The following is a 265,955-nucleotide window of genomic DNA, read 5'->3' on the forward strand; positions in this document are numbered from 1 at the left end:
ACAAGTAGGATAGAAACCACCCTTAGTTTGGCCGTTGGATATAATATCAACTGTCCACACAGAGGATCTCAGAAGGGATTTCTTCAGAAAATCTTCAAGCTTCCAAGGTCAAACCAGAGCTAACCTGTGGTAAATTTCTTTCAAGGATAGTGGGTACATCACGGCCCAATATAATGATCGACCGTACTCACTGATTCCAAGAAAGCTCGTTCCTTTTTATTAAAACCCAAAATGAGTTTTCTGATTTCTTCACATAAGTTGTTAACACTGCATTTGTACCACACAGGTAGCTACTCCGCATGGTAGTAATTGAAATGGCGTATACTCTGAACACAGTATGATGATCTTCAACCATTTCAAGTTGATTTTGAACCATATGGAAATCTTAAAAGCATTGTCAATCTTCTCTGCATCATCAATCTTCTCTGTATCATTCAAATTTTAGTTTATGAGCTGTCAAAGTGAGCATACAAGCATTGCTATTGCACATTCTAATTTTGCAAGAATTGATTCTACCACTCACAAAAGAGTAGAACTGAACAGTGGAACCAGCGTTGCTCCTCGTTAACAAGGTGGAAACAAGGTGCAAATGGCCGAGGGTTCCAACAGACTCACCAAGTAAGCAGATAAAGACATAATATTGGTTTGTTTTAATTGCAAAGTAGCAAACAAGTATTCATCACAATTTCATACAACACAGGAAAACTTAAATTGTTCGTAAATCTTATTAAATGGTTTGCAGGAAATTTATTTCAATTGTTTTCAATTAACAATACAAGTATAGACAAGAAGTCGGGTAAGGAAAAGAGATTAAAGGGGAATAAAATAAAACCTTATTATTTGGGTCTTAAAACTAACTGTAAACTCAGAAATCTGACTGTCCAAATGACCATTAAGAACTAAGTAAATGATGGGGGCAAGCAGTGTAACAGCTAGTAACCAAAGTACCTGGTGCAGAAAAATAATGCCACTATGGATACTGAGGAACATCACACTGGAATATTCTTATAGTACAGAAGTCAGTTTCTCAAAGCAAAGCTGGCAACTTTAAAAAATAAAATAAAATCACAGTAATTGTGGAATGACCACAATTGGCTAACAAAAACTAGTGATATAATCTTCATGGAATACATTGGTATATTTTAGATCTGTGACACCCTGGTGTTCATCACAGACAACACCCTAAGCTGCCTGGAGTGTGCCACATATAACCACAAGCATTTGGAAAACCCAGGGTTCTCTGAACTCCAACCAAACAGTTCCCGCAAGTTGCTTATGTGTGGAAAATCCTCTTCTGTTTCTTGGTAAATAATGAATCAATTTTTGTGAATAACAAACACTATACGTTATTTTATGGGCATGATTTCACTGTCAAAAAATAAAAGTTCATGAGTAAAGATCCAAAATAACAGTGATGTCTATTGTGTTCCAGAAGTGTTCTGAAGACATGCTACGGTTTTCTGAGGATTACATGCACGCAAAGCTAGTAAGATCTTTTCTTGATGGAAGTATGTTAGGACACACACAGTCCTAAAAAGCTACTGAAATCACATTAACTCATCACCTCCAGTTTTGGACCCTTTCAATCTGAACTTCTATTGCAACTGCAAGAATAAAACTGTTCCATTTTAATTATATTAAAAAGTACACATACAGACAAAATACAAACTTGGCAATTTAGGTTTCTGGTTTCCAAAAATGTCTCAGCGCATTTCCAAATTTATAAGTGTGGGGGGGGAATCTTCCAAATCCAGTTTGCATTTTTTAAAAATACAACTGGAAAGGTGGGGGTTGTGGGGAAATTAATGAAGGGCCAGGTTTATTGCAGCAGTTGCGTTTTTCCTTATGAATCCTATTTGGTGATTTAACAAGAACTGGGCAGTAAATTTGTTCCACCACATAAGTTAATTAAAAACGATACACTTTTTCTCCAACCAAACCAAGGGGGCTTCTTGAGGCGTATCTGAACAGACCAATTAATGTTCTTTCAGATTACCATTTAACACAAACAGTGTCAACCTTGTGGGAAGAGGGTGGAGAGGAGAGTTATTTTTGTTGTGAGGAGGGAAGCTTCTTCTTGTGAGAAAAAACCATTAGTTACCTCTGAACTGTTTCTCCGATCTAACTGCATGAGATTCTGAACGTTTTCGCCAAATGGTTGCGAGTCAATGCCACTGTCAAAAACACAAACTGTGACAAAGACGAACGTTACAATTTTAGGGCAACTTCTGAAGTAAATACCATTCTGGGCATAGGGATCAACGTCTGCAAGCCTGCACAGCCATAGTGACAAGTCAATATGAAGCTGCAAGCTGACAAAGCAGTCGCTTCCCCCAAGCCACCAGTTCAACTTATTTTTATTTAGACTCAAATAAAATTTACAATGGGTTTCAGATGCCATATTTAAAAGAAAACGCAAAATAAATTTCATTATTCAAAACAAATTAGCACCCTTGTGCCAATGGAAGGAGGAACCCTAATGTTAGTGGCATTACAGCACCAGTACATGCACACACAGTACATTCTAGGCACCTCCAATTGCTGCCTTCAAACCAGCTGGTTAAACTGACAAAACATCCTCAACATCTTCAACTATCTAATATTTTTGTTATCGGTCACCTAGCTGCTGGAATTTTTTTTCTAAGTCCAAAAACAAAACAAGAGCTCCCCTATTTGAGTTAAACAATCATAAAGACATCCTCTGCCCCGGTTCCAAAAATATTTTGTCCGTTAGATTTCTCCTGCTTCTCGTTCCTCAGAGCTGTGTTCTGATTTGCCATTAGCACTCTCATAGGAACGCTTTTTCTCCTTGCGATCTTTTTCCCTTGATTTTTCTCTGTCTCGATCTCTGGATCTGTCTCGGTCTCTCGACCTAGAAAAATGGGATAACCTTAGCTTAGGCATATTATCAAAGTAATTGCACAAGGGCACATCTATTACCAATCAGCAGCACCTCAAATTCTACTATTTTGGGTGAGGAGGGTGGTAAAAGCACTGGATTTTTATAATCAATTCATTAGGCGCTTGTCCTGCCAACTACACTGAAGGAGTCATCCCAGGTTCATTTTCACTTTACCAACAAATCTGGAGTCTTTATCAGCCGTGGTTTTGAACTGCTACTCTAAAGTATCAAAGCTTCAAGACTCTAACAATCAAAGCAAATAGTTGAAAGTATAAATACCACAATATATAGTGTGAAGTAATTGTAACTGGAAAATTTGCACAGAAAGGAGAGAGTGAAAAACTCATGCTCTTTCTCCAAATTTCTTTTGAGAAAGTCTAATACTTTTAAACAGCCCACAATAACCAATCCAGCAAATTTCCAAGTTAATGATAAAAACAAATGTCCCCTCCCCACACCTTTGAAGTTGTGTTCCCCTCCCAATTTTGTAATGCCAGTTCTCAATAGAGCTCCATAGCGGTTACTTGCTACTGGGGTGGCACAACGCAGTGGTTAGCAGTGCTGCCTCACAGCACCAGGGACCCGGGTTCGATTCCCAGCTTGGGTCAATGTCTGTGTGGTATCTGCACGTTCTCCCCGTGTCTGCGTGGGTTTCCTCCGCATGCTCCAGTTTCCTCCCACAGTCCAAAAGACATGCTGGTTAGGGTGCATTGACCATGCTAATTTCTCCCTCAGTGTACCCAACATGCGCTGGAGTGTGGCAACTAGGGGATTTTCACAGTAACTTCATTGCAGTATTAATGTAAGCCTACTTGTGATTAATAAACTTTATTTTACTTTTTTTTAAACTTTGTTTGGAAGAGTGGAACCAATTCCCAACACAAATCCATCATAATCAAGGGTGCTGCTGGTGACTGACAGTTTGCTCAGGTCATGGGTGGAATCTTGGGAAGGCTACATCTGGCAATGCAGGACTGTTATTCATTCTACTTGCTCCTGACATGGAAGGCAATGTCTAACATTCAGGTGGTCCCAGCTGGACAAGCAGTAAGATTACCTATGCTATTGACTGTCCTGTTCAAGGTTAATTCAATTCTAGCAGTACAGTTAGGGTGCCCCTAAGCATGTTGAATAGTTAGGAAAGGTAAAGAGAGACACCCTGAATTGACAGGGCATAACGCATTGGATTGCCCAAGTGAGCAGAATATTACTTCAGACGATACATACACAAATTGGTGAACTGTCAAAGAAACAAAACAGAAGTAGGTCCAAATAAAGAAATTACATGAAAACAGAGGGAAAATCAAAGAGTGACTCCAAAACATGCGAAAGTACTAACATGATATTTGGTTCTGGAAATGCATTTTATAATCTTACATTAGTATCCATACTTAAAAGTTCATGCAAATGATCTATTAAAAATTAGAAACCAGGAACAGTTTAAAACAAAAGGAATGGAATATTACAGGTGGATAAAACTGAAAGCTTTTAGAAAAAATTGCTTTCATGTGGAATTGACATTTAGCATGGTTAAAACGCTAACTTCAGCCAATAGAAGGTTTTCTGCTTTGGTTGTTTAACTGCAACAGGCATATTTCATACACAAGATGCTGATGTCAGATTTCTATTGAATTAATTGATCTCAGATATACTGACAAAGTAACCTTTAACATTAAGCTACGTACTTTCTTTTGGAACTTTTCTCTCTGCTCCGATCTCTCTCTCGCTCTCTGTCCCTTGAGCTATGCCTGCTGCGGTGGTGACTGCGGCTTCTGCTTCTGCTTCCAGACCGAGACTTGTGCCGGCGGCGTCGGTCCCGAGACCTAGAGCGGGAACGTTTGCGCCGGTCATGGGATGCAGACCTGGATCGATGCCGACGACGTTCCCTTGATCTTGATCTGAAAAACAATTTCCCCCAATTATTCTCTTTTCTTAAGAACCGCAAACACGTGCCTGAGAATCATAAGAACATAAGAACAATCAAACAACTACTCCCTTCTGATCCCTGTTCTTGCTTTGATGGCAGCATGGTAGCACAGTGGTTAGCACTGCTGCCTCACAGTACCACAGATCTGGGTTCAATTCCGGCCTTGGGTCACTGTCTGTGTGAAGTCTGCACGTTCTCCCGGTGTCTGCGTGGGTTTTCTCCGGATGCTCCAGTTTCCTCTCACACTCCAAAGATGTGCAGGTTAGATGGATTGGCTATGCTAAATTTCCCCTTAGTGTCAGGGGGATTAGCAGGGTAAATATGCGGGGTTACGAGGATAGGGCCTGGGTGAGATTGTCGCCAGTGCAGGCTTGATGGGCCAAATGGCCTCCTTCTGCACTGTACAGATTCTATCATTTAATCAGTAGTTAGTCACCTCTCACATTCAGCTCATGATCATGTTTGTATTAAAGTGTTGAGTTGAGAACTCTGGGAGAATCTGAGCATAGAGTTTGCAAATTGGTTACAGGTGAGAAGGTATTGCCTCGATGGCTCTACTGATTACCTCTGTCATCTTTTGCTGCTGAATTTAAGTTAAAAATGTGACAGGGTACTGGAAGTCTTTAGTGTAGACCATGATCTCGGTCATAATTAAACTGAAAGAGCTTGTCTAGAGTGTTAGTTAGTATTGATGTGTAGATCTTCAGCCTTGCAACTGAAATGTTCTATTCCTTGCTGTGTTGCATGCACTTAGCTGCTTAGGTATGATCATTGGAGAGAAGAAAATTGGCACCTATGATGCTGGGTACCTCAAGAGGAAAAACAACCATCATCCATTTAACACTTTTGACTGAAGCTGCTTCAAGTTCTTTCCTTTCATGCTCCAAGTCCTTGCAGTTAGGAATATAAATATACTTGCTAAGATGTTAAAGAAAACTTACCTCTTCCGATCCCTACTACGAGACCTGGTCCTGCAATATTAAGAAGACGTTGCTGAAAGAATTATACCACAATATTTTGTGTTTTAAACAAAAACATTTACTGTACAAGAGTTAAATAAAGCAAGTATTAACTTTTCAGCCTAAGCCCTGTGAGCCAAAGTCTTATAGCTCACACTCTGCTTCCCACACACTACACTGCCCGCTCCCGACGCTGCCCGCTGTATACTGCAGCCTACCTTTTATACTTCACGCGCTTAAAAAACCCTTCCCAGACTCCTTTGCTGCCCACATCTAGTTTTCACTTTAAACTTGAAAAACTGCTGTTAAAGTAAAGGCCAAAAAAATACACACACTAGCTGACAAATTAAATAAATAAACAATTCAATTAATCTCTCACCAGCACTGCTGCCTTCAATCACCCCTCCCAGCTTGCTCCAGTGGATCAATGAGCAAGTAGGGGTGAGTTGAATTCATTTTTGCACTTTCTACCTGGTACTGGCAAGGTATCTAGAGGGGATGGGTGTGCAGGCAGTGCTATGTTCTTCTTGCACTATGTTTGAGGTGAGGGACGACGACAGGGTCCCTACTGATTACACCTGTGGGAAGTGCACCCATCTGCAGCTCCTCCAAAACCGTGTTAGGGAACTGGAGCTGGAGTTGGATGAACTTAGGATCATCAGGAACGCAGAGATGGCCATAGACACAAGCTTTAGGAATACAGTTACTCCGAGGATTGAAAACAGATGGGTGACGGTGAGAGGGGCTGGGAGGAAGCAGTCCGTGCAGGGATCCCCGGTGGTCGTTCCCCTTAGCAACAAGTATTCCGCTTTGGATACGGTTGAGGGGGATGACATACCAGTGGGGAGCCGCAGTGAGAGGATCTCCAGCACTGTGTCCGTCTCTGTGGCTCGGGAGGGAAAGGGGGAGAGCGGGAGGGCGATAGTTATTGGGGACTCGTTAGTTAGAGGGATAGATAGGAGGTTCTGTGGCAGCAAAAGAGACTCACGGATGGTATGTTGCCTACCGGATGCCAAGGTCCGTGATGTCTCAGACCGTGTTTTCCAGATTCTGAAGGGGGAGGGGAAACAGTCACAAGTCGTGGTGCACATTGGTACCAATGACATAGGTAAGAGAAGGGACGGGGATTTAAAGCAGGAATTTCTGGAGCTGGGCTGGAAGCTGAGAGCCAAGACGAAACATGTGGTCATCTCTGGTACGTTGCCGGTACCACGTGATAGCGAGTTGAGGAACAGGGAGAGAGTGCAGTTAAATATGTGGTTGCAGGGATGGTGTAGGAGGGAGGGTTTCAGATACGTGGATAATTGGAACACGTTCTGGGGAAGGTGGGACCTCTACAAACAGGACGGGGTGCACCTGAACCAGAGGGGCACCAATATCCTCGGAGGGAAATTTGTTACGGCTCTTCAGGGGGGTTTAAACTAATTTGTCAGGGGAGTGGGAAAGGGAGTTGTAGTCCAGAAGTCAGTGAGGGTGGTGAGGTATTTGGGAAGGTATCAGGGTCAAGGGTGGGTACTGGTAGACAGGAAGGTGGGTTGAAGTGTGTCTACTTCAATGCAAGGAGCATCCGGAACAAGGTAGATGAACATGGGGCGTGGATTGGTACTTGGGACTACGATGTTGTGGCCATTACGGAGACGTGGGTAGAACAAGGACAGGAATGGTTGTTGGACGTTCCGGGGTATAGATGTTTCACTAAGTGTAGGGAAGCTGGTAAAAGAGGTGGAGGAGTGGCATTGTTAATCAAGGATAGTTTAACGGCTGCGGAAAGGCACTTCGTGGGGGATCTGCACACTGAGGTAATATGGGCTGAAGTTAGAAATAGGAAAGGAGCGGTCACGTTGCTAGGAGTTTACTATAGGCCCCCAAATAGTAATAGAGATGTGGAGGAAGAAATTGCTAAGCAGATTATGGATATGTGTGGGGGTCACAGGGTAGTTGTCATGGGGGACTTTAACTTTCCAAATATTGATTGGAACCTTTGTAGGTCAAATAGTTCGGATGGGGCAGTTTTTGTGCAGTGTGTGCAGGAGGGTTTCCTGACACAATATGTGGATGGGCCGACTAGAGGTGAGGCCACATTGGATTTGGTACTGGGAAATGAACCGGGCCAAGCGTTAGATTTGGTTGTGGGAGAGCAATTTGGAGATAGTGACCACAATTCGGTGTCTTTTGTTATTGCAATGGAAAGGGATAGGGCCGTACGGCAGGGCAAGGTTTACAATTGGGGGAGGGGTAATTATGATGCGATTAGGCAAGAATTAGGGGGCATAAGTTGGGAACAGAAACTGTCAGAGAAAGGAACTAATGAAAAGTGGAACTTTTTCAAGGAACAAATACTGGATGTCCTTGATAGGTATGTTCCTGTCAGGCAGGGAGGAAATGGCCGAGTGAGGGAACCATGGTTCACAAAAGAGGTGGAATGTCTTGTGAAAAGGAAGAGGGAAGCTTATGTAGGGATGAGGAAACAAGGTTAGATGGCTCGATTGAGGGTTACAAGTTAGCAAGGAATGAGCTGAAAAAGGGGCTTAGGAGAGCTAGGAGGGGACATGAGAAGTCCTTGGCGGGTCGGATCAAGGAAAACTCCAAGGCTTTTTACTCTTATGTGAGGAATAAAAAAATGACCAGGGTGAGGTTAGGGCCGGTCAAGGACAGTAGTGGGAACTTGTGTATGGAGTCAGTAGAGATAGGCGAGGTGATGAATGAATACTTTTCTTCAGTGTTCACCAAGGAGAGGGGCCATGTTTTTGAGGAAGAGAAGGTGTTACAGGCTAATAGGCTGGAGGAAATAGATGTTCGGAGGGAGGATGTCTTGGCAGTTTTGAATAAACTGAAGGTCGATAAGTCCCCTGGGCCTGATGAAATGTATCCTAGGATTCTGTGGGAGGCAAGGGATGAGATTGCAGAGCCTTTGGCGTTGATCTTTGGGTCCTCGCTGTCCACGGGGATGGTGCCAGAGGACTGGAGAATGGCGAATGTTGTTCCTCTGTTTAAGAAAGGGAATAGAAATGACCCTGGTAATTATAGACCAGTTAGTCTTACTTCGGTGGTTGGTAAATTGATGGAAAGGGTCCTTAGGGATGGGATTTACGACCATTTAGTAAGATGCGGATTAATCCGAGATAGTCAGCACGGATTCGTGAAGGGCAAGTCGTGCCTCACAAATTTGATAGAATTTTTTGAGGAGGTAACTAAGTGTGTTGATGAAGGTAGGGCAGTTGATGTCATATACATGGATTTTAGTAAGGCGTTTGATAAGGTCCCCCATGGTCGGCTTATGATGAAAGTGAGGAGGTGTGGGATAGAGGGAAAGTTGGCCGATTGGATAGGTAACTGGCTGTCTGACCGAAGACAGAGGGTGGTGGTCGATGGAAAATTTTCGGATTGGAGGCAGGTTGCTAGCGGTGTGCCGCAGGGATCAGTGCTTGGTCCTCTGCTCTTTGTGATTTTTATTAATGACTTAGAGGAGGGGGCTGAAGGGTGGATCAGTAAATTTGCTGATGACACCAAGATTGGTGGAGTAGTGGATGAGGTGGAGGGCTGTTGTAGGCTGCAAAGAGACATAGATAGGATGCAAAGCTGGGCTGAAAAATGGCAAATGGAGTTTAACCCTGATAAATGTAAGGTGATTCATTTTGGTAGGACAAATTTAAATGTGGATTACAGGGTCAAAGGTAGGGTTCTGAAGACTGTGGAGGAACAGAGAGATCTTGGGGTCCATATCCACAGATCTCTAAAGGTTGCCAGTCAAGTGGATAGAGCTGTGAAGAAGGCCTATAGTGTGTTAGCTTTTATTAACAGGGGGTTGGAGTTTAAGAGCCGTGGGGTTATGCTGCAACTGTACAGGACCTTGGTGAGACCACATTTGGAATATTGTGTGCAGTTCTGGTCACCTCACTATAAGAAGGATGTGGAAGCGCTGGAAAGAGTGCAGAGGAGATTTACCAGGATGCTGCCTGGTTTGGAGGGTAGGTCATATGAGGAAAGGTTGAGGGAGCTAGGGCTGTTCTCTCTGGAGCGGAGGAGGCTGAGGGGAGACTTAATAGAGGTGTATAAAATGATGAAGGGGATAGATAGAGTGAACGTTCAAAGACTATTTCCTCGGGTGGATGGAGCTATTACAAGGGGGCATAACTATAGGGTTCGTGGTGGGAGATACAGGACGGATATCAGAGGTAGGTTCTTTACGCAGAGAGTGGTTGGGGTGTGGAATGGACTGCCTGCAGTGATAGTGGAGTCAGACACTTTAGAAACATTTAAGCGGTTATTGGATAGGCACATGGAGCACACCAGGATGATAGGGAGTGGGATAGCTTGATCTTGGTTTCAGATAAAGCTCGGCACAACATCGTGGGCCGAAGGGCCTGTTCTGTGCTGTACTGTTCTATGTTCTAACTTAACACTATATTTCATAAACACATTCTTAAGCCAAAAGATCTCAACTGGAGACTCCCCATTCTACTTTTATTTTTAACCGAGGAGTTCCCCAACACATGATCTTGAAGGTTCCTTCACTTTGCCTGGGACAAAACCAAGGTATGCCACAGCTTTCAGGAATTCACTTTGATTCCCATCTTCCTGCTATTCTCCCTGGTATGAAACTTTGTGGAGCTCTTGCATTAGCATTTGGTTAGGTGACCCTCCTTAAGCAGCTCACAATTGTGGACACAAGCATGGGCCTCACAGTATTCCTGCTTAGTGACTCCACCTCGGAAAAAATAAATTCTTGTTTTCCGATAGCCCCAGGTCCACAGCTCCTTTACAGCTTCTAATAGATTTTCTCTGCCTGTTTCTAAGTTCCACTTGTTTCAAAGTTACTCCAGAGTTGATGGACATTTTCTGTGAAAAGACATACGGATCAACACAAAAAAGGATGCTTCCCTACATAACCTATTCCCACAGCAATGTGGCACATCTGGGATATTCCAGATAAAATTTTAAACTAATTACCTCCAACTTTAAATCTGAATTTTGATCTGAAAAATATATTGCTTTCAAACCTTTCTGTGATCTGGGACCCGCACGTAAAATTTCAACCCTTTACGAAGACAACTGTAGACATCACTTCTCTACTAAGAAACTCAGAAAGGGGCTACCTATTGTTTCCCACTTCCAATTATGAGCTTATTAAATAAACACAAGTCACTCTTTGAATTGCCATTACTTTAGGCTTTGTTTACCAGATTCTCACAAGTGGTTTGTATGAATACTCCTAAAACAGTTGGATCATGGAATTAAACACTTTCTTGACAAAATTAGAGAGTTAAACATTGGGATAACTGATTGCCATTGCACAAAGTCTGTAAAAATGCTGCATGAAGGCTAATACAAAGGTACAGGCAAACATAAAGGCAGTATTTCAGATGGGGCCAGACCACAGTTCTACAACCATGCACCACTTCCTCTCTATTCTAATTCAATCCCTTTTTGAATTATAGGCCAACATTCCATCAGATTTTAGATTGAGTTTCCAAACATCATTTTATTCATTTAGATCTCCGATGCTAGATCAGGAATTCAAAAAAATTATATAGCCTTCATTGCCATCTAGGAGTGTTTTCCAGTAGAAATTGATTGTTAACATCTAATTTATATCATGTGGGGATGAAGCCCAAAAATTAAGGAACTTGTTTGCATCACACCTTTCATGAGCCCAAAATGTCCCAAGTTGTTTCACAGCCAATTAAGTACTTTCGAACTGTAACATGGCTGTAATGTAGGGGAATATGGAAGACAATTTGCAGATAGCAATGAGTTACATGACCAATTATTCTGTTTGGGCTATGTTGACTGAGAGCAGGACAAGAGGGAGAACAAAAGTTCAAGTTACCATACAGCTATGTTGGTAATATAGCCCACTTTATATAGTATACACGATATAGTAATAAATATATATAGGCTATCTATTTCAATATAGTCAAAAAGAAACCAAAGGCATATCAACATACAAGTTAAATCAACAATTCTTTACACAGAAATAGCCCACATCACTACTGTTCACCTCTGAAACATTTAAGTAACGTGAGCTGCTCACCTTTTCATTCGTTCCTCCTTTTCCCTCTCCTCTCTTCTTTTCAGACGTTCTTGAGTCCTTTTCTCCTGTTTCTCAGCAACAAGTTTCTGCAGATATAGGAAAACATGATTGCACTCAGTAACCTAATTATTCATGGAACAGATGGGTTAAACCAAAGACGCGAGGATGTGTCAAGATGCTCAGCCTCAGAATACACCATCACCACTGATTCTTGAGGTAGCAAGCATCACAGAAAGATTTAATTAAAAAGTGCATCAACTGTGCCATAACCTGGAAAACATACAAAGAACAATACAGGAAAAGGCCCTTTGGCCCACCAGGCCTGCGCCAATACAATTTTCTATCCCTCTGTTCGCCTTCCGTTAACTGTCTGTCAAGATTCACCTTGAACATTGCTCACGTGCCTGCTTCCACCATCTCCACTGGCAGTGTGTTCCAGCACCCATCACCCACTGTGTGAAAAACTTACCCCGCACGTCTCCCCTAGGCTTAACACCTCTCACTTAAACCTCTTGTAATCGACCCTTCCACCCTGGGAGAACGACAGGGTGGATAGTCAGAGGCTGTGTCTCAGGTTGCCCCTCAGCCTCTGCCTTTCCAGTGAAAACAATCCGAGTTTATCCAACGTCTTGTCAAACCTAAAACCCTCCAGGCCAGACATCATCCGAGTAAACCTTCTTTGCACTCGCTCTCCAAAGCATCCACGTCCTTCTGGTAGTGTAGCGACCAGAACTGTATGCAATATTTCAAATGCGGCCGAACTAAAGTTTTATACAGTTGTAATACAATTTGCCAACTTTTATACATGATGCCCCGACCGATGAAAGCAAGCATGCTGCATGCCTTTTGGACCGCCTTATCCCCGTGTTGCCACTTTCAGGGATCCGTGGACTTGTATGCCCAGATCCCTCTGTATGTCAATGCTCCCAAGGGGTCTGCCATTTACTGCATAATTCGCACCTGAATTTGATCTTCCAAAATGCCTCACCTTGTATTTGTCTGGATTAAGCTCTATCTGCCATTTCTCTGCCCAAGTCTGCAATCTATCTATATCCTGCTGTATCCTTTGACAATCCTTGTCACTATCTGCAACTCCACCAATTTTTCTGTTATCCGCAAACTTACTAATCAGATCACCTACATTTTTCTCCAGTTCATCTATATAAATATTACAAACAACAAAGGTCTCAGCACTGATCCCTGTGGAACGCAACCAGTTACTGATCTCCATTCAGATAAGCACCCTTCCACCATTGCTCGCTGTCTTCTATGACCAACCAGTTCTGTATCCATCTAGCCAACACATCCCAGATCCCATGAGACTTCACCTTTTATACTAGTCTGCCATGAGGGACTTTGTCAAATGCCTTACTAAAGTACATGTAGACAACATCCACTGCCTTTCCCTCAATTTCTTTAAATACATATATAAAGAGCAAGAGGGTAGCCAGGGAGAGGGTTGGCCCACTCAAGGAGGGAATCTATGCATGGAGCCAGAGGAAATGGGCGAGGTATTAAATGAGTACTTTGCGTCAGTATTCACCAAATGAAGGACTTGGCCGATGATGAGTCTGACGAAGGGTGTGTAGATAGTTTGGGTCATGTTGAGATCAAAAAGGAGGTGGTATTGGGATTCTTGAGAAACATTGAGGTAGACAAGTCCCCAGGGCCTTATGAGATATACCCCAGAATACAGAAAGAAGGGGGGAAAATTGCTGGGGCCTTGAGAGAAATCTTTGCATCCTCACTGGCGACAGGGAGGTCCCAGAGAATTGGAGAATAGCCAATGTTGTTCCTTTGTATAAGAAGGGTAGCAAGGATAATCCAGGTAATTACAGGCTGGTGAGCCTTACATCAGTGGTAGGGAAATTATTGGAGGGGATTCTTCGAGACAGAATTTACTTCCACTTGGAAATAAGTGGGCGTATTAGCGAGAGGCAACATTGCTTTGGGAAGGGGAGGTCATGTCTCACTAAATTTATTGAGTTTTTCAAGGAAGCGATGAAGATGATTGATGAGGGTAGGGCAGTGGATGTTGTCTACATGGATTTCAGTAAGGCCTTTGACAAGGTACCTCATGGCAGACTGGTAGAGAAGGTGAAGTCGCACAGGATCAGAGATGAAATGGCAAGATGGATACAGAACTGTCTCGGTCGAAGAGAGGAAGAAGTCTCACAACATCAGGTTAAGGTCCAACAGGTTTATTTGGTAGCAAAAGCCACTAGCTTTCGGAGCACTGCTCCTTCGTCAGGGAGTTCTGTTCACAAACAGGGGAAATAAAGATACAAACTCAATTTACGAAATAATGGTTGGAATGCGAGTCTTTACAGGTAATCAAGTCTTAAAGGTACAGACAATGTGAATGGAGAGGGGGTTAAGCACAGGTTAAAGAGATGTGCATTGTCTCCAGCCAAGACAGTTAGTGAGATTTTGCAAGCCCAGGCAAGCCGTGGGGGTTACAGATAGTGTGACATGAACCCAAGATCCAGGTTGAGGTCGTCCTCATGTGTGCGGAACTTGGCTATCAGTCTCTGCGCGGCAACTCTGCGTTGTCGTGTAGGCCGCCTTGGAGAACGCTTACCCGAAGATCAGAGGCCGAATGCCCGTGACCGCTGAAGTGTTCCCCAACAGGAAGAGAACACTCTTGCCTGGTGATTGTCGAGCGGTGTTCATTCATCCGTTGTCATAGCGTCTGCATGGTCTCCCCAACGTACCATGCCTCGGGACATCCTTTCCTGCAGCGCATCAGGTAGACAACGTTGGCCAAGTTGCAAGAGTATGTACCGTGTACCTGGTGGATGGTGTTCTCACGTGAGATGATGGCATCCATGTTGATGATCCGGCACGTTTTGCAGAGGTTGCTGTGGCAGAGTTGTGGTCACTGTTCTCCTGAAGGTTGGGTAGTTTGCTGCAGACAATGGTCTGTTTGAGGTTGTGCGGTTGTTTGAAGGCAAGAAGTGGGGGTGTGGGGATGGCCTTGGCAAGATGTTCGTCTTCATCAATGACATGTTGAAGGCTCCGGAGAAGATGTCGTAGCTTCGGTCAAAGAGGACAGAGGGTAGCAGTGAAAGGATGCATTTCTGAATGGAGGGCTGTGATAAGTGGCATTCCTCAGGGATCAGTGCTGGGACCTTTGCTATTACATGCAAGATTTGGAGGAAAATGTAACTGGTTTGATTACAGAGTCAGAGTTTTACAGCATGGAAACAGGCCCTTTGGCCCAAGTTGTCCATGCCGTCTTTTTTTAAGCCCCTAAGCTAGTCCCAATTGCCCACGTTTGGCCCATATCCCTCTATACCCATCTTACCCATGTAACTGTTTAAATGTTTTTTTAAAGACAATTGTACCCGCCTCTACTACTACCTCTGGCAGCTTGTTCGAGACACTCACCACCCTGTGTGTGAAAACATTGCCCCTCTGGACACTTTTGTAACTCTCCCCTCTCATCTTAAACCTATGCCCTCTAGTTTTAGGCTCCCCTTTGGGAAAAGATCTTGATATCTAGCTGATCTATGCCCCTCATTATTTTTTAGACCTCTAGAAGGTCACCCCTCAGCCTCCTACGCTCAAGGGAAAAAAGTCCCAGTCTATCCAGCCTCTCCTTATGACTCAAACCATCAAGTCCCGGTAGCATCCTAGTAAATCTTTTCTGCACTCTTTCTAGTTTAATAATATCCTTTCTGTAATAGGGTGACCAGAACTGTACACAGTACTCCAAGTATGGCCTTACCAGTGCATTGTACAACTTCAAGTCCCAACGTCCTAACTCCTGTATTCAATGTTCTGATCGATGAAACCAAGCATGCCGAATGCCTTCTTCACCACTCTGTCCACCTGTGACTCCACTTTCAAGGAGCTATGACCATGTACCCCTAGATCTCTGTTCTATAACTCTCCCCAACGCCCTACCATTAACTGAGTAAGTCCTGCCTTGGTTTGACCTACCAAAATGCAACACCTCGCATTTATCCAAATTAAACTCCATCTGCCATTCGTCAGCCCACTGGCCCAATTGATCAAGATCCCGTTGCAATCCTAGATAACCTTCCTCACCGTCCATTATGCCATCAATCTTGATGTCTTCTTTCATCAAGCCAATTTTGCATCCATTTAGCTATCTCACCCTGGATCCCATGAGATTTAACCTTATGCAACAACCTACCATGTGGTACCTTGTCAAAGGCCTTGCTAAAGTCCATGTAGTTTAGTAACTAAGTTTACAGATGACACAAAGGTTGGTGGAATTGCGGAAAGTGACAAGGACCGTCAGAGGATACAGAAGGATATAGATCGGTTGGAGACTTGGGCGGAGAGATGGCAGATGGAGTTTAATCCGTACAAATGTGAGGTAATGCATTTTGGAAGGTCTAATAGAGATGGGAAATATACAATAAATGGCAGAACCTTTAAAAGTATTGATAGGCAGAGGGGTCTGGGTGCACAGGTACACAGGTCACTGAAAGTGGCAACACAGGCGGAGAAGGGCTGTGCTGATTCACAACTGGGGAAATTTACCGAGTGTCACTCCAAGTGTTCGCTCCGTGGTTCATAGAAACATAGAAAAACTACAGCACAAACAGGCCCTTCGGCCCACAAGTTGTGCCAAACACATCCCTTTCAAATAATCCAATTACTCCTTGAATGCTTTGATTGACCCTGTCCATACCACACACTCAAGTAGTGCACTCCAGACCCTAACCATTTTTTTTCTTCTTCTTTATTCTTTCATGGAATATGGATGTTGCTCACAAGGCCTGCATGTGTTGCCCATCCTTAATTGCCCTTAAATGCAGTTGCTTGTTAGGCTATTTGTAACAATACTGTGCCTTTAAATGTATTTTAATCATGTTTCACTGCAGGATGTTTCTGCAGTCCTTGGCAATTTGTTGACACCATGTTGTCTGTAGCCGATGTCCTTTATTGTTGCCGAGACAGTATAATTGATTGCACATTGACTTTAATCTGGACTAATGCAGTTTTCTGTGGTTTTAATGGTCCCTTAGGATTGCACAGTGGAGCTTTGTTGGGGTGACTGACAGAGCATGTCATGTGGCTAGGGTCAGCTATGCTCCACATAAAAGTCCAATTTTTAGTTTTGCTTTTCAGTAGTAGCTTGCAGTGGAGAGAAGCAACACTGCTTTCTCCATCTCTCTAGAATTGGAGTTTCTGTTCTCTGTGTGGCTGTTTTTGGAAGCTGCCCAAGATTAAGTTTACCTCTCTGAAGTTTGTCTAAGGATCTTTGGTGAATTGCTGCAGTGCATCTTGTAGCTGTTATTGAACATTGGTGGTGGAGGGAGTGGATGTGGTACCAATCAAGCAGGCTGCTTTGTCTTGTATGGTGTCAAGCTTCTTTGAGTGTTGTTGGAGCTGCACTCATCCAGACAAGTGGAGAATATTCCATCACACTTCTAACTAGTGCCTTGCAAATGGTAGACAGGCTTGAGAGTCAGGAGGTGAGTTACTCACCGCAGGATTCCTAGTCTTTGACCTGCTCTGGTAGCCACAGTATTTATATGGCTAGTCCAGTTCAGTTTCTGGTCAATGGCAATCCCAAGGATATTGATAGTGGGGGATTCAGCAATGGTAACACCATTGAATGTCAAGGGACAGTGGTTAAAGTTCCTCACCCCAGGACTATTCTCATGAATATTTTCTGCACTCTCTTAAATGCCTTCACATCTACTGGATGAAAAATATTTCAAAAGTTTAGACTCATCAACTGCCTAAGATTTGTTCGCAAAAGTAGAAGTCTAACACCAACCTCCACCCCACCTGTCCTCCCCCTTTCAATGGCTTGGAAGCACTGAACATTGTACTCTTCATCTAACTTGTACATTGGCCACTGCAATCTTTGCAAGTGCTTTTCAAGAAATTACTGCTTGAGCTATGCCTTCCAATCTATCCCTAGCAATGTCTCTGAACTCCAGGGTTTCTTCCTCAGTTTTGACAACTAGCAACCCAAAATGCTTCCGAACTTCATGGCACCCCTCCCCATCAAACACAACCAAACCAAGGATTCCTTCCAGCAAGTGATAGTTTTTTTTTACAATTTACCTCTGCAAAACCTCAATTTGGAATACCTTCATATTGTATCATCAATCATCTTTGTTCTAATGTAAAGAACATCAGTTTCATTCACCCTTGTTGTCATCTTCCTTTCTGCAACCCTCACATCCTTGACATCCTTCTTAAAGTAAGGCACTCAAAATACAAAACAATGTTCTAAAAATGGACTAACCAAAGATAACGTTGTACAGAGCTTTGGTCAGGACATCCAAACTTCTTGGCTTTTTTGTCATTCTTGGAAACAGATGAAGAAAGGCTGAGGTTCCGATACAGATGCCTCGGGAACACTTATCACAACTGGCCAGAGTACATTTCCTTCATCCCTACTCTGTCTCCTTCATTCATGACCAATTATCAAACTATGATACAAGGTCACTTCAGTTTTCTCATATTTTTAAGTTTTTTTCTAATAATCTCCTGTGTGGAACCTTATTGAATATCTTCTGTATATCCATATGAGTAACATTCATAGACTGTCTCTCACGTACAGCATATTAGCACTCTCTTCAAAAAGGTTCAAGTCAATTAGTCAGACACGCCCTGCCCTTCACGAATCCACACCAACTCCAGTAAAAGAATTTGAAATAATGGTGCAAGGCAGGAATAGTCAGGAGATGCGCACTGAAAGGGGAACTGGAGGAATCGCACCAGGAACAAATTTCTTATCAGAGTTTAAAGAGCACGAAATTAAGAATTTGATAATATGAAGTCCTGTGTCCTCCCACTATTCTACCCTAGAGTTTCAACATTTGATGACTGTGGCCTGTTTTAGTTCTTCCTCCTAAAACAGATTTAGTTTTTTCTAAAAAATATACTTTACTCATAAAATTTGTTAAGGTACAACATATTAAAATTCAAATTTGACATTAACTGAAACTGCAAAAGAGATCAGTTTCTTTCAATACAAAACGTGGCACCCTGAGGTGCACATACTTCTTTCAGAGCAAAGGCATGTTGGCAAGCTACTATACACATTACCTAATTTCTTTACATTTGCTGAGATCTACTGTCTGTTTTTAAATGGAACATATGTCAATATCCTTTCTTTGTATACATATCTCAATATCTCTAGAACATTAAAATCTTTGTTTTTCATTGAGCAGCCAGGATTGTACCAGTTGGAATGGCAGGACTGACATATGAAGAGAGACTGGATTGATTGGGTTTGTACTTCCTGGGATTGAGAAGAATGAGAGGGGATCTCACAGAAACATATAAAATCCTGATGGGACGGGACAGGCGAGATGTGGGAAGAATGCTCCTGATGTTGGGGAAGTGCAGAACTAGGAGTCACAGTCTAAGAATAAGGGGTAAGCCCATTCAGGACTGAGATGAGGAAGAACTTCTTCACTTGGAGTTGTGAACCTGTGGAATTCTCTACGACAGAAAGCTGTTGAGGCCAGTTCGTTAGATATGTTTAAGAGGGAGCTGGACGTGGCCCTTGTGGCTAAAGGGATCAAGGGGTATGGAAAGAAAGCGGGAATGGGATACTGAAAGTGCATGATCAACCATGATCATATTGAATGGTGCAGGTTTGAAGGGCTGAATAGCCTACTCCTGCATCTATTTTCTGTTTAGCAACCTCCTCCCTACTAAGCAGGTGGTACTGCTTAATATATCTTAATACATGGCGGACGGATTACAGACGAGGCTGCTGAATGTTTTTTTTAAATAAAAACTCCTACAGTAAAGAAAGCTGGAATGAATTTCCAAAAAGCAAGATATGACTAGTTTCCATTTCCCAAGGTTTTGGAAATGGCAAAATTCCTCACCTGTAACTCTTCCAGCTTCTCTCTAATTTCAATGAATCCGAGGTGAAGCTTGCCACCAAAGTGGTCTGCAAGGCGTCGATCATTGTCATGAAGACCCAAGTATGCTGAGCACACCTCACAGACTCGCAGCTTCTGCTGTTGGAAGCTGGAGGCTGGCATGGAATTCCGATAAACCTCCTGAGAAAGGGAACAGAAACAAGCCATGTAACATTCTCTACTTTAGCTGATTTGTTGTCAACATAGAATCCCTAGTGCATAAAGAGGCCATTCAGCACATCGAGTCTGCACCGACCACAATCCCACCCAGGCCCTATCCCTGTAACGCTACATATTTACCCCGCTAATCCCGAGAGTGGGGTCAATTTAGTATGACCAATCTATCCCGCACATCTTTGGACTTTGAACATAAAGGACTACTCCTGACAAGTTGAAACTGCGTGGCCAGATTTAAGCTTCCTTTCAAAACAAAGCATTTTTAGTTTTGCTCCTTCAAATAGCTGACTTAGGCCATGCTAAATATCAGAGGGCCGTGCTGGAGTCCACCAATCTAATGCGGTACCATCATCACAGCAGCAGAACTGTAGAATAGTATAACTACTGTGTGCCCAATTTCTTTTCAATCATATTTGATCAAGTTCCTAATGACATCCTGATAAACTTTTCAAATTAAACAAAAAGCTGAAGGAGACAGACAGAGCTGGGTTAAAATAATTATAAAGTGGCAACCACAACCCCATTGTGCCACTGACTAATTTAGTTTAGCAATGGTCTTTTGGACACTGCCTGGTTTTCCATCTGGTTAGTGGGAATGTCCTAATAGGCCAACATGCAGTACTGTGCATCAATTTAGATGCTGAAATTTCCTAATAATCTTCTTTAATCATAAAACACAACGAAGCCTGAAAAAGTTCCCTTTTGTAGCCTCCCATTCAGAATGGCTCAGACATTTCCTGAAAAATGACAATATTGGCTCAAGCAGGCATAGATATAAAAGAAACCATCATCTTCAATTAGAGATGGATAATAAATGCAGTATTGCCATGATGCCTACATTCCATGAACAAATAATGTAAGCAATTAGCAATATAAACCGTACATCATACAATCTAGTTAATTAATCATCATTTGCATTCAGATCAAGTTTATTTATTTTTGCATTTTGTAGCTCAAGCAACATAGCAAAGCTAGTTATGGACATGGGAAATATATATGCTAGTCTCAATTGATTACAATAATTGTTGTTTGAGTACCATGTGGCTCAAACAACTTTTATGTTATTAAACACAATATTCTCCCAATACTGTTCCAGGCATGTTATCTTTCATTTAAAAGAACTATTATTTTATAAATACAGCTTTCCACTTTTCAGAAATTGTGTAGTCTAGCACTTAAAGCTGCCATGAGAACAAAATGATGTTTGTTACCTAATATGGAACCTATATCATACAAAGATTATTACTGCCCTTGAAAAGAGCGGAGGAGAATAAAGGGAAAGAAAACCAAGTTTCAGGCACTTAGTATTGAGTAAAAGTTAAAGTTCGGCTCGTTTACTGGAGTAAAAAAATGACTCAGGTGATCTAGTTAAAAAATGAAGTTGGTCGAGTCAAATACAATGATGACAAGGTCAAAAACTAATTTCCAAAACAGCATTCAGGTAGAGCCATTCCACACTCAGCAATTTCACATATGGAGTAAGTTATGAGTTCAGGCAAATGAAGAAAATAGCACCATGAGTTCAAGGCTAGCACCTGGACAAAGAGCTGATCAAGGAATATAGCTGGAAGGTAGAGTTGACATGGACCAAAAATGGTTCATCACCTGTTCCTAAAATTTCCGATGTTGCAAAGGTGATGTAGCAATGTTAGCTTACCAGAGTCCAAGTAGCACCTGGCCTTTCCCAGGAGTTTTGAGAGGTATAGGTCAGGGAGGGGAGCAGGGGAGGAAGAAGGGACACTTTACATATTACTCAAGTATACTTTCTGGAGGAAAATGAAGGAACACCAACGATTCGGTCTGCAGAAATATTTCACAGGCAAAAAGAATACTGTACTTGACAGTCTGTTAAAAACCGATAATTAATGTAACCAGTGCTGCCATTCTGTAGCTCAAAACAATAAATAGTATCAGCAATAACTGATTTCACTTTCAGGGCATGTAATTTAGTATGGCTGGGGGCACTGTAATGCAATGAGTTCAAAAGAATGAACTGCACAACTGAACGGAAATTTAACTGCAGATTGAATTAATCATGCATTAGGAATACAATGGGCAACAGCGAGGAAAATAACTGCCATGATTTATGAAGCTTATATTGTTCACATAGCTTCTTACAATATTGTTCACATACAGCTTCTTACAAACTTGAAACTTGCTTCACACTTCTTTTTTAATTTGGCAGCACATGACGTAACACAATACTGCAGCAGGAAATATTTAATTGAACTATTTTGGTTTCATCAAGGTGTGCTTCTTATAAACTTAAAATTTGCTTCATACTTCCATTTTAATTGGCAGCACATGATGTAACACAATACTGCAGCAGGATAACATTTAATTGAACTATTTTCATTTCTGTGCTTTGCTGGTTTTATCAGCAGTACATTCTTCGGTTTCAGCTGAATGGCTGGAAAGGTCGAAACACAGTCTACATGCGGATGCCTGGTCATGCACTAGTGCACAATCATGCTGGACTCATGAACTGCATATTTGGGACAACAATAGAATTGAAGCAAGCTTCATGCAAACACTGGGGAACAAAATAAATGCAAGCCTTTTCTCTCTTGGGATCAACGGGATGCAAACATTTGTCTGGCAAGTCAATCATTACAAACTGTGCAGGGTTCAGGCCAATGATTTAAGAACTGGTGTAGTGTAGTTGTGCTCACTCAAATAAAGAGGCACTTCTTCTTTGCTGTAATTAGTGAACTAACTGGAGGTCGAAAAGGGAGAGATTGCACCTAATTAAGCCCGCCCCCCCCCCCGGGTCAAAAAAACCATTTCAGTTCATCTTTCAAACATTTGATTCAGCCTCTTTACAATTGTATTTCTGTTTCGCTATTTTTTCATTGGGGCTTGCTCTCTTTTTTATTGTACCCAGCTGACATGTTGTAAACTGTTCTTGTATTTTTCTTGCGATCCCCTAAGGTGCTATCAGTATCTTCACTCAAACTAAGCTGATTGAAATTGCAAGAATGCCAGCGTGACTATACATTTGGAAATGTTATTACAATTGTGTTGAGCAAACACTTGGGAAGTATGGGAACTATTTATCTAAAATAAAATTAACTCCCGATTAATGAGCAGGACATTCTGCTGGAAAGAAAGGAAAAAGTGCATTTCTGAAGTGCTTTTTATGTCTTTAGGGCTTCCCAGTCTGTGAAATATTCCTGAAGGGTGGCCAGTATTGTAGTGTGTGTCGGGTCTGACTGAGGTCAATCTGCACAAAGCACAGCCCCAGAAACAGCAATGAGATAAATGATGTTAGCTGAAGGAGAATATTTTTCAAGATAACAAAAGCAGCTCCTATTTTTCTTTTAAATAGTGCTGCACAATATTTGATGCCACGATAGAGCAGATGGAGCCTCAGTTTAACATCTCATCTGAAAGACGGCACTTAGGACTGTGCAGCACTCCTTCAGCATTTAATGGAAGTGTCCGCCTGGATTGTGTTCATGCCTCTAGATTGGGGTTCAACCAACGAGGTAACAGAGCTACCATTGAGTCAGACCATTGAGAGGAGGTTTACAATATGAAGTGTTTATATATATCTGTCCATGCATTGGTGGTGACAAGTTTACTTTCTGTCTACCTGATGTTATCATTTCAAGAAAAGTTCAAAAATATTTTCCTACGATCTCAACTATCAATTATAAGATTAAGTTAAATGTTATAAATCAACAAACATCGATTTTTTTGCTATGAACTGCAGACTGAATTGAAAATTTCTTCCACATACATACGCACGCACACATATATACACACGCACGCACACATATATACACACGCACGCACACATATATACACACGCACGCACACATATATACACACGCACGCACACATATATATCGACAACGCCTTGACTATGGTACTTTTCTTGTAGTGGCTACTTACGCACGTGTTTGTTTGAAGCTTCTGATCGGTGGTGGCAAGAAGCTGACTAAAATTGGGTATATATCTACCGAATAAAAACTGCACCCTTATCTAGGACTGTTGGATATAACTTATAAAGCATTTTATCTATAATTTTACAGCAAAATGTCTGAATGAGCCAGAATTCTGTGGAAGTTATATAACACAGTTACAGAGCACAAGGCAGTCAGTGATGTCATCCTACCCAGAATGCACTGGAGGAAGGAGAAGCAATGGTGTCCCCCTGGTGGTGAAAAAATGCAATGTTACAAGCTGTATTTCTCCATTACACAGTAGCACATTGTTGAGAACAGAGGACTGATTTAACAATTGAGATTTATCATTTTTAAAAACAGGGTAGAGTTCAATTACACTTTTACCAGTCATGTTGGGTAAGTCAGGGAGTTACATGATTGACAATTTTCCCTAATTTGTACAAACAAAGTTTAAAAAGTATTAAATATATTACATTTTTATTACATTTTTCATATAGGGTTCTCCCCATTTTATCTAAAGTGGGCATTCACTCACTTTGAATTCTTTGTGCCCATCCTCACAAAAAATGACGATGGTGGGTACCCAAACTCATAAAAAAATGATAATGGTGAGTATAGGCAGCACCACTTCCAAAACAACTTCCAGGGAGAACCCTCAGTCTGTGTGAGCAATCACTTTCCAAAGATAGCCAAGCTACTGAAGTCACTTCAGCTGCTTTGATTTCTGGTTGGCTGAAAGGTCAGTTACTTTGTGAACTCCTTGGTTAGTTGCTTTCATCCTTTCCTGAGAAGCAACAACAGCAAAATGGTACATTTTGTTTCTAACTAAATTCTAAGCTTTCTTCTAATGGCCTAATGATTCTCTATAACCCAGTGGATCTGCATGTTGAAAATAAAGCGCTGTGCTGCTAAGCTGTATTTTTGCAAATTCTCAAAGCTTGTCTGAGATGGTTTCCTCTTATTCACATGAAATCCTCAGGAAACTGGTTCTAAAGCCCAAACTATAGACGCAAGAAGGCTTTGTATTCCATCAAATGGTCCCTTCAACTATTTAAAGACTGCTCAATAAAGAAAGCATCCATTACCCAATAACAAAAGTTTGTTCTTTTAAGAAACTGGGTGGTCTTTACTTCACTACTCTGCTGTATAGAGGACCCCAAACGTATAAACACGCACACAGACATACACACAAACCACATACAACCAGATAACCAAGCAGCCTTTGGATGACCAATGAGGGCGAAAACATGCAGCTTTCGCATGTGGGTATTTCAGTCTGTTAAACCGAGTTACTGATAAACTTGAAATCCCATCTTATGGGATCTAATTTGGTTCTATTAGTCATCCACAGATAAGATCTATTCCAGAAAATGTAATTTTCAATTGGAAAGTTAACAGGGAACAACATACTGTGTCGACTGTGTGACATAACTAGTAGAGAGATGCACGCAAAATTACTGAAAATTGTTAGCAAATGGGAAGAACGTCAGTGTTTCGCAACGGAACAGGGGCAGAAATCATGAGCCAACATTTGTATTTGGATTGGGGGCTGAGCAGAACTTTACTTTTCAACCTTTGTAGCAGGTTTCTTGTGATTTACTTTATGTATTGTGCTTTGAACAGAATATTGCTGGGGAAAAAATTAATAGTTTTCATTATTTAAAAATAAAACATATAGCCTTTTGTGTAATAAAGATATACTTTTTAAGTTATCTTCCCTGCAGACACAATGGGACCTAATATTTTGCATCCAAACATTTGAAAAGTTGCTCAGCTCCCCCAGTAAACCACTAGCAACCCTTTCATCTTAGATCCTGATCCCAAGTTGAGTGTAATTTTAAGTTTTAGCATCAATTGGATACCCTGTTATAACCAAGACATTTTAAAACATTGCTGATTATAGGGCTGATATCCGGGAATATATAGCTGATTTAATGGAGCTGTTGTTCGCTGAGTGTCACGTCAATATTGTACTCTAAAATTTTTGAATTGCTCCAAAACTGCAGGGAGCAAAAATATACATCAACTCTCTCTTATTAAGTTGAGATGCTTTAAACTGATAATGGATTAACTACTGCAAGTACACAATGCTTTACACTAAAGAACATCTGCCTTCCCTACCCCTCCTTCTCTTAAATAATGTTCTGGGGTCTTTAATCACCAAGGCACTTGATAATTTGTTCAAAAATTAAAAGCTACAACTGGATAGTGATGTGCGTAACCTGCATTTCATTACTGCAATGTTAGATTGTACATCATAACATAGCAAAGTAAAAATTAAACTACAACAAATGTTTGCTTCCCAATCTAAACGTCAATGAGACGCAAATTTGATGATCCATGCAATCACAGGTTCCGATCAGGGATGGTGCAACTTTCCTTGTTGTTGTCATTTCTTTCTCTAGATGGCATGCATATCTGTGATCCAGATGGGATGGGCTGCCTGACACTAACAGTGTTCAAGTTCTCCTCCAGATTGCTTTGATCATAATCATGGGTGCTGCCTGTACCTGTGCTCAAATTTTATTGAAGTAAAATGCTATACATTGTTCTAACTGCTGGCAAATGTCTCCAAACCAGGCTCACAAATTGATCAATTGCCACTCAATCGGAATTTGGCAAATATGCCTTTAAGTGCAAAATAATATATAACTATTGTTTCTTAAAATGTGTGGTGTTACACTAGACCTTAAACATGGTTGTAATTTTGTTCCACACTTTCTTCTATATGGATCATAGCTTGTTATTAAATTCATACTGGTTTGGAGAATTCTAAAATGGTAACAAGTAACACCTTAATTTTAAATTGTGCTGTTAATAATTGTATCCACCAGGAGTAATTAGACAATCTGTGTTCAAATTTCATTCCTACCTACAGCAAACTAAAGTTTCTTTTGGGAAAAAAGAACAAAGAATTCAAAGTGGGTGAGCTGCACACTTTTATGCTGTACAAAATGCCTTATTAAATAGAACTAAGGGACAAAGTAATGATCAGTGTGAGCCACACTTACCTCAGCTTCCCTCTTCTTAGCTCGGGCCTTTTCTACTTCCTCCATGACTTTTTGGGATTCTTCAACATTTCCTTCTGCTCCCAACTGTTCCGCTTTGGCAAGCAGCTTCCCGATCTCCTCATTTAGTTCATGAACCCGCTCAGCCTGAGAGATAATGACAGACAGTCTATCAATACATTCCTAACATTGGTGTTCAAAAAGTGAAATACCCGTTTGACTTTGATTTAATAGTTTAAGCTTTTAAGTTTGTGCCACAAGTAGGCTTACATTAATACTGCAATGAAGTTACTGTGAAAATCCCCTAGTCGCCACATGCTGGCGCCTGTCCGGGTACACTGAGGGAGAATTTAGCATGGCCAATGCACCTAACCAGCACGTCTTTCGGACTGTGGGAGGAACCCACGCAGACACAGGGAGAACGTGCAAACTCCGCACAGTCACCCAAGCTGGGAATCGAACCTGGATTCCTGGCGCTGTGAGGCAGTTGTGCTAACCATTGTGCCACCATATGAAGATTGTCCTGAGGTAAGTCTTGTCAGCTATTGTAATATCACATGCAGAAATTTCTCAAGTAATTCTGAAAATCATATATCTCAATTTATCTGGCATGTAATGAGGGTTGTAACACAAATATTTTTATTGGATCATTTTAAACCTCTCTAGCTCATGCTGTAGTACAATTTCATAGGATCCAGCAGCTGTTTGATACTCTGTCAGGAGACTACTCTTTAGATGTGACTACAAGCTGGCCATGTGATTGGGGTAAAGGATCAGAATTAGACACTATTTCTATCTAGCACTTGTGTCCACACGCTGTCCCAGTGATTCAGGGAATGAAAGCCTACCTGGTGGGGCACAAAGGGCATTCATAATGCTGCAGAAATCAGTTGTACAATAAAAGAATGATGAGTGAGAGAAAATGAGACTTTGTCTCGCTGTCCTGATTTAACACCAGGCAGCAAGTGTATCCAAATAGAAAATGAATAAACTCATATACTGTAATTTCTAAATCAATAAATTTCCCCAAGTTGTGGAGGGGCTTACATTGCTGTGTCACACAAAATAAAACTTAAAATATAATTCTACTGTTAGTAACAGTGCCCCTTAACTGCACAGTATGAGCCATATGTTCTACATAGCATAATCTCTCACTTCTCTCTCACACAGACTGGTCAGGTCTCCGTGATAATTTAGAGTGCCACAAAATCAACTTCCTGTCAATCACGATAGATTTTGCTGTCTGGCAGATGTTCCATCGCAGCGCAATAGTGAAGTTGGGTCTCGCCAGGACTGCAGTATATTTCATAGATCATAGAAACCCTACAGTGCAGAAGGAGGCCATTCGGCCCATCGAGTCTGCACCAACCACAATCCCACCCAGGCCCTACCCCCACATATTTTATCCGCTAATCCCTCTAACCTATGCATCCCAGGACTCTAAGGGGCAATTTTTTTAACCTGGCCAATCAACCTAACCCGCGCATCTTTGGATTGTGGGAGGAAACCGGAGCACCCGGAGGAAACCCACGCAGACACGAGGAGAATGTGCAAACTCCACACAGACAGTGACCCGAGCCGGGAATCGAACCCGGGACCCTGGAGCTGTGAAGCAGCAGTGCTAACCACTGTGCTACCGTGCCGCCCTTTAAAGCCTTTTCCTTTAAAAGGGGCACTTTATAGAACAGACAACTTTAAGTTTGTTTATTTATTAGTGTCACAATTCGGTTTATTTTAACACTACAATGAAGATACTGTGAAAATCCCCTAGTCGCCACACTCCAGCATCTGTTCGGATACACTGAGGGAGAATTTAGCATGGCCAATCCACCTAACCAGCATGTCTTTCAGACTGTGGAAGGAACCCGGAGCAAACCCACGCAGACACGGGGAGAACATGTGAATAGTGTGGAGGAGCAGAGGGATCTAGGTGTATGTGTGCATAGATCCCTGAAAGTTGGGAATCAAGTAGATAAGGTTGTTAAGAAGGCATATGGTGTCTTGGCGTTTATTGGTAGGGGGATTGAATTTAGGAGTCGTAGCGTTATGTTGCAACTGTACACAACTCTGGTGCGGCCGCACTTGGAGTACTGTGTGCAGTTCTGGTCCCCACATTACAGGAAGGATGTGGAGGCTTTGGAGAGGGTGCAGAGGAGGTTTACCAGGATGTTGCCTGGTATGGAGGGGAGATCCTATGAGGAGAGGCTGAGGGATTTGGGATTGTTTTCGCTGGAAAGGCGGCGGCTAAGAGGGGATCTTATTGAAACATATAAGATGATTAGAGGTTTAGATAGGGTGGATAGTGATAGCCTTTTTCCTCTGATGGAGAAATCCAACACGAGGGGGCATGGCTTTAAATTGAGGGGGGGTAGTTATAGAACCGATGTCAGGGGTAGGTTCTTTACCCAGAGGGTGGTGAGGGATTGGAATGCCCTGCCAGCATCAGTAGTAAATGCGCCTAGTTTGGGGGCGTTTAAGAGATCCGTAGATAGGTTCATGGACGAAAAGAAATTGGTTTCGGTTGGAGGGTCACAGTTTTTTTTTAACTGGTCGGTGCAACATCGTGGGCCGAAGGGCCTGTTCTGCGCTGTAATGTTCTATGTTCTATGTTCTATGCAGACTCCGCACAGACAGTGACCCAAGCCGGGAATCGAACCTGTGCCCCTGTCGCTGTGAGGCAACAGTGCTAACCACAGTGCCACCATGCCCTTTCACATCACTATTTAATAAAAACAAAAGATATGTATTTCCATTAGCTTCATACAATGTATTAAATATAAATCACAGTTTATGGAATAAGTGCTGAATTCAGCCAGTGATAAAAGCACATTAAATCATTTCTGGATTCTTTACACATACTGATGAAATCAAATTTATACGGAAATGTGACATTTTGACAGGTCTGCAAAAAAGTCAATTTTTAAATAATCGTATTACGTGCAGCTATCACTGTAGGTTACAAAAATCACAGTTTGATGATATATCAATAGGCTTATAAATAAATAGCTGGAGGACAAAAACCTCAGACAAGATCTGCTGATAAGGGTAAAATATAAAGGTGCATTTCAAAGTTTATGGAGTGAGAAAGTTGAAGGTCATCTGATCTCCGAGGAAATTCCTTTATAGGCTGCTGTACTGCTGCACCCTCCTAATATACGTTCACCGTTTTAATTTGTTCATGGGATGTGGGCATCACTGGCTGGGCCAGCATTTATTGCCCATCTCTGCGGGCATTTAAGAGTCAACCACATTGCTGTGGGTCTGCAGTCGCATATAGGCCAGACCAGGCAAGGATGACAGATTTCCTTCCCAAAAACATATTAGTGAACTGGATGGGTTTTTTCAACAATTGACAATGGTTTCATGGTCATCATTAGATTTTAATTCCAGATTTTTTTTTATTGAATTCAAATTTCCCCATCTCCCATGGTGGGATCTGAACCCGGGTCCCCTTAATATTACCTTAGTTCTCTGGATTACTAGTCTAAAGACAACAACTACGCCGCTGTCATTGTACAAATAATTACTGAAATATTTATTAGTATCACAAGTAGGCTTACATTAACACTGCAATGAAGTTACTGTGAAAATCCCCTAATTGCCACACTCCAGCACATGTTCAGGTACACTGACGGAATTTATCACAGCCAATCCACCTAACCAGCACGTCATTCGGACTGTGGGAGGAAACTGGAGCACTCAGAGGAAACCCACGCAGACACTTGGAGAACATGCAGACTCCACACAGACAGTGACCCAAGCCGGGAATCAAACCCGGGGTCCTGGCGCTGAGAGGCAGCAGTGCTAACCTCTCTGCCATGATGTCGCCCATATGAAATATGAAATCAAGGCGTGATCACATTAAATTTGTGGTCTTTTGATCTTCAGTAGTCCATTCTATTTAAAATGAGGGAAATAAAATGCAAGGAAACTGTTCAATTCAAGAAATGTTGGCAGCAATTCTACATCTTTCACCTTAAATTCATCATTTACTTAAACAAATGACAAAACAATACATACATCCTACTATTTCTACTCCTACATAGCCAGCCTACTTTCTATCTAAATTTCTGTTAGATTAATGACTAATATTGATTATACCTTCGCTGCCACCTCTGCACTGATCTCTTCTTGGGTTTCTGCCAAACGTTTCTTTGCAATTTCTGTTCTTCTGTCGCAGTCTGTGATGAATGATTGCAAATGATCCATGGCCTACAAAAAAAATAAACAGCACAGCAATTAATCTTGGAAAACCAATGTAGTTGAATTTAAGGAAAGCTAAAGTTGTCAACGATTAAGTTTAGACCTAATACTGCTTCATAGCAATATAATGCCAACATTTATTATGAGTCAGATAAGGACACTTCTCAAACTCCAACCTCTGAATTACACTGCAGACTTTGAAATTCAGAATTTTCAAATTATAAATAGATCAACTGGGCCCCCTCCCTGTTGGTTGAATACATGATATTATGTGGCACCTGGTCAGGCAGTCTACAGGTGTTCGAGTACAACTGTATATTCTGGAAATCTGAACTTAAGAATAGAAAACGTTTAAATACTCAGCACGTCAGTCAGCATCTATACAGAGAGAAAAATAATTAACGTTTTGGGCTATTAACCTTTGTCAGAAATTAGTTAAAATTAAGTCTGTTTCTCTTTCTATTGATTCTACCTGACCTACTATGCATTTGCAGTTTTGATGACATGAACTATAAGTTGGATCCCTTGTTTGTGAAGATTTGCATAGCTCAGTTGATTGAGAAGCAGATTTAGGAAGAGGACCTAGGAAATATAAGCAAAAGTTTAACATATAAAGAAAATATTGGAGAATACATGGTCTGTGCAGTGATTGTCACACTTAGGATATTTTCTGTTTTCATTTCAGGTCTGGGCTGGGGGTGAATCAATATTTATGTTCAGACAGATGGGTACAAATAGTACCCCATGAACACTAAAAAGCTAATTTCTGCAGCATTCAAGCAGATTATCTGACAAAAAACTTTTCGCTGGATATGCAACATTTTGGGTAGAGTGAGAATAGATCAAAAATCCTGGGCCCTGGATTTCACAAACAGACGGGATTTATGCTGAATAGGGTTCAGTACAGACTGAAGTCTAGCAAATCCCATTTCCATGGGTAGTGGTGATTTTGATTTTACATTATTTGTATTTGAGTTTATAGGTTTTTTAAAAAGTACATGTTTTAGAGCAGAAAACTTGTTTATAAACTTGCAGGGACCAATGAAAGACGAAATGAGAGAATCAAGCAGCTATCAGTAGTGAGGTGGAGGGAGGCAAGAGTTAAGCGCATACATGACAGCACAAAAATGAATGCTAACCCCTGGCTGAGGGCAGTCAGTGTTGTGATCTGAAACCCGCGGTAATTACACCGCATTTCACTCGAGTTGTAGCAGATAAATCTGATATAGTAAAACTTTCCTGCCCATTTCCGGAAATCTGCTCCCCTCAAGGCAGTATCACAACAGAATTTATTCATTAAACATAAATGCAAGACCATCCAGATGGTAGACTGGGAGCAAAAGCTTTATGGTGGGACAATTGAAGAACAGTGGAGGACTTTCAAAGTGATTTTTCACAGTGCTTAGCAAAAGTATATACCAGTGATAAGGAAGGACTGTAGAAAAAGAGATAATCAGCCATGGATATCTAAGGAAATGAAGGAGGATATCAAATTGAAAGAAAATGCATACAAAGTGACAAAGATTAGTGGGAAACTAGAGGATTGGGAAATCTTTAAAGGTCAACAGAAAGCCACAAAAAAGCTATAAAGAAAAGATGGATTATGAGAGTAAACTAGCTCAGAATATAAAAACAGATAACAAAAGTTTCTACAAATATATAAAACGAAAAAGAGCGGCTAAAGTAAACATTGGTCCTTTAGAGGATGAGAAACGGGATGCAATAACTGGAAATGAGGAAATGGCTGAGGCATTGGACAGGTATTTTGTGGTCCTCACAGTGGAAGACACAAATAACATGACAAAAATTGATGACAAGAAGGCTATGGCAGGTGAGGACCTAGAAACTATCATCACTAAAGAGATAGTGTTGGGCAAGCTAATAGGGTTAAAGGTAGACAAGTCTCCTGGACCTGATGGAATGCATCCCAGGGTACTAAAAGAGATGGCGGGAGAAATAGCAAATGCACTAGTGGTAATTTACCAAAATTCGCTGGACTCTGGGGTGATTCCCGTAGCTTGGAAAACAGCAAACGTGATGCCACCGTTTAAAAAAGGAGGTAGACAAAATGCGGGTAACTAGGCAGATTAGCTTAACTTCTGTAGCAGGGAAACGGCTTGAATCTATCAAGGAAGAAATAGCAAGACATCTGGATATCAATTATCTCATTGTGAAGACGCAGCATGGGTTTGTCAAGGGAAGGTCACGTCTGATTAATTTGGTGGAATTCTTTGAGAACATTACATGTGCAGTGGACAATGGGGAACCTGTGGATGTGGTGTATCTGGATTTCCAGAAGGCATTTGACAAAGGCTGCTGCATAAGATAAAGATGCACGGTGTTATGGGTAATGTATTAGCATGGATAAGGATTGGTTAACTAACAGAAAGCAAAGAGTGGGGGTAAATGGGTGTTTTTCTGGTTGGCGAACAGTGACTAGTGGTGTGCGTCAGGGATCAGTGTTGGGACCGCAATTATTTACGATTTACATAGATGATTTGGAGTTGGGGACCTAGTGTAGTGTGTCAAAATTCACAGATGACACTAAGATGAGTGGCAGAGCAAAATGTGCAGAGGATGCTGAAAGTCTGCAAAGGGATAGTCTGAGTGAGTGGGCAGATGGAGTACAATGTTGGTAAATGTGAGGTCATCCATTTTGGTAGGAATAACAGCAAAATGAACTATTATTTAAATGGTAAAAAATTGCAGCATGCTGCTGTGTAGAGACCTGGGTGTCCTTGTGCATGAATCACAAAAGGTTGGTTTGCAGGTGCAGCAGGTAATTAAGGCGGCAAATGGAATTTTGTCCTTCATTGCTAGAGGGATGGAGTTTAAAAACAGGGAGGTTATATTGCAGCTGTATAAGGTGCTGCTGAGGCCATACCTTTGATTTGATTTATTATTGTCATATGTATTAAGATACAGTGAAAGGTATTGTTTCTTGCGCGCTATACAGACAAAACATACTGTTCATAGAGAAGGAAATGAGAGAGTGCAGAATGCAGTGTTACAGTCATAGCTAGGGTGTCAAGAAAGATCAACTTAATGCAAGGTAAGTCCATTCAAAAGTCTGACAGCAGTAGGGAAGAAGCTGTTCTTGAGTCGGTTGGTACGTGACCTCAGACTTTTGTATCTTTTTCCCGAAGGAAGAAGGTGGAAGAGAGAATGTCCGGGGTGCGTGGGGTCCTTAATCATGCTGGCTGCTTTGCCGAGGCAGCAGGAAGTGTAGGCAGAGTCAATGGATGGGGGGCTGGTTTGCGTGATGGATTGGGCTACATTCACGATCTTTTTAGTTTCTTGCAGTCTTGGTCGGAGCAGGAGCCATACCAAGCTGTGATACAACCAGAAAGAATATTTTCTATGGTGCATCAGTAAAAGTTGGAGAGCGCCATAGCTGACATGCCACAGCTGACAAAGTAGAGGCGAGGCGTTGGTGGGCTTTCTTAACTATATAGTGTTGGCATGGGGAGGACCAGGACAGGTTGTTGGTGATCTGGACACTTAAAAACTTGAAGCTCTTTCTACTTCGTCCCCATTGATGTAGACAGGGGCATGTTCTCCTTTACGCTTCCTGAAGTCGATGACAATCTCCTTCATTTTGTTGACATTGAGGGAGAGATTATTGTTGCCACACCAGTTCCTCTATCTCATTCCTGTACTCTGCCTCGTCATTGTTTGAGATCCGACCCACTACGTGGTGTCGTCAGCAAACTTGAAACCTGGAGTAGTGTACACAGTTTAGGTCTCCTTACTTGAGAAAAGATATACTGGTCCTGGAGGGGGTGCAGAGGAGATTCACTAGGTTGATTCCGGAGTTGAGAGGGTTGGCTTATGAGGAGAGACTGAGTAGACTGGGGCTATACACATTGGAATTCAGAAGAATGAGGGGAGATCTTATAGAAACATATAAGATTATGAAGGGAATAGATAAGATAGAAGCAGTGAAGTTGTTTCCACTGGCAGCTAAAACCAGAACTAGGGGACATGGCCTCAAAATAAGGGGGAGCAGGTTTAGGATAGAGTTGAAGAAGAACTTCTTCACCCAAAAGGTTGTGAATCTGTGGAATTCCCTGCCCAGTGAAGCAGTTGAGGCAACCTCATTGAATGTTTTTAAGGCAAGGATAAATTTTTGAACAGTAAAGAATTAAGGGTTATGGTGAGCGGGCGGGTAAGTGGAGCTGAGTCCATGAAAAGATCAGTCATGATCTTATTGAATGGTGGAGCAGGCTCGAAGGGCCAGATGGCCTATTCCTGCTCCTAGTTCTTATGTTCTTTCATGGGGTTCCTGCTGAGGATATAGCTACCCACTGTCTACAGATAAATGTGCAGGTTTTTTTGCTATAAGTCAATGCAGCTAAAAAACATACCAGCAACTTAAATTGCCCAAACAGACTATCCATGTTGAAGAGTACACAAACTTAGCATTTTTTAAAAAGTAGAAAGCCTAACAAAATTTTCTTCCTCTTCTGGGAGGAATTGAAGACCATAAAATAGTAATTGGAACTGATATATGACACGGGCGGCACGGTAGCACAGTGGTTAGCACTGCTGTTTCACAGCTCCAGGGTCCCGGGTTCAATTCCCGGCTCGGGTCACTGCCTGTGTGGAGTTTGCACATTCTCCTCGTGTCTGCGTGGGTTTCCTCCGGGTGCTCCGGTTTCCTCCCACAGTCCAAAGATGTGCGGGTTAGGTTGATTGGCCAGGTTAAAAATTGCCCCTTAGAGTCCTGAGACGTGTAGGTTAGAGGGATTAGCGGGTAAATATGTGGGGATAGGGCCTGGGTGGGATTGTGGTCGGTGCAGACTCGATGGGCCGAATGGCCTCCTTCTGCACTGTAGGGTTTCTATGAAAATATTTTCCTGTGTGGGAGAATAGAGGACCATCCCAATGTTGGAGAGAGAGAGAGATAGAGAGAGAAAACGATTGAAGCAGATTGCATCAATAATATCTTTATTCTCCTGTTCTACTGAAGAGAAACAAGGAAATTATAGACCTGTTAGGCCAGTGGTTCCCAAAGGGTGCGGCGCGCCACACTGGTGCGGCGAGAGAGGATGGCAGGAAGATTCAAAGACAATCAAAGAAACATTTAAACATGGATAGATATTTTTCCAAAGTGAGAGCAAGAGCATCAAGTGATGCTGAGGACGATGTCCCATGATCATATTATAAAGTAGTTGTGTTCTATGTTATGAATCAAGCACTGCTAGGAGTTGTTTTTTTTTGTCTTTGAATGTATTTCTTATCAATAAAAAATTCGGTGTGGCACGAGCAAATTTTTATTCCGAAAGTGCGGCCCAGTGAAAAACTTTTGGCAACCACTGTGTTAGGCTATAAACCGTGGGGTAGTTATTGCAATTTTAGGGTGTCCAAAAGAAATTTCAGTTGATTAGAAAACAACAACATGGAATTGTAAAGATTGATTGTGTCTAATAAATACAACTGATTTTTTTTTGAGAAAGTAACTAAAAGTAGTAGAGAGGGAATGTCTATGGTCCTAGCTTATGAAAATTTCCAGAAGGTATTCAATAAGGCTAAATAAGAAAATCTGCTCTGGTGAAGGGTCATCTAGACTCGAGGCGTTGGCTCTATTCTCCCTCCACAGATGCTGTCAGACCTGCTGAGATTTTCCAGCATTTTACACAGACTCGATGGACAAGAGCTGATGCAAAGAGGGATAGCAGCAAGCACATAAGAACATTAGAACATGAGAAATAGGAGCAGGAGTAGGCCATCTAGTCCCTCGAGCCTGCCCCGCCATTCAATAAGATCATGGCTGATCTGAAGTGGATCAGTTCCACTTACCCGCCTGATCCCTATAACCCCTAATTCCCTTACCGATCAGGAATCCATCTATCCGTGACTTAAACATATTCAACGAGGTAGCCTCCACCACTTCAGTGGGCAGAGAATTCCAGAGATTCACCACCCTCTGAGAGAAGTTGTTCCTCCTCAACTCTGTCCTAAACCGACCCCCCTTTATTTTGAGGCTGTGCCCTCTAGGTCTAGTTTCCTTTCTAAGTGGAAAGAATCTCTCCACCTCTACCCTATCCAGCCCCTTCATTATCTTATAGGTCCCTATAAGATCCCCCCTCAGCCTTCTAAATTCCAACGAGTACAAACCCAATCTGCTCAGTCTCTCCTCATAATCAACACCCCTCATCTCTAGTATCAACCTGGTGAACCTTCTCTGCACTCCCTCCAAGGCCAATCACACTGTGATCTCTGGAAATATCTTTGCTCGAAAGCCTTTTCCAAACACCACACTCTCCACGTATCTGCAGTATTTTGCTGTTATTTTAATTAAATAAGAGAATATTAGCTAAAATTAAGTTCATGAAATTAAAGACACAATTATTTAACTGCTTAGATGGTAGAGGACAGCGAGAGCAGGGATATTGGCTATGTACTCAAATTGGAAGGAAGTGATGTCCCACAAGGATCTATTATCAATGACTTAAACAGCACAATTGAGAGCCATAAATCCAAGTTTGCCAATGACACAAAGATTGGTGGCAAAGTATATACAGGAACATAAATTACAAAGAAATATGGGTAGATTAAGAAAATGGGCAAAAATTGTGACAGGTGGATTTCAATGCCAAAACAAATAGATTCATGAACTTTTAAATGGTGAAAAGCTAAGACCAGTGAATATCCAGAGATATTTAGGTGTCCATGTACAAATGCAGTTTAAATATAAAAAGTAATCAAAAAGCCTTACTGAATGTTAGCCTTTATGTCTAGAGGGCTTGAATATAAATGGGAAGGAAATTTCAATAAAGCTTCACAAAGCCTTGGTTAGACTATATCTGGAGTAGTGTACACAATTCTGGGCACTACACCATAGAAAGACTATCTTGGGTCTTGGAAGGAGTATAGTCCAGATTCACCAAACATTACCAGGGCTTCAAGGGTTAAATTTAAACAGAATAGATAACTAGATCTAGTTTTTAGTTCCTGGAATATAGGATAAGCAGCAATTTGATTGAGGTACCATGAATCACTGTGCAAGTTGACCAAAAATTAGGTTTCTACATAGACCTGGCATACCAATTAACCCCACAACATGCTATACTCACACAAGTATTCAGCCACGACTTTTCACCCCTTTAATGCATGTCTTACTTGCTGGTACCTTATAGCTAGGCGGCAGAGATCAAACAAGTGATACTTGCGAAAATGTGTGGGAATTTAAGATATGCCCATTCTTCACATCAGATGATGCTGACATTTCAACGTGGTGATCACTCAAACTCACACCAGCAGTTCACTTTTATACTCCGCATATAAATCAGCCTCTATTTTTGGAGGGATTTTTTGAGGTTTCAAAAGGGTTGACTTACATGTCGATATCTACAGTATTTAACATTTAAAAAGTCATGGATCAGAAAGTTCAGATTTTTCTTTGTAGAAATTGGAGAGGAAAAAAAAGAATATTCTTAAAAATCTACTTTTAGTGAGAATAAACATTTCTAGGTAAGCAAGTGCAGTAATGCTTAGATGCAACCTAGATAATAAAAACAACAGTATCATGTGCTTTTTCTCAGTGAGAATGTGAAATCCATGCCCATTAATTACTGTTAAATTTGAGGACAGTTGTGCAATTTGGACTTTCACCTACAAGGGCTAATGGAACTTACAATCTCATTGTTTCATTGCTGCAGCATATTGCATTCCAACAAATGAACCAAACGCCACAAAAATGCATTTATATTTTTGGAACCCTTAGTGAATGCTTTTTCAATTAAACCATTTTGAATTTTTAAATGGTCAGTTAACTGTTCAAACAATATAAAACTAAAAGCCTGAATTATAGATTAAAAGCACATAGTCATTTTTAGGCTTTATTTTAAGGTGTCATCATATCTTTCAGCACCATATAGTAGCAATTACATCATCACTTACATCCATTTCAAAAAAGTGGTCCTTTAATTTGGAGGCAATTTCATAGTCTGCTCTCAGTGCAAGGTCATGAACTTTTGTGCACTCGCCAAGGTCCATTCTCTGCAGAAAATTGAGAAACAAATCAAATATTAACTCGCCAGTACTAAATATTAAATGAAGTAGCAAAATGACAATATCAAACCATTACTTCAATTCACCATCATGAAAATGGACAGGTGTCCTAAAATAAGAGGACCAAATCGTTAGATATTGGAATCTCCAACAATAATGTTTAAATCAGCATGACCCAACACAAAAATGTCCAATGCAAGATTATAAATCATCAACATACATCAATTCTGAAGTAAATTCTTTTAAAATTCCAGTTATATGCCTTATCAGAACATAACATTGTAAAAATGCTTCACTTAATGAAGTCCTTATATTGTGACTTATATTTAGACACTGAGCTGACATACAGGTGGTTAAGGTCCAAAGATGTTTAACTCTTTTGGGTGAAGAAATTTTCATCTCAGTACTAAATGACAGAACACTGACCAATCATCAGTTAACGTTGCCATTTCTAAGCTTTTGATGGAAGGAAGATCATTGATGAAGCAGCTGAATATGACTGAGTTAGGACATTACCCTAAGGAACACCTCCAGCGGTACCCCACAGCTGTAATAACTAGCCTCCAACAACCACAGCCATCTTCCTTTGTGCTAAATGTGACCCCAGCCAATAAAGAGTTTCCCCACGATTTCTAATTATTTCAATTTTACTAGGGTATCTCGATGCCCCATTGGTTAAATCCTGTCTTGATATGTCAAGGTCAGTCAACTCTCGTCTCACCCCTGGTGACTGAACTCTTTTGTGACCCAGCCAAACTAGGCATCAGCAAAATCACTACAGTTTTCTTTGTATTCTTTTCAATCTTGCTTGTTGTTTTGCAATATGGGTTTAGCTCATGAAAAAGAAAATATTCAAATTGGGTACTGCATTTAGAAGTGACTTGGCTTTTGAATTCTATACACACAAATAAGGGGATGGGACGGAACTGTAAATTTCATTGCCGATTTGTGAAAACTGTCAAATTTACACATCTTCTAGTTTTACAACCTTCATCTCTTCATGTATGAGTGTGTGAACTAATAAACACAATGTTGTGCATGCATGAAAGCATCAATAAAGACCAAAGCAGACTTGATCATTATGATCTTCCACGTTTAAATATACTGATGCAGCCTTATGAGTTTCGTAAGAATCACATTATCAGTACATCATGAGGTCACAGGTTTGTGGTCTCTGGTGACAGGGCTCACAATAAGCTGGATAATACACTACTGCAGAATGACAACAGTAAAACAAAACAGCATGCATTACGGAGTACAGGGCTTCTAAAATGCTGCTCTGCCCTTTTCAGATAACAAAACTCCAACAGCTGTTGAGTAATCAGTGTTTAATAGCTTTTTGTTGAAAATAGTTTTGTAGATCGGAAGACGATGACAAATTTCAGGCAGTGGGTGAGTATCTAAGGTGTAAAGTCAAGCTTTTCTTTTAAAAAAGAATGCCTGTTAAGGTTAATCAGACACTATAAGCCCTTACAACTGCTGCATCAATAAGATGTGTGTTGGAGGAACTTTCCTGTCTATTGTAAATGGTTAGCTTTCTTTCTCGAGGTTTGCCTCTGGACTGGTATGACTGACAGTGTGCATGCTGGTCGTACATGTGGCTTGCATGTTTGGCCATCCTAGTAAATTTCCCTATGTAAACATATAGGGAAACAAATCATACATTTGCAGCAAGATCCGTCAGGAACAAAGTCTGAAAATTATCTGAAAATAATTCAGAAAGTCTCACATCAGCGATCCTTACATATCACAGCTACTAAAATTGAGTCAGGGATGCAACCCTGAAGACTGAATAGCAAGTAAACCTGAACTCTACCACTTTTTTTACTGAGATATTGCAACATTAAACAAATACAACATCATCTAATGCATCATAACGCTTTTAAAAAGTATGACAAAGATGGCTATTTGAAATGTACACAGAAAATGTCAAGAGTCTTGAGTGACACTGCTTTACTGCATCAGTTAGGTAATATATTCTGCCTTATATATCATGAAGAGACAGCCCTGGTTCCACTGATTGCACACTTTCCTTTCAGTCAGAATATTATAGGTTCAAACGCCACTCCAGATACATAGGCACAAAAATCTAGGCTGACACTTAGTGTAGTACTTCGGAAGTGCTGCACTGTCAGGGATGCCATCTTATGGATGAGATGTTAAACTGAGGCCCTGCGTGCTCTTTCAAATGGACATAAAGTGAGCACTAGTTTGAAGGGAAGAGTTGTTCTCCCAAGTGTCATGGGGCCAATATTTATCCTTCAAACAACATCACCATAATAGATGATATCTGATCATCATTACATCGCTGTGTGGGGGACCTGGCTACCACGTTTCCTACATTGCACTTTGGAACATCCTGAGCTCATGAAAGGTGCTCTATTAACCCATGTCTTTATCTTTCTTTCATAACTTTCTAGTCCTTTTCTATAGTAAAAAAATAGTGCATTAGTTAGTACACACTGACAAGCTGCAACTCTTGGCTTTTCACAAAAAAATCTTGAAATCTTGCCTGCCTGACAATCATTTCCCAAAAAATGATTCCTGACAAAATGGGATGAGTATAATATCAAGGGTAAGACTCTTAGCAGTGTAGAGGATCAGAAGGACCTTGGGGTCCGGGTCCATAGGACTCTTAAATCGGCCTCGCAGGTAGAGGAGGTGGTTAAGAAGGCGTATGGTGTGCTGGCCTTCATCAATCGAGGGATTGAGTTTAGGAGTCGGGAGATAATGATGCAGCTTTACAAGACCCTCGTCAGACCCCACTTGGAGTACTGTGCTCAGTTCTGGTTGCCTCATTACAGGAGGGATGTGGAAATGATTGAAAGGGTGCACAGAAAATTTACAAGGATGTTGCCTGGATTGGTTGGCATGCCTTATGAGGATAGGCTGAGGGAGCTCGGTCTTTTCTCCTTGGAGAGACGAAGGATGAGAGGTGACCTGATAGAGGTGTACAAGATGTTGAGAGGTATAGATCAGGTGGATTCTCGGAGGCTTTTTCCCAGGGCTGAAATGGCTGCTACGAGAGGACACAGATTTAAGGTGCTGGGGAGTAGGTACAGAGGAGATGTCAGGGGTAAGTTTTTCACTCAGAGGGTGGTGGGTGAGTGGAATCGGCTGCCGTCAGTGGTGGTGGAGGCAAACTCGATAGGGTCTTTTAAGAGACTTCTGGATGAGTACATGGGACTTAATAGGATTGAGGGTTATAGGTAAGCCTATATATAGGCCTAGGTAGGTAGGGACATGACCGGCGCAACTTGTGGGCCGAAGGGCCTGTTTGTGCTGTATTTTTTCTATGTTCTAAAACTGCAATAAATTGAGCAATCTCAGGCTTTATTTAAATGGCCACTACTTTTTTGGGTTGAAATGACCACACCAGCTAACAACTCCATCATAACAATATGTTATGTGACAACATGATAGGGACATGAAAAAGAGGAATGGAGTAGGCCATTTGGCCCTTCAAGACGGCTCCACCATTCATCAAGATTTCGGGATTAGCGTGATTGAAGACAAAAAAGGTCTGAAAAAATTTATTGACAAGGAATCGTAATTATAGAGCTTTTATGATCCTTAATGAATGCAAATGGGTGGAATTATTCATCTTCAAGTTGGTAAGAAACATTGTTTACCTTGCGGCACGGTGGCACACAGTGATTAGCACTGCTGCCTCATAGCCCCAGGGACCTGGGTTCAATTCCGGCCTCGGTTCACTCTGTGTGGGGTTTGCACAGTAAGAAGTCTCACAACGTAAGGTTAAAGTCCAACAGGTTTATTTGGTAGCACGAGCTTTCGGAGCACTGCCCCTTCATCAGGTGAGTGAAGGGGCAGCGCTCCGAAAGCTCGTGCAGACTCGAAGAATGATCTTGCTACACAGGAAGTGCAGCGAAGATTTACCAGATTGATTCATGGGATGGCAGGACTGACGTATGAGGAGAGATTGAGTTGGTTTGGATTATATTCACTGAAGTTCAGAAGAATGATAGGGATCTCATAAAAACTTATAAAATTCTAACAGGAATAAATAGGGTAGATGCAGGAAGGATGTTTCTGATGATGGGGGAGTCCAGAAACAGAGTCATAGTCTAAGGATGAGGGGTAAACATTTTAGGACTGAAATGAGGGGAAATTTCTTCACCCAGAGAGTAGTAAGCCTGTGGAATACGTTATCACAGAAAGCAGTTGAGGCCAAAATATTTTACGTTTTTAAGGAGGAGTTAAATGTAACTCTTGGGGCAAATGGGATCAAAGGATATGGGGGAAAGCAGGATCAGACCATTGAGTAGAATGATCAGCATGATCATAATGAATGGCAAAACAGTCTTGAAGGGCTGAATGGCCTACTCCTGCTCCTATTTTCAATAACCTCAACATTCCATGGATCCAGCTTCCTATTTGCATTCATGGAGGAAACTCCAGGCCATGATCTAACACAGAATTTGATTTACTTTGTAGCTAAGCTTGAACAGTTGGAACACACTACAGTTCCAACGGCAGATATTGTAAATCACAAGCTTGAATGAATTTTACATCTCCACTTCTGCCTCAGCTCATCTACTGCTGAAACCCACATCTATGTCTTTGTTACCTCTAGATTTGTCTATTCTAATACACTCCTGGCTAGCCCCTACATCCTATCCTCTGTAAACCTGAGGTTATCCAAAACTCTACTGCCCATCTTTCATCACACCAAATCCTGATCACTTAGCACCCTTGTGCTTGCTGACCTAGATTGACTTCTAGTTAAGCAACACCTCCTTTAAAATTCTCATACTTGTTTTCAATCTGTTCATGGCCTCACCCATCCCTAATTCTATAATTTTCACCAGTTCCACAACTGACTATCACACCACCACTCAAAGATATCCACACTCCATAAATTCTGCTTTCCTAAGCATCCCTGTTTTAAATCGCTCTACCACAGCTGGCTGTGCCTTCAGTTGCCAACACCCTAAACTCTGGAATTTGTGTCCTAGACTCCACCTCTCTCCTTCACGCTCCTCCTTTAAGTTACTTCTTAAAACCTACTTCTTTAACCAATCTATTGGTCATCTGATGGGTGATGCGTGGGTTTCCTCCGGATGCTCCAGTTTCCCCCCACAGTCTGAAAGGCGTGCTGGTTAGGTGCATTGACCCGAACAGGCACCGGAGTGTGGCAACTAGGGGAATTTCACAGTAACTTCATAGCAGTGTTAATGTAAGCCTACTTGTGACTAATAAATAAACTTTAAAGTTAAAGTTTACTTTAACTTTGATCTAATATCTCCTTCTGTGGTTTGGTGTCATACTTACATTTTATAATGCTCCTGTGAAGAACCTTCTAATACAATAAAGTCTCTTTATAAATACATATTGCTGTCGATGTACATAAGAACTTTGCATCACTGTAATTGATTTCTCCAAACATGGTGGCACTCCCCAAACTAATTTAAGTCACGTTTCTAAAGTTCAAATTTTTGCCTCATTTTACAAAATTACAAATTGAGTGCTCTACGTCTTCTGCCACACAATCGTTTATGCCAATTTTCAATGATGCAGTCACATTCAACTTTCCTTGCTGGTCAATAAAACTAAACAGCTTCAGTGACTGCATTGATTAACTAGGGCAGGGAAAGAGGATAAGCCTGCTACTCAGAGCTTCATGAATTTGAATTTGGTTCACAAAAGTTCAGCAAAACTGTCCCCCCTTCCCCAAACATTCCGGTCTGAGAGAGAGAGAGAGAGAGATGTCATCAGGCCAAGAGTACACAACTGTCTGAATGGGAGCTCTTGCCAGTCTAGGGCTATTGGGGAGAGAGAAAATAATTTGCCCAGGGCAGGTCTTACTAAGAAAGCAATTGCCATTGGCAGGGGGATAGAGGAGAATGCTGTGCAGTTGTACCTCGGTAAGGTGCTTGCAGACTGTGCTCTCTGGAAGTTGGCTGCCAGTCATCCGATTTCCTCGCAATCTGCAGCCATGCTCAGGGATACCCTGCCCAGCTGCTTCACGCTTTGGGCCACATGCACTCTTGTAATGACCCCCAGAATTCACACACCATGTTCGATTCCTCCTCATGTGGCAGCTCATGCTCTGGCACTACTTCTGACAAAAGCCATGCAGTCAATACTGCACAGGTGGGTAAGGGCAGGCACACTACATGCACATATTCCGTTCTGCTAGAATCAATAGCAAATCTGTTCCCTTTCTGTTGTTGTGTCCGGAAGCTCAGAATCGCATTGCTTTTTAAAAATGTTTAAAGGGCCATATATTTCAAAATCACCCCTGCTGATGTCGGAAAAAGAACTAAAAGAACAAAATTCCGTGATTCCAAAGTTGAAATTCTGCCAAATGCTGGAAATTTCTATTTCCATGGCTGATTTTCTACTTCAACGCCATTTTCCCATACTACCCCTACATTCCTTAATTTCCTCTGTCGTAAAAAAATTATCAACCTCTTGCTTGAATATACTCAACGACTGAACATCCCCAGCTTTCAGCTATAGAGAATTCCAAAGATTCACAATCCTTTGAGTGAATAAATTTCTCACCTCGGTCCTAAACCTCTAATTCGGAGGCTGACCCTGCGTTCTAAAATTCCCCAGCCCGGGGAAGCATTTTATCAGCATCTACCCTGTCAAGCACTTTAAGAACGTTATATATTTCGATTAGATCACTTATTCTTCGAACTCCATTGAAAGTAGGCCTTGTGTACTCAATAATTCCTCACACTACAATCTTTCATCCCAGGAACTAGTCGAATGAACCTTTGTTGCATTCCCTCTCGAGTATGTCCTTCCTCATGTATGATGATCAAAACTGCACACAGTTGTGGCTTCACTCAATTTCTTCTTCTTTTGGCTTCTCTTGTTTCACTTGAGGTCACCATAATGTTGATTGTTCACCATTTTCTATTTCAATAATCCTGGCAGTCACTCATTGCTCTTCCAATCCTGCTGCATTTACGTCTCTTGCCACCATATCTCTCCATCTGATCTGAGGCCTTCTCCCTCTTCTTCTTGGCAGCATCACCTTCATGACTCACCTCACCACATTTGTTTTTCTCTCTCCAGAGTAGATGATTATACCATTTCAATTGCTTTTCGACTACTTTCTTTTCAATGCGCCAACAATCGTCACTGAACTCCTGATGTGTTGGTTCTGTCTTTTTTCGTTATTCTGAATTCAATTTCCCAATCTTTCACCATTCGAAAAAAAATCTAATCTATTTTTCCTAGCAAAATGATTAATTTCACACTTTACCATTTGCATCCCATGATATAATATTCCTATCACTATACAGCAGTGCATCATACAATTTCCTGTGAGCAATATCATGGACAAACCATTAAAATCGATATATGTGAGAGAGCAGCTAAAAGTGACAGTGAACTGATAAAATGGTTTTAAACGAATTGGTTCAAAGGCATTGGACTGAATTTAGAAAACTAATCCGGTGCTTATTTCATACTGAAACGACAGGAAAAATTATACTTTAGTATTTAGTATCGAACTAGCAGCTGCTTAAGTGAACTCACCTTTAATTACAAAGTGCTCCTATTTTAGTAAAAAGCTCAGCAACAAGCATATAACTGTTCAGTATCAGATTTCACCAATTATAAAAGAATTGTGAATTAAAACATGTATTTTTTAATTTATCAAAATACATTACCGTTCCAGAAAGAATATCATGTGGACAGCAGCTCAGGAGGTGACTCTTGCAGACCCGATCGTCAGTAAATCTAATTCGCTGCCGACTGGCATCTCCTGCAATACAGAGGTCATAGTGCAACACAGGGTTAGATGGGAAACTATGAATCATACACACACGTAACAAGTAATCCCAGCCTCCATCCCTCTGACAAAGTATGTTTCCAATACCATGTGCCTTTTCTAAACTAAATGATTAAAATACAGTCGTGTCTGCAAAGTAGCCCAGTAATAGCTTGAGGATTTTAGCAAAACATTTACTTTTAACTTAACAGATTAGTCAAAAAACATTTACAGTAAAATTACCACAACTAAAGCCATTAAAAATTAAGCTTTCAAAATTCAATATGAAGCAGAATGCTGCATCTAGATATATATGAACAGTTTATCTACAACCAAACAGGTGCTCACCACTAAAGATGTGGCATACTACGAAAGCATAAATTTCTGAATGCTGTGTTTAAGCATCTTGTTGAGTTCAGCTCCCCCCTCCCGCCTTCAACCTCCTCCTACCTGATTGCTTATTTGACATGGTTTGTCTCCGGGTAGTTATGGAAATCAAGATAGTTGCTTTGTGCACATCCAGTAGCTGCTTGTTATTAAGTTACTCACTACTATAGGACTCTACAAAAGCAAAATAATTTTGTATAAATGTGCACTTGTGTAGAGATTGGATCAAATACCAGAAATGTTTTATACAGAAAGGGAAATATATCATTGCCAGCTCAGGCTGAAGTGGCAACTTTCAGAGCAAACTTATGTGTACATACTAACACCGCAGGTTACCACCATAATTAATGCATTATAGGGCAGCACAAGGGGGATTAATTGTTGTAGAACCACAACATTCCAGAGATTACTGGCATCAAATACACAACCTTTCAGAAGAGTGGGCTTCACTCTGTATATAATTCAACATGAACAGGTCTCAAGCCAGTACCTCAATCCTGCCAGACTGCTCATTACCCCAAACCAGCATTAGTAGGGACTCTTATATATTACACCCCAGTCCTATAATTCTCTCCTCCCTTCCTACTATGGATTATTAAAACCTTTTCAACAGCTTTCATAGTCTCGCCCAACCTACAATGTAAATGTGGCAGTAGTCTTTTATGGACTCTCCTTCCTGGACTTGTTGGGTAAGGCGGCAATCGGAAACATACTTTTTCACCCAAGTACGTTTACTGTATTACAAGTCACACAGATGATTTCACATTCGTTTAGGGCAAGTTGTATTTTAAGAGGTCAATCAGTCTTTCGTGAAGCAGGTTCCAGGCAAGTATCATGTCTTGGAAATGAAATCGTAGGAAAATCAACTTTGTGATATCGACAAAGCTGAATACAATTACTCCGGCTGCAGGGAAAGAAGTTCACCAACAAAACTGCCAGTCTACCTGGACTGTGCACACAGAGAGCAATGTGACTAGCACTGCACTACAGACTGATTTCAAACTTACTGAAACGGGCAAAGTAGTCCATATCAACAGATTCAGTTAAACAAGGGTAGAGCTCCTTGCCCTACTTTAAGAGAAACAAGGAGAAAAGTTTCATTCAAATAAAGTTCCTAAAGATTTAAAGAGGTGTCACTATCAATTGAAGCACCTAAAATGACTGAACTCCATTTTTGACAGTAATCATGCCAAAAACAACCAAATTAAAATTAGGATTCCAATTTAAGTAAGGGTATTCAGATGCGGTCACTTACAGGATTTTCCATACTGACCTGATTCGAACCCACTTTATACACCTGCCCACGCACTTCTTTCATCTAGCTGCATAGGAGCCATTACATATGTGAGCGATAACGGACAGGAGAAAAACACATTGAAATCACATAAAACTAAAAAAAAAATTAAAAAAAGATCAAAACACCACTCATGAGACGAGTTATAAATACATTAAAAAAAGCACTGTCCAGAATTTTATAACCTCAATTATGTCACAGAAGTGCAGTGCTTTCATTTGGTCTAAGCTACTCCAAAGCAGTTAACTTGTTAATTCTAAGTCCATGTGCGCAAGTGGCAAAATTTAGGATGCAGTTACAAAAAAAAAACACATGGGAAATAACGTAAGCTCCATTAAGATCACACGTCAAACATAATGCAAATCTTCACAAATATAATTTTGGTAGTTGCATCACCCTACCCTACAGATGCTGTGTTGTACTGGCCCAAAGATAGACCGTGTGTCAGGTGAACTCCTGTGAGAGTAAAGCATTGTTTAATGGATATACACTGCTCAGAGTACAAAATGAACATTTAAAAATTTTTTTATAGACTAATAAGCCCCAAACTGCGCAGCTGCCTCAGTCTATTCTACATGGTTTTCATTAATCCCACATCTACTTATCAGGATTCTGTGTAAGATTCTTTTCCAAGACATGATACCTCATGGAATTCTTTCAGCCATGTAAAATGTCATTTGAAATCAACTGTAAAATTTCCTTTTTTTTTTATAAAAAGAGGGATAAACAAAACAAATTGAAAAAGCTTGCAAAGCGAGAATACACACTGCGAGTGCCCCCAGGACACCAGCTTCCATCTCTTCCACTATTAGTGCCTCAGCTGCACAGTGTTTTATACCCTGGATGTTGGGAAGTTAAAAAGGTGAGAGTGTTCAGTGTTATACACCTGCAAGAAGGGACTTACGCCAATCACACATCAAGCAGTTCTACAAAATGAAATGAAATTATCTTCTTTTGGACTTAAAACAGCGTTTTCAAAAATAGTAACAGTAAACACTTGGTCGACTATACAGTTTACTTCTCTGACGGCCATTCCAAATTAAAATGTAGGTTTAAAACTTCTGCACTGCACAACTGTGAGAAAGATCATTTCTCAAATACCTCAACACTATTTCAACTCAAAACTCCTGGAATTTATATTCACACTAACTAGTATAGTTTTGACTTTTCAGCATCATTGAAGCAACAACTAAATAAATGCAAGATGAACTAGACATTGCTCTTTCCTAATGGGTGATTAAATTATGCACTAGAAGATAAGGAAATGAAACCTTAGTGGAAAAACGAGGGGGGTTTGGGCTTGAATAGAATGAACATTCATCTCTGATCACTTTGGCTTAAACCTTTCATTCAGCCAAGTTGCTAATTTGATCTTACATAGAATGCCATACCCAATAGATTGATACTTTTCTGAACAAGCCTTGACATATTGATAGTTATTTGCAAGAGAGAATTCTCATTCTCTGTTTATTTAACTTCATGATTCATTTTAATGATCAGTCACAATTTTGAATATGTGGCCAATTATGATTTTCAGAATGATTATGCAACACATGATTGGTACAGCTAACAATTATTTCAGCCCCAAGCACAGGCACTATTCTCTTGCACAAAACGAGATCGATTTTGCCACAATTATTTGGTAAACAATTGTCAGAAGTATTAAATTTTATATCGAGCTCGGAATTAGTCTCAAATTTGGAAATCACTTAGCTTTTGTAAAATACTGGCTACTAAAGGAAGGTAGCACAAACATTTTTGAAGACAGTAAATGTTTCAAGTATAAGCAAAGATAAATTGAAAGAACTCGAACCTGATCAATGGCTACCTTCCCAAACAGCAGAATCACACAAACGAGTGTGGCTCAGTTCACATCACCATCCCAAAAACATGGTTTAAATTAAAACCTGGGTTTCGACTGCATTTTAAGATTTTGACGTTCTAATTCCTAACATACAGTTATTGGGTATATTTGCTAGTTTCAAAAAGACAACAGAATAAAGCCCCAGAAGAAAACAGAATTAAGTGGTCCTGCAAATGAAGTGAGATCACTATCACATGGGCAATGCTTATTACAAAATGCTTGAAAATGCCTTCAAGCCCAATACATTATTGGGACAGCATTTTTTAAAGTAAGAGTGCAAAGGGCAGAAAGTGGGTTTGACTGTTTGTGGTCATTTCAGAGACAGGTGGTCAAATATTCAGGTCTGCTCTGTGGGAGTACGCAAGTTCTGACAGTAGGTACTGCTGGTGAGGTGTATAATGTTTAGATTAGGCACATCAATATAGTGTCCATGTTTTCCATTTTGGCAGACATTTTGTGGTTGTCCAGGTTGGCTCTATTCCATCCACACCCAAAATACAAAATCCACTATCCTTCAGGATTCGGTCAATTTGGTAAACCTAAACAACGCAACACTATTTTCACCTTTGAACAGCACTGCAAAAAACCTGCCAAATCAAACAGGTGAGCTGCACCACAACACTCAAAAGTCAACTCAAAGTAAATACAACACCATCATATGAATTATGAAACAATAACCTACTTCAAAGTGAATGGACAGTAAAATCACATTTCAAGGTTTGGATTTGTTGATCAACTCAATTTCTATTGTTTAGACCACTGAGTGCTCTACTGAGGGAACCATATCGGAACTCCCACATATTTTCTTTTTTATTTCTTCTTTCATGAATGCGAGCGTCACTGGCTAGGCCAACATTTGTTGTCTATCCCTAATTGCAGTCGACATGGTGGTAGTGAGCCACTTTCATGAACTGCTGCAGTCTATGCGCTGTTAGGAAGGGAGTTTCAGGATGCTACAGTGAAGAAACAGTGATATAGTTCCACGTCAGTATTCTCTGTAGCTTGGAGGGGAACTTGTAGGTGGTGACGTTCCCATGTGCCTGCTGCCCTTGTCCTTCTAGGTGGTAGCGTTTGGAAGGTTCAGCTGAAGGAGCCTTGGTGAGTTGCTGCAGTGCATCTTGTATGTGGTACACGCTGCTTGCGGCCATTGTGCATCAAATGGTGGAGGAAGCAAATTTTTAAAGGTGGCAACTGAGGTGCCAACAGGCTATTTTGTTCTGGATGGTTCTGAACCAAGCAAGCTTCTTGAGTGCTGTTGGAGTTGCACTCATTCAGTTAAGTGGAGAGTATTCCATTCCACTCCTGACTTGTTATAGATGGTGGACAGGCAAGGAGTGGGGAGTCAGGAAATGAATTGTTCACCTCAAAATTTCCAACCCCTGACCTGTTTTTGTAGCCACAGTATTTATATGCCGGTCCCAGTTCAATTTCTGGTCAATAAACCCTAGGATGTTGATAGTGGGGGATTCAGAGATGGTAATGCCATTGAATGTCAAGGGGACATGGTTAGATTTTCTCTTGTTGGGGATGGCCATTGCCAGGCACTTGTTACTCGTCACTTATCAGCCCAAGTTTAGATTGTGCGAGTCGTGAATGGTACTACACATTTTATGCAATCATTAGGGAACATCCCTACTTCTGACCTTATGATGGAAGGAAGGTCATTGGTGAAACAGCTGATGATGGTATGCCTAGGACCTTCCCCAAGGAATGCCTGCAGTAATGTCCGGGGACGGAGATGATTAACCTCCAACAACCAGAGCCATCTTCATTGGTGCTGGTAATGACTCCATCCCCACTTCTGACCTTATGCTAGAGGGAAGGTCATTGATGAAACAGCTGATGATGGTGTGCCTTGGACCTTCCTCAAGGAACGCCTGATGTAATGTCCCAGGATGGAGATGATTCACCTCCAACAACCAGAGTCATCTTCCTTTGTGCTGGGTATGACTCCAACAGCGAAGAGTTTTCCCCTGATTCCCACGGACTTCAGTTTTGCTCAGGTTCCAAACTAAGCATCAGTGAGCAGGTTATTGCTATGTTAAGTGCTTCTTGATATCACTGTCGATGATATGTCCCATCACTTTACTGATAATCAAGACTAGACTGATGATAGTGTAATTGATCAGGTTGGATTTGTCCTGCTTTTTGAGGACAGGCCATACCTGGGCAATTTTCCACATTGTCAGGTAGATGCCAGTGTTGTAGCTGCACTGGAATAGCTAAGTTAAGGGCGCAGCTTGTTCTGGAGCACAAGTCTTCAGTACTATTGCTGGAATGTGGCCAGGGACCATAGCATTCCTTCAGCCATTCATAGATATCATATTTGAGTAAATTAAATTGGCTACAGACTGGCAACTGTGATGCTGGGTCCTTAGTAGGCAGAAATCACCCACTCGGCAATTCTGGTTAAAGATGGCTGCAAATACTGCAATGTTGTCCTTTACACTGGTGTGCTGGGCTCCCCATCATTGAGGATAGATATATTTGTGGAGCCTCTTCCTCTGGTTAGGAAATTGCCTGCCATCATTCACAATTGGATGACGCAGGACTGCAGAGTTTAGATCTGAGCCACTGGGCGTGGGATAGCTTAGCTCTGTCTATTGCATGCTGCTTCCATTATCTGCCATGCAACTAGTCCTGTGTTATGGCTTCCCCAGGTTGAAAGCTCATTTTTAGGTATGACTTGTACTGATTTCATAGCACAACATTGGGAAAGCAGTAGTATATTCAGACAAAGTCAGCATGGATTTACGAAAGGAAAATCATGCTTGACAAATCTACAGGAATTCTTTGAGGATGTAACTAGCAGAGTTGACCAGGGAGAACTGGTGGATGTGATTTATTTAGACTTTCAGAAGGCTTTCAACAAAGTCTCACGTAGCAGATGACTATGTAAAGTTAAAGCCCATGCGATTGTGGGTAGTGTCTTGAGATGGCTAGAAAGCTGGTTAGCAGACAGGAAGCAGAGTTGGAATAAATGGGGCTTTTTCCGAATGGCAGGTAGTGACTAGTGGGGTACAGCAGGGATCTGTGCTAGGACCCAACTGCTCACATTATATATTAATGATTTGGATGAGGGAACATAATTTATTATCTCCAAATTTGCAGATGATACAAAGTTGGGTGGGAGGGTGAGCTGTGAGGAGGATGAGCTGTGAGGAGGATGCAGAGATGCTTCAGTGTGATTTGGACAGGCTGAGTGGGTATATGCGGTATAATGTGGAAAAATATGAGGTTATCCACTTTGGTAGCAAAAATAGGAAGGCAGATTATTATTTGAAAGGGTGTAAATTGAGAGAGGTGGATACTCAGCAAGACCTTGGTGTTCCTGTGCATGAGTTGCTGAAAATAAGCTCGCAGGTACAGCAGGCAGTAAAGAAAGCAAATGGTATGTTTGCCTTCATAGCGAGAGGATTTGAATATAAGGATAGGGATGTTTTACTGTAATTGTATAGAACATTGGTGAGGCCACACCTGGAGTATTTCGTGCAGTTTTGGTGTCCTCATCTGAGGAAGGATGTTCTTGCTAGAGGGAGTGCAGCAAAGGTTTACCAGGCTGATTCCTGGGATGGTAGGACTGTTATATGAGGAGAGACTAAATCAATTAGGATTATATTCGTTGGAGTTTAGAAGAGCGAGAAGGGATCTTGTAGAAACTTATAAAATTCTAATAGGATTAGATAGGGTAGATTCAGAAGGATTGTTCCTGATGGTGGGGAGTCCTGAACCAGGGGTCATAGTTTGAGGACAAGGGGTAAACCTTTTATAACTGAGGGTCAGGTGAATTTTCTTCACCCACAGAGGCCAAAACAGTGTGATTTCAAGAAGAAATTAGATGTAGCTCTTGGGGCTAAAGAGATCAAGAAATATGGGGAGAAAGGTGGGATCAGGATATTGAATTTGATGATCAGCCATGTTCATAATGAATGGTGCAGCAGGCTCGAAGGGCCATATGGCCTACTCCTAGTTTCTATGTATACCCTCCTGCACTCTTCAATGAACCAAAGTAGATCCCTGAGTTTATAATAAAGATAGAGTGAATGCTATATCTGAGCATGAAGTTAGAGAAACTGGGTGAATACAATTCTGCTACTGCTGATGGCCCATAGTGCCTCATGAATGCCCAGTTTTTGAGTTGCTAGATCTGATCCAAATTTAACCCATTTAGCATTCTGCTAGTGCCACACAGCATGATGGATGGTATCCTCAATCTAAAGATGGGATTTTGTCTCCACAATGACTTGTGTGGTGGTCAATCCTACCAAAACTATCATGGACAGATGCATCTGCGACAGGTAAATTGGTCTGGTTGAAGTCAAGTAGGTTTTTCCCTCTTGTTGGTTCCCTCATCACCTACGACAGGCCTAGTCTAGCAGCTATGTCCTTCAGGAAACTGGTACTACCAAGCTAATCATGGTGACAGACATTGAAATCCCCATCCAGAGTACATTCTGTGGCCTTGCCACCTCAATGCTTCTTCCAATTAGTGTTCAACATGGAGGAGTTTGCATTCATCAACAGGGACATGGGGAAGAAAGAGATGGACGGATGGGCGGTAGGTAAGTGGCAATCAGCAGGAACTTTCCTTCCCATGTTTGACCTGACGCCATAAGACTTCATGGGGTCCGGAGTCAATGCTGAGGACTCACAGGGCAACTCTTTCCCCAGTTTAAAGCAATGTGTTGCCGGCGGAACTGGACATACCCAGGAATGGTGGTCCCTGGGATATTGCCTGTGAGCTACGATTTGGAGAGTATGACTAGTCTGTGTAACAGCTCTCCCAGTTGTGGCACAAGCCCCCAGATGTTAGTAAGGAGGACTTTGCGGAGTTGACAGGGCCAGGTGTACCATTGTCATTTTTGTTGCCTCAGTTGATACTGGGTAGTCCATCCAGTTTTATTCCTCTTTGACTTTTTTGTAGTGCTCTGGTGCAACTGAGTGGCTTGTGAGACCATTTCAGAGGACAGTTAAGAGTCAACCACATTGTTGTTGGTCAGGAATCATATGCGAGCCAGACCAGGTAAGAACAGGAGGATTCCTTCCCTAAAGGACATTAGTGAACTAGATTGTTTTTATGACAGTTGATGATTGCTTCATAGTCACCATGACTGGAACTAGCTTTTAATTCCAGATTTAAGTGAAAATGCCCATAATCCATAAACTGTAACAGGAGCATCTCAAAAACACACACAAAGAGCGGTCTTTGTGTGGAGTTTATGGAAGAAAAAAGGGAAATAACTTTATAGTTGTAGTCAACCAACAAATGTACCCAATAACCTTGCAGCGCAGCAAATTATCAATCAGCACAATGTCAAGCCTTGTTTGATGACTATGTACCAAGCTATTGTATATAACATATCTACATATTCTCCCTTTGAAATTTGACTGTTTAATGCCTATGGCACTTACGACGCCAATGGCACTTATGACACGACTCAAAGACAGTTTTATTAATGTTTAATAAATGATCTTATGGACTATGATATTAAGACCATTAACTGTAGAAATTAATCTACTGCTAAGTTCTTACACTGTAGCAATTAAGGCCACTTGATTTAAAGCTGGGGCTATTGCAAAACATTGATCAAAAAAAAGCATTGTTACTGATCCTGGTTATAAGAGAAAGTACACAAAATAGGTAGGAGCTTTTTTAAAAATTCTGGAGAATGTCAGGCATCAATGATCCCCTCCCACAAATCATCATAATAATATCCTAGTGTAAATTTTATTGCTCATAATACAAAGATATTGTGAGTACTCATCTAGATGTACTGGATGAGCAATATATTATATACTTGGAATTGAGATACTGTTTTCAAAATGAACAGACTGCTCTTAAATGTAAGTTGTGGGTCTTTAAAAAGACAGCGAATTGTTCCTCTCCCCAGCTTGTTCTCCAGCCAGAGATAGCAGAGGTTCACATTTCTGATTGTGGAGTCTTTGAAAGGGACAGTTTCTGCTCGTCTAACTAGAGAGGAAGAGGCACAAAATAACTGAATGCTTTCAGCTTCTTAGAGGGAAAATTGCTGGTCTGGGGTGATATTATCATTTTCAGTTGTACCTAAGCCAGGAACATTCCAGGGCTGTGCTGAGAAAACGCAGGCAAATACAAACTTTGATGGACCACCATGCTGTAGTTTTCATTCTCTTCATTCCGCTAACAAATGGATTCACTCATTGTGAAGTTGTCTAAAATTGGTTTACATTCACAACTTAAAACTAAACTAAACCAAAATATCAATTCCAGGATCAGAATGCCAGATCCAAGTAGGCTAAGTGGGACAAAAAATAAAACCAGAACTAAAGAGAAAGTACAGCATGTTGAAAATTCCCTCATGGAGCAGGAGAATGAGCAAGAACGTCAGTACAGTTTTATGGGAGGAATGGGTATGCCAAGTTTTAGTATTGGAACAGGGATCAAGTTCTCATCTATGATTTAATGAATCTGTGCAGCTTGGTCCACTAGCCATCTACAAATTGTTGTTTTGCAGAAATAAATCAGATCACTGCCCCTTAGCACACGCTTCAAGGATAAGTAAAACTATGTTTGGATGCTTAAGACTAAAATAGGATTGAACCATTAACACAAAAGATATCCTCTCCCTTCTCTCTGCAGAAAAGCATGCCAGCAGGAAGCATTAGTGAGTACAGCTGACCAGTCTATAAAATGTTTCCTATCCTACACAGCTGCACTCAAGAGTGAGGGAGAGAAGAATGATCTTCTTGTCCCTACAATATGGTATAAAGTCAACATTTAATGGCTAGTCCTCTTTTTATGTGCATCTGATGAAGTATGAATACTTCATTCTCTCATATGATATGGCAGGATTTCTCAGATGTTTACCATCAGGATTTAAGATTGTGCCTTTATTACAACAGTCTGGATAACACTGTTGGCTGTTCTTTGTGTAAATTCAGCCTTTTGCCACAACGACCCATCGCTGTGATGCTAGTCGCATCGAGCATAATGATCACTACTTTTAAAGTGCAATCCTAAATCAAGATGACTGTCACTCTCACAGTAAGCAACTTTGCAGACTTCTGGCATATAGCTGCATTGCACAGCCAAGCCAATTCTTATTTGGTACCACCATCACCCTGAAAAAAAAGTTTCAGTGAGTGAAAAACCAATTCTGACGACCCGAGGTTTTTAAAATGGCAAATTTTCATTTATACCCATAGCAATAAAACATGTGGTAAATCTTGACCAAATGCTCCAGAATTTATTTCTTAATATGAGCGAACAATGCAATTAAATCACAGCATGTGTCTCGTAAATACTGGTCCCAGTTTAAATCTAGTGGTCTCATATTGCTGCTTGCAAGTTAGCAGTAGTATCCTTTCAATCGATTCCCCCAAAACTGAAGTAAACCTACATATCAAATTGGTCTGGCCAGAGTTGTTACTGCATTGCAGTTTACTCATTTTCCACTGTTGTGTACACCGTATCTTTGTATATTGCAGCTATTAAAATTGACCGTTTCCTTTGTCCACATTTATTAACACAGCTGGAAAAATTAGTCATGACTCACGGCTCGATGAACGCGGGGTGTTTCTGTAACTCCCTTGCAGATTGAAGTAGGCAGGCAAAGATACACTGAACCTTTATGAATAAAACAAGGGGCCAAATTGTTCAGTTTGTATAGGAAAAAAAGAGTAACGCCCAGCAAATTCAACAATGCATCTAACTGCAATATTACATGTCCTGGAAGGGAGGAAAAAAATATCTTTGTAATTATATGCAACCCAAATGCTTTAAACACAAAGGAGTCTGTCCATTCCTTCCAGTTTAGATGATCAAATTTTGACTTGCCACAATTGACAGTTTACAGAGCCTTACAGACAGTTCATTCCCCCCCACCCCTTTATTTCAACTATCAAGTACCTCTAAGTAAATTCTGATTCCTCGCCACCCAAAGAAAAGCAACAGAATAAAATTCCAAATTTATTACCAATTCAGAGTCGGAAGAGGAAGAGATACTTCTGCAATCCCACACTACCAATTGCATATTCCTTCTGAGTGTGGCTTTCAACTGATAGCTTAGAATTTTCATTAGCCCTACCGTGCAACCACTTGCATGTTTTATTTAAAACATTGATTGTACCAATGCATAACTTTGCACAGGTTGTGCACAAAATGTTTTAAAAAGTTGTGGGGTTATGTAGCTTTGACCATTACAAAAAGTTCCTTACAAATACTTTATTATATTAATGAGTCAATCCACAACAAATCAAGTGAAAATGAAGTACTTTCAGCTTAAAATACTTTTCAATTTAGGATGTTAGTGTAGAAGTCTATTGTGTGGCTAGACTCTGTTTTATTGAACCAATTCTGGTGTCCAAATATTATCTGACAAAATGAAGCAACGTGCTACAACTGACAACTTAGAACAACCTCCTGAAACATTCATTTTCAACAGCAGTTCCTAATCCTTTTAAGATTCCACTAAATGAATGAATTTACTTTTCAGAATTGACTCTTTCCCTGGATTGCCACATTCGTAATCCATTTTTTAATCAATTCTATAAATTAAAAAAACCTACAGTTACTGGACTCCTCCATTTAAAGATAGAGATTTTAAAGGATGGTCAGCAACAAAGCTAAACTGACTCTTACCAAAAGGAGATGCACAACAAGGAGGAACCCAACTATCACATTACAAGTAATCATGGTATTGAATTCCTTTGTGCACTTTTAGCTGTTATACATACTGCTGTGCACACTATTTGAAAACTATTAACAAGCTGGTTAGTAACTTTGGTCAAATCCATATTAAAATTTTACATTGCACAGAATTCCTATCAACTTTTTCCATTAATTCCTTTGCCCACATTTATATAAGAAATTGTCTTTGTAAACTCACTGTGCTGCATTTACACCCTTCCGCCATTGGTGATGATGGGCAATAAATGCTGGCCTTGCCAGCAATATTCCCATCCCATGAACAAATAAAAGCAGAAACATAAAAATAAAGATAGAATATGCAGAATGTAAAATGGGAACAGAATCAACTGTGTACGCCACAAACTCTACTGCATCTGAAGACTACAATTAGTCTCAATTTCCTGTGTGCAATGAGAGATCAACCAATATGAGAAACAAATTTCAGATACCAAGTGTACAAAATACATCAGTTTAAGGTTTTGTCAGTTATACATCAGGGACATGGAACCAATTGTGGATTTCTGATTTGTAAGTTTAAAAATGAACAACCAATACCATCCTTGGGTTTGATCTCAATACTCATTTGCAGTGTACGCATATAAATTAAAGAAATTTTGTGTGTTTATTGGTAAAATGATAAGTCAAAAGCACTGTGGGTTTTTGATGATAATGTGCTTTACTTCTTTGGTGATGCAGGTAGTTGTTAAATATTCTAAGAGTTAAGGTGTTTTCCTAATAAAACAGGGATATCATTGCCATACTTGTGGCTCATCTGCAATTTTTATTGGACAACACTGGTTTAAAGAAAAGGTCTCCACTGTATGGAGACTTTAGTTCAATGCTTCTCAGGAAGGTAACTAAACAAATGCAGGGTTTGAATACTTTGTAAAGTTTATACTTATATTCACTTCCATTACATATATAACTAAAAATCTAAATACCAGAATTTGCCATTTTAAATTGTTCAGACCGGCATACCTTATTAAAAGGCCAATTGACTGATTTCAACACTTTGGCTTCTGCCAGTGGATGACACAAATACAAATAGGTGGATAAAATTATTTATCTTGGAGGTGTAGGTGGAATACATCAGAGTTTAGTCACTCAGCACAATATTATTTTTGCTCCAAATGGGGAAAAAAGCTTCCCAGGCACCAAGCATACTTGGTCGAATCAGTCTAGCATGTTTAATTTCTTTAAAGCTTTTTAATATGGAAGTTCTCTAAGGCAAAATGTCTACCACCGATGGAATGAACACCCATTTGGTCAGATTGACTTGAAACTTGAATGGGTCGATTAGTGGATGCTCTAGGCAAAACTACCAAATGTGACCCTTCCAACTATAACTGTTCCTCAAGTCAGTTCAGGGTTATTGAGCATCTTCTACACTCAATTAAAAATGATTTTATAAGTCATGAACCGAAGGAATTTAATCTGTTGTTCAGGGAGTCTGCTCTCACATTCTGCATTCCTACAAGGTGTTGCATCAAAACATAGTCAGGTTTGTCACCCATCAATGCCACGGAGTCAGTAAAAACCTCAGACGACATGTCACCAATCTCCATTTAAAAATTTATTGTGCACCACACCTATAAATATTTCTGCATGGTTCCTAGCACATGCATTTTTTTAACCTGAAACAATGCCTGCTTGGTACATTCCAGTTGTTGCGTGACCACATGCAACTTGGCAGGAAAAATGCTCATCACACAATACTGTCTGCCCAGAATGATTTCATGCCAATATGTTCCTTCAGGAACCATTGTCCAGTAAAAAGGAAAAGTACAAAAGCACAAAAGAGGGGCCTGGTCGATTCACCCTGAAGACAGGTGCCTCATTTAGTGAGTAGCAGTCAAGTCACTAGGGCATAACATTCATTTGCAGATAACTCAAAAGAGTTCTCTTTTGTTACAAATATCTTGACAAGATAATCTTTACTCCTTGGTGGCTCAGAGGCTACCATACAAGTATTTTTCCCCCAAGAATTGTATATCTTTTTTATCTTACCCAATGAAAATGGCTTCTAACATCAATTGTAAGGCGCATTCATAACATTGGCTCCTATCCCTAAAAGCAGCATTACTAGGATCTTGCCCTTTAGCAATCCAGTATCAACAATGCAGAGAGCTTACTTGTTTGCTCCAAAATTATAAGCTAATCAACATTATTTTGGATTGCACTTAATTTTGGAAACCCAATTTCCAGATCAGAAATGCAAAGAAAAGTCCATTTTTTTCTACACAAAAAGTGCGCCTTAACTTTTCGTCTAAGACGACATCACTACAGCAAAAGAATTTAATTTTCCACTTCTCAGTGATTTTTGAGTGATAGAATTCCAATGTGTGTGTATTTGGTGCTGTGAGGCTGTGACCACAGGTTACTGGTTTAATTGCCATAAGACATTTCATACATGCCCCAACAGCGAGAGGCGATGTTCATCCTATCAATCTAGCCTGGATCTGATAGGTGCAGGGATTGCTGCTAAGATAATTTGCCCATCATCAATTCTAGGTCAAGGACTGTTTCGCATCAGGCTCGTGTAAAATGTAATCCTGAACGTGCTTTGGTTCGTGGTTTATCTGTGAAAAATGCTATACTTGTATCTTAGTTTAATGTTGCTTCAAGCTGCAAAAGGTTTAAAACAGAAGCTGCTCTCCTCACAAGCCTCAGATATGTGCTCCTTAAATTCTAGCTAGTTGTGCACCCCCAATTTTAATTGGCCACCACTGGCAGCTCCTAAGCCACAAGCTTTGGAAGACACTCCTGAAACCTCCCTATCTTGCCTTTCTCCTTCAAGACACTCCTTAACGCTCATCTCTGAGCAAGCTTTTGGTCATCTGACCTAATATCTCCTTACGTGACTCAATCATGCTTCATTTTATAATGATCCTGTGAAGTCCTTGGGAAATTTAATTACATTAAAAGGTGTGATCTAGCTACAAGTAGTTGTTATGGAATGGCATGCAACCTATATCAAAATTGATACAGATTTGACAGGCAGCTATATAATTCATAGCTGTGGTCATGTGTAAAAGTGGAGATGGCCAACGATCACAAAAGGAAATTGGACGGACATTTGAGAGAAATAATCTTGCTGGGCACTGGAAACAGAGCAGACCAATGGGACTCTCAGGATTTCTCTAGTGAGCCAGCATGGACTCGGTGAACCAAATGGTCTCCTTCTGTGTAATAATGACAATGGCTAGAATGCAATCTCACTATCTAGCAAAGCATGAGGGCTGAACATGGTTTACTTGACAGCTTCAAATTTACTTTACATAAAATAATGAAACAAACTAGATTTATAGAGTGCTTTGGAATTTTGCAAAGTGCTTTACAAAAAACTGGTGACTTGTGAAGTGCAGTCACTGGTTTTGTGTAGGAAAACATTACAGTTAATCTTCACACAACAACAATGGCCCAAAAATCAAAGGAACCAGATCATCTGTTTGTGGTGGTTACTTCAGGGAGCACTGCTCGCCATGATATCCAGAGAACTCCCTTTTTGTTTAATCTTCTTTAGATTCTTTGAGGGCTCCAGTTTAACATTTCATCCAAAACACAATGCAGCATTTACAGTGCTGCACTGAACTATCAGCCAAGATCATATGTTTAAGCTTGCTTTTCAAATTTAAGCTCATAGAATTCTGATTCAAAGGCAAGAGTACTACCAACTGAACCAAAAGCTTCTACGGAATAAACATTTGAGGTCAAACTGCTAGCCGGTTATTGCAACTAAGGCATAACACACTGTGTGGATACAAAAAGCTCTAATATTGTCCGTGCAGTGTCTTATGCCAAAACACATTGCAAAACTAGGGACTGCATTCAAAGAAAGACGGCTCAGCTAATTTAACTAAAGTATAATTTACAATTCAAAAACCAATATAAAAGCAGTTGTCTAAAGTGAAATATTAACTCCTTGTGGGCTGATTCAGGTTCTCATTTAGTTAAACCTATTAACAAATATATGGCAGAAAATTAAGTTCCAGTTTACCAGGAGACCTTTATTGGCAGACTAAAATTATAATCAAGTCATAATGACAGTGACCTGTACATAAGCACCAATTAATACAGGTCTGTGACTAATCTATCAGGTGTATAACGGTACGGAGCTAGGGTGACCTACGTACCAAGTTTCCTTCTATGTTAACCAAAATTTCATACTCCTTCCAACATAATCTACCATTCCCTGGCATTCTAAACCAAACAGAAAAAGGGGTAAAAGCATGAGTGGTGGCTGGGGAACACAGGAAAGTTAGGGCCAAGAAGAGTCTTAAAGATGCTTTCAACAGCAGAGGATAGCAAAAATAGATGGCAGAGAAGAGTGTTACAATAGATGGTTGAAGGATGGCAGAGCAAAGAACAAGAGTGTTGCAGGAAAGGAGCTGTGTGTAAGAACACACAGCTGATGTTTACAGAGTTTGGCATGGTCATGGAAAGATTTGAAGGAGAGGACAAGAACATTAAAATCAAGTGGCTGGGGCACAGCGCAGGGGTGACAAGGCACAAGCTGAGAAACTTGGATGAGTTGTTTTGTTGGGAAGAAACTGGCAATGGAACCACTAGAGAAATCAGGTCTCAAGTTACTAAAGTTGCAAATTATTTTTGCACAAGGAAGGCAATTTGACATGGTTGCAATCTTATAAAGCTGAAAAAAAACAATGCTGATAGTCCATGTGGAAGCTGAGCTTGGGGTCCAGTGGTACATGCTCAGCACATGTGGGCTTGGGCTAAATTGCAATCAGAGAAATTAAGTAAAGGCCAGTGTCGCAGGGGACAAAGAGGATGGCAATTTTACGAAGATTTAGCTGAAACAATACCCAAGCAGCAAAATAAAAACAGGTCAGAAGCTAGGAATGCTGTGGTGAGTAACTCATCTCCTGACTCTCCGAAGTCCAGTAAGAAGTCTCACAACACCAGGTTTATTTGGTAGCACAAGCCACTAGCTTTCGGAGCGCCGCTCCTTCATCAGGTGAGTGGGATTTCAGTTCACAATTTCAGGGCATATAAAGACACAAACTCAATTTGCAAAATAATGGTTGGAATCCAAGTCTTTACAGGTAATCAAGTCTCGATTGCTTGAGACTTGTGAACTGAAATCCCACTCACCTGATGAAGGAGCAGCGCTCCGAAAGCTAGTGGCTTGTGCTACCAAATAAACCTGTTGGACTTTAACCTGGTGTTGTGAAACTTCTTACTGTGTTTACCCCAGTCCAACGCTGGTATCTCCATATCATGGCTATCTCCGAAGTCCACCATCTATAAGACAAATCGGGAGTGTGATGGAATACTCTCCACTTTCCTGAATGACTGCAGTTCCAACAACACTCAGATAACTTGACACTATCCAGGAAAAAGCTGCCCACTTGATTGGCACACCATCCACAAGTATTCGCTCCTTCCACCACTGATGCACAGTAGCAGCAGTGTATACCATCTACAAGATGCACTGCAGCAACTCACCAAGATTCCTTGGACAGCACCTCCCAAGCCCATGCCATTACCGACTAAAAGGGCTAGGACAGCAGATGCATAGGAACACCACCATTTGGAAGCTCCCCTCCAAGTCACTCGCCATCCTGACTTGGAAATATATCACCGCTCTTTCGCTGTCACTGGGTCAAAATTCTGGAATTCCCTTCCTAACAGGACTGTGGGTTTACTACATCACATGGACTGCAGTTGTTCAAGAAGACAGCTCATCACCTTCTCAAAGGCAATTTGGGATGGGCAATAAATGCTGGCTTAGCCAGCGACACCCACATCCTATGAATTATAACAAAAATTATCAGCATCTTAAAACATCCAAAAACTCTGTCGTGCAGTTACTGTAATCAGAGAGGCAAATACAGCAGTAAATGTGTACAAAGCCAGGTCCTAGGATAACAAGAATAGAATGATCAATTAATCGGATTTTCTTGGTGATTGAGGGAGGAATGTTGACCGTTATATTAGGAGAACTGTGTTCTTCAAAACTACACATCTCTTATACCTACTGGATAGGCAGATGGGAGCAAAGGAGACAGAGGGGTAGAATTAAACATCAGTGCACATTGAATAAATTAATTTTTTACGTTTCAAAGTCTAATCTCCCAACACACTAAACTCTACCTGAAGCAGCCAAGCATCAGCTACATTCCTAACAATTTGTATCACCTGCAAATTTCAGTTCATGCTCCCAACATCTACAACCAGATCATTAATAAATAGCATAGAGCAATAACCCCAACACCAGTGGGATACCAGTGATGACCAGTGTGCAAATAGATCCAAATCTACCTATAACTACTTTTTGCCTATATTGAGAACTGCTTGCCAATTCTCAATATACATTGCAGCGTCTCCAGTCCAGAATGCTTGGGTTCATGACATTTCTGCATTATAAAATAACTTCAGAATGCCTAACGCAAGTGAGAGAACCGGAAAACCCTCTCGATATAAATATTTTCCTGACATAGTGATGAAACATTACAAAGCAGTAATAAAAATGGCTTTATTTATCCAAATACTGTCACTTCCATGTTTCTGCTCCCAAAGTACTGTTTTGATGCCGGGGGTTGCTTGGGACTGCTCAAAAAATTCCAGACAAAGAACAGATTTCCAGACCAAAGAGATTTGCACATATTACCACCAACACTTACCTTTTGTACAGAAGCCTCTTGTGCAGTATCTTATCGAAAGCTTTTATGAATATCTAAATGGACAATGCATACTGGGCTTCCTTTATTGAACATCTTCATAAGTTCTTCAAAAAGTACTATTAGATTTGTAAGCCATGACTTTTTATGCAGCCATGTTGTGCCACCCTAACATACCTCCCTCTATCCAAGAAATCTTATTGCATAGCTAAAAATTTAATTAAGCATCTTTCCCATCATTGATGTCAAACTAATGGGCTTTTGGTTATCTGGGTTTATCTTGTCACCATTTTTAAAGATGTTAACTACATTAGCCTCCTTTCAGTCCATAGGAACAATCGCAGAGTTCAGTAAGCTATTAAAATAATGAGCTACAGGCACATCACAAGTCCCATTGCTGATGTCTCTCAGGTGAATACTGTCTGGCCAGGCTGCTCTTAATTTTTTAAATACATCTACAACAATATGTACATCCAATTTAATATATTCAATTCTGATAGTCAATTATCATCTTCAAGAGTGATGACCAATGCAAAGCATATTATTTCCACCATACCCACGGAGTCTTTTGTAACCTTGCCTTCAATGTCCTTCAATGGTCCAATACAGTCTCTGACACCTCTCTGGCTTCTCACAAAGTGAAAACGCTTTCCATTTTACTTCCACAATTTTTTATCCTTTTTCATTAGTCTGTTAATCGATCAAGCAGCCCTTGTTTTGTTATTTCTTATACTCAGCTGTTTAGTTGATTTGTTTACAACAACAACTTGCATTTATATACCACCTTGAATGTAATAAAAGGTCATATAGAACAATTTCTGTTTATATCGCTCATCTACCATAAGACCATAAGACATAGGAGCGGAAGTAAGGCCATTCGGCCCATCGAGTCCACTCCACCATTCAATCATGGTTGATTTCAACTCCATTTACCTGCTCTCTCCCCATAGCCCTTAATTCCTCGAGAAATCAAGAATTTATCAATTTCTGTCTTGAAGACGCTCAACGTCTCGGCCTCCACAGCCCTCTGTGGCAATGAATTCCACAGACCCACCACTCTCTGGCTGAAGAAATTTCTCCTCATCTCTGTTCTAAAGTGACTCCCTTTTATTCTAAGGCTGTGCCCCCGCGTCCTAGTCTCCCCTGTTAATGGAAACAACTTCCCTACGTCCATCCTATCTAAGCCGTTCATTATCTTGTAAGTTTCTATCAGATCTCCCCTCAACCTCCTAAACTCCAACGAATACAATCCCACGATCCTCAGACGTTCATCGTATGTCAGGCCTACCATTCCTGGGATCATCCGTGTGAATCTCCGCTGGACCCGCTCCAGTGCCAGTATGTCCTTCCTGAGGTGTGGGGCCCAAAATTGCTCACAGTACTCCAAATGGGGCCTAACCAGTGCTTTATAAAGCCTCAGAAGTACATCCCTGCTTCTGTATTCCAAGCCTCTTGAGATAAATGACAACATTACATTTGCCTTCTTAATTACGGACTCAACCTGCAAGTTTACCTTTAGAGAATCCTGGACTAGGACTCCCAAGTCCCTTTGCACTTTAGCATTATGAATTTTGTCACCGTTTAGAAAATAGTCCATGCCTCTATTCTTTTTTCCAAAGTGTACGACCTCGCACTTGCCCACGTTGAATTTCATCAGCCACTTCTTGGACCACTCTCCTACTTAATTATTTATTCCTGTCCTCTTCCTACCTGATGTTACTACATGTTTGGAATCTATGTAATAATCAAGGTCAGTAAAGCCATCTTTAAATATATGTGTACTATCCCCATGCTGAACTAGTTTAAATGCTTACTGAAATCAAAGTCAACACCTTCTGCCAGTCTGAGTTCCCAGAAAGTTTAGATGGAACCATTCCTTCTTAACAATCTACTTTGTCCATTGAACACGTCTCAATTGTCAATGAAATAGAGCTTATATCCAAAGCCAGATGTTAAATCCAAGACACAGCTATTCCTCTCCAATGATCTGGATTCTGACCAGCTCCATCTCAGTGTTGTGGGCAGAATGGAAGATTGGGGGGTTCATGAACAATGACAGAAGTGCTTTATTCCAAAGCAACATGTTCCAGGATACAAGAGAAAAATGGGAAGAGTAAATCCAGTAGTCGAACAGAAGGATGGATTTTTCTGAAGGAGGAATGTAATGGACAGTTTTGAATAAATGCAGGGCTTGTTAGATGATATGGAAAGGCTAATGAGGTCAGTAAAAATGGGCTAAAGATAGGAATCATGATAGAGATGGGGCAGAATCACAATTGTTACTGCGTGGAAAGAGACCATTTGGGCCGTCATGTCTGTCCTTGCTCTCCAAATGAGCTATGTACCTAGTGCCTTTCTCTGTTTAACCCTGTAACCTTGAACATTCTTCCTTTTCAGGTGAGAACCCTATCACAGTACAATCTTAATGCATCATCACCATTACCTGCAATAACATCCTGAAACAAGCAAATCCTGAACACTATTCAATCATTGTGCAGTCACTCATCTTAAAGCTGTCAGTTGAGATCTGCTTCGTGGATGAGATGAGGGGAGCTGTGCAGTGAGAGATGGGGCATGGGCTCAGTTGGCAGCAAGTTGATAAAAGAAGTGCCATGGCATCTTAACAGAATGGATAGCTGATTTAATGCAAAGTAGGGCACTAATATGGTGTCCAAAGTGAAAATAGAGAATGGGTGGGAGGAGGTCAGAATACAATTGTTAGCTGTGGAAGAGAAGATTTTGGAGCTGTTGATGCTATGCAGGATGATCTTAAAGTGCTATGAGAATTTGGCTGTGTCCATAGTTCAAAGGTAGAGCTCGCCATGGTCAAGCAGAGGACCAATGCTTTTTAATTTCTTGTTTATCATTTTCTAAATTAAAAATCAATGACAATGGATCAAGGCTCAATGTAGAAACCAACAAGATTGAAATAAATCAGAAAATCAGAAAATAATAATTAGAAGTTTAAGCAGCATTGAGAAGTATTCAACAGGTTTGGGGTCCTGAGAGAGAAATTACAGTAAAGGAAAAGCCCAATTTCAAAATATAGCTCGAACCCTGTCCAAGCTCTACAATTCATTTGGAATAAACTCTAGACTGAGATGCTGCACGATTTATTCTCAAACAGCTGAGAATTATCCTTATTACCACGACGACATCTCAGAAAATGATAATGGCAAGGAATATAGAAAACAATTTTTATTGCAAACTGTGGGGCAGAGCCATATTTAGAGGCTATCAATATAAATAGTCATCAAGAAATCCAATAAGAAATTCAGAAAAGTATTTACTCCAAAGAATGGTGAGAATGTAAAGTTTATTTATTAGTCACAAGTAGGCTTACATTAACACTGCAATGAAGTTACTGTGAAAATTCTCTAATCATAACACTCTGGCGCCTGTCCGGGCACACTGAGGGAGAACTTAGCATGGCCAATGCACCTAGAATCATAGAATCCCTACAGTTCAGAAGGTGGCCATTCGGTCCATCGAGTCTGCACCAACCACAATCCCAACCAGGCTGCATTTCTGTAACCCCACACATTTACCCTGCTAATCCCCCTGACACTAGGGTCAACTTAGCATGGCCAATCAACCTAACCCGCACATCTTTGAACTGTGGGAGGAAACCGGAGCACCCAGAGGAAACCCACGCAAGCACGGGGAGAATGTGCAAACTCCACACAGACAGTGATCCGAGGCCGGAATTGAAACTGGGTCCCTGATGCTGTGAGGCAGCAGTGCTAACAACTGTGCCCCCATGCCTCCTAACCAGCACATCTTTCATTCGCAGGCACAGGGAGAACATGCAAACTCTGCGCAGGCAATCACCCAAGCTGGCAACTGAATCTGAGTCCCTGGTGCTGTCAGACAGCAGTGCTAACTACTGTGCCACCATGCCTCCCCGAGAATGTAGACCTCTCTACCACAGAGAGAGGTTGAAACAAATAATATAAATTAATTTAAGGGGAAGCTAGACAAACATATAAGTGAGAAGGGGATAGTTGGTAAATTTAGATGATAAAAGATGGGAGGAGGTTTGAATGGAGCAAAAACACTGGAATGGACTGATTGAGCTAAAAGGCCTGCTCCTGTGCACATATCCTATGTAAATAATAAATTAGCTGCATAAATTCTACTGGCAATTTTTAGCCATGATGTGGAGTTGCCGACATTGGACTGTGGTAGGCATTGTAAGTAGTCTCACAACACCAGGTTAAAGTCCAACAGGGTTATTTGGTAGCACGAGTTTTCGGAGTGCAATGCTCCGAAAGCTCGTGCTACCAAATAAACCTGTTGGACTTTAACCTGGTGTTGTGAGACTACTTACTGTGCAATTTTTAGCACAGCAGGAAACCCAGCTCTAAAACTAACAATTTTAATGCATCTAAATTAGCAACTTTCTGTATATTCAGGCATAAATTTCATGATTGGTCAGTACATGAGCCTGTGGCAAATTTGAAATGTCCTCGTATTTGTTTTAAATGATTTTCCCAGTCACTCTTCACAGGTGAAAGGAGTTCTTGCAGTGCAAATGTCCAGCAGTTAATCCTGGAACACAAACACTTAGCACATGGAGTATAATGTGGGAAATGTGATCTTGTCCACTTTGGCAGGAAGAAATAGAAAAACAGTGCATTTTTAAAATGGAGAAAGACAACAGAACTCAGTGGTACAGAGGGGGCTGAGTGTCCTTGTACATGAATCACAAAAAGTTGATGTGCAGGTACAGCAGGTGATTAGGAAGGAAGGCAAATGAAATGTTGATTATTGCAAAGAGATGGAATATAAAAGTAGGCTTTTTTTTTTTACTGTTGTGCAGGGCATTGATGAGACCACATCTGGAATACTGTGCACAGTTTTGGTCTCCTTATTTAAGAAAAGAGGTATTTGCATTAGAAACAGTTCAGAAAATGTTCCCTTGACCGATTCCTGGGGTGAGAGGGTTATCCTAAGAAGAAAGGTTGGGCCTTAATCCAATGAAATCTAAAAGAATGAGAGGTGATCTTATTGAACCAAATAAGATCCTGAGGGAGCTTGGCAAGGTGGATGCTGAGGGGATGTTTCCCTTGTGGGAGAGACCAGAAGTAGGACACAATTTAAAACCAATTTACTCAGTTAGTGGTAGGGCGTGGGGGAGAGTTACAGAACAAAGAGATCTAGGGGTACATGGTCATAGCTCCTTGAAAGTGGAGTCAAAGTGGTGGACAGAGTGGTGAAGAAGGCATTTGGCATGCTTGGTTTCATCAGTCAGAACATTGAATACAGGAGTTGGGACATCTTGTTGAAGTTGTACAAGACATTGGTAAGGCCACACTTGGAATACTGTGTGCAATTCTGGTCACCCTATTATAGAAGGGATATTATTAAACTAGAAAGAATGCAGAAAAGATTTACTAGGATGCTACCGGGACTTGATGAAGTTATAAGGAGAGGCTGAATAGACTGGGACTTTTTTCTCTGGAGCGTAGGAGGCTAAGGGGTGACCTTATAGAGGTCTATAAAATAATGAGGGGCACAGACAAGGTAGATAGTCTATATCTTTTCCCAAAGGTAGGGGAGTCTAAAACTAGAGGGCATAGGTTTAAGGTGAGAGGGGAGAGATACAAACAAAGAACAAAGAACAATACAGCACAGGAACAGGCCCTTCGGCCCTCCAAGCCCGCGCCGCTCCCCGGTCCAGGATTGAATCCTGAATCCAGGATCCCCGCCCAATTTTCCAGCCTATCTACATACCAATATCCTATCCACCGAGCTGTCCCCCACAGCTACGATGCTTTGTTCATTACAACCTATTAACTCACCCCCACCCCCCCATTCCAGACCATGTGATCTCCAGGGAGAGGCGAAAACCCAGAGTGAAAAACCCCAGGGCCAATATGGGGAAAAAAAAATCTGGGAAATTCCTCTCCGATCCCCTGAGGCGATCGAAACGAGTCCAGGAGATCACAATGGCCCTGATCGGAAAATGCTTCCCAACCCTAGTCATTTCCACTTCCACGAGAAACCAGGAACAATTAGCCCGCGCCGCTCCCTGGTCCAAACTAGACCACTCTTTTGTATCCCTCCATTCCCACTCCGTTCATATAGCTGTCTAGATAAGTCTTAAACGTTCCCAGTGTGTCCGCCTCCACCACCTTGCCCGGCAACACATTCCAGGCCCCCACGACCCTCTGTGTGAAATATGTCCTTCTGATATCTGTGTTAAACCTCCCCCCCTTCACCTTGAACCTATGACCCCTCGTGAACGTCACCACCGACCTGGGGAAAAGCTTCCCACCGTTCACCCTATCTATGCCTTTCATAATTTTATACACCTCTATTAAGTCTCCCCTCATCCTCCGTCTTTCCAAGGAGAACAACCCCAGTTTCCCCAATCTCTCCTCATAACCAAGCCCCTCCATACCAGGCAACATCCTGGTAAACCTCCTCTGTACTCTCTCCAAAGCCTCCACGTCCTTCTGGTAGTGTGGCGACCAGAACTGGACGCAGTATTCCAAATGCGGCCGAACCAACGTTCTATACATCTGCAACATCAGACCCCAACTTTTATACTCTATGCCCCGTCCTATAAAGGCAAGCATGCCATATGCCTTCTTCACCACCTTCTCCACCTGTGACGTCACCTTCAAAGATCTGTGGACTTGCACACCCAGGTCCCTCTGCGTCTCTACACCCTTTATGGTTCTTCCATTTATCGTGTAGCTCCTCCTTACATTATTCCCACCAAAATGCATCACTTCGCATTTATCAGGATTGAACTCCATCTGCCATTTCCTTGCCCAAATTTCCAGCCTATCTATATCCTTCTGTAGCCTCTGACAATGTTCCTCACTATCTGCAAGTCCTGCCAGTTTTGTGTCGTCCGCAAACTTACTGATCACCCCAGTTACTCCTTCTTCCAGATCATTTATATAAATCACAAACAGCAGAGGTCCCAATACAGAGCCCTGCGGTACACCACTAGTCACAGGCCTCCAGCCGGAAAAAGACCCTTCCACTACCACCCTCATACAAAAGTGTCCAGAGGGGCAATTTTTTCACACAGAGGGTGGTGAGTGTCTGGAACAAGCTGCCAGAGGTAGTAGTAGAGGCGGGTACAATTTTATCTTTTAAAAAGCATTTAGATAGTTACATGGGTACAGAGGGATATGGGCCAAATGCGGGCAATTGGGATTAGCTTATGGGTTTTTTTTTTAAAAAAGGGTGGCATGGACAGGTTGGGCCGAAGGGCCTGTTTCCACGCTGTAAACCTCGATGACTCTATAAGGAATCTCCCATTTAAGACGCAGATGATGAAAGTTTGGGAGTCCATGGAACTCTTTTCACCAGAGTGATAGAGACAGGATCACTGAATATTTTTACCACAGTGGTGGAAAGGATATCAGAGTACGCAGGATAGTGACATTGAAGTCATAATCAGATCAGCTATGATCTTACTGAATGGTGCAGCAGGCTCAGGGCTTACACCTGCTCCTAATTCATATGTTTTTATATCGCACATCATTGTATTATATGGAGAATAACATTGACAAAAATGTCCATTGAACACAAAAACATGAATGGCTGGATATTAGAAAAGCACCAGCAGCTTTACTGACTTCCCTGATTTTTTCCAATCATTTTCTCTTCATTGAGGAACATGAATGCAAAATACCCACTGCCAGACATTCAAATCTGATGCCTCTTGGTTAAAGTTAGAGCCCTCAATACTTCACTGAAGCAGACAGGAAAGTGGGGACACTTGATTCGACTCTAATTTTCACTTTTAAATTTGTATAATGCAGAAATACGAACATTTGAAAAGAAAATCAGCTCCATGAAGTCTGCCATAGCCTGTCAACAACACAACATCACACCATTCAACATGTTTGTCATTTTTTCAAACTATTCATTCCAAATAGCAATTTACTCCCTATTACAGGAAAGGCACTCTTCACTCATGAACCTATCCAAGTTCTCTTAATGGATTACAGTAATTCTGTACACACCACAGGGTCTTGGGAGGTTACTACACACAAAAAAATAATAGCTCTGTGAATAGAAATAATTGCTAGCCACAAAGTGGGCTCTTCACATATGGATTTTATTGGTACGACCATCCCTATCCACTTCAAGTAAACTGGCTTACTATCAACTCCCCATTTATTATATAAACCGTAATCACGTACATACAAGGCCTGTATTTCTCCAAATAATTTGAAGCCTATTCTCATTACTGATAGTACTAAAATGTTAAATTAAAGTCATCCTGTCTGCTCCTTCCCAAAGACTTGTATTTAAGAGTGGGGATGAAAATGGAGCACAATAAATCTTATATTGCTTCAGTAGCATGGTCTTAGTTTATATTCAATGGTCCTAAGCATCACATTATAAAACTATATTTGTTAATTAACTATTAGCCCTAGATCTCTTTTTTATCAGTTACTTTGAACCATGCATGGTATGAACACACGAAGGAGAATTAAAAAAATTAACTGCTCTCTGGAGGTCCAACCATCCAGATGTTGAAGCAAGTAGGCTGCACATCAACATAGCCAACATTTATCTTTTTCTGGGAAAGGCATAAATGAAAACAAAACACATTAGGCCTAATAGAGAAAGACCTGTCCCACCAGCCCTTACCCCAAATGTAATCAATCAAACTTCAGGAGATGCACTAGTGGATAATGCTGTTGCTCTCATCTGGGGCAGCGCAGTGGCACAGTGGTTAGCACTACTGCCTCAAATCGCCAGGGTTCATTTCCTGGCTTGGGTCACTGTCTGTGTGGAGTTTGCACATTCTCCCCATATCTGCATGGGATTCCTCCAGGTGTTCTGGTTTCCTCCCACAGTCCAAAGATGTGCGGGTTAGGTGGACTGGCCATGCTAAATTGCCCCTTAGTGCCAGGGGGAATAGCTAGGGTAAAAATGCATGGGGTTATGGAGATAGGTCCTGGGTGGGCTTGTGATCAGTGCGGACCTGATGGGCCAAATGGCCTCCTTCTGCACTGTAGGATTCTATGATTATAAAACTCAAAGCATCAACCAGGTCAAATTTAATTAACAATCTTTAATTTGTGATTTCCTATAGTTATCCATCAAAAGTAATTATTGTCCCATAATCTCACAATATCTGATTTCAACCCCAATATTTTTCCCATCTATTCAGTACTTTATCAACACTTTTTGGAAGTAAAGGTACACATTATTAGCCAGATCATCGTCATCTACCATTCTGGTGAGCCTAAAATCAACTAGGTTGGTGGCGTAGGTCCTAAGCTGCCTCAAAACAATGTTTAATGATCCTTATCACCAACCTCCAAGTGACCAAAAATCAGACTCCACATAATGGCGTTCCAAAATAATTTGTGCTAAACTCAAATTTACAGACCCCAAACAGTCCAGGGTTGTGAATCTTCCCTTTTAAAAAAAATAACAGGAACATGAATCACTCTTCAATCCATGAGGAGGGGGTCAAGACACTGAGTCTATGCTCTTGCAGTATGAATTGCCTGGGCACTTCTCATGATTTGGCAGTACCGGGGAGATGCAAGCCAGGAGAACTGAAAGAAGGCAGGATAAAAATGTCTCAGAGCACTCAGAATACTGGCTTTTTATTGAATTGGCTTCTGCCAACTTGTCTCCCTCCCGAAGCTGCAGCACCTCAGTTTTGCATCTCCCAGTTCTTTGGTGTCTACAGCAGAGAATCTCTTATGTTCCAAAAAATTCTACTTCTGCTTCACAAACTGCCCTAAGTCATGCTCATTAATAAGAAAAATATGAAATCAGAGAATTATATAAAAAAAGGACAGAATATATGATTTTGAAATGGAAATTGAATTACATCTGTGCCCTCGCCTGATTAGCAAATCTGAGTTCACCTAATCTCTACTAATAGTTAATGATATACTTTAAAATTTTAAATAGAGGTCAAAAATTGCAGTCAAAATTCAACTTTTGAAATGCTCATTTGATGCTCTATTGCAACATTACTAGCCTTTTAACTGATTTTCTTTTCACACAAATCTTACTTTGCTGGGCTTTCTTTTAGAAGAGTAATGACAATTATAATTCAAGGCAAACAATTCTGGTTAACAAAAATCTGGAATACTTAATAACACTAATCTAAAATCATTAATTACTGAATTAGTGCTCCTCATATGTCAATTTATTGACATTTAATACCTCTTTTTTCCTCCAAAAATACACTTTTCTTATGCTGGATTCAACAAATGAATCCTAAGTAACGTTAAAAATTGACTGCACATAGTTCATAATTTATCGTAGTAGCTCACTCAATTAGAATCACTAAACTGTAGAACTCTTGTAGATTTGCATTTCTGAATGGAGGGCTGTGACAAGTGGTGCTCCTCAGGGATCAGTGCTGGGACCTTTGCTGCTTGTAATATATATAAATTATATGGAGGAAAATGCTTCTGGTTTGATTAGTAAGTCTGTGGACGACACAAAGGTTGGTGGAATTGCAGATAGCGATGAGGACCGTCAGAGGATACAGCAGGATATAGATTGGTTGGAGACTTGGGCAGAGAGATGGCAGATGGAGTTTAACCCGGGCAAATGTGAGGTAATGCATTTTGGAAGGTCTAATAGATGGGAAATGTACAATAAATGGCAGAACCCTTAAGAGTATTGACAGGCAGAGGGATCTGGCTGTACAGGTACACAGGTCAAAGTGGCAACGCAAGTGGAGAAGGTAGTCAAGTAGACATACGGCATGCTTGCTTTCATCGGCTAGGTCATTGAGTTTAAAAATTGGCAAATCAAGTTGCAACTTTATATAATCTTAGTTAGGACGCACTTGGAATATAATGTTCAAGTCTGGTCGCCACACTACCAGAAGGATGTGGAGGTTCTGGGGGTACAGAAAAGATTTAAAAGGATGTTGCCCGGTATGGAGGTCATTAGCTATGAGCAGAGGCTGGAGAAACTTGGTTTGTTCTCACTAGAATGATGGAGATTGAGGTGCGACCTGATAGAAGTCTACAAGATTATGAGGGACATGGGACAGAGTGGATAGTCAGAAGCTTTTTCCAAGTGTGGAAGAGTCAATTACTAGAGGGCATAGGTTTAAGGTGCAAGGGGCAAGGTTTAAAGGAGATGTACGAGACAAGTTTTTTTTTTAAACAGAGGGTGGTGCGTGCCCGGAACTTGCTGCCGGGGGAGATAGTGGAAGCAGATACGATAGTGACTTTTAAGGGGCGTCTTGACAAATACATGAATAGGATGGGAATGGAGGGATACAGTCCCCGGAAGGGTAGGGGGTTTTAATTCAGTCAGGCTGCATGGTTGGTGCAGGCTTAGAGGGCCAAAAGGCATGTTCCTGTGCTGTAATTTTCTTTGTTCTCTTTGTATATCATGCATCGTGCTTAGAATATATTTTTGATAAAATTTTCTCAGTAAAATTTAAAAAATCAATGGGACACAAAAAGGGCAAATGGTCAGTTTTGCTCCAATCCCCTATTGCTAATAGAAGGGTGGAGATGATGGAGATCAGATTGGGTTGCTTGTTTTGTGAATATGGCACGTGTAGCCGAAGACAGTTCCTTCATCATCCGCTTCAATGGTGCAGATCACCTCAAGATGAGAAGTGACAAAACTCTAACCTAGTAACAGTCATGGTGAAATTGCATTTAATGTGTAGATTCATTACCAATAGATGAAAAATAGACTACCGACCTGGAGTTCTGAATTTGCTAATAGCGCATCATATTATGCGAGATTTAATCCAATATCAAAGCAGTTGCATGCAATTACCTATTAAGCCATGACAATTTAACAAGTCATTGCTTGGATTTTAACTCCAAGATGATTGGCTAAAGTCAGTTACCTTGAATCTTTAGTCCTGAATTACTTAATTCTTAACCTGCCAATTGTATTGTCAAGTATGTTTATATACTAGCAAAGACTTAAGGAATATATCTCAAAATAAAAGTTTCAAAATACACAAATTAGATTTTGGATCCAAGCAACAAGTTCTACAGTTGCCACGACCTTTTTCAATCAACTTTCAGCATTATAGACTTCAGCAAATTGGTTGAGTAGTAAAACAGGATTTGTGTAATAAAAACAAAAAATATGCGGGAAATACTCGGCAGATCAGGCAACATTTGTGGTGAGAAACAGAGTTATTGTTTCAGGTCTGAGATGAAATTTCATCGACCTAAACCATTAACTCTGTTTCGCTACATAAATGCTGCCTGATCTGCTGAGTATTTCCAGTGTTTGTTTTGTTTTTAGTTCAGATATCCAGCATCCACAGTATTTTGCTTTCATACAGGATTTGTGTAGGCATCTTTATTAACTCGGATTACAAGATTTAGGTGGTGCCTTTCACCCATTATATGAGTAATGGAAATCCCTATTAATTATAAACTCTCACAATGGGAACTTCCATTGCTTATTAGGCAAACAAACTTAAAAGAAGCCAAAATGTGGTATCTCCACCTTATAATCAAATTAATTTTAAATGAGGTTTTCAAAGAAAACGGACTTATTTTCTGATCTTTTTATGCACTTTGACAGTCAAATGCATCATCAGAACATCTCCATGTTCCCTCTGTAAATTAGGTAAAAGTGATTAATCAAGACAGAAGTTATCCCAGGTCTGAAACCTCTATAGTTGTAGTATACCATTTACTTCTCATTACATCCAAGTAACATTACTTGGGAATCATTAGATTGCCTTCACTAGTGACAGACAGATGGAGTTATGGTGACTTTAAAAGAGGGACTCTCACCACTTCAGCTGTGTGTGTTAATTTAGTTCCCTCATACCGTTGGTAACTCCTCTCCAAGCCATTTCCCCCCGATGTCTTCAGCACTCACTGTTTAAACAAAGATTTAGAAAGACAAAAGAAATACAGAAAAAAATCAAAGGGATATCAAAGCTGGTCCTAATCCTTGCTAACTGGCTGTTTTCAAGTTATTTTTTTTAAAGGTCCTAAGGATGAGATAGTCTTTACGTTTGACCACTGAGTAGTGTTGCAGAAAGTTGCAAGATTAACACCACAAAAAAACCCCACAGCAAATCCCCCAAGTGAGTATATATTTCAGACGTGTATGGAATTTGATAGCATCTTCAGCACCAAGGAATGATTACAAACACAATGTTGACAACTGGACAAGGTCAATAGACAAATTGTAATTATCATATGAATCAGATGATCAATTCCACCCATGAAACTGCTCGAGGGTACTTAAGACACGATGCATGTATTTTATGCATCTGCAGATTTTTCTTTCCCTGCCAGAATGGCCCTCAGCACAGCGACCAATGGCCAGCCTGTCCTGTGTCACAGGTGTGATGGAAATAGAGCTTTATAATAAGTGGAATCACTGGGAAATGAAGTAAAACAGGAACTGCACACCAAGATATTGAATGTTTCAAAATTTAAAGTTTATCTATTAGTGTCACAAGTATGAAGTTACTGTGAAAATCCCCTAGTCGCCACACTCCGACACCTATTTGGGTACACTGAGGGAGAATTTAGCGTGGCCAATGAACCAGCAAGTTTTCCAGCTATGGGAGGAAACCAGAGCACCTGGAGGAAACCCACGCAAAGAAACATAGATAGTAACCCAGGCAAGAATGATGCAATTCCATAAATAATTCCACATTTCCAATGTTCCCAGATTTTCTGTACAAATCTCTAATAAGCTTGAGTGGCACAGTGGTTAGCAGTGCTGCCAGGCACCCAGGTTCAACTCCTGGTTTGGGTCACTGTTCTCCCTGTTTTTGCGTGGGTTTCCTCCGGGTGCTCTGGTTTCCACCCATAGTCTGAAAGACATGCTAATTAGGTGTATCGGCTATGCTAAATTCTCCCTCAGTGTTACCCGAACAGGCGCCAGAGTGTGGCAATTAGGGGATTTTCACAGTAACTTCACTGCAATGTAAGCCTACTTGTGACACTAATAAATAAACTTTAAACTGAATGCAATGAAGGGATATGGTGAACCAGATCAACAGGAGCTGCCCCATACTTCACTGTAGGGATCCTATGATTACTGGAGGCTCTAATCTCCAATACACACACACACAGGCAGGCAAAGAAACCTGGTTCACCGGATCTGAGGCTTCCCATTGGCTAAGCCAAAAGCGTGAAGTCCCACCCACTCCAGCAGCCGCAGTCACTCATTGGCACGCGTCCACCTCGCCAACGGCCAATCACAACGCCCGCTTCCCAGCGACCGGCGACGTCCCGCTCCGCCGATTGGCCAGCACCCCGGGCGCGGTACTCCCATTGGCCAGGCCCGCCGTCACTCCGGGGAGAGGCTAACGCTAATTGGCCGAAGCCGCGCCCGTCAATCACTCGAAGCCAGACGGGGCGGGGCGCTGGGGCTTCGGTCCACCATATTGGCCGGAGAGTCTCCACAAGCGGACATATTACTTCGATTCATCAGGGGGGGAAAAAACATGGACATTAACATTTTTCAACGACAGTAAAGGAAAAAAGGTTGACCATTATCGCGCTTACCGTCCCTGGATGTTCCCATGAGCTGGTCGAGCATGGCTCGCATTTGGGCCTGTGCCGACATCTTTCTGGCAGGATCCGACACGCAATTTCTTTTTTTATTTTTTTTTAAAAAAAGCAGATACCGCTATTTAGCTACGAAAGTTATCCGATTCGCCACAAGATGGTCGTTTTTTTTTAAAACATCCGAAGCCGCCGGTTGGCATCCAGGGCCTCAGGTTTTTTTCCGCTTCTTGTTTTGCTCGAGCGCAGCGCCCTCGTCTCGAGCCGCCCGGCCGGAACTGACGTCACGGCCAACGGCCCCGGCTCGTGACGTAGGCTCAACCAAGTTCAAAATTGGAGGGGACGTGGAGGAATGGAACATTCCAACCACCTCAGCCCCAGATCCTCATTTCTGGTCCAAATTCAATGTATTCCATGGTCAAGCCAATGGTCTGAAAAGTGGCACCTTTCAATTCCTGGGCTAGCCCAGTGAAAGAGCCAGCATATTGTCATTGCTAAACAAAAAAATGTCAAATCTGAAGTTTATTTATTAGTGTCACAAGTAGGCTTATATTAACACTGCAATGAAGTTACTGTGAAAATCCCCTAGTCGCCACACTCTGGCACCTGTTCGGGACACTCAGCCAATCCACCTAACCAGCACGTCTTTCAGGACTGGGAGAAAACCAGAGCACCCGGAGGAAACCCACGCAAGCACAGGGAGGATGTGCAAACTCCACACAGACAGTGACCTAAACCAGGAATGGAACCCAGGACACTGTGAGGCAGCAGTGCCAGCCACTGTGCTGTCCCATTGCTGATCCAAATTCAATGTACTCCATTATCTGGGTGGGGAGTCGGAGGGGGGGGCAAAGCCAAAATTGTCAAATCTACCCAAGGTGCCACAGTGGTTAGCACTGCTGAATCACAGTGCCAAGGACCTGGGTTCAATTCTGGCCTCAGGTCACTGTCTGTGTAGGGTTTGCACATTCTCCCAGTGTCTCTGTGGGCTTCCTCCCACAGTCCAAAGATGTGTGGGTTAGGTTGATTGGCCATGCTAAATTAGTGTCTGGTGCATTAGCAGGTGGGGTTACCGGGATAGGGCCTGGGTACGATTGTTGTTGGCGTAGGCTCGATGGGCCAAATGGCCTACATCTGCACTGCAGGGATTCTATGAATCACTCCAGGAACATTACACTCAGCTTTCCAGAAATGGTTGGCTTTGAATTATTTGAGTTAACAGGTTCCTTCACAGAGGCTGCAAAGAGCCCCAGGGAGATATGGTTAATATTTAGAATCCCTACAGTGCAGAGGAGGCCATTTGGCCCATCGAGTCTGCGCTGACTCTCTGACAGAGTATCTTACCCAGGTGCAATCCTCCCCCGCCCTATCCCTAGAATCCCACGCATTTATCCCAATAATCTCCATAACCAACACATCCTAGGGCACTAAGGGGCAATTTTGCATGGCCACTCCACCCAACCTGCACATCTTTGGACTGTGGGTGAAAACCGGAGGAAACCCACACAGATATACGGAGAACATGCAAACTCCACAAGACAGTCATCTGAGGCCAGAATCGAACCTAAGTCCCTGGCACTGTGAGGCAGCAGTGCTAACCATTGTGCCATCGCGCTGCCCATATTTGCAGTACATCTGTTCCACAGAAGTTCTCTTGAAATTGTACCTTAATGAAATAAAGTTTAACAACCAATTCTTTATTTTACAGCATGTTTGGTGCCAGTGACATTTTCCAGACTCAGGTCTGAACGCAATATCTCTACCCAATTGTAAACACCTAAATATTTCTAAATTGCACAGTGTAAATAGTGATGAAGGAGCAACTTTGGGAGTGATGCTGTCAGACCTACTGAGATTTTACAGCATTTTCTATTTTTGTCTTTGATTCCGGCATCTGCAGTCATTTGCTTTTATCTTCCTGATTAAAGGTGTTCCTGGATGTTCCATTTCATCATTTTCAGCCCACACTCCGCTCTCCTCTCCTTTCATCCTTCATTCTCAACTGAGTTGCCAACCCATCAGGCTCAGCCTGGAGTCTGCAGGAATTGAAGATCAATCTCCAGGATACTGCTGTGTGCAACTCTGGAGAAATTATTATTTTTAAATTCATTTTATGGGACGTGATTGTCATTGGCTGGGCCAACATTTATTGCCCATCCCTGAGGACATTTAAGAGTCCATCAGTCAACCAAAACATTCTTGTGACTTAGTTCCTCCTATGCCAATTCGAAAGCAAAATGAGTCATTACCCAATTGGTTGATGCTTGACTGTCAGCCAAACAGTTTTCATTTCCTCCCATTTTCAAACAGCGCAGAAGAGACCCTTCGGCCCGTCAAGTCCGCATCGACACATTAGAAACTCCTACCTAACCCCATCTGCCAGCACTTGGCCCATAGCCCTGAATGTTATGACATGCCAAGTGCTCAGCCAGATACTGTTCAAAGGATGTGAGGCAACCCGCCTCTACCACCTCCCCAGGCAGCACATTCCAGACCGTCACCACCCTCTGGGTAAAAACATTTTTTCTCACATCTCCCCTAAACCTCCTGCCCCTCAACTTGAATCTATGTCCCCTCGTGACTAACCTTTCTACTAAGCTTAACAGCTGCTCCTTATCCACTCTGTCCATGTCCCTCATAATCTTGAACACCTCGCAAACATGGGGAGAATGTGCAAACTCCACAGTCACCCAAGGTTGGAATTGAACCCCGGGTCCCTGACACTCTGAGGCAGCAGTGCTAACTACTGTGCCAGTGTGCCGCCCTGAACAAGCTGTTTTCCATGTGGTCTGTAAATGTTTATAAAATGAGCCCTTCATTTATCTGATCCAGGTGGAGATATCGCTGACTGGTTTCACTTGGTGGAATGGCAGGGAAATGAGCACTTACGCTGTCACTGCCTCCCAAATGAAACTGCAGCCTCCTTGTACAGTCATTGGCTCTGCAATTGCAAAATTCATTTGCAAAATACATTTTATGGGATTGCATTTCAGTGCAGGAGTATGTAACTTTCCCCACCTCTCAGAAAGGTATCAACTGCAGCCTGTCTCACATCATCTGAAGACATAATAAACAACTTGATCAGTAATCTAATACCTGGATTATAATCTCAAACTGCACCTCCAAATTATGGAAAGGATTAATTAGGCAGTAGGAAGCTTGTGTTGCGAACTCTGCGACTGGGAGGTAAAATTGCCAAATCCTTTGGGATAGAGGACATTTTCTTTTTGGTTTGGTCGGCATCACATACATCGCTCTGCTTTTGTTATTTTCCAGAATATGGTCCAAATTAGAATAAGATCAGAGAACGTGCAGAAAGGAAGTCTCGTAAACAGCCTTGACAAAGGGTTACCTGGACTCAAAACGTCAACTCTTTTCTCTCCTTACAGATGCTGCCAGACCTGCTGAGATTTTCCAGCATTTTCTCTTTTAGTCTCTTAAACCTGTTGGCATTAGTCATAAAATCATAGAGTTTTACAGCATGGAAAGAGGTCCTTCAGCCCAGCATGTCTGTGCTGGCCATCAAGCACCTATCCTAATCCCATTTTCCAGCATTTGCTCCGTATCTTTGTGTGCCATGGCATTTCAAGTGCTCATGCAAATGTTGTGAGGGTTCCCGCCTCTTCCACCCTTTCAGGCAGTGAGTTCCAGACTCCCACCACTCTCTGGGTGAAAAGGTGTTTCCTCACTGCTGCTGCTGCCTCACAATGCCTGGTTCAATTCCGGCCTTGGGTGACCATCTGTGTGGAGTCTGCATGTTCTCCCTGTGTATGCACGGGTTTTCTCTGGGTGCTCCGCTTTCCTCCCATACTCAAAGATGTGCAGGTTAGGTGGATTGGCCATGCTAAATTGTCCCTTAGTGTTTCGAGATGTATAGGTTAGGGGAATTAGCTGGGTAAGTATGTGAGGTTACGGGGATAGGGCCTGGGTAAGATGCTCTGTTGGAGAATCGCTGCAGACTCAATGGGCCAAATTACCTCCTTCTGCACTGTAGGGATTTTATGATTCTAACGTCTCCTATAAATGTCCTGCTGCTTAACTTAAATCTTTGCCCCTTGGTAATAACCCCTCTGCTAACGGGAAATGTTTCTTCCTATCTATCCTATCTATAACCCTCATAATTTTGTACACTTCAATCAGCTCCTCCCTCAGCCTTCTCTTCTTCAAAGAAAACAGCCCCAACCTATCCAGTCTCACTTGCTAGCTGAAGTGCTGCAGCCCAGGCAACATCTGGTGAATCTCCTCTGCACCTTCTCTCATGCAATTACTTCCTTCCTATAGTGAATCACTTCCTTCCTATAGCGGGCTTGCTTATTGAGTTTCCACTCCCCAGCCTGTAATTTCTCACATCACGGCAAGGGCAGAAACTCGTTTGAAAGTCCCACGGGGTGGGGGGGAGGGGCTTCCTTGCAGCACCTTCCTCATCACCTGAGGATTTAAAGTATACCTGCATTGGTATGGCACTTTTCACACTTTCAGGGTATCTGCAAACCCATGACAGCTCTTTATAAGAGACATGGTAACCTCACAGCGCCACGGTCCTGGGTTCGATTCCAGGCTTGGGTCACTGTCTGTGCGGAGCCTGCACTTTCTCCCCGTGTCCGCATAGGTTTCCTCCGGGTACTCCTGTTTCCTCCCACAGTCCAAAAGGCGTGCTGGTTAGGTGGATTGGCCATGTTAAATTCTCCCCCAGTGTACCCGAACAGGCGCTGGAGTGTGGCGACTAGGGGATTTTCACAGTAACTTCATTGCAGTGTTAATGTAAGTCTACTTGTGACACTATAAATAAACTTTTAAAATAACTGTAACAGAGGAAAGGTAGCAGCCAGTTTGTGTACAGCAACATCCCATATCAAATGTGATAATGACTAGGTAGTCTACTTTTGTGATGTTGGTCAAATATTGGTCCCAGGGAGAACATCCCTACTCTTCTTCAAATTGCGCTGTCTGACTGAGAGGTAAGACAGGGTCTGAGTTTAATATCATATCTGAAAGGCGGCAACTCTAATCGTTGAACACTTCCTCATTACGACACTTGAGTGCCAGCCAGAATTATGTGCTCAAGTGTCTGGAGTGGTAATTGAACGCTCAACGTCTGACTCAGAGGAGAGTTTGCCACTCACTGGGATCACAGCTGGATGCTCTTTTGGGGACAAGTATTTATTCAATCTGCTCGTGCACCGATTGATAGGAGAGAAGACACAAAAGGCCTGAAATGATCTCACGGTGCAGTGGCTTACAATGCAAATCTCTTGTTCTTTCTCTGAATGTTTCTCCATAGGCATCTCCTTTCTATTGCGAGTGAACTGATTTTGCTGAGTTGATGAAGTCGTGCGGGGGCGCAGGGTGGTCCCGTTCACTGACAATAATGTGAAGAGAATGGAAAACAAATAGAAAATGCTGGAGAGACTCAACAGATCAGGCAATATCTGTGAAGAGAGAGAAACAAAGTTAACATTTTAGGCCAATGACTTTTTCTCAGATCCGTTCTGACGAAACATTATCGATCTGAAATGTTAACTTTCCAGCATTTTGTGGTTTTAGTTCAGATTTCCAGCACCTGTAGTATTTTATTTTTGATATAGAGAGATGGGATCACCTGGCAGTGCAGTCCACGAAGTAGTGGCCACCGTTTAGGATCTCTTTTGGAGAACAAATTGGTCTGCAAGGTTTTACAGAGTGTAAAGTGGCATTGTCACCACTAAATGTAGACAGGACCTTGTACTGGTCACAGATTTCATATTACAATATTAACAATGAGTCAGAGGACACACCACTTGGTTTCACAAAAATATTTGTTATTAAGTGTGGTAGGGAGCAATTTTTGTATATTGCTGGAATTTCAATGGTATTACTTACAGATCCAAAATTGTCTTTGTGACGGTACTTCTGTCTCCTCTTCTTTTGCATTTATTTCATGGGGGGTGGTTCTGGTTAGCTCAGTTAACTAGATGGTTCTGGTTAGCTCAGTTAACTAGATGGTTCTGGTTAGCTCAGTTAACTAGATGGTTCTGGTTAGCTCAGTTAACTAGATGGCTCGCTTGTGGTTCAGAATAATGCCAACAGGGCAGGTTCGATTTCCATTCTGGCTGAGCTAGACTTGGGACCTGCCTCCTTGCTCTGCTCCTGATAGTAGAAGGCAATGGCAAACCACCACAAAACAAAGATGTTAACAAGTCAACAAACGTCCTAGTGGAGACAGCAATTGTCATCACCACCCATCTGTATCCTGGACTGTGTATCAGTGACACAGAAAAGCACCAGTGAAATTCCATCAGCAACGTCTCCAGTACATCCGCTGGATTCAGTAGAGGACCACTTAATAAATGCCAGTGGACTTCTTGAAGCCAGCTCCACAAGCATTTCGGCAAAACTCCTGAAAAATCAACTTTGATGGACTGGGCACTGTGCCTGGATGTTCAAAATGTGTCTACCCCACCGACGGGGAGGCAGTGGTGTAGTGGTATTGTCACTGGACTAGTAATCCAGAGAACCAGGGCAAGATCTGGGGACCAGGGTTCAAATCCCACCAGGGCAGATGGTGGCATTTGAATTCAATTAAAACAAAATTTGGAGTTAAAAGTCTAACAGTGACCATGAAACCATTGCTGATTGTCGTGAAAACCCATCTAAATTACTAATGTCCTTTAGGGAAGGAAGTCTGCCATCCTTACCCGGTCTGGACTAAATGTGATTCCAGACCCACAGCAACATGGTTGACTCTCAACCGCCCTCCAAGGGCAACTAGGGATGGGCAATAAATGCTGGCCAGTCAGCAATGCCCATGTCGCACGAATGAATAAAAAGAAAATCTTAGCTGGTGAACATTGCAGGGCCACCGGGTAAAGAGTGGGGAAGCGGACCAGCAGAGTTGCTCTTGCAGCGGGCTGGCACGGGCACAGCCCTCTGAAGCTCTTGAATCCCAGCAACGTTGAGCTTAATGGCTGGGAGGAGCTTGCTGCCAATCATTCAAAATGGCGACAACATCTCCATCAAGCTGCATGACGCTTTGAGTCACAACATCTTAAGGGTGATGTAGAGTAGCAGCAGAGAAAGAAAGAAAGAATCCTGCAGTCTGGATCCCACTGCCGCAAGGGACATGCTGCCCTATGTGCCCAAAGATTTGTGGTTCGAGAATTGGTCTGCTGAGTTACATGAAGATCTATGACAGGTACTTGCGATCCTGAATATCCTTAAATTGAGAGATAGCTGACAATGACGATACCCTTGCGTGGTAACTTGGCTCTGCAGGTGTGCTCAGCATCTGGGGCTTGGCCTCTGGCTTGCACAATTTAAAAAATATATTTTTATAAAAGTAGTTTTAAAAAAAGCATTCCTTGCCCAAAGCTCCAGATTGCCCTACCTAAAGAGGAGATTTACAAGGATGTTGCCTGGATTGAGTGGCATACCTTATGAGGATAGGCTGAGGGAGCTCGGTCTTTTCTCCTTGGAGAGACGAAGGATGAGAGGAGACCTAATAGAGGTGTATAAGATGTTGAGAGGCATAGGTCGGGTGGACTCTCAAAGGCTTTTTCCCAGGGTGGAAATGTCTGCTACAAGAGGACACAGGTTTTAAGGTGCTGGGGGGTAGGTACAGGAGAGATGTTAGGGGTAAGTTTTTCACACAGAGGGTGGTGGGCGAGTGGAATTGGCTGCCGTCAGTGGTGGTGGAGGCGAACTCAAAAGGGTCTTTTAAGAGACTCCCCTGGATGAGTACATGGAGCGTAATAGGATGGAGGGTTATAGGTAGGTCTAGAAGGTAGGGATGTGTTCGGCACAACTTGTGGGCCGAGGGGCCTGTTTGTGCTGTAGTTTTTCTATGTTTCTAAACCTCATCCCCTTTATTTATTCATTCACGGATGTGGCTCTCATTGGCAAGGCCAGCATTTGCCTCCACAAAATTTTATAGAGACGGTAGCATAAGATCATAGGACATGGGAGCACAAGTAGGCCATTTGGCCTATCAAATCCACTCTGCCACCATTCAATGAGATCATGACTGATCTGCTGTGATAATCTCAACTCCATTTTCCCACCTTATCCCCATAATCCTGATAAAAAATTTGTGGTATTGTCACTGCACAATAATCCAGAGGTCCAGGCTAATATTCGAGAGACATGATTTCAAATCCCATCATGACAGCTGGTGGGATTTAAACTCAATTAATTAATAAATCTGGAATTGAATGATAGTCTCATGGTCACCATTACTGAGACTATCACTGATAGTTGAAAAAACCCATCTGATTCACTAATGTCCTTCAGGGAAGGGAATCTGCCATCCTTTCCTGATCTGGTCTACATGTGACTCCAGAACCACAACAAAGTGGTTTACTCTTAACTGCTCTGCAAAAGGACCGAGTATGCCACTCACTTCAGATAGGCAACAAAAGGCAACATTGTCAGTAATGCCACATACCAAGAATAAGAAAGTGGTATGGAACAAGGTGAGTGGTCTGCTAGGCTATGTCAGAAACTCAACATTACTGTCGGTCTGGAGTAACAAAGAGGCCAGACTAAGTAAGTTCAGCAAATTTCATTCCCTCATGGCAGCATGGTGGCACAGAGGTTAGCACTGCTGCCTCACCCCTCACAGCGCCAGGAACCCAGGTTCGATTCCTGATTTGGGTCACTGTCTGTGTGGAGTCTGCACATTCTCCCCGTGTCTGCATGGGTTTCCTCCGGGAGCCCCAGTTTCCTCCCACAGTCCAAAGGTGTGCAGGTTAGGTGGATTGGCTGTGCTAAATTGCCCATTAGTGTCAGGGGGATTAGCAGGGTAAATGTATGGGGGTTACAGGGATAGGGCCTGGGAAGGATTGTTGTTGGTGCAGGCTTGATGGGCTGAATGGCCTCTTTCTGCACTGTAGGGATTCTATGATTCTCTGTGACTTCAGTGAACCAGAACCAACTGGGTTTTTACAAATCCAATAGTTATAGAATCCCTACAGTGCAGAAGATGCCATTCAGCCCATCGAGTCTGCACCAACAGAGTATCTTAGCCAGGCCCTCTCTCTGCGCTATCCCTGTAACTCCACACATTTACCATGGCTAATCCACCTAACTTGCACATCCTGGGACACTGCATGGCCAGTTATGTGGTCACAATTATTGATACAATTTTTCTAATTACTTCAATTTATATTTTCCAGCCACCATAATGTGTTTGGATCATTAGTCATGGTCTATGGGTTACTCGTCCAGTAACATAACTACATGCTACCAGCCTTTTAGGTGCTCCTACAAACTCATCTGTTTGACTAAGCCTTTGATCACGTATCCCAGAGTAGCTCAATATCCATTTTGTCTGATTATGTTCCTGGGAAAGACCTTTGGACCACGTTAAAGATATTATGTAAATACGAGTTGTTGTTATGGTCTCTGCATTGAAAGCAGCTGAGGGGGCCATTTCAAGTATTTGTTACTTTTTCAAAATGTTCAACAGAAGTTTCACAAGGCCGATTGTTTCATCTGCTACAACTGAGGCGGTACCACAATCTCTTCATTATTAAAAAGGACAGTCTGCAAGGGTGGGGTTTTATCGTCTCGCTCATCCCAAACCCGTAAAATCCCGTCTGAGGTCAACGGACCTTTCCATTGTCTGCCCCTCACCCGTTCCAATTCCCGTGACAGGTGGGATAGTAAAATTCCAGTGCAAAACCATGAGTTAGAAAACAAGGAGAGTTTAAGTTTATTTATTAGTGTCATAAGTCGGCTTACATCAACACTGCAATGAAGTTACTGTGAAAATCCCCTAGGGTCGCCTCACTCTGGCGCCTGTTCGGGTACACTGAGGGAGAATTCAGCATGGCCAATGCACTCTAACCAGCACGTCTTTTAGACTGTGGGAAGAAACCAGAGCACCCGGAGGAAACCCATGCAGACACGGGGAGAACGTGCAGACTCTGCACAGACAGTGACCCAAGCCGGCAATTGAACCTGGGTTCCTGGCGCTGTGAGGCAGCAATGCTAACCACTATGACACCGTGCCCAGGCAGAGAGAAAGAGATAGATAGAAAAAGAGAATGGATGAATGGAAGGAGAGGTCAAAGGGATGGATTATTATTTATTTTTTACCAATAGTGGCCACATTTATCATCTGAGAGATCTAGTTTTAATGCGATCTCACACTGATAGGATATAAGTTTTCTCTCACGCTTTGTGATAAGCAACCAAATGAAATGGGTTTGAGCCCTCCTGACTGAGTTGGTCTTACAGTAAGAAGTTTAACAACACCAGGTTAAAGTCCAACAGGTTTATTTGGTAGCAAAAGCCACACAAGCTTTCGGAGCTCTAAGCCCCTTCTTCAGGTGAGTGGGAATTCTGTGAGTTGGTCTTAGCCATGTGGGAAAGTGGCACTGAGGTGGATGATCAGCCACAATCTAATTGAATGGCCGAGCAGGTTCGACGGGCTGAATGGTCTACTCCTGCACCTCTACTCCTAAACGCAGCACAAAACTGTACCTAATTCAGCACTGAACTGGCGACCACCTTCAAAGAGGCCATACGATGGCGAGTATGAGAAATGGTGGACATACGAATTAGGAGCAGGAGTAGGCCACTTGGCTCCTCGAGCCTGCTCCACCATCCAACAAGATCCTGATCTGATCTGATTGTAACCTCAACCCCCATTCCTGCCAAACCCCTGAAAACCTTTCACCCCCTTGTTAATCAAAAATCTATTTAGCTCTGCCTTAAAAATATCCAAAGACTCTGCTTCCACTGCCTTTTGAGGAAGAAAGTTCCAGAGACTCATGATCCTCTGAGAGAAATAAATTTTCCTCATCTCTGTCTTAACTTAGCAAGGACTCCAAAGATTTGCAGGTTAGGCGGATTGGCCATGCTAAAATTGTACCTGAGTGTCAGGGGATTAAGAGGGTAAACACGTGGGGTTATGGGGATAGGGCCCGGGTGGGATTATTGTCGGTGCAGGTTCGATGGGCCGAATGGCCTCCTTCTGCACTGGAGGGATTCTATGATCTTACCGACTCCTTGTCACTTCAGGAGCTGGTACTGAAGCACCTAGTTAGAAAGAAGAAGCATCTACTCTGTTTGTAACCACACCACACTCTACCCTAGCAAGGACATGATTGATTTTAACAGGTCACTAGGTTTCTGAAATAGAAAGAATCCAATTCTTCAGCATTGAGAGTGTAAGGAAAAAGGGGGCAGAAAAAACAGCAATCAGGCATGCTGTCAATGATGCAAAGGGAACATTAACCTCATAGTCTGGCTTCTTATCCACAAGCTGTACTTGTCTACAACAGGCTACTGTCAAAGTGCAGCCCTGGAGCCTATCTCATAGCTGTCAGGCAGGTTCAAGCACTATTGCAAGTTGTTGTGCACTGCACTCAGGGACGTTCCCTAGTGTAGGATCCCTGCAGCAACCCCACTACTCAAAGGACCTTTGTGTGTACCTGATCATGTGTGCACGTACAGCTCTGCTCATACTTGGCTTCTAAGATACAATAAGAAGTCTCACAACACCAGGTTAAAGTCCAACAGGTTTATTTGGTAGCACAAGCCACTAGCTTTCAGAGCGCTGCCCCTTCATCAGGTGAGTGGGAGTTCTGTTCGCAAACAGGGCATATAAAGACACAAACTCAATCTACAAAATAATGGTTGGAATGCGAGTCTTTACAAGTAATCAAGTCTTAAAGGTACAGACAATGTGAGTGGAGAGAGCATTAAGCACAGGTTAAAGAGATGTGTATTGTCTCCAGCCAGGACAGTTAGCGAGATTTTGCAAGCCCAGGCAAGTCGTAGAGGTTACAGATAGTGTGACATGAACCCAAGATCCCGTGTACCTGTGTGCAAGAGTGTTCTCTTCCTGTTGGGGAACACTTCAGCGGTCACGGGCATTCGGCCTCTGATCTTCGGGTAAGCGTTCCCCAAGGTGGCCTTCACGACACACAACGCAGAGTCGCTGAGCAGAGACTGATAGCCAAGTTCCGCACACATGAGGACGGCCTTAACCAGGATCTTGGGTTCATGTCACACTATCTGTAACCCCCACAACTTGCCTGGGCTTGCAAAATCTCGCTAACTGTCCTGGCTGGAGACAATACACATCTCTTTAACCTGTGCTTAACCCTCTCTCCACTCACATTGTCTGTACCTTTAAGACTTGATTACCTGTAAAGACTCGCATTCCAACCATTATTTTGTAAATTGAGTTTGTGTCTTTACATGCCCTGTTTGTGAACAGAACTTCCACTCACCTGATGAAGGGGCAGCGCTCTGAAAGCTAGTGGCTTGTGCTAACAAATAAACCTGTTGGACTTTAACCTGGTGTTACAAAGAACAAAGAACAATACAGCACAGGAACAGGCCCTTCGGCCCTCCAAGCCCGCGCCGCTCCCTGGTCCAAACTAGACCATTCTTTTGTATCCCTGTTGTGAGACTTCTTACTGTGTTTACCCCAAGCCGGCATCTCCACATCATGCCTAAGATACAACACAGCCCTCAAATGTGGCCTGATGTCACAGAAACAGACATGTACCAGACAACACCACATCCCTCCGAAGGTCAGATCCTGATGGTGAATTGGAAAGATGCCCAGCAGGTCTGACACTATCAAAGTTTATTTATTGTCATGAGTAGGCTTACATTAATACGGCAATGAAGTTACTGTGAAAACCCCTAGTTGCCACACTCCGGCACCTGTTCGGGTACACTGAGGGAGAATTTAGCATGGCCAATGCATCGAACCAGCACGTCTTTTGGACTGTGGGAGGAAACCCACGCAGACACAGGGAGAACGTGCAGACTCCACACAGACAGTGACCCGAGGCTGGAAACCAAACCCGGGTCCCTGGCGCTGTGAGGCAGCAGTACTAACCACCTTGCCACCGTGCTCTTGCCGTTGAGACAAACAGAGGCATTTTACATATGATCAACAATATCTTTACACCATCAGACAGGTTTACACACTTGATACAGAATGCTCAAAAATCTTCATCATTTAAATTCAAATCCTTGGCCCCAATCTCTGTATTCGGACCCAAGGAAAGAGTGGAAGAGCCCAGTGGAAAATGAAGCCAGCAGACAGGCTGCTGTTAGCCAGGAACCCAGTCTGCCCCCTCACCACAGCTTATCGTTTCTGCAGCACAGTGCGGTCGTGCTTCCTGATGATATCCATCAGACTCTTCCCATTCACCATGTCGTGCTGTGCTCGCTGCTTGCTCCTCAGCTGTTCCCTACGTTGTTGCTCATTCAAGTACGGCGAGTTGAGGAGCTGTGGGGGCAGCAGTGTGCCTGTTGGCTTCACCCGCTTCACCAGTTCCAGGAAGTGCCTGCTGCTGCTGTTATTCACAAAGGTGATGGCTGTTCCCCGATGGCCCAACCGTCCTGCTCTCCCCACCTGGGAAAAAACAAGCATTGGAATTAGAGTAATAATTGGTCAGGGTCTGGGCCCCCAGCTGTGGGCTTTACTAAAACCACATGACAGCATGCCTATTCACAGATTTATTCCTATTTAGTAGCATCCAGTCATAGCTCTGTCGGTCTTGTCTCCAAATCGTAAAGCGGCACAGTGGTTAGCACTGCTGCCTCACAGCGCCAGGAACCCAGGTTCAATTCTCGGCTTGGGTCACTGTCTGTGTGGAGTCTGCACGTTCTCCCCGTGTCTGCGCGGGTTTCCTCCCACAGTCCAAAAGATGTGCTGGTTAGGGTGCATTGGCCATGCTAAATTCTCCCTCAGTGTACCCGAACAGGCGCCGGAGTGTGGCAACTAGGGGATTTTCACAGTAACTTCATTGCAGTGTTAATGTAAGCCTACTGGTGACACTAATAAATAAACTTTAAATAAAGCTGGGGGTTCAAGTCCCACTCTAGAAAGCTGAGCACAAAAATCTGGACACTCAAGGGCAAAACTGAGGGAATGCTGTTGGAGGGGAAGCCTTTCAGATAAGACACTAAACCTGTTTGCTCTTTCAGGTGGATATAAAACATCCCATGACATTGCTTTGACGAAAAACCAGTGAGTTATCCCCAGCGTCTTGGCCAATATTTAACCTTCAACAAATATCACAAAAACAGATTATCTGGTCATTATCACATTACTGTTCGAGGGACCTTGCCATGGGAAAATTGGCTGCTGTGTTTCATAGAAACCCTGGAGTTAGAAGAGCAGGTACAGAAGAAACTGAAGCATTCAATGGGGAATTGGATCAGGAGAATAAACACTTCAAATGGCATCAAATACAATAATTGAACATGAGGACTCCCTCAACCCAACTACGCTGACATGGTCTGGTAGGGCTGAATGGCCTCATCCCGCATTGTGATGGCCGTGCATTCCGCAACATGGGACAGCAATAGGATGCAGTGAAAGGAGATGAAGAATTTGCAGTCAAATCTCCTTACCTGATGCACATATTCATCCATAGTAGACGGCATGTCGAAATTCACAACCAGCTTGACGTTGACGAGGTCCAGCCCTCTGCCGAGGACTCCTGTGCTGACCACAACTTCGTAGTCACCTTGAAGCAGACCCTGGAAAAAGGACAGCATCCAAAGATGTGCAGGTTAGGATGATTGGTAATGCTAAATTGCCCCCAAGTTTCCCAGGATCTGTAGGTTAGGGGGATTAGCAGGGTAAATATGTGGGGTTAACGGGGATAGGGCCTGGGTAAGATGCTCTGTTGGAGAGTTGGTGCAGACTCAATGGGCCGAATGGCCTCCTTCTGCACTGTAGAAATTCTATGAACAGGCCTTTTATGACGAGGTAGGGCAATTGACGCACGCACACGCTGCTTCCTTTTCCATTATTTACACATCCACCACTGACCCAAGCATGGGCAGCACTCAACCTTGCTGCTCTTTGGACTGTTGATGGGGGTGCTAAGATTTTGCAATTGGCCATGTGCCAAAATGGCGTGCTCCAAAGCTCAGTTTCCACAGCAGAGTGAAGCTGGTCAGTTTGATCGGGGACACAGTTGGAACAGAGTAACCTGGTTTTATTTTGCTTCTCTGGTGCAATTTGTTTCCCACACATTTTGATGCACTCCCACCAATCTAGGGGTGATGCCGTGATTATGGCACTGGAGGCTGAGAATTCAGATCCCACTAAATTCAAAATCAGAATTTAGTAAGTCTGGTTATTTACATGCTGGCCCCGTCCAGGAATAAGCATGGCGGTGAAACCTGCTGGACTGGTGTATTCAGAGATTGAATATAATAGAACATAGAACATAGACCAGTACAGCACAGAACAGGCCCTTCAGCCCACAGTGCTGTGCCGAGCTTTATCTGAAACCAAGATCAAGCTATCCCACTCCCTATCATCCTTGTGTGCTACTAAATATTCAACAAGATGGTATTATGAATCAACTACATAGACAGGAGTCACGTGAAGGGGCGGCACAGTGGTTGGCGCTGCTGCCTCACAACGCCAGGGACTCGGGTTCAATTCCAACTTCAGGTCACTGTCTGTGTGGAGTTTGCACCTTCTCCCCGTGTCTGCTTGGGTTTCCTCCGGCTGCTCCGGTTTCCACCCACAGTCCAAAGATGTGCGGGTTAGATGGATTGGCCATGCTAAATTGCCCCTTAGTGTTAGGGGGACTAGCCAGGGTAAATGCATGGGGTTATGGGGATAGGGCCTGACTGGGATTGTGGTCAGTGCAGACTCAATGGCCCGAATGGCCTCCTTTTGCACTATATGATTCTATGTTATGCAAAACGTTGCTGCCCTATATCTTTGCTCGCAACAAGTCCTGTTAGGTGCATTGACCCGAACAGCCATCAGAGTGTGGCAACCAGGGGAATTTCACAGTAACTTCATTGCATTGTTACTGTAAGCCTACTTGTGACCAATAAATAAGCTTTACTTTAATTCACCCATCACCCGTATGCTCACATTGGCTTCCAGTTAAGCAATGCCTCGATTTTCAAATTTTCATCATTGTTTTCAAATCCCACTGTGGCCTTTCCCGTCGCTACCTCTGCAATCTCTCCCCCAGTCCCACAATACTGCGCTCCTCTAACGCTGATCACTTGAACTTTCCCAATTTTAGTTCCAGACAATTGATTACCGTGCCTTCAACTGCCAAGACCCTAAGCTCTGGAATTCCTTCCCTAGGCCTCTCTGCCACTCTTTTCTCCATTAAAAAGATAGACATTCAAAGATGTGCAGGTTAGGTGGATTGGCCAAGGTAAATGCACAGGGTTACGGGGATAGGGCGGAGGGGGGAGCCTGGTTGGGATACTCTTTCGGAGGGTCGATGCAGACTTGATGGGCCAAATGGCCTCTTTCTGCAGCATAGGAATTCTATGGATCTATGGATTTCTATGAAAACATTCCTTAAAACCTACGTCTTTGAGAAAGCTTCTGGCCATCTGATATCACTTAATGCGGCTGGACGAAAAATTCTGCCCCAGTGGGTTGTCCTTGGTGGTTTTATGTTAAAGTCGCTGTGTAAATGCAAGCTGTTGTTAAGATGTGAAGCCAGACAAGGTTCTTGGGAGTACAGCAGGCATCAATCATACCCTGAAGTGTTGTTTGGCCAAACAGCAGTCAGGACAATGAACTTTCCTGAACCCAGGGATACCCATTCCAACTGCAGCATTCCAAATACTGCCCTGGTCTAGAATGAAGCAGATCACGGGTGGATGCTGGAAACCTTTGTGCTGCGCGGTTCAGTAAGACACGGGGCTAATCCACCAACTCACTCCTTGGTTCCCATCAGTCTTTTACCTGCACAATCTGATTGCGTTCACACTGGGCCTTGTCCGAGTGAATGGCCACAGTTTTCAGACCTGTGATCGTCTGCACGGCATTCGACAGGAGATCAGCTCCCAGCCTACAATCCACAAACACCAGCACAGGGGGATGGAAGAGTTTGCTATCCTACATGAGTGGAACAAACAGAAAATAGGTTAGAAAGTGTTCATACAGCACAGACGCTGAGGAGGTTGAAGTGGAAACTCATCTCCACTCGCTCCTTTCTCTCTCCCTTCAATCCTGAAGATATTTACCCTTGCATTTTAAAAGGGACCTCTAGTCCCTCATTCAAATGATATTTTTTCAGGTGTGTAAGTGAGCTATTTAACTGTGAGTGCATCACAACGCAGCCTAATGGTATCCTCACCCTACATTTTCCACACACATTCACACCTGGCTGCCATCAGAGTGAGCAGTAGCTTTGTCTGATTCTCTACATCCCCACATCCCTCCTTATCCCAGAAATTTTTTTTTATTGAATTTAAATTCCACCACCTGCCGTGGCAGGATTTGAACCCAGGTCCCCAGAACATTAACTGAGTTTCTGGATTAATAGTCCAGCAATAATACCGCTAGGCCATCAGCTCCCTCTCGGCACTGATGCTAATTCACTTCTTGCCTAGTGCCAGTGACTCCTACAGCAACTGTTCCACTAGGAACTCAGGAGACTCCAAGGAAACACTTTAGGGATGTCTTCAAAGCATCCCTGAAAAGATTGAATATACTCATGGGAGACCTGGCCTTGTGACCGACCAAAACAGAGAACGTTCATTCAAGAAGGCACCGAACACATCGAGAGACTTTGATGAGAATGTGCAGAGGTGAAGTCAAAGCGTCGGAGAGAGTGCAGAAACCTCCCAACAGCTCAACTACTCAACCCTTCAAGCTCTCTGCAGTCCATGCATTGAACTTATCAGCCATCTAAGAATCACAGAATCTCTACAGTGCAGGAGGCCATTCAGCCCAATAAGTCTGCACCAACTCTATGACAGAGTGTCGCCCAGGCCCTCTCGCCCTCCCTATACCCGCACATTTTATCATGGCCAACCCACCTAACCCACACATCTTTGGACTGTGGGAGGAAACCGGAGCACCCTGAGGAAACCCACGCCAACACGGGGAGAATGTGCAAACTCCATACAAACAGTGACCCAAGGCTGGAATTGAACCTGGGTCCCTGGCGTTGTGACACAGCAGTGCTAACCACTATGCCATTGTGCCACCCATCAAACTGGAATGGAAGCAAGTCATCCTTGATCCTGAGGGACTGCCTAAAGAACAGGAGATTACCAATGCCAGCATGACCAGCTAATTCTCCAACAGTTGGGGGTTAAACCTCGGACCTTGCAGTTAGCAGTGGTTGAGTTCCACAATTCCCAGTTGATCCACAATGGGGTCTCTTTGCCCTGCTCAATCACCAATAACTGGATTGAGACTACAAGCCAGTTCCACTCCCACCAGCCGCTGCTCAGCGATTGGGATGGTTTGCAGATATTTGACTTTACATTCACACAGAAAACTTCAATTCTACTTGCGTTTAGAATCTCAAACAGCTTCTTCTTCTTGGACGGTTCTTCTACCCACAGGATAATCTGACGGACATTGGAACAAGGTTGGTTCATCTCTCCGACTGTGATCCTGACTGGGTCCTGAAGGAACTGGGTGGCCAGCTGCTCAATGCCAGCAGGGATGGTGGCAGAGACCAGAATCGTTTGATGCTCCTCGGGCACTTTCTCCAGAATATCCAACACTTGCTGCTGGAATCCCATCTTCAACATGGTGTCGACCTCAACAAAAAGAACACCTTTTACTTTCATCGTCAGCTGTGTTGCAACATGCACACTAGTTACTGATTTTTTGGGACATGGGCATTGCTGGCAAAGCCAACAATATTGCGTCAAGGTGGTGGTGAGCCACCTTCCTGAATGGCTCCAGTCCAGGTAGTGGAGGTACTCCCATAGCTGTTCAGTAGGGACTTCCAGGACATTGATCCAATGACAATGAAGGAACAATGATATATTTCCAAGTCAGGATAGTAAGTAGTGGTCATGGTTTGAGGATCAAGGGTAAGTAAATCTTTTAGAACTGAGGAAACTGGAGGTGTAGCTGAAAGGAGCATCAGCTGCTCTTGTCTCCTTATAGGTGGCAGGGGTTACAGGTTTGGGAGCTACTGTCAAATGAGCCTCAGCAAGAAGCTACAATCAATACACAGAACAGAATCATAGGACATAGACGCAGGAGTAGGCCATTTAGCCCTTCGAGCCTGCTCTGCCATTCATTTTGATCATGGCTGATAATCAAATTCAATATCCTGATTTCCCCCCTTCCCCCATATCCCTTAATCCCTTTAGCTCCAAGAGTTATATCTAATTTCTTCTTGAAATCACACAATGTTTTGGCCTTAACTACTTTCTGTGGTAGTGAATTCCACACTTTCACTACTTTCTGGGTGAAGAAATTTCTCCTCACCTCAGTTCTAAAAGATTTATTTACCCTTGATCCTCAAACCATGACCACTAGTTCTGGACTTCCCCACCATCGGGATCATTCTTTCTGAATCTACCCTGTCTAATCCCATTAGAATTTTATAAGTTTCTATGAGACCCCCTCTCACTCTTCTAAACTCCAGTGAATATAATCCTAACTGACTTAGTCTCTCCTCATATGACAGACCTGCCATCCCAGGAATCAGCCTGGTAAACCTTCACTGTACTCCCTTTATAGCAAGGACATCCTCCCTCAGATAGGGACACTAAAACTGCACACATTACTCCAGGTGTGGCCTCACCCATCTCCATGCGGATTGATTTGTTAAAGTTATCTCCTGTTCTGAAGATGCGTAATCCTGAGAGGGTCCAGGGGGGTTGCTCCCCATCATCTTAGTGGTCAAATGTCATGTCGTAACCTACAGTGAAAGCGTCATCAGGAAATTTCACAGTGGAGGGGCTTCACAGCCAAGTCTAATCCTGTCCTCACTCCAAGCCTTCACCAATGCATTTTTCAGCAGGAGTGACCAGCTGGTGTACAGAAACAGGAATCCTGCCATATTATAGTAGGAATATTTTAAATGATGAAAGGATGGGACGGGGCAGATAGAAGCTGATGCTGAGAAGTGAAGAATAAGGGGATCTGAAGATACAGGATTAAATGTAAAACATTTGGAACGGAGGGGAGGAGATACACCGTTACAGAAAGAGCTGTGTGCAGCTGTTGAATTGACTACTGGAGTTAGTTGAGGCAGAAACTGTCAACATTGAAGACTAGATTGGATATCTGGCAGAAAGAGAAAGGGCTAAAGGAATATGAGAAGAGACATTATAGGTTTAAGGTGAGAGGGGAGAGATACAAAAGGGTCCAGAGGGGCAATTCTTTCACACACAGATTGGTGAATGTCTGGGACAAGCTGCCAGGTAGTAGTAGAGGCAGGTACAATTTTGTCTTTTAAAAAACATTTAGACAGTTACATGGGGAGGATGAGTATAGAGGGATATGGGCAAAACACAGGCAATTGGGACTAGCTTAGTAGTTAAAGAAAAAAACGGTGGCATGGACAAGTTGGGCCGAAGGGCCTGTTTCCATGCTGTAAACCTCTATGACTCTATTAGATTACAACTGTTTGCTTGTGTGTAAACACCGGCCACAGACTGGTCTGGCTGAACGGCCTGTTTCTACGTTGTAACTTTTGTGTGTTTAAGGCTCCCTCTACACTGTACATCAAACACTCTCGGCAGGCACAGCATAGGCTACATTCAGAATAATATTCCCTCAAACTGGACCAATCCCATGCTCATACTTTCTGACTTCCTGACATTGTTGCTGAGTAGCCTCTCTCAGCTTTGGAGCTGTATGCCACAGCTTCCGTGAATGGGACTGATACTGGTCAAGCTCATTCTAGCTGGAAATTGTGAGGAAGATCACCTCCTCCAATCAGGGCTGTTTGAATCTTGGTTGCCGAAATCAAATTCAGCTGTGCTTTTTAACGAGAGGCTTCCTCATTCGCACTTACCTCATCCACCACCACAGTCCGCACTCTGCACAGGCTGACGGCTTCTTGCTTCAGAATTTCCAGCAGCCGCCCTGGCGTTGCTATAATAACCTGTTGAATAGGCCCAAAATGTTCCATTAGAATGGTCATGTGTCTTGATGACAATGCAGAATCGCTGAGCAGAAATTGATAGCCAAATTCCACATGCATGAGGACAGCCTCAACCGGGATCTTGGGTTCATGTCATACTATCTGTAACCCCCACCGTTTGGTCTGGGCTTGAAAAATCTCACTAACTGTCCTGGCTTGAGGCAATTCACACCTCTTTAACCTGTGATTATCCCTCTCTCCACTCGCACTGTTTGTATCTGTAAAGACTTGATTATCTGTAAAGACTCGCACTTCAACCATTATCCTGCTATTGTGTCTCTGTCTATAAATGCCGTGTTTGTGAACCCACCTCTCCACTCATCTGATGAAGGAGCAGCGCTCCAAAAGCTTGTGATTCCAAATAAACCTGTTGGACTTTGACCTGGTATTGTGAGACTTCTTACTATAAAATATAATATATAATATTATATTATATACAATTATATATATTATAATATATTATCTATATATTATGTATACACACACACAAGAAATAGAAAATATGGATATAAATTCATTTTTGCATGTTTTACTATTGCGCAAAAACAATCAATTTTTTAATGGTTTAACTCTTCAACATAATACAAATGTTTCCGACGGGTTCCATCACTATTGTTGGGAGGTCAAAAGATTTCTGTGGCTGAAAAAGTTGGGAAACCTTGCCTTAGCTGAAACAAGCTTGCCTACTGAGTTAGAAGGTCGTACGTTAAAGTCCAGCCCCAAGATTTGAGCACAAAGTCCAGACTGAGTGCTTCCTGGCGTCCCCAGCAATGTTTATTCCTTACAAACCAATATAAGTGAGAATACATTATCTGATCCTTATCTCCTTGCTGTTTGGTGAGTGATAATTGACTGCCGTGTTTCCTACATTGCAACAGTGACTACATAGCACTATTAGTTTAGCTCAGTTGGCTGGACAGCTGGTTAGTGATGCAGAGTGACATCAACATGGGTGGCACGGTAGCACAGTGGTTAGCACTGCTGCTTCACAGCTCCAGGGACCCGGGTTTGATTCCCGACGTGGGTCACTGTCTGTGTGGAGTCTGCACATTCTCCTCGTGTCTGCGTGGGTTTCCTCCGGGTGCTCCGGTTTCCTCCCACAGTCCAAAGATGTGCGGGTTAGGTTGATTGTCCGTGCTAAAATTGCCCCTTAGTGTCCTGAGATGCGTAGGTTAGAGGGATTAGCGGGTAAATATGTAGGGGTATGGGGGTAGGGCCTGGGTGGGATTGTGGTCGGTGCAGATGCGATGGGTCAAATGGCCTCTTTCTGAACTGTAGGGTTTCTATGATTCTATGATTTCTATGAACAGCACAGGTTCAATTCCTGTACCAGCTGAGGTTATTCATTGAAGATTCATGAAGTCTTCTCAACCCTGCACCTTGCTTGAGGTGTGGTGATCATCGCGTTAAATCACCACCAGTCAGCTCTCCCCTTAGAGCCTAGTCATCTGGGACTATAGTGACTTTATCTTTCCTGTTACACATCAGAAGTGCTTAATTGGCTGTGAAAGGTTTAGGGACATCCTGAGGTAAGGAATGGTGCTACAGGCATGCAGGCCTTTTTGTGTAAGCTTTATGGTTCAAAATAATAGCAGATGTAACACTCAAGCATAACACAGGAAACAAGTGTCACAAACAGGATATATGTAACAGATGCTAGACATTTAATATCTTGCTTGGTAGGAATGTATTAAAATTTCACTTTACAAATGTTTATCGCTTAACTGAAGTACACAAAATAAATTTTAAATTGGTGCCCTGGTGGTTATTTCACTGGGTTAGTAATCCTGATAATTGGACATCAAAATTCCAGTTTCAGAATTGCATAGAATAATACAGCACAGAAAGAGGACTCCACCCCTGTGATGGCTTTGAAACAGCTTTTCTGTTAGCCCCAGTCCACTGCTCTTCTCCCATAGCCTTATAGCCTTTCCCCTATTCATGCACAGATTCAATTCTATTTTCAAAGTTATTACAGAATCTGCTTCTGCCACCCTTTCCGGCAGCGCGTTCCAGATTATAATAAATGGTCAGGTATCAAAAAAGCACTTGTTTTACCTCTGGTTAGGGGCGGCATGGTGGTCAGCACTGCTACCTCACAGCGCCAGGGACCCGGGTTCGATTCCTGGCTTGGGTCACCGTCTGTGTGAAGTTTGCACATTCTCCCCGTGTCTGCGTGGGTTTCCTCCGGGTGCTCCAGTTTCCTCCCACAGTCCGAAAGACGTGCTGGTTAGGAGCATTGGCCATGCTAAAATTCTCCCTTAGTGTTCCCGAACAGGTGCCAGAGTGTGGCGACCAGGAGATTTTCACAGTAACTTCATTGCTGTGTTAATGTAAGCCTACTTGTGACACTAATAAATAAACTTTAAAACTTTCTTTTACCAGTTAACTTGAATCTGTGCTTTTTGGTTCCTGGCTCTTCCATCCCTGGAAAGTTTCTTCTTATTTATTCTATCAAAACCATTCATGATATCGAAGATCTCCATCGAATCTTCCCTGAAACTTCTCCCTTCCAAGGAGAATACCCTCTGATCTGATGAAAAGTCACAGATCTGAAATGTTCATTCTGTTTCCCCGTCCACTGATGCTACTCAACTAGTTGAATATTGCTGATATTTTCTGGTTTTATCCCAGCTCCAGCAAAGTGCCATTTTTGCTACGTTGAAGGTATTATCGGAAACAACTGACACTGAGCCACATGAGATGTTGGGAAGGTACCGTGTCGGGGCGGCACGGTAGCACAGTGGTTAGCACTGCTCCTTCACAGCTCCAGGGACCTGGGTTCGATTCCCGGCTCGGGTCACTGTCTGTGTGGAGTTTGCACGTTCTCCTCGTGTCTGCGTGGGTTTCCTCCGGGTGCTCCGGGGGTTTCCTCCGGGTGCTCCGGTTTCCTCCCACAGTCCAAAGATGTGCGGGTTAGGTTGATTGGCCATGCTAAAAAATTGCCCTTGGTGTCCCGAGATGCGTAGGTTAGAGGGATTAGTGGATAAATATGTAGGGATATGGGGGTAGGGCCCGGGTGGGATTGTGGACGGTGCAGACTCGATGGGCCGAATGGCCTTTTTCGGTACTGTAGGGATTCTATGGATTCTATGACCAATAGCTGGGTGAAAGAGAGAGTCTTAAAGGATGAGATTTTGCAGTTGTTGCTGTTGCTGTCAGATTAGGGAAGGGAGTCGGTGGAGCTAGTTCAGTGACAGTAGGAACACTCAGTGGTTTGTTATGTTTTAAATTCTGGAGGAACCTTTCACTTTTTGTACTGGATCGAATGGTTCTGAAATAATCACTGTTTCCACATGCGCAAAGGAACTCACTGTTAGTAACAAGTAACACGACAGAAATAGCAGGCATTGTTACATGGTTCCACCACCGGGCATAAGTAGCAATGTTGACGTGAGGCTTTCATGTCAGTGCTGTGGCACTGTGCCCATTAAAAAGCAATGCAAACAAACAGAGGTACTCAATGGTCTCATCAGTAAATGGACCAGGGTGGGACTGAGCCATACAGGCCAGAAGGCCGCTTTGTGCTGTTAGGAAATCTCAGCTGGGATAGCAGATGGTTTCAACACCCTCAGCTGGGATAAAGGAAAACAAACAACAGCAAAAGAATAATCAGTCAGCGCTCCTGATCCAATAACTCTCTCTTTTATTCACTCAAGTGTGTCACTGGCAAGGCCAGCATTTATTGCTGATTCCTGGTGAAAACTGTGACTGTATAGAATCTGATGTGGAGATGCCGGCGTTGGACTGGGGTAAACACAGTAAGAGTTTTGACAACACCAGGTTAAAGTCCAACAGGTTTATTTGGTAGCAAACACCATTAGCTTTCGGAGCGCTGCTCCTTCATCAGATGGAGTGGACATCTGCTCTCAAACAGGGCACAGAGACACAAAAATCAAGTTACAGAATACTGATTAGAATGCGAATCCCTACAGCCAACCAGATCTTAAAGATACAGACAATGTGGGTGGAGGGAGCATTAAGCACAGGTTAAAGAGATGTGTATTGTCTCCAGACAGGACAGCCTGCAATTCCAGGAGGCAAGCTGTGGGGGTTACTGATAATGTGACATAAATCCAATGGGCGGCACGGTAGCACAGTGGTTAGCACTGCTGCTTCACAGCTCCAGGGTCCCGGGTTCGATTCCCGGCTCGGGTCACTGTCTGTGTGGAGTTTGCACATGCTCCTCGTGTCTGCGTGGGTTTCCTCCGGGTGCTCCGGTTTCCTCCCACAGTCCAAAGATGTGCGGGTTAGGTTGATTGGCCAGGTTAAAAATTGCCCCTTAGAGTCCTGGGATGTGTAGGTTAGAGGGTTAGCGGGTAAAATATGTGGGGGTAGGGCCTGGGTGGGATTGTGGTCGGTGCAGACTAGATGGGCCGAATGGCCTCCTTCTGCACTGTAGGGTTTCTATGATTTCTATGATCCCGGTTTAGGCTGTCCTCATGTGTGCGGAACTTGGCTATCAGTTTCTGCTCAGCGACTCTGCGCTGTCGTGTGTCATCAAGGCCGCCTTGGAGAACGCTCCAAGGAATATTCAGCCTCTGATCTTCAGGTCATGGGCATTCAGCCTCTGATCTTCGGGTAAGCGTTCCCCAAGGCGGCCTTCACGACATACGACAGCGCAGAGTCGCTGAGCAGAAACTGATAGCCAAGTTCTGCACACATGAGGACGGCCTAAACCGGGATGTTGGGTTTATGTCACACTATCAGTAACCCCCACAGCTTGCCTGCTGGACTTGCAGAATCTCACTAGCTGTCCTGTCTGGAGACAATACACATCTCTTTAACCTGTGCTTAATGCTCCCTCCACCCACATTGTCTGTATCTTTAAGACCTGGCTGGCTGTAGGGATTCGCATTCTAATCAGTATTCTGTAACTTGATTTTGTGTCTCTGTGCCCTGTTTGAGAGCACATTTCCACTCCATCTGACGAAGGAGCAGCGCTCAGAAAGCTAATGGTGTTTGCTACCAAATAAACCTGTTGGACTTTAACCTGGTGTCGTTAAAACTCTTACTGTGTATGGAATCTGGACAGAGAACAGGATTAGATTCAGATGTGATGCCCCAAGCAGTCCAACAGTCTGCTCACAATTATTTTCCTGGTTCATCAGGAAGATTGGCCATGGAGGCACTGTGAAACCAGAGTGAAGTACTCTTCAGGAGAGAAGGGTGTGACGTGGGGAAAACAAACTGCAGTGCTATACAAATTAAAATTACTCTGAGCAGATCATTCACAGTACAGAAGGAGGCCATTCAGCCCATCGAGTCTGTACCAACCACAATCCCACTCAGGCCCTATTCCCGTAACCCCACCCATTTACCCTGCTAATCCCCCTCACACTAGGGTCAATTTAGCATGGCTAATCCACCTAACCAACACATCTTTGGAGTGCGGGAGGAAACCGGAGCACCCGGAGGAAACGCATGCAGACACAGGGAGAAAGCAAACTCCACGCAGACAGTGACCCGAGGCTGGAATTGAACCTGGAACCCTGGTGCTGTGAGGCAGCAGTGCTAAGCACTGTGCCACCATGCCGCCCATTGATGAAACAAGCTGGAGAGTGCAGTGTGGGCTTGATATCTTACCTTAATGCTCTGTTTGAGGCGGTGGAGCTGGGGTGGTAAAGGCATTCCCCCAACCAGCAAGGCAGTTCTCATGTTGGGGAGACCCATCATCAGCTCCTTGGCCTGCCCTTCGATCTGAATGGCAAGTTCACGCGTTGGAGTCAGTACCAACCCAACAGGCTGCTGAGGCAGAGACTTCTCATTCTGAAAGACAGGGAAAACAAAAGATGCTGCAGAACTCCAGTCTCTGAGGTGCATAAGACATGGAACAGGAAAAACATATTGGTTTCTGAGAGTTTTATTTTATTTTTAAACCCATCAACTTAAGGGATGCTGGATATTCTCATTTTGGGTAGTCATAGAATCATAGAAACCCGACAGTACAGAAAGAGGCCATTCGGCCCATCGAGTCTGCACCGACCACAATCCCACCCAGGCCCTACTCCCATATCCCTACACATTTTACCCACTAATCCCTCTAACCTATGCATCTCAGGACACTAAGGGGCAATTTTAGCATGGCCAATCAACCTAACCCGCACATCTTTGGACTGTGGGAGGAAACCGGAGCACCCGGAGGAAACCCACGCAGACACGAGGAGAATGTGCAAACTCCACACAGACAGTGTCATCAAACATAGTGACATTGTGTCATCAAACTCTCCTAAATCTGTCCAACACAGTGATGCAGAGCCAAACACAACCAAGGTCAGATGTTGCATGGTTAGAAACAGAATTGCAGAGAAATTGTAACACTGAATCAGCCGTTCATTCCAATCTATGTTGGTGTTTATCATCCACATGGACAATCATTCAAACCCTGCGTGCCTGCTCTCTTCCTACATTCCTTGATAGAAAATAGGACCAGAAGTAGGCCATCCGGTCCCTTGAGCCTGCTGCGCCGTTCGATAAGATCCTGGCTGATCTGTTTCAGGTTCCATATTCTCATCTACCCCCGATAACCGTGGGTTCCTTTGCGTAAGCAGAATCTATCTACACTTTTGCCTTAGAAATATTTAATGTCCCCTTTTCCTTCAAATATCGTCATGGTCTCCGACCACATCCTCACAACCGGTGGCACAGTGGTTAGCACTGCCGCCTCACAGCACCAGGGACCCGGGTTCAATTCCGGCCTTGGGTCACTGTCTGTGCGGAGTCTGCATATTCTCCCCATGTCTGCGTGGGTTTCCTCCGGGTGCTCTGGTTTCCTCCCACGTCCAAAAATGTGCAGGTTAGGTGGATTGGCCATGGTGAATTGTCCCTTAGTGTCCCAAGGTGTGTAGGTTAGAGGGATTAGTGTGGTAAATATGTGGGGCTACGGAGAGGGGGCCTGGGAGGGAGGCTCTGTTGGAGAATCGCTGCAGACTCGATGGGCCAAATGGCCTCCTACTGCACTGTAGAGATTCTATGATTCTAAAAAAAAGGTTTAAAAAAAAAGAGTCTCTCCTGTTCACTGTTCTAAATCTCTTACATTTAATCTTACTTATCTGCCCTTTTATTCTAACTCCTCGATTACTGGAGACAGTCTATTTCTATCACTCCATGCCATCCACTGCCCAGCAGAATGTCTTCTTTCTTGAACCCACCCATTTCTTCCCTATTGTGTCCGCCTACAAATACTCCAAACAATGGATATTCATATTCCTCCCTAATTTACAGCTAAATTGCTGTTGTCCAATTAAATCTGGATCTTCTTGTAGCAGAACAACTTTTAATTCCCACTATTTTTTGTGTCTCATATCTTGAACATCACAACACACCTTTATAAAACACTGGTTTGCCACAATTCTGGGACTGCATTTTAGGAAGGAGGGTGACTGCTTTAGAAAGGGTCAAGAAAGATTCACGAAAACTTTTCCTGGGATGACGTCACAACTTCAGTTGTGCGGATAGCCTGGACAAACTGGAATTGTCCTCCTTTGGGAAGAGCAGGATGGAAAGAGGTGTTCCAATTCATGAAGGGTCTAGTCAGAGTAGATAGAGAGAAATTATTTGCATTGGCAGCAGGATTGAGAAGCAAAGAGGACCAATTTATAGCGATTAGAAAAGAAACAAAGGCAGCATGGGAAAAAGCTGTTTTTAAAAAAAACACACAAGAGTGGTTACAATCTGGAATGCATTGCCTAAAAAGGGAGGTGGATTTGAGTGTGATTCTCAAAAAGAACTGCAGAAGTAAAGTTAACGTTTATTTATTAGTCACAAGTAGGCTTACATTAACACTGCAAGTTACTGTGAAAATCCCCTCGTCGCCACTCCAGCGCCTGTTCGGGTACACTGAGGGAGAATTTAGCATGGCCAATGCACCTAACCCGCACATCTTTGGACTGTGTGAGGAAACTGGAGCACCCGGAGGAAACCCACACAGACACAGGGAGAACGTGCAGACTTCACACACACAGACAGTGACCCAAGCCGGGAATCGAACCTGGGTCCCTGGCGCTGTGGGGCAGCAGTGCTAACCACTGTGCCACTGTGCCATCCTGAAGGAAATGAAGGGAAAGAAATGTAGGACTATGGAGTAAGGGATAGGGAGTACAACTTTTTAAAAAATTTGTTCATGGTATGTGTGCCTCATTGGCTAAGCCAGCTTTTATTGCCCGTCCCTAATTGCCCTTGAGAAGCGGGTGGTGAGCTGCCTTTCCGAACTGTGATGTGGAGATGCCGGTGTTGGACTGGGGTGGGCACAGTAAGAAGTCTCACAATACCAGGTTAAAGTCCAACAGGTTTAATTGGAATCACGAGCTTTTGGAGCGCTGCTCCTTGACTCACCTGATGAAGGAACAACACTCCGAAAGCTCGTGGTTCCAAATAAACCTGTTGGACTTTAAGCTGGTGTTGTGAAACTTCTTGAACTGCTCCAGCCACAGTGCTGTTCGTTTAGTTTTATGAAGCTTATTTAGTACACTTGTGATTACTTGTGATACTTGTGATCACACTGCAATGAAATTACTGTGAAACTTCCCTAGTCACCACACTCTGGCACCTGTTTGGGTACACTGAGGGAGAACTTAGCATGGCCAATACACCTAACCAGCACATCTTTCGGACTGTGAGAGGAAACTGGAATCCCGGAGTTTGGAAGGAAGTTCCTGTATTTTGACCCAGTGATAGTGAAGGAATAAGTCAGGATGGTGCACATTCTCCCCGCGTCTGCATGGGTTTCTTCCGGGTGTTCCGGTTTCCTCCCACAGTCCGGAAGACGTGCTGGTTAGGTGCAGCAGCCTGACATAGCCATACCCTTACAGAATCATACCTTACAGATAATGTCCCAGACACCATGATCACCATCCCTGGGAATGTCCTGTTCCACGAGCAGGACAGACCCAGCAGAGATGATGGTATACAGTTGGACAGACCCAGCAGAGATGATGGTATACAGTTGGACAGACCCAGCAGAGATGATGGTATACAGTTGGACAGACCCAGCAGAGATGATGGTACACAGTTGGACAGACCCAGCAGAGATGATGGTACACAGTTGGACAGACCCAGCAGAGATGATGGTATACAGTTGGACAGACCCAGCAGAGATGATGGTATACAGTTGGACAGACCCAGCAGAGATGATGGTATACAGTTGGACAGACCCAGCAGAGATGATGGTACACAGTTGGACAGACCCAGCAGAGATGATGGTATACAGTTGGACAGACCCAGCAGAGATGATGGTATACAGTTGGACAGACCCAGCAGAGATGATGGTATACAGTTGGACAGACCCAGCAGAGATGATGGTACACAGTTGGACAGACCCAGCAGAGATGATGGTACACAGTTGGACAGACCCAGCAGAGATGATGGTATACAGTTGGGAGGGAGTTGCCCTGGGAGTCCTCAACATTAACTCTGGTCCCCATGAAGGTTTATGACATTATAGAACAATACAGCACAGGAACAGGCTCTCTGGCCCACGATATTGTGCCGAACATGACAGCAAATTAAACTAATCCCTTCTGCCTGCCCTTGGTCCATATCCCTCTATTCCTTGGATATTCATTTGCTTATCTAAAAGCCCCTTAAACATTAGGTCAAGCATGGGCAAGGAAATCACCTGCAGATTACTGCGCACTCTTCTAACCTCCCACCCAGAAATATTGAACACAACTTCACAGGTCTATTCCAGTGTTCATCCTCCACCCACTACCGACACATTCTTCTCTTCCTTTCTCCCTCGTATGTTTATCTTGATTTCACTTAAATGCATCAATGCTGTTCACCTCAAATACTCTGTGTCGTTGCAAGTTCCACATTCTACCCAGACTCTGGGTCGAGATATCGTACTGGATTTATTAGTGACTATCTTATATTTATGGTCCGCTTAGTTTTGGACTCCTCCACAAATAAAACATCTTCTTTCTAATCAAACTGTTTCCTGATAATTCTAACCTCAGTTCTGGTATCATCCTTGCAAATCTTTTATTCCACCTTCTCCAGTGCTTCTGGATCGCTTTTGGAATGTGGAGATCATATTGTGCTTTATGTGCGACCAAACCATGATTCTATACATGTTTTACCTCACATTAGTTCATAGAATCAGACATTAGGCCCTAAGTGGTTCAGCCCACTCTATTCATTCTCGCTCTTTGAAAGTGCTCATTGCCCTGAAATCTTTCCTTTGCAAGTATTTACACAATTCCCTTTTGAAAGTTACTATTGAGTCTGCTTCGACTGCTCTTTCAGACCAGTGTTTGAAGATCAGAACTCACTCCAAAACAAATCAAACTGTGGATATTTATCAAGAATGATGTGCAAGGTGCTTTAGTACTTTTGCTGATGGGGACAATTCAGAGATGCACAATTGTTCCAATGTGGCTTGCTCCTCTAGCGCTGCCCATCCTCTTCTCCAACCCGCTACTTCCCCTCCTCCAGCCGCACCTCTCCCCCTCCTCCAGACTCCCTATGACGTGCCCCCTCCAGCCTCCCTACCCCTTGTCCCTTCCAGCCCCGCCCCTTGCCCCCCTCTCCAGCCCGTCCTCCTCAGCCTTGCCCCTTATCCTCTGTTGGCCATGCCCCTTCCCCAGCCCCTCTCCTCACCTCCCGCAGTGCTGTCATGGTGACGGGGAGCAGAAAGGCTGCAGTTTTCCCCGAGCCGGTATCCGCCGCTGCCAGGATGTCTTTCCCTGCCAGGCCCTGCGGCAGCATCTGCATCTGTACCGGGGTGGGGCTATGGTAGCCCAGCCTTGCCAGGTTTGTGTTCAGGGTGTCGGGTAAGCCACAGTGCTCAAACTCTACGATGGGCTTGATGGCGGGGCCCCGCACAGCGATGCCCAGTTGCTGTTGCAGGGCCTCCACCTGCTCGGTGCTCAGGCTGGAAATGAATGGATGCTCCAGATAGTGGCCAGCCTGGACTAGTGGCTCCACCGGCACCAGATTGTCTGAGGCCCCAGGAGGCCGGGCTTGAGCCTCTGCCGCTGCCTCTAACTGCCGGAGGTGCTTGGCTTTACATTCCAGGCTGCACACATCCGTATCAGTCTGGTCGCAGATATACTCCCCATATCGGCCACACACCGAGCAGGCCGGATCCCCGGGCTCTGGCCAACGTTGCTCCTTGCTCAGCTGCTTCACTGGCTCTTCCGACTCATCTTCCGGACTGTTAACAGCCTCAGGATCTCCCCCGGCCCCCCGGGGCTGCTCGATGTCCCCGGTCCGGAGGTCAACTTTACTTCTCTTGGCAGCTTGGGCCTCGCTTTCTTCAGCTCTTTTCACCTTCAGCGAGCGAGGCACAAACATGGCCATGGCCCGTGTAGAGACAGTGAGACTCTGCAGGTCAATCACCACACTCCGCCGCTGTGAAACATTCACACAGCCAGAAAACGCTCAGGTCACATCTGCAGAGAGAAGGAGAGTTAATGTTTCAGCTCAATGATCCTGCACCATCTCAGTCTTAGCACTGCTGCCTCACAGCGCCAGGGACCCGGGTTTGATTCCGGTTTGTGTCACTCTCTGTGTGGGGTTTGCACGTTCACCCCATGTCTGTGTGGGTTTTCTCCCACAGTCCTAAGATGTGTAGGTCAGGGGGATTACCAGGTAAATGCTTGGGGTTACAGGGATAGGGCAGAGTAGGCTTGGGTAAAGTGCTCTGTCAGAGAGTCAGTGCAGACTCAATGGGCCGAATGGCAGCCTCCTGCGCTGTAGGGATTCTATGATTCTATCCCCGTCACCATCTCATGCTGAAATTTTGTTCAAACTTCCATATTAATATTTTGGAAGTAGCAAAGTGAGATCCAAAACGATGGATGGTTTGCGTGATGGACTGGGCTACGTTCACAACCCTTTGTAGTTTCATGAGATGGGATAAGTGAATCAATTGTCAGTACGGGGATATTTAGGAAACAGTGATCATAGTATCATAAAGTTTAGGTTAGCCATGGAAAAGGACCAAGAGCAATCTCAAGTAATTTAATCATTAGAGGATGGCCAGTGGGGTGAGATCAGATCTGGTCCAGGTATATCAGAAACAAAGAATGACAGATAAAACTAATGGAACAATGGGCTGCCTTTAAAGAGACAGTTCAGGAACAGTAAAGGTACATTATGAGGGAGAAAGGGAGGTAAACTTTGCGTTTATCCTCACACAGAAGAAGATACAGAAAACCTCCCAGAAATGCTAGGTAACCAAAGGACTTGTAATAAAAATACAAATCAGATGTTGGCATTTATCGCAAAGGGAATGGATAGAGGGTTATCGATGAGCCTAGAAGGTAAGGAAATTGTTCAGCGCAACTTGTGGGCCGAAGGGCCTGTTTGTGCTGTAGCTTTTCTATGTTCTATGTTCTAGTATAACAGTAGAGAAATGTTGTTCAACTGTATAGGGTGTTGGTGAGACCACATCTGGATTATTGTGTCCAGTTTTGGTCTCCTTCTTGAGGAAGGATGTGGTGGCATTGGAGGCAGTTCAGAGGGGATTCACCAGATGAAAGGGTTGCCGTGTGAGGAAAGATTAAACAGTTTGGGTTTATACTCACTGGAGTTTAGTAGGATTGATCCCACTCACCTGAAGAAGGGGCTTGCAGCTCCGAAAGCTTGTGTGGCTTTTGCTACCAAATAAACCTGTTGGACTTTAACCTGGTGTTGTTAAACTTCTTACTGTGTTTAGTAGGATGACAGGAGATCTGATCGAGCTACATAAAATTTTAAAAGGGATTGATAAAGTAAAGGTAGACCAAATGTTCCCCTTGTGGGGCAATCTCGAACAAGAGGTCACAGGTATAGGTTGAGAGGCGGTAGCTTTAAAACTGAGAGAAGGAGGAACTACTTCTCACAGAGGTGATAAATTTGTGGAATTCGCTGCCCCATAGCGTGGTGGATTCTGAATCGTTGAATGGTTTCAGAAAGGAGATAAATATACTTCTAATAAAAAAAGGGATAAGGGGATGTGGGGAACAGGTGGGGAGGTGGATTTGAGACCAGGGAGAGATCAGCCATGATCTGATTGAATGGCAGAGGAGGCTCAAAGGGCTGAATTTGCCTTCTTCTGCTCCTAATTCCTATGAAACTGAGAAATTATAGGAAATTAATATTAGCAAAGATGTAGTACATGAAAAGTTAACTGGATTGAAGGATGATAAATCCCCTGGACCAGATCAGCTTCATCCCAGAGTGTGGAAGGAGGTGGCTTTCGACATTGTGGATATCTTTGAAAATTCTATATAGATTCTGGAAAGTAGCAAATGTAAATCCACTATTTAAGAAGAGAGGAAGAGGGAGAGTGGAGAACTACAGACATATTAGTCTGACATCAGTGGTAGGGAAAATGTTAGAATCTATTATAAAGGATGTGATAACTGGACGATGAGAAATGGTAAGTTTGGGTGGAATCAGTCTGGGGTTATGAAAGGAAAATCATGTTTGACAAGCTTGGGAGTTTTTTGAGGATGTTACTTTTAGTACTTATAAAGGAGAACCAGTGAACATGGTGTACCTGTACTTGGATTTTCAAAAGGCTTTTGACAAGGTCCCACGCAGGAGATTAGTAAATAAAATTAGGGCACATGGGATTGGGTTATATATACTAGTATGGATTGAGGGTTTTTTAAAATTCATTTATGGGATATAGGCATTGCTGACGAGGCCAGCATTCAGACTGGATGAACCGTATCTGAGGATATGGGGGAAGGCTGGGGGAAGTAAGAGAGAAAATTGTCTAAGTACAGGCCATATTCTTCTGAACTTCTTTAGATTGAAGGATGCTACCAGGTGAGTGGGAAGCAGGGTGAAAGCTGTCAGGGCTTTGGCTCACAGGGCTTAGGCAGAAAGGGCGAGGCAAGGTAAGTTATTTTTATCCAAACCTATATAGGATAAGGTTAACTATGAATGATAGGCCAGTTCGGTGCTTCCGGTGTGGGATGTGGGAGTTCCTGGAAACACCTAGCCTCCCGGAGGACCACATTTGCGCCAGGTGCGTGGAACTGCAGCTCCTGAAGGACCGCGTCACGGAACTGGAGCTGCAGATTGCTGACCTTGGTCTAGTCAGAGAGAATGAGAGAATAATTGACATGAGTTATAGGGAACTAGTTACACCGGGGCATCGGGAGGAAGACACGTGGGTCACAGTTAGGAGGAGTAAAGGTCAGAAGGGTAATGTACCAGAGAGTACTCCAGTGGCTGTCTCTCATAATAGGAAGGGCTCGGCGACAGGTGTGAGAGGGGAGGGGAGTGAGCAATTAGTGGTGGGGTCACCTGCGGTTGTCCCACTCCAAAACAAGTATATTATTTTGGATAGTGTGGAGGAGGATGACTCTCCAGGGGTAAGCCACAGTGACCAGGTCACTGGCACAGAGTCAGGCTCTGTGGCCCGGAAAGGAAAGAGAGGGATTAGGAGAGCAATAGTGGTGGGGGATGCGTCGGTTAGAGGCACGGACAGGCGATTCTGTGGGTGCGAACGGGACTCCAGGATGGTAGTCTGCCTACCTGGTGCTGGGGTAATGGATGTCACCGAGCGGATAGGAGGCATCCTAAAAGGGGAAGATAAAGAAACGGATGTCATTGTACACATTGGTGCAAATGACGTAGATAGGAAGATCAGGGGGATCCTACGAGAGCAATTCAGGGAGTTGGGAAATAGACTAAAAAGTAGGGCCTCCAGGGTGGCCACCTCTGGGCTGCTCCCAATGCCTCGTGCCAGTGAGGCTAAGAATAGGGAGTTAGTACAATTGAATGCTTGGCTAAAGGACTGGTCCAGGAGGGAGGGCTTCATTTTCCTAGATCAATGGGAAGTTTTCAGGAGAGGATGGCACCTGTACAAGAAGGACGGGTCACAACTAAGTTGGAAGGGCACGAATATCCTGGCTGGGAGTTTTGCTAGTGCAGTTCGGGGGGGTTTAAACTAGTATGGCAGGGGGGTGGGGATCAAAATATTACGTCTACAAGTGTAGAGGCTGGGGACGAGCTTGGGGCTGGGACAAGGCTGGCAAAGAAGAAGAGCACTCTGGAGGAGGATGACCTCACTGGGCCTGGAGGTCTGGAGTGCTTATACTTCAATGCAAGGAGTGTAGCAGGTAAGACAGATAAACTTAGGGCCTTAATGCTCACGAGGAATTTGGATGTGGTTGCGGTGACAGAGACTTGGTTGAAAGAGGGACAGGACTGGCAGCTGAATATTCCGGGGTACAAGTGTTTTAGGCGAGACAGAGGAGGGGCCAAAAGAGGTGGGGGAGTAGCAGTATTAGTTGGAGAGTATATTACAGCGGTGCAGAGGGAGGACAATTCAGAGGGGTCGTGTAACGAGTCACTCTGGGTGGAGCTTAGAAACAGGAAGGGCGCAGTCACTATGTTGGGGGTATACTACAAGCCCCCCAACAGCCCAAGGGAAGTGGAAGAACGGATATGTCAGGAGATACTGGATAGGTGCAGGAAAAATAGGGTTGTTGTAGTGGGAGACTTCAATTTCCCTGGTATAGACTGGAAATCGCTGAGAGCTGGGACTCTGAATGGGGAGGAATTTGTAAAATGCGTACAGGAGGGTTCTTTGGAACAATATGTAGATAGCCCGACTAGAGAGGGGGCTATACTGGACCTAGTACTGGGGAATGAGATCGGTCAGGTCTTCAAAGTTTCGGTAGGGGAACATGTGGCAAATAGTGACCACAATTCTGTTAGCTTTAGGACAGTGATGGAAAAGGATGAGTGGTGTCCCAAGGGTAAGGTGTTGGATTGGGGGAAGGCTAACTTTAGTGGGATTAGGCAGAAATTGGCAGCTCTTGATTAGGAGAGGCTGTTTGAGGGTAAATCCACATCTGGCATGTGGGAGTCTTTTAAGGAACAGTTGTTAGGGCTGCAGGACAGGCATGTGCCTGTAAAAAAGAAGGATAGGAAGGGTAGGATTCGAGAACCGTGGATAACCAGGGAAATTGAGGGACTGGTCAAAAAGAAAAGAGAGGCGTATGTTAGGTCCAGGCAGCTAAAAACGGAGGGAGCTCTAGAGGAGTACAAAGAAAGTAGGAAAGAACTCAAACGGGGAATTAGAAGGGCAAAAAGGGGTCACGAAATGTCCTTGGCAGACAGGATTAAGGAGAATCCCAAGGCATTTTATTCATACGTTAGGAACAAAAGGGTTGTCAGGGAAAAAAATCGGACCTCTCAGGGACAAAAGTGGGGAATTATGCTTGGAGCCCAAAGAAGTAGGGGAGATCCTAAATGAATACTTTGCGTCGGTATTCACAAAGGAGAGGGATGTGTTGACTGGGAGTGTCTCGGAGGGGAGTGTTGAACCGTTGGAGAAAATCTCCATTACAAGGGAGGAAGTGTTAGGTTTGTTAGAGAATATAAAGACTGACAAATCCCCAGGGCCTGATGGAATCTATCCAAGGCTGCTCAGGGAGACAAGAGATGACATCGCTGGGCCTCTGACGCAAATCTTTGTCTCGTCACTGGACACAGGTGAGGTCCCAGAGGACTGGAGGATAGCTAATGTGGTCCTGTTATTTAAGAAGGGTAGGAAGGATAACCCGGGTAATTATAGGTCGGTGAGCTTGACGTCCGTGGTCGGGAAGTTGTTGGAGAAGATTCTTAGAGATAGGATGTATGCGCATTTAGAAAGGAATTAGCTCATTAACGATAGTCAGCATGGTTTTGTGAGAGGGAGGTCATGCCTCACTAACCTGGTGGAGTTTTTTGAAGAAGTGACCAGAATGGTTGACGAGGGAAGGGCCGTGGATGTCGTCTATATGGACTTTAGTAAAGCGTTTGACAAAGTCCCTCATGGTAGGCTGGTGAAAAAGGTTGGATCTCATGGGATAAAGGGGGAGTTGGCTAGATGGGTGGAGAACTGGCTTGGTCACAGAAGACAGAGGGTGGTAGTGGAAGGGTATTTTTCCGGCTGGATGCCTGTGACTAGTGGTGTTCCGCAGGGCTCTGTATTGGGACCTCTGCTCTTTGTGATTTATATAAACGATCTGGAAGAAGGTGTAACTGGGGTGGTCAGTAAGTTTGCGGACGACACAAAATTGGCAGGACTTGCAGATAGTGAGGAGCATTGTCAGAAGCTACAGAAGGATATAGATAGGCTGGAAATTTGGGCAAAGAAATGGCAGATGGAGTTCAATCCTGATAAATGCGAAGTGATGCATTTTGGTAGAAATAATGTAGGGAGGAGCTATACGATAAATGACAGAACCATAAAGGGTGTAGATACGCAGAGGGACCTGGGTGTACAAGTCTACAGATCCTTGAAGGTGACGTCACAGGTGGAGAAGGTGGTGAAGAAGGCAAATGACATGCTTGCCTTTATAGGACGGGGCATAGAGTATAAAAGTTGGGATCTGATGTTGCAGATGTATAGAACGTTGGTTCGGCCGCATTTGGAATACTGCACCCAGTTCTGGTCACCACACTACCAGAAGGACGTGGAGGCTTTGGAGAGAGTACAGAGGAGGTTTACCAGGATGTTGCCTGGTATGGAGGGGCTTGGTTATGAGGAGAGATTGGGTAAACTAGGGTTGTTCTCTCTGGAAAGACGGAGGATGAGGGGAGACTTAATAGAGGTGTATAAAATTATGAAAGGCATAGATAGGGTGAACAGTGGGAAGCTTTTCCCCAGGTCGGTGGTGACGTTCACGAGGGGTCATAGGTTCAAGGTGAAGCGGGGGAGGTTTAACACAGATATCAGAAGGACATATTTTACACAGAGGGTGGTGGGGGCCTGGAATGCGCTGCCAGGCAAGGTGGTGGAGGCGGACACACTGGGAACGTTTAAGACTTATCTAGATAGCCATATGAACGGAGTGGGAATGGAGGGATACAAAAGAATGGTCTAGTTTGGACCAGGGAGCGGCATGGGCTTGGAGGGCCGAAGGGCCTGTTCCTGTGCTGTATTGTTCTTTGTAGGACTAGAGAATTATAAATAGTCACTAGATCGTGCAGAACTTGAGTATCGCTGATAGAGACGTGGCATTGAAGCCACGTCATCAGGACTGACGTAAAATGCAAAATTTGAAAGGATGTACTGATTCATACCGTTTGAGGAAAAGATACTGGTTGGTTGGCAAGTCAATTCTGATTGGTCACGGTGTTGGGGAACGGAGCAGAAAACATTTGTCCCCCAAACTTTTGTTTAATTCAAAAGAGAACAATCCCAAGTGTGCTCGGAATTACACCATTATCACGCGGCTCACTTACGCTTGTTAGAAGCTGAGGAATTAAATTTATATTTTGCTTCAGTCTTCACAAAGGAAGAACAAAGAGCAATACAGCACAGGAACAGGCCCTTCGGCCCTCCAAGCCCGCGCCGCTCCCTGGTCCAAACTAGACCATTCTTTTGTATCCCTCCATTCCCACTCAGTTCATGTGGCTATCTAGATAAGTCTTAAACGTTCCCAGTGTGTCCGCCTCCACCACCTTGCCCGGCAGCGCATTCCAGGCCCCCACCACCCTCTGTGTAAAGTACGTCCTTCTGATATCCGTGTTAAACCTCCCCCCCCTCACCTTGAATCTATGACCCCTCGTGAACGTCACCACCGACCTGGGAAAAAGCTTCCCACCGTTCACCCTATCTATGCCTTTCATAATTTTATACACCTCTATTAAGTCTCCCCTCATCCTCCGTCTTTCCAGTGAGAACAACCCCAGTTTACCCAATCTCTCCTCATAACTAAGCCCTTCCATACCAGGCAACATCCTGGTAAATCTCCTCTGCACTCTCTCTAAAGCCTCCACGTCCTTCTGGTAGTGTGGCGACCAGAAGATATGAATAATGTACCAGAAGTGCTGAGAGAAACATGTTTCATTGAGGAGCTGAAGGAAATCAGCATTAGTAGAGAAATAGTTTTAGGGAAATTGATGGGATTGAAGGTGGATAAATCTCCAGCTCCTGGTAACCTGCATCCCAGAGTACTTAAGGAAGTGGCCCTCGAAATAGTAGATCCATTGGTGGTTATTTTCCAAAATTCTTTGGACTCTGGAATAGTTTCTACAGATTGAAGGGTGGTTAATGTAAGCCCGCTATTCAAAAAGGGAGGTAGAGAGAAAACAGGGAACGATAGACCAGTGAGTCTAATGTCGGTACTGGGGAAGTTGCTAGAGTCTATTATCAAGGATTTCATAACTCAGCATTTGGAAGGCAGCGGTATAATCAGACAAAGTCAGCATGGATTTACAAAAGGGAAATCATGCTTGACAAATCTATTGGAATTTTTTGAGGATGTAACCAGTAGAGTTGACCGAGGAGAACCAGTGGATGTGGTTTATTCAGACTTTCAGAAGACTTTTGACAAGGTCTCACATAACTGCGGCACGGTGGCACAGTGGTTAGCACTGCAGCCTCACAGCACCAGGGACCCGGGTTCGATCCCCAGCTTGGGTCACTGTCTGTGGAATTTGCACGTTCTCCCCGTGTCTGCGTGGGTTTCCTCCAGGTGCTCCTGTTTCCTCCCAGTTCTGAAAGATGTGCTGGTTAGGTGCATTGACCCGAACAGGTGCCGGATTGTGGCGACTAGGGGATTTTCACAGTAACTTGATTGCAGTGTTAATGTAAGCCTTACTTGTGACTAATAAATAAACCTTTACTTTACTTTAACAGACTATTATGTAAAGTTAAAGCACATGGGATTGCAAGTAATGTCTTAAGATGGATAGAAAGCTGGTTAGCAGATAGAAGCAAAGAGTTGGCTAGGACCCCAACTGTTCACATCATATATTAATGATTTGGAAGAGGGAACTAAATGTATTATCTCCAAATTTGCAGATGATACAAAGTTGGGGGGGGGGGGGGGGAGGGTGAGCTGTGTGGAGGATGCAGAGATGCTTCAGCGTGATTGGGACAGGCTGTGTGTGTGGGCATCTGCATGGCAAATGCAGTATAATGTGGATAAATGTGAGGTTATCCACTTTGGTAGCAATAATAGGAAGACAGATTATTACTTGAATGGGTGTAAATTGAGAGACTTTGGAGTTCTTGTGCTTCAGTCGCTGAAAGTAAGCGTGCAGGTACAGCAGGCAGTAAAGAAAGCAAATGATATGTTGGCCTTCATAGTGAGAGGATGAGTATAGTGATAGGGCTGTTTTACTGCAATTGTATAGGGCGTTGGTGAGGCCACATCTGGAGTATCGTGTGTAGTTTAGGTGTCCTTATCTGAGGAAAGATGTCCTTGCTATAGAAGGAGTACAGCGAAGGTTTACCAGGCTGATTCCTGGGATGGCAGGTCTGTCATATGAGAGACTAAATCAGTTAGCATTATATTCACTGGAGTTTAGAAGAGTGAGAAGGGATCTCACAGAAACTTATAAAATTCTAACAGGGTTAGACAGGGTAGATTCAGAAAGAATGTTCCCGATGGTGGGGGAGTCCAGAACTAGGGGTCAAAGTTTGAGGATAAGGGGTAAACCTTTTAGAACTGAGGTGAGGAGAAATTTCTTCACCCAGAGGGTGGTGAATGTGTGGAATTCACTACCACAGAAAGTAGTTGAGACCAAAACGTTGTCTGATTTCAAGAAAAAATTAGATATAGCTCTAGGGGCTAAAGGGATCAAGGGATATGGGGGGGGGGAAGGAGGGATCAAGGGATATGGGGGGGGGGAAGGAGGGATCAGGATATTGAATTCGATGATCAGCCACGATCAAAATGAATGGCGGAGCTGGCTCGAAGGGCCCAATAGCCTCCTCCTACTTCTAGTTTCTATGTTACAATAATAAATCAAATCCAAAAGGAATGCGGATGAAATCCCGAGTCAGTGATTGGCGGTCAAATTAGCGACTAAACAAAGCGGGTAGTCGTAAAGACAAGAGAAAGACCGACATCTATCCAGTATGCGTCTCAGTCTGTAGGGGAACATTCCCTCCCCCCCCCCTCCCAAAAACAGAAAATGCTGGAAAATCTCAGCAGGTCTGACAGCATCTGTGGAGAGAGAATAGAGCCAACGTTTCGAGTCTGGATGACTCTTCATCAGAGTTCATAGAAAATCATAGAAATCATAGAAACCTTACAGTACAGAAAGAGGCCATTCGGCCCATCGAGTCTGCACCGACCACAATCCCACCCAGGCCCTACCCCCATATCCCTATATATTTACCCACTAATCCCTCTAACCTACACATCTCAGGACACTAGGGGCAATTTTTAGCATGGCCAATCAACCTAACCCGCACATCTTTGGACTGTGGGCGGAAACCGGAGCACCCGGAGGAAACCCACGCAGACACGAGGAGAATGTGCAAACTCCACACAGACAGTGACCCAAGCCGGGAGGCAGGACCCTGGAGCTGTGAAGCAGCAGTGCTAACCATTGTGCTACCGTTGGTTTTCCAGCAGTTTCTGTTTTTGTTTCAGATGCCAGCATCCTCAAGCATTTTGCTTTTAATTTCCTCCAGTCCCTCACCGACCCCGGCCTCCAGTTCCTTCCCAGTCACCGTCCACTTTCCGCAGCCACACTCACATATTTGCCTCCGGACGCCTTCCACAAGTCCGGAAAACCGAGCACCAGCGGGCGCAAGGGGGAACGTTGAGCGCCTCGATTTGTTTCGCCCGTCACCAATTGAGTGTGGCTCTCCTTCAGGCAATGTGGTGCGACTTGGAATGGGGTCCGGAGGCAACTCGGCATCTGAGAGAGAGAGGCGCAGCGGAAAAAACCGAGGTGTCACACATTTTCACTGGAAAGTGTGCAAGGAGATAAATGATCCGGGTGGGAATCGCATTAAAAAAAATGTACAATCGAAGACGGCATGTAGAAACAAAGGCAATGACCTGATATGGTTATTCGAATTAGCTTTGATGGATTTTAGCAGGGATCGGAGTTTATCCCGGAAAAACAGAACTGAACTACAACTCCCAGCGGTCCCTGCGCGTATTGCGCAGGCGCATCAAGCAGATACAAGATGGCGGCGGCTCTGTCCAGGGCGCTGAAGCTCCCAGGTAGGTGGGCAGCAATCAGCTGTCAACATGTCAACACTAACATGGCATCTCTGTTCAACCCATTGCATTAAATGTTTACCTCACCTTCAACATTCTACCCCAGCATACAGATTTATTTACCTTTCCACTCCTTTGACCTGCCTTTATTTTTATGTTATATATTTGAAACACAAAATGCTGGGTTGATTTGATTTATTTTTGTTATAAGTATTAGTATGCAGTGAAAAGTATTGATTCTTGCGTGCTGTACAGGCAAAGCATAGAGAAGGAAATGGGAGAGTGCAGAATGTAGTGTTACAGTCATAGCTAGGGTGCAGAGAAAGATCAACTGAATGCGAGGTAGGTCCATTCAAAAGTCTGATGGCAGCAGGGAAGAAGCTGTTCTTGGTACGTGATCTCAGACTTTTGTATCTTTTTCCCAACAGAAGAAGGTGGAAGAACCAGAACTAGAGGGCACAGCCTCAAAATAAAGGGGGGTCAGTTTAGGACAGAGTTGAGGAGGAACTTCTTCTCTCAGAGGGTGGTGAATCTCTGGAATTCTCTGCCCACTGAAGTGGTGGAGGCTACCTCGTTGAATATGTTTAAGTCACGGATAGATGGATTTCTGATCGTTAGGGGAATTAAGGGTTATGGGGAGCAGGCGGGTAAGTGGAACTGATTCACTTCAGATCAGCCATGATCTTATTGAACGGCGGGCAGGCTCGAGGGGCTAGATGGTCTACTCCTGCTCCTATTCCTTATGTTCTTATGTTCTTATTAAGAGAGAATGTCCAGGGTGCTCAATTATGCTGGCTGCTTCTGAGGCAGCAGGAAGTGTAGACAGAGTCAATGGATGGGAGGCTGGTTTGCGTGTTGGATTGGGCTACATTTACGACCTTTTGTAGTTTCTTGCGGTCTTTGGCAGAGCAGGAGCCATACCAAGCTGTGACACAACCAGAAAGGATGTTTTCTACGGTGCATCTGTAAAAGCTGGTGAGAGTCATAGCTGACATGCCAAATTTCCTTAGTCTTCTGAGAAAGTAGAGGCATTGGTGGGCTTTCTTAACCATAGTGTCGGCATGCAGGGACCAGGACAGGTTGTTGGTGATCTGGACATCTAAAAACTTGAAGCTTTCGACCATTTCTACTTCATCCCCGTTGATGTAGACAGGGACATGTTCTCCACTATGCTTCAACAATCTCCTTTGTTTTGTTGACATTGAGGGAGCGATTATTGTCGTCGCATCAGTTCACCAGATTCTCATTCCTGTCTCGTCATTGTTTGAGGTCTGACCCACTATGTGGTGTCGTCAGCAAACTTGAAAGTTGAGTTGGAGGGGAATTTGGCCATAGAGTCATAGGTGTATACGGAGTATAGTAAGGGGCTGAGAACACAGCCTTGTGGGGCACCGGTGTTGAGGGTGATTGTGGAGGAGGTATTGTTGCCTATCCTTATTGATTATGGTCTGTGAGTTAGAAAGTTCAGGATCCAGCCGCAGAGGGAGGTGCCGAGCCCCAGGCCATGGAGTTTCGAGATGGGTTTTGTCAGAATAATGGTGCTGAAGGCTGAGCTGTCGTCAGTAAATAGGAGTCTGACATAGATGTCCTTGTTATCTAGGTGTTCCAGGGTTGAGTGCAGGGCCAGGGAGATGGCATCTGCTGTGGATCTGTTGCGGTGGTAGGCGAACTGTAGTGGATCCAGGCAGTCCGGGAGGTGGGAATTTATTCATGCCACGACTAACCTTTTGAAGCACTTCATAATGATGGATGTCAGAGCCACCGGATGATAGTCATTAAGGCACGCTGCTTGGCTTTTCTTAGGTACTGGATGATGGTCATCTTCTTGAAGCAGATAGGGACCTTAGATTGTTGTAAAGAGAGGTTGAAGATGTCTGTGAATACCCCCGCCAGCTGCTCCACGCAGGATCTGAGTGCACGTCCGGGTGCCCCAATTGCTTTCCATGGATTGACCTCTGAGAAGGCTGCTCTGACAGCTGCAATGGTGACCTCAAACACAGGTTCATTCGAGGTTTCCTGGGCGGGGGGCGTGCCCTTGCTTATTTCTTGCACAAAACGGGCGTAGAATGCATTGAGCTCATCAGTGAGTGGTGTGTTGGAGCCGGCGATTTTACATGCCTTCATCTTGTAGTCTGTTATGTCTTGCAGACCATGCCATAGTCGGCGGGGGGGTCCATGTGGCTAGCCTGGGACTCTAGCTTGGTCTGGTACTGTCTTTTGGCATCTTTGATGGATCTCCTTAGATCATATCTGGCTTTCTTGTATAGTCATGATGTGGAGATGCCGGCGTTGGACTGGGGTAAACACAATAAGAGTTTTAACAACACCAGGTTAAAGTCCAACAGGTTTATTTGGTAGCAAATTTGGTAGCAAACATTTGCTACCAAATAAACCTGTTGGACTTTAACCTTGTGTTGTTAAAACTCTTACTGTGTTTTCTTGTATAGGTCAGGGTCACCTGACTTGAACACCTCAGACCTAGACTTCAGCAAGCAGTGACTATCCCTGTTCATCCATGGGTTCTGATTGATATTTTGCGTGGTAAACCACTGTTCAGCTTATTGCCTGTGTGTGTGTGTGTGTGTGTGTGTGTGTGTGTATGTGTGTGTGTGACATGCCTGGGTATGCCCCTGCCGGCTCTGCCTGAGACTCCTCCCCCCCCGGTCCAGGTATAAAGGTGACTGCTCCCAACCCCCCTGCCTCAGTCGCTGGACCAGTTCATTAGCATGGGTGTGCTCCAAGTCTTTTGCGAATAAAAGCCTATTTGTTCTTGCATACAAGCTAGTCTTTGCTTGATTGATGGTGCATCAATTTTATTCGCAAAATGTTTTGGGATGGAGCAGATACTAAAACCCGATAGATTAGAATTGGATCCTCAAGCCGTAGGAGCCTCTAAAAGCTTTGATCACTGGCTGCAATGTTTCGAAACTTTCCTCACAGCCTCCGTCGTCCGGACCGAAACCGACAAGCTACACGTGCTTCACGCCCGGGTAAGCGATCAAGTATTCTCGATGATTAGAGACGCTGAAACTTACGAGGATGTGATCGAACTTTTAAAAGGCCAGTACAACAAACAGACTAATGTAATCTGCGCCAGACATCTTCTGGCTACTCGCAGACAACAGCCAGGAGAATCGGGCGACCAATTCCTGCGTGCGTTGCGAGCACTTGGCAGGGCCTGCAATTGCAAGGCCGTAACAGCCGCCCAAAACACTGAGGACTTAATCAGAGATGCCTATGTCACGGGTATCAGGTCAAACTATATCCGACAACGACTGCTGGAACAGGGTGGGCTGGATCTACAAAAGACTGTAGTGCTTGCCGACTCGTTAGAGGTGGCCTTCCCTAATCTCGAGGCCTACACCCCCGACCACGAGGGCGCATCGTGGACGCCGCAGTCGCCGCCACCTCTGTACTCGGGAGGGCCGCAGGCCTACGCCACGCCACGTCCCACCAATGACCCGGCAGTCTCTGGAGGCCCGAAGTGCTACTTCTGCGGCCTGGGGAAGCACCCCCGACAACGCTGCCCGGCGAAGGATGCGATCTGCTCCGGGTGTAGAAAGAAGGGCCATTACGCGAAGGTATGCAGGGCAAAGTTGACCTCCAAGCCCAGTAGCGCCGCGTGTGAGCCACGGGGGCCGCCATCTTGGGCGCCGGTAGCCGCGTGTGAGCCGTGCGGGCCACCATCTTGGATGCCTTCAGCCGCGTGTGAGCCGTGTGGGCCGCCATCTTGGAGGCCGTCAGCTGCGTCGCAAAATCCAACGGTGGCTTCGGTTACGCTGGACCAATCCAGGCCTCACCAACCCGCCAGGTCCATGATGGACATCGAGGTAAACAGTCGCACTACAAACTGTTTATTTGACTGTGGGAGTACGGAGAGCTTTATCCACCCTAACACAGTGAGTCGCTACGCCCTTTCAGTACTGCCAGTGAAGCAAACGATCTCCATGGCTTCAAAGTCCCACTCGGTGGATGTCCTCGGGTACTGTGTGGCGACCCTGACTGTACGGGGCACAGTGTACAAAAACTTCAGGCTCCTCGTGCTACCACAACTCTGCGCTGCCGTACTCCTGGGGCTAGATTTCCTGTGTCACCTTAAGAGCGTCACCATGGAGTATAATGGGCCTTTTCCCCCGCTCTCTGTTTGCAATCAGCAGTTTTTAGATCGCCCACCAAGCACCACCTGCAGCCTCTCGACCCTTAAAGTCGCCCCTCCCTCACTGTTTGAAAATCTCACCCCCGACTGCAAGCCCATCGCCACCAAGAGCAGACGGTACAGTGCTGGAGACAGGGCTTTTATCAGGTCCGAAGTACAATGGCTCCTAGGGGAGGGGATCATTGAGGCCAGTACCAGCCCCTGGGGAGTCCAAGTAGTAGTTGTTAAGACTGGTGAGAAACATCGCATGGTCATTGACTACAGTCAGACCATTAACCACTACACGCAGCTGGACACGTACCCCCTCCCCCGCATATCTGACATGGTTGATCAGATTGCGCAATATCGGGTGTTCTCCACCATCGACTTAAAATCTGCATACCACCAGCCCCCTATCCGCCCGGAAGACCGCCAATATACTGCCTTCGAGGCGGATGACCGCCTCTATCACTTCCTTAGGGTCCCCTTCGCGTCACCAACGGGGTCTAGGTTTTCCAGCGTGAGATGGACCGAATGGTAGACCAGAACGGGCTGCGGGCCACCTTCCCGTACCTGGATAACATCACCATCTGTGGCCATGATCAGCAGGACCATGACGCCAACCTCCACACATTCCTCCACACCGCCACACTCCTAAATCTGACCTATAATAAGGAGAAGTACGTATTCCGCACACGCCGCCTCGCCATCCTTGGTTGTGTTGTGGAAAACGGGGTCATCGGTCCCGATCCCGACCGCATGCGTCCCCTCCTGGAACTTCCCCTCCCCACCAGCCTCAAAGCACTGAGGAGATGCCTGGGCTTCTTCTCGTATTACGCCCAGTGGGTCCCCAATTATGCGGATAAAGCCCGTCCGCTCATCAAATCCACCTCTTTTCCCCTGACGGCAGAGGCCTGCCTGGCTTTTGACCGCATCAAAGTCGACATTGCGAAGGCCACGATGCACACTGTAGACGAATCCGTCCCGTTCCAGGCAGAGAGCGATGCGTCTGACTTTGCCCTAGCCGCCACCCTTAACCAGGCGGGCAGACCCGTGGCCGCCTTCTCACGAACCCTCCAAGGCCCTGAAATGCGACACTCCTCTGTCGAGGAGGCCCAATCCATAGTGGAAGCTGTACGGCACTGGCGCCACTACTTAGCTGGTAAACGATTCACCCTACTCACGGACCAACGGTCAGTTGCATTCATGTTTAACAACACGCAGCGGGGCAAGATCAAAAATGATAAAATATTGAGGTGGAGAATCGAGCTTTCCACCTACAATTACGACATCTTATACCGGCCCGGGAAGCTCAATGAGCCCCCAGATGCCCTGTCCCGGGGAATATGTGCCAGCGCACAAATAGACCAATTGCAGACTCTCCACAACGACCTCTGCCACCTGGGAGTCACCAGGTTTTTTCACTTCATTAAAGCCCGTAACCTGCCCTACTCCATTGAGGAAGTCAGGTCTATAACCAGACACTGCCAGGTCTGCGCAGAGTGCAAGCTGCACTTCTATCGGCCAGACAGAGCACACCTCATAAAGGCCACCCGCCCTTTCGAATGCCTAAGCGTCGACTTCAAAGGCCTCCGCCCCTCTTCTGACCGCAACATATACTTCCTTAACGTCATTGACGAATATTCACGTTTCCCCTTCGCTATTCCCCGCCCGGATATGACCACGGCCACGGTCGTCAGGGCCCAGCACAGCCTTTTCACCCTGTTTGGTTTCCCTAGCTATATCCATAGCGACCGGGGATCCTCCTTTATGAGTGATGAGCTGCGACAGTACCTGATCTCCAAAGGCATCGCCTCGAGTAGGACCACCAGCTACAACCCCAAGGGGAATGGACAGGTAGAGAGGGAGAACGCGACAGTCTGGAAGGCCGTTTTACTAGCTCTGAGGTCTAAAGGTCTTCCAGTCACCTGCTGGCAAGAGGTCCTCCCTGATGCACTGCACTCGATTAGATCACTCCTTTGCACAGCTACCAATGCTACCCCTCATGAAAGGATGTTTGTTTTCCCCATGAAGTCCTCCTCGGGGACCTCACTACCGTCGTGGCTGACGTCCCCAGGCCCTGTCCTGCTCCGGAAGCACGTGAGGACCCATAAGTCGGTCCCCCTGGTCGAAAGGGTCCAGCTCCTCCACGCCAACCCCCAATATGCCTATGTGGCGTACCCCAACGGGCGGGAGGACACGGTCTCCATTCGAGACCTGGCACCCGCAGGTGCCCCAGGGACCACGACGACCCACAACCTCACACCCCCAACCCCCGTATACAGCATGCCTGAGCCCCAGAGCCGCCACCACGCGCCCGACAATCGGAAGGGACTACAGACGACTCGAGCAACTACGGCCTGGCGCCTGAACCAACACCACGGCCACCAGAACCGACACCACAACCGGCACTACGGCGGTCACAGCGGCAGATCAAACCCCCAGAGAGACTGAATTTGTAAATTTGTAATTCTGTAAATATCGTTCCACCCACCTCACCCCCGCCGGACTCTTTTTTAAAAGCAGGGGGTGAATATGGTAAACCACTGTTAAGCCTATTGCCTGTGTGTGTGACATGCCTGGGCATGCCCCTGCCGGCCCTGCCTGAGACTCCTCCCCCCCTGGTCCAGGTACAAAGGTGACTGCTCCCCACCCCCCTGCCTCAGTCACCGGACCAGTTCATCAGCATGGGTGTGCTCCAAGTCTTTTGTGAATAAAAGCCTATTTGTTCTTGCATAAAAACTAGTCTTTGCTTGATTGATGGTGCATCATTTTGAGGATATGCTGCGGAGCTGTAGACATGCAGATTTTTTTAAATAGCCGTAAAGTCGATAATCAAATTTCAAGTGATTAGCAAAATACGCAAAGACAACATTGGGAAAACCTATGTCACAAGTGATTAGGACGTGGCATTCACTGCCTACTGGAGTGATGGATACTGTCTGATGGGGTAAATTCAACAGTAGCATTCAAAAGGGAATAAGATAAATACTTGGAAGAGAGAAAGCTGCAGAGTATGAGGAAAGGGACTAAGCAGATTTGAAAGAGCCAGGACAGACTCGAGGGGATGAACAGTCTCTCTCTGTGCTATGCTGTCTGCGCCTATGAACAGCTAAGTAAACTGATCCATTGCATCACAAAAGTTATCCAAGTCCTAAGATGTGCAGATCAGGTTGATTGGCCTTTCTCACTTGCTCCTTATTGTCAGGGGGATTATCAGGGTCAATACGTGGAGTTACGGGGATAGGGCCTGGGTGGGATTGTGGTCGGTGCAAACTCGATGGGCCGAATGACCTCTTTCTGCAGTGTAGGGTTTCTATGATTCCATGTCGCATACAATGGATTTCGGAAAATGCCAAGGAGAAAATCATCTAACTTGTGAGCAAGGAATGAGGTGTGAGGGAGGAAACTGAAATGATAGAAAATCGTGTTATAATAAGGTAGCTACTAACAAACATACGAATTAGGAGCAGGAGTAGGCCACTCGGGCCCTCAAGCCTGCTCCGCCATTCAATAAGATCGTGGCTGATCTGATTACAACCTAAACCCCACATTATTGCCTACCCCCTGATAACCTTTCACCCCTTTGTGAATCAAGAATCTATCTGGCTCTGCCATAAAAATATTCAAAGACTCTGTTTCCACTGCCTTTTGAGGAAGAGAGTTCCAGAGACTCATGACCCTCAGAGAGAAAAGAAATTCTCCTCATCTCTGTCTTAACTGAGCAGCCCCTTATTTTTAAACAGTGACCCCACCTTCCCCCCCCCCCCCCCCGCCTTCCCCGCTAGTTCTAGATTCTCCCACAAGAGGAAACATCTTCTCCATATCCAACCTGTCAATACACTTCAATATCTTAAAGGTTTCAATCAAATCACAATCTTAGTTTTCTAAACTATAGTGGATACAAGCCTCACCTCTCCAACCTTTCCTCATAAGACAACTTACCCATTCCTGGTGGTAGTCTGGTAAACCTTCTCTGAATTGCTTCGAATGCATTTAAATTGTTCCTTTAAAAAGGAGGCCAATACTGTACACCTGTCTGGCACAAAAGTAAAATGGAAAAGGTAGCCAAGCCATGACTTATAAAGGAAATTAGAGATAGTATTAGATCCAAGGAAGAGGAATAAAAATTAGCCAGGAGAAAAAACAACAGCCCTGAGGATTTGGAGCAGTTTAGAATTCAGCAAAGGGAGCACCAAGGGATTGATAAAGAAGGGGAAAATAGAGTACTAGAGTAAGCTTGGGAGGACATACAAACTGACTGTAAATGTTTCAATAGGTATATGAAGTGAAAAAGATTGGTGAAGACAAGTGTAGGTCCCTTACAGTCAGAAACAGGGGAATTTATAATGGGGAACAAAGAAATGGCTGACCAACTAAATACATACTCTGGTTCTGTCTTCACAAAGGAGGACACAAATTAAGTTCCAGAAATGTTGGGGAACACAGGGTTTAGTGAGAGGGAGTAGAGAAATTATTTTGGGGAAATTAGTGGGATTGAAAACCGATAAATCTCCAGGGCCTGAGAATCTACATCCCAGAGCACTTAAGGAAGTGGCCCAAGTAATAGTAGGTGCATTGGTGATCATTTTCCAAGACTCCGGAACAGTTTCTATAGATTGGAGGGTAGCTAATGTAACCCCACCATTTAAAAAGGAAGATAGAGAGAAAACAGGGAATTATAGACCAGTCAGCCTGACGTTGGTAGTGGGGTAAATTCTAGAGTCCATGATAATAAATTTTATAGAAAAACACTTGGAAAGCATTGACAGGATTGGACATAGTCAGCATGGATTTATGAAAGGGAAATCATACTTGACAAATCTACTGGAATTTTTTGAGGATATACCTAGTAGAGTTGATGAGGGGGAGCCAGTGGATGTGGTTTATTTGGACTTTCAGAAGGCTTTCGACAAGTTCCACATAAGATATTAGTGTGTAAAATTAAAGTGCATGGGACTGGGGGAAATGCATAGAGTTGGTTAAAAAATTAGTTGGTAGGCAGGAAACAAAGAGTAAGATTAAACAGGTCTTTTTCCGAAGGTAGGCAGTGACTAGTGGGGTACCTCAGGGATTGGTGTAGGTCCCAATCTACACCAATGGGACCTGGTGTCGATTGGTCTACAATGGCAGATGCAGTATGATGTAGGAGGTTATCCACTTTGGTAGCAAAAACAGGAAGGCAGATTATTATCAGAATGGCTACAAATTAAGAGAGGGGAATGTGCAACAAGACCTGGTGTCCTCATATACAAGTCTCTGAGGGTAACAATGCAAGTGCAGCAGGCAGTAAAGAAGACAAAAAGTATGTTGGCCTTCATAGGGAGAGGATTTGACTAGAGGAGTAGAAATGTCATCCTGCAATTATACAGGGCCTTGGTGAGGCCACACCTGGAATATTTTGTTTTGGTCTCCTTATCTGTGGAAGGATGTTCTTGCTGTAGAGGGAGTGCAGCAAAGGTTTACCAGACTGATTCCTGAGATGGCTGGACTGACGTATGGGGAGAGATTGAGTCGGTTAGGATTATATCCGCTGGAGTTCAGAAGAATGAAGGGGGATCTCTTAGAAACTTATCAAATTCGAATAGGAATAGACAGGGTAAATGCAGGGAGGATGTTCCCGATGGTGGGGGTGTCTAGAACCAAGGGTCTTAGTCTAAGGATAGAGGGTAAACCTTTTTGGACTGAGACGAGGAGAAATTCTCTCACCCAGAAAGTGGTGAGCCTGTGGAATTTACTGCCACAGAAAGCAGCTGAGGCCAAAACATTGTTTGTTTTCAAGAAAGAGTTAGATATAGCATTTGAGGCAAAGGGGATCAAGGATATGGGGGAAGATGGGATCAGGCTATTGAGTTGGATGATCAGCCATCATAATGAATAGCGGAGCAGGCTCAAATAGTCGAATGGCTTACTCCTGCTCCTATCTTCAATGTTTCTCTGTAATATGATGTGGAGATGCCGGCGTTGGACTGGGGTAAGCACAGTAAGAAGTCTCACAACACCAGGTTAAAGTCCAACAGGTTTATTTGGCAGCATTAGCTTTCGGAGCCCCAAGCCCCTTCTTCAGGTGAGTGAGGACTCATGTTCACAAACAGGGCATATAAAGTATATGCCCTGTTTGTGAACACGAGTCCTCACTCACCTGAAGAAGGGGTTTGGGGCTCCGAAAGCTAGTGCTGCCAAATAAATCTGTTGGACTTTAACCTGGTGTTGTGAGACTTCTCTGTAATACTCCAGATGTGGCCTGACTAATAACTTGTGCAACTGAAGCATAATGTCCCTATTTTTGTAATCAATTCTCCTTGTAATAAATGATAACATGCTATTAGATTTCCTAATTACTTGCTGTATCTGTATACTAGCCTTTTGTGAGTCATGCACTGGAACACCCAGATCCCTCTGCATAGATCATAAGACCATAAAACATAGGAGCAGAATTAGGCCACTTGGCCCATCGAGTCTGCTCCGCCATTCAATCATGGCTGATTTTTTTTCTCATCCCCATTCCTTTTCCCCATAACCCCTGTTAGAGTTCTTTGAAGAGATAACAAATAGGTTAGACCAAGGAGAGCCAATGGATGTTATCTATCTTGACTTCCAAAAGGCCTTTGACAAGGTGCCTCACGGGAGACTGCTGAGTAAAATAAGGGCCCATGGTATTCGAGGCAAGGTACTAACATGGATTGACGATTGGCTGTCAGACAGAAGGCAGAGAGTTGGGATAAAAGGTTCTTTCTCAGAATGGCAACCGGTGACAAGTGGTGTCCCGCAGGGTTCAGTGTTGGGGCCACAGCTGTTCTCTTTATATATTAACGATCTAGATGACGGGACTGGGAGCATTCTGGCCAAGTTTGCCGATGATACAAAGATAGGTGGAGGGGCAGGTAGTATTGAGGAGGTGGGGAGGCTGCAGAAAGATTTAGACAGTTTAGGAGAGTGGTCCAAGAAGTGGCTGATGAAATTCAACGTGGGCAAGTGCGAGGTCGTACACTTTGGAAAAAAGAATAGAGGCATGGACTATTTTCTAAACGGTGACAAAATTCATAATGCTAAAGTGCAAAGGGACTTGGGAGTCCTAGTCCAGGATTCTCTAAAGGTAAACTTGCAGGTTGAGTCCGTAATTAAGAAAGCAAATGTAATGTTGTCATTTATCTCAAGAGGCTTGGAATACAAAAGCAGGGATGTACTTCTGAGGCTTTATAAAGCACTGGTTAGGCCCCATTTGGAGTACTGTGAGCAATTTTGGGCCCCACACCTCAGGAAGGACATACTGGCACTGGAGCGGGTCCAGCGGAGATTCACACGGATGATCCCAGGAATGGTAGGCCTGACATACGATGAACGTCTGAGGATCGTGGGATTATATTCATTGGAGTTTAGGAGGTTGAGGGGAGATCTGATAGAAACTTACAAGATAATGAACGGCTTAGATAGGATGGACGTAGGGAAGTTGTTTCCATTAACAGGGGAGACTAGGACGCGGGGGCACAGCCTTAGAATAAAAGGGAGTCACTTTAGAACAGAGATGAGGAGAAATTTCTTCAGCCAGAGAGTGGTGGGTCTGTGGAATTCATTGCCACAGAGGGCTGTGGAGGCCGAGACGTTGAGCGTCTTCAAGACAGAAATTGATAAATTCTTGATTTCTCGAGGAATTAAGGGCTATGGGGAGAGAGCGGGTAAATGGAGTTGAAATCAACCATGATTGAATGGTGGAGTGGACTCGATGGGCCGAATGGCCTTACTTCCGCTCCTATGTCTTATGGTCTTATGGTCTTATGACCCCCTTATTAATCAAGAACCTATCTATCTCTGTCTTAAAAACACTCAATGACCTGGCCTCCATAGCCTTCTGCGGCAAAGAGTTCCACAGATTCACCACTCTCTGGCTGAAGAAATTCCTCCTTATCTCTGTTTTAAAGGATCGTCCCTTTAGCTTGAGGCTGTGCCCTCTGGTTCTAGTTTTTCCTACTAGTGGAAACATTCTCTCCACGTCCACACTATCCAGGCCTCGCAGTATCCTGTGAGTTTCAATTAGATCCCCCCTCATCCTTCTAAACTCCAATGAGTACAGACCCAGAGTCTCAAATGTTCCTCATACAACAAGTTCTTCATTCCAGGTATCATTCTTGTGAACCTCCTCTGGACCCTTTCCAAGGCAGCACATCCTTCCTTAGATATGGAGCCCAAAACTGCTCACAATACTCCAAATGGGGTCTGACCAGAACCTTATACAGCCTCAGAAGTACATTCTTGCTCTTGTATTCTAGCCCGCTCGACATGAATGCTAACATTGCATTTGCCTTCCTAACTGCCGACTGAACCTGCATGTTAGCCTTAAGAGAATCTTACACGATGACTCCCAAGTCCCTTTGTGTTTCTGATTTCCTAAGCATTTTCCCATTTAGAAAATAGTCTATGCCTCCATTCCTCCTTCCAAAGTGCATAACCTCACACTTTTCCACATTGCATTCCATCTGCCACTTCTTTGCCCACTCTCCTAACCTGTCCAAGTCCTTCTGCAGCCCCCCTGCTTCCTCAATACTACCTGTCCCTCTACATACCTTTGTATCATCTGCAAACTTAGCAACATCCACGGGACCTGATGAAGTCTATCCCAGGACATTGTGGGAGGCTAGGGAGGAAATTGCGGGTCCCCTAGCGGAGATCGATCGTCACAGGTGAGGTGCCTGAAGATTGGAGGGTGGCAAATGTTGTGCCTTTGTTTAAAAAGGGCTGCAGGGAAAGGCCTGGGAACTACAGGCCAGTGAGCCTCACATCTGTGGTGGGTAAGTTGTTGGAAGGTATTTTGAGAGACAGGATCTACAGGCATTTAGAGACGCAAGGACTGAGTAGGGACAGTCAGCATGGCTTTGTGCGGGCAATTGGGACTAGCATCGGGTTTTAAAAAACGGGCGGCATGGACAAGTTGGGCCGAAGGGCCTGTTTCCATGCTGTAAACCTCTATGACTCAGTGCCTTCAGTTCCTTCTTCCAAATCGTTAATGTATATTGTGAAAAGTTGTGGTCCGAGCATTGACCCCTGAGGCACACCACTAGTCACCGGCTGCCATCCTGAAAAAGACCCCTTTATCCCCACTCTCTAGCTTCTGCCAGTCACAGTAAGAAGTTTAACAACACCAGGTTAAAGTCCAACAGGTTTATTTGGTAGCAAAAGCCACACAAGCTTTCGGAGCTCTTAGCCCCTTCTTCAGGTGAGTGGGAATTCTGTTCACAAACAGAGCTTATAAAGACACAGACTCAATTTACATGAATAATGGTTGGAATGCAAATACTTACAACTAATCAAGTCTTTAAGAGACGAAACAATGTGAGTGGAGAGAGCATCAAGACAGGCTAAAAAGATGTGTATTGTCTCCAGACAAGACAGCCAGTGAAACTCTGCAGGTCCACGCAACTGTGGGAGTTACAAATAGTGTGACATGAACCCAATATCCCGGTTGAGGCCGTCCTCGTGTGTGCGGAACTTGGCTATCAGTTTCTGCTCAGCGACTCTGCGCTGTCGTGTGTCGCGAAGGCCGCCTTGGAGAACGCTTACCCGAATATCAGAGGCCGAATGCCCGTGACCGCTGAAGTGCTCCCCAACAGGAAGAGAACAGTCTTGCCTGGTGATTGTCGACCGCGACAATCACCAGGCAAGACTGTTCTCTTCCTGTTGGGGAGCACTTCAGCGGTCACGGGCATTCGGCCTCTGATATTCGGGTAAGCGTTCTCCAAGGCGGCCTTCGCGACACACGACAGCGCAGAGTCGCTGAGCAGAAACTGATAGCCAAGTTCCGCACACACGAGGACGGCCTCAACCGGGATATTGGGTTCATGTCACACTATTTGTAACTCCCACAGTTGCGTGGACCTGCAGAGTTTCACTGGCTGTCTTGTCTGGAGACAATACACATCTTTTTAGCCTGTCTTGATGCTCTCTCCACTCACATTGTTTCGTCTCTTAAAGACTTGATTAGTTATAAGTATTTGCATTCCAACCATTATTCATGTAAATTGAGTCTGTGTCTTTATAAGCTCTGTTTGTGAACAGAATTCCCACTCACCTGAAGAAGGGGCTAAGAGCTCCGAAAGCTTGTGTGGCTTTTGCTACCAAATAAACCTGTTGGACTTTAAGCTGGTGTTGTTAAACTTCTTACTGTGTTTACCCCAGTCCAACGCCGGCATCTCCACATCATTTCTGCCAGTCAGCCAATCCTCTATCCATGCCAGGATCTTACCCTTAACACCATGGGCACTTAACTTATTCAACAGTCTCCTTGTAAAGGCCTTCTGGAAATCTAAATCAATCCCGTCCACTGGCTCTCCTTTATCTAACTTCCTTGTTACCTCCTCAAAGAACTCTAACAGATTTGTCAGACATGACTTCCCCTTGACAAAGCCGTGCTGACTCAGTCTTACTTTATCATGCACTTCCAAGTACGCTGCAATCTCATCTTTAATAATGGACTCTAAAATCTTATCAATGACCGAAGTCAGGCTAACCAGCCTATAATTTCCCATTTGCTGCCTCCCTCCCTTCTTAAACAGCGGTGTTACATTTGCTACTTTCCTGTCCTCTGGGACCCTCCCTGGCTGTCTTGTCTGCAGACAATGCACATCTTTTTAGCCTGTCTTGATGCTCTCTCCACTCACGTTGTCTTGTTTCTTAAAGACTTGATTAGTTGTAAGTATTTGCATTCCAACCATTATTCATGTAAATTGAGTTTGTGTCTTTATATGCCCTGTTTGTGAACAGAATTCTCACTCACCTGAAGAAGGGGCTTGGAGCTCCGAAAGCTTGTGTGGCTTTTGCTACCAAATAAACCTGTTGGACTTTAACCTGGTGTTGTTAAACTTCTTACTGTGTGTACCCTCCCTGCCTCCAGTGATTCCTGAAAGATCACCACCAATGCCTCCACAATTTCCTCAGCTATCTTTTTTAGAACCCTGGGGTGTAGTCCATCTGGCCCAGGTGATTTATCCACTTTTAGACCTTTCAGTTTCCCCAGAACCTTCTCCTTGGTGATGGCCACTACCTGTGACCCCTGACTCTCCTGGAGTTCTGGCATCCCACTGGTGTCTTCAGCTCCTCTGCCATTGCTTTGTTTCCTATTATTACTTCTCCAGCCTCATTTTCCAGTGGTCCAATTTCTATTTTTGCCTCTCTCTTGCCTTTTATATATTGAAAAAAAATCTTCCTATCTTCATTTATATTACTAGCCAGCTTGCACTCATATTTCATCTTCTGCCCCCCTTATTGCTTTTTTAGTTGTCCTCTGCTCGCTTTTAAAGGCTTCCCAATCCTCTGACTTCCCACTAATCCTTGCTACTTTGTATGCTTTTTCTTTTGCTTTTTTGCTGTCCTTGACTTCCCTCATCAGCCATGGATGCCTCGTCCTCCCCTTAGCATGTTTCCTCCTCCTTGGGATGAATTTCTGTTGTGCCTCCCGAATAACTCAAAAACTCCTGCCATTGTTGTTCCACTGTCTTCCCTGCTAGACTCCCTTTCCAATCAACTCTGGCCAGCCCCTCCCTCATGTCTTTGTAGTTACCTTCATTTAATTGTAATACTGTTACATCTGATTCCAGCCTCTCAAACTGCAGAACATAGAATTGTACAGCACAGAACAGGCCCTTCGGCCCACGATGTTGTGCCGAGCTTTATCTGAAACCAAGATCAAGCTATCCCACTCCCTATCATCCTCGTGTGCTCCATGTGCCTATCCAATAACCGCTTAAATGTTCCTAAAGTGTCTGACTCCACTATCACTGCAGGCAGTCCATTCCACACCCCAACCACTCTGTGCGTAAAGAACCTACCTCTGATATCCTTCCTGTATCTCCCACCACGAACCCTATAGTTATACCCCCTTGTAATAGCTCCATCCACCCGAGGAAATAGTCTTTGAACGTTCACTCTATCTATCCCCTTCATCATTTTATAAACCTCTATTAAGTCTCCCCTCAGCCTCCTCCGCTCCAGAGAGAGCAGCCCTAGCTCCCTCAACCTTTCCTCATAAGACCTACCCTCCAAACCAGGCAGCATCCTGGTAAATCTCCTTTGCACTCTTTCCAGCGCTTCCACATCCTTCTTATAGTGAGGTGACCAGAACTGCACACAATATTCCAAATGTGGTCTCACCAAGGTCCTGTACAGTTGCAGCATAACCCCACGGCTCTTAAACTCCAACCCCCTGTTAATAAAAGCTAACACACTATAGGCCTTCTTCACAGCTCTATCCACTTGAGTGGCAACCTTCAGAGATCTGTGGATATGAACCCCAAGATCTCTCTGTTCCTCCACAGTCTTCAGAACCCTACCTTTGACCCTGTAATCCACATTTAAATTAGTCCTACCAAAATGAATCACCTCACATTTATCAGGGTTAAACTCCATTTGCCATTTTTCAGCCCAGCTTTGCATCCTATCTATGTCTGTTTGCAGCCTACAACAGCCCTCCACCTCATCCACTACTCCACCAATTTTGGTGTCATCAGCAAATTTACTGATCCACCCTTCAGCCCCCTCCTCTAAGTCATTAATAAAAATCACAAAGAGCAGAGGACCAAGCACTGATCCCTGCGGCACTCCGCTAGCAACCTGCCTCCAATCCGAAAATTTTCCATCGACCACCACCCTCTGTCTTCGATCAGACAGCCAGTTACCTATCCAATCGGCCAACTTTCCCTCTATCCCACACCTCCTCACTTTCATCATAAGCCGACCATGGGGGACCTTATCAAACGCCTTACTAAAATCCATGTATATGACATCAACTGCCCTACCTTCATCAACACACTTAGTTACCTCCTCAAAAAATTCTATCAAATTTGTGAGGCACGACTTGCCCTTCACGAATCCGTGCTGACTATCCCGGATTAATCCGCATCTTTCTAAATGGTCGTAAATCCCATCTCTAAGGACCTTTTCCATCAATTTACCAACCACCGAAGTAAGACTAACTGGTCTATAATTACCAGGGTCATTTCTATTCCCATTCTTAAACAGAGGAACAACATTCGCCATTCTCCAGTCCTCTGGCACCATCCCCATGGACAGCGAGGACCCAAAGATCAAAGCCAAAGGCTCTGCAATCTCATCCCTTGCCTCCCAAAGAATCCTAGGATACATTTCATCAGGCCCAGGGGACTTATCGACCTTCAGTTTATTCAAAACTGCCAGGACATCCTCCCTCCGAACATCTATTTCCTCCAGCCTATTAGCCTGTAACACCTTCTCTTCCTCAAAAACATGGCCCCTCTCCTTGGTGAACACTGAAGAAAAGTATTCATTCATCACCTCGCCTATCTCTACTGACTCCATACACAAGTTCTCACTACTGTCCTTGACTGGCCCTAACCTCACCCTGGTCATTCTTTTATTCCTCACATAAGAGTAAAAAGCCTTGGGGTTTTCCTTGATCCGACCCGCCAAGGATTTCTCGTGTCCCCTCCTAGCTCTCCTAAGCCCCTTTTTCAGCTCATTCCTTGCTAACTTGTAACCCTCAATCGAGCCATCTGAACCTTGTTTCCTCATCCCTACATAAGCTTCCCTCTTCCTTTTCACAAGACATTCCACTTCTTTCGTGAACCAGAGTTCCCTCACTCGGCCATTTCCTCCCTGCCTGACAGGGACATACCTATCAAGGACACCCAGTATTTGTTCCTTGAAAAAGTTCCACTTTTCATTAGTTCCTTTCTCTGACAGTTTCTGTTCCCAACTTATGCCCCCTAATTCTTGCCTAATCGCATCATAATTACCAATTGTAAACCTTGCCCTGCCGTATGGCCCTATCCCTCTCCATTGCAATAACAAAAGACACCGAATTGTGGTCACTATCTCCAAAGTGCTCTCCCACAACCAAATCCAACACTTGGCCCGGTTCATTTCCCAGTACCAAATCCAATGTGGCCTCACCTCTTGTCGGCCTATCCACATATTGTGTCAGGAAACCCTCCTGCACACACTGCACAAAAACTGCCCCATCCGAACTATTTGACCTACAAAGGTTCCAATCAATATTTGGAAAGTTAAAGTCCCCCATGACAACTACCCTGTGACCCCCACACATATCCATAATCTGCTTAGCAATTTCTTCCTCCACATCTCTATTACTATTTGGGGGCCTATAATAAACTCCTAACAGTGTGACCGCTCCTTTCCTATTTCTAACCTCAGCCCATATTACCTCAGTGTGCAGATCCCCCTCGAAGTGCCTTTCCGCAGCCGTTAAACTATCCTTGATTAACAATGCCACTCCTCCACCTCTTTTACCAGCTTCCCTACACTTACTGAAACATCTATACCCCGGAACATCCAACAACCATTCCTGTCCTTGTTCTACCCACGTCTCCGTTATGGTCACAACATCGTAGTCCCAAGTACCAATCCACGCCCCAAGTTCATCTACCTTGTTCCGGATGCTCCTTGCATTGAAGTAGACACACTTCAACCCACCTTCCTGTCTACCGGTACCCACCCTTGACCCTGATACCTTCCCCAATACCTCACCACCCTCACTGACTTCTGGACTACAACTCCTTTTCCCACTCCCCTGACAAATTAGTTTAAACCCCCCTGAAGAGCCGTAACAAATTTCCCTCCTAGGATATTGGTGCCCCTCTGGTTCAGGTGCACCCCGTCCTGTTTGTACAGGTCCCGCCTTCCCCAGAATGTGTTCCAATTATCCACGTATCTGAAACCCTCCCTCCTACACCATCCCTGCAACCACATGTTTAACTGCACTCTCTCCCTGTTCCTCAACTCGCTATCACGTGGCACCGGCAACGTACCAGAGATAACCACATGTTTTGTCTTGGCTCGCAGCTTCCAGCCCAGCTCCAGAAATTCCTGCTTTAAATCCCCGTCCCTTCTCTTACCTATGTCATTGGTACCAATGTGTACCACGACTTGTGACTGTTTCCCCTCCCCCTTCAGAATCCGGAAAACACGGTCTGAGACGTCATGGACTTTGGCATCCGGTAGGCAACATACCATCCGTGAGTCTCTTTTGCTGCCACAGAACCTCCTATCTATCCCTCTAACTAACGAGTCCCCAATAACTATTGCCCTCCCGCTCTGCCCCTTACCCTCCCGGACACAGAGACGGACACAGTGCTGGAGATCCTCTCACTGCGGCTCACCACTGGTATGTCATCCCCCTCAACCGTATCCAAAGCGGAATACTTGTTGCTAAGGGGAACGACCACCGGGGATCCCTGCACGGACTGCTTCCTCCCAGCCCCTCTCACCGTCACCCATCAGTTTTCATTCCTCGGAGTAACTGTATTCCGAAAGCTTCTGTCTATGGCCACCTCTGCGTCCTAATGATCCTAAGTTCATCCAACTCCAGCTCCAGTTCCCTAACACGGTTTTGGAGGAGCTGCAGATGGGTGCACTTCCCACAGGTGTAATCAGCAGGGACACTGTCGTCGTCCCTCACCTCAAACATAGTGCAAGAGGAACATAGCACTGCCTGCACACCCATCCCCTCTAGATACCTTGCCAGTACCAGGTAGAAACAGCAAAAATGAATTAAACTCACCCCTGCTCGCCCTGTCCCCCGAAGCCCTGTGAGCCAAAGCCTTATAGCTCACACTCTGCTTCCCACTCACTCCACTGCCTGCTCCCGACGCTGCCCGCTGTATACTGCAGCCTACCTTTTATACTTCACATGCTTAAAAAACCCTTCCCAGACTCCTTAGCAGCCCACTTCCAGTTTTCACTTTAAACTTAAAATACTACTGCAAAAGTAAAGGCCAAAAAAAACCACACACGAGCTGACTAATTAAATAAATAAACAATTCAATTAATCTCTCACCAGCACTGCTGCCTCCAATCACTCCCTCTCAGCTTGCTCCAGTGGAACAATGCAGAGTAAATTCTATCATATTGTGGTCACTGCTCCCTAAGGGTTCCTCCACCTTAAGTTCCCTAATTAAGTCTGCCGTATTACACATCACCAAATCCAGAATAGCCTGTTCTCTAGTAGGCTCTGTCACAAGCTACTCCAAAAAACCATCTTAGACATTCCACAAATTCCTTTTCTTGGGATCCACCTATCTCATTTTCCCAGTCCGCCTGCAAATTGAAGTCCCCCATGATTATTGTAATATTTCCTTTTTTATATGCCTTTTCAATCTCCTGATTTATTTTCTGCCCCACATCCTGAATACGGCTAGGGGGTCTCCCATCAGGGTCTTTTTACCTTTACGATTCCTCAACTCTGCCCACAGAGATTCTATGCCTTCTGATCCTACATCACTTCTTGTTATCAATTTAACTTCATTCCTTACTAACAATGCAACCCTGCCCCTTTTGCCCATCTGCCTGTCCTTCCGATAGGTCACATATCCTTGGATATTTAGATCCCAGCCCTGATCCCCTTGCAGCCACTTCTCTGTGATGCCCACAACATTGTACCGGCCAATTTCAATGTGCGCAACAAGCTCATTTACCTTGTTCCGTATACTGCGCGCATTTAGGTACAGCACCCTCAATCCTGCACTGACCACCTCCCTTCTCATGCTTGTCACCTTTTTTGCTCTGCCTGAGGTTAGATTCCTGCCACCTTCTATACTCTCTGTTCTATTACGTGGTCTGGAAACTTTACTAACCTCTCCTGAGCCCTCAGTTCCATTAACCTGCACTTCTACCCTCTCCTTTAACTTTGATTTTCTAGTTCTCCATACAACTGAACCTTCCCCCCCCAACTGTTTAGTTTAAAGCCCTATCTACAGCCCTAGTTATACGATTCGCCAGAACTCTGGTCCCAGCGCGATTCAGATGAAGACCGTCCCATCGGAACAGGTCCCCTCTTCCCCAAAATTGGTGCCAATGTCCCATGAATTCAAACCCATTCCTCCCACACCAATCTTTGAGCCACGCATTCACCTCCTTAATCTTATTGACCTTGTGCCAATTAGCTCGTGGCTGAGGTAGTAATCCAGAGATTATTACATTTTTGATTCTGCTTTTTAATTTAGCTCCCAGCTGTTCAGACTCCCTTAGCAGAACCTTTGTTCCTTTTCTACCTATGTCATTGGTACCTACGTGGACCACGACAACTGGATCTTTACCCTCCCATTCCAAGTTCCTCTGCAACCTCGATGAGATGTCCCGAACCTGAGCACCAGGTAGGCAACACAACCTTCGGGACTCTCGATCCTGGTCAGTGTCTCTGCCCCTAACTATACTATCTCCAATTACGACTACATTTCTGTTTTCTCTCCCCACTTGAACAGCTCCCTCTACCATGGTGCCGTGGTCAGTTTGCTCACCCTCCCTGCAGTACCCATTCCCATCCACACAGGGAGCAAGAATCTCAAACCTGTTGTACAGATTCAGGGACTGAGGCTCCCGCAACCCTACCTCCTGGATCCCTCTACCTGCCTCACTCACAGCCACACCCTTCTGTCCCTGACCACGAGCCGAATTCAAGGTATTTAATCTAAGGGGTGTGACTGCCTCCTGGAACACAGTGTCCAGGTATCTCTCCCCCTCCCTGATGTGTCGCAGCACCCAAAGCTCAGTGGATGAAGGGAAGGCGGTGGATGTTGTCTACCTGGATTTCAGCAAGGCCTTTGACAAGGTCCCTCATGGGAGGTTAGTTAGGAAGGTTCAGTCGCTAGGTATACATGGGGAGGTAGTAAATTGGATAAGACACTGGCTCAATGGAAGAAGCCAGAGAGTGGTTGTGGAGGATTGCTTCTCTGAGTGGAGGCCTGTGACTAGTGGTGTGCCGCAGGGATCGGTGTTGGGTCCATTGTTGTTTGTCATCTGTATCAATGATCTGGATGATAATGTGGTAAATTGGATCAGCAAGTTTGCTGATGATACAAAGATTGGAGGTGTAGTGGACAGTGAGGAAGGTTTTCAAAGCTTGCAGAGGGATTTGGACCAACTAGAAAAATGGGCTGAAAAATGGCAAAAGGAATTTAACGCAGACAAGTGTGAGATATTGCACTTTGGAAGGACAAACCAAAGAAGAACGTACAGGGTAAATGGTAGGACTCTGAAGAGTGCAGTTGAACAGAGGGATCTGGGAATACAGGTACAGAATTCCCTAAAAGTGACGTCACAGGTGGATAGGGTCGTAAAGAGTGCCTTTGGTACTTTGGCCTTTATAAATCGGAGTATCGAGTATAAAAGTTGGAGTGTTATGGTAAGGTTATATAAGGCATTGGTGAGGCCGAATTTGGAGTATTGTGTACAGTTTTGGTCACCTAGTTACAGGAAGGATGTAAATAAGATTGAAAGAGTGCAGAGAAGGTTCACAAGGATGTTGCCGGGACTTGAGAAGCTGAGTTACAGAGAGAGATTGAATAGGTTGGGACTTTATTCCCTGGAGCGTAGAAGATTGAGGGGAGATTTGATAGAGGTGTATAAGATTTTGATGGGTATAGATAGAGTGAATGCAAGCAGGCTTTTTCCACTGAGGCTAGGGGAGAAAAAAACCAGAGGGCATGGGTTAAGGGTGAAAGGAGAAAAGTTTAAAGGGAATATTAGGGGGGGCTTCTTCACGCAGAGAGTGGTGGGAGTGTGGAATGAGCTGCCGGATAAAGTGGTAAATGCGGGGTCACTTTTAACATTTAAGAAAAACTTGGACGGGTTCATGGATGAGAGGGGTGTGGAGGGATATGGTCCAAGTGCAGGTCAGTGGGACTAGGCATAAAATGGTTCGGCACAGACAAGAAGGGCCAAAAGGCCTGTTTCTGAGCTGTAATTTTCTATGGTTCTAATCCAGCTCACCCACTCTGAGCCGGAGTTCCTCAAGCAACCAACACTTACTGCAGACATGCTCACTGGGAGCTCTGCGCCTCAGAGCTCTGCAATTTCTCACCATTTAGATAACAAGCTTCTTTTTCATTCGTCCTGTTGAAATGGACAGTTTCACATTTGCCCACATTATACAGCATTTGCCATATTTTGCCCACCCTTTTAACCTAATTGTTGGGTCCATTCATTCGTTTGGAGAGATGAGAGAACAGCACGGATATGAGTTTTAAAATAGTTTTCTTTTATTGCAAACTTGGAGACTAGCTTCTCAGCCAGGCCCTGAACTGAACTGAACTTAAACTTGAGCAAGAACTGAATGCGCACACATTAAAGCCAAAATATATTCCAACCTTTATCTCATAATTGGAAGTGTTTTTCACATGCTGTCTCCACCTAGAAAAACAATCCTCGCAGCTGCTGTAATGGGAAACTGTTGTTTGCCTGCATTGTGTACCCTTCAGGAATGCAGTCAATTTTTAGCTAACCTATCATGCCTTCTGATTCTACATGCAGTCAACTTATCTACAATTGTGCAGCTTAGCAGAGTTAGTTAACCCCTACAGTCCAGCATTCAAATGTAATTGTGCATTGGCAGAAATATCTTAAAATGAAGTCTTTGCACAGACTGAAACAAACAGGGCTCAGTATACACAGGATCCCTCACCGATCTAATCCTTTTGTAGCCTCTTTATGTTCACTTCACAATTTATTTTTCTACCTATCTTTGTGTCATCAGCAAATTTAGCAACCACATCTTCACTCTCTTCATCCAAGTCATTGATATAAATTGTAAAAGTTGTAAAGTGTTTAGAGGGTGGCACCGTGGCACAGTGGTTAGCACTGCTGCCTCACAGCACCAGGGACCTGGGTTCAATTCTGGCCTCGGGTAACTGTCTGTGTGGAGTCTGCACATTCTCCCCGTGTCTGCGTGGGTTTCCTCTGGTGCTCCGGTTTTCTCCCACAGTCCAAAGATGTGCGGATTAGGTTGAGTGGCCGTGCTAAATTGACCCATAGTGTCAGGGGGATTTGCAGGGTAAATATGTGGGGTTATGGGAATAGGGCCTGGGTGGGAGTTTGGTTGGTGCAGACTCGATGGGCCGAATGGCCTCCTTCTGCACTGTAGGAATTCTATGATTCTATGAGGTGAGAAGAGTGTCGGTGAGCATCCTTTTCAATAACTTGGGGCGGCACGGTAGCACAGTGGTTAGCACTGCTGCTTCACAGCTCCAGGGTCCTGGGTTCGATTCCCAGCTCGGGTCACTGTCTGTGTGGAGTTTGCACATTCTCCTCGTGTCTGCGTGGGTTTCCTCCGGGTGCTCCGGTTTCCTCCCACAGTCCAAAGATGTGTGGGTTAGGTTGATTGGCCAGGTTTAAAAAAAAAAAAATTGCCCCTTAGAGTCCTGGGATGCGTAGGTTAGAGGGATTAGTGGGTAAATATGTGGGGGTAGGGCCTGGGTGGGATTGTGGTCGGTGCAGACTCGATGGGCCGAATGGCCTCCTTCTGCACTGTAGGGTTTCTATGATTTATCTATGATAACTCTTCATTTTCCAGGGAAAAAGATTCACGATCTGGGAGAGTACGACCCACTCCGGCAGGCTGACAGCGATGACAGCGAGGACGATGGCAATCTCGGCTACCAGAAGAACGGCAGCCTGCAGGCCGAGGCTAGCATTGAGGCCACACTTGACGGTGACGCAGATGCTGCAGTCGAAATGCACACTCTGAAAGTGAAGCAACGGCGGCTGGACGAAACCAGCTCTGCGGAGGTCCGAGCTACGGAGGTATCGGACGAGTTTACCATTAAAACCAGAAGGTCACTCGTCCCTTGCCTGCGGACGGCTGCCTTCCTTCTCACCCTCGCTTTCGCCATGGTCCTGGTCCTCGTCTGTGCTTTCTTCATCCCGTGCCCAAGGAGCCAGCCACTGATGACCTCATGGAACCGAAGCCTGGGCCAAGCCGCTGGTGAGCGGCGCTGGGAGGGTGGAAACGCACTGGCAGCCACACTTTGTGTATTAGAGTGATGGGCGGGGGGGTGGGAGGAGCAGTGCGACGCCTCGTGTTGCAGTGGCGAGCAAGGACTTGTGATCCCGCCTAGGGTGAATTGCTGACCTTTGCCCTGCCTTATCCGGGAGGTGCTGACTGGAGGTCAGCCATGTCCGCACACAAGGGAAGCTGAGCATCTCTACCCGCTCTTCAGCACCTTTTAGTGAATGATGAAGCTGCACTGGCTGAGGTCAGGCCGCTCACAGTCCTGTGCAGTGGGAGTGGTGTGTGGCCAGAAAGGTTCACAGGAGAGAATGGAAAATGCACTGAAATTTTGAACAAGTAGCACCTCTTCCAACTTTGCTGCATTTTTCCTGTCTTCTCTTCCCACTGCCATAGAGCCGGTGTTTTGATGAGATGCATACCACCCCCTCCACCACATCTGCCATTGCCACTCTGTAAAGAGATGGTAGCAGATCAGGAGGATGGGCTGGGAGTGGAAGGCCCTGCAATTTATCAGCCCTCCCTATGATGAACTGTCCAGCACTCAGCACGTCCTGATGATGGTGGCACAGTGGTTGGCACTGCTGCCTCACAGTGCCAGGGACCCGGGTTCAATTCCCGGCTTGCGTCACAGTCTGTGTGGAGTCTGCACGTTTTCCCCGTGTCTGCGTGGGTTTCCTCCGTGTGCTCCGGTTTCCTCCCACAGTCTAAAGATGTGCGGGTTAGGTGTTTGGCCGTGCTAAATTGCCCCTTAGTGTTCAAAGATGTGCAGGTTCATATGGAGTTCGGCTGCAGATCAGCCATGATCTCATGGAATGGTGGAATAGGATCCAGGGGCTAAATGACCTCCTTAACCATTCCTACGGAGGTGGCAGAATCACTGAGAGAACCCCACCTGCTGGCTGCTCAGTTTGTGAACACCAACATCAGCCTCAAACCTTTCTTTTGAATTGTAAAGGATGGATCTTCCTGTATCTCAACCAGAAGAGACTGTTCCTGTAGCAGGTGACTGAGAGATGGTCACCGCTATTTAAGAACAAGAGATTTGTGGAAACTGGCAGAAAAGTTTGACCATTTTTGAATAAATCAACCTCAGTGCAGTGTGCCCCAGCCTCATTCTAGGCTCTTTCCTGTGTTATTGTGTCTCTTCAACAATCCTTCCTGTAGGATGGCATGGTGGCACAGTGGTTAGCATTGCTGCCTCACAACACAAGGGACCCAGGTTCAATTCCGGTCTTGGGTCACTGTCTGTGTGCAGTCTGCATGTTCTCCCCGTGTCTGTGTGGGTTTCCTCCGGGTGCTCTGGTTTCCTCTCACAGTCTGAAAGACGTGCTGGTTAGGTGCATTGACCCGAACAGGCGCCGGAGTGTGGTGACTAGGGGAATTTCACAGTAACTTCATTGCAGTGTTAATGTGACTAATAAATAAATAGACTTTATAATAAATAAATCTGGGTGCTTGGGTTTCCTCTCGTAATCCAAAGATGCGCAGGTTAGGTGGATTGGCCATGTTAAATTGCCCTTTAGTGTCCCAAAATATGGAGGTTGGATGATTTAAATGTGTGGGATCATGGGGATAATAAACGCGCAGTTCTGGTCACCTCATTACAGGAAAGATGTTGAAGCCATTGAAAGGGTGCAGAGGAGATTTACAAGGATGTTGCCTGGATTGGGGGGCATGCCTTATGAGGATAGGTTGAGGGAGCTTGGTCTCTTCTCCCTGGAGAGACGAAGGATGAGAGGTGACCTGATAGAGGTTTACAAGATGTTGAGAGGTCTGGATAGGGTAGACTCTCAGAGGCTATTTCCAAGGGCTGAAATGGTTGCTACGAGAGGACACAGGTTTAAGGTGCTGGGGGGTAGGTACAGAGGAGATGTCAGGGGTAAGTTTTTCACTCAGAGGGTGGTGGGTGAGTGGAATCGGCTGACGTCGGTGGTGGTGGAGGCAAACTCGTTGGGGTCTTTTAAGAGACTTCTGGATGAGTACATGGGATTTAATGGGATTGAGGGCTATAGATAGGCCTAGAGGTGGGGATGTGATCGGCGCAACCTGTGGGCCGAAGGGCCTGTTTGTGCTGTGGCTTTCTATGTTCTATGTTCTATGTGCGGTGTCACAGGGATAAAATGGGGGAGAGGGCCTGGGTGAGATACTGTGTCAGAGCCAGTGCAGACTTGCTGGGCCGAATGGCCTCCTCCTGCATTGTAGGGATTCTATGATGATTCATCCAGGGCTTCTTTCTTTCCCACAGGATTCCCTCCTGTGATGACCCTCTGGGATGTCAACGATGATCAAGTTTCTGATGTTATTGTTTCCTTCAGTTCCACTGGGAAAACCCGGGACCAGAGAGGAGGCCTCCGACTACAAGGTAATGTAGGGCTGCTGGAGTATTTGCTGTACATCTGGCAGTATCTGGATAAGATTCCAAAATACCTTCACTCAATCAGTTAAAATTGCTTCATCCTGTTTATAACATCCACTGGACGTAGTAACCGAGTGAAGTAGATAACAGCTTATCAGGGAACGGCCCAAAGCCAACACAAGCCTACATTATAATCCTTTCCTTTCCCGAGGGCTTACTCTTTCTGGGGTGAATGCTCTCGTTTCAGCTTTCTACAGTGAATTTCTCTGGTGTGCCTTCCCATATCTCCGAGACTCTACTCTCTCCCCGTGTTGTCTCCCAGTGACCTCCTGCTAGTTTGCTCAGAAAGATAATCGGACCCCAACCAAATCCTGGTAAGACTGAACCATTGTATTTGGTCCGTGCAACAAGCTTTTGTTCCCTGACTATCATTTCCATCACTGACAACTACATGAAGCTGAGCCAGAGATGGTGATCGTAAGATTGTCTACATCCATTTCTATAACATTGCCCAACTGCACCCAAATCTCAGCTCAGCCTCTCCTGAAACCCTCGGCCATGCGTTTATTATCTTTAGACTTGACTGTTTCAGTGATCTCTTGGCTGGCTTCTCATCTTCTAACCTGCGTTCATCCAATCTCTAGTGCCCACATCCTAACATGCCCCAAGCCTTGTTTGCCCATCACCCCATATCTTACTTTAACTCCTTGTCTGAAAATGCCTCAGTTTTAAAATCCACAATTCTGATTACAAATCTCCCCTTGGTGTTCCCTCCTCCATAATCTCCTGCAGCCCTACAACCCTTCAGGGTCTCTGCGTTCCTCCACTTCTGGCCTCGTGCACATCCCCAATTTGAATTGCTCTCGTCGGTGGCTATGTGTTCAGCTTTGGAACTCCCTCCCTAAAAACTCCCGCCTCTTTACCCTTCCCTCCTTTCCTCTTAAAGCCCATCTCTTTAACAAAGCTTTTGATCATCCATCCTGGTTATCTCCCTCTGTGGCTGTTTCTATTGATAATGTTCTTGCCAAGTATCTTGGGCATTTTGCCATGCTAAAGGCACCAGATAAATGAAAGTTGTTGTTGTAAAGGCACATGCTGCTGGGATTGGTTTGGTGATTTTGAGTCGTCATCGGTTCTGGCCAATTGTCCAGTCACATCACGTGTTCTGCAAGTTGAATGAACTGAACTGGGATTAGTAAGACTACAGTAAAGAGCAACGTGACTGACTCCAGTGTGAAGGGGATGAGTTGTGCCAAAAGGTTAAAGGAGTTTGAATATTGCAGCCAAAGGCAGTTAGAAATCATAGAATCCCTACAGTGCAGAAGCAGGCCATTTGGCCCATCCAATCTGCACCGACTCTCTGACGGATCACCTCACCCAGACCCTATTTGGAAACCATTTGGGAATGGAGGGATACAAACAAATGATCTAGTTGGACCAATGTGCGGCACAGGCTTGGTGGGCCGAAGGGCCTGTTTCCTGTGCTGTACTGTTCTTTGTTCTATCCATGTAACCCTACATACTGACCCTACTAACCTCCTAACCCACACATCTTGGGATACTTAAGGAGCAATTTAGCATGGCCAATCCACCTAACCTGCACATCTTTGGACTGTGGGAGGAAACCGGAGCACCCGGAGGAAACCCATGCAGACACGGGGAGAACGTGTAAACTCCACACTGACAATCACCTGAGGCTGGAATCAATCCCGGCTCCCTGGCGCAGTGATGAGCCGTGCTAACCGCTATGCTGCCTCAGTTGAAGAACCTCTCAGTGACCTATAAAGGTAGGGCAAATTAGCTAAACATGCACATTGAAATTTATCAAAGAAACCTTCTTTACATGAAAAAGAGTTAAATGTTTGGAACAATTTTTAAAAAATTCCCATTCATTCTTGGGATGTGAACATTGCTGCCTAGGTCACGTTTGTTGCCCGTCCCTAATTGCCCTTGAGAAGTTTTTGGTGAGTCCTCCTGTGGAGGCATGAATTGAAACCATCTTCCAGAGGAGCTCTGACAGAGGCCTGACAGCTGGCTGTTAACAGGAACAGAGCGGGGATCCGTGCTTTGCGGTGAGACACTTGACCTGAAGTCCTAGTTCAGGATTCTCTTAAGGTTAATTTGCAAGTTGAGTTGGTAGTTAGGGAGGCAAATGCAATGTTAGCATTCATGTCGAGAGGACTAGAATACAAGAGCAGGGATGTACTGCTGAGGCTTTATACGGCTCTGATCAGACCACATTTGGAATATTGCGAGTAGTTTTTGGCCCCGTATCGAAGGAAGGATGTGCTGGCCTTGGAGAGCGTCCAGAGAAGGTTCACGAGAATGATCCCGGGAATGAAAGGCTTGACATATGAGGAACGTTTGAGGATTCTGGGTCTGTACTCAATGGAGTTTCGAAGGATGAGGGGGGATCTCATTGAAACTTACAGAATACTGAAAGGCCCGGATGGAATGGACATGGGGAAGATGTTTCCATTAGTAGGAGAGACTAGGATCCGATGGCACAGCCTCAGAGTAAAGGGACAACACTTCAGAACCGAGCTGAGGAGGAATTTCTTCAGCCAGAGGGTTGTGAATCTGTGGAATTCATTGCCACAGAGAGCTGCGGAGGCCGGGTCATTGAGTGTATTTAAGACAGAGGTAGATAGGTTCCTGATTGGCAAGGGGATCAAAGGTGACGGGAAAAAAGCAGGAGAATGGCTTGAGAAACGTTTGAGCCATGATCGAATGGCGGAGCAGACGATGGACCGAATGGCCTGATTCTGCTCCTATATCTGATGGTCTTTTGAATCTCAGGAAGAAGGAGTCAATCATCCAGATTTCCTGCTCCTGATTGTTGCTGCTGGAGAAGGCGGATGCGTGGCTGTTAAGCAAGCGGCTGCTGGAGAGGAAACGGGAGTGTGGCCCACCTGTATCTCCCCCTGCGGGGCAGCACCCTGTTAGCACTGGTTAATCAGGTTGAACACTGTTCAATGGCAACTCAGAGAGAGGGCAGGCAGAGAGAGTCGGCAAGAGGAGTTGGGAATCTTGCCGAATGGTAGATCATGTAAATGACGGAGGGGCTAGTAACTAACGAAGCTGATAATATAGTGGAATGTCCAATTCGTGAACCTCCCTCTGCTCTTTCTGCAGCTCCATTGAAACTCCATGTGTCAGTGGCAGTGTTATCTGGCGTCGATGGCAGCGTTCTGTGGACATCCCCGGCCCCGGAGCGACTGAAGTTCATCCAGTGCGGCATTGGCTACATGGATGGAGGGCCAGGTTCTATCTGCCTGCTGGTTGGAATCAGTCACATGTTGAAGGCCGTTAACAGCAGCTCAGGTACGCAGACCCTCGGCAGAACCACCCTCAGGACCTCTGCTTAAAACTATCTGCTACCTTGGTGTCATGACAAGCTTCCATCAGGGTGAGGCTGGATGTGTAATTAACCAGCTCCCAGCTCACAGAGTGCCAGGGCATAGAGTTATTGACCACAGTTTGCTATGTCTCTCTATGACTGGACCCTGCGTAACAGGCGGCACGGTAGCACAGTGGTTAGCACTGCTGCTTCACAGCTCCAGGGTCCCGGGTTCGATTCCCGGCTCGGGTCACTGTCTGTGTGGAGTTTGCACATTCTCCTCGTGTCTGCGTGGGCTTCCTCCGGGTGCTCCGGTTTCCTCCCACAGTCCAAAGATGTGCGGGTTAGGTTGATTGGCCAGGTTGAAAAAAAAATTGCCCCTTAGAGTCCTGGGATGTGTAGGTTAGAGGGATTAGCGGGTAAAATATGTGGGGGTAGGGCCTAGGTGGGATTGTGGTCGGTGCAGACTCGATGGGCCGAATGGCCTCCTTCTGCACTGTAGGGTTTCTATGATTTCTATGATAACAGCACACTCTCAGTGACTGGGCCCTGTATTACAGCGCACTCTCTGTGTGACTGGACCCTGCATTACAGTACACTCTCTGTGACTGGACCCTGCGTAACAGCGCAGACTCTGTGACTGGACCCTGCATTACAGCGCACTCTCTCTGTGACTGGACCCTGTATTACAGCACACTCTCTGTGACTGGACCCTGTATTACAGCACACTCTCTGTGACTGGACCCTGCATTACAGCGCACTCTCTCTGTGACTGGACCCTGCATTACAGCGCACTCTCTCTGTGACTGGACCCTGTATTACAGCACACTCTCTGTGACTGGACCCTGTATTACAGCGCACTCTCTGTGACTAGACCCTGCATTACAGCACACTCTCTCTGTGACTGGACCCTGCATTACAGCGCAGACTCTGTGACTGGACCCTGCATTACAGCGCACTCTCTCTGTGACTGGACCCTGTATTACAGTGCACTCTCTGTGACTGGACCCTGCATTACAGCGCAGACTCTGTGACTGGACCCTGCATTACAGCGCACTCTCTGTGACTGGACCCTGCATTACAGCGCAGACTCTGTGACTGGACCCTGTATTACAGCGCACTCTCTGTGACTGGACCCTGCATTACAGCGCAGACTCTGTGACTGGACCCTGCATTACAGCGCACTCTCTCTGTGACTGGACCCTGTATTACAGTGCACTCTCTCTGTGACTGGACCCTGTATTACAGCGCACTCTCTGTGACTGGACCCTGTATTACAGCGCACTCTCTGTGTGACTGGATCCTGCATTACAGCGCACTCTCTGTGATTGGACCCTGCATTACAGCACACTCTCTCTGTGACTGGACCCTGCATTACAGCGCACTCTCTGTGATTGGACCCTGCATTACAGCGCACTCTCTGTGTGACTGGACCCTGCATTACAGCGCACTCTCTGTGATTGGACCCTGCATTACAGCGCACTCTCTGTGACTGGACCCTGCATTACAGCGCACTCTCTGTGATTGGACCCTGCATTACAGCGCACTCTCTCTGTGACTGGACCCTGCATTACAGCACACTCTCTCTGTGACTGGACCCTGCATTACAGCACACTCTCTCTGTGACTGGACCCTGCATTACAGCACACTCTCTGTGACTGGACCCTGCATTACAGCACACTCTCTCTGTGACTGGACCCTGCATTACAGCACACTCTCTCTGTGACTGGACCCTGCATTACAGCGCACTCTCTGTGTGACTGGACCCTGCGTTACAGCACAGTCTCTGTGTGACTGGACCCTGTATTACAGCGCACTCTCTGTGACTGGACCCTGTATTACAGCGCACTCTCTGTGACTGGACCCTGCATTACAGCACACACTCTGTGACTGGACCCTGCATTACAGCACACTCTCTCTGTGACTGGACCCTGCATTACAGCACACACTCTGTGACTGGACCCTGCATTACAGCGCACTCTCTGTGTGACTGGACCCTGTATTACAGCACACTCTCTCTGTGACTGGACCCTGCATTACAGCGCACTCTCTGTGACTGGACCCTGTATTACAGCACACTCTCTGTGACTGGACCCTGCATTACAGCACACTCTCTCTGTGACTGGACCCTGTATTACAGCACACTCTCTGTGTGACTGGACCCTGTATTACAGCGCACTCTCTGTGTGATAGGACCCTGTATTACAGCACACTCTCTCTGTGACAGTTCGCACTCTGTGACAGTGACCGGTGTTACAATGCACTCTCTCTGTGTTAAGTAACCACATTATTCACTATTGTTTTTCAGGAAGTAGCCTGTGGGAAAAGAAGAGCGTGTACCAATCCCGTCAGACTCCAGCCGCCCCGGCACTGCTCCTCCCTGATATAGACAGCGATGGATTTGCAGACATACTCCTCGGGAGCAGACCCTCTACTGTACCGGTACGGACCAACTCTCAGCTCCCAGTGAAATAACCACAGGTTGGCACCTTCCGCAGTTCGGGTGGCAATCACCCTTCATGCTTAGTAAGTGCTGGCTTGTTTCAGTGGTAGTGCTCTTGCCTCTGAGTCGGAAGATTGTGGAATCGATCCCCATCCCAGCATTCAGACACACGGGCTGAATTTGTGTGCCTGCACTCTGGAAGTTAGGAAGATGCAAGTGAAAGATCTTAGTGGAAATTTGCCCCTGTGGTCTTTGCTGACTGTCACATGCAGTACTGAAGGGGTGCGTGATTGTCAGAGATGCCATATTTTGTGTAGAACTAAACCAAGTTCTGGTGCACGTAAATGATCTGAAGGCGAAGCAGAGCACCGAGCTCTCCCACTATCTGAGCCACCATCCCTCCCTCAGGTCAACACCCAGGAAAGAACAGTTACTTTGTTTGTTTGTGGAATCTTGTTGTCAGCATTTGAGCTGCCGCATATCCCACACTGCTGCCTCACAGCGCCAGCACGGTGGCACAGTGGTTAGCACTGCTGCCTCACAGCGCTAGGGACCTGGGACAGCACGGTGGCACAGTGGTTAGCACTGCTGCCTCACAGCGCCAGGGACCTGGGTTCGATTCCCAGCTTGGGTCACTGTCTGTGTGGAGTCTGCACATTCTCCCCGTGTCTGCGTGGGTTTCCTCTGGGTGCTCCGGTTTCCTCCCACAGTCTGAAAGACATACTGGTTAGGTGCATTGGCCGTGCTAAATTCTCCCCCAGTGTACCCGAACAGGTACACTGTTCACAGGTACACGGAGTGTGGCAACTAGGGGATTTTCACAGCAACTTCACTGCTGTGTTAACGTAAGCCTACTTGTGACACTAATGGCAACTTAATGACTGCATTTCAAAATAACCTGTCAGATGTTAAACTCTCCCAAACATTTTGAGGAGGTACGGTAATAAATACAGCTTCTTTAGCTTCAGGCCATCCTTGTTATTTAACCAGTGTTGTCCTCTTGAGTTGTGGACCCAATCATCCTCCCTGGTTGGTGACTTACGCTTGTGTTTGTTGCTAGGTTACAGTGAGGATAAAAACGATCATGTTTTCCTTTCATCTCTGGCCTTTGCTGATTAGAACGTTGCCCACACTCACTGTGCCTGTTCAGAGGCTGATATGCCCTGTCCTCAGCCAGTGGTGAGTACCCATGCACATCACCCATGCCCCAGAGTAACTCTTCCCACTGCTGCACAATTACAGCAGATACTGCTTAGCTTGGCGGGGTGTAGGGCCATGTGTAATGGGCAGTCGCACTAATCAAATAACTCCTGTTGTGTGCTAGCAAAAGATGCAGTTTCTCCTGTGTGCGCATACGCACACACACGCATGCGCACACACACGCATGCGCACACGCACGCACATGCGCACACATGTGTATACACACACAGACATGTGCAAACGCACATGCACATAGTCACACTCACACACACGCATGCTGCAGTTACCTGTCTGTGGTCTTTGAGCAGCAGGATGTGTGAGTGAAATGGTGCGGATCACACCTTTAAGGTACATCACCCATTCAGAAAGCCCCTTGGAGAACCACTGCTCTGTGGTGTACTCTTGATAGCCAGTTGGTGAAGGAAGAATCCAAAGCTAGTCCTTAGATAGAATCATAGAATTCCTAAAGTGCAGAAGGAGGCCATTCAGCCCATTAAGACTGCACCAACAACAATCCCACCCAGGCCCTCTCCCCGTAACCTCACGTATTTACCCTGCTAATCCCCCTGACAGTAAAGGGCAGTGAGTGCGTGCGGGCGCATACATGCGTGTGAATGAATCCATGCGTGTGTGCTTGAATATCTAAGACTTCGGGTGCCTTGTTCTAATGAATTGTTTTCATTTCAGACCAGCCGTGTTCGTGACATCTCCTTTGCGTTTGTGTCAGGAGCAACTGGGGCCCTGATTGGTCAGGTGGTCACTTACAATGTGACTGGTGAAGGCAAGCTGATTGGCCCAAAGGCATACGTGTCTGGAGGAGAGGTCTTGTACGTTATGTTTGGCTATGGTAAGCAGGAGTGTTCCCTGGACCTGGTTACTCAGCATCCCCCCTATCCTGCCTCGAGGTTTTGGTTACTCTTCCATATGAATTAAGAGCAGGAGTAGTGACCCCTCCCTACCATGCGATCTGATTGTAACCTCAACCCCACATCCTGCCTACCCCGACAACCTTTCACCCCCTTGTTAATCAAGAATCCATCTAGCTCTGCCTGAGAAATAATCAAACTCTACTTCCACTGCGTTTTGAACCATAGAATCCTTGCAGTGCGGAAGGAGGCCATTCAGCCCATCGAGTCTGCACTGACCACAATCCCACCCACACCCTATCCCCTCAACCCCAAATATTTACCCTGCAAATCCCCCTGGACTAAGGGTCAATTTAGCATGGCCAATCAACCTAACCCGCACACCTTTGGACTGCGGGAGGAAACCGGGGCACCCGGAGGAAACCCACACAGACACGGGGAGAATGTGCAAACTCCACACAGACAGTGACCCAAGGCCAGAATTGAACCCGGGTCCCTGGCGCTGTGGGGCACTGTGCCAGCCTGCAAAGTAATCCAGTTTAAGGAAAGCTCTCCCTCTTAGCTAGGCTTCTCATTCTAAGGGTGTCTGTGAAAGCTGTCACCTGGGTTCACAGCCAAGATTTCTAAATGATTATTAGTCAAAGTGGCCCAAAACCATGCAACTGCTGATTTAGTTTAAATCCAGCTTTAAGTCCCATCAAGACGTGCTATGGGAACACAACATACACTGCTTTAGTACATAAAAAAGGCAGTGCAAATTTTACTAGTCTGAATGATTAGAAGTGGCAATGACATTGCGTCCATTTCATTTTATATTGTAAACTTTTTGTTTGGTTTTGTCAATTTGTAGAACAATAATAGCTGGTCAAACATGAAGAGATCTTGGGACCCCCAGATTTCAAAGGATTCTGCAGCTACATAAGAGATCTAAACCTGTACAAAAAATCCCAATACAGCATAAACAATACCACTGACAGCAAGAGGTGACTCAGGGGAAACTTAGCAGAGGCAGCAGTGCTAACCACTGTGGCACCGTGCTGCCCCAAGTAAAGTTTAAGTTTATTTATTAGTGTCACAAGTAGGCTTACATTAACACTGCAATGAAGTTGCTGTGAAAATACCCTAGTTGTCTTACTCCAGCGCCTGTTCGGGTACAGTGAGGGAGAATTTAGCATGGCCAATGCACCTAACCAGCACGTCTTTCGGACTGTGGGAGGAAACCAGAGCACCCGGAGGAAACCCACGCAGACACAGGGAGAACGTGCAGACCCCACACAGGCAGTCACCGAAGGCTGGAATTGAACCCAGGTCTATGGCGCTGTGAGGCAGCATTGCTAACCACTGTGTCACCGTGCCGCCTGTATTCGCCAGATAATAATAATAACTTTTAAATAACAGGACAAGTGGGTGACTGTTATTCTGCAGCTGTTAGCACCACCTCTTGGAGAATACAAGATAACACAGGAAATATTTGCAGAGTTACATCTCGTGAAGCAGTGACGATTGCAGTGAGAAAGACTGTGGCCACTGAGTTGTACCAAGCTAAGCTGGGGAACAGTGAGAGAGGAGGAGGTAACTGGGGAAACGGTGATTAGGTGACACCAAGCTTGGGTTTGCAAGACCTGCAAAGTTTAGTTTGAAAGGAAGAGAGTTGAGGAGCTGCATAGTTGTGAGGGGACACACTGCATAAATACACAGAGTGAATTTCAATCTCACCAGTAGTTGTTTAACCAGAAAGAAAATGTTCTTATCATTTAACCTGTAATTGTCAGTGTAGGGAGTGGCACATGCCGTATTGTAAGAAAATGAACTGCATTGCATTTTTAGGAAGGTTGTTGCAGAGTGGAATTGTCACAGGACTCGTAATCCAGAGACCCCGGGTAATGCTCTGGGGATCCGGGTTCGAATCCCGCCACAGCAGATGGTGGAATTTGAATTCAATAATAAAAATTGGAATGTCAATTGTCCCAAAAACCCATCTGGTCCAGAAATGTCCTTTAGAGAAGGAAATCTGCTGTTCTCACCTGGCCTGGCCTACACATGACTCCATTTTGGACTCTTAACTGCCCTCTGAAATGACCTGGCAAGCCACTCAGTTCAAGGGGCAATTAGGGATGAGCAACAAATGCTGGCCATGTCAGCGATGCCCGCATTCCATGAAAAAATAAAAACATTTATATCATGCCAAATTTAAACTAGATTCACAGAATCACTACAGTGCAGAAGGAGGCCATTCGGACCATTGAGCCTGCACTGACAACAGGCCCTATCCAAGTAACCCCACGTATTTACCCTGCTAAGCCCCCTGACACTAAGGGGCAATTTAGCAGAGCCAATCAACCGCACATCTTTGGTGTGTGGGAGGAAACTGGAGCACCAGGAGGAAACCTATGGAGACACGGGGGAAAAGGGGCAAACTCCACACAGACAGTTACCCAAGTGCCAGTATTGAACCTGTGCGAACCACTGTGCCACCCTTAGTCATTTTTACAGATTTATGAATAAAGTATATTTTTTGGAAATTATTTTGATGGGCCGAATGGCCTCCTCCTGCACTGTGGGGATTCTATGAAAAAAAAGTAGTGATTTAACAAGAGACCCATCCCTGTTCCTATTGTAAATGCACTTTTTGAATCCTGGTCTTAGTTTGTAACTAAATGATCCCAGAAATGACAGCTCTAGGTTTGAGATCAACTTTATAAACCAGTGAACAACAGCTGGAAAAAAGTCACATTCGGAACATTAAGGACAACTCCTAGTTACTGGGGGAATCTATTGTTTGTAATGAATTCTCTTGCTGTTCACTGACACAAAATCTTTCCTCTTCAAGGGAGCATCCAGGCTGTATCGGTGAGGGACATTTACAAGCGGGCGAATGGGAAAGGCAGCTTGCCGGCCCCCCTACAAAGCCAGGACACAGAATGGGAATGGAAGAGGAAGGGCAGTCTGTCTGGCTTGTTGGAGGTGTACAGGTACAGCATGCGGGCTGGGAGGGAGTGTTCCGCCAATACTGCTGATGGAATTATGTCTGGACAGCTGACTGGGACAGTAGCCTTTCCCTTTGGTCAGGGGTGTAATGGGAGGTCGAGGAGCCGGCTGCAACTCAATGCAGTCGCTGAGTGGGGCTCACCCACCCCAAATTTCAGGGTGTTGCAAACACCAGGTCGAAAATAAGGAATAAAAGATGACAGTGAGATAGCGGCACCGGCAGCTTTACTATAGGTCAGTGAGAGCGATCACTGATTAAATCACTGGTCAGTGAGATTGATCATTAGTTAAGTTGTTGGTCAGGATTGTGACTCCAGATTCAGGAGACTCCTTACACCTGTCACTGTGACACTTCACTCGTATTTCACTGGAATGTGATAACTGGTTTGAAAATATTCAGTCCTCGTAACATATAAGCTCATACACCTGACTACACATTCCTACGGTGCTTTTCATGACCTTGATTTGATTTTATTTATTATCGTCCGTACTGACAAGTGAAAAGTATTGTTTTGTGTGCTATTCATGTCATACATATCTGGCAAAGAGGGGTCACGCTCCACCGCCATCTTGAAACATGGATGTGGTGAACCCACAGTGAGGTCAGTAACACATGGCCATTCCCTCTCCACTCCCTGTGTTGTGGGGACTGGCTGCAAAGATTTTAGAGCCTTGTGTCGAGGTCAGGTTTTGTGAATTAAAGAAAAACGAGTAACAGGGGGACAAAATAAAGTTTTAAGATGAATGAAAAAAATTAAAGTTTAAAGTTAAAGTTTAAAGTTTATTTATTAGGGGCGGCACAGTGACTATGGGCGGCACAGAGTGATTAGCACTGCTGCCTCACAGTGCCAGGGACCTGGGTTCAATTCCAGCCTTGGGTCGCTGTCTGTGTGGAGTTTGCACATTCTCCCCATGTCTGCGTGGGTTTCCTCCGGGTGCTCCGGTTTCCTCCCACAGTCTGAAAGACGTGCTGGTTAGGGTGCATTGGCCGTGCTAAATTCTCTCTCAGTGTACCCAAACACACGCTGGAGTGTGGCGACTAGAGGATTTTCACAGTAACTTCATTGCAGTGTTAATGTAAGCCTACTTGTGATAATCAATGAATAAACGTGCAGACTCCGTACAGACAGTGACCCAAACCAGGAATTGATCCCAGGTCCCTGGTGCTGTGAGGCAGCAGTGCTAACCACTGTGCCACTCTAAAGACAGCAACTTGCACAATGGATTGCTGGCCTACATTCGCATATCAGTAGAGACACAGAGATTGCAAGCATGTCAGAGACTCAGGGAGTGGAATGTGCAGACACCCTGAGGATGATTTGGAGTTTGAGAGACTTCATTTCCCAAACCAATGGAGCATACTGAAGCACTTTACAGCCATTGCCCTGGTTTTTTTCAGTTGAGTCATTGCTGTAGGAAATATGGCAGTTAATTAACACGCAGGCAACTCCCAAAGTGATAATGACCAAATCGTCTGATTACTTCTTTTGGTTGGCAGAAGGATAAATGTTCGCTCCAGAATTTTGGGGAGAATTGTCCTCCATTTCTTCGAAATAATGCAGCGAAATCTTTTACCTCCATCTGAAAGAGCAATCAGGGTCTCGATTACAAAGAGAGACTTCACTCTAATCTTATTCTACTTGTTCTCGAGACGCGTGCATAGCCAGCATTTATTGCCCATCCCCAATTCTCCTTGAGCTGGTAGTGAGCTGCCTTTTTGAGCTGCTGCTTTTCATAGATAGGTATCCCACAGTGCAGTGAGCCAATAATCCCAGGACCTGTACCAGTGACAGTCAACCAACAGTGATATATTTCTAGGTCAGAATGACACGTAACTTGGAAGGGAATTTTTAGGTGGCAGTGTTTCGATGCATCTGCTGTTCTTGTCCTTCTAGGTGGTCGAGGTCACCGATTTGCAAATTACTATCCAAGGAACTTTGCCAAATTGCTGCAGTGCATCTTGTAAATAGTGGATGGGGTTCTGATCGAATCATAGAATCCCTACAGTGCAGAAAAAGACCATTTGGCCCATCAAGTCTGCACCGACTCTCTGAAAAAGTATCCTATCCAGCACCACCCCCCCCCACCTATCCCATAACTCCACATTTATAATAATCCACCTAAGCTGCACATCCCTGGACACCAAGGGGCAATCCAGCATGGCCAGTCCACCTAACCTGCACATCATTGAGCTGCTTTGTCTTGGATGGGTGTCAAGCTTCTTGAGGGTTGTTGGAGCTGCGCTCATCCAGGCAAGTGGAAAGTATTCCATGACCTCCTGACCTGCGTGTGTAGATGGTGGATAGGCTTTGGGGAGCCAGGAGTTGAGTTACTGCCCACAGAATTGTCCAAAGATGTGCGGGCTAGGTTGATTGGCCATGCTAAAAAATTGCCCTTAGTGTCCTGAGATGCGTAGGTTAGAGGGATTAGTGGGTAAATATGTAGGGATATGGGGATAGGATATGGGTGGGATTGTGTTCGGTGCAGACTCGATAGGCCGAATGGCCTCTTTCTGTGCTGTAGGGTTTCTATGATTTCTATGAATTACTCAGTTACTCCCCAAAAGACGCGCTGGTTAGCTGCATTGGCCATGCTAAATTCTCCCTCAGTGTACCCGGACAGGCGCCGGACTGTGGCGACTAGGGGATTTTCACAGTAACTTCATTGCAGTGTTAATGTAAGCCTCCCTGTGACACTAATAAATAAACTTCAGAAAAAAAGAAATCCCAGCCACTTGCCTACTCTTGTAAACTCTTACTGTGTCTACTCTTGTAGCCACAGTATTTATATGCTGGCCCAGCTAAGATTTCAGTTAAAGGTAACTCCAAGGATGATGCTAGTGGGGGATTCAGCATTGCTAATGCCATTGAATGTCAAGGGGAGATGATTAGATTCTCTCGTATTAGAAATCATCACTTCCAGGCCTTTGTGGCATGAGTATTGCTGGCCACTTATCAGCCCAAAGCTGAATATTGTCCAGGTTTTGCTGTATGCATGCACAGACTGCTTCAGTACTGAGGAGGTGCAAATGGTACTGGACACTGTGCAATCAGTGAACATTCCCACTTCTGACCTGATTGTGGAGGGAGAGCCATTGGGCATCACCCTGTGGAACTCGTGCAGCACTGCCCTGGGACTGAGGTGATGGGCCTCCAATAACAAACGTCCTTTGTGCCAGTTAAAGAGAAAACTCTCCAGCCAGTGGAGAGCTTTCCCCTGACTCCCAATGACTTCAACTTTGTTCGGGCTCCTTGATGTGACACCCAGTCAAATCGTGCCTTGATTTCGCTCCCCTCTCCAACCTCCTCTCCCTGAGTTCAGCTCTTTTGTCCATGTTTAGCCCAAGGCAAGAATGAGGTCAACAACTGAGTGGTCCTGGTGGGACCCAAACTGAGCATTGGTGAGCGTGTTGTTGCTGAGTAAGGGCTGCCTTTAGCACAGTCATAGAGTCGTACAGTGCAGAAAAGGCCCTTTGGCCCACTGAGTCTGCACCGACAATATCTACTACTAAAGTCGCACTAATCCCATGTTCTAGCACTTGTCCCATATCCTTGAATGTTATGATATTTCAAGTGCTCATCCAAATATTTTTTAAAGGTTGTAAGTTTTCTGGCCTCCACTACCTTCCCAGGCAGCGCATTCCAGATTGTCACCACCCTCTGAGTGAAAAGGATTTTTCTCACATTCCCTCTGAATCTCCTGCCCCTCACCCTAAATCTATGCCCCCTCGCGATTGACCCCTCAACCAAGGAGAACAGCCTACTCACCCTGTCCATACCCCTCATAATCTTATACACCTCAATGACTATGATGCCTTCCACCCTTTGCTAATAATTGACTGATGGGGAGGTAATTGGTTGGATTATATATGGTTGGACTAGATATGTCCTCTTTGTGTCGGTCCATAGGACATACCTGGACAATTTTCCATACACTCAGGTAGATGTCAGTGCTATAGCTGTACTGAAATAGCTTGGTCCTTGGCCAATGCAGTCTCAATGTTTTAGGGTGGCATGGTGGCCTAGAGATTAGCACTGCTGCCTCACAGCGCCAAACACCTGGGTTCAATTCCGGCCTTGGGTCATTGTCTGTGTGGAGTCTGCACGTTCTCCCCATAGAACATAGAACATTACAGCACAGTACAGGCCCTTCGGCCCTCAATGTTGCGCCGACCAGTGAAACCAATCTAAAGCCCATCTAACCTACACTATTCCAATATCATCCATATGTTTATCCAATGACCATTTAAAATGCCCTTAATGTTGGCGAGTCCACTACTGTTGCAGGCAGGGCATTCCACGCCCTTACTACTCTCTGAGTAAAGAACCTACCTCTGACATCTGTCCTATATCTATCACCCCTCAATTTAAAGCTATGTCCCCTCGTGCTAGCCATCACCATCCGAGGAAAAAGGCTGTCATTATCCACCCTATCTAATCCTCTGATCATCTTGTATGCCTCTATTAAGCCACCTCTTAACCTTCTTCTCTCTAACGAAAACAACCTCAAGTCCCTCAGCCTTTCCTCATAAGACCTTCCCACCATACCAGGCAACATCCTAGTATATCTTCTCTGCACCATTTCCAATGCTTCCACATCCTTCCTATAATGCGGCGACCAGAACTGTACACAATACTCCAAGTGCGGCTGCACCAGAGTTTTGTACAGCTGCAACATGACCTCCTGGCTCCAAAACTCAATCCCTCTACCAATAAAAGCTAACACTCCGTACGCCTTCTTAACAACCCTATCAACCTGGGTGCCAACTTTCAGGGATCTATGCACATGGACACCGAGATCTCTCTGTTCATCCACACTACCAAGTATCTTACCATTAGCCCAGTACTCTGTATTCCTGTTACTCCTTCCAAAGTGAATCACCTCACACTTTTCCGCATTGAACTCCATTTGCCACCTCTCAGCCCAGCACTGCAGCTTATCTATGTCCCTCTGTAACCTGCTACAACCTTCCGCACTGTCCACAACTCCACCGACTTTAGTGTCATCCGCAAATTTACTAACCCATCCTTCTACGCCCTCATCCAGGTCATTAATAAAAATGACAAACAGCAGTGGCCCCAAAACAGATCCTTGCGGTACACCACTAGTAACTGAACTTTAGGATGAACATTTCCCATCAACCACCACCCTCTGTCTTCTTACAGCTAGCCAATTCCTGATCCAAACCACTAAATCACCCTCAAAAATCCCATGCCTCCGTATCCTCTGCAATAGCTTACCATTGGGAAACCTTATCAAATGCTTTACTGAAATCCATATACACCTCATCAACCTCTTTGGTCACCTTCTCAAAGAACTCAATAACGTTTGTGAGGCACGACCTACCCTTCACAAAACCGTGTTGACTATCCCAAATCAAATTGTTACTTTCTAGATGATTATAAATCCTATCTCTTATAATCCTTTCCAAAACTTTGCTCACAACAGAAGTAAGGCTCACTGGTCTATAATTACCAGGGTTGTCTCGACTCCCCTTCTTGAACAAGGGGACAACATTTGCTATCCTCCAGTCTTCTGGCAGTATTCCTGTAGACAATGACGACATAAAGATCAAAGCCAAAGGCTCTGCCATCTCCTCCCTAGCCTCCCAGAGAATCCTGGGATAAATCCTATCTGGCCCAGGGGACTTATCTATTTTCACACTTTCCAGAATTGCTAACACCTCCTCCTTATTAACCTCAATCCCGTCTAGTCCAATAGCCTGTATCTCAGTATTCTCTTCGACAACATTGTCTTTTTCCTGTGTGAATACTGACGGAAAATATTCATTTAGCGCCTCTCCTATCTCTTCGAACTCCACACACAACTTCCCACTACTGTCCTTGACTGGCCCTAATCTTACCCAAGTCATTCTTTTATTCCTGACATATCTATAGAAGGCTTTAGGGTTTTCCTTGATCCTACCTGCCAAAGACTTCTCATGTCCCCTCTTGGCTCTTCTTAGCTCCCTCTTTAGGTCCTTCCTGGCTAACTTGTAACTCTCAAGCGCCCTAACTGAGCCTTGACGTCTCATCTTTACATAAGTCTCCTTCTTCCTCTTCACAAGAGATTCAACTTCTTTAGTAAACCACGGTTCCCTCACTCGACCACTTCCTCCCTGCCTGACAGGTACATACTTATCAAGGACACGCAGTAGCTGTTCCTTGAAGAAGCTCCACATTTCAATTGTGCCCGTCCCCTGCAGTTTCTTTCTCCAACCTATGCATCCTAAATCTCGCCTAATCGCATCATAATTTCCTTTCCCCCAGCTATAACTCTTGCCCTTCGGTATATACCTATTCCTTTTCATCGCTAAAGTAAACGTAACCGAATTGTGGTCACTATCACCACAGTGCTCCCCTACCTCCAAATCTAACACCTGGTCTGGTTCATAACCCAGTATCAAATCCAATGTGGCCTCGCCTCTTGTTGGCCTATCTACATACTGTGTCAGGAAACCCTCCTGCACACATTGGACAGAAACTGACCCATCTAAAGTACTCCATGTCTGTGTGGGTTTCCTCCGGGTGCTCCAGTTTCCTCCCATGCTCCAAAGATGTGCAAGTTGGGTTGATTGGCCATGCTAAATTAATCCTAGTGTCAAGATAAATCAGTGGGGTTACAGGAATAGGGCCTGGGTGGGATTGTTGTTGGTAAAGGGTCGATGGGCCAAATGGCCTTCTTCGGCACTGTAGGGATTCTGTGATTCTATGGGTGCGGCTAGTTCTGGATCCCCAGTCTTCAGTATCACTGTCAGGGTGTTATAAAGATCAAAGCCTTTGCTGTATCTTGGGCTTTCAGCCATTTCTTGATATGACAATGTGAATGGGATTATCTGAAGACTGGTATGTATGTCGCTGGCGACCATGAGTGGAGGCTGAGATGGATCATCCGCTCGCCACTTCTGGCTCAAGAGAGTTGCAAATGTTTCAGTCTCGTTTTTTGGAATCGAAAGGCATTGAGGATGGAAATATTTTCAGAGCTTCTTCCTTCTGTAAGTTATTTAATCGTCCATCAGGAAGTACGACTGGATGTGGCAGCGTTACAAAACTTTAACCTGATCCCTGGGTTGTAGTGCTGTCTATATCAGTTGTTGGTGTGAAATAAAGTCTTTTGAAATGTGACCTGCTAACTGGTGAAGTTGAGAAACATAACTTGGTTTGACGGGTGAATTGTGCAGGGCCTGAGATTAGTATCTGTCTTTGTGTTCGGCCTCTGAGTGTTTCCATGTGATGTTGACTCCATTCCAGGAGACTGCACTTAGTCACGTAGTGGAAGCTATAATGAAAGGGGCTCGTCATCCTGCATTCCAAAATAGCAACAGAGTGACCTGTTTCTGCAATCAGTCACGTACTGAAACAACCTTCCTCACATGACTGCATTGTGCTGTCAACAACAGACTTTTTAAAGATGACTTTGAGAGTGAAGGAGATAAGGTCATGTGAGGTGACTGAGCTAATATAGTGACTCCTTCCATTCATGGGGTAATGTTAATTGCTAATGTTAAGCGATGCTGAGGTTCATATACCATATTGCACTTACAGATTGCACGAGCTCTCCCACATACACAGCTCACTCACCATTTTGTGTGTAGGCATTCTTGCCCTCCCATATACAGACGGCACTGACCCTCCCCCGGGCACAGACAGCACGGACCCTCCCCCGGGCGCAGACGGCACTGACCCTCCCCCGGGCGCAGACGGCACTGACCCTCCCCCGGGCGCAGACGGCACGGACCCTCCCCCGGGCGCAGACGGCACGGACCCTCCCCCGGGTGCAGACGGCACTGACCCTCCCCTGGGTGCAGACGGCACTGACTCTCCCCTGGGCGCAGACAGCACTGACTCTCCCCCGGGTGCAGATGGCACTGACTCTCCCCCGGGTGCAGACGGCACTGACTCTCCCCCGGGTGCAGACGGCACTGACCCTCCCGGGTGCAGACGGCACTGACCCTCCCGGGTGCAGACGGCACTGACCCTTCGGGCGCAGATGGCACTGACCCTCCCCTGGGTGCAGACGGCACTGACCCTCCCGGGTGCAGACGGCACTGACCCTTCGGCGCAGATGGCACTGACTCTCCCCCGGGCGCAGACGGCACTGACCCTTCGGCGCAGATGGCACTGACTCTCCCCCGGGCGCAGACGGCACTGACCCTTCAGGCGCAGATGGCACTGACCCTCCCCTGGGTGCAGACGGCATTGACCCTCCTGGGTGCAGACGGCACTGACCCTCCCCCGGGCACAGGCAGCACTGACCCTCCCCCGGGCGCAGACGGCACTGACCCTCCCGGGTGCAGACGGCACTGACCCTCCCGGGTGCAGACGGCACTGACCCTCCCGGGTGCAGACGGCACTGACCCTCCCGGGCGCAGACGGCACTGACCCTCCCCCGGGCACAGGCAGCACTGACCCTCCTGGGTGCAGACGGCACTGACCCTCCCCCGGGCACAGGCAGCACTGACCCTCCCCCGGGCGCAGACGGCACTGACCCTCCCGGGTGCAGACGGCACTGACCCTCCCGGGTGCAGACGGCACTGACCCTCCCAGGTGCAGACGTCACTGACTCTCCCGGGTGCAGACGGCACTGACCCTCCAGGGCGCAGATGGCACTGACCCTCCCCCGGGCGCAGACGTCACTGACTCTCCCGGGTGCAGACGGCACTGACCCTCCCGGGCGCAGACGGCACTGACCCTACCCCGGGCGCAGACGGCACTGACCCTCCCGGGCGCAGATGGCACTGACCCTCCTGGGCGCAGACGTCACTGACTCTCCCCGGCGCAGACGGCACTGACCCTCCCGGGCGCAGACGGCACTGACCCTCCCCCGGGCGCAGTCGGCACTGACTCTCCCCGGCGCAGACGGCACTGACCCTCCCCCGGGTGCAGACGGCACTGACCCTCCCCCGGGCGCAGACGGCATTGACCCTCCCGGGCGCAGACGGCACTGACCCTCCCCCGGGTGCAGACGGCACTGACCCTCCCCCCGGGCACAGACGGCACTGACTTTGGAGAGAGTGCAGAAAAGGTTTACCAGGATGTTGCCTGGTATGGAGGGTATTAGCTCTGAGGTGAGATTGAGTAAACTAGGGTTGTTCTCCCTGGAAAGACGGAGGTTGAGGGGCGACCTAATAGAAGTTTATAAAATTATGAAGGGCATTGATAGGGTGAACAGTTGGAAGCTCTTTCCCAGGTCAGAAATGACAAACCCAAGGGGTCACAAGTTCAAGGTAAGGGGGGCAGGTTCAATGCGGATATGTGGGGGACGTATTTTACACAGAGGGTGGTGGGGGCCTGGAATGCACTACCAAGCAAGGTGGTTGAGGCAGACATGCTAGGATCATGTAAGACTTATCTAGATAGCCACATGAACAGACTGGGAATAAAGGGATACAAACGGATGGTCTAGTTAGGAACACATGGTCGGTGCAGGCTTGGAGGGCCGAAGGGCTTGATCCTGTGCTGTATTGTTCTTTGTTCTTTGACCCTCCCGGGCGCAGACGGCACTGACCCTCCCCCAGCCGCAGATGGCACCGACCCTCCCGGGCACAGACGGCACTGACCCTCCCGGGCACAGACGGCACCGACCCTCCCGGGCACAGACGGCACTGACCCTCCCGGGCACAGACAGCACTGACCGTCCCGCAGCCGCAGACGGCACTGACCCTCCCCCAGCCGCAGACGGCACCGACCCTCCTGGGCACAGACGGCACTGACCCTAGCGGGCACAGGCGGCACTGGCAATCCCCACCCCAGACGGTATGAGAGATCGAGTTGACCCAGGCTACGAGCTAAGTTGAGTGCTTTCAGAAAGGGTTGTGGATGTATGATGGTGGCGTGGGGTTTGTGTTGTGGTGCAGTCTTCTCAGGACCCTAATTCACATGAGTTCTTTCTCAATCTGAAAATTGCCGCAATGAGCTTATGTCCCAGCACAACCTCATTGCTGAATTAGGCAGAGACCACCGAGCGAGCAGCTCTCTCCTTTCAGAGACTAGGCCGGATTTTCCAGTCTCGTAAGTACCGTCCCCGCTGCCAGCGAGAATGGAGCATTTTGATTTGATTTATTATTGTCACATGTATTAACATAGAGTGAAAAGTATTATTTCTTGCGCGCTATACAGACAAAGCATACCATTCATAGAGAAGGAAAGGGGAGAGTGCAGAATGTAGTGTTACAGTCATAGCTAGGGTGCAGAGAAAGATCAACTTAATGTGAGGTAGGTCCATTCAAAAGTCTGATGGCAGCAGGGAAGAAGCTGTTCTTGAGTCGGTCGGTACGTGACCTCAGACTTTTGTATCTGTTTCCCGACGGAAGAAGGTGGAAGAGAGAATGTCTGGGTAGCGTGGAGTCCTTGATTATGCTGGCTGCTTTTCCGAGGCAGCGGGAAGTGCAGACTGAATCAATGGATGGAAGGCTGGTTTGAGTGATGGACTGGGCTACATTCACAACCCTTTGTAGTTTCTTGCAGTCTTGGGCAGATCAGGAGCCATACCAAGCTGTGATACAATCAGAAAGAATGCTTTTATGGTGCATTTTAAAAATTGGTGAGAGTCGTAGCTGACATGCCAAATTTCCTTAGTCTTCTAAGAAAGTAGAGGCGTTGGTGGACTTTCAGTGTCGGCATGGGGGGGGGGGGACCAGGACAGGTTGTTGGTGATCTGGACACCGAAAAACTTGAAGCGCTCGACCCTTTCTACTTCGTCCCCCTTGATGTAGACAGGGGCATGTTCTCCTTTACGCTTCCTGAGGTCGATGACAATCTCCTTCATTTTGTTGACTTTGAGGGAGAGATTATTGTTGCCGCACCAGTTCACCAGATTCTCTATCTCATCCCTGTACTCTGTCTCGTCATTGTTGAGTTCCGACCCACTACGGTGGTGTCGTCAGCAAACTTGACAATCGAATTGGAGGAGAATTTGGCCACACAGTCATAGGTGTATAAGGAGTATAGTAGGGGGCTGAGAACTCAGCCTTGTGGGGCACCGGCGTTGAGTATGATCGTGGAGGAGGTGTTGTTGCCTATCCTTACTGATTGTGGTCTGTGAGTTAGGAAGTTCAGGATCCAGTCACAGAGGGAGGAGCCGAGGCCCAGGCCAGGGAGTTTGGAGATGAATTTCGTAGGAATAATGGTGTTGAAGGCTGAGCTGTAGTCAATAAATAGGAGTCTGACATAGGTGTCTTTGTTATCCAGGTATTTCAGGGTTGAATTTGATGCTCAGCTGCAGAATCCGTGCCGTGGGTGAGGTCGGAGAATTCCAGCTGCAGTCAGCCAGTTAGCGTGGCTGAGTTCATGGCTGAGGAGTCACTATGGGAAGAGCAGCGTCCAACATCTTGGTCGCCAGGCTGTCAGGAAAATGCTGCACCGTCACACAGGGAGGGCACATGGCAAGACGAGGCAGGGTGGGGCTTTGGTACGATCCCTATCACCCACGCTTGTGAGAATGTAACCTGTGACAACTTTGTATCGGATACAATGTGACCAATGGGGAGAAGCTGTAAGGGTCAGCTGACCCAGTAAACCATGGAACCAATTACAGAATGATGTAATGGTCAGCTGACTCAGTATCAATAAGAACCTGTTGGGAATTGTGGGAAGTTTGGACTGGCCCAGGGCGAGGCCCCAAGTTTGGAGTAATGCAGTTTTTTTTATTAAACCCTTTCTTTGATTTATAAGTTGGAGTTGTTATATTTTTACTGTCTGCATTTGAAGAGTTGTTTCTGGAGGAACAACACTGACCAACCTGGGCCCAGGTACCACGCCCACCGCTCCTTTCCATTCGTGCTGAGTGCGAGTGTGGCATGAGGAAAGACCTGGAAAGCAAAGAAAAACTAGCAGGAAAGATCGAGTTAGAGGCACGAGGAGCTGTATTTTCCCACTGCCGTGACTCTCACTAAACACGCAAAGCAGAATTGTGTGTCAGTCTGCGGATTCACAGTGAACCTCAGCTCATCACTGACTCCCTTTCAGACTCTCGAGAACACATTCTCTCTCCTCAGTTAGAAACGTTAGCTCCATATCCGCTGGCAAGGGGCAGGGCGAGGGGCGGGGCTGGGGGCAGAGCGAGGGGATGGGGGCAGAGCGAGGGGCTGGGGGCAGAGCGAGGGGTGAGGGGCAGAGCGAGGGGTGAGGGGCAGAGCGAGGGGTGAGGAGGCCCGGGCAGAGCGAGGGACAGAATGAGGGGGGCCCGGGGCAGAGCGAGGGGGGCCCGGGGCAGAGCGAGGGGGGCACGGGGCAGAGCAAGGGGGGCACGGGGCAGAGCGAGGGGCACCCGGGGCAGAGCGAGGGGCACCCGGGGCAGAGCGAGGGGCGCCCAGAGCAGTGCGAGGGGCAGAGTGAGGGGGGCCCGGGGCAGAGCGAGGGGGCCCGGGGCAGAGCGAGGGGGCCCAGGGGCAGAGTGAGGGGGGCCCGGGGCAGAGCGAGGGGCGAGGGGCAAGGGGTCTGGGGCAGAGCAAGGGGCGAAGGGCAGAGCAAGGGGCGAGGGGCAGAGCGAGGGGTGAGGAGCAAGGGGCCTGGGGCAGAGCAAGGGGCGAGGAGAGAGCGAGGGGCAAGGAGCAGAGCGAGGGTACAAAGGGGCGAGGGGCAGAGTGAGGGGTGAGGACCGGGGTGAGGGGCAGAGTGAGGGGCCGGGTGCAGAGCGAGGGTACAAAGGGTCGAGGGGCAGAGTGAGGGGTGAGGGGCAGAGTGAGGGGTGAGGACCGGGGTGAGGGGCAGAGTGAGGGGCCGGGTGCAGAGCTGGGAGGACCCGGTGCAGAGCCGGGGGGCCCAGAGGGCACTGACTATGATTAGCTTTGCGCAGTGATGAGACAGACGCTCCGCAGCTTTGTTGGACTGCACGGGCCGAGAGCCAGCGTCACTGAGGGGGCTCAATGTGCAGCCAGGTAGAGAACACTGCCCCCTGCTGCTCTCTGCCTGCACTGTATCCAGAGGAACAACAGTCAGTTTCTCATTGGAGGTAATTGACTAAAATAAGCAAAGTCTTATTTGTTACACAAAAATCTTACAACACTTCAGCTGTCAGAATGAAATGTAGCTGGTGTCCTGCCAAATGTGCCATTGTTGTTTGCAGCCAGTTCTGTTCCTATAGTCTGATCTGTTACTGATTATGCCCATACTCAGAACTCATCCCCCCTGTCTCACACACTCGCCCCTCCTGTCTCCCACACCCATAACCCCCCCATCTCACACACCCAGAGCCCCCTGTATCCCACACCTAGACCCGCACCATATCCCACACCCAGACCCGCACCATATCCCACATCCAGACCCCCTCCATATCCCATATCCAGACTCCCCCCTCATATCCCACATCCAGACTCCCACGTATCTCACACCCAGAGCCCCCGTATCCCATACCCAGACCCACCCCATATCCCATACCCAGAGCCCCCGTATCCCATACCCAGAGCCCCCTGTATCCCACACCCAGACCCTCCCCATATCCCACACCCAGACCCCCTCATATCCCATATCCAGACTCCCCCCTTATATCCCACATCCAGACTCTCACGTATCCCACACTCAGAGCCCCCGTATCCCACACTCAGACCCGCCCCATACCCCACGCCAAGACCCGCACCATATCCCATACCCAAATCCCCCCATATCCCATACCCAGAGCCCTCTGTATCCCACACCCAGACCCTCCCCATATCCCACACCCCCTCCATATCCCATATCCAGACTCCCCCCTCATATCCTACATCCAGAGCCCCCATATCCCACACCCAGACCCGTCCCATACACAGACCCCACCATATCCCACACCCAGAGCCCCTATATCTCACACCCAGACCCCCCCCCATATCCCACACCCAGACCCCCCCATATCCCACACCCAGACCCCCCCCCCCCCAGTCTCATACACCCGGTCCCGCCGTATCCCACACCCAGATGGCCCCATATCCCACACCCAGAGCCCGTCTCCATTACCCAACCACCCCATGTCTAACACACCCAGACCCACCAGAATGTGAGAGAAAGGGGATTGTACATGATGAGTGAGAGAGTGGATTGTACACTGCCTGCCAGTGTGGATTGTATACTGTGTGTGATAGTGTAGGGGCTGTACACTGCCTGCCAGTGTGGATTGTATACTGTGTGTGATCGCGTAGGGGCTGTACACTGGCTGCCAGTGTGGATTGTATATTGTGTGTGATAGTGTAGGGGCTGTACACTGCCTGTCAGTGTGGATTGTGTACTGTGTGTGATCGCGTAGGGGCTGTACACTGCCTGTCAGTGTGGATTGTATACTGTGTGTGATATTGTAGGGATTGTACACTGCCTGTCAGTGTGGATTGTGTACTGTGTGTGATATTGTAGGGATTGTACACTGCCTGTCAGTGTGGATTGTGTACTGTGTGTGAGAGAGTGGAGATGGTGCAGTGTGTGTGGGATTGTTCTCTGTGTTTAAGACAGGGGGTTTTATCAGTTAATTTTGATGTGAACAGGTCCATTTTCTCCCAGCAGTAATGGTTCTGCGAGGGACCTGCAGACTCTGGGCAGGCGTGGAGAGAGTGGCGGTGACATCCTGATCACCACGAGGGATAGGCTGCAGCTTCTGAGTGGGCAACACCTTCGGCAACTGTGGTCTGCAAATGGAAGCAGTATTGAGAGGTGAGTTTGGGGTGATCAGTGGGGGTGGGGTGCAGTGGGGAGATTGTTCTGTGTGTGGGAAGCTTTGTTACCGTTGCAATATTGGCACTCTGGCTATAGGGTCTGTGATTTATCTCACTGTAACACACAGCAATCTGTTTGATTGTTGATGTTCTGCCCTTGATGACCCGGATGTGGCCGTGTCTCTCATGTCCACACTGCTCCTTCCTTTCGGGGGAGGGCCGTGTCTGTTGACATTTGGGCTAGAGATGGAGGATGTAGATATGAATCGGGGAGCACCCGCTTTGTTTCCTGCGTGTAACAATAATAGGAGTGGTTTTCCTTCTAGTGCTGCCGTGACTGGCTTCTTCAACGAGGACAGCATCCTGGATATCCTGATCCAAACCAGCAGCGGGAGCAACACGAGGAAGGTGCGAGCTGCTGGGTTGTTTTGTTGGGGTCCCACTTATCTCTGGCAGACTCTCAATCCCACATACCATTCCCCCCGGCACTCTTCCAGGCTTTGGTCTTCCTGGGTCATTGTCCATGCGGGTAAACCTGCCAGTGCCACATGGGAGGGTTTGGAGGGGGGGCGGGGGGCCGGTAGCTACGCGGGATTGTAATTTCATGGCGATAAAGGAGCTCTGGCGCATAAAAGGTTCGGACTGAGTACTCCTCATTCCTTGGATAGATGTTCGGGAAAGATAAGGAAGGAATGAAAGCTGGAGGAATAGCAGTATTGATTAAGGAGAATATTTGGAGGCGGACGATGTCTGACGGGCTAAGGACACAATATATTCTAAGTTAGAGCTAAGAAATGATTCCATTCACCACTAGGTGTATTCTATAGGCGTTTGGTGGGACAAATATCGACACATGTGCTTGCAAGGAAATTGCAGAGGTGCGAAAGCCGTAGAGATGTTATAATGGGGGACTTCAATGATCCTAATATGGACTGAATGGCACAGTGATTAGCACTGCTCCCTCACAGCGCCAGGGACCCGGGTTCAATTCCAGCCTTGGGTCACTGTCTGTATGGGATCTGCACGTTTTCCCCGTGTCTGCGCGGGTTTCCTCCGGGTGCTCCGGTTTCCTCCCACACTCCAAAGATGTGCAGGTTAGGTGGATTGGCCATGCAAGATTGCCCCTTAGTGTCCAGGATGTGTTAGGTAGGGGGATTAGCGGGGTAAGTAGGGGGTTTTGAGGATGTGGCAGAGGTGGGCCTGGATAAAATGCCCTTTCGGGGAGTCAGTGCAGATTTGATGGGCTCCTTCTGCACCGTAGGGATTCTGTGATGCTATGAAAAGGTAGAGGGAGAGAGTTTATGTTCAGAGGAATTTTCTACCTTGGTATATATTGTGCCATAAGAGTTTTAACAACACCAGGTTAAAGTCCAACAGGTTTATTTGGTAGCAAATGCCATTAGCTTTCGGAGCGCTGTCTCTTCATCAGATGGAGTGGAAATCTGTTCTCAAACAGGGCACAGAGACACAAAATCAAGTTACAGAATACCAATTAGAATGCAAATCTCTACAGCCAACCAGGTCTTAAAGATACAGACAATGTGAGTGGAGGGAGCATTAAGCACAGGTTAAAGAGATGTGTATTGTCTCCAGACAGGACAGCCAGTGAGATTCTGCAAGTCCAGGAGGCAAGCTGTGGGGGTTACTGATAGTGTGACATAAATCCAAGATCCCGGTTTAGGCCGTCCTCATGTGTGCGGAACTTGGCTATCAGTTTTTGCTCAGCGACTCTGCGCTGTCATGTGTCGTGATGGCCGCCTTGGAGAACGCTTACCCGAAGATCAGAGGCTGAATGCCTGTGACCGCTGAAGTGCTCCCCCACAGGAAGAGAACAGTCTTGCCTGGTGATTGTCGAGCGGTGTTCATTCATCCGTTGTCGTAGCGTCTGCATGGTTTCCCCAATGTACCATGCCTCGGGACATCCTTTCCTGCAGCGTATCAGGTAGACAACGTTGGCCGAGTTGCAAGAGTAAGTACCATGTACCTGGTAGATGGTGTACCTGGTAGACCACGACACCTCACAACCCTGCCACAGCAACCTCTGCAAGACGTGCCGGATCATCAACACGGATGCCATCATCTCACATGAGAACACCATCTACCAGGTACACGGTACCTACTCTTGCAACTCGGCCAACATTGTCTACCTGATACGCTGCAGGAAAGGATGTCCCGAGGCATGGTACATTGGGGAAACCATGCAGACGCGACGACAACGGATGAATGAACACCGCTCGACAATCACCAGGCAAGACTGTTCTCTTCCTGTGGAGGAGCACTTCAGCAGTCACGGGCATTCAGCCTCTGATCTTCGGGTAAGCGTTCTCCAAGGCGGCCTTCACGACACACGACAGCACAGAGTTGCTGAGCAGAAACTGATAGCCAAGTTCCGCACACATGAGGACGGCCTAAACCGGGATGTTGGGTTTATGTCACACTATCAGTAACCCCCACAGCTTGCCTCCTGGAATTGCAGGCTGTCCTGTCTGGAGACAATACACATCTCTTTAACCTGTGCTTAATGCTCCCTCCACTCACATTGTCTGTATCTTTAAGACCTGGTTGGCTGTAGAGATTCACACTCTAATCAGTATTCTGTAACTTGATTTTGTGTCTCTGTGCCCTGTTTGAGAGCAGATTTCCACTCCATCTGACGAAGGAGCAGTGCTCCGAAAGCTAATGGCATTTGCTACCAAATAAACCTGTTGGACTTTAACCTGGTGTTGTTAAAACTCTTACTGTGTTTACCCCAGTCCAACGCCAGCATCTCCACATATATTGTGCCCACAGGGGAAAGAAGCATTGCTGGACCAGCTTTTGGGAATGAGGTGGATCAGAGTGGGACACTGATCACAGTATCCTAAGGTTGAGTTAGTTATGAAAAAACACACTCTGCAGTCCAGAGTAAAAATAATTAATTGGGAGAAGGCCAGTTTTTCAGTCCAGTGAGAACAGATTTGTCCCAGGTACACTGGAATCAAAAATAGACAGGCAAAACTGTAACAGGAGAAAGTTACCAAAGCCAAATACTGTGGATACTGGAAATACTCAGCAGGTCTGGCAGCATTGCGGAGAGAGAAACAGTTAATGTTTTGTAGCAATGACCTTTCATCAGAATGACAACAATGGACTGCCTTTAAAGAGGGAGATAGTCCGGGCCCAGTGAAGGTTTATTCCCGCGAGGGGTAAGGGGAGGACTAACTGAGCCAGACTCCCGTAAGATGGATAGAGGATAAACATAGAAACATAGAAAAACTACAGCACAAAACAGGCCCTTCGGCCCCACAAGTTGTGCCGAACATATCCCTACCTTTTAGGCCTACCTATAACCCTCCATCCTATTAAGTCCCATGTACTCATCCAGGAGTCTCTTAAAAGATCCTATTGAGTTTGCCTCCACCACCACTGACGGCAGCCGATTCCACTCGCCCACCACCCTCTGTGTGAAAAACTTCCCCCTAACATTTCCCCTGTACCTACCCCCCAGCACCTTAAACCTGTGTCCTCTCGTGGCAGCCATTTCCACCCTGGGAAAAAGCCTGAGAGTCCACCCGATCTATGCCTGTCAACATCTTATATACCTCTATTAGGTCTCCTCTCATCCTACGTCTCTCCAAAAGGATGAATATAACAAGACCAGAATTTATCTTCCACAAACGCTTCTTCATCTAACCCAGTTTGGGTCTATAGACCACAGACATTTTCCAGGGAGTCTACAATGGAGGGTTGGTCCACCTGTGGATGAGGTGGGCACTGCCAGGGTTAGCAGTGGTCAAGGGAAAGTGAGTGTGTGGCGGCAGGAAATATGTGTCCCATTCCCTGCAACTCCATGCTTCTGTTCCCCACCTTCTGCTCCCTTGCTCCTCTGAGGCTCTCTCCAGACTCCTGACAGACACACTTACGCACACGCATGTGCACACACATGCATGCACGCACACGCAGACACAGACACACACATGCACACAAGCACATGCACACACAGACACACATGCACGCACAGGCATGCGCACACACACGCACATTTAGAATTTATGTCAGAAATCTGTCTGTTGGCCTCAGTTTACTTGTTCATCACCAATCCCTCGGTGCTAATGGGTGCCCACGGTCTAGAAAGATGGGCAGAACACTTTAGCCACATTCTCAGTTGGTCTTCACCCATCAGTGATGAACCAATCCACAGCTTGTCATCAACATTTCTCTTGAAGACCCTCCCCACGGTGTGGGAAAGGATGAAAGCTTTCTCGGAGCAACCTGTCTAGGAGCAAAGCTGCAGGAACCAATACCATCCCAGATGGTGTCCAGAACCAGGGTCGCAGTCTGAGGATTCAGGGTAGACCACTTTGGACGGAGGTGAGGAGACATTTCTTCACCCAAAGAGTGGGGAGCCTGTGGAATTCATTACCACATAAAGTAGTTGATGCCAAAACATTGAATGTATTCAAGAGGCGGCTGGATATAGCACTTGGGGCGAATGGGATCAAAGGTTATGGGGAGAAAACAGTATTAGGCTATTGAGTTGAATGATCAGCCATGGTTATGATGAATAGTGGAGCAGGCTCGAAGGGCCGAATGGCCTCTTCCTGCTCCTATCTTCTGTGTTTCTATATGAGGACAGTGAGGTTGGAGGTCAGTGACTGGTTAATAAGCTCAGTGAACTCTTTCAGTCCATGCGGGAGCAAGGAAACATCCACAAGAATTCAAGGATGCCTCTGTTCACCCGTACAAACAGGAAGGGACTCATCAATCTTGCAGCAATCATTCCTCTCCACTGCCAGCAAAATCCTCACCCAGTATCTCTCTGAGCCGCTTCGTGCAAAATCTGGCCAGGATCTGCTGCTGCTGCCGTGTTCCAGCACTGCCCGTGTGGCTTCACAAAAGGCCGAGGAATCTCTGAACAGTGTTTGCAGTTAGACAGCTCCAGAGGGAATGTCAAGAACCTAACAATGGCCTCCATACTCGGCATATTGACCTGATCAAGGCCTTTGGCGCAGTCAGCCACGAGGATCTTTGGAAGATAATGGAGGCATTCGGCTGCCCTGAGGAATTTATAACAAAGGTTGAACAGTTCCACAAAGCCATTGTTTGACCCATTCCCAGTCACGAATGGAGTTAAACAGGGCCGCATGTTCACACCAATCCTCTCCATGTTTTTATCCGCCTTGCTCTCCGATGGTTTCCATGATGGTGATCGTGGCATCAAAATCAGATCTTGCCCGGATGGGAAGCTGCTCTATCTGAAACGACTCTGGGCAAAATCCAAAGTCCTCAAGGACATACTTGGCGATTTCCTATCGCTGGTGACTGTGAGCCTGCTGCTGGTTCAGAGCTGGATATACAATGTAACATGGACTTATTCTCCAATTTATGTGACAACTTTAACTTTACGATCAACGCAAAGTAATGTACCCACCTGCTCCAGGAAAGTCAATCTCAAGCCCAAGGATCCAGTAGATAAGCTCACTCACCTTGGCAGCATACTTTATTTTGAGCTGTCTGTATCAATGACCAGACGCATACAAGAATTGTCAAAGCATGCATGGCCTGGGAGCATCAGTCTGAGGACAATGAGCAGCAGGTCTGCCTCCCAAACTGAAAGTCTATAGGACAGTATTCCTGCCCACTCTGTTCTGTACCAGACTTTGACCGTCTACCAGCCAAGAAGCTCAACCACTTGCACCTGAGATGCCTTCAGAAGCTTCTAAAGATCAGATGGCAGGACAGAATACCAGACACTGAGGTGCCCACCCGAGCTGGCATCGCCAAGCATCCACATCATAATGAAATGGTGGTTAGCACTGCTGCCTCACAGCGCCAGGGACCCGGATTTGATTCCCGGCTTGGGTCTCTGTCAGTGTGGAGTTTGCACGTTCTCCCCATGTCTGCGTGGGTTTCCTCCGGGTGCTCCGGTTTCTTCCCACAGTCCAAAGATGTGCAGGTTAGATGGTTTGGCCATGGTAAATTGCCCCTTAGTTGTCAGGGGGATTAGCAGGGTAAATATATGGGGTTACATGGATAGAGCCTGGTTAGGATCGTTGTTGGTGCAGACTCGATGGGCCGAATGACCTTCTTCTGCACTGTAGGGATTTTATGAGACAGTCACAACTGAGTCGTGTGCACTCGCGGTGGTCAAAGGAAGCGCTACAGAAAGATACTCTGGAGGATTCATTAGGAGTTTTGATTTGGCCCAGAGTCCTGGGATTGTGACACTTGATGCAACTGAATAAAAATAAGAGTGTGACCTCCTTTGAAAGAAGCCAAGGAAACCCCAAGCCAGCAGCTCATCCACAACCCATGCAGCCTGAGATAACCTGTCCTATTTCACAGCCGAGCTCTCCGAGCGCTGATGAACCTGATCAGTCGTCACATACCCACCAGAACCCGACCAAACACCCCAATCAATGACCGGCTCCAAGAATAAACATCATCAGAATTTGGATAGTGCCTGTGATTATTAATCCATTTTAAAGTTGCCCTTCAACCAATAAAGTCTGAGAATTGCTGAACTAACCCCATCATTATTTTCTTCTATTCTTTACTCCTTCATATGTTGATCCACTTTCCCTTTAATATTTCAGCAGGTGTGGTGGCACAGTGGTTAGCACTGCTGCCTCACAGCGCCAGGGACCCGGCTTCAATTCCAGCCTTGGGTCACTGTCTGTGTGGAGTTTGCACATTCTCCCCGTGTCTGCGTGGGTTTCCTCTGGGTGCTCCGGTTTCCTCCCACAGTCCGAAGATGTGCAGGTTAGGGGGATTGACCATGTTAAATTGCCCCTTAGTGTCCAAAGATGTGAGGGTTAGGTGGATTAGCCGTGGGAAATGTGTGGGGTTATGGGGATAGGTTGGGGGACTAGGCCTGTGTAAGATACTCTGTCAGAGAATCAGGGCAGACTCGATGGGCCAAATGGCCTCCTTCTGCACTGTAAGGATTCTATGATTGATTCAATGATTTCTGCTCACTGCTTTATCTCCACTCTTCTGATTAGTATGTGCAACAGTATGGAAACTCAACAGGATAGTGAGAATATTCACAGGGGTGGGACAGAGCTTACCAAGGTAGTTTCTTATACGTTTATATGTTTACCGTGTCTTCAGTCACTGTTTCTGAAATGATGCCTGTGCTTGAACCATGGGTTGCTTATTGGCTGCACAATCCCAATCTCCTTTACACACGTTTTGTTCTACTCCTAGAGTTTAATCATTGACGGGAGTTCTGGTGAGGAGCTATGGAAAGCGAAATTGGGCTGTCGCATTCAGGGTTCGGAGGCAGCCTCGATACCGATGACCGATGGAAGATCTGCATTCCTGTTCTGGGCCAAAGAGTGTGCAGTGAAGTCTCCTGTCGATGGAGTGGCCTCCTCGGTGAGTTGAGTGAACCCCTCGAGTGGAAAGTGAACCCCTTGGAGTTTCCTTTTTAAATGTATCCATTCTCGGGATCAGGGCATCCCTGGCAAGGACAGCATTTATTGCCATTCCTAATTATTTTTGAGGAAGCATTGGCGAGTTGCCATCTTGAACTGGTGCAGGTACCCCAATGGTGATATTAGGAAGGAAGTTCTAGGATTTTGGCCCAGTGATGATGAAGGAGCAGTGATATACTTGTATGTCGGAATGCTGTATGACTTGGAGGGTAATTTGTAGGTGGTCCCCATTTTCCTGCTGTTCTTACCCTTCTAAGTGGCAGAAGTCCTGGATTTTGGAGGTTCTAAGAAGCATTGGCTTAAGTGAACCTTGTAGTTGGCACATATTGAAACCGCTCTGTGCAAGTGGTGGAGGAAGTGGCTCTGTCCTGAATGGTATTGAACTTCTTAAAGTGTTTCTGGAGCCTCACTCATCCAGGCAATTGGAGAATATTTGACCACACTCTTGACTTAGAATCATAGAATCCCTGCGGTGCAGAAGGAGGCCATTCGGCCCATCAAGTCTGCACCAACAACAATCCCACCTTTTCCCATAACCCAATATATTTACCCTGCTAGTCCCCCTGACACTAACAGGGAATTTAGCATGGCCAATTCACCTAACCCGGATATCTCTGAACTGTGGGAGGAAACCAGAGCACCTGGGGGAAACCCACACAGACACAGGGAGAACATGCAAACTCCACACAGTCACTCAAGGCTGGAATTGAATCCGGATCCTTGGCATTGTGAGGCAGGAGTGTCCCACATGTGTCTTGTAGGTGATAGAAAGGCTTTGGGGAGTCAGGAGACGACTCACTCTTGACAGAACACCTAGCCTCTGACTTGCTTTTGTAGAGTGGAAATGGTGGATCCAGTTAAGTTTCGGGTCAATGGTAATTCCCAGAGTGTTGATGATGGGGATTCAATGATGGTAATGCTGTTGAATATCAAAGAGAACCTGTCTCATTGGACATGGACAGTGCCAGACAATTGTGGTACAGATGTTACTTGCTGCTTATCAGCCCAAGACTGAATGTTTTCCAGGTCTTGGTGAAGGCATAGACTGTATCATTTTCTGAGGAGTCACAAACAAAACTGAAAGCTGCAATTGTCAGCGAGTGTCCCCACACATAACTGAGTTGAAGGAAAGGACATTGATGAGGCAGCTGAAGATGATTGGACCTAAGACACCACCATAGAACCATAGAAACCCTACAGTGCAGAAAGAGGCCATCTGGCCCATCGGGTCTGCATTGACTCTCTGAAAAAGCAAACCACCCTCTGCTCCCTTCCTGTAACCCCGCACATATACCATGGCCAATCCACTTAACCCGCATATCTTTGGACACTAAGGGGCAATTTAGCATGGCCAATCCCCCGAACCTACACAGTTTTGGACAATAAGGGGTAATTTAGCATGGTCAATCCACCTAACCTACACATCTTTGGACACTAAGGAACATGTTAGCATGGCCAATCCACCTCATCTGAACATCTTTGGACACTAATTGGCAATTTAGCATGGCCAGGTCGCCTAACTGCTAACATGCTGCTGCAGATGGCCTATAGCGCCTCATGGATGTCCAATTTTCTAAATCTATCTCATTTAGCATGGTGGTAGTGCCACACAACATGACAGGGGGTACTCTCAATGTGAAGACAGGACTCTGTCTCCACAAGGACTGTTCTGTGGTTACTCCTACCATAACTGTCATGTAAAGATTGCACCTGCAAAAGGAAAGTTTGTGAGGATGAGAGTAGGTTTTTTTCCTTGTGATAGTTGCCTCATCACTTCCCGCAGGCTAAGTCTAGTAGATATGTCCTCCAGGACTTGACCAGCTCAGTCAGTATGTTCAGGACTCCCAGGGGCACTTCCTGTGACTGTCTATACCACTGGCAGGTCTGTCCTGCTGGTGGGACAGTCCATACCCAGGGATGATGGTGTTTGCAATGTTGACTGGTGGGTATGATTCCATGAGTACAAGAATGTCAGGCCATTGCTCGACTAGTCTGTGTACAGATCTCCCAAATTTGGCATAGGTACCCAGATGTTGGCGAGTGGAGCTTTGCAAGGTTGACTAGCTAGATGTGTCTTTGATACTTCTGAATCTGATGTGTAGGTCAATGTTGAGTGATTATTCCTCTCGTGTCTTGTACCTGGAGTAGTTTGATAGAACTGAGTGGTTGCAAGGCCATTTCAGAAGGCAGTTAAGGGTTGCTATGGGTCTGGATTTCTTGCCGGCTCGCTCAAGTGAGAGCGGCAGATCTCCTTCTCTAAAGGACAGTCATTGGTTTTTTTGACAATCCAATAGCTTTGTGACCACCATTACTGGAACTAACTTTTTATTTCAGATTTATTTAATGAACTTAATTCTAATTTACAAATTGGCTTGGTGAGATTTGAATTCTCAATACTGCAACCACAAATGACCTTGTATTAGGATAACATCTTCATGCCCTCTGAGTGCAGCGCTTCAAATGCTGGGACCCCTCATTCTCCATCAGCCCAGTGACCTCGGTCTCCATTAGCATGGGGGATCCCTGGACTCCTTCAGCCCAGTCTCTAGCATCTCCTTATGTCAATCAGATGAAGACCTATTTATGCATACTCTCTGTTATCTGCCTGCCAGCCAGCCAGCCAATCTTCTATCCAGGCTACTATGTTACCCCTTACACCAGGAGCCTTTATGTTCCACAGTGACCTGTGATGATGTTGTGACACCTTATCAAAAGCCTTCTGGAAATCCAAGTATAGTACAGGTTCCCCTTTATCCACGGCGCATGGTACTCCTTCAAAGAGCTCTAATAAATTGGTTAAACATGATTTCCCATTCACTAAACCATGGTGATTCTTCCCGGTTACCTTGAGTGTTTCTAAGTGTCCAGCTATAACTCTTTAATGATCGATTCTAACACTTTCCCCATGGCAGACGTCAAGCTAACTGGCCTATAGCACCCTGTTTTCTGCCCCCCTCCCCTCTTGAATAGATGCTTTATATTTGCTCATTTCGATAGCGGGGTTATATTTGCAATTTTTCCCACTCCTTCAGTGTCGCTGGGTCAACTTCTTGGAATTCCCTTCCTAACAGCATTGTGGGTGTACCTACACCATATGGACTGCAGCGAGTCAGGAAGGTGGCTCATCACCACCTTCTCAAGGACAATTAGGGTTGAGCAATAAATGCTGGGGGAGGTCTTGTGACACATTGGGTTAGCGTCCCTGCCCCTGCGCCAGAAGCTCCGAGTTTGAGTCCCACCCCAGGTCTTGATGGCCAAGGAAGGCGCATTCATAATGCGGCCAAACTGGCCGAGCGTGTGAACCTGTAAAATCCTTCCAAACATGCCAATGGCTGGCGGTAAGAGTGAGAGAGACTCCTGGTCAGTTAAGCTTGGTGTAGAGTGGCGCCCCCTCAAGCTATAAGCATCTGGCGACAGACTAGCCACCTGTTCCGAGAATTACTAGCTCTGAGAACAGATGAAAGTCTGCCGTAGCGTACCACTAGGTGCGGGAAGAGAATTGGATGGATGGAATGAATGCTGGCCCAATGCTCACATCCTGCTAATGAACACTAACAACAACAAAAAATTCAAGTGTGCCGTTGATAGTTGCTTGTTTTTCTGTTTAGTCACAGGCCCAAAGGACAGACTCCAGCTCACAGAGCCAGTATCACCTCTACCTCCTGCATCCGCTGTACCCCAGTGTCCTGCTGGAACTGACCAACAGCACGGAGTTTGTGACAGCGTCAGCCAGTGAGTACAGTCACAATGCCAGGGGTAACTGTGAGAGGTGGGCCAGGGGTAACTGTGAGAGGTGGGCTGTCGGGCTGGGACAGGGAGTTTGGATTGGGGCACAGCATTGTTACTCTGCACTGCAAACCCCTTCACTCTGAGCCCCTTCACTCATATCAGATGTCCCTGGTTAAAATCACCAATTCCAATGTCAGCACCGACAGTAACAGCGGCCAGTGTTACTCGGTGATGCCTATTTACATGATGACCATCCTCCCAGCATCAGAAGGACAACGAAATCTTGTTTTAAAAACAATTACTTTTAAAAACCTTTAATTCAGATTGTTTGAGCCATCTTTGCCTTTCTCACATCTGACACAATGGATAGAATCATAGAATCCCTACATTGCAGAAAGAGGCCATTCGGCCCATCGCGCCTGCACTGACAACAATCCCACCCAGGCCCTACCCCCGTGAACCCACATATTTACCCTGCTAATCCCCCCCGACACAAAGGGGCAATTTAGCATGGCCAATCAACCTAACCCGGAGGAAACCCAGGCAAAGAACAAAGAACAAAGAACAGTACAGCACAGGAAACAGGCCCTTCGGCCCTCCAAGCCTGTGCCGCTCCTTGGTCCAACTAGACCAATCGTTTGTATCCCTCCATTCCCAGGCTGCTCATGTGACTATCCAGGTAAGTCTTAAACGATGTCAGCGTGCCTGCCTCCACCACCCTACTTGGCAGCGCATTCCAGGCCCCCACCACCCTCTGTGTAAAAAACGTCCCTCTGATGTCTGAGTTATACTTCGCCCCTCTCAGCTTGAGCCCGTGACCCCTCGTGATCGTCACCTCCGACCTGGGAAAAAGCTTCCCACTGTTCACCCTATCTATACCCTTCATAATCTTGTATACCTCTATTAGATCTCCCCTCATTCTCCGTCTTTCCAAGGAGAACAACCCCAGTCTACCCAATCTCTCCTCATAGCTAAGACCCTCCATACCAGGCAACATCCTGGTAAACCTTCTCTGCACTCTCTCCAATGCCTCCACGTCCTTCTGGTAGTGCGGCGACCAGAACTGGACGCAGTACTCCAAATGCAGCCTAACCAGCGTTCTATACAGCTGCATCATCAGACTCCAGCTTTTATACTCTATACCCCGTCCTATAAAGGCAAGCATACCATATGCCTTCTTCACCACCTTCTCCACCTGTGTTGCCACCTTCAAGGATTTGTGGACTTGCACACCTAGGTCCCTCTGTGTTTCTATACTCCTGATGACTCTGCCATTTATTGCATAACTCCTCCCTACATTATTTCTTCCAAAATGCATCACTTCGCATTTATCCGGATTAAATTCCATCTGCCACCTCTCCGCCCAATTTTCCAGCCTATCTATATCCTGCTGTATTGCCCGACAATGCTCTTCGCTATCCGCAATTCCAGCCATCTTTGTGTCATCCGCAAACTTGCTGATTACACCAGTTACACCTTCTTCCAAATCATTTATATATATCACAAATAGCAGAGGTCCCAGTACAGAGCCCTGCGGAACACCACTGGTCACAGACCTCCAGCCGGAAAAAGACCCTTCGACCACTACCCTCTGTCTCCTATGGCCAAGCCAGTTCTCCACCCATCGAGCCACTTCTCCTTGTATCCCATGAGCCTTAACCTTCTTAACCAACCTGCCATGTGGGACTTTGTCAAATGCCTTACTGAAATCCATATAGACGACATCCACGGCCCTTCCTTCATCAACCGTTTTTGTCACTTCCTCAAAAAACTCCACCAAATTTGTAAGGCACGACCTCCCTCTTACAAAACCATGCTGTCTGTCACTAATGAGATTGTTCCGTTCTAAATGCACATACATCCTGTCTCTAAGAATCCTCTCCAACAACTTCCCTACCACGGACGTCAAGCTCACCGGCCTATAATTTCCTGGGTTATCCCTGCTACCCTTCTTAAACAACGGGACCACATTCGCTATCCTCCAATCCTCAGGGACCTCACCCGTGTCCAAAGAAGCGACAAAGATTTCCGTCAGAGGCCCAGCAATTTCCTCTCTCGTCTCCCTGAGCAGTCGAGGATAGATGCCATCAGGCCCTGGGGCTTTGTCAGTTTTAATGTTCCCTAAAAAACCTAACACTTCCTCTCTCGTAATGGAGATTTTCTCTAACGGGTCAACACCTCCCTCCGAGACACTCCCGGTTAACACGCCCCTCTCCTTCGTGAATACCGATGCAAAGTATTCATTTAGGATCTCCCCTATTCCCTTGGGTTCTAAGCATAATTCCCCTCCTTTGTCCCTGAGAGGTCCGATTTTCTCCCTGACAACTCTTTTGTTCCTAACGTATGAATAGAATGCCTTAGGATTCTCCTTAATCCTGCCTGCCAAGAACATCTCGTGCCCTCTTTTTGCCCTTCTAACTCCCCGTTTGAGATCTTTCCTACTCTCTCTGTATTCCTCCAGAGCTCCATCTGTTTTCAGTTGCCTGGACTTAACGTACGCCTCCCTTTTCATTTTAATCAGATCCTCAATTTCCCTGGTTATCCACGGCTCTCGAATCCTACCTTTCCTATCTTTCCTTTTTACAGGCACATGCCTATCCTGCAGCCTTATCAATAGTTCCTTAAAAGACTCCCACATGCCAGACGCGGACTTACCCTCGAACATCCTCTCCCAATCAACATCCACCAATTCCTGCCTAATCCGGCTATAGTCAGCCTTCCCCCAATTTAGCACCCTGCCCGTAGGACAGCACTCATCCTTGTCCATTACTATCCTAAAGTTAACAGAGTTGTGGTCACTATTTGCCACATGTTCCCCTACCGAAACTTTGACGACCTGACCGGGCTCATTTCCCAGAACTAGGTCCAGTATAGCCCCCTCTCTAGTCGGGCTATCTACATACTGTTCCAAAGAACCTTCCAGTACGCATTTTACAAATTCCTCCCCGTCCGGTCCCCCAGCTCTAAGCACTTTCCAGTCTGTGCCAGGGAAATTAAAGTCCCCCACTACAACAACCCTATTTTTTCTGCACCTATCCAGAATCTCCTGACATATCCTTTCCTCCACTTCCCGTGGGCTGTTGGGTGGTCTGTAGTACACCCCCAGCATAGTGACTGCACCCTTCCTGTTTCTGAGTTCCACCCACAGCGACTCAGTACATGACCCCTCTAAGTTGTCTACCCTCTGCACCGCGGTAATATGCTCCTTAACTAATAACGCTACTCCCCACCTCCTCCCCAGGCAGACACGGGGAGAAGGTGCAAACTCTCCACAGAGAGGCACCCAAAGCTGGAATTGAACCCAGGTCCCTGGTGCTGTGAGGCAGCAGCACTGACCCCTGTACCACCGTAAACCATTACTAAATCCCTGCTTTGTGAAGAGTTGGCTGCTTCCCGAGGGTGAGCTGGACCCTGTTTCCTCTCAGCTAGGATGCCCGCTGCTGGTCTCTATCCAGTGCCCATCACTCCCTGGACAGTAAGTGAGCATAACGCTGGGCTCAATTGTGGTGTATCTTAACGGCCTGTTAACTTGTTGTACCCACCACCCCACTCGAGTAGGTGGAGATGGCAGAGAATCGGTGTAGGTATATCCCAGTGTGAGTCACCTGAAGGAGCAGAGTGACAGGGTGAATATTAGGCGAAAGAAATGGAGGATTAGAAATAATGCAGGCGGTTTTAATTCCCGGAGATTTCAAAACACAAATTGGGACCACAAACCTTGCTGCTTCAGTGAGTCCAGGCGCAATCTGCCCAATGTTCTTGTCCGGAAGACTTGATTTGATTTATTATTGTTGCATGTATTAGCATACAATGAAAAGTATTGTTTCTTGCGCACTATACAGACCGTTCATAGAGAAGGAAAGGAGAGAATGCAGAATGTACTGCTACAGTCATAGCTAGGGTGAAGAGAAAGATCACCTTAGTGTGAGGTAGGTCCATTCAAAAGTCTGATGGCAGCAGGAAAGAAGCTGTTCTTTAGTCGGTTGGTACATGACCTCAGACGTCTGTGTCTTTTTCCTCGCGGAAGAAGGTGGAAGAGAGAATGTCCGGGGTGCGTGGAGTCCTTGATTATGCTGGCTGCTTTGCCGAGGCAGTGGGAAGTGTAGACAGAGTCAATGGATGGGAGGCTGGTTTGCTTGATGGACTGGGCTTCATTCACGACCCTTTGTAGTTGGTGGTAACATGCTGGTTAGGTGCATTGGCCTTGCTAAATTCTCCTTCAGTGTATGTCTAGAGAAGGGAGTATCACTGGTAAAACATCCGCTATTCCTGCTTATAGAGATGTTTTAAGCTTCTGCGCCATTTCATATGATTGTTCACAAATAAATTGTGACCCCCCAAATCCACATAAGGAGCTAAAAGACAAGATGACCAAATACTGGATCAAGGAGGAGGAGAGGGAGGTGGAGAAATTTAGTCAGGAAATTCAGAGATCAGGGCCTCAGTAGCTGAACACATAATGGTGGGATGATTAAAATCGGGGATACGCAAGGGACCTGGATTGTAGGAACGTAGAGGTCTCAGAGGTTGAAGAGATGGAATGCAGAGGAGAAAGGTCATGGTGGGGTTTTTTTTATTCATTCATGGGACATGGGCATCACTGGCTGGGCCAGCATTTATTGCCCATCCCTCGTTGCCCTTGGAGGGCAGTTGGGAGTCAACCACTTTGCTGTGGCTCTGGAGTCACGTGTAGGCCAAACCAGGTAAGGACAGCAGACTTCCTTCCCTAAAGGAGATTAGTGAAACAGATGGGTTTTTCCGACAATCGACAATTGTTTCATGGTCACCCAGTAGATTCTTAATTCCAGATATTTTTTTTAATTGAATTCAAATTCCACCATCTGCTGTGGCGGGATTCGAACCAGAGTCCCCAGAACATTAGCTGAGTTTCTGGGTTAATAGTCGAGCCATAATACCACTGGACCATCGCCTCCCTTAACACAAGAATGAGGATTTTTAAAATTGTGGCATTGCCAGACAAGGAGCCAGTGTAGATCAATAAGAATATGATTGCTGGGTGGATCAGACTCGGTACGAGTTAGGATATCGGCAGCAGTGTTTTGGATGCGGTCACGCTTACAGGGGTGGAAGGTGGGAGACCAGCCGGGCAGACGTCGGAATCTTCGGGTCAGGAGGTAACAAAGTCTGCAAACTTTCTCCATGCTTACTCAGGGCGCTAACGGAAAGCCTGCGGGACACCAGATCCACAGCCCACAGCCGAGCCAGATACATTTCACCGAAATTCCCGCAGGGACTCCCGACACAGCAGACACTGTGTCCCACACAGAGTTTGATCATTTAATTCCCTTCTCATCCTTACAATCTTTGTCTCTATAATAAGTAACCATTCATCCAGCTGGTTTTGAAAGGAGTTAAATCACCGCAGCCTTTCTGCGGGAGGGAAGCAAATTCCCTGACCTCATCGCGGTGAAAATGAATATCCGTGTCTTCGGGTCTGCTGAGCAATTCTGTGAAAAGGCTGGGTTTGTGAGAAACTCTTTCATTGGATTTGATGAATTGTGCATTTCTTTAAAGTTTGAAGTTTATTTATTAGTGTCACATGTAGGCTTACATTAACACTGCAATGAAGTTACTGTGAAAATGCCGCAACCGCCACCCTCTGGCGGCTGTTCGGGTACACTGAGGGAGAATTTAGCACGGCCAGTGTACCTAACCGACACATCTTTCGGACTGTGAGAGGAAACTGGAGCACCCGGAGGAAACTTACAGGGAGAACATGTAGACTCTGCAGAGACAGTCACACAAGCCGGGAATCGAACCTGGGTCCCTGGCGCTATGAGGCAGCAGTGTTAACTACTGTGCCCCCGTGCGTGAGGCCTGGGTCACAGATTTGCGCAGTGGGACGCAGAGCAGCTGACCCTAAATTATACTGCCGGCTTTGTAGAACTCCCTGCCCTGGGACGGCAGAGCACTGCGCGCTGAGACCTGACAACCAGCGAGAAGTGTTAATGTTGGGGGAGCCCATTAAGTGGGTGTTAATCCCCCGAGGGATGCAGCACCTTCAGATGTCCACAACGTGAAAGTTCATTAATGTGCATCAAAGTGTGAGCCAATCTATCCCAATACCCGTGTCCACGTGGGTTTCCTCCGGGTGCTCTGGTTTCCTCCCACATTACAAAAGACAATGACGAGACAGAGTACAGGAATGAGATAGAGAATCTGGTGAACTGGTGCGATGACAATAATCTCTCCCTCAAAGTCAACAAAATGAAGGAGCTTATCATTGACTTCAGGAAGCATAGTGAAGAACATGCCCCTGTCTACATTAATGGGGATGAAGTAGAAATGGTCGAAAGCTCCAAGTTTTTAGGTGTCCAGATCACCAACAACCTGTCCTGGTCCCCCCATGCCGGCGCTGTAATTAAGAAAGCCCACCAATGCCTCTACTTTCGCAGAAGGCTAAGGAAATTTGGCATGTCAGCTACAACTCTCACCAACTTTTACAGATGCACCACAGAAAGCATGTTTTCTGGTTGTATCACAGCTTGGTATGGGCTCCTGCCCAAGACCGCAAGAAACTACAAAAGGTTGTGAATGTAGCCCAATCCATCACCCAATCAGCCTCCCATCCATTGACTCTGTCTACACTTCCCGCTGCCTCGGCAAAGCAGCCAGCATAATTAAGGTCCCCAATGCACCCCGGACATTCTCTCTTCCACCTTCTTCTGTCGGGAAAAAGATGCAAAAGTCTGAGGTCACGAACCAAGGAAATTTATAGCACAGGAACAGGCCCTTTGGCCCTCCAAGCCTGCACCAACCATGCTGCCCGACTGAATTAAAACCCTCTATCCTTCCGGGGACCATGTCCCTCTATTCCACCCTATTCACGCATTTGTCCAGACGCCCCTTAAAACTCACTATTGTATCTGCTTCCACTACCTCCCCCTGGCAGTGAGTTCCAGGCACCCACCACCCTCTGTGCAAACGTACATCTCCTTTAAACCTTGCTCCTCGCACGTTAAACCTTTGCCCCCCTAGTAATTGACCCATCCTGGGAAAAAGCTTCTGACTATCCACTCCGTCCAAGCCCCTCATAATCTTGTAGACTTCGAACAGGTCCCCCCTCAACCTCCATCGTTCCAGTGAGATATCGACCGACCCAAGAACTGCTTCTTCCCTGCTGCCATCAGACTTTTGAATGGACCGACCTCGCATTAAGTTGATCTTTCTCTACACCCTAGCTATGACTGTAACACTACATTCTACACTCTCATTTCCTTCTCTATGAACGGTATGTTTTGTCTGTATAGCACGCAAAAAACAATACTTTTCACTGTATACTAATACATGTGACAATAATAAATCAAATCAAAGATGTGCGGGTTAGGTGGATTTGCTATGGTAAATGCACGGGGTTACGGGGATAGGGTTAGGATGGGGGGGCCTGCGTATGATGGGGAGTTGGTGCAGCTTCAGTGGGCCGAATGGCTTCCTTGTGCAGTTCACGGATTCTGTGGTTCTATGGCCTTTGGCTGTCTAGGCTCTAAACTCAGGAATTCCCTTTGTCAGTCTCTCTTATTCTCCACCTCTCCTCCTTTAACCGCATCCCTTTAAAACCCACCAACCCTGGTCCCTGTGCAAGTATCTGACTGTCGGTTTGATGTTCATTCTTTTTAATCTGATGACGTTCCCGTGAGGCGCTCTGGGAGGTTTTACCACCCTAAAGGCGCTATATAAATACAATTTATTAAACAGACTGGATGAGGAATGCTGACGAGTAACTTCTGCCTTTCCCTTCTGCCTTCCTCTCATCAAGGTGCAGAGGGGATTTATCAGACTGGTACCAAGGGTGAGGGACTTCAGTTATGTGGAGAAACTGGATTAAAGCAGGGAAGATTTAATTCAGGCATTGAAAATCATGGAAGGTTTAGATAAACTAAGAAGCTGTTTCTGTAGCTCTTGGGGCAAAGGAAATCAAAGGATATGGCGGGGGAGGTGGGACCAGGATATTGAGTTGGATGATCAGTCACGATAACGATATGAAAAAGCTTTTTCCCCAGAGGGTGGTGACGATCTGGAATGCGCTGCCTGGGAGGGTGGTAGAGGCGGGTTGTCTCACAGAGAATCATAAAATGTGTGGCAAGGAGGCAGGCCCAAACTGGTCCATGCCGACCAAAATGCCCATCTAAGCTAACCCCATTTGGCCCATATCCCTCTATCCTTTAAAAGGTACCTGGATGAGCACTTGGCACATCGTAACATTCAAGGCTATGGGCAAAGTTTGGGCGGCATGGTAGCACAGTGGTTAGCACTGCTGCTTCACAGCTCCAGGGTCCCGGGTTCGATTCCCGGCTCGGGTCACTGTCTGTGTGGAGTTTGCACATTCTCCTCGTGTCTGCGTGGGTTTCCTCCGGGTGCTCCGGTTTCCTCCCACAGTCCAAAGATGTGCGGGTTAGGTTGATTGGCCAGGTTAAAAAATTGTCCCTTGGAGTCCTGGGATGTGTAGGTTAGAGGGATTGGCGGGTAAAATATGTGGGGGTAGGTCCTAGGTGGGATTGTGGTCGGTGCAGACTCGATGGGCCGAATGGCCTCCTTCTGCACTGTAGGGTTTCTATGATTTCTATGATTTCTAAGTGCTGGTGAAAGGGATGAGGTGGGAGGTCAGGTGTTTCTTATGTGTCAGTGCAAGCTCGATGGGCTGAAGGGCCTCTTCTGCACTGTACGATTCTATGATAGTGAATGGTGGAGCAGGCTCAAAGGGCCGAATGGCCTTTTCCTGCTCCTATTTTCTATGTTTACTGTGAGGGGGGTCAGTAGCCAGGAAACATTGATTGGAAAATAATCGGCAAAAGACCCAGAAGTGAGACTTGAATTTTATACCCAGCGGCTTGTTTTGATCTGGGAGTATCATGAAAGCTGGTTCAATAGGAACCTTTGAGAGGGAACTGGATAAACACATGATAAAGAGAAACATTGCAGAGTTATGGATAACTAGTAGGGATCTGCCACAGGCTCGATGGATCGAATGGCCTCTATCGTTGCTGTTTGATTCCTTGAAAGCAACTCCTTGCCGGGTGGCAATGTTTTCTGCATGATGCATTCTCAAGCGCTGCTTTGCCAGCGGGCTTATGTCAGTGGCTCTTCGGAAATGGAAGGTCACACAACTGAGTCTGATCCCATTGCCAGTTGACAAGCTCACATGACCCTTCCCCCCCCCCCCCCACTACCCCCGCCCCCCATCCCAGCTGGGGGCATTGGGTTATGATCGAGGGGTGATTTCCCCGTTAGGGGGGTAGTGAGGGCAATTGTAACATTCGTACCACTATGCAGTCCAGCTCAAGCCCAAACCATTGGGGCTCAAATCCAGAGGATCTAGGCTTGCTGTCCCAGGGGAAGGTGAGGTTTGTTGCTGGAGGTGCGAGGAGTGGGGGGAGGGGGGGCAGTAAAATGGGGCTCGGTACCCAAGGTGATTGGGTTTGGTCCAGGGTGATGGGGTTTGGTTTTGGGGAGGATGGGGCTCGGTTCCATGCATCATCTATTGAACGCTGCCGGGTATTAAGAGCTTAAAGCTGTGCATCCCTGTGAACTGGTGCCTGCTTCCTGGAGAAATATTAATCGAAACATCCCATCCAGAAATCCTTTGACTTGCTGATTTTCCCTCTCGTTTTTATGACATCACCGTAGAACTTTCTGGAATTTCTTTTTATTCTCCAGCTGGAATACTGGAACAACAGAAGGACGCGTTTTATGTCAGCATGACGACGGGCTCCACACACAGGTCCCACGAAAGCCGTGCTGGCCCTCTGCGAGTGAAAGGCCTGGGCCTCAATTGGGCGATTTCCCACAGCAAGGTGCTGACGTTGGAGACTGAGGCCATCAGTAGCATCAGGAAATTCTTCTCCAAGATCCAGTTCTCTGCTGTGCAGCACTGACAGGTAGATCGACACCCATCCACCCTCTGCACCTCCTGAAGTCTTTCACAGCCAATGAGTGCAGTCACCTGAGCCAGGAGCACATCAGGACCCACCCTGGAAACATGAGCACAAAACCTGGATTTATCTTTCCTCTCGACCTTTCAGTGAATGATTCCTAATTAATCACTTGCAGCAAACTCGATGACTCTTCCAGTCATTCAGGGCGATGCCACATCCCGGTCGTCTGGGGGCAATGCCACATCCTGGTAATCCGCGGGCAACGCCACATCCCGGTCGCCGGGGGCAATGCCACATCCCGGTCACCCGGAGCAATGCCACATCCCAGTCGCCAGAGGCAACGCCACATCTCAGTTGCCCAGGGCAACGCCCCATCTTGGTTCACCCTCCCTCCCTGTTGTCTGCAGGTTAGGGAGGTGATGTAGGACTGAGTTGAGGAGGAACTTCTTCACCCAAAAGATTGTGAATCTGTGGAATTCCCTGCCCAGTGAAGCAGTTGAGGCGACCTCATTGAATGTTTTTAAGGCAAGGATAGATACATTTTTGAACAGTAAAGGAATTAAGGGTTATGGTGAGCAGGTGGGTAAGTGGAGCTGAGTCCACGAAAAAATCAACCATGATCTTATTGAATGGCAGAGCAGGCTCAAGGGGCCACATCATAGAAATCATAGAAACCCTACAGTGCAGAAGGAGGCCATTCGGCCCATCGAGTCTGCACCGATCACAATCCCACCCAGGCCCTACCCCCACATATTTTACCTGCTAATCCCTCTAACCAACGCATCCCAGGACTCTAAGGGGCAATTTTTAACCTGGCCAATCAACCTAACCAGCACATCTTTGGACTGTGGGAGGAAACCGGAGCACCCGGAGGAAACCCACGCAGACACGAGGAGAATGTGCAAACTCCACACAGACAGTGACCCGAGCCGGGAATCGAACCCGGGACCCTGGAGCTGTGAAGCAGCAGTGCTAACCACTGTGCTACCGTGCCGCCCTCTAACCACTGTGCTACCGTGCCGCCCTAAATTCGATGCTGCTCACACACACAAAACAACAACACAGAGAAATTAACTACTGCTCGTGCATTGACCGGGAATCGAACCCGGACCTCCCGCGTGGCAGGCGAGAATTCTACCACTGAACCACCAATGCTGCTTCAGATGGCCTAGTCCTGCTCCTGCTCCTTATGCTCTTATAGGTGGTTTCATGAGAGTTCTGAGCAATGTATCTCGGCCAGGCTGAGGCCATCAGAACAAATGTTCTCTGTCACACTGCTTTCTCATTTCCCACCGAAACTAGGGAGTAAATGTTTGAAGTTACTGCCATCCTTGGCACCTTACCCAGAGAGAGAGAGAGAGAGGATAAAATACTTCTCCCTCTGGCCACGATATTCCAAGCTTCACGTTACCACCTATTCTTTGATCTTTAGGAATAGGTGGCCATTCGACCCATTGAGTCTGCACTCACTCTCCAACAGAGCATCCCACCTAGACCCTATCCTTGTAGCCTCTCGTATTTATCCCCTAACATACACATCTCGGGACACTGAGGGGCAATTTACCATTTCCAATCCGCCTAACCTGCACATCTTTGGACTGTGGGAGGAAACCGGAGCACCCGGAGGAAACCCACGCAGACACGGGGAGAACGTGCAAACTCCACACAGACAGTGGCCCAAGGCTGGAATTGAACCCGGGTCCCTGGCGCTGTGGGGCAGCAGTGCTAACCACTGTGCCACCGTGCTGCCCCTGTAATAACAAATGAGGCCTGAACAGACTCTCCATCCACTTGAGAACATAAGAACTCGGGCTGAGTGGGGCATTTGGTCCTTCGGGTCTGCTCCACCATTCAGCGTAATCATGGCAGACCATGTGTTTCTGTCCGCCTTCCCGCACTATCCCCATATCCCTTCATTCCCTTGTGACCAAATACCTAGCAGCCTGCGTCCTGCACATACCCAGTGAGCAGGTACTCAGAGCTGTCTGGGCTGGAGAAATCTAAACAACAGCAACTTGCTGTGGAGAGGAGCGAGATAGGGGAGGAACTCTGGAGTTTAAAAACATTTGACAGACGATTCCTTTTGTAACTCCTTAATTTTATCATTTTCCCCAACAGTGAAGAAACTCTGTCATTATCGGCTGGTCGTATTTCTCTGCTGTCACCACAGGCGCTGACCTGAATTCATGCTCGGAACTGAGGCTCATCCACTGCTGTCTACGGGAATGTTGCATCCCAATCACGGTATTCCCCTCTCCCGACCTTCCTGTACCGCCCCGCCACCCCCCCCCCCCCCCACCCCTCCCACCACTCCCGGTCTTCCTGACCCCCCTCCCCCCACACCCCCCTCACAGCCTCTCCCGCCTTCCTGCCCAGCCTCCCCCCCACAGCTCTCCTGCCTTCCTCACCCCTCCCCCAGCCTCCCTGACCCCTCCCCAGCCTCCCCCAGTCTTCTTGCCCCTCCTCAGTCTCCCCCAGCCTTCCTGATCCCTCCCCAGCCTCTCCCGGCCTTCCTGACCCCTCCCCAGCCTCCCCCAGCCTTCCTGACCACCTTCCCCCCAGTCAGTGTATCCTGTGTCATCTCATTCCCTTTCAGCCACTGAGTGCAGCATCCCATTCTTCCCCCCCACCACCCCCGTCAACGTCTACCAGCCAGCCAGCCCCATGGGAGCATCTCGCTTGAACTGAAGGTATCTTGAGAATGATCAAGTTTGGGGCAGCAGTGGCAGCCAGAACTCTGCTGCTAGTTACCGGTTAAATCCGAAGGGATGGAGTTCCTCCTGTTGCTATTACCTTCTGCCAGATCATCTTCAATCTGCTGCCATCTCGACAAGAGGATCCGAAGCTGCCAGTCGTCCATCAGCCTTCTTTAGAAGGATGTATATTCTAGAGATGGTGATGGGGGAATCATCCCCACAGGACCTTGTTTACCTTTACAAGTTAGTCTGGCTTTGTGACTTTGCATTTTCGAATAGAGCAATCTTGTGTCTCATTGGAGCTACAATCTAAATAGAACCATCTTTAGCAGCGTGCCCTATTATAATTTATTATAGTGTTCATTATAATTATTAGCGTTCATTGAATCAATCTTAAAGCTTGAACATGAGCCTACACTGATGAAAATGCAAAAAGAAAGTGTTGTTGCATCGATTATATGTATATAAGATCGTAAAAAATAGTAGTACACTAGATAAATCAATTGTAAATAGATACACTTGAAACCAGTATATATAAGCAGCTTGAACAAATTTAATATATAGTATTTGTGTTTGCGGTATTTATGTTTGCATCAACCTGTTGCCCAGCCTGGGAGGCAAGGACAACATGACCTCTGATTGGAGCCTACCTCAGGGTTCAGAGGTCACCCGGACATGACCACTGATTGGAGCAGTGTGCCTGCCTCAGGGTTCAGAGGTCACCCGGACGTGACAATCTGAAGATGATGACGCTACTTTGCCTTTGTAAGACTTGTCGATAGTCCCTGTCATTCCAAATCAACTGATCTTTAATCCTTTCCTGCAGGAATTGCGGACCGTGGATTAGTTACAGGAGGAAACCTTGCTTTCCGTGACAACATTTACATCTGTCACCCAGAAACAGGCCAAAACTGAGAGTCTGCCCCCGCCCCAGCCAAAATCAACTCTGTAGACAACATGGGATTGATATGCTGGAAACTTCTCTGTTCAAGTGACAGTTAAGAAATTGGTAAATGTCTTCTCTCTGTGAGCAGTGTGTTCACAGGACAAGGGGCTTGCTCTGTTCACACGGTAAGCCTGTTCTCTATGTAATTAATCTGTACCTGTCTTCCTCATTTCTTGTGCTGTACATACATTTCCATTCCCATTCCTATATTTCCTGGAAACGTTGTAACCCACGCTCGGATTGTCTCCCTGGCTACTCTTCTAATCTGAGATTGCTGCTCGTTATTACCTGTGCTCAGAACAGTTGGGAAAGGGTGTGGGAAAGGGGGAAAGGGTGTGGGAAAGGGTGTGGGAAAGGGGGAAAGGGTGTGGGAAAGGGGGAAAGGGTGTGTGGGGGAATGCCAGCTGTTTGCCAGCTGCTGTTTCACCCAGCCACCTGTGTAAGAATGGTATATAAACTCAGAATTACATCCCCATTCCCGCTGTGTGACATTTGACAAAAAAGTGATCAGCTATGGAAGTAAAATGTCATTAATCGTTCCAGTATGTTGTGGGCTGATTTGTATTTCTTAGAGCTTAATAAAATTAGTTTGTTTGTGTTAACAGTGTTCAGTCTGTAACACCCTGTTGGTTTAAGGTAGGTGGACTGATTTCATCATTGCTGGACTAAGGTGCTGTGAGTCGCGTAGTCGCAAACAAGTGTAGTCTTTATGCAGTGTAATAGAAGCAGATCTGCAACGTCCTATTTCATCCCCAGTATTAAAACTGCCAGTTCCTAAAATAACGCAGTAATTTAGGGCAGAACTGAAATATGGCAACAGGAAGAGTGGACATTTACACTGAGTGTAAATACAATACAGCAATTATATTACACTCCCTCACTGTGCTCAAACCCTCACTCCCTCCTCACTCACTCCTCCCTCCTCACTCACTCCATCGCCACTCCCTCACTGTGCCCAATTCCTTACTCACTCCATCCTTACACCAATTCCTACACACTCCACTCCCTCACTCACTCCACTCCCTCACTCACTCCACTCCCTCACTCACTCCACTCCCTCACTCACTCCACTCTCTCACTCACTCCACTCCCTCACTCACTCCACTCCCCACTCCCTCACTCACGCCAATCCCCACTCCCTCACTCATTCCACTCCCTCACTCACTCCACTCCCTCACTCACTCCACTCCCTCACTCACTCCACTCCCACTCACTCCACTCCCTCACTCACTCCACTCCCTCACTCACTCCACTCCCCACTCCCTCCACTCCCCACTCCCTCACTCACTCCACTCCCCACTCCCTCACTCACTCCCTCACTCACTACACTCCATCATTCACTCCACTCCCCACTCCCTCACTCACTCCCTCACTCACTCCACTCCCCACTCCCTCACTCACTCCACTCCCTCACTCACTCCACTCCCTCACTCACTCCATTCCCCACTCCCTCACTCACTCCACTCCCTCACTCACTCCACTCCCTCACTCACTCCACACCCCACTCCCTCCACTCCTCACTCCTCACTCACTCCACTCCCTCACTCACTCCACTCCCTCACTCACTCCACTCCCTCACTCACTCCACTCCCCACTCCCTCCACTCCCCACTCCCTCACTCACTCCACTCCCCACTCACTCACTCACTCCCTCACTCACTCCACTCCCTCACTCACTCCACTCCCTCACTCCACTCCCCACTCCCTCACTCACTCCACTCCCTCACTCACTCCACTCCCTCACTCACTCCATTCCCCACTCCCTCACTCACTCCATTCCCTCACTCACTCCACTCCCTCACTCACTCCACTCCCTCACTCACTCCACTCCCCACTCCCTCACTCACTCCCTCACTCACTACACTCCATCATTCACTTCACTCCCCACTCCTCAACTCACTCCCTCACTCACTCCACTCCCACTCCCTCACTCACTCCACTCCCTCACTCACTCCACTCCCTCACTCACTCCATTCCCCACTCCCTCACTCACTCCACTCCCTCACTCACTCCACTCCCTCACTCACTCCACTCCCTCACTCACTCCACACCCCACTCCCTCCCACTCCTCACTCCTCCTCACTCCACTCCCTCACTCACTCCACTCCCTCACTCACTCCACTCCCTCACTCACTCCACTCCCCACTCCCTCCACTCCCCACTCCCTCACTCACTCCACTCACTCACTCACTCCCTCACTCACTCCACTCCCTCACTCACTCCACTCCCTCACTCCACTCCCCACTCCTCACTCCTCCCACTCACTCCACTCCCTCACTCACTCCACTCCCTCACTCACTCCATTCCCCACTCCCTCACTCACTCCACTCCCTCACTCACTCCACTCCCTCACTCACTCCACACCCCACTCCCTCCACTCCTCACTCCCTCACTCACTCCACTCCCTCACTCACTCCACTCCCTCACTCACTCCACTCCCTCACTCACTCCACTCCCCACTCCCTCCACTCCCCACTCCCTCACTCACTCCACTCCCACTCACTCACTCACTCCCTCACTCACTCCACTCCCTCACTCACTCCACTCCCTCACTCCACTCCCCACTCCCTCACTCACTCCACTCCCTCACTCACTCCACTCCCTCACTCACTCCAATCCCCACTCCCTCACTCACTCCACTCCCTCACTCACTCCACTCCCTCACTCACTCCACTCCCTCACTCACTCCACTCCCCACTCCCTCCACTCCCCACTCCCTCACTCCCTCACTCACTCCACTCCCCACTCACTCCACTCCCTCACTCACTCCACCCCCCACTCCCTCACTCACTCCATTCCCCATTCCCTCACTCACTCCACTCCCCACTCCCTCACTCACTCCACTCCCCACTCCCTCCCTCACTCCACTCCCCACTCCCTCACTCACTCCACCCCCCCCTCCCTCACTCACTCCATTCCCCACTCCCTCACTCACTCCACTCCCCACTCCCTCACTCACTCCACTCCCTCCCTCACTCCACTCCCCACTCCCTCCCTCACTCACTCCACTCCCCACTCCCTCCCTCACTCCATTCCCCACTCCCTCACTCACTCACTCCACTCCCCACTCCATCCCTCACTCACTCCACTCCCCACTCCCTCACTCACTCCACTCCCTCACTCACTCCACTCCCTCACTCACTCCACTCCCCACTCCCTCCTTCACTCCACTCCCCACTCTCTCACTCACTCCACTCCCCACTCTCTCACTCACTCCATTCCCCACTCCCTCACTCACTCCACTCCCCACTCCCTCACTCACTCCAATCCCCACCCCCTCACTCACTCCACTCCCTCACTCACTCCACCCCCCCACTCCTTCACTCACTCCATTCCCCATTCCCTCACTCACTCCACTCCCCACTCCCTCCTTCACTCCACTCCCCACTCTCTCACTCACTCCACTCCCCACTCTCTCACTCACTCCACTCCCCGCTCCCTCACTCACTCCATTCCCCACTCCCACACTCACTCCACTCCCCACTCCCTCACTCACTCCACTCCCCACTCCCTCCCTCACTCACTCCACTCCCCACTCCCTCCCTCACTCCATTCCCCACTCCCTCACTCACTCCACTCCCCACTCCATCCCTCACTCACTCCACTCCCCACTCCCTCACTCACTCCACTCCCTCACTCACTCCACTCCCTCACTCACTCCACTCCCTCACTCACCCCACTCCCCAATCGCTCACTAACTCCACTCCCCACTCCCTCACTCACTCCATTCCCCACTCTCTCACTCACTCCACTCCCACACTCATTACACTCCCTCACTCCACTCCCCACTCCCTCACTCACTCCACTCCCTCACTCGCTCCACTCCCTCACTCACTCCACTCCCTCACTCACTCCATTCCCCACTCCGTCACTCACTCAACTCCCCACTGCCTCAGTCACTCCACTCCCCACTCCCTCACTCAGTCCACTCCCTCACTCCACTCCCTCACTCAGTCCACTCCCCACTTCCTCACTCACTCCACTCCCCACTCCGTCACTCACTCAACTCCCCACTCCCTCACTCACTCCACTCCCCACTCCCTCACTCACTCCACTCCCACTCCCTCACTCACTCCACTCACCACTCCCTCACTCACCACTCCCTCACTCACTCCATTCCCCACTCCCTCCACTCCCACACTCCCTCACTCACTCCACTCCCTCACTCACTCCACTCCCCACTCCCTCCACTACCCACTCCCTCCACTCCCCACTCCCTCACTCCCTCCACTCCTCACTCCCTCACTCACTCCAATCCCCACTCCCTCACTCACTCCACTCCCCACTCGCTCCACTCCCCACTCACTCACTCCACTCACTCACTCACTCCATTCCCCACTCCCTCATTCACTCCATTCCCCACTCCTTCACTCGCTCCACTCCCCACTCACTCATTCCACTCCCTCACTCATTCCATTCCCCACTCCCTCACTCACTCCATTCCCCACTCCTTCACTCGCTTCACTCCCAGTCCTTCACTCACTCCACTGCCCACTCACTCCACTCCCTCACTCGCTCCACTCCCCACTCCCTCACTCACTCCACTCTCTCACTCGCTCCATCTCCGCACTCCCTCACTCACTCCACTCCCTCACTCGCTCCACTCCCCACTCCCTCCCTCACTCACTCCACTCCCCACTCCCTCAGTCGCTCCATTCTCCACTCCCACTCCCTCACCACTCCACCCTCACTCCACTCCACTCCCCACTCCCTCACTCACTCCACTCCCCACTCCCTCAGTCGCTCCATTCTCCACTCCCTCACTCACTCCACTCCCTCACTCACTCACTCCACTCACTCACTCCACTCCCCACTCCCTCCTCTCCCCACTCCCTCACTCACTCCACTCCCCACTCCCTCACTCACTCCCTCACTCACTACACTCCATCATTCACTCCACTCCCCACTCCCTCACTCACTCCCTCACTCACTCCACTCCCCACTCCCTCACTCACTCCACTCCCTCACTCACTCCACTCCCTCACTCACTCCATTCCCCACTCCCTCACTCACTCCACTCCCTCACTCACTCCACTCCCTCACTCACTCCACACCCCACTCCCTCCACTCCTCACTCCCTCACTCACTCCACTCCCTCACTCACTCCACTCCCTCACTCACTCCACTCCCTCACTCACTCCACTCCCCACTCCCTCCACTCCCCACTCCCTCACTCACTCCACTCCCCACTCACTCACTCACTCCCTCACTCACTCCACTCCCTCACTCACTCCACTCCCTCACTCCACTCCCCACTCCCTCACTCACTCCACTCCCTCACTCACTCCACTCCCTCACTCACTCCATTCCCCACTCCCTCACTCACTCCATTCCCTCACTCACTCCACTCCCTCACTCACTCCACTCCCTCACTCACTCCACTCCCCACTCCCTCACTCACTCCCTCACTCACTACACTCCATCATTCACTCCACTCCCCACTCCCTCACTCACTCCCTCACTCACTCCACTCCCCACTCCCTCACTCACTCCACTCCCTCACTCACTCCACTCCCTCACTCACTCCATTCCCCACTCCCTCACTCACTCCACTCCCTCACTCACTCCACTCCCTCACTCACTCCACACCCCACTCCCTCCACTCCTCACTCCCTCACTCACTCCACTCCCTCACTCACTCCACTCCCTCACTCACTCCACTCCCTCACTCACTCCACTCCCCACTCCCTCCACTCCCCACTCCCTCACTCACTCCACTCCCCACTCACTCACTCACTCCCTCACTCACTCCACTCCCTCACTCACTCCACTCCCTCACTCCACTCCCCACTCCCTCACTCACTCCACTCCCTCACTCACTCCACTCCCTCACTCACTCCAATCCCCACTCCCTCACTCACTCCACTCCCTCACTCACTCCCACTCCCTCACTCCTCCACTCCCTCACTCACTCCACTCCCCACTCCCTCCACTCCCCACTCCCTCACTCCCTCACTCACTCCACTCCCCACTCACTCCACTCCCTCACTCACTCCACCCCCCACTCCCTCACTCACTCCATTCCCCATTCCCTCACTCACTCCACTCCCCACTCCCTCCCTCACTCCACTCCCCACTCCCTCACTCACTCCACCCCCCACTCCCTCACTCACTCCATTCCCCACTCCCTCACTCACTCCACTCCCCACTCCCTCACTCCCTCCACTCCCTCCCTCACTCCACTCCCCACTCCCTCCCTCACTCACTCCACTCCCCACTCCCTCCCTCACTCCATTCCCCACTCCCTCACTCACTCACTCCACTCCCCACTCCATCCCTCACTCACTCCACTCCCCACTCCCTCACTCACTCCACTCCCTCACTCACTCCACTCCCTCACTCACTCCACTCCCCACTCCCTCCTTCACTCCACTCCCCACTCTCTCACTCACTCCACTCCCCACTCTCTCACTCACTCCATTCCCCACTCCCTCACTCACTCCACTCCCCACTCCCTCACTCACTCCAATCCCCACCCCCTCACTCACTCCACTCCCTCACTCACTCCACCCCCCCACTCCTTCACTCACTCCATTCCCCATTCCCTCACTCACTCCACTCCCCACTCCCTCCTTCACTCCACTCCCCACTCTCTCACTCACTCCACTCCCCACTCTCTCACTCACTCCACTCCCCGCTCCCTCACTCACTCCATTCCCCACTCCCACACTCACTCCACTCCCCACTCCCTCACTCACTCCACTCCCCACTCCCTCCCTCACTCACTCCACTCCCCACTCCCTCCCTCACTCCATTCCCCACTCCCTCACTCACTCCACTCCCCACTCCATCCCTCACTCACTCCACTCCCCACTCCCTCACTCACTCCACTCCCTCACTCACTCCACTCCCTCACTCACTCCACTCCCTCACTCACCCCACTCCCCAATCGCTCACTAACTCCACTCCCCACTCCCTCACTCACTCCATTCCCCACTCTCTCACTCACTCCACTCCCACACTCATTACACTCCCTCACTCCACTCCCCACTCCCTCACTCACTCCACTCCCTCACTCGCTCCACTCCCTCACTCACTCCACTCCCTCACTCACTCCATTCCCCACTCCGTCACTCACTCAACTCCCCACTGCCTCAGTCACTCCACTCCCCACTCCCTCACTCAGTCCACTCCCTCACTCCACTCCCTCACTCAGTCCACTCCCCACTTCCTCACTCACTCCACTCCCCACTCCGTCACTCACTCAACTCCCCACTCCCTCACTCACTCCACTCCCCACTCCCTCACTCACTCCACTCCCCACTCCCTCACTCACTCCACTCACCACTCCCTCACTCACCACTCCCTCACTCACTCCATTCCCCACTCCCTCCACTCCACACTCCCTCACTCACTCCACTCCCTCACTCACTCCACTCCCCACTCCCTCCACTACCCACTCCCTCCACTCCCCACTCCCTCACTCCCTCCACTCCTCACTCCCTCACTCACTCCAATCCCCACTCCCTCACTCACTCCACTCCCCACTCGCTCCACTCCCCACTCACTCACTCCACTCACTCACTCACTCCATTCCCCACTCCCTCATTCACTCCATTCCCCACTCCTTCACTCGCTCCACTCCCCACTCACTCATTCCACTCCCTCACTCATTCCATTCCCCACTCCCTCACTCACTCCATTCCCCACTCCTTCACTCGCTTCACTCCCAGTCCTTCACTCACTCCACTGCCCACTCACTCCACTCCCTCACTCGCTCCACTCCCCACTCCCTCACTCACTCCACTCTCTCACTCGCTCCACTCCGCACTCCCTCACTCACTCCACTCCCTCACTCGCTCCACTCCCCACTCCCTCCCTCACTCACTCCACTCCCCACTCCCTCAGTCGCTCCATTCTCCACTCCCCACTCCCTCACTCACTCCACTCCCTCACTCACTCCACTCCCCACTCCCTCACTCACTCCACTCCCCACTCCCTCAGTCGCTCCATTCTCCACTCCCTCACTCACTCCACTCCCTCACTCACTCCACTCCCTCACTCGCGCCATTCCCCACTCCCTCACTCACTCCACTCCCTCACTCGCTCCGTTCCCCACTCCCTCACTCACTCCACTCCCTCACTCGCTCCGTTCCCCACTCCCTCACTCACTCCACTCCCTCGCTCACTCCACTCCCTCACTCGCTCCATTCCCCACTCCCTCACTCGCTCCATTCCCCACTCCCTCACTCGCTCCATTCCCCACTCCCTCACTCGCTCCATTCCCCACTCGCTCACTCACTCCACTCCCTCACTCACTCCACTCCCTCACTCGCTCGATTCCCCACTCCCTCACTCGCGCCATTCCCCACTCCCTCACTCACTCCATTCCCCACTCCCTCACTCGCTCCATTCCCCACTACCTCACTCGCTCCACTCCCCACTCCCTCACTCGCTCCAATCCCCACTCCCTCACTCACTCCACTCCCTCACTCACTCCACTCCCCACTCCCTCACTCACTCCATTCCCCACTCCCTCACTCACTCCACTCCCTCATTCACTCCATTCCCCACTCCCTCACTCACTCCATTCCCCACTCCTTCACTCACCCCACTCCCTCACTCACTCCATTCCCCACTCCCTCACTCACTCCACTCCCTCATTCACTCCATTCCCCACTCCCTCACTCACCATTCCCCACTCCTTCACTCGCTCCACTCCCTCACTCACTCACTCCACTCCCTCACTCACTCCATTCCCCACTCCACTCACTCCATTCCCCACTCCCTCACTCACTCCATTCCCCACTCCTTCACTCGCTCCACTCCCCACTCACTCACTCCACTCTCTCACTCACTCACTCCCCACTCACTCCACTCCCCACTCATTCACTCGCTCCACTCCCCACTCACTCACTCACTCCACTCCCTCACTCACTCCATTCCGCACTCCCTCACTCACTCCACTCCCCACTCCCTCACTCGCTCCACTCCCCACTCCGTCACTCACTCCACTCCCTCATTCGCTCCACTCCCCACTCCCTCGCTCACTCCATTCCTCACTCCCTCCACTCCCCACTCCCTCCACCCCCCACTCCCTCACTCCCTCCACCCCCACTCCCTCACTCACTCCACTCCCCACTCCCTCACTCACTCCACTCCCCACTCCCTCTCTCGCTCCGTTCCCCACTCCCTCACTCGCTCCATTCCCCACTCCCTCACTCACTCCATTCCCCACTCCCTCACTCGCTCCATTCCCCACTCCCTCACTTGCTCCATTCCCCACTCCCTCACTCGCTCCGTTCCCCACTCCCTCACTCACTCCACTTCCCACTCCCTCACTCGCTCCATTCCCCACTCCCTCACTCACTCCACTCCCTCACTTACTTATTCTTCACAGGTACATGTGTGTCCTGGACACAAAAAGCAGGACAAATCCAACCCAGCCAATTGCCGCCCAATCAGTCTACTCTCGATCACTAGTAAGTGATGGTAGCGTCATCATCAGTGCTATCAAGCAGCACCTGCTCAGCAATAACCTGCTCAGTGACGCCCAGTTTGGGTTCACCAGGGTCACTCAGCTCCTGACCTCATTACAGCCTTGGTTCAAACATGGACAAAAGAGGTGAATTCCAGAGGTGAGGTGAGAGTGACAACCCTCGACATCAAGGCCGCATTCAACCGGATGTGGCATCAAGGAGCCCTAGCAAAATCAATGGGTATCAGGAGACAAACTCTCCGCTGGTTGGAGTCATACCTGGTACATAGGAAGATGGTTGTGGTTGTGGAGAGTCAGTCATCTCAGCTCCAAGACATCTCTGCAGGAGTCCCTCAGGGTTAGTGTCCGAGGCCCAACAATCTTCAGCTGCTTCATCAATGACCTTCCCACCATCATATGGTCAGAAATGCGGATGTTCACTGATGATTGCACAATGTTCAGCACCATTTGCGACTCCTCAGATACTGAAACAGTCCATGTTCAAATGCAACAAGATCTGGACAATGTCCAGGCTTGGGCTGACAAGTGGCAAGTAACATTCACACCACACAAATGCCAGACAATGACCATCACCAATAAGAGACACGCTATCCACCACCCCTTAACATTCAATGGTGTTACCATCACTGAATCTCCAACTGTCAACATTCTTGGGGTTAAACTCAACTTGGGGGAGAAACTCAACTGTATTCAAGACATGAAGACAGTGGCTACAAGAGCAGGTCAGAGGCTGGGAATACTGCGGCGAGTAACTCCCCTCCTGACTCCCCAAAGCCTATCCACCATCTACAAGGCACAAGTCAGGAGTGTGATGGAATACTCTCCACTTGCCTGAATGGGTGCAGCTCCAACAACTCTCAAGAAGCTCAACATCATCCAGGACAAAGCAGCCCCGCTTGATTGGCACCACATCTACAAACATTCAATCCCTCCACCACCGACGCTCAGTAGCAGCGTGAGTACCATCTACAAGATGCGCTGCAGCAATTCACCAAAGATCCTTAGACAGCACCTTCCAAACCCACGACCACTTCCATCTAGAAGGACAAGGGCAGCAGACACATGGGAACACCACCACCTGCAAGTTCCCCTCCAAGCCACTCACGTCCTGACTTGGAAATATAATTGCCGTTCCTCTGCAGTCGCTGGGACAAAATCCTGGAATTCCCTCCCTAACGGCATTGTGGGTCAACCCACAGCGCATGGACTGCAGCGATTCAAGAAGGCAGCTCACCCCCACCTTCTCAAGGCAACTAGGGATGGGCAATAAATTCTGGCCAACCAGCGATGCTCATGTCCCATGAATGAATAGAATATTACTCCCTCACGTGCTCCATTCCTGTCCCTCATTCACTCCACTCCCCACTCCCTCACTCTATCACTCACTATCTCCAGTCCCTGAGCTAGCTGCTCCCTCTCTTAGTTGTAGCAGCTCCTCCATCCCAGTGCCCTTTGCTGTAGAATGATAGAAATGTGGAGCACAGAAGGAAGCCAATTGGCCCATCATAGCTGTGATAGAAACATAGAAAGATAGGAGCAGGAGGAGACCATTCAGCCCTTCGATCCTGCTCCACCATTCATCACGATCATGGCCAATATTCAACTCAATAGCCTAATCCTGTTTTTTCCCCATAACCTTTGATCCCATTCACTCCAAGTGCTATATCCAGCCACCTCTTGAACACATTCAGTGTTTTGGCATCAACTACTTCCTGTGGTATTGAATTCCACAGGCCCACCACTCTTTGGGTGAAGAAATGTCTCCTCACCTCCGTCCTAAATGGTCTACCCTGAACCTCAGACTGGGACCCCTGGTTCTGGACTCTCCCAACATCGGGAGCATCCTCCCTGCATCTACCCTGTCTAGGCCTGTTAGAATTTTATAAGTCTCTATGAGACTTATTCATCTGAACTCCAGCGAAAACAATCCTAACCAAGTCAATCTCTCCTCATACATCAGTCCCACCATCCCCAGAATCACCGTGGTAAATCTTTGCTGCACTCCCTCGAGAGCAAGAACATCCTTCCTCAGAAAAGGAGGCCAAAATTGCACGCAATACTCTAGGTGTGACCTCACCAAGGCCCTGTATAATTGCAACAACATATTCCTGCTCCTGTACTCGAAACCTCTCACAATGAAGGCCAACATACCATTTGCCTTCTTTACCGCCTGCTGCACCTGTGTGCTTACCTTCAGTGACTGGTGCACAGGGACACAGTAAGAAGTCTCACAACACCAGGTTAAAGTCCAACAGGTTTATTTGGTAGCAAAAGCCACGAGCTTTCGGAGCGCTGCTCCTTCGTCAGGTGAGTGGGAGTTCTATTCACAAACAGGGCAAATAAATTTGGTAGCTTTTGCTACCAAATAAACCTGTTGGACTTTAACCTGGTGTTGTGGGACTTCTTACTGTGTTTACCCCAGTCCAATGCCGGGATCTCCACATCATGACTACCATCGGCACAAGGACACCCAGGTCCCACTGCACACTCCCCTCTCCCAATTTACAGCCATTCAGGTAGTAATCTGCCTTCTTGTTTTTGCTTCCAAAGTGAATAACCTCACATTTATCCAAATTATACTGCATCTGTCATTGATTTGTCCACTCATCCAACCTGTCCAGATCATGGTGAAGGATCTCTGCATCCTCGTCACAGTTCACCCTCCCACCCAACTTGGTATCATCTGCAAACTTTGAGATGTTACATTTTGTTCCCTCATCCAAATCATTAATATATATTGTGAATATCTGGGGTCCCAGCATCGATTCCTGTGGCACCCCACTAGTTACTGCCTGCCAATTTGAAAAGGACTCATTAATTCCTACTCTTTGTTTCCTCTCTGCCAACCAGTTTTCTATCCATCTCAGTACACTTCCCCCAATCCCATGCGCTTTAATCTTGCACGATAATCTCTTATGAGGATTTTTCAAAAGCTTTCTGAAAGTCCAAATATACCACATTGACTTGGCTCCCCCTTGTCAACTCTACTAGTTACATCTTCAAAGAATTCCAACAGATTTGTCAAACATGATTTCCCCTTCATAAATCCATGCTGACTCTCTGATCCTGCCACTGTTTGCACCGCTACAAAGTCCTTGAGAATGGATTTGAGAATTTTCCCCACTGCCGATGTTAAGCTTACTGGTCTATAATTCCCTGTTTTCTCTCTATCTCCCTTTTTGAATATTGGAGTGACATTAGCTACCCTCCAATCTGCAGGGACTGTTCCAGAGTCTATAGAATCCTGGAAGGTGACCACCAATGCATCCACTATTTCTAGAGCCACTTCCTTAAGTACTCCGGGGTGTAGATTATCAGGCCCTGGGGATTTATCTGCCTTCAATGCATCAATTTTGCCATCTCCATTTCTCTACTAATATTGATCTCCCTCAGTTCTTCCATTTCACTAAATCTTGCATTCTCCAACATTTCTGACATCTGATTTGTATCCTCTTTTGTGAAGACAGAACCAAAGTAAGAGCAGTCTTGTTTAGTTCCCACATCCCTGGGTTATTGTTCAGAACTCTGTTAGTTCCATGATCAGTTGCTATGGTCCCAGTACCTATCCCTGTGCAATTACCTGTTCTTCCTCTTTGTTTGGGTCAGTTTTAAATGGTGTTTGCATTCTCTTCCTTTCTACTGAGAGTTTTCAGCTGAAACATTAACTGTTCCATTCAGAAGCTGAGTGCTTTGTTGGTCTGCCTGATTAGTAGTCTCCAGTATACAGACTGCATTGAGAAACCTAACTAATTGAATTCAGTTTGATCCGTTACACAGCTGTTCCCAGGGCTCATCCACCTTCCAATATCCATTTAAATCCTGTAAATGCCATCTGCTGGAGAGTGGATTTAATTGTTCTCAAATCCTCTCCATCAGTGAGAACCCGTGAGAAGCTTCCGTGATGGTGCAAGGGGCAGAGTGGTAATGGCCAAGCCATTGGCGTTTCATATTTCAGGCAATAAGACGCTCTGTTTCAAATAGACAGACCTCTTTGTTACTGAGTGTACTCACTGGAGACCCAGCCTTGCTTCCCCAGCTAATACAACTGCTGATTTCACCGACAGCCAGTAACTGACAAACCTCAAAGGGAACAGTACATCAGCGAAGATTTAAATGACTCTTGCATTCACTACATGAACTATAGAATCCCCACAGTACAGAAGGAGGCCATTCGACCCATCAAGTCTGCACCGACAATGATCCCACCCAGGCCACGGTGGCACAGTGGGTTAGCACTACTGCCTCACAGCGCCAGGGACCCGGGTTCAATTCCCAGCTTGGGTCACTGTCTGTGCGGAGTCTGCACGTTCTCCCCGTATCTGCGTGGGTTTCCTCCGGGTGCTCCGGTTTCCTCCCACAGTCTGAAAGACGTGCTGGTTAGGGTGCACTGACCGTGCTAAATTCTCCCTCAGTGTTACCCGAACAGGTGCCGGAGTGTGACAACTAGGGGATTTTCACAGTAACTTCATTGCAGTGTTAATGTAAGCCTACTTGCGACTCTAATAAGAAATCCATGGGGAGAATGTGCAAACTCCACACAGATAGTCACCCAAGGTCAGAATTGAACCCGGCTCTCAGGCGCTGTGAGGCAGCAGTACTAACCACTGTGCCACCCCGAATCTTGTATCTCCCACTCTATCCATTTCTTCTTTACTGCTTCTCTCCTTCACTCATTTCCTATGTTATTCTTACCTCTAGTTCTCCATATACCCTCTCTTAACCCATCCAATCTATTTTTGTTCACTCACTCATACCATCATTCCCCACCCCCTCCCTCCAGCATTCCCCATCCCCCCTCCAGCATTCCCCTCTCTCCAGCATTTCCCCACCCCCCTCCCTTCAGCTTTTCTCCTCCTCCCTCCAGCATTCCTCCCCTTCCCCGCCTCTCTCCAGCATTCACACCAAGTCTCGCTCTTACTCCATCATCGTCCTACGTTCCATCCATTTTTGAATTTTAAGAGGCTGTTGGAGGAAGCATCCTGGAACAAGAGCAATAAATGTAGCTATCCTCCATACTATGTTCAGTCTCCTCCTCGCTTTTTGTACCCAACTGTTTAATTTCCTCTCCCACGGTCTCTACTCACCCTCTCCCATCTCAGACCTGATACACTGCCTTCCCTTGCGCTATCAATGTCTCCATCCATATCCCCTGTACGAATCTGTATCAACATTTACTTCACAGAATAGAATCATAGAATCCCCACAGTGCAGAAGGAGGCCATTCGGCCCATCGAGCCTGCACCGACAACAATCCCACCCAGGCCCTATCCCTGTAACCCCATAAAATTACCCTGCTAATCTCCCTGACACTAAGGGACCATTTAGGATGGCCAATCAACCTAACCCGCTCATCTTTGGAGTGGGAGGAAACTGGAGCGCCTGAGGAAACGCACGCAGACACGGGGAGAAGGTGCAAACTCCACACAGAGAGTCACCCAAGGCTGGAATTGAACCCAGGTCCCTGGCACTGTGAAGCAGCAGTGCCAACCACTGTGCCGCTGTGCCACCATTTGTTCCAGCACTTTCAGATATTCCCACTTTCTGGCTCACAGTATTGAACCAGTTGTTTGGTAACATGTTTAGTGATCAGAAGGCCATAGGACAGCTTCAAAGGGTCGAGACCGCAGAGACCATTCCCTCCGGGATAACCTAGTGCCCTCTACTATACCCAAACCTCTCCCCTCACTCATGGCACCTTCCCATGCAGAAGGTGTAACACCTGTCCCTTTACCTCTCCCATGTTTACCATCCAAGGCCCAAAACATTCATTCCAGGTTAAGCAGTGTCTCATTTGCACCTCTTTCAATTTGGTCTATTGCATTTGCTGCTCCCAATGTGGTCTCTATATCAGAGAGACCAAGCGTAGACTGGGTGATGGCTTTGCTGAGCACCTTCGGTCTGTGTGCAATCAGGACCCTGACCTTCCTGTTGTTCGCCATTTTAACACACGATCCTGCTCCCATGCCCACATATCTGTCCTTGGTCTGCTGCAATGTTCCAGTGAAGCTCAACGCAAACTGCAGGAACAGCATCTCATCTTCCGGCTGGGCACTTTACAACCTTCCGGTCTCAACATCCAATTCAACAACTTCAGATAATTAGCTCTACCCCACCTCCACCCCCTCTGTTTTCATTTTATTTAATTTTTTACTGTTCTCCACCTTTTATTTCTTTATTTGTCTTTCTTCATTTTTCTTCCCCCCACTTTTTCCCCCAACTTTATCCCCCTTTTCTTACCTTTGCTCCCCCCTTTGCTTCCCCTTTCCCCCTTTTTCTAAATTTTACCTCTCTCCCACTCATTCCCACCACCCCCCCACCCCACCCCTCCCCCCACATCTTCATCTGCCACAGTTTACCCTCTGATTTCAGCTTCTCTGCTGTTTGGCCATTCGCACCCTTTATTCTCTCTATGGGCTGCCATTAGCAGCCTTTCTCCTGGTTTCTGTGGCTATGACTCATCTTTCATTCCTTCACCCTGCAGTATAAATATCTCCCACTTTCTCTGCCTCTTATCTTTGACAAAAGATCATCTGGACTCGAAACGTCAGCTCTTTTCTCTCTTTACAGATGCTGCCAGACCTGCTGAGATTTTCCAGCATTTTCTCTTTTGGTTTCAGATTCCAGCCTCTGCAGTAATTTGCTTTTATTCAAAGGGTTATTGGAAAGATGAGTAAAACCGCACTCCGATACACAGGATGCCCTGGGGCTACATCCTGCTTTCAACCAATTCCCTATCAATCAATACGTCAAAACCAATCAGAATCTGCAACCATCCACTCGTCAATGTCCAGCCGTGAATCACAGTCAGTGTTAGCCCACTCAGCTGGAGTGGGGTTCAACGCCAAACCCCTGGAGGGGTCACTGTGCCCACAGCTCAGGATGTTTATTGGGAAATGCTTTTACATTGACAGTGTTTCGAAGGGAAACTACACATCACATCAACAAAAGCAAACAGCCGAGGCAACCGGCCGCAGACTCCGACACCCATTAGCAATGTTCATCCCCCAGGGAATCGGCAGTCTCCGGCTCGTCCGCCACTGATCTGCCCATCAGGAGATTCGGAGCCGCATTGGAAAAGACTTCAACAGAGCTGGAGATTGAGTGGCTGGTGTGGCCTGAGAAATAGTACAGCTCCTCGGGCCTCCGCTTCAAGCTGCGTTTGTAGATTTTCTGCGACTGGTGGAACTCGAGGACTGTCTTGGTGTAGATGTTCAGAGCCGTGACTGAAGAAGCCATGCAGAATGTGAAGGAGACCCAAGCCAAGCTGCAAAACAGCCAAAGGTTAGCGAGGGGACAGCCAGTGAGGCCGCACTGCAAACTAACAATGAAACATGCCCTTCACTGCTCGGTACTCACTAGAAGGACCAGCCAAAGTCCCAGCGGTGTGGTCTCCAGTCCTCTGGCCCTTGGCTCGCTGTCACTTGGAAAACTTGTGTGTACATCATGTGGGCAACCATTCCCAACAGGCCTGGGAATAAAGGAATAGCATCACACACACCCACACTGACACAGGCACACCGACACACCCACACTGACACAGGCACACCGACACACCCACACTGACACAGGCACACTGACACACCCACACTGATACACCCACACTGATACACCCACACTGACACACCCACACTGACACACCCACACTGACACACCAACACTGACACACCAACACTGACACACCCACACTGACACACCCACACTGATACACGCACACTGACACACTTCACTACACACACCCACACTGACACAGGCACACCGACACAGGCACACTGACACACCCACACTGACACACCCACACTGACACAGGCATACCGACACACCCACACTGACAAACCCACACTGACACACCCACACTGACACACCCACACTGACACAGGCACACCGACACACCCACACTGACACACCCACACTGACACACCCACACTGACACACCCACACCGACACAGGCACACTGACACACCCACACTGACACACCCACACTGACACACTTCACTACACACACCCACACTGACACACTTCACTACACACACCCACACTGACACACTTCACTACACACACCCACACACACACCCACACTGACACACCCACACTGACACACCCACACTGACACACCCACACTGATACACGCACACTGACACACTTCACTACACACACCCACACTGACACACCCACACTGACACACCCACACTGACACACGCACACTGACACACCCACACTGACACAGGCACACTGACACACTTCACTACACTCTCCCACACTGACACAGGCACACCGACACACTTCACTACACACACCCACACTGACACAGGCACACCGACACACTTCACTACACTCTCCCACACTGACACACTGACACACTTCACTACACACACCCACACTGACACAGGCACACCGACACACTTCACTACACTCTCCCACACTGACACAGGCACACTGACACACTTCACTACACACACCCACACTGACACAGGCACACCGACACACTTCACTACACTCTCCCACACTCACACAGGCACACTGACACACTTCACTACACTCTCCCACACTGACACAGGCACACCGACACACTTCACTACACACACCCACACTGACACACTGACACACTTCACTACACACACCCACACTGACACAGGCACACCGACACACTTCACTACACTCTCCCACACTGACACAGGCACACCGACACACTTCACTACACTCTCCCACACTGACACAGGCACACCGACACACTTCACTACACACACCCACACTGACACAGGCACACCGACACACTTCACTACACTCTCCCACACTGACACAGGCACACCGACACACTTCACTACACTCTCCCACACTGACACAGGCACACCGACACACTTCACTACACACCCCCACACTGACACAGGCACACCGACACACTTCACTACACTCTCCCACACTGACACAGGCACACCGACACACTTCACTACACACACCCACACTGACACACCGACACACTTCACTACACTCTCCCACACTGACACAGGCACACCGACACACTTCACTACACACACCCACACTGACACAGGCACACCGACACACTTCACTACACTCTCCCACACTGCACCCTCCCGCACCGACACACTTCACTACACTCTCCCACACTGCACCTTCCCGCACTGGCACACTTCACTACACTCTCCCACACTGCACCCTCCCGCACCGGCACACTTCACTACACTCTCCCACACTGCACCCTCCCGCACCGACACACTTCACTACACTCTCCCACACTGCACCCTCCCGCACCGACACACTTCACTACACTCTCCCACACTGCACCCTCCCGCACCGGCACACTTCATTACACTCTCCCACACTGCACCCTCCCGCACCGGCACACTTCACTACACTCTCCCACACTGCACCCTCCCGCACCGGCACACTTCACTACACTCTCCCACACTGCACCCTCCCGCACCAACACACTTCACTACACTCTCCCACACTGCACCCTCCCGCACCGGCACACTTGTGTTAATGTTCTTGCAGAGACTGATACTCAACTGTACTGACACTCAAAAAAGCTGAGATGCACACTAACCAGCTGACACACACTGACACACTCACACTGATACACTCTCACACTGATACACTCTCACACTGATACACTCCCACACTGATACACTCTCACACTGATACACTCTCACACTGATACACTCCCACACTGATACACTCTCACACTGATACACTCACATTGATACACTCCCACACTGATACACTCTCACACTGATACACTCCCACACTGATACACTCTCACACTGATACACTCTCACACTGATACACTCTCACACTGACACACTCTCACACTGACACACTCTCACACTGATACACTCTCACATTGATACACTCTCACACTGATACACTCACATTGATACACTCCCACACTGATACACTCTCACACTGATACACTCACATTGATACACTCCCACACTGATACACTCTCACACTGACACACTCTCACACTGACACACTCTCACACTGATACACTCTCACATTGATACACTCTCACACTGATACACTCTCACACTGATACACTCACATTGATACACTCCCACACTGATACACTCTCACACTGATACACTCACATTGATACACTCCCACACTGATACACTCTCACACTGACACACTCTCACACTGACACACTCTCACACTGATACACTCTCACATTGATACACTTTCACACTGATACACTCACACTGATACACTCACATTGATACACTCCCACACTGATACACTCTCACACTGACACACTCTCACACTGACACACTCTCACACTGATACACTCTCACACTGACACACTCTCACACTGACACACTCTCACACTGATACACTCTCACACTGATACACTCCCACACTGATACACTCACATTGATACACTCCCACACTGATACACTCTCACACTGACACACTCTCACACTGACACACTCTCACACTGATACACTCTCACACTGATACACTCTCACACTGATACACTCACACTGATACACTCCCACACTGATACACTCCCACACTGATACACTCTCACACTGATACACTCTCACGCTGATACACTCTCACGCTGATACACTCTCACGCTGATACACTCTCACGCTGATACACTCTCACACTGATACACTCCCACACTGATACACTCTCACACTGATACACTCCCACATTGATACACTCCCACACTGATACACTCTCACACTGATACACTCTCACACTGATACACTCCCACACTGATACACTCTCACACTGATACACTCACATTGATACACTCCCACACTGATACACTCTCACACTGATACACTCCCACACTGATACACTCTCACACTGATACACTCTCACACTGATACACTCTCACACTGACACACTCTCACCCTGACACACTCTCACACTGATACACTCTCACATTGATACACTCTCACACTGATACACTCACATTGATACACTCCCACACTGATACACTCTCACACTGATACACTCACATTGATACACTCCCACACTGATACACTCTCACACTGACACACTCTCACACTGACACACTCTCACACTGATACACTCTCACATTGATACACTCTCACACTGATACACTCTCACACTGATACACTCACATTGATACACTCCCACACTGATACACTCTCACACTGATACACTCACATTGATACACTCCCACACTGATACACTCTCACACTGACACACTCTCACACTGACACACTCTCACACTGATACACTCTCACATTGATACACTTTCACACTGATACACTCACACTGATACACTCACATTGATACACTCCCACACTGATACACTCTCACACTGACACACTCTCACACTGACACACTCTCACACTGATACACTCTCACACTGACACACTCTCACACTGACACACTCTCACACTGATACACTCTCACACTGATACACTCCCACACTGATACACTCACATTGATACACTCCCACACTGATACACTCTCACACTGACACACTCTCACACTGATACACTCTCACGCTGATACACTCTCACGCTGATACACTCTCACGCTGATACACTCTCACACTGATACACTCCCACACTGATACACTCCCACACTGATACACTCCCACATTGATACACTCCCACACTGATACACTCTCACACTGATACACTCTCACACTGATACACTCCCACACTGATACACACTCACACTGATACACTCCCACATTGATACACTCCCACACTGATACACTCTCACACTGATACACTCCCACATTGATACACTCCCACACTGATACACACTCACACTGATACACTCTCACACTGATACACACACATTAATACTCACAAACTGACACTCATGCAAAGATGCCGCAAACACAGACTCTCACTAACGTCAATAATTACACAGTCACAAACACATAGTGATCTTCTGACACATATTTGGACACTGTTACATACTCGTGTCATCACGGATGGAGTTACACACATGCGAACACAATGTCAAACACAGTAAGCACACAGTCTCTCACAAATGCACACAGATGCACACTCTACCTCACTGACAGAGTCCGCAATATGAAAACTATCACAGAATATGTTGGAGTTCTATCAGTATTGACAGGAGTGTATCTATATCATAGAATCATAGAATCCCTACAGTGCAGAAGGAGGCCATTCGGCCCATCGAGTCTGCACCGACCACCATCCCACCCAGGCCCTACCCCCACATATTTTACCCGCTAATCCCTCTAACCTACGCATCTCAGGACTCTAAGGGGCAATTTTTAACCTGGCCAATCAACCTAACCCGCACATCTTTGGACTGTGGGAGGAAACCGGAGCACCCGGAGGAAACCCACGCAGACACGAGGAGAATGTGCAAACTCCACACAGACAGTGACCCGAGCCGGGAATCGAACCCGGGACCCTGGAGCTGTGAAGCAGCAGTGCTAACCACTGTGCTACCGTGCCGCCCCACAATATCTTCAGAAAGTTTGTTAATATTTACTGGGGATCCTTGGTGGCTGGAAGTAGGGTATCAATACTGACAGGAAATTCCCAGGAGTGTTTGATAGGGGACATCACAGAGGGAGCTTTACTCTGTATCTCACCATGTGCTGTCCCTGTCCTGGGAGTGTTTGATGTTGACAGTGTAGAGGGAGCTTTACTTTACTCACCTGTGGACAGTCCGGTGGTTTTAGACACTCACTTACCAGACAAGACAGAGAAAATGGCTGCAAATGCATTGAGTTTCAGTCCGCAAGTGGGGTTTCCTGAGAAACACAAATCCAACCCCATCAGCAAGAAACTAATGGAGAGCAGGACAATGTAGAGAACCTCCGAGACCAGCGAGAGCCACAGGATACCTGTCCCACAGGGGAGAAGGGGAAGATTGAGGGGGCTTTGGACATTCAGTAATTATCAGTCTCAATGTGTGATAATTGCATCTTCATTATAATCCAGTGAGAGAATGTGGATTAAAGAGGGGAATGAGTGGCAAACAGACAGGACAGGAGACTTGAAGAAAGAGAGTGCAGAGAACAGCAGCGAGAGATAGAGTGAATTGGATCAAAACAGAACAGGACAGGAGATACACAAAGTGAGAGAAAGAAGGGAAACCAAGACACGGGGAAGGAGATGAGTTGAAGAGCAGCAGGAGACGGAGATGAAATGTATAAAATTCTATCAGGACTGGACAGACTAGATCCAGGGAGGATGTTTTCCTGGTTGGGGAATCTAGAACTAGAGGGCACAGTCTCAGGATATGGGGTAGACGATTTAGGGCTGAGATGAGGAGAAATTTCTTAACTGAGGGTGGTGAATCTGTGGAATTCCCGACCACAGAAAGCTGTGGCGGCCACATCACTGAATATATTCAAGAAAGAGATCGATCAATTTTTAGATTTTAGTGGCATCAAGGGGTATGGGGAGAAAGCAGGAATGTGGCATTGAGAAAGAGGGTCACCCATGATCATATTGAATGGCTGAGCAGGCTCAAAGGGCCAAATAGAACCAAAGAATCCCTACAGTGCAGAAGGAGGCCATGTGGCCCATCGAGTCTGCATTGACTCTCTGACAGAGCATCTTACTCAGGCCCCATAACCCCACACATTTACCATGGCTAATCTTTGGACACCAAGGGGCAATTTAGCACAGCCAATCAACCAAGCCTGCACACCTTTAGGCTGTGGGAGGAAAGTGGAGCACCCGGATGAAACCCACGCAGACACGGGGAGAACGTGCAGACTCCACACAGACTGTGACCCAAGCCGGGAATCGAACCCAGGTTTCTGGCGCTGTGAGGCAGCAGGGCTAACCACTGTGCCGCTGTGCCGCTCCTACTCCTCCTATTTTCTATGTTTCTATGAAACTGTGAGAAACAGATATACAACAAGCCAGAGAGAAAGAATAAAAGAGAAAAATAGAGAAACGCAAGGGCGGAGAGAGAATGACAGGTAAATAATGAGACAGACAGAAGTCTACAGATTAATATTGAGCCACTCACAAAGGGCAAGGACAGTGATGGAGGAGAGAGAGCGAGGTACAGGCCAGATTGGAGAAAGCGGATAGAGTCAGAGACAGTCAGAGAGCACAGGCCACTGAGCCACTGATATCTTGTTTGAAACAAGACGGTGTATAACCTCTATCACCTCCCAAAAGGACAAAGCAGGAACTGAGCAGAGTCCTTTGTTTCAGTGAGATTTACACTTCAACACAACCCTCTCATTCCCAAAGTGAATTTTATCTTTGTTTTTGTTCAACCCTGGATTTAAAACAAGATACATCATCAAGAATTCACCCCCCCCTCACCCTCCCCATCCTCGACTCCCTCACACCCATCCCCTTCCCCCGCACCCAAACCCCTCCTCCTCACCCTTCCTTCTCCCCCTCCCCATCTGATGAACCATCAATTTACGAGGACTCCTGCGAGTGAGTGAAAATAACAGGCTTTTAATCGCAAAGAGCTGGAACACACCATTGTAGCTAACCTGGCCCAGACTGAGGCAGGGGGGAGGAACCGTCACCTTTATACCTCGTTCAGGTGGAAAGGGAGGAGTCTCGGGTCAGGTGCAGCAGGGGTGTGTCCAGGCATACAACATGTAATTACAGTGGGTCACCACATTATCCACAAACCCTTCCCCCTCATCCAACCCTCTCCCCGTCCCCCATCCCCAACCCCCTCATCCTCTCCCTCACCCTCCCCATCCTCATCCTCCCCCTCACCCTCCTCCTCACCCTCCTCCATCCTCAACCTCCTCCCCCTCAAACCCCTATCCCTCATTCAACCCCCTCTCCTTCCCCATCCCCAACCCCCTCACCCTGCCCCCACCCAAACCCCTCACCCTCCCCCTTTTCCTCACCCTCCCCAACCCCCTCATCCTCTCCCCCACCCTCCCCCATTCTCATCCTTCGCCTCACCCTTCTCCTCACCCTCCCCCATCCTCAACCCCTTCCCCCTCAATCCGCTCCCCATCATCCAACCCCCTCTCCCTCCCCATCCCCAACCCACCCCCTGCCCCACCCAAACCCCTCACCCACCCCTTGCCCTCCCCTCCCCCTCCCCTTTCCCTCCCCCTCCCCCTCCCCCTCACCCAACCCCTCACCCTCCTCACCCTCACCCTCCCCCATCCCCAACCCCCTCATCTTCCCCCTCACATTCCCTCTCACCCTTGCCCTCTGCCTCCCCCTCCCCCATTACTCCCCTCACTCTCCCCTTCACCCCCCATCACCCATCCCCCTCAAACTTCTCCCTCACCCACCTCCCTCCCGCTCCCCCACCCCTCTCACCCTCTCCTTCACCCACCCTACAGCTCACACGCACCCCCTCCTCACCACTACACTCCTCCCTCCACCCTGCCTATCCCCACTACTCCACTCACCCCCCCAACTTCCCTCCCGCTCCACCTCACCCTCCCCCTCACCCACCCCACAGCTCACACACGCCCCCCCCCCTCATCCCCACTTCTCACCCCCAACCTCCCCCATCCCTAACCTCACTATCCCCTCCACCACCCCATCACCTCCCCTCTCCCTCCTCCATCCCTCCAATCCACAGCCCACCCTGATGAACTGGTGCTCTCTCACCTTGCTGTGTGCTGGGAGTCAAATCTATAAAACTCCGACACTTCTCCCCTGAAAAGAAAGACAGGCGGTTATTCAACTTAAGAATGAATCTGTGCATCCCCCTCTCTGTCCCAGCACAGTTCCTGTACTGGCTGGGTGTGGGACCCAGGATTTAATGTCACTATGATACACCCAGCTAGCAAAAAGCCAAGCTCAACAATTGCCTTCCTGAATGACTGGTGTCCACGTGGTGTAGATACCCCCACAGCGCTGTAAAAGGACCTCCAGGATTTTGACCCAGCAACAATGAAGGAACAGCGATAGAGTTCCAAAACCATATGGTTTGTGACTTTAGCCTTTTGTGTGTTGGTGTTCCCATGTCCCTGCTGCTCTTGTCCTTCTTGGGGGTAGAGACTGGAAGATGTTGTTGAAGGAGCTTCAGTGTGATGGTGACACATCGCTGCCACTGTTAGACTGTGAGCTTTCCATAGGTAATCATAGAAACCCCGCAGTGCAGAAAGTGGCCATTCAGCCCATTGAGTCTGTACCGACCCTTCAACAGAACTTCCCATCCGGGCCCTATCCCCTTAACCCCATGTATTTTTCCCGCTACTCCCCCCTAACCTCGGCATCTTGGGACACTAAGGGATAATTAGCATGGCCAATCCACCTAACCTGCACATCTGTGGAGAGTTGGAGCACCTAGAGGAAATCCACACAGACATGGGGAGAATGTGCAAACTCCACACTGACAGTGACCCGAGGCTGGAATTGAACCCAGATCCCTGGCGCCGTGAGGCGGCAGTGCTAACCACTGTGCCACTGTGCCGCCCAACGGTGTGGAATTGGATGAGAAGCCATTGCAGGTGATTCTCTGGCGATGACTAGATAGCTAAGATTGCATCCAGATAGATGTCGATGGACACAGCTGGACAATGGAAAAGAGGAGTGGGAGGTGAATATTGCCGTGTCAAAGACCACTAACAGGTCTGGATGAATGAGGGCCAGTAGTTTACTAGACCATAGTCACATTGAATGTCATTCGGGACTTATGAGTTCATAAGATATATGAGCAGAATTAGGCCATTCGGCCCATCGGGTCTGCTCCACCATTCGATCATGGCTGATATGCTCCTCATCCCCATTTTCCTGCCTTCTCCCCATAACCCTTCAACCCATTACCAATTAAAAATCTGTCTAACTCCTCCTTATATTTACTCACTGTCCCAGCATCCACCGCACTTTGGGGGAGTGAATTCCACAGATTCACAACCCTTTGGGAGGAGTAGTTTCTCCTCAACTCTGTTTTGAATTTGCTACGCCTTATCCTAAGACTATGACCTCTCGTCCTTGAATGTCCCACACAGGAGGAAGCATCTACTCCACGTCTACTTTATCCACACCTTTTATCATCTTGTATACCTCAATTTAATCTCCCCTCATTCTTCTAAATTCCAGAGAGTATCGGCCTAAACTAGAACCATAGAACCATAGAAAATTATAGCTCAGAAACAGGCCTTTTGGCCCTTCTTGTCTGTGCCGAACCATTTTATGCCTAGTCCCACTGACCTGCACTTGGACCATATCCCTCCACACCCCTCTCATCCATGAACCCGTCCAAGTTTTTCTTAAATGTTAAAAGTGACCCTGCATTTACCACTTTATCCGGCAGCTCATTCCACACTCCCACCACTCTCTGCGTGAAGAAGCCCTCCCTAATATTCCCTTTAAACTTTTCTCCTTTCACCCTTAACCCATGCCCTCTGGTCTTTTTCTCCCCTAGCCTCAGTGGAAAAAGCCTGCTTGCATTCACTCTATCTATACCCATCAAAATCTTATACACCTCTATCAAATCTCCCCTCAATCTTCTACGCTCCAGGGAATAAAGTCCCAACCTATTCAATCTCTCTCTGTAACTCAGCTTCTCAAGTCCCGGCAACATCCTTGTGAACCTTCTCTGCACTCTTTCAACCTTATTTACATCCTTCCTGTAACTAGGTGACTCGGTAAACTGTTCAATCTCTCTTCATACGTCAAACCCCTCATCTCTGGAATCAATCTAGTGAACCTCCTCTGAACCGCCTCCAATGCCACTACATCTTTCCTCAAATAAGGGGACCAAAACTGTGCACAATACTCCAGGTGCGGCCTCACCAATGCCTTGTGTAGTTGCAACAATACTTCCTTCCCTTTATATTCTATTCCTTTAGCTATAAATGCCAACATTCCATTCACTTTATTATCTGACTTGGGGCCAGGGGCTGGGATCTCACCCGAGAGATTCAAACATGGGGGTGAATTTTCCTGTTCCGCCCACCCCAGGAATCGGAGCGGGTGAGGGGTGGACCATGGACCTCAGTTTTGGGGTGAGCGTGGCTGGAAAATCCTGCCCCATGGAGTTCTGGGCATTTGGGAGGCTCATGTTTGGGAGGCAAATATCTGTTGAAGGACTTTGCAAGGGAAAGGGTGGTTGGAACTGGAATGGCAGTTTGCAAAGTCAGAGGAGTCACGGGTAGTTTCTTTTGTGGAGATGGGTGATGCAGATTTGAAGGGAGATGGGGGTACCATTAATAATATCGACAATAACTCTTTGCTGGATATTGTGACAGGAGCCAACATTCCTGACGTGCCAGTTCTGTAAGTGTTGGTTCTATTCAACATGGACCCGAGTTTGTTGCGAGGTTAAAATCTCGATTTATTTTTTCACAGAACCTGATGTGAATATCCTGCATTTTCTGTTTTGATTCCAGAATTACAGGGGTTTGTTTTTTAATCTTTACCTTGAACTCTGTAACCCTGTTATTAATCTTCTCATTTCATAAAAGCTTTTTCATTCTTTATGAAATCACTTAATCGCATAAAACACTGACTTGATATTAAAACCTAAACTCGACACTATTATGGAGCAATAGCTTTGATGGATTTCGAGGGACGATAGATAAGAGGGAGAAGGAACAATAGGTGGGGTGAGAAGTAGTGGAGATGAGGAAAGATTCAAGTGAGGCATAATCACTGGCATGGTCCTATTGGGCTTAACGTTGTTGCATTTTCTAGAAATTTCTATGCAATCGAATCATTCAATCAATTAAAAAAAAACCTCAACAATTTATAGGCAGACCAGAGGAAACGAAGCCAGATTACACACATACCAATAAGGAGCAGGAGTAAGCCACTTGGTGCTTCACAGTGTGAGGTTAGCGCTGCTGACTCGCCAGGGACCCGGGTTCGATTCCCGGCTTGGGTCACTATCTGTGTGGAGTCTTCACGTTCTCCCCGTGTCTGTGTGGGTTTCCTCCGGGTGCTCCGGTTTCCTTCCACAGTCCAAAGATGCGCAGGTTAGGTGAGCTGTCCATGCTAAATTTCCCCTCAGTGTATCAGAACAGGTGCCAGAGTGCGGCGACTAGGGGACTTTCACAGTAACTTCATTGCAGTGTTAATGTAAGCCTACTTGTGACAACAATAAATAAACTTAAAATCCTGTCAAGACCTCTCAGGATATTGTTTGTCTCAATCAAGTCACCTCTTAACTCTTCTAAACTCCAGTGGATACAAGCTCAGTCTGTCCAACCTCTCCTCATAAGACAATCCGCCCAATATAGATTCTCGGATGAACTGGGATTAACTACACCACAGTTCTCACTTGCTGACCAGCAGATAACATGGAATATTTTGCAAAATAAATTGAATCCACATTCAAGGTTAAGTAAATGCTCACAACAAACCATTTCAGCACACAGCACCATCAACAGCTCATCTGTCTGATCTGGAGTGTCTCTTCCTGAACCCTCACCATTACCTCTGGTGTCTCCCCATCACCCCATCCCACTACCCCGCACCCTTCGTCCAAGGACCTAACCTCGTCCCCCTCTTATTTCTTCTATATGTAGAATCATGACATGATTACAGTAAAGAAGGAGACCATTCAGCCCGCCATGTTCATGCCGCCTCGCTGCAAGAGCATCTCAGCTAGTCCCACTTCTCTGCTTTTTCCCCATAGGTCTGCAAATGTTCCTTGTTGGATAATTTCCCAATTCCTTTTTGAATGACACAATTGACTCCGTCTCTATCCCACTCTCAGGCAGAGTATCCCAGATCCTAACCACTCACTGCATTAAAAAGATGATTTTTCTCACATCGCCTCTGGTTCTTTTGCCATCCACCTGAAATCGGTGTAATCTGATTCCTGACCCTTCCACCAATGGGAACTCAGCCTTCAACACCATTATTCCTGCAAAATTCATCTCCAAACTCCGTGGCCTGGGGTTTGACTCCTGCCTCTGTGACAGGCAGTGCCCCGCAAGGCTGTGTTAAGGTGCCACTGAAATGTCACTATTGTATCTGCTTCTCCCACCCCCTCTGGCAGCGCATTCCAGGCACTTACCACCCTCTGTGTAAAAAACTTACCTCTCAAATCTCCTTTAAACTTTCTCCCTTTTACCTTGAACCCATGTTCCCTGGTAATTGACATTTCTACCCTGGGGAAAAGACTCTGACTATCCATTCTATCCATGTTTCTCATCATTTTGTAAACCTCTATCAGGTCGCGCCTCAGCCTCAAGTGAAAGCAAACCGAGCTTATCCAACTTCTCCTCATAGCTAATACCTCCAGACCAGGCAACATCCTGGTAAACCTCTTCTGTATCCTCTCCAGAGCATCCACATCCTTCTGGTAGTGTGGCGACCGGAACTGTATGCAATATTCCAAACATGCTAAAGTTGTATACAGCTGCAACATGACTTGCCAATTTTGTACTCTATGTCCCAACCAATGATGGCAAGCATGCCATACGCCTTCTTGACCACCTTATCCACTTGTGTTGCCACTTACAGGGAACTGTGGACCTGTACGCCCAGATCCCTCTGTATGTTAATGCTTCTAAGGGTTCTGCCATTTACTATATAATTCCCTCCTGCATTAAACCTTCCAAATGCATCACCTCGCATTTGTCCAGATTAAATTCCATCTGCCATTTCTCCACCCAAGTATCCAGCCTATCTATATCCTGGACCTGAGTTCAATTCCCAGCTTGGGTCACTGTCTGTGTGGAGTCTGCAAATTCTCCCCGTGTCTGTGTGGGTTTCCTCTGAGTGCTCCAGTTTCCTCCCTCAGTCCGAAAGACGTGCTGGTTAGGTGGATTAGCCATGCTAAATTCTCTCTCAGTGTACCCGAACAGGCGCTGGAGTGTGGTGACCAGGGGATTTTCACAGTAACTTCATTGCAATGTTAATGTAAGCCTACTTGTGACACAAATAAATAAACTTTAAACTTTTAAAACTCTTCTACGACCAAGCCAGTTCTGTACCCTTCTTACCAGCTCACTGCGGACCCCGTGCAACTTCACCTTCTGTATCAGCCTGCCATGAAGAACCTTGTCAAAGGCCTTGCTAAAGTCCATGTAGACAACATCCACTGCCCTACCCTCATCAATCAGCTTAGTCACTTCCTTAAAAAACACAATCAAGTTTGTGAGACACGACCTCCCCGCACAAAGCCACGCTGCCTCTCGCTAATAAGTCCATATTTATCCAAATGTGACTAAATCCTGTCCCGAATAATCTTCTCCAATAATATTGTTGATGTTTTTTGTTGGAGTTAAGATGCCAGCCTTTAGTGACGTCTTGCTCTATCTCTGAGGGATCACTGAGGGAGAACACAGAAAGAACTTGCATTTTTATTGCAGCATCGACTTCTCAAAGTGCTTGTCGGAGCACTTTGGCACTAGGCACCTTTGTAAGGTAGAAACTATGGCAGCCAGAGGGAGACAGTGACCCAGTGGTAACGTCACTGGCGCATAATCCACTGGTGCTGCTCTGGGAGGGGAAAGGTTTTAGAACCCACCATGGGAAAACATTTAAATAGTGACTTTTAATGGGCGTCTTGACAAATACAGGAATAGGATGGGAATAGAGGAATATAGTCCCCAGAAGGGTAATGGGTTTTAGTTCAGTCGGGCATTTAAGACATTTAAGACTTATCTTGATAGACATGAACAAACGGAAAATAGAGGAATACAAGCAGTTGGTTTAGATAGATAAATGTGATCGGCGCTTGGAGGGCCGAAGGGCCTGTTCCTGTGCTGTAATTTCCTTTGTCCTTTGTTCTTTGTACTGAGGGAGTGCTGCACTGTCAGAAGGTCAGTGCTGAGGGAGTGCTGCACTGTCAGAAGGTCAGTGCTGAGGGAGTGCTGCACTGTCAGAGGGTCAGTACTGAGGGAGTGCTGCACTGTCAGAGGGTCAGTACTGAGGGAGTGCCGCACTGTCAGAGGGTCAGTACTGAGGGAGTGCCGCACTGTCAGAGGGTCAGTGCTGAGTTAGTTCTGCACTGTCAGAGGGTCAGTACTGAGAGAGTGCTGCACTGTCAGAGGGTCAGTACTGAGTTAGTTCTGCACTGTCAGAGGGTCAGTACTGAGGGAGTGCTGCACTGTCAGAGGGTCAGTACTGACGGAGTGCCGCACTGTCAGAGGGTCAGTACTGAGGGAGTGCTGCACTGTCAGAGGGTCAGTGCTGAGTTAGTTCTGCACTGTCAGAGAGTCAGTACTGAGAGAGTACCGCACTGTCAGAGGGTCAGTACTGAGGGAGTGCTGCACTGTCAGAGGGTCATTACTGAGGGAGTGCCGCACTGTCAGAGGGTCAGTGCTGAGTTAGTTCTGCACTGTCAGAGAGTCAGTACTGAGGGAGTACCGCACTGTCAGAGGGTCAGTACTGAGGGAGTGCTGCACTGTCAGAGGGTCATTACTGAGGGAGAGCCGCACTGTCAGAGGGTCATTACTGAGGGAGTGCCGCACTGTCAGAGGGTCATTACTGAGGGAGTGCCGCACGGCTATAGGGTCAGTACTGAGGGAGTGCTACACTGTCACGGTTGGTCCATTGCCATGTCAGATGCAATCAATATGATGTGAAACTTGATCTAAGTGGTCAGACCTGTTCCAGTAATATTCTCCTCACAGGATATCCAGATTCCTGTATGGAATGATCGGAAGGTGAAGCGGTCGTCGCCTGTTTCCCAGTTGTACCCGCTGTCTCCCACGCTGCTGTTGGCATCATCCTCCACGCTCAGAGGAATAGTGCAGTCTGTCATCCTCATCTGAGTACAGGTGGGTTTCGGCACTTTCTGAGTCCCCACACACCAGTAGGTGCTGATCAGAGCCGTAGCCGAGAGACTCACAGCTAGAAAGTTCAGCAGAAGGGAGAAAGAGTCTCGGTTCATGGACAACCTTCCCATCACAATGCCCCGAATTCCTGAAACACAGAGACAAACGGCTTGGATAAGGAGCGTCAATTAACATCCCTTGATCAACATAATGTTGCACAACCATTTCCAGAGGTTGCCTGAATTCAGTGTGCATCAACATTTTATATTTTAGATCAATAACCCGACATTAAATGTACTGTCAGTGTGTCAGTACTGAAGGAGTGCCGCACTGTCAGAGGGTCAGTACTGAGAGAGTGCCGCACTGTCAGAGGGTCAGTACTGAGGGAGTGCCGCACTGTCAGAGGGTCAGTACTGAGGGAGTGCCGCACTGTCAGAGGATCAGTACAGTACTGAGAGAGTGCCGCACTGTCAGAGGGTCAGTACTGAGGGAGTGCCGCACTGTCAGAGGGACAGTACTGAGGGAGTGCTGCACTGTCAGAGGGTCAGTACTGAGGGAGTGCCGCACTGTCAGAGGGACAGTACTGAGGGAGTGCTGCACTGTCAGAAGGTCAGTACTGAGGGAGTGCCGCACTGTCAGAGGGTCAGTACTGAGGGAGTGCCGCACTGTCAGAGGGTCAGTACTGAGGGAGTGCCGCACTGTCAGAGGGTCAGTACTGAGGGAGTGCCGCACTGTCAGAGGGTCATAGAGCCATAGAGGTTTACAGCATGGAAACAGGCCCTTCGGCCCAACTTGTCCACGCCGCCCTTTTTTTTAAAAACCTCTTAGGCTAATCACAATTGCCCGCATTTGGCCCATATCCCTCTATACCCATCGTACCCATGTAACTATCTAAATGCTTATTAAAAGATAAAATTATACTCGCCTCTACTACTACCTCTGGCAGCTTGTTCCAGACACTCACCACCCTCTGTGTGAAAAAATTGCCCCTCTGGACACTTTTGTATCTCTCCCCTCTCACCTTAAACCTCTGCCCTCTAGTTTTAGACTCCCCTGCCTTTGGGAAAAGATATTGACTACCTAGCTGATCTATACCCCTCATTATTTTATAGACCTCTATAAGGTCACGCCTCAGCCTCCTACGCTCCAGAGAAAAAAGTCCCAGTCTATTCAGCCTCTCCTCATAACTCAATCCATCAAGTCCCAGTAGCATCCTATTAAATCTTTTCTGCACTCTTTCTAGTTTAATAATATCCTTTCTACAATAGGATGACCAGAATTGCACACAATATTCCAAGTGTGGCCTTACCAATGTCTTGTAAAACTTCAACAAGACGTCCCAACTCCTGTATTCAATGTTCTGACCGAATGCCTTCTTCTTCACCACTCTGTCCACCCGTGACTTCACTTTCAAGGAGCTATGAACATGTCCTAGATCTCTTTGTTCTGTAACTCTCCCCAACGCCCTACCATTAACTGAGTAAGTCCTGCCCTGGTTCAATCTACCAAAATGCATCACCTCGCATTTGTCTAAATTAAACTCCATCTGCCATTCGTCAGCCCACTGGCCCAATTGATCAAGATCCCGTTGCAATTGGAGTTAACTTTCTTCACTGTCCACTATGCCACCAATCTTGGTGTCATCTGCAAACTTACTAACCATGCCTCCTATATTCTCATCCAAATCATTAATATAAATGACAAATAACAGTGGGCCCAGCACTGATCCCTGAGGCACACCGCTGGTCACCGGCCTCTAGTTTGAAAAACAACCCTCTACAACCACTCTCTGGCTTCTGTCAAGAAGTGATGTGGAGATGCCGGCGTTGGACTGGGGTAAGCACAGTAAGAAGTCTCACAACTTTAACCTGGTGTTGTGAGACTTCTTATTGTTCTGTCAAGAAGCCAATTTTGTATCCATTTAGATACCTCACCCTGGATCCCGTGAGATTTAACTTCATGCAACAACCTACCATGCTGTACCTTGTCAAAGGCTTTGCTAAAGTCCATGTAGACAACACCGACTGCACTGCCATAGAACCATAGAACCATAGAAAATTACAACTCAGAATCAGGCCTTTTGGCCCTTCTTGTCTGTGCCGAACCATTTTTTGCCTCGTCCCACTGACCTGCACTTGGACCATATCCCTCCACACCCCTCTCATCCATGAACCCATCCAAGTTTTTCTTAAATGTTAAAAGCATTTACCACTTTATCCGGCAGCTCATTCCACACTCCCACCACTCTCTGCGTGAAGAAGCCCCCCCTAATATGCAGCTATATAAGACCCTCGTCAGACCCCCACTTGGAGTACTGTGCTCAGTTCTGGTCGCCTCATTACAGGAAGGATGTGGAAAAGATTGAAAGGGTGCAGAGGAGATTTACAAGGATGTTGCCTGGATTGAGTGGCATGCCTTATGAGGATAGGCTGAGGGAGCTCGGTCTTTTCTCCTTGGAGAGACGAAGGATGAGAGGAGACCTAATAGAGGTGTATAAGATGTTGAGAGGCATAGATCGGGTGGACTCTCAGAGGCTTTTTCCCAGGGTGGAAATGGCTGCTACGAGAGGACACAGGTTTAAGGTGCTGGGGGGTAGGTACAGGGGAGATGTTAGGGGTACGTTTTTCACACAGAGGGTGGTGGGCAAGTGGAATCGGCTGCCATCAGTGGTGATGGAGGCGAACTCAATAGGGTCTTTTAAGAGACTCCTGGATGAGTACATGGAGCTTAATAGGATGGAGGGTTATAGGTAGGTCTAGAAGGTAGGGACATGTTCGGCACAACTTGTGGGCCGAAGGGCCTCTTTGTGCTGTTGCTTTTCTATGTTCTATGTTCTATGTTCTAATATTCCCTTTAAACTTTTCTCCTTTCACCCTTAGCCCATTCCCTCTGATTTTTTTCTCCCCTCGCCTCAGTGGAAAAAGCCTGCTTGCATTCACTCTATCTATACCCATCAAAATCTTATACAACTCTATCAAATCTCCCCTCATTCTTTTACGCTCCAGGGAATAAAGTCCCAACCTATTGGGCGGCACGGTAGCACAGTGGTTAGCACTGCTGCTTCACAGCTCCAGGGTCCCGGGTTCGATTCCCGGCTCGGGTCACTGTCTGTGTGGAGTTTGCACATTCTCCTCGTGTCTGCGTGGGTTTCCTTCGGGTGCTCCGGTTTCCTCCCACAGTCCAAAGATGTGCAGGTTAGGTTGATTGGCCAGGTTAAAAATTGCCCCTTGGAGTCCTGGGATGCGTAGGTTAGAGGGATTAGCGGGTAAATATGTGGGGGTAGGGCCTGGGTGGGATTGTGGTCGGTGCAGACTCGATGGGCCGAATGGCCTCCTTCTGCACTGTAGGGTTTCTATGATTTCTATGATTCTATTCAACCTCTCTCTGTAACTCAGCTTCCCAAGTCCCGGCAACATCCTTGTGAACCTTCTCTGCACTCTTTCAACCTTATTTACATCCTTCCTGTAACTAGGTGTCATCTGCAAACTTACTAACCATGTCTCCTATATTCTCATCCAAATCATTAATATAAATGACAAATAACAGTACACAATACTCTAAATTCGGCCTCACCAATGCCTTATATAACCTTACCATAACACTCCAACTTTTATACTCGATACTCCGATTTATAAAGGCCAATGTACCAAAGGCACTCTTTACAACCCTATCCACCTGTGACATCACTTTTAGGGAATTCTGTACCTGTATTCCCAGATCCCTCTGTTCAACTGCACTCTTCAGAGTCCTACCATTTACCCTGTACGTTCTACGGGCGACACGGTAGCACAGTGGTTAGCACTGCTGCTTCACAGCTCCAGGGACCTGGGTTCGATTCCCAGCCTGGGTCACTGTCTGTGTGGAGTTTGCACATTCTCCTCGTGTCTGCATGGGTTTCCTCCGGGTGCTCCGGTTTCCTCCCACAGTCCAAAGATGTGCGGGTTAGGTTGATTGGCCATGCTAAAATTGCCCCTTAGTGTCCTGGGATGCGTAGGTTAGAGGGATTAGTGGGTAAAAGATGTAGGGATATGGGGGTAGGGCCTGGGGTGGGATTGTGGTCGGTGCAGACTCGATGGGCCGAATGGCCTCTTTCTGTGCTGTAGGGTTTCTAAGATTCTAAGACTTTGGTTTGTCCTTCCAAAGTGCAATATCTCACACTTGTCTGCGTTAAATTCCATTTGCCATTTTTCAGCCCATTTTTCTAGTTGGTCCAAATCCCTCTGCAAGCTTTGAAAACCTTCCTCACTGTCCACTACACCTCCAATCTTTGTATCATCAGCAAATTTGCTGATCCAATTTACCACATTATCATCTATCTCATCATCTATCATCTATCTATTATCATCTATCACATTATCATCTATCTATCTATCTATGCCCTCATCTATCTTCTTGGTTACTCCTTCAAAAAATTCAATTAAATTTGTGAGACATGATTTTCCACTCACAAAGCCACGCTGACTGTCCCTAATCAGTCCTTGCGTCTCTAAATGCCTGTAGATCCTGTCTCTCAAAATACCTTCCAACAATTTACCCACCACAGATGTGAGGCTCACTGGCCTGTAGTTCCCAGGCTTTTCCCTGCAGCCCTTTTTAAACAAAGGCACAACATTTGCCACTCTCCAATTTTCAGGCACCTCACCTGTGACTATCGATGATTCAAATATCTCGGCTAGGGGACCTGCAATTTCCTCCCTAGCCTCCCACAACGTCCTGGGATATACTTCATCAGGTCCGGGGATTTATCTACCTTGATGCGCTTTAAGACTTCCAGCACCTCCTGCCGCACTGTCAGAGGGTCAGTACTGAGGGAGTGCCGCACTGTCAGAGGGTCAGTACTGAGGGAGTGCCGCACTGTCAGGGTGTCAGTACTGAGGGAGTGCCGCACTGTCAGAGGGTCAGTACTGAGGGAGTGCCACACTGTCAGGGTGTCAGTACTGAGGGAGTGCCGCACTGTCAGAGTGTGTCTCTTTGTGATGTGACATGGAACCGAGGACTGATCTGCCAACACGGGAGGCTGTGAAGGATCAAATGACCTCTTACGGTGATGTGCTGGGAAATTCTCTACGGTATCCTGTCAAATCCTTCACCCAACATCAGGAAAACTGATTATCCGAGAACGATCTTGTTGTTTGCCGGAGCTTGCTGTGTTTAAATTGGTCATCCTTTTGTCCATTCTACAACAGTGACTCCGAGAAAGACTTGACTGACTCAACAACACTCTGGGAAATCTGAGGTTGTGAAAGATGTGATGTGAAATTTTTATAGTGTCGCGTTTTACAGATTGTTCACATTGGAAACAATTTCTTTAATCCCTCGCTGTCCACAGACTGAGACAGCGACAGAATTGTCCAGGTTTATAGATAGTGATTCGAGATTTTAATCTACTTGAAATCCCAAAACGCAGTTTCAATTCGAAGTTTTGCCTTACCTGCTCGAGGAGAAAGATATTCAGTTGTTGCAGTTCCTCTGTCAAATGCCAGAATTCCTTTAGTGTCAGGGCTGCGTGTGCTGTAAGAGGTTAATCCCACAGTTTGCCTTCAATTTGACTCTAATCCTTTGTCCTGTTCCCGTAATCTCTCCTCAAGCCCCAATCACTGCTGATTGAAAACAGCTTTTTTAAAATTTGATTGGTGAATGTGGATGATGTTGGCAAGATCAGTGGTTATTTTTTAATTATTATTCCTTCTTGGGATGTGGTTGTCGCTGGCTGGGCCAGCATTTATTGCCCATCCCTAATTGCCCCTTAGGAAGGTGGTGATGAGCAGCCTTCTTGAACCCACTGCAGTCCATGGTACACTCCCCACAGCACTGTTAAGGAGGGAGTTCCAGGATTTTAATCCAGTGACAGTGAAGGAATGGCCGATATATTTCCATGTCAGGATGGTGTGTCACTTGGAACTTCCAAATAAAATAGAATAGAATCCCTACAGTGCAGAAAGGGGCCATTTGGCTCATCGAGTCTGCAATGATTCTCTGACAGGCCTGTCCGCCCCTGGCCTTACAGCTGCAACCCCACACATTTATCTCTCTAATTCCCCCTAACCTGCACATCTTTTGAACATTAAGAGGCAATTGAGCATGACCAATCCACCTAACCTGCACATCTTTAGAGTGTGGGAGGAAACGCACGCAGACACGGGGAAAATGTTCTGACTCCGCACAGACAGAGACCCGAGGCCGGGATTAAACCTGCGTCCCTGGCGCTATGATGCAGCAAAGAACAAACAAAGAACAAAGAACAGTACAGCACAGGAAACAGGCCCTTCGGCCCTCCAAGCCTGTGCCGCTCCTTGGTCCAACTAGACCAATCGTTTGTATCCCTCCATTCCCAGGCTGCTCATGTGACTATCCAGGTAAGTCTTAAACGATGTCAGCGTGCCTGCCTCCACCACCCTACTTGGCAGCGCATTCCAGGCCCCCACCACCCTCTGTGTAAAAAACGTCCCTCTGATGTCTGAGTTATACTTCGCCCCTCTCAGCTTGAGCCCGTGACCCCTCGTGATCGTCACCTCCGACCTGGGAAAAAGCTTCCCACTGTTCACCCTATCTATACCCTTCATAATCTTGTACACCTCTATTAGATCTCCCCTCATTCTCCGTCTTTCCAAGGAGAACAACCCCAGTCTACCCAATCTCTCCTCATAGCTAAGACCCTCCATACCAGGCAACATCCTGGTAAACCTTCTCTGCACTCTCTCCAATGCCTCCACGTCCTTCTGGTAGTGCGGCGACCAGAACTGGACGCAGTACTCCAAATGTGGCCTAACCAGCGTTCTATACAGCTGCATCATCAGACTCCAGCTTTTATACTCTATACCCCGTCCTATAAAGGCAAGCATACCATATGCCTTCTTCACCACCTTCTCCACCTGTGTTGCCACCTTCAAGGATTTGTGGACTTGCACACCTAGGTCCCTCTGTGTTTCTATACTCCTGATGACTCTGCCATTTATTGTATAACTCCTCCCTACATTATTTCTTCCAAAATGCATCACTTCGCATTTATCCGGATTAAATTCCATCTGCCACCTCTCCGCCCAATTTTCCAGCCTATCTATATCCTGCTGTATTGCCCGACAATGCTCTTCGCTATCTGCAATTCCAGCCATCTTCATGTCATCCGCAAACTTGCTGATTACACCAGTTACACCTTCTTCCAAATCATTTATATATATCACAAATAGCAGAGGTCCTAGTACAGAGCCCTGCGGAACACCACTGGTCACAGACCTCCAGCCGGAAAAAGACCCTTCGACCACTACCCTCTGTCTCCTATGGCCAAGCCAGTTCTCCCCCATCTAGCCACTTCTCCTTGTATCCCATGAGCCTTAACCTTCTTAACCAACCTGCCATGTGGGACTTTGTCAAATGCCTTACTGAAATCCATATAGACGACATCCACGGCCCTTCCTTCATCAACCGTTTTTGTCACTTCCTCAAAAAACTCCACCAAATTTGTAAGGCACGACCTCCCTCTTACAAAACCATGCTGTCTGTCACTAATGAGATTGTTCCGTTCTAAATGCACATACATCCTGTCTCTAAGAATCCTCTCCAACAACTTCCCTACCACGGACGTCAAGCTCACCGGCCTATAATTTCCTGGGTTATCCCTGCTACCCTTCTTAAACAACGGGACCACATTCGCTATCCTCCAATCCTCAGGGACCTCACCCGTGTCCAAAGAAGCGACAAAGATTTCCGTCAGAGGCCCAGCAATTTCACCTCTCGTCTCCCTGAGCAGTCGAGGATAGATGCCATCAGGCCCTGGGGCTTTGTCAGTTTTAATGTTCCCTAAAAAACCTAACACTTCCTCTCTTGTAATGGAGATTTTCTCTAACGGGTCAACACCTCCCTCCGAGATACTCCCGGTTAACACGCCCCTCTCCTTCGTGAATACCGATGCAAAGTATTCATTTAGGATCTCCCCTATTCCCTTGGGTTCTAAGCATAATTCCCCTCCTTTGTCCCTGAGAGGTCCGATTTTCTCCCTGACAACTCTTTTGTTCCTAACGTATGAATAGAATGCCTTAGGATTCTCCTTAATCCTGCCTGCCAAGAACATCTCGTGACCTCTTTTTGCCCTTCTAACTCCCCGTTTGAGATAGTGCTAATCACTATTCCCATTGCTACCCAAAGGTGGTGGCGAGCTGCCTTCCTGAACCGCTGCCATCCCTGTGGTGTAGATGCACCCGCAGTGCTGTTAGGGAGGGAATTCCAAGATTTTGACCCAGTGACGGTGAAGAAACGGCCGATATATTTCCAAATCAGGATGGTGAGTGACTCGGAAGGGAACTTCCAGGTGCAGGCGTTCCCATGTTTCTGCTGTCCTTGTCCTTCTAGATGTTAACAGTTGTGGCATCGGAAGGTGCTGTCTAAGGAACTTTGGTGAGTTGCTGCGGTGCATTTTGTAGATGGTACACATGGCTGTCATTGTGCGTTGGTGGTGGAGGGAGTGAATGTTTGTGGATGGGGTGCCAGTCAAGTGAACCACTTTGTGCTGAATGGTGTTGAGTCTCTTGAGTGTTGTTGGAGTTGCACTTACGCAAGTGCAGTGTTTTTCCTCACACTCCTGACGTGTGCCTTGCAGATGGTGAACAGGCTTTGGGGAGTCAGGAAGTGAGTTACACTCTACAGGATTCCTGGCCTATGGCCAGCTCTTGTAACCACAGTACTTATTTGGCTGGTCCTGTTCAGTTTCTGGTCGATGGTAACCTCTCAGCGTGTTGATAACTGGGGAGTTCAGTGATGGTGATGTCATTGAATGTCAAGCAGTGATGGTTAGATTTTCTCTTGTTGGAGATGGCCATTGCCTGGCACTTATGTGGTGTGAATGTTACTCGCCATTTATCAGCCCAGACCTGGATATTGGCCAGGTCTTGCTGCATTTGGACATGGACTGCTTCAGTATCTTTCATTCATACGTGGGACATGGGCATCGCTGGCTGGCCAGCATTTATTGCCCATCCCTATTTGCCCGAGTGCAGTTGAGTGTCAACCACATTGCACTCCACATCTGAGGAATCGCGAAGGAGGCTGAACATTGTGAAGTCATCAGCGAACCTCCACACTTCTGATGGAGAGAAGGTCATTGATGAAGCAGCTGAAGATGTTCAGTTCTAGTCTCGAGCACCTGTTCAACCTTTCTTCCTAAGATGAAACCTCCCATCCCAGCAATGAGCCGAGTCGATGCTGCTCTGAAAGTTGGACATCCCAGATCCAAGGAAGATGTGTGTTGGACATCTGGGGAAGTTAAGGATTACTAATCAAAATTATTTTTACTTTGCAGAGTCAGACTTTCCACAATTGACAGGATGGCTTTTGAGATGTGAGAGGATTTTCTTCTCTTTTTAGTATCTGAACGTAATGTCAAAAAAAATGCTCGAAATACAAGATATTAATGACATCAAGCACGGTGAAACTGTACAGGTGACAATAATACACAGAGATAGAGTTAACAATGGTATAGAAAGATCTTGGTGAATTCATGTCAAAGGATTTAACAACAGGGTGAGGTGTCTTGTTTTAGAGTGTGGTGTAAGGATCTGGCACATAGAGGGTTAACGTGAGACTGCCCACAATGATGTAAAAAGGCACATGACCCAGACCCATGAGCAGAGATGTGTATTCACCTAAAGGAGCATGAGGACAGCTCCTAGTTTGAACTCTTACTGTACCATAGAATCCCTACAGTGCAGAAGGAGGCCATTCGGCCCATCGATTCTGCGCTGACAACAATCCCACCCAGACCCTATCCCTGTGACCACACCTTGCTCATTCCCTTGACGCTAAGGGCAATTTAACATGGCCAAACTGCCTAACCCGCAATCTTTGGGCTGTGGGAGGAAACTGGAGCACCTGGAGGAAACCCACGCAGATACGGGGAGAATGTGCAAACTCCACACAGATAGTGACCCAAGGCCAGAATTCAATCCGGTCTCTGGCGCTGTGAAGCAGCAGTGCTAACCACTGTCCCACCCCATATATTTACATATGTAAATTGCTCTAGTACGTAATAAAGACTTACAGTTAACCTACCAAAAGACTAGAGCTTTCTTTGAGACCAACACCCTGTAACCAATACCCTCCTGTTAAAGAGTAGCTTTGGAATAAATAATTAGAACTGTTTGTATGAATATTAAAGCAAAATCCTGCAGATGCTGGAATCTGAAACAAAAACAGAAAATGCTGGAAAATCTCAGCAGGTCTGACAGCATCTGTGGAGAGAAAATAGAGCCAACGTTTCAAGTCAGGATGACCCGGAGTCATTTTCTCTCTCCATAGATGCTGTCAGACCTGCCGAGATTTTCCAGCATTTTCCATTTTTGTTTGCATGAATAGTTTGACTTCAAAGGACTTGGGGACAGCTACACAGCATGGTGGTGCAGAGAGGCGGCACGGTGGCACAGTGGTTAGCACTGCTGCCTCACAGCGCCAGGGACCTGGGTTCAATTCCAGCCTCAGGTCACTGTCTGTGTGGAGTTTGCACTTTCTCCCCGTGTTTACATGAGTTTCCTCCGGGTGCTCCAGTTTCATCCCACAGTCCAAAGATGTGCAGGTTAGGTGGATTGGCCATGCTAAATTGCCCCTTAGTGTCAGAGGGATTAGCAGGGTAAATATGTGGGGTTACGGGAATAGGGCCTGGGTGGGATTGTGGTTGGTACAGACTCGATGGGCTGAATGGCCTCTTTCTCTACTGTAGGGATTCTATGATTCTATGATACATCCTGAGGTCATACCTGTGATCTGTACCTGCAGTTTAGGTAAAATGTGTTGTGTAATGGAGGGTGGTGCTGGGCGTCTATTCAAAGGGCTGAAAAAGATAGGACTTGAGGTCAAATGCCACTCTTTGACCTGTCATCCTGCATGTCAATAAAGTTGGTTCCATTTACAATGCTGCATTATCGGAGTGTGTGGTGAATCAGAGTTAGAAGTTGACCAAACACCATACAGAACAACAGAAGCCGGCAGTACAGCTAACACTCACTGACATAGGATTTGGTCATGATGTGGAGATGCCAGCGTTGTACTGGGGTAGGCACAGTAAGTAGTCTCAACCACCAGGTTAAAATCCAACAGGTTTATTTGGTAGCAAATGCCATTAGCTTCCGGAGCGCTGCTCCTTCGTCAGATGGAATGGAAATCTGCTCTCAAACAGGGCACAGAGACACAAAATCAAGTTACAGAATACTGATTAGAATGTGAATCTCTACAACCAACCAGGTCTTAAAGATACAGACAATGTGAGTGGAGGGAGCATTAAGCACAGGTTAAAGAGATGTGTATTATCTCCAGACAGGACAGCCAGTATTGTCTCCAGACAGGACTTACAGTCCTCCTGGACTTGCAGAATCTCACTGGCTGTCCTGTCTGGAGACAATACACATCTCTTTAACCTGTGCTTAATGCTCCCTCCACTGGCATTTGCTACCAAATAAACCTGTTGGACTTTAACCTGGTGTTGTTAAAACTCTTACTGTGCTGATTTGATCACAATGTTGCGGTTGGTCTTGAGAGCGCGGATGGCATTGCGTTGTGCTTGGGTGATGTTCGGGGCTGCCTTGTGAATGCGGCTGATGAATCTGGCATTGACGCACCTCCTGACGGCTTGGGCATACATGTCGAGTCGAGGGCAGCAGCCTTCTGGAGGAGTCCAATTCGACTCTTTACTCTTCGGTTGCTGCACCGCGGATCTCTCTGTCGGCTGTTCCGGCTCATTGGCTGTCTCATTCTGTTCGCTGTTGGCCTCTTGGGGTTTGTGGAAGAACCTCCACAGCCTCATTCGCCTGATGAATTCCTCTGTGTCTGCTGCGAGACTGATGGGGTCCATTTTGGTGGTGGGACAGAAATTGAGCCCTCGGCTGAGAACTTTGATTTCGTCTGGTTGAAGTGTGTAGTCCGACAAGTTGACAATGGACTTCCCTGCAGTGGTACTGTTTTCTTCTGTGGTACCGGGGGAGGCTTGGTTGCTGCTGGTGGTGATGCCGAGTTTCTCAAGTTTTCTGTTCTTGGTGTGCATGTAGATGGCGTAGTTCCATTGTCTTGTCGGCTTGGCAGAATTTCGCAGCTGGTCTGCATCCTGAGCGCAAGTTGAGGATATGGTCTCTATCTTGGTTTCCAGGATGCGGCGTTTGCTGTAGAGTTGGTGTATGAGGTGGTTGAGGAAGATGAGAGAGGTGCGACGGCAAAGTCTCTCAGCGTAGTCTGTGTTATAGGTTGACCTGAGTGAGTTTGTGATCTGTAGTCCTTTCGGTATCTTGTCTGCTTTCTTGCATCTTTGTAGAAACTTGATGTCCGTGTCGATATGCGCGATCTGCTTGAAGATCCTCTCCACTTTGAGCCGGCAGTTTACGGGGTCGGGGGTAGCCATGATGTGGAGTTGCCGGCATTGGACTGGGGTGGGCACAGTAAGTAGTCTCACAACACCAGGTTAAAGTCCAACAGGTTTATTTGGTAGCACGAGCTTTCGGAGTGCCGCTCCTTCATCAGGTGAGAGCAGGATTTGTTTCACAAACAGGGCAAATACAGACACAAACTCAATTACAAGATAATGGTTTGTTGCATTTCAACCATTATCTTGTAATTGAGTTTGTGTCTATATTTGCCCTGTTTGTGAAACAAATCCTGCACTCACCTGATGAAGGAGCGGCACTCCGAAAACTAGTGGCTTGTGCTACCAAATAAACCTGTTGGACTTTAACCTGGTGTTGTGAGACTTCTTACATAGGATTTGGTGTTACTGGGTGTGAGGATATTCCATCTCTTCCACGATTGTATGAAATGCTCCAACAGAATCTGACATTTTAGGATGCTGCACCAGCTCAATCAGATTGTCAAACAGGGGTCAAGCATCCCATGTCTTTTTCCACCATGAGGTTACTTCCTGGGTGGGTATGGTGGCACAGTGGTTAGCACTGCTGTCTCATAGGCACCAGGGACCCGGGTTCAATTCCAGCCTCAGGTCAATGTCTGTGTGGAGTCTGCATGTTCTCCCCGTGTCTGCGTGGGTTTCCTCTGGGTTCTCTGGTTTCTTCCCACAGTCCAAAGATGTGTGGGTTAGGTGGATTGGCCGTGCTAAATTCCCCCTTAGTGTCAGGGGGACTAGTGGGGTAAATACATGGGGTTACGGAGATAGGGCTTGCGTGGGATTATTCTTGGTGCAGGCTCGATGGGCCAAATGGTCTCCTGTGATTCTGTGATTCTACCCTGTCAAGTCCCCCTCAGGATAGTATATGTTTGAATAAGGTCACTCCTCTCTCCTCTAAACTCCAATACAGACCCAGACTATTTAGTCCCTTCCTAATAGCACTGTGGGTGTAACTACATCAGATACACAACAGTACTTAAGACATTGGCTCACCAACACCTTCTCAAGGATAATTAAGAATGGGCAATAAAGGTCAGCGGTGCTCATATCGCATGAAAGAATTTAAAATAGGAATAATGATACGTCTTTGAGTTATTTTTGATTTCCAACAAAGAACACCTAATGCAGAAAGGATAAATTTAAACTGATCTTGCAAATCCGGTCTTTTCCCCTCAATGATCCTGATAATATCAGAGAATGAATTGTAACACACGGCATATACAGATGATTAAATAAAAAAGCTAGGAGAATAATGTGGTGCTTCAAGGATTGTCAGGATTAAAACGCAGGCTTTCTATTGGAATAGGCGGGGGAGTGGTGAGCACAAGAAGGAGATTGCGCTAATATAAAAGGTAATATGTTACTGTATGGCAGATGCCAAAGGGTTTTTCTATTAAAATTTATTTATTAGTGTCACAAGTAGGCTTAGATTAACACTGCAATGAAGTTACTGTGAAAATCCCCTAGTCGCCACACTCAGGCGCCTGTCCACGTACACTGAGGGAGAATTTAGCTTGGCCAAAGCACTTAACCAGCACGCCTTTTGGACTGTGGGAAGAAACCGGAGCACCCGGAGGAAACCCACGCAGACACAGGGAGAATGTACAAACCCCATACAAACAGTGACCCAAGCCGCGAATCGAACACAGGTCCCTGGCCTTTGTGAGGCAGCAATGCTAACCACTGTGTCACCCACATATTTCACAACTTTGCGACATTGACTTTTTACAAATTCCTGGGGGTGATCTTTGAAGCTTGTCCCTCACTATGGGCCGAAAGGCCTCTTTCTATGCTGTAAAACTCTATGACAAACTTCTTCTTTGACAGACAATCCCTTAAAGGGACCCTATCGCGGGAACCTTCAGTATGTGACCAGGAAGAAACCTTGAGAGCCTCCAGTTTTAATGACCAGCATGCCATATCAAGTCAGGCCACTGATAGCTTATTGGACTCACCCTAGCTGCTGTTGATAATTTAATTGGTTTCTAATTACATCTTTTATCCATAACACCTTGGTTCAAAAGAAGGGTCTGGAAGACAACAACTTCTTTATTTACTAATCTTGATCAGACTGTGGACTATAAACATTATTATTAAGCAAGATCTTGGCCAACTCTGATGTCCTGTAAAGTTCAAAACATTCCTTTGAACAGTTGCAACTAGCTTTGCATTTTCCCCCCAAAAATTAAGCTTATACACTATTAATTTAATACTTTTTAAAAATCTGGTCTTTCCTTCGATTCACGAATAATAACTTAATCAAGGTTTATTTCTGATCAATCATCCATTTTACAACTGGTTTTAAATACAAAATCATTAAATAGTTAAAAGTTAGAGAATAAAATGGCTGCCGGAAGCCAGGTTAGAATTTAAAATGGCTTCCTTGACCTTATTACAGTGGACAGGCATGTGCCTGTAAAAAAGAAGGATAGGAAGGGTAGGACTCGAGAACCGTGGATAACCAGGGAAATTGAGGGACTGGTCAAAAAGAAAAGAGAGACGTATGTTAGGTCCAGGCAGCTAAAAACGGAGGGAGCTCTGGAGGAGTACAAAGAAAGTAGGAAAGAACTCAAACGGGGAATTAGAAGGGCAAAAAGGGGTCACGAAATGTCCTTGGCAGACAGGATTAAGGAGAATCCCAAAGCATTTTATTCATACGTTAGGAACAAAAGGGTTGTCAGGGAAAAAATCGGACCTCTCAGGGACAAAAGTGGGGATTTATGCTTGGAGCCCAAAGAAGTAGGGGAGATCCTAAATGAACACTTTGCGTCGGTATTCACAAAGGAGAGGGATGTGTTGACTGAGAGTGTCTCGGAGGGGAGTGTTGAACCGTTGGAGAAAATCTCCATTACAAGGGAGGAAGTGTTAGGTTTGTTAGAGAATATAAAGACTGACAAATCCCCAGGGCCTGATGGAATCTATCCAAGGCTGCTCAGGGAGACGAGAGATGAAATCGCTGGGCCTCTGACGCAAATCTTTGTCTCGTCACTGGACGCAGGTGAGGTCCCAGAGGATTGGAGGATAGCTAATGTGGTCCCGTTATTTAAGAAGGGTAGGAAGGATAACCCAGGTAATTATAGGCCGGTGAGCTTGTCGTCCGTGGTGGGGAAGTTGTTGGAGAAGATTCTTAGAGATAGGATGTATGAGCATTTAGAAAGGAATAAACTCATTAACGATAGTCAGCATGGTTTTGTGAGAGGGAGGTCATGCCTCACTAACCTGGTGGAGTTTTTTGAAGAAGTGACCAGAATGGTTGACGAGGGAAGGGCCGTGGATGTCGTCTATATGGACTTTAGTAAAGCGTTTGACAAAGTCCCTCATGGTAGGCTGGTGAAAAAGGTTGGATCTCATGGGATAAAGGGGGAGGTGGCTAGATGGGTGGAGAACTGGCTTGGTCACAGAAGACAGAGGGTGGTAGTGGAAGGGTATTTTTCCGGCTGGATGCCTGTGACTAGTGGTGTTTCGCAGGGCTCTGTATTGGGACCTCTGCTGTTTGTGATTTATATAAACGATCTGGAAGAAGGTGTAACTGGGGTGATCAGTAAGTTTGCGGACGACACAAAATTGGCAGGACTTGCAGATAGTGAGGAGCATTGTCAGAAGCTACAGAAGGATATAGATAGGCTGGAAATTTGGGCAAAGAAATGGCAGATGGAGTTCAATCCTGATAAATGTGAAGTGATGCATTTTGGTAGAAATAATGTAGGGAGGAGCTATATGATAAATGGCAGAACCATAAAGGGTGTAGATACGCAGAGGGACCTGGGTGTGCAAGTCCACAGATCCTTGAAGGTGACGTCACAGGTGGAGAAGGTGGTGAAGAAGGCATATGGCATGCTTGCCTTTATAGGACGGGGCATAGAGTATAAAAGTTGGGGTCTGATGTTACAGATGTCTAGAACGTTGGTTCGGCCGCATTTGGAATACTGCGTCCAGTTCTGGTCACCACACTACCAGGAGAACGTGGAGGCTTTGGAGAGAGTACAGAGGAGGTTTACCAGGATGTTACCTGGTATGGAGGGGCTTAGTTATGAGGAGAGATTGGGTAAACTGGGGTTGTTCTCCCTGGAAAGATGGAGGATGAGGGGAGACTTAATAGAGGTGTATAAAATTATGAAAGGCATAGATAGGGTGAACGGTGGGAAGCTTTTCCCCAGGCCGGTGGTGACGTTCACGAGGGGTCATAGTTCAAGGTGAAGGGGGGGAGGTTTAACACAGATATCAGAAGGACATATTTTACACAGAGGGTGGTGGGGGCCTGGAATGTGCTGCCAGGCAAGGTGGTGGAGGCGGACACACTGGGAACGTTTAAGACTTATCTAGATAGCCATATGAACAGAGTGGGAATGGAGGCATACAAAAGAATGGTCTAGTTTGGACCAGGGAGCGGCACAGGCTTGGAGGGCCGAAGGGCCTGTTCCTGTGCTGTATTGTTCTTTGCTCTTGTTCTTGACACAGTATGAAAGTGAAACATATTTTAAAATGGGATTTTGACTTATTTTTAATTGGTAATGGGTTGAAAGATTACGGAGAGAAGGCAGGAAAATGGGGATGAGGAGCATATCAGCCATGATCGAATGGCGGAGCGAACCCGATGGGCCGAATGACCTAATTCTGCTCCTATATCTTATGAACTTGACCATCTAGATGTCTTTGTACTGAACCGCCACAGAAACAGTCCTGCGGCTGGAGTTTAGTTTATTTATTCGTGTCAGAGCACCAGAGGAAACCCGCACAGACACGGAGAGAATGTGCAGACTCCACACAGTGACCCAAACCGGGAATCAAATGCGGGTCCCTGGTACCGTCAGGCAGCAGTGCTAAACACTGTGCCACCCATGTTTCAATGAGATTGCCACTAATTTTTCCATTGGCCAAATTTACTCAGCTTGTCAGCATGGGACAATCCTCAGCAATCCAATCAACCTTCACTGTGCTGTTCTGACATATGGAGACCAGAATTGTGCACAGTACTCCAGGCAGGATGTTGTTCTATAATCCCCTTGCATTTTGTGTTGCTTGTATGAATCCATCCAGGTCTCTCTGATGCTCAACTTTGAAAAGTCTGTGTAGAGTTTGCACATTCTCCCCATGTCTGCATGGGTTTCCTCCCACAGTCCAAAGATGTGTGGGTTAGGTGGATTGGTCATGCTAAATTGCCCCTTAGTGTCAGGGAGACTAGTTAGGGTAAATCCATGGGGTTATGGGGGTAGGGCCTGGGTGGGATTGTGGTCGGTGCAGACACGATGGGCTGAATGGCCTCCTTCTGCACTGTAGGATTCTATGAAATAGTGCCAAGGGATCTTTAATATCCAACTGAGGGGGCAGATCGGCCCTCATCCAAGATGAACAGTGCGACATTCCCTCAGTCTGCAATTTTTTGTAACAATTGTGCTACGACACGTGTCTGTGTCAGGATAAACAGGAAGACATAGTTTAAGTTTAAAATTTGTTTATTAGTGTCACAAGTAGGCTTACACTGCAATTAAGTTACTGTGAAAATCCCCTAGTCGCCACACTCTGGTGCCTGTTCGGGTACACTGAGGAGGAATTTAGCACGGCCAATGCACCTAACCAGCACGTCTTTCGGACAGTGGGAGGAAACCGGAGCACCCGGAGGCAACCCATGCAGACATGGGGAGAACGTGCAGACTCCACACAGACAGTGACCCAAGCCGGGAATCGAATCCGGTCCCTGGCGCTGTGAGGCAGCAGTGCCAACCACTGTGCCACCCTACCACGCAAGAGCAAAAAAAAAACTATTCACAAGCCAGAGAATTCTCATCGCATCCATCTTTAATAAATAGAATGTGTTGCTGAGCGGGTGGGGGTGGGGGTGGAGGGTGGGGGTGGGGTGGGTGGGGGTGGGGGTGGGGGGATGGGGGGGAATGTCAGTGAACAGACACGATAAATACAACTTGATTTCTCTATCACGGTTACACAGCTGCTGGTGGGATTGCCGACTCTCAGACTCCTCGGCCGGATGGTGCCAGGACCTCCTGCAGGACCAGGTGCAGCAGGTGGTTCTGTTCCGGGGTCAGCAGTGGCCTACACAGTGAGAGAAGATAAGGTTACACAGCGGCTCCTTTGCATTGCAAAGCCCCTCACGCGCCAGCCTGCAAGTCTGTTTTGTTACGAGCCCATCGGTCACACACTGAGCCCACTGCACTGTGGATCAGTCAGCGAGGCAGTCGCAGGGCTGGAATGGATTTTATATTGAAATCTCCTTAGACCTGGAAACACTGTCACATTCAGCACCAGAGGGGGACACGGGAATGCACAAACTCTGTGAAGGAATGTACAAGTGCCTGTTCAGACACTGCAGCATCATTCCTGATGTAAATTAGAAACAGCAGGAGGCCCATCGGGCCATCATGTCTGTACTGTCCCTCAATTAGAACATGGTCAATTTGAACTCAACTCTATTCATCCATTTTTGCTCCATATCCCTCAGTCCCCTTATCCAATTAAATTCTATCGATCTGTCTTGAAAACTCCAGTTCATTCATTTGCAGTTTGAGTTCCAGATTTCTACTCCTCTCGCATGCGAAAAATGCTTCCCAACATCACCTCCAAATGTTCTGGTGCTCATTTTAACATTGTCCCAGACCTCTCAAAAAATAGCAGCAACTCCCCCGATGGTTTAAAAAAGGGAAATTGAAGATGAAAAGAAAGCAACTTGATTAAGAAGGGGAAAATAGAGTATGAAAGTAAGCTAGCAGGAAACATAAAAACTGACTAAAAGTTTCCATAAGCATGTAAAGAGAAACAGATTTGACAAAAACGAACGGTCAGAAACGGGGGAATTCACAACGGGGAACAAAGAAAAGGCTGAGGAACTAAATTTGTACTTTGCTTTTGTCTTCACAAAGGAAGATATGAATAATATAGCAGAAGTTCTGAGAAACACAAGTTTTAGTGAGGAGCTGAAGATAATCAGCATTAGTAGAGAAATGGTTTTGGGGAAATTGATGGGATTGAAGGTGGACAAATCTCCAGGTCCTGGTAATCTTCATCCCAGAGTGCTTAAGGAAGTGGCCCTGGAAATAGTAGATCCATTAGTGGTTATTTTCCAAAATTCTTTGGACGCTGGGATGGTTCCTACAGATTGGAGGGTAGTTAATATAAGCCCACTATTCAAAAAGGGAGTTAGAGAGAAAACAAGGAACTATAGACCAGTGAGCCTAACGTCAGTACTGGAGAAATTGCTAGAGTCTATTATCGAGGATTTCATAACTCGGCATTTGGAAGGCAGTGGTTATAATCAGACAAAGTCAGCATGGATTTACAAAAGGGAAATCATGTTTGATGAATCTATTGGAATGTTTGAGGATGTAACTAGTAGAGTTGACTGAGGACAACTGGTGGATGTGGTTTATTTAGACTTTCAGAAGGCTTTCAACAAGGTCTGGCATAACAGACTACTATGTAAAGTTATTGTGGGTAGTGTTTTGAGATGGTTAACAGACAGGAAGCAAAGAATTGGAATAAATGGATCATTTTCCGATTGGCAGGCAGTGACTAGTTGGGGTACAGCAGGGATCTGTGCCAGGACCCCAACTGATATGGATGAGGGAACTAAATGTGTTACCTCCAAATTTGCAGGTGATACAAAGTTGGGTGGGAGGGTGAGCTGTGAGGAGGATGCAGAGATGCTTCAGCGTGATTTGGACAGGCTGAGTGTGTGGGCATGTCAGATGCAGTATAACGTGATAGATGTGAGGTTATCCATTTCAGTAGCAAAAATAGGAAGGCAGATTATTATTTGAATGGGTGTAAATGGAGAGAGGTGGATACTAAGCAACACCTTGATGTCTTCGTGCATCAGTTGCTGAAAGTAAGTGAACAGGTATAGCAGGCAGTAAGAAAGCAAATAATATGTCGGCCTTCATAGCGAGAGGATTTGAGTATAGGAATAGGCTTATTTTACTGTAACTGTGAGGCCACATCTGCAGTATTGTGTGTAGTTTTGGTGTCCTTATCTGAGGAAGGATAGAAATCATAGAAATCCTACAGTACAGAAAGAGGCCATTCGGCCCATCGAGTCTGCACCGACCACAATCCCACCCAGACCCTACCCCCGTATCCCGATAGATTTACCCACTAATCCCTCTAACCTACGCACCTCAGGACACTAAGGGCAATTTTTTTTTTAGCATGGCCAATCGACCTAACCCGCACATCTTTGGATGTTCTTGCTATGGAGAGAGTGCAGTGAAGGTTTACCAGGCTGATTCCTGGGGTGGCAGGTCTGTCATATGAGGAGATATTAAGTCAGTTAGGATTATATTCACTTGAGTTTAGGAGAGTGAGAGGGGATCTCATAGAAACTTATAAAATTCTAACAGGGTTAGACAGAGTAGATTCAGAAAGAATGTTCCCAATGGTGGGGGAGTCCAGAACTAGGGGTCATAGTTTGAGGATAGTTTAGGACTGAGGTGAGGAGAAATTTCTTCACCCAGAGAGCGCTAAATGCGCGGAATTCATTACCACAGAAAGTAGCTGAGGTCAAAACATTGTCTGATTTCAAGAAAAAATTAGATATAGCTCTTGGGGCTAAAGGCTCAATGGATATGGGGGAAGGGGGATTTTATTCATTTTATTAGTGTCACAAGTAGGCTTACATGAACACTGCAATGAAGTTACTGTGAAAATCCCCTAGTCGCCACACTCCGGTGCCTGTTCGGGTACACTGAGGGAGAATTTAGCACGGCCAATGCACCCTAACCAGCACGTCTTTCAGACTGTGGGAGGAAACCGGAGCACCCGGAGGAAACCCATTCAGACATGGGGAGAATGTGCAAACTCCGCACAGGCAATGACCCAAGGCCGGGAATCGAACCCGGGTCCCTGGCACTGAGAGACAGCAGTGCTAACCACTGTGCCACCCCAGGATATGGAATTTGCTGATCAGCCATGATCATAATGAATGATGGAGGAGACTCAAAGGGCTGAAAGGCCTACTCCTGCTTCTATTTTCTATGCACTATGGCTCTGTGGGGTTTACACAGTGAGCCACTCAACTGGTACCGACCTCCCTCCCCCCTCCCCCAAGGGGGACTGAGAGGCAAAACCCTCGGATCATTTTCCTGTGGCCTGTGAGTGCACGAGAGCAGGATTAGGGTCAACAGGGTTGCTGCTGCTCGAGGTCAGAGTGCGAGGAAGCTCGCTCAGGCATTGCTGGCAGGGATTAGAGGGCCAGGATTTCACCAACAATACCATCCTCACCAGAGCTCCACCTGCAGAACCTTTAAGGACTCCAGATCTTTTTCCTGACAGGCCATCTGTGAAAACAATATAGCAAAGAATCAGGGAGTGGCCATTACCCCCACCCGCCGCCTCCCTGCACCCCCACCCCGTACTCACTCACACACCCTGTACCGACACGCACGCCCACACCTGCCTCTCCCCATCATGGGTAAATGCAGTGACGGGTTTACAGGCCAGTACTCCTGCCTGCCTACCGGGGACCCCAACACCCACCCACCCGCCCGCTAGGGACCCTAACACTCACCCACCCGCCCGCTAGGGACCCTAGCACCCACCCGCCAGGGACCCTAATACTCACCCGCCCGTCCGCTAGGGACCCTAGCACCCACCCGCCCGCCTGCTGGGGACCCCAACACCCGCCCGCCAGGGACCCTAACACTCACCCGCCCGTCCGCTAGGGACCCTAGCACCCACCCGCCTGCCTGCTGGGGACCCCAACACCCACTCGCCCGCCAGGGACCCCAACACCCGCCCACCAGGGACCCCAACACCAGCCCGCCCGCCAGGGACCCTAACACTCACTCACCCACCTGCCAGGGATTCCAACACCACCCGCCTGCCCGCCTGCTGAGGACCCCAACACCCGCCCACCCGCCGGGAACACCAACACGCACCTGCCGGGGACCCCAACACCCACCCACCCGCCAGGGACTCCAACACCCGCCCGCCGGGGACCCCAACACCCGCCCGCCGGGGACCCCAACACCCGCCTGCCAGGGACCCCAACACCCGCCCGCCCGCCAGGGACCCCAACACCCACCCGCCAGGGACCCCAACCACCCACCTGCCAGGGACCCCAACACCCACCCACCCGCCAGGGACCTCAACCACCTGCCAGGGACCCCAACACCCACCCGCCCGCCACGAACCCCAACCACCCACCCGCCCGCCTGGGGCCCCAAACACCCGCAAGCCCGCCGGGGACCCCAACACCCGCCCGCCCGCCAGGGACCCCAACACCCGCCCGCCCGCCAGGGACCCCAACACCCGCCCGGGGCTCCAACACCTGCCCGCCCGCCAGGGACCCCAACCACCCGCCCGCTCGCCTGGGGCCCCAACACCCGCCCGCCCGCCAGGGACCCCAATCACCCGCCCGCTCGCCAGGGACCCCAACCACCCGCCAGGGACCCCAACACCCACCCGCCCGCCAGGGACCCCAACACTCACCCGCCCGCCAGGGACCCCAACACCCGCCCGCCCGCCAGGGACCCCAACCACCCGCCCGCTCGCCTGGGGCCCCAACACCCGCCCGCCCACCAGGGACCCCAATCACCCGCCCGCTCGCTTGGGGCCCCAACACCCACCCGCTCGCCAGGGACCCCAACCACCCACCAGGGACCCCAACACCCACCCGCCCGCCAGGGACCCCAACACTCACCCGCCCGCCAGGGACCCCAACACCCGCCCGCCCGCCGGGGACCCCAACCACCCGCCCGCTCGCCTGGGGCCCCAACACCCGCCCGCCCGCCAGGGACCCCAACACCCACCCGCCCGCCAGGGACCCTAACACTCACCACCACCGACTGCAGCAGCAAGAAAATATTCTCAGGAAGGTAATTCACTGAAAAAAGAGAGAAAAGCGTTAGAAACAATCGCCCAACCGCCCAGGAGGGAAGAGCGCGGAGTAGGCAGGCCGACGTGGCATCTCTACCTTGGCTGTGGCTGTCAAATGATTCCCAGTCATATTTCTCCAGTGTCTGAGCATGTTCCAGCAGCAACTTCTGTGGGGGAGGCTGAGAGAGACAGAGAAAATGAAACTGCGCAGCTCCAGCTCCGAGCAGGTTAACAACAACTTAGACATTCACACTTCATAAGGGGTTCAGCACGGTGGTTAGCACTGCTGCCTCAGGGACCTGGGTTCGATTCCCGGCTTTGGGTCAGTGTGTGTAGAGTTTTCACATTCTCCCCGTGTCTGCGTGGGCTTCCTCTGGTGCTCCGGTTTCCTCCCACAGTCCAAAAGACGTGCTGGTTAGGGTGCATTGGCCGTGCTAAATTCTCCCTCAGTGTACCCGAACAGGCACCGGAGTGTGGTCACTGGGGGATTTTCACAGTAACTTCATTGCAGTGTTAATGTAAGCCTACTTGTGACACTAATAAATAAACTAAACTTTAAACTCAAGTACAGCAAAGCGACTGCTGCAGAGCAATGGGCAAAAGGCAGAAGCAGGGGTCAAATGTAAGGGGTCAGGGAGCAGAAGCTGACCCTGAACAGGAGCCCTCTGGGCCCAGCTATGCTGGTTCCTGAGTAACTGTCTCTGAGGCAACAGCAAACAGTGTGTCTTTAGCTGCATGTTGCCCAGGGTTACCAGGGATGGTACAAAGTGGTAACCGTATAGGTAAAAGTGTTAATGAAGTTGTCATTAATAAACACAACCTTCAGGAAAGGAATTCGGGCTTTCTCACTCAATCTATGTGACTCCAGTCCTATGCCAATACGTTGGCACTCAGCTGCCCTCTGATGGGTTCCCAGGAATGCTCTCCAGTGCATCAAACATGGTGCCTATGGATGGGCAATTAATGCCAGAGTTGCCCACATCCCAACAAGCAATTTAAATGGACAAGGAACAAAGTGATAGTTACAAAGCAAATTACAAACCGAAGATGGGTACCGGGAGTGATGGATATTGTGGGGGGAACAGATTCACGGGGCCAGAAAGGAAAAGGGTGAGATTATAGGGAATGTTTACATGTCACAATGGGATTGGGAACTGGCACAGTGGTTAGCATCGCTGCCTCACAGCGCCAGGGACCCGGGTTAGGTTCCTGGCGTGGGTCACTGTCTGTGTGGAGTTTGCACATTCTCCTTGTGTCTACGTGGGTTTCCTCCGGGTGCTCCGGTTTCCTCCCACGCTCCAAAGGTGTGCGGGTTAGGTCGATTGGCCATGATAAATGTGTGGGGTTACGGGGATAGGGTGGGGGAGAGGACCCGGGCAAGATACTCTGTCAGCGAGTCGGTGCAGACTTGATGGACCGAATGGCCTCTTCTGCACTGTAGGGATTCTATGAATCTGGAAGACAGGAAAGGCAGACAAGTAGGTGATATGAGACAACCAATCAGGGAGGGAGCGTTGCTGCTGTGGGGTGCAAGGGTCACAGGGTGCAAGGGTCATAGGGTGCAAGGGTCACAGGGTGCAAGGGTCACAGGGTGCAAGGGTCCAGCTATAGTCAGGGAGGGTTGGATCTGCTGGCCACAGACTGGGACGGACAGAGAGGCAGTCGGAGCACACGCTGGGCTGGTTTATGGACTCTCACCTGGAGCAGCATCAGCAGCAAGACCCGGGAGACCTCACACCGAGCAATGACGTCCATAAAGGCACCTGAAAGAACAAATCAGACACGGCTCAGTGCCAACTGTTGGCGAGTGAACCAAAGCTGGCACTAACACTCAGAAATCAACTCTGGCTATGCGGGAGAATTAAACGCTCCCACCATTCGCTGTCCTGCACTAAAGCCACAGCTCATTGCAGTGGGGAGCCATCTTACAAAGGCAGGAAGTAAGAGTTACAACCTGTGAACATGAGGCTGGGTTACATTAACCTGTAGACAGTAGCTGCAATGGATAGTGTCCCACCTCCATCATGAGGCACTGACACACGCGCACACACACACACGCGCGCACACACACGCGCACACACGCAAAGCTGAGAGAGAGGCACGGAGATTTAATTTAATGATTTTGAACAGCATATTCATGAGTTTGGGACATCAGAGCAAAAGCATTGCTGCAAATAAAAGTCTTGAGTTACAGATTTAAAAAGTCTGATGGCGGGGCAGACATTCCCCCCTGCACTCCCGTGTGAATCCATATGTCCACTTTCCTGCAATGGTATCTACCCATGTAAACATGTCACACTGTAGTGACCATTCCTACCAGTAAAGGCACTGTGGTGAGTAATGAGTAATTTTTTTTCCTTCATTTGTGGGACACGGGCGTCGCTGGCTGGGCCAGCATTTCTTACCCATCCCTAGTTGCCCTTGGAGGGCAGTGGAGAGTCAACCACATTGCTGTGGCTCTGGAGTCACATGTAGGCCAGACCAGGTAAGGACGGCAGATTTCCTTCCCTAAAGGACATCAGTGAACCAAGTGGGTTTTTCCGACGATCGGCAATGGTTTCACGGTCATCAGTAGATTCTTAATCCCAGATTTGTATTGAATTCAAAATTTACCATCTGCCGTGACGGGATTTGAACCCGGGTCCCAAAGCATTACCCTGGGTCTCTAGATTATTAGTTAGGTGACAATACCACTATACAGCCTCCGCCTAGCATGAACCAGATTGAGATGTTTAGAACAATTGATGATGGTTGCATGGTCACCATTACTGATTATCGTCACGTGCAGTAGTATACAGTGAAAAGTATTGTTTCTTACACGCTATACAGACAAAGCATACCGTACATAGAGTACATAGGGGAGAGCGTGCAGAATATAATGTTACATTCATAGTTACGGTGTAGAGAAAGATCAGAAACATCTTTCTGCAGAAGGCCATTCGGCCCTTTGAGCCCGCTCCATTCATTTTGATCACGGCTTCTGTTATAGTCTTTCTTTAATGTAAACCAAAACTAAACGGATGGGGAGTGGGGGGCTGGAGGGTGGTGACAGCTTCTGGAGGGGCATTGCAACTGAAACAAAATGCTTCTATGTTTCAGTATCTGATAGGAACATTCCAAAGTCTGACAGCAGCAGCAGGGAAGAAGCTGTTCTTGAGTCGGTTGGTACGTGACCTCAGATTTTTGTATCTTTTTCTCGATGGAAGAAGGTGGAAGAGAGAATGCGTGGGGTCCTTAATTTTGCCGGCTGCTTTTCCAAGACTTTTACTGAGATTAGATTTTTAATCCATAGCCGCTTACTTAAATTTAAATTCCCAGTTGCCCTGGTGGGATTCGAAGCCACTTCTCTAGATCGTGAACAGATGTCCGCGGGTTTAGCTGAGTAATTCTCACACTCACCGACAGGAGAGCAGGTTCCCGGCACCTGTAAGCCTTTCTCCTGAGCCAGAAGCTGCATTTCTGTGAACACGGCTAAAGCACCATCGTAATCGCCTGCAAGATATCCGAGAAATGGGGTGAAACCACCACAGTTCACACCCAAACATCATCAGCAACAACTCAGAGACGGGGGAGGGCGGGTGGGGGTGAACGGAGGGGTAGGAACTGGTGGAGCACCCGGGGGAGGGAGGGGAGGCGGGGGGGGGGAGACAGCCAAGGGGGGCAGCGGGGCGGGTACTCACGGGTTATTATTTTGCATGTTGCCACTTTGCCCAGAGACAGGAGACACTCGATAGGAACCTGGGATTGGAGCTCAGCCGCTCTCTGATAATGCACCGAGGCTTCTGCTGCTTTATTCATCTCCTGCAGGGGGAAACAAACAGGGAGCACTGGTCACCATTAACTACACAGCCCCTGTGGGAGAGGGATGGGCAGGGTCACGGGGGGCGGGGGGGGGGGGAGGGAAGGTTCCACATTGCCAGCCAATGTGGATGGGAATGGGGACTGCAGGGGAACAGTGTGAGGGAGCACCGCACTGTCAGAGGGTCAGTACTGAGGGAGTGTCGCATTGTCAGAGGGTCAGTACTTTATGTTTATTTGTTAGTGTCACAAGTAGGCTTACAATCACACTGCAATGAAGTTACTGTGAAAATCCCCTAGTCGCCACACTCCGGCGCCTGTTCGGGTACACTGAGGGAGAATTTAGCACGGCCAATGCACCCTAACCAGCACGTCTTTCGGACTGTGGGAGGAAGCCGGTGCACCCGTGAGGCAGCAGTGCTAACCACTGTGCCACTGAAGGAGTGCAGGATGGTACCGTATAGTGAGCGCAGCATTTACCTTCAACGCATTTCCAAGCTCTAAACATAAACTGGCTGCCATTACTGGCTGGTTCAGTTCAATATAAACCTGCAGAGAGAGAGAGAGGCTGTTATCACTGATGCTTTGCTGCTGTTAGTGCTGAGGCCCTATCGCTTCTTCAGGTTATGAGTTTCTTTTGCGTTTCTCCTGTTGTTGGATCCTTGCCCACTGGCCTGAATCCAGTTTAAAGTTTATTTATTAGTGTCACAAGTAGGCTTACATTAACACCATTGAAGTTACTGTGAAAATCCCCCAATCGCCACACTCCGGCACCTGTTCGGGTACACTGAGGGAGAATTTAGCACGGCCAATGCACCCTAACCAGCACGTCTTTCAGACTGTGGGAGGAAACCGGAGCACCCGGAGGAAACCCACGCAGACACGGGGAGAATGTGCAAACTCCACACCGACGGTGACTCAAGTTGAGAATCGAAGCTGGAACTTGGAGCTGTGCTAATCACTGTGCTACTCCAGCGTGGTGTCCGAGGGGATTTCACCTCCTCGCTTCCAGTTTGAGGCTCTGATTGCTCCAGCTCGTGAGGTTCACAACTGGGAATGGTGTGAGTGGGAGCAGTGATGGCGGAAAGCACTGTCGGAGCCGGGAGAGGAATTAAACAGTGCGGACCTGGTCTGTCCCCATGAATGGGAATGTGACCTGCAGCGGGAGCCAGGCTCACTAACAGCCCGACCTCTTCTGATAGCACAGAATCAAACTGACTGCTGCCTGGGGCCAGGAGAGGCCATCCTGCACTCTACAGATACCGGCCGGTATCTAAGGTTGAGGTGGACTGATTCTGCCAAGGTTCCTCATCCTGATCATTAGTCTGTGATGCCCCCCACAGCTGATCATCAAGTCGACACTCACCGCGTAGTAACGAGGGGATCGGGATTCACTGATGCTCAGGGACCCCTCTACCCCCGCGGGTCAACCCGTGAGAAAACAAAGGGAGAGATTACCCGTGCCAATTTCTCAAAGTGGTGAATGTCACGGATGAGGCAACAACAGTTAATGTGGATACTGGGATCTTCCCATGCCCTGGATCACACTCTTCCCCCCACTCCTGACCATCTGGGAGTCAATGGTCCAGTGGACAGCACACAGGTCAAGGGTTTGAGGCCCACTCCAGGAAGCTCAGCCCACAAGCCGGACTGACAATGACGTGTTGAGGGAATGCTGCACTGTCAGAGGAGCAACACTAGAATTATCCCAAAGTCTGCCCCCTCTCGCAGCTGGTATTGTGTTGAAAAAGGGCAGAGGAGCTCTTTCCCGCCAATATTTATCCCTCAGCCAACATTTCTGACACCAACCACCTGGTTAGGTATCTCTGTGCTGTTGGTGGGATCTTGCTGTGCACAGATTGGCTGCCGGAGAGGCTCAAACATAACAGCGACGGCACTTCAAAAGCAAAAAGGGTGATCAGAGGCGCTACACAAATGCAACCTTCTCTTCCTTACCTTTATAGCGAAGCTATAGCAGTTGGTTGCGGCCTGCAAATGTTCCTCAAAGCCTGGGCACTGGAGTTTCTGGGTCTCCTTCTCGGCCTGCAGGAAGAGCCGGCCTGCGTCGGTCAGAGCCAGGGCCTCTCCGGGGGCATTGAACAACGTCTGCTCACACCTGAGGGCAGGGGGCAGAGACACGAAGACAATTAGGGCATGGGGACGCCGGCTTCAAGCAGACTCTCCCTGGTCTCGCAATCAGCAAGATGGCAATGTGGGAGCAACGCAGAAAGAAACCTCACTGAGCCACACTGCGGAGACAGCTCTCCCTCACAGAGCGCCACACAGGAACAGGCACAAGCCTAGTCCCCCCTCCCACCCCCATTCCCCTCCCCCAATAGATGCAGCACTGGTGAGGATGGGAGGGCCTGTTGCGGACATGTGCTTACCTTGCCACAGCCAGGTTACAGAAGCCCGCGTACTGCAGGCACTCCTCTTGTTTCAGCTCTTTGGCCAGCTGTCCTGCAACACACAATTTGAAAACCACATTGGGTGAGTTTAGTCTGGAAGGTTGCTTCAGAGGGGGGTCAGTCCAGGCCCAGATCAGCAGGGGCCAGCTGGTCTTTCTAAAACACTACCCTCAGCTGATGCAGCTTTCACTTCTGGGCACTGTTACAGTCCTGAACCACAGCTCCAAGTTACATTAGACTCGACTATTTTTCTGTTCGGGCATAAATGTGAGGAAAGGATGCTTTGCTCCAGGAGCAACTCCACTCACAAATTCGGGGTCTTTTATCAAAATAAACTTTATTCGTAACACAGTTTAAGTATAACTCAAAGCAAAATGAAGCAGCCTAACTCTTAACAGTTGAACAATCTTTAAATATGAAAACAAACAACTCTGATTGCTAACTTATCACTATTCCAGTTCCAAATAAGCAACATTCTTCCTACAGACTTAAAACCCAGTCTGAATATGATGTGGAGATGCTGGCGTTGGACTGGGGTGGGCACAGTAAGAATCACGAGCTTTTCATCGCCTGGTAAAGGAGCGGTGCTCCGAAGGCTCGTGATTCCAAATAAACCTGTTGGACTTCAACCTGGTGCTGTGAGACTTTTCACGTTGAATATAGTTAGCAATCACAAATATACTTGCCATGTGAAGGCCCGTCTTCTCAAGAATGCTCCCTCGTCTGAGGTATGGTTACCCTCAGGTTAAATCACCACAATCAGCCCTCCCTCACAAAAGTGAGAGCATCCTTTGGTTATCTTGGACTTTGGTGACTTTACCTTTACTTGCTACAATAAGTGTACACAGTCTTGGAGTTTTTAGAGAGATACAGAGCTTTCAGAACTCTGCAAAACTCTCCTAACTTCAACCAAAACAGCCAAACTCCAACTCCTTTCCTGCAAAAGCCTGTTCCTTTCTCTGCTGGAATAAAAGGTTGATCCCTACAGTGCAAAAGAGGCCATTCGGCCCTTCGCGACTGCACCGACCCTCTGACAGAGAATCTTCCCCAGGCTCTCTCCCCGACCTATCCCCCGTAAGCCTACATATTTACCACGGCCAATCCACCTAACCTGTACATCTTTGGAATGTGGGAGGAAACCGGAGCCCCCGGAGGAAACCCACGCAGACCAGGGAGAACGTGCAAACTCCACACAGACCCGGGTCCCTGGCGCTGTGCGGCCGGACGGCTAATCATTGTGCCATGGAGAAATTTGAAAACAGGAACAAGGATTTTAAATTCAAGACATAAAGGCTGGTGGGGCGCGGGGTGGCGGGGGCGGGGAGGTGTGCAGGCTGGTTGGGGGTGCGGGGGGGAGGCAGAGTGAACTGGTGAATTTTGAACGATCAGAACTTTATTGAGGGTCCAGCCAGGAGCGCATTGGAATAATGTTCAGAACCAACACAGTCACGCATGGGGGTTTCAGCAGGAGATAAACGGAGACATGTAGACAGCAACTTTCAAAAAGAAAATAGATAAATACTTGGAAGGGGAAAGAATTTGCAGGGCTCCAGAAAGTGGGACTGGGAGCCCTTGAGCTCATCTTTGAACAAGTTGTCCAATTAGTCCCAAAGGGCGAGCACGATGCAAATTGGTTCCTTCTCTGCTCTCTGATCATCTCTCCGAGGCACCTCTGCAACATCAGCAGCAACCAACAGGTGGCAGCATCCTCTCAGGGCAAAGGGCTCTGTACCACCTTTGCCCAGAACAGCACTTGGATCCCAGTGTGTGCAAACACCCAAACCAAGAGTGGGGAGGCAGGGCGGGGGGAGGCAGGCCGGGGGGAGGGGGGAGGGAGGCAGGCTGCGGGGGGTAGGGGGAAGGCAGGCTGCGGGGGGAAGGGGGGAGGCAGGCCGGCGGGGAGGCAGGCCGGTGGGAGGGGGGGAGGGGGGAGGCAGGCCGGTGGGAGGGGGGGGGAGGCAGGCCGGGGGGAGGGGGGAGGCAGGCCGGGGGGACGGGGGAGGCAGGCCGGGGGGACGGGGGAGGCAGGCCGGAGGGAGGCGGGCCGGGGGGGGGGGGGGGGGAGGCGGGCCGAGGGGAGGTAGGCTGCAGGGGGAAGGCAGGTGGGGGGGAGTGGGGGGGGGAAGGCAGGCCAGGGGGAGGGGGGAGGCAGGCTGGGGGGAGGGGGGAGGCAGGCCGGGGGGGAGGCAGGCCGGGGGGGAGGGGGGAGGCAGGCCGGGGGGGAGGGGGGAGGCAGGCCGGGGGGGAGTGGGGAGGCAGGCTGGGGGGAGGGGGGAGGCAGGCCGGGGGGAGGGAGGAGGCAGGCCGGGGGGGAGGGCAGGCCGGTGGGAGGGGGGAGGCAGGTCGGGGGGGCGATCCCAGCATGTGTAAACACTCAAACCAAGGGACTTACTGAGAAACGATTGTAAATCAATGCTGTTCTGCAGAGCTGGGCAAATCTGAAAGGGGCGGCACAGTAGCACAGTGGTTAGCACTGCTGCTTCACAGCGCCAGGACCTGGGTTCGATTCCCGGCTTGGGTCACTGTCTGTGTGGGGTTTGCACATTCTCCTCGTGTCTGCGTGGGTTTCCTCCGGGTGCTCCGGTTTCCTCCCAAAGTCCAAAGATGTGCGGGTTAGGTTGATTGGCCAGGTTAAAAATTGCCCCTTAGTGTCCTGAGATGTGTAGGTTAGAGGGATTAACGGGTAAAATATGTAGGGATATGGGGGTAGGGCCTGGGTGGGATTGTGGTCGGTGCAGACTCGATGGGCCGAATGGCCTCTTTCTGCACTGTAGGGTTTCTATGATTTCTATGACTCCACATTGTCGGCACAAACTCTCAGACAAACATTCAGAAAAAAAGTGGAATTCACCGCCTGGTCGATGAAGGGGTTTTGCACAAACGTGTCAATCACTGGAGTCAAAACCCACTCAGTAAGGAGCTTCTTGCCGGGGGCCACTCCACATCATTCATAAAAATCTCCCTGCTCCCGCCCCAACCACCAGAACCAATTCCCATTTTTCCCCTGGGAAGCACGACCTGGTTATTTCCACACTGGGGCGCGTCACTCCTGATTTTACTAATTTCCTGGGAGTGGAGGATGGGGGAGGGAGGAGGGAGGAGGGAGGGAGGGGGGGAGAGGGAGGGAGGGGGGGGAGGAGGGAGGGAGGGGGGGAGGAGGGAGGGAGGGGGGAGGAGGGAGGGAGGGGGGGAGGAGGGAGGGAGGGGGGAGGAGGGAGGGAGGGGGGGAGGAGGGAGGGAGGGGGGGAGGAGGGAGGGAGGGGGGGAGGAGGGAGGGAGGGGGGAGGAGGGAGGGAGGGGGGAGGAGGGAGGGAGGGGGGGAGGAGGGAGGGAGGGGGGAGGAGGGAGGGAGGGGGGAGGAGGGAGGGAGGGGGGAGGAGGGAGGGAGGGGGGAAGGAGGGAGGGGGGAGGAGGGAGGGAGGGGGGAGGAGGGAGGGAGGGGGGAAGGAGGGAGGGGGGAGGAGGGAGGGAGGGGGGGAGGAGGGAGGGAGGGGGGAGGAGGGAGGGAGGGGGGGAGGAGGGAGGGAGGGGGGAGGAGGGAGGGGGGGAGGAGGGAGGGAGGGGGGAGGAGGGAGGGAGGGGGGGAGGAGGGAGGGAGGGGGGGAGGAGGGAGGGAGGGGGGGAGGAGGGAGGGAGGGGGGGAGGAGGGAGGGAGGGGGGGAGGAGGGAGGGAGGGGGGGAGGAGGGAGGGAGGAGGGAGGGAGGAGGGAGGGAGGGAGGAGGGAGGGAGGAGGGAGGGAGGAGGGAGGGAGGAGGAGGGAGGGAGGGAGGGGGGGAGGAGGGAGGGAGGGAGTGGGGGAGGAGGGAGGGAGGGAGTGGGGGAGGAGGGAGGGAGGGAGGGAGGGGGGAGGAGGGAGGGAGGGAGGGGGGGAGGAGGGAGGGAGGGAGGGGGGGAGGAGGGAGGGAGGGGGGGAGGAGGGAGGGAGGGGGGAGGAGGGAGGGAGGGGGGGAGGAGGGAGGGAGGGAGGGGGGGAGGAGGGAGGGAGGGAGGGGGGGAGGGAGGGAGGGAGGGGGGGAGGAGGGAGGGAGGGAGGGGGGGAGGAGGGAGGGAGGGGGAGGAGGGAGGGAGGGGGGGAGGAGGGAGGGGGGGAGGAGGGAGGGAGGGGAGGAGGGAGGGAGGGAGGGGAGGAGGGAGGGAGGGAGGGGGGAGGAGGGAGGGAGGGAGGGAGGGGGGGAGGAGGGAGGGAGGGAGGGGGGGAGGAGGGAGGGAGGGGGGGGAGGAGGGAGGGAGGGGGGGAGGAGGG

At 46.9% G+C, this 265,955-nt stretch overlaps 5 protein-coding genes and 1 non-coding gene across 32 annotated transcripts in view; 1 reads left to right on the forward strand and 5 right to left on the reverse strand.

Moving 5' to 3' along the window:
• Window positions 1-629: 629 nt before the first annotated feature.
• Window positions 630-80,391, reverse strand: LOC144509199 (putative RNA-binding protein Luc7-like 2). Of its 18 annotated transcripts, XM_078237666.1 has the most exons (15): window positions 80,093-80,374; window positions 78,356-78,442; window positions 57,842-57,912; window positions 48,844-48,898; window positions 48,422-48,470; window positions 46,661-46,755; window positions 38,901-38,999; window positions 30,894-31,004; window positions 26,796-26,939; window positions 23,994-24,032; window positions 19,661-19,837; window positions 11,823-11,908; window positions 5,771-5,800; window positions 4,588-4,800; window positions 630-2,872 (listed from the first exon to the last, which is right to left on the reverse strand). In XM_078237666.1, exons 7-15 carry the CDS (start codon window positions 38,994-38,996, stop codon window positions 2,731-2,733), a joined length of 1,038 nt encoding a protein of 345 aa, XP_078093792.1. In that variant the 5' UTR covers window positions 38,997-38,999; window positions 46,661-46,755; window positions 48,422-48,470; window positions 48,844-48,898; window positions 57,842-57,912; window positions 78,356-78,442; window positions 80,093-80,374; the 3' UTR covers window positions 630-2,730. The 18 variants fall into 18 exon arrangements, with proteins under 18 accessions (XP_078093792.1, XP_078093793.1, XP_078093783.1 ...); XM_078237667.1 differs by lacking the exon at window positions 48,422-48,470; XM_078237657.1 differs by having other exon boundaries at window positions 46,661-48,470.
• Window positions 80,392-85,240: 4,849 nt separating this feature from the next.
• On the reverse strand, window positions 85,241-122,470 carry ddx59 (DEAD (Asp-Glu-Ala-Asp) box polypeptide 59). Of its 7 annotated transcripts, none has more exons than XM_078237648.1 (9): window positions 122,380-122,470; window positions 111,547-112,340; window positions 106,534-106,716; window positions 100,819-100,908; window positions 98,348-98,599; window positions 96,786-96,938; window positions 94,457-94,585; window positions 93,177-93,452; window positions 85,241-85,521 (listed from the first exon to the last, which is right to left on the reverse strand). In XM_078237648.1, exons 2-8 carry the CDS (start codon window positions 112,246-112,248, stop codon window positions 93,183-93,185), a joined length of 1,779 nt encoding a protein of 592 aa, XP_078093774.1. In that variant the 5' UTR covers window positions 112,249-112,340; window positions 122,380-122,470; the 3' UTR covers window positions 85,241-85,521; window positions 93,177-93,182. The 7 variants fall into 7 exon arrangements, with proteins under 7 accessions (XP_078093774.1, XP_078093776.1, XP_078093769.1 ...); XM_078237650.1 differs by having other exon boundaries at window positions 122,323-122,415; XM_078237643.1 differs by lacking the exon at window positions 85,241-85,521 and having other exon boundaries at window positions 92,611-93,452.
• A 153-nt stretch (window positions 122,471-122,623) lies between these two features.
• On the forward strand, window positions 122,624-200,837 carry fam234b (family with sequence similarity 234 member B). 3 transcript variants are annotated; one of them, XM_078237651.1, is made up of 13 exons: window positions 122,624-122,855; window positions 147,317-147,727; window positions 150,000-150,116; window positions 153,246-153,434; window positions 155,759-155,892; window positions 157,781-157,940; window positions 160,790-160,931; window positions 175,410-175,559; window positions 175,888-175,969; window positions 182,750-182,920; window positions 186,588-186,711; window positions 196,384-196,604; window positions 198,720-200,837. In XM_078237651.1, exons 1-12 carry the CDS (start codon window positions 122,819-122,821, stop codon window positions 196,599-196,601), a joined length of 1,935 nt encoding a protein of 644 aa, XP_078093777.1. In that variant the 5' UTR covers window positions 122,624-122,818; the 3' UTR covers window positions 196,602-196,604; window positions 198,720-200,837. The 3 variants fall into 3 exon arrangements, with proteins under 3 accessions (XP_078093777.1, XP_078093778.1, XP_078093779.1); XM_078237652.1 differs by having other exon boundaries at window positions 122,629-122,855; window positions 175,413-175,559; XM_078237653.1 differs by lacking the exon at window positions 122,624-122,855 and adding an exon at window positions 125,937-126,433.
• On the reverse strand, window positions 197,686-197,756 carry trnag-gcc (transfer RNA glycine (anticodon GCC)). The gene has a single exon. It is a non-coding gene; the product is annotated as a tRNA-Gly (tRNA).
• A 15,831-nt stretch (window positions 200,838-216,668) lies between the features above and the next one.
• Window positions 216,669-232,427, reverse strand: gsg1 (germ cell associated 1). The gene is made up of 5 exons (XM_078238432.1): window positions 232,142-232,427; window positions 225,242-225,289; window positions 222,370-222,522; window positions 217,038-217,149; window positions 216,669-216,945 (listed from the first exon to the last, which is right to left on the reverse strand). The coding sequence occupies exons 1-5, from the start codon at window positions 232,425-232,427 to the stop codon at window positions 216,669-216,671; spliced, it is 876 nt and encodes a 291-aa protein (XP_078094558.1).
• An 18,028-nt stretch (window positions 232,428-250,455) lies between these two features.
• Window positions 250,456-265,955, reverse strand: part of f8a (coagulation factor VIII associated) — a 23,363-nt gene continuing 7,863 nt past the window's right edge. Inside the window, exons 2-11 of one of the 2 annotated variants that reach the window (XM_078237152.1) lie at window positions 261,691-261,804; window positions 261,260-261,419; window positions 259,784-259,852; window positions 259,186-259,306; window positions 258,905-258,997; window positions 257,204-257,268; window positions 255,603-255,684; window positions 255,466-255,512; window positions 253,910-253,965; window positions 250,456-250,729 (exon numbers count right to left, since the gene is read on the reverse strand). In XM_078237152.1, coding sequence (XP_078093278.1) covers window positions 250,648-250,729; window positions 253,910-253,965; window positions 255,466-255,512; window positions 255,603-255,684; window positions 257,204-257,268; window positions 258,905-258,997; window positions 259,186-259,306; window positions 259,784-259,852; window positions 261,260-261,419; window positions 261,691-261,804 — 889 coding nt within the window. In that variant the 3' untranslated portion in view covers window positions 250,456-250,647. The remainder of the gene's footprint in view (window positions 250,730-253,909; window positions 253,966-255,465; window positions 255,513-255,602; window positions 255,685-257,203; window positions 257,269-258,904; window positions 258,998-259,185; window positions 259,307-259,783; window positions 259,853-261,259; window positions 261,420-261,690; window positions 261,805-265,955) is intronic. The other variant, XM_078237154.1, reaches the window with a different exon arrangement.

The sequence above is a fragment of the Mustelus asterias genome, chromosome 21, assembly GCF_964213995.1.
Source record: "Mustelus asterias chromosome 21, sMusAst1.hap1.1, whole genome shotgun sequence".
NCBI classification, from domain to species: Eukaryota; Metazoa; Chordata; class Chondrichthyes; order Carcharhiniformes; family Triakidae; genus Mustelus; species Mustelus asterias.

Bases quoted from the DNA above. Each gene is read 5' to 3' on its own strand.
- ddx59 (XM_078237648.1), bottom strand. From the start codon at position 112,248: ATGGCCATGTTTGTGCCTCGCTCGCTGAAGGTGAAAAGAGCTGAAGAA. The intron at 106,717-111,546 runs GTGAGGAGAGGG...CCTGTCTTTCAG, and splicing joins CCATGACAGCACTGCGGGAG to AATGAGAAGTCTCTGCCTCA. The intron at 98,600-100,818 runs GTAAGTGCGAAT...CTTTTTGTTGAG, and splicing joins GGACTGTGGTGGTGGATGAG to GTCGACACCATGTTGAAGAT.
- gsg1 (XM_078238432.1), bottom strand. From the start codon at position 232,427: ATGAACCGAGACTCTTTCTCCCTTCTGCTGAACTTTCTAGCTGTGAGT. The intron at 222,523-225,241 runs GTGAGAGAGCAC...CCTGTGGGACAG, and splicing joins GACTCCCAGCACACAGCAAG to GTATCCTGTGGCTCTCGCTG. The intron at 216,946-217,037 runs GTGAGTACCGAG...GCTGTTTTGCAG, and splicing joins GACTTTGGCTGGTCCTTCTA to CTTGGCTTGGGTCTCCTTCA.
- fam234b (XM_078237651.1), top strand. From the start codon at position 122,819: ATGGCGGCGGCTCTGTCCAGGGCGCTGAAGCTCCCAG. The intron at 147,728-149,999 runs GTGAGCGGCGCT...TCTTTCCCACAG, and splicing joins AAGCCTGGGCCAAGCCGCTG to GATTCCCTCCTGTGATGACC. The intron at 175,560-175,887 runs GTGAGTTTGGGG...TTTTCCTTCTAG, and splicing joins AATGGAAGCAGTATTGAGAG to TGCTGCCGTGACTGGCTTCT.
- LOC144509199 (XM_078237654.1), bottom strand. From the start codon at position 80,153: ATGTCGGCACAGGCCCAAATGCGAGCCATGCTCGACCAGCTCATGGGA. The intron at 46,756-80,092 runs GTAAGCGCGATA...TCTGTATTGCAG, and splicing joins CATGGGAACATCCAGGGACG to GAGATGCCAGTCGGCAGCGA. The intron at 31,005-38,900 runs GTAAGTGATGAT...TTTTTTTTGTAG, and splicing joins ACCACTTTTTTGAAATGGAT to GCCATGGATCATTTGCAATC.